This window comes from Crocodylus siamensis, chromosome 4 (assembly GCF_052110815.1).
Source record: "Crocodylus siamensis isolate JL-2025a chromosome 4, ASM5211081v1, whole genome shotgun sequence".
NCBI lineage: Eukaryota > Metazoa > Chordata > Crocodylia > Crocodylidae > Crocodylus > Crocodylus siamensis.
Genome location: NC_143398.1, coordinates 4,423,447 through 4,677,599, shown reverse-complemented (window position 1 = coordinate 4,677,599; position 254,153 = coordinate 4,423,447). Strand labels below are relative to the sequence as shown.

At 50.9% G+C, this 254,153-nt stretch overlaps 4 protein-coding genes and 1 long non-coding RNA gene across 9 annotated transcripts; 3 read left to right on the top strand and 2 right to left on the bottom strand.

The window, feature by feature from the left end:
* The first annotated feature begins 11,421 nt into the window (after positions 1 to 11,421).
* Positions 11,422 to 13,178, top strand: LOC149865434 (calmodulin, striated muscle). Its single transcript, XM_090041535.1, has one exon. The coding sequence runs from the start codon at positions 11,539 to 11,541 to the stop codon at positions 11,986 to 11,988; it is 450 nt and encodes a 149-aa protein (XP_089897661.1). The 5' UTR covers positions 11,422 to 11,538; the 3' UTR covers positions 11,989 to 13,178.
* A 63,564-nt stretch (positions 13,179 to 76,742) lies between these two features.
* On the top strand, positions 76,743 to 78,418 carry LOC149865433 (uncharacterized). The gene is made up of 2 exons (XR_016442144.1): positions 76,743 to 77,619; positions 77,991 to 78,418. It is a non-coding gene; the product is annotated as an uncharacterized LOC149865433 (long non-coding RNA).
* Positions 78,419 to 119,019: 40,601 nt separating this feature from the next.
* On the bottom strand, positions 119,020 to 135,331 carry ASB13 (ankyrin repeat and SOCS box containing 13). Of its 2 annotated transcripts, none has more exons than XM_090041522.1 (6): positions 134,387 to 135,331; positions 131,780 to 131,967; positions 130,922 to 131,072; positions 129,628 to 129,762; positions 127,169 to 127,360; positions 119,020 to 125,758 (listed from the first exon to the last, which is right to left on the bottom strand). In XM_090041522.1, exons 1-6 carry the CDS (start codon positions 134,775 to 134,777, stop codon positions 125,631 to 125,633), a joined length of 1,185 nt encoding a protein of 394 aa, XP_089897648.1. In that variant the 5' UTR covers positions 134,778 to 135,331; the 3' UTR covers positions 119,020 to 125,630. The 2 variants fall into 2 exon arrangements, with proteins under 2 accessions (XP_089897648.1, XP_089897649.1); XM_090041523.1 differs by lacking the exon at positions 134,387 to 135,331 and adding an exon at positions 132,802 to 133,375.
* An 8,403-nt stretch (positions 135,332 to 143,734) lies between these two features.
* Positions 143,735 to 223,208, top strand: TASOR2 (transcription activation suppressor family member 2). 4 transcript variants are annotated; one of them, XM_090041519.1, is made up of 24 exons: positions 143,735 to 143,885; positions 158,840 to 158,985; positions 162,530 to 162,625; positions 163,715 to 163,787; positions 170,703 to 170,794; positions 171,797 to 171,934; positions 172,056 to 172,180; positions 172,280 to 172,299; positions 172,419 to 172,518; positions 173,782 to 173,882; positions 178,065 to 178,168; positions 180,471 to 180,543; positions 180,665 to 180,739; positions 186,071 to 186,865; positions 195,254 to 195,490; positions 196,723 to 197,614; positions 199,523 to 200,066; positions 201,757 to 205,752; positions 208,204 to 208,329; positions 211,597 to 211,750; positions 212,462 to 212,567; positions 213,688 to 213,869; positions 216,639 to 216,753; positions 218,663 to 223,208. In XM_090041519.1, the coding sequence occupies exons 1-24, from the start codon at positions 143,870 to 143,872 to the stop codon at positions 218,664 to 218,666; spliced, it is 8,310 nt and encodes a 2,769-aa protein (XP_089897645.1). In that variant the 5' UTR covers positions 143,735 to 143,869; the 3' UTR covers positions 218,667 to 223,208. The 4 variants fall into 4 exon arrangements, with proteins under 4 accessions (XP_089897645.1, XP_089897643.1, XP_089897646.1 ...); XM_090041517.1 differs by having other exon boundaries at positions 180,662 to 180,739; XM_090041520.1 differs by lacking the exon at positions 218,663 to 223,208 and having other exon boundaries at positions 216,639 to 216,757.
* Positions 222,845 to 248,192, bottom strand: GDI2 (GDP dissociation inhibitor 2). The gene is made up of 11 exons (XM_090041521.1): positions 248,037 to 248,192; positions 239,019 to 239,126; positions 237,954 to 238,053; positions 236,249 to 236,383; positions 233,395 to 233,593; positions 232,776 to 232,907; positions 228,326 to 228,425; positions 226,548 to 226,719; positions 224,156 to 224,300; positions 223,760 to 223,814; positions 222,845 to 223,670 (listed from the first exon to the last, which is right to left on the bottom strand). Exons 1-11 carry the CDS (start codon positions 248,079 to 248,081, stop codon positions 223,515 to 223,517), a joined length of 1,347 nt encoding a protein of 448 aa, XP_089897647.1. The 5' UTR covers positions 248,082 to 248,192; the 3' UTR covers positions 222,845 to 223,514.
* Between the last annotated feature and the right edge of the window lie 5,961 nt (positions 248,193 to 254,153).

The window sequence follows — 254,153 nt, the reverse complement described above, 5'->3', positions numbered from 1 at the left end:
ATCAGGAAGGGTGGGGAATGCACCCTTCCCCCATCCAAATTGTGCTTCTAGCCAGGGGAGTTAGGACCCTCATGGTTTGAATCCCTTTGGGATAAGGCAGTCCCGGACTGCTACTCCCTGAGCGAGTGCTATAACCATTGCACTGTTGCAGAAGAGCTGGGCATCATCCCCTCCTTGGCGGCAGCACTTGGTGCTGTCAGGGCCTCATTTAGGACTCCCAGCCGCGCTGGGCAGAAGACAGCTGCTGAAGGAGGTCTACCAAGGTGGCAACACCCCCGGGCTTTTGCAGGAGCAGATGGGTGGGCCTCAACGTAAAGTTATTAGACGCCTTCAGACTCTCAAGAGCCTGGGCAGACACAAGATATTTTTCTTGATAGGGTGCTGCCTTAGGCACGTGCCAGGTGGTCAAGTGATGTAGATCCGACCTCAAGTGACTTGCCAAGGAGCCTGCAGCAGAACTAGCCCGTGGCCCTATGTTGTCTGGATTTCCCTCTTTTTACCCACGAGCTCACCTTTCCTTTACTAGGTTCCTGGCTGGAGGGTCTTGCCCCTCTTCTCAGGGTCAGAGTGATGCTGTACGAGGGTCAGGAAGGATTTTTACCCCCAGCTCAGACTGGTGCGGACCGCGGGGGGGTTTGCCTTCCTCTCTAGCAGGGGGCACGGCTCTGCCTGGGATACAGTAGCATCCTTTTCTAGAAGCAGGACATGCATTAACGTCCTTTTTGAGAAGCACGGCCCCGTCAGCTCCCGTGGTGCTCGTGCTTTACCTGCGGCAGGCTGGGGTGTGACGTCTTGCGTTGTTTCAGGGTCGACGGTAGTTTGAGGAAGAGGCTAGTTGATGGCTTGTATGGGATGGTTTGGCCGGGGCTGGTCCTGCCTCGGGCAGGGGGTTGGACTAGATGTGGCCTCTGGAGATCCCTTCCAGCCTCACTTCTTCATGGTTTAAATCGGCAAGTAATGAAATATCTCTGGAAGGGGGGAGGAGGAGGAGGGGAAGTGGAGCAAGAGGTAAATGTTCCTCTTTTGATGCCATCCGCTCTTGGTAGAAGAGCCCCCGGGGTGCTGTAAGCCAGCAGGGCTTGGGGGCACCTCGGACAAAAGATGCTAATGCCAATGCACAAATTGAAGTCTCATGTTGACAGCCACCAAGCTGTCTCTCTGCCCTCCCTGGAAGGTGTCAAACAGCGCCGGGCCCCGTTATTTTTTGTTGCTCTGGCATCTTAACTGGGTCACGACCCAACTTGGCCCTGTGAAAATCTTGCTTCGGACACTAAGCCCAGAGGAAACGTCTGCCTCTATTTACTCAGCCGCCGGCCGAGCGCAGCGTCGCGCACGCTGCTTGACATCAGGGCTTTTTTTCTGCACCTTCCCCAGCTGCCAGCCAGCCACGAACGCTGTGCTTGGCCTCTCGGAAAGGCTTTAGTGTACAGCGGCAGCGTGCGGCGTGGGCTTCAATACCCGATTGCGGGCTCGCGGCCTGCCGAGGACTTGCACGCATCCAGAACTTGGCACGTGTCAACCTCGTTAAGGAGGCGTTGCAAATGGCCAGCTTGGCCTGAATGCTGTCCTCCCCTGAGAGCAGGATTTGAGAGCAGACAGAAGTTACTGGGCTGAGTCCTGGTTATTGGATGGAAAAAGCTTATATTAGACCAGCTTCTCCAGCTGAATGGACCCCGTGTTTGCAGTTCTCTTATCTTCCTTTTCCCCGGGATCTTTCCATCGTGGTCTCTTCCCTTTGGTTCGCTGCCGCTCTTCAGACGCAAACCCAGATGTCTTCTGAAAACGCCCATGTTGAGTTGAGTTGGAATCACTTATCCATCTGCTTTTCTATCCTATACGGGCCGTTAGCTCTCTGTTTATCTCTGCCTCCATCCATCCATCCACTTTCTTCCTGAAAACTCAGTCGCACATTTCCAGGCTCGACAGTATGTTCGTGTGTCCCCCCCACCGATGCCACAAGAAATCCTAGAGACGTGGGGCTGGAAGGGACCTCCAGAGACCACCTAGTCCAACCCCCTGCCTGGGGCAGGATCATCCCTGCCCAAACCGTCCTACACAAATCCAAAGTCTGACGCCTTAGCAAAACTAAGCAGTTCCTCTGCCTCTTGGGCAGCAAGTACCTTCCCTCCACAGGATGCATGTGATATTTTAAATGGCGCCCAACCAATTTTACATTTCTTTTTTTGCAGAGCAACTAACACCTTTTGGTCCTTTTATGGCCCTCTCTTGACCTCCAGCTCCATACATCGTTAGCCTTAATTACTGCAGCTCTGCACTTGATGGAGAGGGGCAGGGATTTTCCATTGATTCACCGCTCAACTTTTTGGTCTTCCTCGCTGCTCCCGGTGCCCCATATTCTTGCGCTGTTTCCACGTGCTCCGTGTTTTTTTGACCTGGTTCCCTAAAACCGGTCTCCGGCTCTCTTTGAAGACGGTTGAGCAACACCTGCCTTTATCATTGCTGGCTGAACCGGCTCCACCGGCTCCTGCACCCTTTGGGCTCGTTCTCTGCTCGGTTGGGTGAATGGGCTGGATCGGTTGAACTTGCCATTGAAATTGGTGAAGACCTGGACACCGTCCATGTGGCCCCTGTGACCTGCCGTCCACTCCCCAGGTTCAGAGCTAAGGCTTGGGATGGTGGGAAGACCATGGCTGCCCCCATGTCGGTGTCCTCACATGGACGCACAGCATCTCATGGCACGGGCCAGGCCCAGGACAAGTCAGGAGAAGTCCAGTCTTGCTGGCAGTGGGCTTCAAGCTGACTACAGGGTCCCCGAGACCCTCCACCCCTGCAGGGTAAGGAACTGGGCCTGTAGGAGCTTTTCCAACATCAACGATGCTTTCCCTTATATGAACCAGGCCGTTCCCACTGCTGAACGGCCTTCTTCGTTTGCAACTAAGACAACCACACGTGGCCTTCCTCCACCTCTTCCTCCCGGTTTGCAGGAAGCATTCACCCCCTTATTTCACCAGGCGTAGTTAGGACGGCTGCCGTGTCGTCTGCCCGGTGCAAAAGCCTCCCGATATTTTCTCACACAGTAAGGCCAAGCCGAAACAAAACCAGGTGCTTTGACACGAAAGCCAGAAGAGCTCAATTATTCTGTCGCGAAGCCGTCTCTGCCAGAGGCTTTTATTCCGACCGCGTTTGGCTCGGTCTTTTTCCGCGGCGTGGGTTGTGCTGGTATCATTAGTTGATTCTGGGGGCACGATCTGCGTGTCTACCTCTCTACCTGGCCGCCTCCCTTTCGAATGCCCTTCGGAGGATTGCGGGGCCAGTATCCCTAAGTCAAATGCAGACCTGGAGACAGTTTTAAACAGATCCTGGCATCGAGCTCTATTTCTGTGGTTACCAGGTTGCACCCAGTGCATTCATCCCCCCGCAAGTCATTTCACAGGCGAATGCCAGGTGCAGTCATGAAACCACGTGGTTTGCGTGGGCCATCAGGCAGAGCTGTCAACACTGATTAGCAGCACGTAAGTCATGGGTGCAATCCCCCAGCGGCACAAATCCTGCTCGCGCGTTCCTGGCCGTGGTTCGAAGGGAGGCACGGTCTGCCGTGCTGGAGAGGAGCGGACCCGTGAGATGAAATGACAGGGATCTGCACCCGTCGGGCTGTGTTGCTTAGTGCTGTGATCATGGTGAGCCAAAGAAAATCGTAGGACCGTGGCAAACAGGGCTGGAAGTCACCCTGCCCGTGGCAGTATCAGCTACACCCAAACCTTCCCTGCTAGATACCTGTCGACCCGGTTTTGAGAGGCTCCCGGCGTTGGATGTTCCTCAGCCCCTGCAGGTCAGCGATTCCCGGGTTCAACGTTGACCCCGTACCTGGGGCCCTGGTGCACGTCACATGTATCACACAACGAACGGGTCAAGTGCGCGGTAGGTTTAGCTTGACCACGTGTGCAAAGTACCGATCATGCAATTCACAGGTTAATTGTGCCATTGCTTTAGACCAGCCACACGTGCAAAGTAATGAGCGCATGATCAAAATGGCTCTTCAGCTATACAAAGAGCCCTACCTGCTATGAAGTTAGTGCTTGAAAAGGTGTCGCAACTTTGTAGCTGGTTTCTGTCTGGCTTTAATTTGAATGTGTAGCAGGGCTCTGGGTCTCCTTGGTGACTTGTTAAACCCATTGCCCTGGCCAAGCAAAGAGGAATTCATAACCCCGCTCTTGGTAGTAACCTCTGAGATGGGTTAACGTTGTTATCACATCTCTTCCGGGTCTCCTCTACCACGGACCGAGAACTTCTCCTCTAACTTGGCCCCTGTTCTTTAATCTGGCCTCACTGGTCATGTTTGCTAAACTGTGGATGGTTCGGCCGCTCTCCTCTAGTCTCCACTTGGTAGACGTCTTGCTTGAGGTACGGTGCCCAAATTTGGACAGTGCGCCCCATCTGGGGCCTTACCATGCTGGGTGAAGTGGAAGGGGGTTTTTTATATTTGTTAGTCCCAATAGGCTGTTTGCCTTTTTCTTAACAACAGCGTGACGTGGTCGGCTTTGCGTTCAGTTTGTGGTCGGCTATAGCCCGCAGGTCCCCTTTCTGCAGAACTGCTCCGCCAGCGGGGTTGTTCCTCATTTTTTCACGGTGTAGAGATTATTCCTGCCTAAGCACTAGGCTTAGACCTTGCTCTCATTGAATTGCATCCTCTTTATTTCAGACCACCCTATTCAGTCCAACCTACTCCGATTCAGGCCCAATGCTTTGGGGACAGATGTCGGGTCAAGGGATGCCATGCCATCGACTCTGCTGGGTACTGAACGCCGGCATCTTTATTTAGCAAGATCACCTTAAAAAAAGGGGGTCTCCAACAACAGCATCCTCCACCCCAGAGTTGTTCCAGGAGTTCAAGGGGCAAACCTCGCTCTGTTCACAAGCAAGCCACTTCCAAAAGGTTGGCCAGAAATGCAGCAGAGCAGCCTGGCCGATCGATTGTAGCCGCAGCGCTTTGCAGGCCAGCATCTTTCCAGCTAAGAGTCTCGCAATGAGCATTGCAAAATAGCCACGAAGCGGGACATCGGCCTTCCCTGCGGGAACGAGGCACGGGCAGAATACCCTCCCCAAGCACCGGCTCATTTGGGGCGCATCCAGGCTGGGGGGCTTCACCTGGGACCCCCCACGTCTCCCCTGGATTTCAGCCGGGGTCACAGGCGCGCTAACAGGTCCTGCCTGGGGCGCACACTCGAACATTTTAAGCTGTCTCCTGCTCTGCTTTCTGCTCCCCCACCTATGTGCTTCCTATCTCCTCCGTGACCAGCCGCGTGCCACCCCCAGAGGCTGCCCATGCCACTAGCAAGCCACATGCTGCAAGTCGGTGACCTTTGAGGACTTTTCCAACCCCCGTGGCTTTGTAATTCAGTGAAGCTCCAGAGAAACTAGTGCATATTTAGTGGTTTCCCCAAGACGGTAAAAGCAGCTCCTGCTTCCCCTTTCCCCGCTGGTCACAAGCCATGTCCCTCCGAGACCGCGGTGCAATTCAGCACCGTGAGTTTCCAGCGGTTTGGCCGGCCGACACCAGCCTGGCCGAGCTCTTGCTACAGCACACGCGTGTGGTCCAGTTCAAGCCCGGCACAGGGCACAGCAGTGCGGCTGGAGCAGAAAAGTGACTGAGGGGAAGAGAGACAAAGCCGAAAGCGGGGGGACACGTGTCCTTATCTTTGCACGAGGGTCCTCGGTGAATTTGCAAAGCCTCGCTGGGTTCCCCGCTCCTTCCTTGCAGATGCTGGCACCAGATCCAGATGTGGGGCCTTCCCTGTCTGCGGGCGCATCCCTGGACCCACAAGACGCGTCTTTCACCCCCAAAAGACGCCCCTCCTTCTCTCCCCAAGGCCTCCTCGCCCGTCGCACTGCCTTTGCTGGAGGCAGCCCTCGGGCCGCAGGCCACGCGGGTGCAAACGGGAGCGGCCCCACCGGTGCCTGGGAAGCTGCTCGGGTTTGCATGAATACAGAATAGCCCCCTTTGTTGCGCCGGGCTAAGCCGATCGCGTTTGACCTGACGTCCGCTTGTGTTTTGGCCCTTCTCGCGCAGTGCCAGGCCTCCGAGCCCGAGGGCGATGGCACTAACCGTGAGCGCGTGCGGTTCGGCAGGGTTGAGGGAGCTCCCCCAGCCCAGCCTTAATCGCTTCCCTGGTGTCCAGGGAAGAGAGGGAAGCTCTCGTGGTGCGGGGGGGCCAGACGGGACGATCCCTTCCAGCCCCTAACGACGACAAAACTATGAATCGTAGGCAAGTCGGGCTGGGAGGGAGCTCCGGGGATCATCTAGTTCACCCTGACTAAAGCAACCCAGACTGGCGTTTGCCTGATCTGCTCTCAGACGTTTCCTGGGAGCGCACTTCTGCAATCACTTTGGACGCTCGATGCCCACCCTCAGCCTGAGAAAGCTCCTTCTGCCATCCCTCCAAAATGTCCCTCGGTGCAGACGAAGACTACTGCTCTGTGCCCTGGCCCCTATCGCCATCCTCTTTATCCATCCTCTATCCAACGCCCCCTCCATCTTCGCATCTCCACCCTAAATAATCCTAGGCCCTACACAAAAGAGAGAGGTGGTCAGATATATAGTTGGCAGGCTAAGGAAGGGCCCTCACCACCTTCGACTTCGCATCCTGTTGGAGCCTGCAAAACGCAGATGAAAATCGCAGCCTGAAATAAGAAACAAGTCAGCGGGAGCCGCAAGCACATCCGCAAGAGCCCAGCCCCCGTGCGAGGAGCATGACGTCCCGGCAAGGCTCGACGATCCCCCGGCTCTCTCCATAGCTCTGCTGAAAACAGGCTTTCTCGGACGCCTTCCACAACAGGACGAAATCGCGCTACGGTAAATGTCTCCGTGCCTCGGTGGGCGGTTGTACCCACGTCGCCGACCTTTGGAGGAAGGAGAAGCTGCTTTGGAAACGCCGGCTTGCATCCGTGAGCATTGGTCATCTCTCCCGGTCTTCGGGCGATCTGCCCTGGCTCGGTTTTGAGGATAGAGAAGCCAATTAGCATGGGGCGTCCTGCAGGAAGTTACGCATTTCTTGCGACTTCAGGGTGGGGAAATCGAGCTCCCTGAAGGCAGAAAGCCTGGAGATCCGGGGCTGGGTATGGAGCCAGCCAACAGACTTCACTTGGGGGAAACGTGGCTGCCCTCTGACCTGGTATAGGCTGGCATTTCTTGAATGTCAGAGAAGAAAGGAGCAGACACGGGGCATGGGCTCATCGGCGTTTGCATCGTCTCAGCCAGAAGCATTGCACAGAGCTGATCCTGTGCAGGGGCTCTGCAAAGGCCCTGCCTCCGCTTGCCTAGGGCACGGCACTGCTCGTGAGCCCACGCGCCAGGCAGGTTTGCAGGGCTCCTGTCCCAGGACCATTTTCACAGCGCCGTTCTTTAAAAGGCATCTGGCAAAGCGAAGGGGAAAACAAAATAATCCGGTTGTTCCCCTGCACAAAGCCAGGGAAACCCTATCTAGCCCGGCAGAGGAAATCCTCCCAGATCTCATGGAAACACCTGGGGGAGCCGTGCGGGGAAAATGTTTTTGAGCCTGCTCTATCTCAGAGGCGTCCACCTTGAGCTGTCAAATCCAGAGTGATCTCCAGGCGTGTACACAAGTGCAGGGAGCGGCGAGCCAGAGGCATGAGCTCAGCCGTGTCTCCGTGCGGGCCAGGGCTAGCCGGGAACGGACTGTGCCCGGCTGGCGCTGTGTTATCTGGCTGGAAATGCTGCCAGCAATGCTCCCCCTCTGCGGGCTTCAGCCTCCAGGGGTGTTGGGGGTGCGGCCAAAAAGTAAGGGCTTCACTTTGACCCAGAAATTGCTCCAGGCCACGTTCCCGTCTCTCTGCCCATGGTGGAGCCAACACCCGGCGGGGCTGAGACCCCTCACCAGAGTGTCAGGTGCTCGTAAGACCGCTGTTAACCACGTAGTTGGCTTGGCATCCATCACTTGGCATCTCTCCTTACACCCCTACCTGCGGGGTTGGCCAGCACTGCTACCCCCACAGGTCTCCTGGGTGTCAGTCTTTCTGCCTGCAGTCTGCATTATGGGTTCAGTATCATTACTACACGTGGTCATAGCAAACAGCATGAGGGCCTCGTTCTCCAACCACACAGCAACAGCTGACCGAGCTTATTTCTTCATGATTACCACCATATATTCCCTCCCAGTCAGCCTTTTTGTCCCGCTCCCATCTTCCACGGCTGCTTTCCCCCTGGAGAGAAATCTGCAGCACCATTAATACATGTGGTGTATAAGTCTCAGCAACGACGACCCTTTGTTTGCTGCTTCTTATGCCTTTCAGTCCCCTTATTGCTGGCAGGTTCGGCTGAGTGCATGTGGCCTCCTGGCAGTGACGCACACTGTGCTCTCTCCAGGGCTAGGGACACAAATGACACATAAACCAGCATAAGTAATTGGTTAGATGTACACCTTGCTGGGGTCGTTTGACCCCAATACTCCTTCCTGCCATGGCAGGGGGTTGGACTCGATGATCTACTCAGGTCCCTTCCGACCCTAGAAACCATGAAACCATGAAACTATGAAGTAATCGGAAACCAGTTCACATCCGTAACAGTACAGAAGTTCAGTGCACGTAAGCCACTTTCAGAATGGCTAGAACCAGCTAAAGATAAACCTGGACGGATGTAATATCAGACTTAACTCATTTAGGTCAAACCAGTTTCTGGACTTGCCAAGCCCAAGACTTGCCTCATTTGCAGCGTTTGCTGAAGTCAGCCCTGCAGAAGGCAATTAGCTCTTTTTTTATGCAGAAAGCTGGATCAGCATTAAGAGACTTGCACCCACACGAAGCAGGCTTGCTGTGCTTAGCCCTGGCCCACATTGCTTTTTTGCTTTTTTTCTGCAACTGGCTGGTGGCTTCTGCTCGGCGAAAGGTCCACATCCTCGTATTCCCACCCCTCCCCCCCAGCCACTCTCTCCGGGGGGGGGCGGAGGGGAGACTGATGCTGCGCAAGTGTTTAAAAGAGTTGGGTGGTTTCATTTCTTGATGTCCCACCACTTCTTGCAAACGTGAACAATTTACAAGCAGGATGTCACTGCAGCCAATTCCTCTTCCCGGTCTCTTTTGGCCGGCGAGCCTAACTTTCCCTTTCGTTTCTGGGCTGGATTCAATGCCTCTGTCGTGGCAGAGACAATTGCGCTTCTGATCTGACGCTCATGGGTGTCAAGACAGGGTCAGTCCATTTACATCAGTGGTGCTGGGTCCGAGCGGCATCAAGCATCACTGGGTCCCGGGGGAGTCTGGTAAGGGCTTCTAGGAATAAGTGATTTTATATAAATATACTACTGATGAAAAGCCCAGGCTCTGAGTGTGTGAGCTCCTGAGAGAAGAGACCACCCACTTCTGTAGGCATGTTTCCATGCCTGTCACCAAAGAATATGACCAAGGTCATGGGCGGATCTAGGATTTTGAAAAGCGGGGGTGAGCATGGCGAGGTGCATCTTCATCACATTTAAACTGCATCACGCAGCCCTAGCCTCCTGATTTATTAGTTAAGTGTTTAAGTTATTTCTTGCCAGGAGAAAAATACATGTTGCATTTATGCCCAAAGTCAAAACTCCTATAATTTCATTGGAACGAGTTAAAAACAGTCTGCAAAGCTTTGTGACCAGGAGCAGAATGAAGGATGGCTTGATTGGTGGAACATCAGGCCCATTAAATAAAGAGAGGCTCGTTAACACCTGCGGAGTGAAGAGTTTAGAAGGAATCAGGTGGATGATCATGATAAAATCATAGATAGTGAGGTTTGGAAGGGGCCTCAGGGGGTCACATCGAGTCCAACCCCCTGCTCAAAGCAGGACCCGCCCCAACGACATTGTCCCAGCCAGGTAGAGCCTGATTTACACGATAATACACCATGCTGGGTGCGTTAAGGCTGTTGCAGAAGAGAAAACAAAACCTAGCTGTGCCCATGTTCAGTTTTCTAACGCGTGACACGGAGCCCAAGGCTGCGGCTGCAGTCCTCCGATGACAAGAGCCCAACATGAGTTTCCGCTGGCGGCCACCCACGGCCCACGCGGCAGCCATGAAGGGTTAACAGCTCCCCTTTTCCAGCACCATCGCATCCATGCGGGGAAAAGACACTCTTAAACTAATACAACCCCCACAACTTCTGGCCAGGTGTTGTGCAGCAGCTGCAAAGCGTCCCGGCGAGAAGGTTACGGTCGAGTTTTCACCTGGGAGATCTGGACTTCACCAGCTCCAAGCTCTCGGCGTCGACTAGCTCCCTGGATTAGCGGTGCTGCCTTTGCAGGTGGGGTTTGTTCAGGGCGTGTGTCTGTCTTTTAGAGACGCAAAGGTTATAGCAGAGAGAGAGCAGAGAGTGCCGGTAGCCAGGATCAGCCTTCACCTGAACTTTTCTCCATGCATTTGACACCCGTGCAACAGACAGACCCCAGAGCAGTTTGAGGCATCACACAATCATGGAAAATGAGGCTGGAAGGGACCTCGGGAGGTCACATCTAGTCCAGCGCCCTGCTCCAAGCAGAACTGGCCCCAACTACATCAACCCGGCCAAGGTTTGGTCTAGCTGGGTCTTCAAAGCCTCCAAGGATGGAGATTTCCCCCAGCCATCTGCAGACAGATCCCAGACTTCATTGTTGCCTGCAGGGAAATGGGATCACCGTTTCACCCTTTCTGCTCAGCTGGCAGGGAGGGTCAGATCTTGGCTCTCCCTTGCTTGCCGCTATCAGAGGGTGGTATAAGGCTCATAGCCTGGAGAGGACACCTAGAAGAGGTGTGCAGCCTACTGCCAGTAATGCTGGGGGGGATCGTTCTCATTCACAGATCATCATGATGTCCTGAAACTGGAGAACCGGAGGCACAGAGACATAACACAACTTTCTCTATGGTCGCAGGACCAGATCACTGGGGCAAACCCCAGTCTCCTGATTTTCAGTTGTCAGACCTAGCTGCTCCAGCAGCCATTCTCCGGGACCACAGCGATGCTTTGGCCTAGACAACATGTGGGTTAGCCTTAGTTTGAACTACCCATCTCAGCTACTGATGGGGAATGGGAGGTTTACCTAGACCATCTCTAACAGAGGTTAGTCCAACCTGTTCTTAAATCTTCCAGTGCAGGGGTTTCCACAGCCTGCACAGATAACTGGTTCTTGGTAAACCGGTTTCCATGCATATCTTCCATGCTAATGTTATCTCTGCCCCAGCGGTAGGCACCTACCCCACGGCTGCTGTGCATGCCCTGTCCCCTGGTGAGATAGCTTCCATCTCTTTGCCTGCAGATACCCTACCCCGCTCTTGCTAGGCAGCCCCTGTCCCCTGGCCAACTGGCTACCAGCACAGCTTGCAAGGAGGGCGAGTTCCTCCCACTGACTTCACATGGGAGCGGGTGCCAGCTCCAGGCCCTGAGGTGCTGAGGAGGGTGGGGACGCTCTGATTTATGGCTCTGCGCACGTCAGGAGGCAACGCTGCGTCTCTGCCGACACCCCGGCTCTGCAAGTTGAGGCAGAGAAGGCGAGCGTGCAGCGCGGCTGAGAGCGGGGAAGCCGGGGAGCGTGGAGATCACTGCTGGGGCGCTGCAAAAGGACCGGCATGGGTGACCAGCTGACAGAGGAGCAAATTGCAGAGTTCAAAGAGGCCTTCTCCCTCTTTGACAAGGATGGGGATGGGTCGATCACCACCAGAGAGCTGGGCACCGTCATGCGCTCGCTGGGGCAGAACCCCACGGAGGCCGAGCTGCAAAGCATGATCGGCGAGGTGGATGCCGATGGCAGCGGCACCATCGACTTCCCCGAGTTCCTGTCCTTGATGGCGAGGAAAATCAGGGGCGCGGACAGCGAGGAGGATATCAGGGAGGCCTTCCGGGTCTTCGACAAGGATGGGAACGGCTACATCAGCGCGGCAGAGCTCCGGCACGTCATGACGAACCTGGGGGAGAAGCTGTCGGACGAGGAGGTGGAGGAGATGATCAGGGAAGCTGACTGCAACAGCGACGGGCAAGTGAACTACGAGGAGTTTGTGCGCATGATGATGGGGAAGTGAGGCCAGGGGCGCGGGCACACGTCCCCTCCTCTCCCCTGTCCGTCTTCCTGCCACCACCGCTCCTGGACAGTGCATATCAAAGACTTGGGTTGGTTTCCACTCTCCTGCTGGCATCTTCCTCTTGCTTTTCTTGTCCTGATGTTTTATTCTAAAGGCTGGTTAGGACTTGTCCTGCTCATCAGCTCAACCCCGGGACTCCTGCAAAACTAGGTCACACCCAGGACCGTGTGGCCAGTGCCAATTGCCTTTGGAAAGAGGCAGCAGCTCACACGCGCCGACGGCGTTCGGGCCGATCCCTGCATCCCTCGCTCCTGTGAAACCAGCCCTTGGTTTCAAGCAGCCCCCGGGAGGATGGACGCCTCACGGGGGTCGGGGTTTGCAGCGTCGCAGGCGCTTGGCTGTCGGTACCTTCCTTAAAGCCAAATGCAGCCCTCACTCGCGCAGGTCTATGCGAGCAGATCCTTATCCACGGGGGAGCCCCCCGAAATCCCTCGGGCTTCCCCGGGATCTCTGGCAGCATTGGGACCCGTGCGCTCATTCGAGGTAGATAAGGGATCTCGCCACACGTCTGCCTCTGAACCTGGGTTTCTAAACCTCCCCACTAAAATTCAGAAAGGCCCCGATCCCGGGTTGTATTCCCCGCCATGCCTGGCTTTCCCAAAGACAGCCTCATAATAAGAGATTTCAAGGGGCTGACAAGCCGCCTGCCTGCCTTTGCAGCGGGGAAAACACAAGGCGCTTGGGTGCTGATGCTAGGAAACACAGACTTGCCCTGAGCCTGGGCTGGCTTTGTGGCTTTCATGGCATTTGTAATCTCTGATTCAATCCCTGGAAATGAAACGATCTCTGATTCAATCTGAAATGAGAAGCAGGCCGGCTTCTCCCCAGGGACTTCAGGGCAAATTTGGGAGCACGCCCTAGAGAAAGCTGTGGTCTTATTCACAAAGAAAGGGAGGGGGAGAGATAAGCGGGCTGGTGAGATGCTTATTTCCTATCCTGCTTTCTCTGCTTATGGGAAAGGGGAACTGCTACTGTCCCGAGCGCATTGGAGAAGTAGGTCTGTCGACGTTGTTGCTCTTTTCGGGAAGCCATTGCATTTCTGCTCCATTGATGCTTTTGTGCTTCGGTTGTGTCATTGACCTGAGTTCCTTTAACAAGTGTGGGGAGAATAAAGCTGTCACATTGCAAAACGGGTGTCTTATTCTTCTTTGAGTGAAGTGTTGCTTTCCCACGGCAAGATGTTTCAGATCTAGTCTTGGCCTTGCAGGATGCTGTCCACGTGCAACCCCACTTGCTAAAAGCCAAGGCGAGGAGGGAGCCCACGGGGGGCATCCTATTTACACGTCCCCATCCTCACCCTGAACACAGTCACAGGCCCGCTTAACTCTGCTCACAGTAGGACTTTGCTAGTCCGTGGAGCTCGAGGCTTTTGTGCTTAAAGATAAGCCCCTGCATAAACGTTTGCAGACCCAAGTCTCTCGGGCTGCAGAGGGACAGAGGCGGTGCATAATGCCTCGTCCCCTTGTACCGCCTGCTGTAACCCTGGTGGCTCCCACAGCAGCAAAACCAGGTGGATCAAGACAGCCGCCGTCATCATGTTCTGTCCATGCGCTGCCCTAAAAAAGCACTCCACTCCCTTGTGCCTTGTGCTGCCATTTTGGTCCCAAAAGTCCTGGTGCAAACTCCCTCCAAGCCATCCCCAGCGGACTGACACCACACATCGCCTTGTCCCTCTCTGGGGGTTGCCAGCTACGTGCAGGGCGGCAGTCCGCGGCCAGCTTCCACCTCTCCCGGCACGGTTTTGGTTTGGGGCCATCGCTCTGTAGCAGCGGAGGGGTGAAGCGTCTTCCTACTGTCCCGGGGACGTAGGCTTGAGCCCTGCCTGAAACTGCCCCCGGTTTACCTGCTGCAAAGAGTTACCTGGACATTTGGGCTGCAGAGCCAAAGGGGGCTGGATGGGATGTAGCTAGTCCCGTCACTCCCTGGGTACCACTGGCTGGTGCAAGTGATATGCCTTACCCACACCGGCCTACTGAGCTTGGACAGACCATTTTTGTTCCTATAAAACTCAGAGGTGAAGAATAGGGTGGGTGGAAAGGTCGAGCCACAGCAGGCAGGGTGAGGCTGGGCCGAAGTTGTGTTTGCCCGCAGGCTAACCGATATGTCAGGCTTGAACGTTTCGGATGGAAACGCCTACCGATGGGGTGTTGATCTGCATCAAATCATGTCATGCCAGCTCAGTTCAATGTCCACGCGGGTCCCTGTGAGCTGCTGCGGCGGACTGCGCTCCAGGGGCTTCCTCTCCCCCATCTACTCCGTGCATCAGGCTCCTGGCTCAGGCGACATCTCCCACGCAACGTGGTGGTCCCACATCATTTCAACCAGGTGGGGATGTATGTCCCCCCAGTTCCAGCTGGAAAGGGGAGATCCAGCTGGGGAGCCCCAGTTGCGGGGTGGAAAGGGGAGACGACCGCCTTGAGAGATGGGGGCAGTGGAGTGGGACACGCCATGCTGGCGAAAGCCCAGGAGCACCAGGGTGCTGGTGGATACTGGGAGGCCTGGCTGAGAGGCAGAGAGCTGATGTTACTCATTCAGAGAACCGGGGTGGTTTTGTGATGTGATGGGTGGGGGAAGTGAGTCCAGCCCCTGCCCGGCTACACGCTCCCTATAGAGCAAGTGCTGCAGGGCTAGATTTACTAGACCTCACCTGTCCTTCTTGCATTCATGGCCAGGCCCTCCGAAGAGCTCAGCTCTCAACAGGCTCACGCCAGTCAACCCTCTGCGGCTCCATTTCCCCTGCTGAAAGGAGAGCCGCCCGCCTGCCTCCCTCACTAGCAAGGTCGCACTTGCATGCAAATGGCGCCGAGACCAGCTGTCGAGAGACCTGTGGTGGTCCCCGTGTGCTAATGAGGGCAATCAACTCAGGAGCCACAGATCCGGTGCTAGGAGTGAAGTGGTGGTGGTCCCGGTCCCCGGGGAGGAGCGCAAGGCAGCTCGCCTTTGCCTCGTCTCCCTTCCCTGCTCCACAGCAGAAGAAAACATAAAATCGACACTGCCAGTGACGATTCCCAAAGCCCCCAGGTGAAGTAAATGCAAACAGAGGCCAATGCACAACAAGGGTCGGTGCCTCGAAACGGCCGCGGGACGGGGCCCAGTGTGAAGCTGGCCAGAAACCAGAGCAAAACGGAGGTACGGGAGCTGTTCTGCAACGCGGGCCCCGTGTCCTACAGGTGGGGGCGAGGGGGGCATGCAGCGCACGTGGCTCCAGAGCCACCACAGAGCAGGATGGCTCAGGGCAAGTGAGGAGGAAGGCACTGCTATTCATGCCCCTTGCTTCCCCACCGGGGTGATACGCAGCTCCCGACGGAGGCTGCCCCCAGACCTGCAAAGCGAACCAGCCTCCTGCTGGCGCTGCGCACGGGGGTTGCTTTCACCACCTGGTCGGGTCTGATACCCGTGGGAGCCCATTCCCCCCGGTTTCCAAGGCAGTGTGGTCCGCTGGGTCTATGAAACAGAGGGCGCGCGGGCCTCAGTTTCACAAGCCATCGTTTCACAAGCCTCCGGACCGCAAGCTGCTGGCGGGGAGCAGCACGCACCGCCGCCCAACACAGGATGCGATGCAGCCTCCACTGAGCAGTGTTGGGAGTGTGCTCATAACCTCTCGGATTTAGTGTCTACCCTGAGAGCAGCCTCATTGCATCTGTAGCATATCAGCTTCACCCCATAGGATCCATAGGCAGGGCAGAAACAGGCCCGTCATGGCTGGCCACAACTCTTAGTAGGCAGGTTTCCCACTCGACATTGGTCTCAGGAGCGTCACACCACCCCATCCCACCCAGGCCACAAGGAAACCCGTTATGGAGAGGGTCTCCAGAAAGGAAGAGGGTGAGAAAGGCTTCTCCCACCTCCTGTCCCCATTACTCCCTCATTGAAGGAACAGCAGCAGTGACCCCTCATCCCAACGAGGTTCAAGGCTGCTTTCACATCTGAAGAAGGCAGTATGTGCCTGAGCCATGGCCTCATCCGAGCCAGGGTTTGATCCGTGGGACCGTGCTGACTACAGCAGACTTGCCCGAGAGCAAGGACATGCAAAACCAGCCCCGAAGGCTTCAGCAAGAGCTGCCCTTGACAGGTCAGCGGCTCTCTGTGTGAAACCAGTAAAACCGGCCTCCCTGCGAGCCGGAGCTGAGACATTCAGGTCAGTTTCCTAGAACTGGTTCTCGTGCCCTCAGAGGGCGCTTGTACACGTTACGAAACAGAGGCAAAAATTGCTGCTATTATTTTTTTGTCGGCCCGAGTGAAATGCTGCCCTCGTGGCACAATTCACATTGTGAAGGTCCCCCGCCACTGCTTGTCAGAGAGGCATGAAGGAGCTCATGAGTGAAGCGCGTTTGGCTTGGGGGCAATCCATGCCTGGCAGGTGGGCTGGCTTGGAGGCAGCCACAAATCAGGACCAGAGCTCTTCTGCCTCAGTGCATGTGTGGGTGGACTGGGTTGGAGGTGCGGACCCGCTGGGTGGAAAGGACAGAGACTCCTACCTTGGAGGGGAGGAGCACCACTTCATCAGAAATGGCTTTCTTGTGCAGTGCCTGGCCCCAGGGAGAGCCTGGCCCACCCCCATGGGGTCGCTAAATACTAACCGGAAGTCGTGCTCTTTGTTGCTTCTGCAAGCCGAGAGCCTTGCGCACACACAGGACTTGTCGTGTCTATGTCCCAAGTGTCCTAGTGCCATGTCCTGTCCCCCCAATAACTTCTAGGAGCCCTGACAGCTCCCATCACATGCTCCCCCAAGGCATGGGCTCTGTGTGGCCTCACTGACCATGCCAGGTCCTCTCACCCCACCTCATCCTAGGGATCTTTATACCACACTGCTGGTATTACCATATACTAACCGGGCTCTTCCCACTGGCACGAGATTGTGCCCCAACGTTCGGGAGCAGGTCAGAGGCTGGGTTCAAAAGCCACCGCCTTACCTCCAAACAGAGAAATGCCACTGAATTAAATGCTAGCCCTGGTACCTGAGCTAACAAGCCCTCCAGCCACCCTGAGACCAGCTCTGCTGATGCTACAGACTGGGACAGCTTTGTTTTACGCAGCACGTGCGCTGCGTGACGTAGCAAAGAGCAGCGATACCACCGCCTCCGGCCGACCGCGCTGCCCCAGTGGCACCAGACTCGGAAATCGAGCTCGGCAGGAATTTGCGACTGAACTTTTTCTTGACCCTCCTATCGGAAAGTGTGGACAAAACCCATCCAAACCCGAAAGGGCACAGGCATTAGCAGGAAAGGGCTGGTCTGATCATTTTTTGATGAGGAAAAAAGTGGAAGAAATGTTGTGCGATTATCTAACTGTTGCCTTCTCCTATCTTTCAAAACACCAAATACGACTGTCCGGTTTCAAATGACCTTCCATTTAAACTAATATGCCATTAATAAGGTGTGTGTGTCTTATTTTTTTTTAACAAATAAGTGAAAGGTTTGAGATCAAAATGAAGCATTTCAGAAGGAAATGTCAAAACGCCTGTCAAAAGTCAGCTGGCCCTTGGCAATGGAGGGGATTTCACCCAAAGTGCTTCAAAAAGCAGGGAATATTTGCCGTTTCTGCAGGAAGTCACAATTTTACTCAGATCAGTGTCTGCTCAAGGCTCAATCCTGCCCTCCTAAAATGGCTGGGCTTGAGCAGCTGGATCCTGATTTGAGCTGGGAGGAGATAAGTGAAGCATGAGGCGATACACAGATAAGTTAGGTAGATAAGCCAGGCTCGGACTTGCCCCTGTTGGGACATCCCCCCACCCCTACTGCCCAGCCCCGGTGCAAGGAAGCAAACGCTATAATATCATAGTATCATAATATACGGCACCCCAATTCACAAACATTTTGGAGGGGGACGTCAAGTCCAGTGCGGGGTGCCACGCGGCCAAAAAGCTTGAGAACTACTGACTTAATCCTTGCAACTAAAGCAACACTTTATACATCAGCATCAGCATCATTGGCAGTCCCTCTCAGGCAAGGATGATTGCCTTATCCGTGGGTCTGAAGGTGGCTGATGAGGCCGATCCAGGATCGCCAGCTTCTGCTGCAGCTCGGGCCCGTGTTTCTGCGTGGGGCGGATGGCTCTGGGGCCTGGGTTCGGGCCGCGACGTGCTGTTTCTGCTTTTCCATCTCCTGGTGTCATCACGAGGGTTCGAAGTACTGAGATCCCTGCAGCCGACTCGTCCTGTATTTAGGGCAGACCTGGGCAATAGGCCTCCATGAGCTGATGTCCATGCTGCATTTTTTCAAGCTGGCCTTGAGGACATCCTTGAAGGGTTTTCTCTGAGCGTACGCCTTGGCTGAGCCGGGAGAGTAAAAAACTTGCTTTGGGAGCCTGGGGTCGGACGTCTGGATGATGTGGCTGGCCCAGCTAAGTCGGTGTCGGATGATCGTCGCCTCGATACTCTTTGCTCGAGAGGGGACACTGAAGTTGGTGCATCTCTTGCCCCGGTGGTCCAAGGCTCTTCCACAGGCAGTCTTGATGGGGCTTTTCCAGTGGCTTGAGGTGTCTCCTGTACGTTGCCCACATCTCAGCTCCACATGGGATGGAGCAAACCTGCAATACATCGGCCTGTTTTACAACAACATCTTCTTCGGGTCCCTTGGAAATGGTTCTAGTTGCATTGACTCGGCACGCAGCAGTCTCGTTGGGATACGGACCTGAATGCAGCAGTTACCAGCCAGGGGTAACCACCAGGTCCTGGCCTAGCGCTTGCTAGTGGGCGTATAGAAAATAGCCCCTTCTGCCCTGGCCGAGTTGCCGACAAGTTAGGCTAGATGTTCATTTTTTCAAAAGAATCTGCGATTTGGGCACGTTTGGCCTCAAACCCATTCGGCATTTAGCCTCCTTTTCCAAGGAATCATTCTTTTTCCCTGCTCTCATGCAAACTCTTATCTTCTGTTTTGCTCGCTAGCTGCCTGCCACCAAACAGGAAACAACTGCATAAAAGGAAAAGTTGGAAACTAAGCCTGGATGGAAAGAAGGGTTTGGCAAAGACATAAGCCAAGGTTTTTAAAGTAGCCGGATTTCCAGCAGCACCGAGCATTCAGCAGTTCGTATAAAAGTCACGGGGGGCTTCAGGGGGCTCTGTAGTTTTGAAAAATTAGAGCATGTGTTTCACCACTTAATTATGGACATGATGCAGCCAGGTTTGGAAACAGCATTAATGCGCTTTAATGCCCACATGTGTAGATGGACGATGAAGATCCAGGCTGCAGGCCCACCCTTTGGTCTTGCTGGCGTCTGCGGTAGAGGAGTTGCACCCATGCTGGAGAGCTTAGTGCCATGGATTTAAATCAGCCAACACACAATGGGGTGTGAGCAAGAGCTCACATCCAGGCCGGGCCTCGAGGTAGAAGGGAAGGTAGGGCTGGTCCACAGGAGATGCCTTGCACCATCTGGGAAGGAGCAGATTCGAGGCCAGCTGGTCTGAAAGAGGCAGTGCCGCCAACTTGCATGGTTTGATCATAAGCCCCCTGCGACCTGATGGTTTTCTTGAAGCCCCGGGGTCTGGAGTCAGGTGGATGTATGCTCACCCCTGCTCCCGTTTCAAAAAAGCAAAGGACCGGGCCAGGTGGTAAGAGGAGAAAGACTTGAAAGTGAGACCTGAGCTAATCTCAGCGGTTCTGAAACCTGAACAACCCAAGAGGGATGCTTGCATGATGTTTAAGACAGCTGTATGGTTTTGGGAGGCACGTTAGGAGCAGGCGGCAGAGAGACAGGCAGATGGGGACAGAGATAGCGGCAGTTTTTGTTTCAAGACCCAAAAAACTGAGCAAATCTCCCTGATTAGGGGTTTGGCTACAAAGTGGAGACTCAAGTCCTATTTATCTTCCTCATAGCTTCAGGCAGTTTCAAACCAACCTCTGCTAATTAATAGTTTCTCATTGAAACCGAGGGACACACCTTGGGCGCCTGGAGTGAATGCTGCTTGAAACGGGAAGCTTTGCCGAGAGGCGGGGGCCTGGCTGGTTTGCACAAGTGCCGTGCAAACTCTCACCTCCCCGCCCGGCAAAGGCTCCCAGATCCATCTCTCTCCTGCAGCAGCATCTATTTACAAAACAGATGTTCCCCCCCCCAAATGCTTCACAGCTCAGCTCAGAGTTATGAAATGTTCCTTCTCCCTAAGCCTTCATGAGCACGGCCCCCCAGCTTGTCTAAAGCCCCCCAGGCTCTCTGGCGATTGCATGAAGGAAGCTCACATTTTCTGCCTCCTTCATTTCTATTTTCAGAATAAAACAAACACATCCAGCTCCGATGTTCCCAGCTAAATTCCACTGCCCAACCGGTGGCCTCCAACACTGCTATTTAAAAGCTGCGCTGTCATCCCAGGCCTGAAAGGAAACAGCACCACGGGGTGAGAGAAGGGACAGGAAAGTCCGAAAGCTTTCCTCGGGTGAAGAAATGACTGCTTGAATTTTCCAGGCTACTAATCCATTCCAGCTGCCCAAAGAGGTCTCAGGACTTCATAGGGGCATGGGGTGCATCTACACGTGCACATTTACTGCGGAGTAACCACCATTACTGCACAGTACGGGTGCACGTCAACACACGCGTTCCTGTACTGTGCAGTAAATATGGCAACCTATGCTGACTTGAGTGTAAATGGGATACCTGCATCATGCGGGTATCCCATTTATGCCTGGTTAGTTACTGCGCAGTAACGCACGTGTAGACACCTTACTGCACAGTAACAATGTGTATGTGGACTGACTTGGGACTAACTTTAGTCCCAAGTCAGTCCACACAGCATTAATGCACTTTAAAGCCCGCAGGTGTAGATGCCGGCATGAATGATGCGTGCCCCTGGCGGCTGGGGGGGCACGGCAGTGCTGGCGGTGGCAGGAGAGTGGTGATGGTAAGCGGGGGAGCTCCTGGAGATGCCGCCAGCGTTGCTGGCACCGATGGGGGGTTGGGTGGCAAGCACCAACCAAGGGTTGGCAACCACCCGGAGCCACCGGTGGCAGCATTGGCAGCAGCCAGTGGGGATCATGGACCACCCACAGACACCTTTGGTGGTGTCGGCAGTGGGGTGGTGAGCAGCGACCACCCGCAGGTGCCACTGACACTGTCAATGGCGCCTTTTGTAAGGGGTGCACCACCACACTCAGGGGGTGTATGTGCACCCCCATGCACCCCTTACATGTTGCCTCCAGATGCCAACCTATTCTCGCTCACTGTGTAGTATTTTACTGCGCAATAAATTTAAGCCGGCATAAATGCATGTGTAGACACGCTGATAGAGAAGCAGAGCTGGAAGGGACCTCCAGCGGTCTCGTAGTCCAACACCCTGCCTGAGGCAGGATCAGCCCTATCCAAACCATCCCATATAACTCAGAATTTAAACTGAGTACTGTCACCCTGAATGCAACACAGACTTAACACCCGAACCTGCCACAGGTCAAGCAAGGGGAGCACAGCAGCCAACATCCTGCTTCTAGGAAATGTTGTCAATCGATGGTCAAGAGATCCCAGGTAGAGGGCCATGCTCCCCGCTGCAGAGGAAGGCAACCCCTCATTATAGTCCATGCCAATCAGACCATGGGGAAGATCAGCCTTCCTCTCTGAGTTTGTTGGGAGTTTCTTTCCAGGGGATTTTTTTTTCCCCAAGGGAACCTCTTGTTATCCCTATTGGAAGCCCTACATTGGAGAGCGGGGGTGAGGATCTGGGAGTAAGAGTCCCCCAAGAAGGCAAAGCCATGCAAGGCCCTCAGGGCGGGCACATAGACCAGGGGCAAACTCATCCCAAATGCCTTCGGTATTGCTTGTCCAGGGGTGATCTTGTCCTGCAGGCTCTTCGCAGTGATAACAGCAGCGATCGGGGGGTCTTGAGTCTTCATCACACCCACCCATGCTTGGAGCAGGGGGGGAGTTGGGTCAGTGGTGGCAGATCTTTGTGCTCCCCGTAGTCAGGATAGTTCAGAGCCCACCTGGCCTTTGGCATATGTCAGAGCAACCTTCAGGCCGTTCAAACTTCTGCTCTGGTTTTTACGGGTCCCAGAAAACAGCAAATAGCAGTAACGCAGAGTCCCCCCATCCCCCAGCCACCCCCCTAACACCCATAATCTGATCCCTGCCCCGGGGAGCTTGGGGCTAAGTGAACACAGAGCTTCTCTGTTGGTGTCACACATGGTGCAGGGTTGTATTTTAAGAAAACAAAGACACGTCACATAATTGTCGTCCAGATCCTGAGAGCACATGGGGTGGGGGTGGGAGAGGGGTGCAGTTTCTCTAACTTCCTCGTCTCCTAGGGGAGGTGTCTCCTGGATTATCTCCTTTCCAAGCCTGTCCATGCCCCTTCTAGCCACCTGAAGAGGATCATCTGTGATCAGCATGCCTCCTAGAAGCTGGCACATGCCCTCCCCAGGGCTCCCAGGGCTGGTTGGGAGGGTGTTTACCAGGCGGCACTGCCACGCCGTGCCCAAACCAAGCTCATTGCACATCTTCCATCTGGCTCTGCTGTCAATTCATGGTGGCTCCTGGCTCCAGCAACCTCGTGCACCACGAATTAGAGCAGCGCTTGGCTGTGCAAATCCTGGGATCCGTGGTCAAGAGTCAGGGGCAAGAGCAGGATATGGGGGAAAGCCGCAGTCCCCTGGATCTCACCTTCTATTATTTATGGCGTGGGACAAAGTCCAGGGGATAGGCCAACGCTGGTCCTGCAAATCCGTCCAAGCCAGCGTTACCAAAGAAAGGAATCGGGCCCATCTGGCTTCAGGTTTTCATCAGTCTCCTGCTGACGCTGTTGGACGGCTGGGTGCACCCGGGGTGGGGAAGCCGGGCGTGAGCATCCTGACGGCCGCCTGGGCACCAGCATCCAGGGAGACACCGAACGTTTTGCCTCTCTCCGTGCCAGCGTTTCATGAGCGGGCAGGAAAGCAAAGCGAGCAGGGGCTCTCAGGTTTTGTACGGCGAGTCCCTGACCCTGCTGAAGGAGACCCGGCTGGGTTTCTGCTTGGTCTTCAGCTGAGTTTGGGACAGGTCAGATTTTGCCCCCAGGATCGGTCGGTCCCCTGCTAGCTACACTTTTCCGTCAAGCAAGCCGAAAGCATCGCTGCACCTCTGCCCAAATTGCAAGGGATGCATTGCTGCGCACCACACGCGCCTCTCTGTCCAGGCCACGTCAGCAGCCCTGCAAAGCCCTGCTTCTTCCTTAGCCCCCGAGACATGCAGTGGATCCCGTGGGACCCTCTCACAGCAGACAGAGCCTCCAGTCTGGTACTTCTCCGCTGCCACCTCGCTCCTGTGCCGTGGGTGCAGCTGTAGCCGGTTGGTCTCATTGCAGCAAGGAAGAGTGAGGGAAAAGGAGAACTGAGACACTAAAGGAAATGCAGGACCAAATTCCCCGCTGGCAGAAAGCCTTTTTGACAGCACTGGAGAGACAGCTGCAAAGACATTGTCCTGGGGTTGCAAGGGAGGGTGGCCCAGCACTTGAGATACTAGCTTGAGAAGCCAGTGCCATCCTCTGCCACCAGCTCCCCGTGCAACGCTGGTCAAATCACTTAAACCCACTGTGCCATGGAGACTCTCTCTAGAGCCTACACGAGGAGGCTGACAGACGTGCCCCAGGGAAGAGGCTGGGTGTCAGTGAGCCCTGGAAAGCCCTATGTGTGTTGAAGAAACCTCCAAGGTGGGTTAGTCTGAACCTCCTGAAGGACCACTCCTCCCTAGCCAGATCCTACTGGGGCCAGACCCTGGAATCAGTGGATCTGGCCCCAGATATTAGCCTTGTCCGGTCCATGCCAAGATAAGCTAATCCGCACTAGAGGGGTAGGGGAAGGATAGCTTGGGCTGGCACTACGACTCGGGGATGAGCTCCGACAGGAGGGCTCTTTTAGGCTAGATGTTTTGTAACAGCGAGACCTACGATATTTGGAGTCTCCCGTAGTAACTGGTGAGAGGTTTCCACCTCACGTTTCTGGCTGTAAATTATTAGCAAAGCGGAGGTCTGAAATGCCGGGGTGCTACAGCACCCGGTGTCCAAAATGGGCCAAGGAGCTGATCTCAGCCTGGGCCAGTGACCGTCTCCCCTGTGAGCTGTGCCGAAGTGGCGCGTCCAAGGTGTGCACAGGGCAGCTTTCCCTGTTACTTATTACTGGGCACTTATGTCTGGACGAGCAAGACAGGAGTTGCCTGAGAGAATGAAAACACCCGGGTCGGGCATGGCTATTGTCTTTAAGCCTCTATAATTAGACTTTCCATAAATGCGATTATTAATGGGACATTTCTGATACTAAACCGTGCCCTTTATTTTTAGGCCTGACCTTTTATGCCTCACTCTTTCTATTTCTGGGATGTTTAATGATTGCAGATTTTTTTTTTTTTTACATGCTTATTCTGGGTTGTTTTTCTTTGCCGTGGCCTTTCATGGTTCCCAGCACAAGTGGACCGAGTCCAGAAACGACAGAGCAAGTCCAAGTAACGCTCCGGCTTGTTTTCGGTGGCACCAGCCCAGACGAAAAAAGGTTTACTCGTGCTTTTGTGCTGGAAGCATTAATCCAGGATGGAGCCAAAAAGGGAAACAGATTGTCTGCTTGATTTGGGGAGCTCTTTGTAGCTCTCAAAGGGCACCGAGAGAGCAGTCGGAGCCAGGCGGAGACCAGGGGCCAGCATTGACCGACAGGGGCCGGCAGTTCTGGGGTTTAATTCCCAAAGCTGCGTGCAAACCTAGGGTCAGATGGGCGTCTCTTGGAGCCACACCGCACCGTAGCCCCGTGCTCACAACTGCACGCCTTACTCTCCATCCAGCTGGCAATCACGCAGTCCAGAGATGAGCTGGGTCCTTAGCTAACGTGTATCCATGTCGTGCCACGGAAATGGGGGAAGCCATCCCACATGGGCAGTGGCTGGTAAGTCATCCTGGAGCATCTCTGGTGGCTTCCCACAGAGATACTCCACCCACGGTCTTCTCCCAGCACCTGGCATGTGGTCATGTTTAGGGGCCCGGTGGCAATGCTTCCTGTGAACAGCTCACTTTTTTTTAAATGAACGCACTTCAGCTGCTGTCACAGCCCTGTTCGTGACAAATCATGGGAAGCACAGAGGCTGGAAGGCACCTCCGTAAGTCGTCTGGTCCAACCAGCAAGATCACCGTACGTTTTGCTGCCACAGATCACATGTGACGCTTCACAAACACGGAGCGCACCATTCACGTGTGCAAGTAGTTGCATCAGAAGTGCTTGTGCACTCATCCAACCTGGCGAAGAGAAAGTATGTCGTGTGTCTTAACTGACCAATCACAGAAGTTCAGGGCTGGAAGGGACCTCACGAGATCATCGGGTCCTGCCCCCTGCTCTGGGCAGGAAATCACCCCAGCAAGGTGTGCATCCAGTCTCCTTTTGGAGATCTCCAGGTAGGTGTTTGCACCACCCCACCAGGAGCCTATTCCAGAGTCCGGTCACTCGAACCGTGAAGAAGTTTTTCCTTATATCCAGTCTAAAACCTTATTCTGGGAGTTTCTGACCGTGGCCCCACTTCCCCAACCACTGAGCGACTTGTAAAGTGGCCAAGAACTGTTTGGAATCAATTTGGCTAAGAAAAGGTCTGGGGAGGAGACCTGAGGAACAAATGCATGCAGTGATATCCGCCTGCCTGGGGAGCAGAACATGAGGCTAAACCCACCCAAGTGCCTATCACACTTCTGCTCTCCTGGTGTCAATTAAACCAAATAGCCCAGAAGAGCGTAGTCCTGCAAGCCTCTGCATTCTGCATCAGCACGAGCTATCCAGATGGACAGGGCAGGTGAAGGGCTCTTCCCTCCCGCCTGCCCTGCTCTGACAAAAATCTCAGGTCCGTGGATCCCCGCAGGGACTGGCCCTGTTCCAGCCAAGCGCCCTTGGTTTGAAGCATGCAGTCATTTTCCACTGGCTTTCACGAGCTGAATCAGGTGCATGAAAGTCAGCACGTGATGGCGTGCTCACCTGGAGCAAAGCCAGAGCCCGGTGAGGCTGCATCCCAGGTCCTTCACTCCCCAGCTTACTGGGTGAACGGCAGCAAATGGCAGGCAGGGATGGGTGTGTTTGGAGCATCAGGTGCAATCCCCTCTGTGCTCAGGAGGCATCTAAGATACTCCTGCGCTGTGGCAGCAGCGTAGACCCAGCAGGGATGCCTCATCCAGCCTTGGGAGCTCACACCAGGCCTCCTTGAATAGGGGCAGCCTGCGTTCCAGAGGCAACCATTGAACTTGGGTAGCATCCTGCAAAAGAAAACTCCTGTGCATAGGCCATGGGGCTGCCTCACTGCTTCCCAAACCTGCAAGATATATTATTTATTTGAGAGCTTTATCATGATAATTGGAGAGATGTATTATTTACTGTCTCTCGCAATGCTAGAACTATACAGGGAAACTTAGGTTTAAAACTAACATGAGGAATTGATTTTTCACGCAACATGTCATTAAGTTGTGGAACTCATTGCCATCAGGAGGTAGACGGGGGTGCCATCCCCAAATCAGAATTTCCTAAGCCTCTGAGCGCTGGAAACTGCAGTGGGAGAGAAGCAGAGGGTGCGTCTACACATGACACTTTAATGCACATTAGCCTAACTTAGTGCGCATGAAGGAAAAGTGTCTGCATGTGCACGCCCTTAATGTACATTAAAATGGTGAATTTCAGCTATCTGTACCTAAATTTGATACCTGCAAATGCAGGTAGCAAATTTAGGCGCAAATAGTGAAAGCGCATTAACGCACATGTAGATGCGTTAAAGTGCATTAACTCTGGGTGTGGGTGGACTGATTTGGGACTAACTTTAGTCCCAAGTTGGTCCACACACAGTGGTAATACCCTTTAATGCCTGCACATGTAGATGTCTGCCTAACACCACTTATTGCACGTTAAGCTAACGCACATTAAATTTAGGCATGCTTAAATCCATGTGTAGACACGACCAGAGAGAAGAAAATTCTGGACATGCTCTGTTCACACTCCCCCTCTGCATCTACCTGCCAGCATGAGAGACAGGCCGGACTGTGATACAGTGCCGGTGAGCCTAGGACAGGGGTGGGCAAATAGCAGATCCAGCCAGCAGCCAGACTCCATTTCCCAGCAGCCCTGGGATCAACAGACTCTACTGCAGCTCGGACACGCGTTTCCATGTGGGGTGGGTGGCACTGGATTTTCTACTTGGTCCGTGACACACTGTTTCCGCCTCTCCCACTTCTCCATCTCCTGTTGTTGTCATGAGGTTTCAAAGTACTGAGACCCCTGCAGCCGACTCTTCCTCCATTTGGGGCGGTCCGGGGTGATAGTCTCCCGTGAGTTGGCATCGATGTTGCATTTTTTTTAACTTGGCCTTAAGGACAACCCTGAAGCACTTTTCCTGCCCTCCTCTTGAGCGTACGCCTTGGAGAATATAGTACATGGATACAGGGAAGTCAAAACCAAACAGCATCCTTATGGATTGGCGGGGCAGGCTGAAGGGAGGGGAGGCATTTCATCTGTTCATGTTCCTCACTACGGTCTTGAGCTCAACTAGAGGAAGAGCGTTCTTCACACTAGCTTGTGAGCCTCCATTCAAGCAGGCCTTGTTTGCACTGGCAGACGTGGAAGCCACATAATTCATCATGGTCATAAAAATGCTCGAGGCCTGCTTCCCTGTGAGCCGCCAGGGTTGTTATCACTGAGGGAGGAATTGCTCATATTTGTCGGCACGGATGCCATCTAAAAACATAAACGGTTAGCTCTGGGCTCCGGTGGCAGAGCCTGAGCCCTACCCAGGCCCTGAGAGGTGCACGTGGTATGTAGAGGCAGGGAAGCAGAAGTGCAGGGAGAGCTAAGCCTTCGTTTTCAGAGCTGCTAAAGGCCTACAGCTCGGCACCCTGGAGACTCAGGGTGGTCTAAAATCACATGACACAGGGCCGTGTCAGGCAAAGGCAAGAGAACAGGCTCTCAGGATCTGGCTGAGAGCTCAGTCATGACGCTGAGGTTAAAGACCCGATCAGCCCACCCACTCCACGCATGTGGAGGCAGCACGGGAAGAGGGGACGATGCCCTGGTATAGCCCCGAGCCCCTGCTTCACACCACAGCAAAAACCTAAGTCTTAGTTGGGGTATGACCGGTACCACTCAGGGTGGCCACACAGCTTCACTTGGGAGCAGGTGGGCAGGGTTTAGTTCCTCCTTGCTGGGTACATCTACATGTGCATTTACTGTGCAGTAATCTAATGCGCAGTAAATTACTGTTCAGTAAGTGTTTTTTAGGCAGCACCTACATGTGCAGCCATTAAAACACAGTAACACTGCATGTGGGCTGACTTGGGACTGAAGTTAGTCCCAAGTCAGTCCACACACACAGTGTTACTGCATAGCAAGGTGTCTACACGTGCGTTACCGTGCAGCAACTAATCGGGCATAAATTTGATACTGGCATGATTCAAGTATCAAATTTACGCCCAACTCAGCATAAGTCATCATAGTTACTGCGCAGTGCAGGCATGCATGTGTAGACACATGCCCGTACTGCACAGTAATTTTTGGTTACTAAATTACTGCACAGTAAATGTGCACATGTACATGCACCTGGTGTGACCAAACAGCCTCCTTGCACCATGTAGACATAGCTTCAGTCTCTGATTTTCTTCAACATATGCCTCCGACTTTCTGGAATGGCTTCATTTGAGGGTGGCAGTCACAAGCCTCAGAGGTAGCCGGTCATTTAGACCCAGATCCTGTTCCTCCTCGGAGTTACAGAAGTGGACTAAGTGCAATTCTGTAGCACCCTGCTCAAGTCCCTAAGAAAAAATGACTATAAAATATGGGCGGGTCGTAGAGAAGGGACCTCCAGAGGTCATGTAGGCCAGCCTCCTTGAGGCAGGATCATGCCTTTCCAAACCATCCTCTCCGAACTACCACCAACCCTGACCCAACACCAGACATCACGCCCAAACCTGCTACAGGGCCCTCCACCTCGCTGCACTTTTGTGCCTCGATGATTAGGGTTAGATGATACGAACACAGATGCGTTCATGGATGTTCAGAACCTGACCAGGGTGGGACGGAGGCATCCAAGTCCACTTATCCCAATCGATGGACTGCAATCTGGCTCTTACCTACCCCATCCCCTGCAGATCTAATAAGCAAGCCCTCCTCCCAATGGCTGCAAGAAATATTCTTCCCGAAAATAATCATTCGTGCCCAGATGACACATGCCCTACTGCACCCAGCAAGTGGAGGACGGGATGTTAGGAAACCCAACCTCTGGGAGGAAGCAGAGGGGAGATTAAAAAAAAAAAAGATGCTCTTAAACCATCGTCCAGGAAGCGAACCGGGCATTGGAAAGGTGGGTGGATTTGCAACAGGAGCGCATTTCCAGCACAGAGGGATGGGTGAGTCACCGGACTGGTGCAGCGTCCCTGTCTTTCCTTTTCAGCTATCTGTAAGCCAGAAGCCAGAAGGCGGGGAAAGATCCGGGCGGTTTTGAAAGACAAGAGCGATCTGGCTGCCAGGAAGTCGAAGCCGGCCTCTCCCGGCCGGCCGCCCGGCGGGAAGGTAGTGCCAGCCCTCTGGGCCGAGGGGATGCTACGGAAAATAGCCGAGCGGGCCTGGTGGGATGCAGGAGGAGCAGCTGGTCGGGGACGGTGGTTTTTATTTTAGAGGGAAAGTCACGCTCGGTGTCGGAGATGTCGAGCAGGCCGCTCCACGGTTGAACCTGGCGGAGGTTTCCACTTCTTCCCCGGGCAACACGAGGTCTTGGCATCCCCTGGGATTTGTTTTGTTCCCCCGGGATCGCAAGGGCGCCGGGGCTTCCTCCACCACAGACTTGCCAAGTCTCCTCCTGTTTGGCGAGGGAGGGTGGTCAGGACTAAGACCTCTCTGGACCACCTCCATCCTGAGTCGCTCTTCCACTGGGGGCACTTAGATGGCCCCAAAATCAGAGCTCCTCATAGAAGTAGTGGCCCCAGCAGCCGGGCTGGTAGCCCAGCCATGCTTAAACCCCGCCTCAAAATGGCCTTCAGTGTCCCTGTTGCCCCTCCTTAGTCGCTCCATTGCCCCCTTGGTCTGGGCAAGCTGTTATTTCCAGTGTACCGATGGGAAACTGAGGCACAGAGAAACTGCTCTTGTCGACACTGCAGCAGCAATGGCCTAAACCTGCTCGCCCGTCCTTGCCCCCAGGCTCGCTCCAAGCCCAGAACAGGACGAGCGAGGTTGCGCTCATCCCCGTGGCTGCCGCAGAAGAGGCCGAGGTCTCAGGCGTGGCCTCAAAGGGACTTCCCCGGCAAACGTCAGGGCATCGGTGGGCAGGATGCACTCACGTCCGTGCCAGCTGGGGCATCAGACAACAGGTCAGCCGCGTCGATGCCTATGGGAGGGCGTTTGGACGCCAGGCCAACCATGTTGATGCCTACGGGAGGCATTGCCGACAGCAGGTCAACCTCGCTGATGGTTTTTGGACAACAGGTCACCCCCACAGTTTCCTATGAGAAGTTTTTCAGACAGCAGGCCACCCTCGTGGGAGGGTTTTCGGCCAGCTGGTCAACCTGCCGATGCCTAAGGCCGAGCGACGGGGAACTTAAGCCGGGGGGACGGGCCGAGCGCGCTACGGTGGAGACGGGAGGGCAAGCGCTGCCAGTGACAAACTCTCTCAACAAGCACCTGAAGAAAGATAAAGCCGGAATAATTAACGGTATATAAAGGCAGCATGAGGGCCCAGCGCCTCACAGGTGCTCAGGCGCCTAGCTAATGGGTTTTGGACAAATGCGTGCATGTAGGACACGGCCGCAGCCCTCCGGAGAAGCAAGCCCCACCTGCCGCTCCCCCGCCTCGCACGCCCGGACAGACGGCCCCTAAACACCTTTGCGACTAGGGACAGGCCGTGCACGTAAAATGCTCGGAAACCGGTTTAAACCTGGGTCCACGGCCTAAAAACCAGCCCCAGCTCCCAGCCCGTGCCGGAGCGTGGGGTTGCGCTTGAACTGTGGGCCTCCTTCCCCTCGAGACATGTCACCGGCTGGGCAAGAGCCCGGCCGCGGGCGGCGTGCGGGGTGGCCCGGTCCGCGGCCTCCGCGCGAGGCGAGGCCCGGGGATCGGCAGAAATAGCCGGCGCTCTGAGGGCAGCCAGAGGAATGACAAACTGCTTCCCCTCCACCCCCCGCAGCTGAACCGCGGCCAGCACCTGTTACTGGAAATGCAGCGGGGACGCCAGGCTGGTTCTGCTTCCCCGCCGGCGCTAAGCCCCCGAGCTCCAGCCAGTCCCGCGGCAGAGCATTTAACGGCGTGCATCCTCCCCCAACCTACCTGAGGCATGGAAAAGAGGGAGAGCTGCACGGGACCCTGTCTACCGGCACTGGGCTCTCCTAGCCGCCCGCTGGGAATCACCGCCCAAGTGCAGGGGAGCACAGCGGGGCCTGGCTGCCAGCACTTCCACGGGAGGCAACAGGCCATGGGAGCTGGCCAGGTCACGGGCTGAGAGCAATTACCCAAGATCGTTAGCATCTGTGCAACCGAGTCCCTGCCAAGTCCAACACACAGCTCTCCCTAGGACACGCCGCAGTGCCCCGCTAAAGGCTCAGGCCCCTTGATCCAGCCCGGAGCAGAAGTAAAATGCCTTGCAAGCACCACCCGTCTTCCTAGGAGCTTATAGCTGTCTTAATAACCAGTGCCCAAAGCTCACCCAGGCAATGATGGGTATTGCCGCCTGTGCATTACCGAAGGGGAGGCAGGATGGCCCAGTGGGCAAGGGGCAAGCCCGGGCTGGAGGATCTCCATGTCACTCCTGGCCTCTGCCACCTTCTTCCTGTGCGATCTTGGGCAAATCCCTTATCCCTCACCTGGCAGCACTTCCCTGTCTCACAGGGATGCCGTGAGGATAAGCACATCAGCTCAGCTACTACCATAACAGCATGTGCAATAAATTGATGGAGATACTAAATCAGGGAGGGGAAATGCAGGCTGGGTTAGGGCCCGGGGGCCTGTTTTATTTAACAGCTCCATCAATTCTTATACACAGTCGTGGAGATCAGCAAAGCAACACGTTACTTAACACTAGAGCACAGCACTGAGCATGTGTCCCCAGTGAAATGTGGACAAGAGTTTCATCAAATTGTAGAGGCTTGCACGGGAAAACAGCTGTGTCCTGTGCATTTTGCCGAGTGTTTCAAAGGGGAATATCCTTGTGCAGCCCTGAATTTGGGAAATGGAAACAAAGTGATGCCTGTTGACCAGTACTGTCAAAATGGTTTATCTTGAAAATTTGTTTTGTCACTTTTTCCAATGTTTTCATGCCATGGTTTTTCTTTTTTTTTTTGTGGTGGGGGTGGTGTTGATATTTTGATCTTCATTCTTTTGCAAGGGGAGGAAAACAGATGGTGAAATATGGGAATTTCCACCAGGACAGAAATGTCATTTTTTGAATGCCAGTGCCAGGATTTATACCCTTTTCCTGGCATGCATATAACCATCTACAGTGGATGCTGGCCCGGGATGCAATGGGAGTATCGTATCTATGAATCTGGTACAAGCAACCCAGCCTGGAGCTGAGACCATATGATCAAGCGTTTGTGAGCCGGGATTTTCACTCGGGCGTTCCCATCTCCTTGGTGGCCAGCCCAGGTCCGCACCCAGCTGTTATCAGCTCTGGGGAAATCTCTCGCCTCTTCCAACCTTTCCCCCGCTTCACTAGTACCAGGACCAGGAAAGCGCATGGCTCTCCAGCGCAGGTGCTCAGGAGGTCACCCAAGTAGGCAAAGACAGTCAGGAAAGCACTGCCACGGCTCTGCAATACACGTGCAACACCAATGCCCTCCCTTTCCTGCACACAACCCCTGTGCTCCATGCACACCTTTGGGTTCTGCACATCTGCCCGTGTATAGGATGCCCCACAGCTCGGGGTGGACGAGATGGCTCTGGAGGTCCCTTCTTCTCTGGGACTCCGACTGCTCTACTAGGGATGGCTCGACAGGCGTGGGCAGCATCCCATGGGCCCTTTGCTCCCTCTTGCTCTCTGGCTTTCCCATAAAAAGAGAATGTTCTTCCTGTGGATGGCAATGATTCACAGAGATCCTGAAACCCTGTCTCCCAGAGCGACCGCACAAATTGCCCGAGAGACGTCAAGGGGGCACTTGCCCAAGCGAAGCGCTTGCACAGGACCTCACCGACGCAGGGCATCTTGAAAAGAAGTCAGAGGGACGTTCAAAACCAAAAGGAAAGCAGGTTGCACACGAACGCTGAAACCCAGGTTGGGGCCTAAGGAAGCAGAGCTGCTGTTTGCACTCGCGCAAAGGGGGAGGTAGGGAGGGCACAGAAAGGTCCCGTCCCGCCAAACTGGGCCCTGAAGATGCAGCAACTCCCCCAAGCAGCTGCAGAAGTCACCTTCTCTCCTTTTGCAAGAGCAAACTGTGGTTTTAACCTAATTCGGAGAGACTGAAGATGGATTTCTGACAGCTGCCCTGGCGAGGACTCCCGTAAATCTTGCACAACATTTAACTGTCCGGGCTTGCTGGTTGTCTTCAGGCGAGATGATCTCACCATCCTTTTCCTCCACAAAGTCCTGGGATTAGTACAATACTGGAAGAGTTAATGGCTGTTTTCCCTGAGCCTCAGAGTCGAGTCCTCTATAACCCGATCCCTCTGCTCAAAACCAGCAAACAGCCACGGCCGGGTCACCGGTTACACAACAAGTGGCATTACCAGAGCCAGTGTTTTTCAGTAATCGGATAACGTGTTTCCTGGGGGCAGCGGGGATCGCAGGCCGCGGCGAGCAGAGCGCTGGCGTGCAAACGCAAGAACACCCTGGTTTTGTTTTTGCAATAGTTCCCCGATGAATGGTGCATCCTGGCAAGGAGCCTGGCAATCCTGTGCAAAGGTGGGCAGGCCGGTTGCCTCCTGACTCACCTCGATCCCATCCTTCTGCCTGCTAACCAGGAGGCCAAATTCACGTCTCAGTGTTGCTCTTGCTTCGGGTTATCAGACTAGAGCTTGCTCGGAGGGCGGCTGGTGTCCGAGCAGGAGCAAAGCTTGCTCCAGCTTTCTAATCCAGTATTCGGGGGCTCTTGGGCAAGCCACATCCCCGCTTTGCTTTCCTCCCGGCCTGCATGCATCTTGCCTTCTTGCACGCTTCAGCGAAGGGCACGTCTCCTGCTACGTATTTGTACGCCACCAAGTACAATGGGGCGCTGATCTCAGCTGGGACCTTCCTGCCTGTACTCACTGAGCTACATCCAGTGTGGAAGTCCCTGATAGCTGGAGCCAGCAACGACATGCATTGCATTTTTGGTATCTGTGGGGTGATACAAGCTTCCACTCGCACTTGGCCCTGGGCTGGGTTTTAACTGGGGTGCAGAGAAGGTTTCCATCTCCTTACCGGTCCTTGACTCCCTCACCCCAAGGCATCCCATTAGAAACCTCGGGTAGACGTCGAGTTCCTGCGAATCAGGGTTACTCCGAGGACAGCAATGGATCGGCACAGGTTTACTCCAGCGAAGGGACAGGTCACACACGTGCACCGACTGTGCACGGCATCCCAGGCTGCAAGGGCTGGTAGAAGAGATGGTGCCTGTTTGCCCGGCTTTGCGCAGCTTTCCCCTTCCTTTCCTCCCGCTCCTGCCTCAACGTCCGGTCCGAACGACCCAGGAGGCAGCAGCAGACAGTCCTGCTCTTTATACCGCTGCTATTTCCACTGGAGGGCAGCTGCATGACCAATGCCCTGGGGGCTGCTATGAGTCAAGGTGTTCAAATCCTTTGGGATTCACCCTAAATCTCCTTTACAATCCATGCGCACCAGAGGGCCAAATTCCTGAGAGCATAAGGGGACACAACGGCACCGGACGCCAAGTCCTGATTTTTGGTCCGTGCCCGTGGGCAGACCTCGCGCTGGGAAAAGTGGGGTACAGATGGCACAGTGCATCCTCACATACTGCACAACGCCTACTTTTCTCAGGTAAGAAGAAACTGTGAGCTGTATTAATACGATAGGGGCCCTGGGGCTGCGTTATTCAGCAGAGCAGCAAAACAAATATCGCTCTATTGAAATGCGCATTCATTTGCTACAGCATACGTTATGTGTTCAAAAAACACAGAAAACCAGGCAAAAATACTCAAAAGATGTTATTTCTTTAGTCTTACGGTCATTAGAAGTCAACGTAGATCTCTTTTTCGAGTCAGACCACAAAAAAAAACCCAAGCCTTCTCGAGCATCTTAGCAGCGCATCCGATGCTTCGCTGAAAATGGTTTCCACGCCTGAGTTAATGTTTTTTAGCTAGAGTCAAAACCAGGCCGCAGGGCTGTGAAACAGGAGCTGCCTTCCCGGGAACGGATAGCAAAGAGCAGAATTGCAGAAGAAGGAATCGTTTAGTTAGGGGACTGTCAAAAAAGGAGAGAGGGTTGTTAACGCCACTAGAAAGAAGAGATTAGAAGGAATCAGGTAGATCATAATGAGACAGAAAGTCATGGAGAGTGGATGCTTCGGGGGAAGATTATTTATGCCGGGCCTGCCAGGGCCTGTCCCCTCACTGCTTCCAGTGTTCAGAGACCCAAAAACTCCTGTTTTGGAGGTGGCAACTATCAAGGTTAATACCTGGGGTGGACCAATCCTACATACATTAGTCCAGTCTCTTTTTTTGAACTTGGTTGTCATCAGTACATCTTGTGGCAATGAGTTCCACAGGTTAACAACATGCTGCATGAAAAAGGACTTCCCTTCTTCCTCCCAGTAGGTGACTCTTTCTCCCAGTAGGCAACTTTTCCTCCCAGTAGGCAACTCCATCTGGTCAGTCCATCTGTCTCTCTATCTCCCTCAGTTTACCAGTCACTGTGGCATCTACCAAGACCATTTCTTCTGATCTCCTCCTTAAGTCTCCCAGCCAGGGGAGCTGTAGGATAGAGATATTAACGTGTGATGTGTGCTTAAACCAGCTGCCTCTGCATCTCGGCCTGTGAGGGATCTGAAACACCCATCCGCGTTACCAGCAGGGCCATCCAGCCTTTTCAATGCACCGCTGAGATACAGGCAAAGAAAGAAAGGATGGCGTTGAGTAACAGAAATGGGCCCAAGCTACTGAATATCATCCTGGGGTTTGAAAGTCAAGGGGGCTTAGGGACCAGCCTAGCATTCAGGCTCTGCCTTTCTGGGGTCACTGGGCAGAGCCCAGGTCAGCCTGGTTTGAACGGATGTAGCTGAGCAGGCTCTACTAGCTCTGTCCGGACAGTCAAAAAGCTGGAGGCTAAATCCATTCAGTCTTTGCAGGTTAGTCTAAGCTGCAAAGATTAAACTGAGAGGCAACTGGACACACGTTTACCTTTGATTCAGGGAATGCAGCCACAGGCCTGCAGTGGCTCAAGCCAGAAGCCGGGGGGCGCTGGAGCACGGCTCTCTGGCACTTCCTCTTCCTGCTGCCCCGGAAATCTTCAGGATTTGCAATCCAGCGTCACAATGGCAGGACTCTGCAGGGTCGCTCATCACTTCCTCTTCCTGCTTCCAAGTACCTCTGGGATTTGTAGTCCCCAGTCACAGCCAGCAGTAACTTTCAGTAAGTTTAGCAGTGGGGCAGCTTTGTACTCGGGGGGGAGGGGGTTTACCCCCCTCCCTAGCCCCAGACCCCAGCTGGGGTTTGCCTGGAAGGGGGCAGTCCCTGCTTCTCCACCCCCGACCCTTCTCTGCTGGAGTGGAGAGCACAGCCCAGCCCAGGGTCACAAAGCATGATGGGATGCTGGGGGACTCTGATGTAGCTAAAACCAGGAAGGGGTCCGGGGCAGAAGTTTCATAAACCGGTTTGACCCAAATCAGGTAAGTCCAATCCTGCATTCTGCCGGGTTGATCTTAGCCCAGTTTCAGCCATTTTGAAACTGGTTTATGTGCACTGAACTTCTGTACCGTTACAGGTTTGAACCAGTTTCTGATCACTTCAACCGGCTTAAGTGCAACTTCTGTCCTTCACCCGTGTGGGTAAACCAGGCTTGAAGGGACTCTCGGATAAATCCCCAGACCTCCTTGGCTTGTGCAGAGCCAGGGAGCCTCGAAGCCCAGATAGCCCGGGATGGATGGTTATGGAGGCATGGCAGCTGGCTTCCCATCCCGGCAGAGCGCGCACCCCCTCCCACTCGCTGACCTCAAACATGAGGCATGAGCTCTCCCGGCAGCACCCACCCCCCTGCGGTGAAACCAGCCCTTCTGGGTGGGAGCTGTCAGTGGTGTACAGCTGGCACCCATAAATCAGACTCCTGCAAGGGAATCCCTCACAGCTGCGGGGCCACGGGAGTGGAAAGTCTCCCCCGGGAGAAGTAAACAATTGCCTCTGCTATCCCTGAACCAAGGGAAAGCCCTTCCCCGACCAGATCCCAGTCCCAGACGCTGCGGCGCGGGAGTGAGTCATACGCGGCCTTATCAGCCACGGGGCAGGTCGGAGCGGCCCAGGCAGGGGAGGATCCCCCTCCAAGCCTGAACTTGGCAAGGAGCAAGTTCCCACCCCTGGAGACCTACTGCCTGCTGCTCCCGAAACCTTGCCTCCTGGATCAGTGAAGGCACAAGCTCCCATGTGCACGCACCCAAGCATGTATTAGCACATGCATAAATATTTACCTACTTTCAGTATGCATGCATATAGGCCGGCGTGATTTGCTGTATCAACATGGAACATGTGAATATTAAACAGAGGAATAATAAGCGCACGACCCACACACACGCAGACAGACCCACATGCGCGCATGCACTTGTGCGCGCCCTCAAAAACTGCGTCCGCATGCACGTGCACACGTTCATTCACTCCTATGCTGATGTTCTCCCCCATCCCCATTTTTTCATAGATTTCCTAGACATTAGGGGCTGGAAGGGACCTCAGGAGATCCTCGCGTCCAGCCCCAGCCCCTGCCATAGGCGGGAAGTCAGCTGGGATCCAGTGACCCCGCCTGTTTCCGTCCTCTTCTGATATACACATGCTCTTTAACACACCCTTGCTCACACACGCGCGCGCACCCTCGCACGCAGACACAACCACTCGTGCAACCCCTGGGTGCCTGGGGGGCCATGTCCACCTCTGTGGCAGTGCCTGGAGGAGAGGCATCAAGTGGGAGCCCCCCGTAGAGCTCAGCGTAGTCATCTCGCTGCCGGCTCTGGAGATCACCTCCTCTCCCTGGGCACCTCGCGCAGCCTCAGCGCACTCGTGCACTCACAGCCCCTGCTCCCCCTTCCTATTTATCGAAACAAGCATTTTCTTCTCTGTACCGCCCTCGCCCCTTGTTTTCTATTTGCTCTTCCCAGCGACTTGCACTCTGTTGTGGCTTGGTCCGGTGCCCTGCCCAGCTTTGGGCAGCCTCGGCTCTGGTGGGTGGGCAGGGCTCAGGTCAGAGGGGGTTCAGTGAGAGTAAGGGGGTGCAGAAGGGTGCATCGCACCCCATCCCGAGGCCGGCCCAGCCGCAGCGCACACCTACCCGCGCCGCTTTGGAGGCTGTAACAAAGAGCTCTTTGTTGCACACCCACGCACCCACTTCCCTCGCTGGATGGAGACGACTTCGTCGGCTGTGTATTTTCCTTGCGCCGCCCACAGCCCGAGACAAGTGCTAACCTGGCTCTCGGCTTGATTCACAGCGGTGCTTATCAGACCTGACCCGGTGTCCCAAGAGGGAGCGCAAACCCCACCCTGCTCCGTGGCGTTCACAACGTGTTGCTGCAAGGCACGCGGGGCACAGGCCTGTCTGCTGGGAGGCTCGGTCTCCTCTCCAGCTAATAACAGCTCTCGCTGGGCCGCCGGGTGCCAAGACCCAGGTGTGAAATCATCCCCTCCGCCTCCCGTCTGCCGGAGACCTGTCATTACACCGGGTACTCCGCAGGAAACCAAGGGCTTTTGCTTCTCTCTCCACCTCTTAGCACCACGGCGTGACTTTCCCTGGCTCCGTCCTTGCAGGATGCGCCGCCCCTTCCAAGCTTGGTGCGTGCCAGTCCTCTGAAAGGCTCGTCTCCTACATCCCAGGACAGTGCCCTCGCCGCTGCGAGCTGGGATGAGCTGGGCGCCACAAAGAATTGAACTGGCCTAATAGGAGAGGACCCAAGAGACATACCAAGCCAGAGGGAGCGTGGCCTAGTGAGATGAGCAGGGCCCTTGTCCTGTCCCCTGCAGCTTGCATTTCGTAGGCATTGAATATAGCACGTAGGCAGCGGGAAGGAGGCACGACCCTACCTCTACGGGGTCCCGTACCCGTCTCATCCCTGCCCAAAGTATGGACCAGGCCTTTGCCGCGGCATGCCCAGGGCATCTCACCGCGTGCAGGGGGGCTGCACCCAATGATTGGCCAGGCCCCTTCGACGATGAAACTATGAAACAGTCTCTCTGCAGCAGGGAAGCGTGGGTATCCCCATCCCCGGCTGCAGGACGGCGGCCCGAATAAGTGGAAAATGCTGCTATTGGGGCAGCACGACCAAGCCTTTCCCGTTATCGGTATGGCTCCGGCAGCACAGGCTTGACTCAAAACTCATGCAAGCCCATGGAAAAATCCCCGCTAATGTCGGCAGGCGTTGTATCAGGCCCCTTTCTGCACGAACCACAAATATGAAGGAAGCGGACTGCTCTTCGCCTTTCGGCAGGCTACCGGCCGCGCGGCGGAGGAAGCCCAGGCCCTGTTGTCCCCCGCCTCCCCCATCACGTTCAGCAGAGGAAGGCAGCGATGCGGTTATCGCCTCCGCGACCCTGTGCGGGCTGAAGCGGTGCGTGTGGACTTTAGCAAGCAAGATTAATAAAAAGACAGATAAGCTGGCGACTCTCCAAACAACGAAGCCCACCTCATCCTCTTCCTCTGGGGCCTGGCCGCCGCCTGCCGCCGCGGGTCGCTGGGTTGGGGTTCGCACGCACCCGCTCTGCCAACCTCGTCCCATCCCGCCCCGCAGCTCGGGTATACCCCGGGGGATCGTCCCCGAGGAGCCGCCGTGCTCTCCCCTCTCGGCTGCCCGACCACAGCTCCATGCAGGGAGTTTTGTGCAGAAAAGCATGGGGAGGTGTGGGCTAGTCCAGCCCCCCGGCTCTTGCTCAGCCCTGGACATGCTCTTAGGGTTTGGCAGGTCCCAGTAGGTCGGGGCTGAGTACTCCCGATCCATCTACGCTCCAGACCCACCAGCTTGACCCCCATCCCCTGCTAAAAACCAAGGGCTTCAGTGCAAGAGCGCAGGGGCAAGGCTAAAGAGGTCTCACCAGTATATGTCTGGGTGGGGAGTGGGCCTGTGGCATGGGCGGGCATAATCCGGCCCCTTGGTACCGGGACTCGCTGGTGTGATGTAGACAAGGTAGATACGGCCCTCAGAGCTAACCCGAGTCAGGACTGAGCCTGCCCCCAGTAGCCAAAGCGGGTGGAGGACATCTTTCCAGCTCCACCGGGCTCTGGCTGAGCGCTGGCACGGGGCAAATTCATGCTCCCAAGATTAGCTAGCAGCGGCCGGCCCTGGCTGAGCCAGGAAGAGCAGCCAGATCTTCTGGCTGCAGGGGTCCGATCGGCCGTCGCCCTGCACCTTGCACTCTCCTTTACGCCCAGCAAAGCAAGGGTGAAATCCTGCTGGGCGCAACAGGGGCGCTCCCCACCCTCCCTGCGCGGGCTGGACAAGCTGGGGGCCGGGGAGAATCAGCCGGCTGCTCTCGTCATCCATCCACTGACCAAACGGCCCTTCAGCCCTCGAGGGGGATGGAAAAGAAACAATGGCCTGCACTCCCGAACCGCTCTGTGAGCGCCTCGCTGCAACGCCAGCACGCCCCTCTCCACCAGGCTCACGCCCGAGCCCTTCTGCACCCAGGGCCTGGGCTGGCGGGTGACACGGGCAGAGGTTGAGAGATGCCCCCTCTGTCCACCGCTGACCGAGGAGCCAGTCAGCACGGCACTGCGGTCCTTCCCCCGCGCGCCTGTCGTCTCTCCTGTTTCCTTTTGAAATCTTTGGGTCAGGGAAGATCTTTAATACTACGGGTGTGCGCAGCGTCCAGCTCGGTGGAGCCCGCCGCAAGCGGGAGGAGAATCCCTGAAGGTGTTTTTCCTCGTAAAAACGGCCTTCGGATAAAAAAGGCAACTTTTAGTGATGCAGTGCAGACATCACCAATACCACGTGCTTTCCGGGGGGAATTAACACAATATTTTTCATTGAATTTTTAAGCAATCAGTATTTTACTTACTAAAGATGAGGTTTTTAGTCAATGGAAGAATTCCAATAACCGTTTGGATAAATGTTTTGTGGATGTGTGTGCAAATGTATGTGCCGTATAATCTAGCTCCTAATCCCCATTAGAGATGGTTGAAAAATGAAAAACTAGGTATGTGAAAAACCTGGTTTTGAGAGAAATTTTTCACGGAGTTATATATATAATACATGTGTGTGCGTGCGCATGTGTACATATGTGTATATGTGTGTGTGTGTATATGGGTGTATGTGTATATATATGTAAGTATCTGTGTGTATGTGTATATGCGTGTATGTATATATGTGTGTGTATGTGTGTGTGTATGTGTGTATGTGTGTATACATGTGTGTATGTATATATATGTGTGTGTATGCATGTGTACGTGTGTGTATATGTATGTATATCTATGTGTGTGTGTGTGTGTGTGTGACTGTAAATATCCGGAGTTATACAGATACACAACTCTGCGAAATGTTATCATCAAAAGCTGTGTTTTTTCGCACGCCTAGTATTTCGCTGTCCAGCCAGGCCGAACAGGGATGAGGAGCTCGATCCTGCGATCGTCTGAGGTCCCCTCCAGCCCTAGTTTCTGCGGTGCTGCAATAACCGGAGCCTACGCCAGAGCCGACATGAAAGGCGACTCCAGGCGTTTGCTTCTGGAGCTCGCCTCGGCCGCACTCACGTCTTTCTTCTCCCTTTGCTATGGCTTTCCTCTCGAGCAAACGTGACGTCGTCCCTCGGAAATGCAGGTGCCCACAGAAGAGGAAGGTCCGGCCCCTGCGGTACGTGGCACTTCGGAGCGCCGAACACTAACCAGACCCCTCTTTGGTTAAATGCCCTCATGGCAGTCTTCCATCAAATGCACTTGGCCGGGCTTGTCCAAGACGACGCTAGGGATGCGAGCTGGAAGGCCGGCCCTATCTAAGCCTGAGATGTTGCTCCTACCCCAGTCGGAAACAAGTCACAGAAGGCCTGGAAAAACCATCAGGAAAAGTTCCAGGTCTGCATGTTAAAAATGGCTCTTAATCACTCGTAAGCCTATCCAGATCGCTTTCCCTAATTAAACAAAGATTTTCCGTGCCTGTCTCGTTTCAGCGCTCGGCTATTTGGCACCCCGCGTTGGCTTTCCGAGCCGTCTGCATCCCTCAAAGGCCATAAAATGTGAAGTGAGAGAAAAGGCATTTCTCCAGCTCGGGGGAGCGGGGGATATCGGAGAACCTGGAGTCGGAGGTTCGTGAAAGGAACAAAGAAGCGGAGGCGGCCGAGGAAAGGGCCGAGAAGGGGAAAAGCCAGGGGCGAGAGGAGCCCCCATCATCTGGTGTCCTCCCTCCAACAGAGGTTGGGGTGAAGGTGTCCAGCAATGACGATGTGTCCTACCAGGCAGCGTTTCTAGGCCTGGAGGCTGTAAGGTACAGTCCTGGCCTTTGCAAAGTTACTTCCAAAGGCTCAAAGATGTCACTGTCTTGTGCACGGGGAAGGAGAAAGATGAAGATGATGATGACATAGAGATGAAGAGGAGGAAACTTTTCATATAGGAGGGCTGATGGCATATTCTTGCCTGCCCGCACAGTGTAGGGTGTCATGGCAGGTATGTGATGCCATCAGCTGAGATGACCGATGGCATCGCATGCCTCCCATGGCGCCCTACACTGCGTGGGCTGTTGTTTGAACCAGAGGCTGAGCGCTCTACCAGGGTTGTGAGTAGCTGCGTCCTCAATGGGCACGTCTACATGAGATGCTTACTGCGCATTAGCCTAATAACGCGGCGCAGTAGCACGTCACGGCAAAAACCGTGCTAACAACCTACTGCACCATATTATTAGGCTATTGTGCAGTAGGCGTCTCTAAATAACCATGCACCAGCACTTTAGGTGCTGTGCATTTAGTTAGTCCTTTATTAAAGAAGTCATAAACTTAATGCGCATTAATGAACATGTAGACGTGCCCATTGCTGCTCTCCTCAGACTAGGCCCCTAGGGCATGGCATTTAGTGCCCGTAGGAAGAGTGACAGCTACTATAGGGACCTAACAAGGCTGGTGTCTTCCCTCCTGCTTGGTGGATTCATGAGCTGGAGGTGGGGATTCAGGGGTGGACTCGCAAGAGCATTCAGGGCAATTGAACACCGAGCTCTTCCTAGGGGCACCTGGTTTGAAAGCAACAAAGCAGGCCGATCAACCTCCTCCATGGGAGCTCTCAAACGAGCCAGGGGTGTCTGGGAAGAGGCAAGGAGTTCCATGTACAGCTCCAGCAAGCTGCCAGAGCCACCCAGCTCCCTCTGCTCCGGTGCCGGGACGCCATACCTGTATCATTGCAAGGCTTCTGCAAGGTGCCCCAGGGAGCTCCGGCCGCCCCGTCCCAGAGAAGACAGGAGGGTCGCGTTTACTCCGGCAACACAGATGCCAGGAAGCCCACGGCATTTTGGAGCTGGAAGCCGCAGCAGCCCCTTCCCATAAAACATCTGGAAATTTATGAGACATCTTGGCACATGCAATCCAGCTGTGCAGCAGGAGGATTTCAAGCGTGCCTGACTGCACAGGCCACATCAAAGCTTATTCCCCCACCGCATGGGCTCCCCCGTGCCTCTGAGGACATAGTTGGCTAGTACAGTAGGAAAGTGGGGAGGTAATACAGGAGAGCTAAAATAAGCCAGGTGCCCCCTAAACTTGGCTCCTACCCCTTCCCCTCTTTAATTTAGTCCTGTATTTCCAGTCTGGGGATGAGACAGACCCATCCTGCCTGCCTTTCACAGTTGCTCAGGCGTTTTAAGATCCTAAGGAGTTTTAAGAGCCTTTTGCAAAGGGTGGGGAACGTGCGTTGGCTAACGTTTCATCTCCGAAGAAAATCATGTCGTAACATCTGAGACGGCGCAAGAGGCAAACCGTGGCTGTGTTTTCCCACGTGGGCTGCTGCTCTGCCATTATCTGGCTCAGCCCGGCGTGAAGTGTGGTGTATGTAGCCACAGACCTGCTGGGTTTTCTTGATGTGGGTCGTGCGCCCTTAAAACACGGCCGAGAGCGAGAGGAAACTGTTTTGTTCCCAGTTCAGCACACGCTGTTCCACGGAGACGCATTTCAGGTCCATTTAGAAAGCTGGGGGAGCTACGCTTGGGAAATATTCTCCCCTGACCTTTTGCAGCTGAAACTATTGGCTGAATCTGCCATGATAGATATATCTATATCTATATCTATATCTGTATCTATATCTATATCTAAAGATATAGATATATAGATATATCTATCATGATATATATAGATATAGATATAGATATATATTTTTTATTATTTTATTTTACGTGTATGTATAGATATAGTTAGATAGATAGATAGATATAGTATGTATGTATGTATGTGTATATATATATATACATTTGTGCATCCCAAACTCTACTTTCTGATAGGTGTACTATGCACTGGGGGGGAAAAATCACACCTGGCTTTTACTGTGCTTTTTGGGTGCAGAGGCACTCGACGTCTTTTTTGCAAAGATCTTTTTGGTCTCATAAAAGATATCACCTCTCCCACGAGCCCTGATTTCGTGTTTCACTGCTTTCTCAGTGCACAATCGTGGCCATTTGGATTGCAAGCGCTGGAGTGGAGTGCAAATCAGTGGTGGATGCCAAGGGGATATAAAACTCTGACCTGACTTAATGCTAGAAAACCAATGGCGAAGGGTGGAAGAAACACAGGCATCCTGGTTCCCAGCGCCCTACATAGCATCCCGCTTGCTCAGAGAGTGACCCTCGGTCTTATCTGTTCGAGAGGAGGCTGTTTGCTCGGCACCCAGAAACCGCAGCTACCGGTACGACTGTATGTTAGGGCAGCCGGCGGAAGCTGTGATTCAGGAATTACAAAGCCATTGTTAAAGGGCGTGGGAGGAACGGGTGATGATAAACCCTGAGGGAAAACCAAGATTTTACACACACAAAGCACCCACCAGCCTGCATGAATAACACCTTTCCAGATGAATTTTCGGGTCTGGATGAAATTGGAGACAACAGGCTGTGTCATAAAGGCTGCGGGTGACTGTCTGGATCCTCTCTGCAGAGCTCGTGGACAAATCAGCGGAGATGATACAGGAACGGGGGCCGGCGTGGTGCTCCCCAACCGGCTGTCGTCTCTCTCTGCCCCACCGTGCCAAGGCCAGAGCACGTGTCTTGACGTCAGTGAGGGGGATCGGTGCCCCCCAGGTACTCCCTGATGCCCAATGCCACTTTTCCCTTGCCTGGGTTCAGGCTACACCTGTAAAATTTTGCATCTGAATTTCTCAGCCAACAGCTGAAGTGCAATCAGAGGCTACAGCCAGGAGTGCAGGCACATAGTTCGGCACCACTTGTGCCTGACCTGGGGAAAGCCAGCCCCGTACTCACCCCTCTGCTAGCAAAGACAGCTGGTTGTCACTGCACTGGGCATGAGAAACCCGGCGCAGACACGAACTCATTGCACAGAGGATGATGGAGACGCTTTTTGAAACTGCTGATCTCAAATCAGGGACTGAAGGGGGAAAAAAAAAGCCCTGTGTTGCTCCAGTGCTTGTGACAAATCGTTCGCCAAAGGATGCCTTTGACAAAGGGTCTTTCCCAACCCGGGGGGGCAGAGCCACGTGCAAGCGGGAAGGCGCCTGTGCTTGCCATCTCATCCACATCCCTTCTGCAAGCCACTTTCTTTCTGAGCTGTCCTCTGCGGGTTGCCTGACGTGGAAGTGACTGCTGGCATTGCCCAAAATACCCTGCAAAGCATCCGTCAGAGCTGAGCTCCAGGCATGCAGGCACTGCTTTGAGTTTTAACCAGGGCCTCGGGGGGAGGAAACATCAAGCAAAGCAGATTTCCAACCAGACTGTGAAGTAGGGGGTCTGACTGCCAAAAAGCAACCTGGCTGAGCAGCTTGACCACAGGCATGGACAGAGGTCTGGGTCCTATTCCTGGCTTGATTTTTGGACTTGGGCAAGTCAAGCGAGCTCCCTGTGCCTCATTTTCCCCTAGCTCACAGAGCTGGTGGGAGGCGCAGTTTTCTCCCGCGTATAAAACTAGGGCCTGCCGTGCCCTTGGATGGGAAGCGTTTGAGATGGTCACACAAACTAATCACCCCCGAGGCAGGAGGTCCAACCTGGCAGACGGCAGCATGAGGAGTCAAGCCCCGGCGGTGAAGCGCTGCAACCTTTAGCAGGGCGGGATATGATGCAGCTCAGGAAGAGTCCGGCCCATATATGCGTGGTGTAAATCAGGCAGTGTCTGGCTGCGCTGGCTCATCCACCACTGGGAATCAGAAAAAACAGATCACCTCTAAGTTAGGTACAAAGCATTCATGGTACGAGCCCTTCGTGAAGCAAAGAGACCTCCCCCCCACCCACCCCCAGGCCACAAAAATGGGAAGTGGAGCCAAGTGGAAATGCAGCCTGGCTAGTTCCCTTTGAGGAGTTCTCATTTCCTAAATCTCTTGGAGGCATGAGCTCATAATTAGCCACTCGTTAGCAAATAACCCCGAAACTGCTGCCCTGCTGACTGGGAGCGCTGCGTAATGCCGTGACCCAGCAGCTGCAATGGGCGAGGCCTGGGGGGGACGATGCAGCCGCCGCGCCCGGGGTCTTGCCTGGGAAGCACTGCACGGGGCGCCGTCTCTAGTCGGGGTTGAAGGACTTGGCGTGTGCAGGTCTTGCTTCTGTCTGGGGCAGGTCGAGGGCTACTGGGGGAACGGATGTAGCTTTTCAGGTGCGGACGCGGTTTTGGTCTAGTTCCTTGCAGACCCAGCCGTCACGGAGTGGAAGCCGGTCTGCAGTCATCAACAGCTTCGCATTGCAGGCAAAACCTGCAGGCCCAGACCCATCCCCACCGCATCCCATTAGTCACGCCAGGAAGGCATGACTCCATCAGTGACTAAATCCCTTCCCCGGCTGATAAGGAGGTGGCGGGGCCTCAACGTTGCACTGCAAGTGCCTGCCCGAGAGCCTGACCACAGCCACGCCATGGGGGCCAGCTCCAGCTTGGAGCAGCGGGGTGCCTCCTGCCTCCAGGACCATAGCACTAACTCTCTTTCTACCCCACTCAACACTGATAGCAATAAAGGTGTCTCTTCTCTTCCCACAATAGGCCAGCCCAGCCCAGCCCAGCCTCTGGGTTGTGTTTTCTCTGGTGCAACAGGCCTGCTGTGCCCTTCCTCTGCTTTCACACGCAGGGCCCCTGGCAGGGACACTCTTCCACTCACCCCGTGCACCCATTTCCTGCTCCACACCAAGGGAAGTGGTGAAGATGTCCTGCCATTGTCACGGCTGCCAGAGGCAGAGGTGTGAGGGCACCCTCTTCCACCCCCAAAGCAGCTTCCCACCCTCTTCCACCCCCAAAGCAGCTTCCCACCCTCTTCCACCCCCAAAGCAGCTTCCCAGCTGCCTTTCTGCATTCTGAAAACCAGAAACTTACTTTTTTCCCCCACAAAAGCTGAGATTCGGATGCGATCACAGGACTCCAGGAGCTGGCACCCTATATACAGCCCTGCCATGGCTGTGCTTTTGTTCTGACTCTATCCAGGAGAGCATGAACAAGTCTTTTTAATTCCAAATATTTTTGCACTGCCTGGTCAATAAAGCAGTTAGTTTGAAGCCAAGCAGAAAGCAGGGCAGGGCGCACCTTAGAGAACGACGGGCTTAGAGCCCCAGCTCGAGAGGGGCAGAAAGCAGCGCCAGGAGCCCATAGCCTAGAAAGGAGCAAGAAGCCCAAGAGGAAAAGACCCAGAAGCCCAAGAGCATGGGAACCAGAGCCCAAGAGGGCGAGACCAGGGCTGGGACCCAGGAGCCTGGCCCGGTGCAGTGGACATTGGCAGAAAGGAGCCGGCTAGAGGAAAGGGGCAGAGGCTAGGAAGACCAAGGCCCCAACACATTTGTAGGGGTTGAAGTGGCTTGATATTGGTTCGAGGACAAAATGCCCCAGCTAAGTGTGGATCAGTAAAGTCTGTGGGGCAAGGACGTGGTGTAGGGGTGGTAGGAGCCCACAAAAATAGCTCCTCAGGCTCTAGCATGGACGGGCCAGGAAGGCCCTATCTAGTGCCTGAGAGCAGGATGGGGATTCACAGGGTTCAGGAGCAAGCTTCTGACAGAGAGCAGCCTGCCTGCTGTCTTGGGGACCTTGGTGCAGCCTCCCCATCAAATATCACTAGCAAGGTGTGGCAGAAGAGAGAGTAAAAGGGAGGGTACCTAAGGAGCCTGAGCAGAGCAGGAATTGCACAGCCATCAGGAGGTATCATAGCCAGACCTGGGGTTCAGTCCTGCTACACATAAATATAATATAAATAGTGTGACACAAATAATAACTCACTCACAACAAATAATAATACATTTAAAAATAATTAATAAGATAGGATTAATTCCCCTGCATGTGTTTCCAACTCAGCACAGCAAAATGTCTGTCTTTTAATAGCCTGATTCTGTCCTCCTGCCTTCAGTAAGAGCAGGATTGGGCCCCACGGACTTCAAACCTGATACTACTGAAAGAAAAAATGCTCCTCTAGCAAATGGATCCACCAAAGCTTAGCCAAGTAGAGTTTTTTTTCTGTTTCCCACTGTTACAGTCCCTTGAAAATAAGTGCATGTCATGCAAACCGCAAATGACAGCAAACCCCGGCACCGGGAGAGCAGAGTTAGCACTTTCATCCCCTGGGATTAATGTCCTCGTAAACCTAAGATCAAATGCCAAATAAATTATAACTCTTTTAGGGGAAAAAAAATAGAGCAGCTGTCCTGCAGAGGCTAAGATAACATTAGATTTCAACACCAAGACACAGCCTTGGTAGAGGTCCCCTCACTGGACGCTCATACCCACGCTGTTTGAATCCCAGCACACAAGGCATATGTGCTTTTAATCTTCCCAAGGTCTGACCAGACTGCAGAACTGTCCTTTTTCTTGGCCTCTCTGGCACGTGCTGTGTGCTACCCCTTCACAGAAATAGGACCCAGCGGTCCTAGACCCCAGGACCTGTGCTATACCAATAGCTCAAGATTTACGTTTTACATGTCCTTACTTTAAAGAACACATGGTACTTGAAACCGGATGGACACATGGGCCTTGAGAAGGGTCCCAGTCTCTCTTTACTTTACCTAGCATGGGACACATATGAATCTAGACCTGACAATAAATCCTCCATGGGTTTCCCCACCCAGGGGTGAGATAGCTGATCCTCGAGCCAGTCTGTCCCACCTTCCTCCCTGCTGAAGAGGGGGATGGTGCCTTCTCTCCCAGGCATGATGACATCTCGACTGACCAACCTGAGGAACTGATTGAAAGAGATAATTTCCCCCTCCATTTCTTCTATGTTTTTCTAAGTGGTTGTTTTATTCTTCTGTGGGGCTTTTCTATGCCCTGACCCGTTGTACTCTTTGCCCCTTTTATTCTTCTTTTCTCCCAGTGAGGTTCTTTCTGCCGGCACCTTTCAATCATCCCTCAGTATCCCTTCTCCCAGAAAAGCTCTGGCTGCCAGCAGCCTTCAGCCGTGTCAAATTTACTTCCTCCCAGCAAGACTTTTGCCATGCAGATACACCCCAGTGGGCATATCTACACATGCATTTACTCTGGCTTAAATTTACTGCACAGTAAGTTACTGTGCAGTAAGCGGGAATAGGCTGGCATCTATGTGTGCAGCCATTTAAGCACATTAACGCTGTGTGTGGACTGACTTGGAACTAAATTTATTCCCAAGTCAGTCCACACACACAGTGTTCCTGCGCAGTAAGGCATTTACACGTGCATTACTGTCCAGGAGGGCTGTGCGAAACAGCACCGTTTTGTTTCAACTTGCGTTTCGCCATTTCAAAGGGACAGTGTTGCGTTTTGTCGTTTAGTTCTGTTTTGAAGCACTGCTCCATTTTGTTTCGTTGAAACTGTTTCGCTGTTTTGACGCGTTTTGATGTTTCACCCATAGGCTATAGTGGGGAGTCATGAAAATGCCTATAACTTTGTCATTTCATGCTTGATTCTGATGGAAATTGCACAGAGGGTAGCTCCTTCTGAGGACACAAAACCTGCCAAGTTTCAAGGAGATGAGTGCAGGGGATTTTGTGGGCCTGTGCCAGACTCCTCCCAAGGGTGCAGGCCCCCAGATCTGCCTGCAAGATGACAGGAGGCTGCCCCTGCCGCCTGGGACCAGTGCTGGGTGTAGTCCATGCCCAGAGCTGGGAAGACTGCTGCTGCCACTGGCCTCAGGTGGCAGTGGCAACCTCCTGTCATCCCACGTGCAGATCTGGGGGCCCCCACCCTGCAGGTGGGGAGGGGCTACAGGAAATTTTGGGGTGGCAGCATCCCTCTTTCCATTGCTGCGGCCCACCCCAAGTGCTGGGGAGAGCCTGGTGCTGCCCCTGCTGCAGCCCCAGGAGTGGCAGATGCCACCTGCCTGCAGCGACTGGGCCACGCCACACCAGTTGCAGGCAGGCGACGTCCGCTGCTCCCAGGGCTGCAGCAGGGGCATCACCGGGCTCTTCCTGCACTCAGTGGCAGTGCTGGGAGGGCAGGTTGAGCACCATGGGGCTGCGGGGGCCGCTCAGAGCACAGCCCTGGCTCTCCCTGCGTCCCACTACTGGGCTGCACTCCAAGCAGCTCCGCCAGCCCCACAGAGCTGAGCCTGGTGGCGGGAGGCGGGGGAGAGCCACTGGTCAGGGCTGTGCTCGGAGCCACAGCTGCTCTCCAAGTGGCTCTGCCACTGGCTCTCCTGCCTCCAGGCTCAGCTCTGTAAGGAAGACACAACCTGCAACCCTCCTGTTGCAGCTGGCGCTGGTGGCCCCCTGGGAAGAGCTAGGGGAAGCAATCAGAGAACTGGGAGAAAGATCAGGGAGCTGGCGAATCCAACTGGGAACTGGGGAAATGTTCAGGGACCTGAACAATAACAATAACCTGTCAGACCAACCTGGCGGCCTTTTACAATCAGATCACCAGGTCATTAGACGCAGGGGGAGCAGTGGACATCGTCTTCCTGGACTTCCGGAAGGCTTTTGACACTGTCTCTCACCCCGTTCTCATTAAGAAACTGGGGGCTGTGGTGTCGACACCCGCACAGTCAGATGGGTCGCCAACTGGCGGGAGGGCCGCACCCAGAGGGTGGTAGTGGATGGGTCCTTCTCAACCTGGAAGGACGTGGGCAGTGGGGTCCCCCAGGGCTCGGTCCTTGGGCCCACACTGTTCAACATCTTCATCAGTGATGTGGACGAGGGGGTAAAAAGCACCCTGTTCAAATTTGCTGATGACACTAAGATGTGGGGGGACGTGGGCACACTGGAAGGATGCAACAGGCTACAATCGGACCTAGACAGGTTACAAGGGTGGGCGGATGAGAATAGGATGGGATTCAACACAGACAAGTGCAAGGTGCTGCACCTGGGGAGGAACAACCGGCACCATACCTACAGGTTGGGGAACTCCCTTCTTGTCAGCACGGAGGCAGAAAGGGCTGGGGGTCATCATTGACTCCAAGATGAACATGGGCCGGCAGTGTGGGGATGCGGTCAGGAAGGCCAACCGCACCTTGTCGTGCATCCACAGATGCATCTCGAGCAGGTCCAAGGAGGTGATCCTCCCCCTCTGTGCGGCACTGGTCAGGCCGCAGCTGGAGTACTGCATCCAGTTCTGGGCGCCGCACTTCGGGAGGGATGCGGACAGCATGGAGAGGGGCCAGAGGAGGCCACTCACATGATCAGGGGGCAGCAGGGCAGGCCCTATGAGGAGAGGCTATGGGACCTGAACCTGTTCAGCCTCCACAAGAGAAAGCTGAGGGGGATCTTGTGGCCTGTTATAAACTAGTCAGGGGGGACCAGCAGGCATTGGGGGAGTCACTGTTTCCCCGAGCACCACCAGGAGTGACCAGGAATAACGGTCACAAGCTGGCAGAGGGGAGATTTAGGTTAGATATCAGGAGGCGCGACTTCCCGGTCAGGCCGGCTAGGGTCTGGAACCAACTTCCAAGAGAAGTGGTGCAGGCTCCTACCCTGGGGGTGTTTAGGAGGAGGTTAGATGAACACCTTGCTGGGGTCATTTGACCCCAGTACTCTTTCCTGCCATGACAGGGGGTCGGACTAGATGATCTGCTCAGGTCCCTTCCGACCCTACTAACTATGAAACTATAAAACATTCCCCCAGCTCCCAGTTCACTTCTCCAGCTCCCAATTTGATTCCCCAGCTCTCTGATTGCTTCCCCCAGCTCTTCCACCCTCGGATCTGTGTGCTGGGTTTCAGCAGGCTGCCGCTGCAGTTTCAGCGGCATCCTGCTGAAACCCCACATGAAGATCGGGGGCCCATGGCCCCTGGGAAGAGCTGGAGAAATGTTAGAGACCTGGGGGAAATGCTCAGAGCGCTGGGGAATTGAACAGGGAGCTAGAAGTCCATCTCAGAGAGCAGTCCTTCCCCCCACTGCTTCCCCCGCCCTCCCCTTAGTTTCTGTTTAGTTGCAGCAAGCCCTGCTTCAAAACTCAAAACATTTCAAAACTTTCAAAATGTTTCAAGTGCCCTCATTTCATTTCAAAGCTGTTCCAAACCCTTTTGTTTCATTTCAATGTTTCTGTTTCAAGCTCAAAACGTATCAAGACAGCTTTGAAACAAAACACTCGTCAAAATTTTGCACAGCCCTGCTGTACAGTAACTAATCAGGTGTAAATTTGATACGTGCGTGAGTTGGGTATCAAATTTATGCTCGAGTTGGCATAAATCATCATATTTACTATGCAGTATGGGCGTGCACATGTATACACCACACGTACTGTGCAGTAATTTTGGTTACTGCACAGTAAATGCGCACGTGTAGATGTGCCCACTGACTCTGTTTCTCAAAAAAAAGGTAGACGGCAAGCTTGTCCTCTACCCAAAGCCATTGGATTTCCTCTTGCCAAGATGCACCTGATCCTTCTAGGTTTAACTGTGTTATATCATTTCCCCAAATCCTCCATATTCCCCAATGCCTGTGTCCTGGAACCTTCTGCAGTGTCCCAGGGGCCTTGGGCAACTGGTGTGGGAACAGGCCTCCTCACAGGGACTGTTCCCACATCTATAGGTCTGTCGGTACCTGCTGCATATAGACACCCAGTTCCCTCTTTGTGGGTCCCACTTATGTTTCGTGCCTTTCCCTCTTATTTGAGTGCTCCCCATAATAATACGTTCTCCCTTAACAGCACCATAGTGGTGGCAGGATCCTTGTGATTATTGTGCTGCTGTGGTATAAACTTAATAAACTACCATTGCACAGCAGAAGCTATATAATTACCACGGCTTTACCATCATACTTCTGCCAGTAATCACTGCTTTGTGAGGAGAGACCTGCTGTTTTTAACTACAGGATGATATCGATAATTGTAAGGTACGGCCTAAGACCTACACGGTCATTTCAGCTGGGATCCATAGTTTCATAGTTTCATAGTTAGTAGGGTCAGAAATGACCTGAGCAGATCATCAGTCCGACCCCCTGCCATGGTGGCAAAGAGTACTGGGGTCAAACGACCCCGGCAAGGTGTTCATCTAACCTCCTCTTAAACACCCCCAGGGTAGGAGCCAGCACCACTTCTCTTGGAAGCTGGTTCCAGACCCTAGCCGCCCTGACCGGGAAGTCGCGCCTCCTGATATCTAGCCTAAACCTCCCCTCTGCCAGCTTGTGACCGTTATTCCTGGTCACTCCTGGCAGTGCTCAGGGGAACAGGGACCCCCCCAGTGCCTGCTGATCCCCCCTGACTAGTTTGTAACAGGCCACTAGATCCCCCTCAGCCTTCTCTTGTGGAGGCTGAACAGGTTCAGGTCCTGTCGCCTCTCCTCCCAGGGCCTGCCCTGCTGCCCCCGATCATGCCAGTGGCCTCCTCCGGACCCTCTCCATGTTGCCCACATCCCCCCTGAAGTGCGGCGCCCAGACCTGGACGCAGTCCTCCAGCCGCAGCTTGACCAGTGCCGCATAGAGGGGGAGGATCACCTCCCTGGACCTGCTCGAGATGCATCTGTGGATGCATGACAAGGTGTGGTCGGCCTTCCTGACCACGTCCCCACACTGCCGGCCCATGTTCATCTTGGCATCAGTGACGACTCCAAGATCCTTTTCTGCCTCTGCACTGACGAGAGGGGAGTTCCCCAACCTGTAGGTATGGTGCTGGTTCTTCCTCCCCAGGTGCAGCACCTTGCACTTGTCAGGGTTGAATCCAATTCTCATCTGGCCCCCCACTGCAACCTGTCTAGGTCCAATTGCAGCCTATTCCTCCCCTCTAGCGTGCCCACATCCCTGCACATCTTAGTGTCATCAGCAAATTTGAGCAGGTGCTTTTTACCCCCTCGTCCAAGTCGCTGATGAAGATGTTGAGCAGAGCGAGCCGGAGGACCGAGCTCTGGGGGACCCCACTGCCCACGTCCCTGCAGGTCGAACGTGACCCGTCCACCACCGCTCTCTGGGCGCGGCCCTCCCGCCAGTTGGCGACACGTCTGACTGTGCGGGTGTCGACACCACAGCCCCCAGTTTCTGAATGAGAACGGGGTGAGAGACAGTGTCGAATCCTTCCAAAAGTCCAGGAAGACGATGTCCACTGCTACCCCTGCGTCTAAGCATTTGGTGACCTGGTCGTAGAGGCATTTGGTGACCTGGTCGTAGAGGCCACCAGGTTGGTCTGGCGGGACCTGCCACTGATGAACCCGTGTTGGTTGCCCCTAAGCATGATCTCCCCCCGGCCCGTCGTGGACATGTGCCAGGATAACTCTCTCAAAAACCTTCCCCAGGATGGAGGTAAGATTAACTGGCCTATAGTTCCTGGGTCCTCCTTTCTCCCCTTTTTGAAGATGGGAACCACGTTGGCCTCTTCCAGTCCTCTGGCCCCGCACCAGAGCACCACGAGTGCTCGTACAGCCGTGCCGGGGTCCCGCAATGACCGCAGCCAATTCCCTCAGCGCTCGGGGGTGGAGATCGTCTAGACCGGCTGACTTGAACACACCCTGTCCCTCCAGACGTCCCCTGACTAGATCCACCCTGACCCTGGGCCTGGGTGCGCCTCCCCTGGGGCCTGAGGGAGACCCGGTGGGGGGCTGATCTGGTCTCTGCTCCGGAAAATGAAGGCAAAGAAGTTGTTAAATATGTTAGCTTTGTCGTCTGGTGTGACGACCAGATTTCCTAGTGTGTCCTGCAGGGGCCCCACATTACCCGGAGCCTTCTTTTTGCCCCCTATGGATTTAAAAAAGGACTCTTGTTGTCACTGATCCTGGAAGCGCGTCCCAGTCCCATCTCTGCCTTGGCCTTCCTGACCCCCCTGCATCCCTGAGCAACCCCAGTATAGTCCTCCCTGGTGACAACCCCTCCCTGCCATTGGGTATACGCCTCCCTTTTAGCTAGGAGACATTCCCAGATGCTTTTGGTGAGCCGTGGGGGCTTATACACCCTCCTGCCCCCTTTGATCTGCATTGGGGTTACCTCCCTTTGGGCTTGGAGGATCGTCTCCTTAAGGAGCAACCACTCTCCTTGGACACCCGGCTCCCCTCCCCTCCCCTCCGGGACCTCAGCGCTTCCCCAATTATTCTCCTTAGCAAATTGAAGTCCGCCCTCCTGAAATCTAGGGCTGCTGCCTTGCTGCAGCCTTTGCCACCTTGCGCTGGATGGTGAATCCCAGCAGCGGATGATCGCTGTCGCCCACGTGGTCGAGCACCCGCAGCCCCCTCACCAGGTCGTCGCCCGTGGCCAGCACCAGGTCCAACAAGGTGTCTCCCCCAGTGGGGCTGTGCACCCCCTGGGTTAGATGGAGGTCCTGCATTTGGGGTAAGAACCTAGCTGAGAGGTCAGACCTGGCTGACTGCTCCTCCCAGCAGATGTCTGGAAGTTCAGGTCGCCCACAATGACCACGTCCTCAGACCTAACGACCTCCGTGATCTGCCTTAAGAATTCCTGGTCGAGCTCTTCCCCGCGGTTGGGGGGTCCGTAGTCGACCCCCACCATTAAATCTCTTTCCCCGTGACTGCCTTGTACTCTAACGCAGAGCACTTCCGTGTGCCCCTCCTCTGACCCTGTGCTACCTGGTGAGGATGGGTATTCCTCCTTAATGTAGAGCACCGCGCCCCCGCCTTTCCTCCCTGTCCTGTCCCTCCTGCACAGCCTACAGCCCTTGACATTCACCACCCAGTCATGCGCTGGGTCCCACCACGTTTCAGTGATCCCCACTATGTCCGGGTTGGTGTCAGCCAGCAGGAAGGTAAGTTTCTCCTGCTTGTTCCCCCAGTTAGAATCAGATATTTGAACTTGTATAGGTGTAGATATATAGTATCTGCCCTGTGTCGATATAGATATACGGTAGCTGTCAACATGGCGGGGGGATCTAAGATTTTTGACAAGGGGGTGCAGATGGTGTGGCACATCAGCAGATTACACAACACATTTTTTTTCAAGATAAAGAGAAACTAGAAGATTTGTTAATATGCTATATTTCTCAGTTTAAGATCAAAGCAAAACCAAATACAACTTTAATTGTGTGCAAAATTGCTAGATTACATATTAAGTTTAAAAAGCACAATAAACTCGACAAAAAGAGTCCAAAGAGACTGTTTTATTAGTCCTGTAGTCGTTATAGTTAAATGTACATCTCTTATTTAGATACGTAAAACAACATCCAGGCTTCTTGAGCATCTTGAAAGTGCACCCAATACTTCATCGTTAGTCACTTCCAAACCTGAGTTAAGTGAATATTACACACCTGAGTTAAGTTTTTTAACTAGAGCTAAAAGAGTATGTGGGGCTGTGACATAGAGAAGAGATATTACCAGGACTGGCTAACAGACAGCAAAACTGCAGCGGGAAGGATAGCTTGACTAATGGAACATCAAGATCATTAACATGGCCAGAGGGTGATTAACACCTACCAAGTGAGGAGAGAGTAGCAGGAATGAGATCTATTACACTGAGGCATGAAGTCAATTGACTCCCTCAGCACTGCCTGAATAGAAATGCTGCTGCCTCCCCCAGGCAGTTAGTTTTAAACTTTGGGTGGAGCAGGAATGAGAGAGGGGTCTAACTGCCCCGCTGCACCCCCCCTAGATCCACCCCTGGCTATCAGTGCTGTGACTATTGAGATCCCTGTTGAAAAATGCTTAAGCAAAAGTATCTTATCTTCCGTTACCTTTTTTCGCCCCATATACTCTGCTCATCACTTTATTGTCTGTCGCCTAAATTTTAGGTCAAAAACTCTCTTGAGCAGGATTTTGGATTTCTTTGATGCTGTTTGTACGCAGCCATGTTCTGAATCCACGTGAAATATTTAGCTGCTTCCACGTCGGGTGAATAAATGGTATTATTTAATGAATGAGTTACTGCAAGGATGGGAGTGTTTCAGCTCTTCACCTGCTCCGTGGTATTTGCCCACGTTCATGCTTTTATCCCACAGTGGACGCGCCTACACATGTGTTAATGCATTAATGCGCTTTAACTAATCACGCCTAAGTTTGATACCTGCATTAGTGGCAAGAGGCCTACTTCACAGCAGTGCTACCTGGCGTGGCACAGAGGCAGCATCGATATGCCCTAGGCAGCCTATAGCCTCTGAAAGTAGGCACCATGGGTACCATCTGCTTTATGCAGAGAAGTTGTTTGTCTTACACAACGGTGGCAAAGAAGTGCTCACAGCTATATTACTCCTGGCACTGTTCTGTAATAAGGAAGCTGCAAAGAGACTGCTGTAAAAGAAAATTCATATGCACCAGGTAGGTTAAGTCTGATACAGCCAGGTTTATCTTAAACCACTTTCAGCCATTTTTAAACTGATTTATGTGCACTGAACTTCTCATGTTGGTTCTGTTACCAGTTTAAACCAGTTTCTGATCACTTAAACTGGTTTCTGTGTAATTTCTGTCCCTAGCCCAAAAGTGTTAAGATTTGTCTCGTTTTTGTTTCCTTCGAGAACTTGTCTGGGATCCTATCTGAACACCGCCGATATCTGGCATCATAACTGAAGGAGTGATGCTTTCAAATGTTTAACAATGATTTTGCTTCTTCCAAGTGTTCATGAGGCATTTGAGCCAAATAGTTGTGAGGAAAATCACCGCACAAAGCATTTTCAACAGTCTGCTTGCAAGGAGTCTCCTCTCTCTCTTCTAGTTTCATGTCCTCGGGCTGATAGGTTTCCATCTGGTATCCAGGTGTTCACAGTTCTACCTGAATTTCTCATGCAAATTTTTTTAAAAAGGGGAATTATTGTTAATTTTTAAGTATATTCATATGTCATCAAGGGAGAAACATCTCCATTTCTCTCCTTGATGCACTACCTTGAAAATGAGCTCGAGTAGCAATTTCTAAATGCATTCGGCCGTCCTCCCCCGTGCTATAATTATACTCTGAATATGGGCAGAAGGCAGGGCTGGGTGGTACCTTGGAAACGAACTGATTCAGAGAAGCACAAGCTTTCATGGGCAATAGCCTGCTGCATCAGATGCTATGAACAAACTTGCAGAAAAAAAGGGTGTTCAGGAGAAAGGACCACCTCTCCACTCTGAATACCATGACCTGATTTTTCTTCCAGCCCTGCTGCAGGGCAAAGAGGAACGCCTCCGAAGAGCGTTCAACTAAGAACAGTTCAGGGAGATGAATCCATGGGATGATGTTCATAGGTGTCAAAAGTTCCCAGGGCATCTTTCTGAGGACATACCTGTCCTCTTCATCAGACACCCAGATTATTCTGCAGGGGGTTGTAGCAGGCTGGAGCCACCCAACTGCAGGTGGTAATGCTAAATGCACGCTGCTTGGGAGGACTGGTCCAGCTGAGGGAGATAATTAGCAGCGACAGGCAGTTAAAAGTATCCCAGGGAAGGGAAGCCAAGGAGTCAGACAGACAGAAAGTGAAAGAGAGGGGCCTGGCCAGTGGCTACAATGCTGGACCAGGGACTCTTGGGGTCTGGGGACTGGGAGCAGTAGCACCATGGCAGAAAGCTGCATCAGCCTGGGAGGAAAGACTGCAGTGAAGGAGGAGCAATAAGCAAGCTGGGGCGGAAGAGGACGCAGACCTGTGAGTTCACCCTTTATGGATTGGTTTGGTGTTTGAGGACTGACTGATGTAGGAGGACGCCCACAGAAGGGGTACACCGTGGGAATAAAGGACTGTATTGTGTTTAAAGGGTTCATGAGCGAAGCAATAACCCCCAAGCCTACTACAGGGGTATAATCCCTGCTTTGCTTAGGGGCAGGGAATGAAGCTCAATGGATCATAAAAGAACTCTTTCCAACTAGGTTTGATACCATTGCCATGCATGACTGGGAGGCAAAGTAGGTGCTGTAATAGGTTGTTCCCATCTATGATTTCAATGACTGAGACGACCAGGAATGCTGTCTGCTATTATGGCTTCAATCTTATTACATAAGGAGCTTACCAAGGTGCTTCATTGCTCTTAATTAATTATGAGTTATTTTCTTAATGGAGACCTGGTTTGCACAGGACAATTGAATATCCACCCAGCCCTATGTGGACGGCCCGAGATGAAATAGAAAACAGGACACGGCCCTGTTCATCTGAACGTTATCTTGACAATCTCTGTGACGTGGGGCTTACTCTGTGCTGTCACGTAGGCCCTGCATTGGTGTTAGCTCAGTGTGTCTCTATTGATTTCAATGGGGCTATATCACTTTACAGCAGCTGGCTTGGAGTTTTTAACCCCTTGTACTCCCCTGACCCTGGGGTGGTAGGGTGGGTGTCCCTAGCCCAGGTTACAGCAGCCTGGGGGTTGCTCTAATTTGAACCATTGGTGATGCCAAGGGGCTATTCCTGGGACTAGCAAAACAGAGAGATGCACTTGGACCTTTCCTTTTCCCCCCACCTATAAGCAGGTGCGGGGCAGGGGGTAGCTTGGCAATCACAATGGAGCGCCAGCGTTTCCCCCCTACTCCGGTTGAACCATTAAGCAGACAGTTGCATCATTTTGGAGAGGAGGGAGCAGGGCAAAGCTGTCCTACAGCAGCCCAGGGTCTGGCTCAGTCGCTGCAGACCAACCAACTTCAGACACGCGGATGGGATCCTTGTTCTTGTTTGGGCTTATCCCTAATTGCATTTGTACCGTGCAAAACAAGCCACTCCATAAAGATAAGAGCTTGTCACAAATGGAAAGCAAGCAGGCGCCTCCCTAAGCCGCTTATATAACAGGACTGGAAACCACCGAGATGGAAAGCATTCTTCCCCACTCCCATCACCCACGCGGACGGAGGGGCACGTGCCCACCCCTCTGGTTATCTCCTGACCTACGGGATGTCCTCAAGCATTTCCACAGTGCTGCCACCACAGCCCACTCGTGGTGCCCCTGGACTTACAGGGTCATGGGCTGACCCGTGCTTGACCCAAGAGAAATGTGAAGGGCCAAACAGCCCTGTGACCTTGCAAGCTAAAGGCAGCAGGTCCCTGACCCCCCGCCAATGACTTGCTGAATGGCCTTGGCTAAGTCATCTAGTGGGCAAAGTGAGCATGGAAGTTGGGTGCCGGACTTGGCTGGGGGTTGATGCTGAGGGTCCTGAGCTGCTCGGTGTCTTTATAAGACCAGGTTCAAGGCATCTCAGCCCAATTGCCGTGGAGACAGGAACCCTATTCACTCCTCTTTACATGGCCACAGAGCAAACCCCATGCCGCTGCCGTGTCCCTCTGAATACAGCAGTGCCTGAGGAAGAGCTGCTTTCCCATTGCATTAGGACATCCAGACGCTTTAACAAGTACATCACACCATGGCCATAAGACTCCAGAGATTTATCCAGTTGGTTTCTCTATAGTTTTAAATTGCTGCAGCGCTGTCGGTTGACATCCGCTGAAGATGTGGCCGGTTTGCATTTGGGTACAGCTTCTTTGAGAGGAGGGGTGAAAGATTCGCCCCTCTCAGGCCAGATCGGGACCATGGGGCTTCTTACAAACTGGATCCAAATTGGCAGTGCGGGGACGAGGGGGCGCAGACAGGTTGGGCTGTGTTGGACCGCTCCTCGGGTCACGGGCTCCAGCTGAGCATATATCCCATGAACCCGCAGGTCGGACTAATAATAAGCATAGCGATACGTAGCACTGACACAGAGGTTCATCTCTTCAGTGCATTGCATAAATGCCATCCAATTCATCCGTGCTACATGCCCAGCTAATCCATGGGGAAGTGGAGACCCAGAGAGAGTCAGTGCCTGTATGGGGGCTGAAAGCCTAGCCCTTGTGCTACAAGTGGGAATCCATTGGGACGCTCCCCAGAGACATCTTTACTAGGGGACAGGCCCTGGGGAAGGGCTGAGAGTCCAGGGGAATAGGACTGAGGACCAGGCCCTGCACCCGCCACCTGCAGTAGCCGGATGAGCTGAAGTGACCACAGGTGTAAATGTAGCACAGGCCGGGGAGGAATTTGCCTCCATGAGAAGCAACAAGGGCGGTTATGGAGCCCCTTCCAGTGAGCTCACCCAGGAGGTTAATGATCCTACTACTGCTGGGAGCTGGAGGGCTTGGGTGGTGCTCCTACATTTGGTGCTGAAGAGGCAAAGCCTCATTGAGTGGACTGAGCTGAGATCTGTGGTGTCATCGATGAAATCTGTGGTGTCATTGAGGTCTGTTGTCATCAGTGAGATGCGCGTTGTCATCAACACCATATTGGTCGTCATTGAGGAGGTGTGTGTTCATATCGACAATGAAGCCTGTTGGCATCAGCACAATATTTGTCATCGTTGATGAGGTCTGTTGACATCAATGAGATCTGGGTTGTCATGAACAAGATCTGGGTTATCAAAGGGATCTATGTTGGCATCAATGAGATGTGTGGTGTCATCAACACCTATTGGTCGTCATTGAGGAGGTGTGTGTTGGTATCGATGATGAAGTCTGTTGGCATCAGCACAATATTTATCATCATTGATGAGGTCTGTTGGCATTAATGAGGTGTGTGTTGGTGTCAATGATGAGGTCTGTTGGCATCAGCACAATATTTATCATCATTGATGAGGTCTGTTGGCATCAACGAGATTTGGGTTGTCATGGACAAGATCTGGGTTATCATCAATGGGATCTATGTCGGCATCAATGAGATGTGTGTTGTCATCAACACAATATTTGTCACCATTGAGGATGTGTGTTGGTATCGATGATGAAGTCCGTTGGCATCAACACACTATTTGTCGTCATTGATGAGGTCTGTTGGCATCAATGAGGTGTGTGTTGGTATCGATGATGAAGTCCGTTGGCATCAACCCAATATTTTTCATCATTGATGAGGTCTGTTGGCATCGACAAGATCTGGATTGTCATTGAGGAGATCCCTGTGTTGCGAGACATTACCATTCCCAAGCCCCGGTGCCGTTTCCAAGCCAGGCAGCTCCTCCAAGACTCACCTCCTCTGCTGTGATGCCTGGAGAGAGTCTCAGCTGACAGCAGCCATCCAGGGGGGAGCCACAGGGACTGAGTTTGCTCCAGGCAAGAGTTTGCCCCCAACTTGCGCTGAAGGCCTAAGCAGCGAGCAGGTCCCTGGCGCCAGGTTCGGTAGCCAAGGACATGCTCACATCATGGTGGCCATGTCACGCCCATGTGTGCTCTGGCCGTGCACACTAGCATGCCTTACCCACACCAGGTGAGCAGGTCACAGGGACTGGAAATGAACCAACCCCCCCCGCCGATGGGGCATGGAGCTGATGTAGCTGGGCTTAGCCTGGATCGTAAAGGGCCGTCCCAGCGTATCAGTGCCGTGCCCAGGCAAAGGGCCTGGCTCCAATTACAGACTCTTAATAAACAGTCACGAATGAATTGCATAGTGGTTAACAACTAATTGCCAGTGATGAAGCCATTGCAAACGTCAGTGATGTTGCTTCATCTCTGCTCCAGCACACATCCTTAGCCGCCTGTTGGGGCCAAGCCAGGCCGTGGCCTGTGTTTGTACAGGGCTGAGCCCACCAGAGGCCCCGTCCACGGCTCCTATGCAGATGATAACAGATGGGGAAACCAAGGCACGGGGTGGCAACGTGACATCGGAGAAAGCGACCCAGCGGAGAGCAAGGTTCATGCTGCCTGCGACCCAGTTCCCTTCCCCGTTGGCCCATCCTCTCTGCCCTGCCCAGCTTTGGAAACGCGCTCGTTTTTATTTTTAACCCTGGGTCCAGCTTCCCACAGCTCCTGTTTGTTATTCTTTGCGGGCTGCGCCAGCGCGATTACACGGCAGGAAGTGCGCGGTGGGGAACGGTCCTGTGGGGGGGCTCTGGGGGACGCCGCAGAGGGCCCTTCCCAGCCCTCGCCCACCCCCTGCCTGCAGCCCCTGCGCCGCTGGGTCGCTCCCTGGCGCTTTGTCCTGCTCCCTGGAAGTGGAGCCGGGCGCCCCGAGGGCAGCGCTGGGCAGGGCTGATAGGGAACGACTGAAATCCTTTCCCACGCGTGGGCCTGGCAGGGCACAGGCGATGCAAACGGTCACAGGCCAGGCGGGAGGAAACCCCTGCAGAGCGGAGGGCGGTGGCTGTAGCACACTGCCACGGGGCAAGTCACAGAGTCACAGGCAACGGGGGCTGGCAGGGAGCTCGGGGCTCACATCTGGTCCAACCCCTGCTCCAAGCAGGACCGGCCCCGGCTGCATCATCCCGGCCAAGGCTTTGTCGAGTCGGATTCAGGATGGAGAGGCCACCACCGCTCTGGGTAACCCGTCCCAGTGCTTTACTGTCTTCCTCGTGAGAACTTTTTTCCTAATGTCTAACCTAAATTTCCCTTGCTGCAACTTGAGACGGTTGTTCCTTGTCCCGTCACCAAGTTGCTATTTGAGGTGGTTTGCGTCTGCACAGCTAGGGCAATGCAGCCTTCTCTGGGGTGGAGCATGGCACCTAGTAACGCGAGGCAAAGGAGAGGTTTTGGCAGCGGGAGAGACCGGTGGTCTGGACCCTTCGGTGCTCCAAAAAGGCCGTATTCTGCTGCTGTGGGGGTCCACAGCAAAGCTCCCCTTGACATTGAGGGGAGCAACAGGAGGCCTCCGACGCGAGGAGGGTAGGTCAGGGGTGGCATGTGAAGCAGATGCACAGCTCCCACTTGTCCTCTCTGGATCCGGGTCCTGCCTTCCCCCCCTCAGGAGTGGGGTTAAAGCAGCCTCGGACCGGCTCTAAATTACGCCACGAGGTGCCCAAAAAATGCACCGTGTCTGCACTGGGAGCAAGGCGGGTGCGCAGCCCGGGGGTGCGGTGCTAGCGGCACACGGGGCAGGGCCACCCTCACCCCACTGCGACCTTCCCCCTGGGGCTTGCCCAGGCCAAGGCGCCTCGCACCCCATCCCACACCCCTCAAAAGGGGCAGAGGAGACGCCGCGTGACGCCACCGGACTCTGGACGCAAGAAGAAGTGGTTGTTCCAGCTGCACAGACCTCCCCCGCCCGGGACGTGCTGTTTGCTCTCCTCTCGCTCCCGCTCATTAGCAGCATCTGCCACCAATCAAAGAGGCCTGGCTGGAAAACAGACCTGGTGCTTCTCTGAGGCAGCCTAAGTGAATTAGAGCCCGGGAGCCTCCCAGAGAGCACGTACGCACCTCGATGCTTGCTTCGACCGAGCCGTCGCCGGCCAGACGACAGCTCCCCGACGGCACGGCACGCAAGCCCTGCAATACGAGACATGGTTTGTTGTGCCATCCGATGCCCAAGGAACTTGATCCCCAGACAGAGCGGCTCGCCCGGCCCTGGCGACACAGCTCCTTAGCTCCCCCAGAGCGTGACGCAGGGGGAGGTTTAGCCAGATGCGTCAGGGGCGCCTGCTGGCACGGCGCCTGGGTGATGTTATGTCAGTGGCAGCTCAGCCGGGCTGCCAGTAAGCCGTGCCCAGGAGAATGAGGCGCCGAGACAGACAACTCCATAGCCAGATCTCGCACAGCCGCACCGTCAGTCCACCACCGCCCCAAGCATCCTTTGTGGTGGGGGCAGGAGGCAGCCGGGCCTGCTCTGAGAGCACTGCCCAGTGGTTAGGGTAGGGGAGAGGCATCCCTAAATGCAGAGTTGTTCTTGCATCTGCCACAGACCTACATGGCGACCTTGGGCACCTCCCTTAACATCCACACCCCAATTTCCCCTCCCTGAAAACAAGGAGTGGATGAAGGGTGCCACTAATTAACCTTCATTAAAGCCATCCTGAATAGAGGATGCGACAGAGCCCTGCCACAGGTTCGAATGAAAGCTGGACAGAAACCAGCTCTGAAGTTGTTATGCATTTTCAAGCACTGTCTCTGTAGCTGGCTGGCTCTTTTCAGAGCTGGCTGGGTGTTTTTATGGTGCAATAAGTACTCCACCTGCAAGGCCAGTCTTATTTTGTATGTGTGGCCAGTCTGAATTTATTGCACGATTAACCACTCCATTGCGTAATGTATGCGATGTATGGCAGCAGCCTTAGAAACACTAGGATATTATAGGATATTATAGGATATAGGAACCATTGGCTGTTACTGGGTCTTGTTACTGCAGTCAGGGTGTGCACAGAGCTGGGAGCAACCAGGACTGGGAATAGGGTTTCCCGAATCACCGTTGGTGGCAGTGCCAATGCACGGAGCACAGGAGCCTGCTACATCCTGCAGACAGTATCCAGTGCCACAGAGGATGGCATAAAACCCCCATCCTAGGACTGATCCTGAACTTGTTCTGCATAACGGGGGAGCTGGGAGCCCCAAAGGACCTCATCGTGCAGGACTAGATCCCAGAGTCAGCATCCTTCTCCATCGAGGGGCTTCCTTGTCTCCTCCTGTCCCCCAGCCACGGGGGGAGGACTGATAAGACTCGCCCTCCTGTAAGAGCCACCGGAGCTCTGTGCATTTACCCCAGCAAAGGATACAAGCCGCAGCTTGATAACCCAAGCCCTCCGGCTCGGACGCAGACGCACGCTCCAGCCCCTTGCTCCTTGCCTAGAGCCCTTCAAGCCTGCAAGAGGATCCGCGTCCAGGCTCGAGCCCTGAAACTGTTATTGACTCCTTCCCACTTTGTGCTGGACCTCCCCTGGCCGCCCAAGGATGGGGATGCCACGGTGTCTCCAGGAAATGTGTTTCAGTGCTCGACTGCCCTCGGAGTCAAGAAGCGCCTCCTCATCTCCAGCCTAAATGTCCTCTGCTGCAGCTTGAGGCCCATTGCTCCTAGTCCTGTTCCCTACGGCCACAGAGAAAAGCCCATCTCCATCCTCTCTGTCACCACCCCGTAGGTATTTGAAAACTGGTATCAAACTAGACACAGGACTCCAGGTGAGGCCTCACCAATGCACACCCCTTGATTTGCAATTCATGCTCTGGTTGCCACAACCCAAGATGCTGCCGGCCCCTTTTGCAACAGGAGCGCGCTGTTGACTCCCATGCAGCCTACGGTCTGCTACACAATGTAGTCTATGTAGAAAATTTGCCCTGGGATAAAGTGACTGCAGCCTTTTTCTGGGTAACTCCACCCTGGACTCAGATGCTTTGCTACGTGGCAGGGCTGTGCGTCCTATGCCAGCTCCGCTTTCACCACGGAGCAAAGATGCCAGAGTGGGGTTATTCTGGATGAGGACACAAAGAGGAACACAGTCCCGGGCACCCGTGAGCTGGACTGATCTGATCCACCCAGGAAGGGGTGGTGGAGCACACGTGTCTACACCCACGGGAGCTATTTTGCTACCCCCTGAAGCCATGTCACGTTCTCTGCTCTCAGCCCACCCATGGAAAGATACCTCCCACGATGCCTTCGCTCTGAAGCGATGGTGCATGTATGTGAAAGGGTCCCAGGAGGCCCGAGGGGCTGGTGTGCTACTCTGCATCTGGGCTGCCTGCCAAAGCTGCCATCCGCTCCTCCTGCAAAAGAGATCACCGGGAAAGAAAGCAGGGCTGGAACAGACCTCACAAGGTCACATATACCTTGCTGGGAAGGTTTAGGTTTGCTTTTGTTAGCAGTGGGAAACCATGGCAGGACCTGGGGCTGGACTGCAGTCTTGCATCCAGGGAGGCTGGATTCAGGGACTCGGGTCAGCCCGTTATGGACCACGGGGCCTGCTGGAGCATGCAGGAGGTCTCAGGCCCGGCGAACTTGCTGCACGACTGCAGGACTGGCCACCTTTTAAGAGGCTGCAGGCCACAGCAGCACGGGCCACCACAGACCCCCGGGACTGCACGCCGCGCAGACACCCCGATGCGCCGGGCATGCAGGCACCTTTTAGCTCCCCAGCCTCAGTCTCCCCGGGCTGCAGTCTCTCCCAGCCACACTACGCAGGAAGCAGAAGGGGAGCCCCAAAACCCTGGCAGCTGCTGTAGGCAGAGCAAGGAGGGGGGGAGCAGCAGCCAGATGAGGGGCTGTAAATTAGCACCCCATGGGCCGCCAGTCAGACAGCCCTGAGCAGTATCTTTCCCCTCTCCCAGGGCCCATTTCCTCCCCGCTCTCCTGGGATCCTGCAGCTCTGCAGGCTTGAAAACACAGCAAGGAGGAGCCCGTTCATCTGGCGGCGGTAGCTCTGGGCTGGGAGTCAGGACATCGTGACTCCTCTGCTACTTACCAAACCCGTGACCTTGGGCTTGTCTCCTTGCCCCCCCCCCTTCCCTTCTGGAGACTGGGCGAGGTAGCATTTGACTTTGAGAGGGGGTCACGAGTTTGCAGTTCAAGTGCCTAGACTGGTACCCAGGTCTGGAGGAGAAACGTACCCAGGAGAACGTTTACGATCTTCTCTCCGATGCCTGATGCAGGGCGCGTGTGCCCCAGAAGCTTGCCATGAAAGACATTTAAAAATTGTTTTGCAAAAATCTAACTGGGCTAATAAAAGATCTCACCTCTGCCACAAATCTGGATGGGGAATTATCACCAGAATTTATAGTAAGGGACGGGGGGGCCGTTCTGCTCCAGAAAAGCTGCCGCTGTCTTGGGGTTTCCCTCGAGCTCAGTGCATGCTGGGGCAGGACCCGGGACGTTTGGGTCACTTGGCGACTGGACATTCGGCCCAGATGCCCTTGACCAGCCCGGCTCAGGTTGGCAGCGAAGTGACCGTCGTGCCCGCCCCGGCCCACTTCCCCGGGGCCGGGGCCACGATGGCATCGCCCTGCAGCTCCGCGGTCAGCGCGCTTGACCCACGTGGTCTCGGTGGCACTTGGGGAACAGCCAGGCTTTTGTTTCCATTTCCCCTGCGAGGAGTGCGGGCTGCAGAGCCTGACCCAGGCCCCCTTCCCCCACTTCCTGCACCAGGCTTTGAAATGCGAACGCTGGAGACTCTTTCCCCTTGGGCTCCTGCCTGCAGATGGGCTGATACTGCCCTGCTTGCCAATCAAGGGGCACCGCGCCAGGCTGGCGTGTGCTGTAGGATCCAGCAGGAAACCCACCCCCCTCCACACCCTCACATGCACACAAAGGCCTGTATTCTCACTTCAGGCTAGCGCTTCCCTCGCCAGTGCGGATGTGGCCTCAAGTCTCTACGCCAGCCCTGTGCGTTTGAACAGCCCTCGCAGCGGTGGGACCCCGCCAGGCCTCGTCCCCCTGCTTTACCCGTGGCAGGCTGAGGTCTCTGGGTGTTTGGGGGCAATAGATGTGCAACGGGGTTGGGCGCGTGTGTCACATCAGGAAGATGCTAGACCAGGACTTGTCTGGATAGGGACACTTCGGCCTCGAACAGGGGGTTGCACTAGATCAGTGTTTCTCAACCTTTTAAGTAGCAAGTACCCCCTAACTTCTGAAAACTTGAATAAGTACCCGACACTCAATTTTCCAGGGGATTTTATATTTACAGACTAATGTGTGCCATCTGTCGGAAGAAGGGCTGTGTATATAAGGCCATGCTATGACAGGTGTCTGACCTGGTGTGGGTAGGGCTGCCACCTTTTACAGCGGGGGGGCACAACTCAAGTATGTACCTGGGCTAGAGGGGATGTTGGCCAATGCTAGGAGGGCTGAACGCCAAATTATTACTAGGGAATATGATTTTTTTTAATTGCACCAAACTTTTTGCCATAGTTTTGAGGGTGAGAGAGAGAGTGTTGGGGTACCCGTGTACCACCTGCCTGTGTCTCGCGTACCGCCGGGGTTACACGTACCACAGGCTGAGAAAGTATGCATAGATGATCCCTGGAGATCCTTCCAGCCCAACTCTTCTAAATATTACGGGAAGCAGGGAGAAAAATGGAGCAGCCCCAAGGCTGCTCCGCCGTATGCCAGGGACCACGCAAGGGTCTGCCCAGCCTCCGAGGAGAGGGAAATGCCAATGCCTCTTTCTCCATACGCCCCCAACCAACCTGAACAAAGCCGCCACGGGCCAGCTAGCTTTGGCAGAGACCCCGTGGCCTGGGCTGCGCAGATAAGACACGGATCCTCTCTTGCTTTTCTTGGCTGGGAGCAGGGGACAATGGTCCCCGAGAGAGGCAGGAAATCGTAAGTGAGACACGAGTCTCCCAGGGCAGGGCACGTCCGTCCGCGCTTCTGCATGGAAAAGCAGCTGACAAGGTCAAACAAGCGACCCTGATTCACCTCAGAGCCGCGTCCCACCCCGCTCTGAGCAGCGTGGGCAGCAATTTGGGGTCTGGGAAGGCAAACCATTGCCCTGAAGCTCCAGGCAAGTCACCGGGCTGCTTGCTTGTTGCCTGCCTCAGTTTTCCCACCTGCAAACAAGGGTGCATGATGCTTGGCTTCCCCGGCGGGATTGACTCCGTAGAGGGCCGACGTCTTTCTGCAGCCTTGGGGCTGGAAATGAGAGGAGGGTGGGCCGAACGGACGGGCAGCTGGCGAGGTTGCTGAACGGTGGCGTGGCATCGAGGCTGCTGCCGCTGTATGCGGTGTCTCCACCCCAGAGCTAGCTGCATGGCGGTGGGACCCTGCAATAGCTACATCAGATCCCCACCCCCATAGCCTTGGTGCTATCTGTGCGCCTTTGCTATTCACTCTTCTTGGCTGCTGCCAACACAGAAAATGGGGGTGGGCGTCCCCCTCCACGATGAAGCCTGGAAGTGGACAGAATCGGTGATCCGATGCCGTAGCAGTGCCTGCCCCATTGCAGGGATGCCCAGGGAGCAAGGTGTGGGGCTGGGGACATACAGCTCCAGCTAAGATGTGCCGAACAGAGGTGCCGCTTGCTACTTCCATGTTGCTTGCCCTGGTTTATCCACTGCCACCCAGCATCTAGCCATGCCAGCGACACCTGCTATGAAAGGGGTTGGGCTGGGTTTGCCCCTAAGGCTACATCGAGGGGAGGATTTGAGACAGGACACCTTCCAGATTCCCCGGGACGGTAGGGGACTTCTCCTTGGGTCATTTCCATGGGAAGGACAATTTGATCCGAGTCAAGGAAAGGAGGGGGTTTGCCTCCTCCCTCATTCTGCCCCAACGCGGGCACCACATGGAAACAAAGTGCTGGGCCAGAAGTAGAAGTCAGCAAACTCTGATCTCTCCCTGCAGGAAGGAGATGGGCCAACCCTGGAGCTGGAGACACAAAACCGTAACGCCATTCGTGGTGGTACATTGCAAGAGTGGAATAAACCTAGGGAATATCTTGAGCCAGAGAAACCCCATAACGTGTACAAATGCCCAGGATGTCTACACTGGGAACAAGGCGAACTACAGCCCCATGAACGAAGGGAGCGGACAGACCGTGGCCTGCCCTACATCAGTGTAACCCACTTGGCTCAAGTAGAGAATTACCCCAAGGGGTGCAAAAAGTGTGGTGATAAGTACCGTCTGCCCGCCTCTACCCTGGTGCAGCCATAAGCTCACAGCAAGCAGGTCCTCATGGCGAAGCACTGTAAGAGCTGCCTGTTCCTCTGGCTGTACGTCGCTGTGCTACAGTAGTCTCCCCTGGCGCTCCCAAGGTACGGGGCACGTCTGGACAGATCTGGGAGCTCTCCCGTTATCAACACAGCTATTGTCCCAACCTCCTTATCAGTTGGGAGTTAAGGGGAACGAGGCATTTCAGCTGCGGTGGCAGCAGCAATGTTATTGCACCACGGTTCATGCAGAGGACACCAAGCAAGATGTTCTGCCAGGTCATTGCCACCGTGCAAAATGCATGGCTGTTTGCTCCAGTCCCTCAGGTGAGCAGTTGTGGGGGGGGGCTTTCAGTGCCTGGGAACTGCTTAAAATGACCCAAGACACGCTCTGCATCCAGAGAGCATCCCCTCAGCTCCCAGAAGCATGGAGCTCAGCCCAGATTTCCCCATGACAAGCATTGCCTCTGTTCATTGCTCGAGAAACCCTGCAAGGGAATTTCTGCCTCACAAGCAAAAGCTGCTGATGTCTCATGTGGACGCGGTTCAAGGCCCTGGCATCAGTACAGCTGCTCTTTTGGAGTTTGCTCTGTGCACCCGAAGGCAGGGGTTCAGTCTGTCACCAGATGTCTGCATGTTTATGACCTGGGGCAGAGTCTGTTGGAGCATGATAAGAGTCAGTCGTGCTCCAGGATATGTCATCCCTCAGCTACTAGAATCAGGCCCTCACCTTAACTTTCATGCCCCTCTGAGTAGCTCCATGAGTTTCCAAAGAGTCCAGCATGCCATCAAGTAGCAGCCTAGGGTGCCTGTACCTGTCATGGGGTTTAATCCTCATTCAATTAAATAGGCTTATAAAATTTAAACTTGTTTATTTTGAAGCATCACATCAGTGTTTGCACGTACTAGGTTTTCAAACGAATTAAGCCCAGTCCTTGGCCAGTGCCACAGGAGAGCAAGACAGTCCCACGCTGCGCCCTGGCCCAGCCACGCAGCTGTGGGAGCAGGGAGCCAGCACACAGCACAAGAAAAAAAAAAGCGAAGCAATTCAAACGGGTGAACTACAGAAAAGTTGCAGGGCTATCTGGTGGACAAAAAGGCTCATTACACATCTTTGAGTGCCTTTGTGTTTGTCTGCAATAGTTTCATAGTTTCATAGTAGCTAGAGTCGGAAGGGACCTAGGTAGATCATCTAGTCCGACCCCCTGCCTTAGCAGGAAAGAGCACCGGGGTCAGATGACCCCGGCAAGGTGCTCATCTAACTTCCTTTTAAAAATCCCCAGGCTAGGAGCCTGCACCACTTCCCCTGGAAGCTGGTTCCAGGCCCTAGCCGCCCTGACTGTGAAGTAGCGCCTCCTAATATCTAATCTAAACTTACCCTCCGCCAGTTTGTGACCGTTATTCCTGGTCACTCCTGGCAGCGCACGGGGGAACAGGGACTCCCCCAATACCTGCTGATCCCCCCTGACCAGTTTGTAGCAGGCCACAAGGTCCCCCCTTAGCCTTCTCTTGTGGAGGCTAAACAGGTTCAGGTCCCGTAGCCTCTCCTCATAAGGCCTGCCCTGCTGACCCCTGATCATACGAGTGGCCCTCCTCTGAACTCTTTCCATATTGTCCACGTCCCTCTTGAAGTGTGGCGCCCAGAACTGGACGCAGTACTCCAGCTGCGGCCTGACCAGTGCCGCATAGAGGGGGAGGATCACCTCCCTGGACCTGCTCGAGATGCATCTGTGGATGCATGACAGGGTACGATTGGCCTTCTTGACTGCCTCCCCACACTGCCGGCCCATGTTCATCGTGGAGTCAATGACGACTCCAAGATCCTTTTCCGTCTCCGTGCTGGCAAGAGGGGAGTTCCCCAACCTGTAAGTGTGGTGCCGGTTCTTCCTCCCCATGTGCAACACCTTGCACTTATCAGTGTTAAACCCCATCCTATTCTCATCCGCCCACCGTTGCAACCTGTCAAGGTCAGCTTGTAGCCTATTGCACCCTTCTAGTGCACCCACATCCCCCCACATCTTAGTGTCATCAGCAAACTTGAACAGGGTGCTTTCTACCCCCTCATCCAAGTCACTGATGAAGATGTTGAACAGTGCGGGCCCGAGGACCGAGCCCTGTGGAACCCCACTGCCCACGTCCTTCCAGGTCGAGAAGAACCCATCCACTACCACCCTCTGGGTGCGGCCCTCCAACCAGTTGGCGACCCATTTGACCGTGTGGGCATCGACACCACAGTCTCCCAGCTTTTTGATGAGGACAGGGTGAGAGACAGTGTCGAAAGCCTTCCGGAAGTCCAAAAAGACTACATCCACAGCAACCCCTGCGTCTAATGATTTGGTGACCTGATCGTAAAAGGCCACCAGGTTGGTCTGACAAGACCTGCCACTGATGAATCCATAGATGCGGCACTTTAATTCACGGCCAGCCAAACTAAGCTACGTCTGAGGAGTTTTAATTTAATGCACCAGAAAGACTTTCAAAGCATCTGGAAAACCCATTCATGCAAACAGGCATGCTGTTGCAGCACAAAAAGGGGCAAAAAAACATGGTGTGCACAAATGCCTCTAGTGAGGAAGGGAGTGGTCCCATCTGCTGACACGGCAGCTGGAGAGCTGTTACTTGGGGCTGCTGCATTTCACTCCAAGCTCACTTGCCATTGAAGAGGACATTTGGCCTGTTCAAAGGACCATGTGGCAAAATTCAAATTGCACCAAAATCTGGAGTGGACGGGTTGGGGATCTGGTAGCTGTAGTGTGGTTATCTGCTCAGCAACGGAGGACGCATCCCAAAAAGTCAATATGTCACAACCAGAGGCGGATCCTGGGGGGGTGCACTGGTGCACTTGCACTCCCCTTTGATTCCTGCATCACCCAGAATTTAAAACCAACTGCCTGGCAATGACAGCAGCTTTTCTAGTCAGGCTGCGCTGAGGGAGTCCACTGACTGCACAGCTCGTTGTCACCTGCCTGATTCCTTTAAACTCTTCGCAGGTGTTAATGACCCTCTCGCTCCTTTTAAACGGACTTGATGTTCCACCAATCAAGCCATCCTTTGCTCTGCAATTCTGCTCTCTCTGACCTGCTCCTGGTCATGAAGCTCCTATTTCACAGCCCTGCTCGTTCCAACGAAGTCATATTTGTTTTGGCTTCCACCTTAAACAGAATCATCTAGGCCCCAAGCATATTAGTGACGTTTCTAGTTTATTTTTACCTGCAGAAAGATATGTGTTGTTCCATATGCACCTTACCACCTTCACCCCCCTTTTCAATATCCTAGATCCGGCTACGGTCGCAACACTTGTCTGCGAAGCTGTGAGGGAAGTGAACTTCAAGTACCGTGGGGGAAGGAGGCAGGAGCTGGAAGAGGCAGGATGGGGTGAACTAAGCAATGGGGGTTCTCAGTGGTGAACAGCCTCCTGGCAGGGAGCTGTGAAATCCTCAATCAAAGGGGAATATAGGAGCCCTGAGGGTGAACAAGGCATTAATAAGGGAACAAGCCAGCCCTGGGATGCAGTGGTGGAGCTAACAGGACTCCTCCAACTCTGACTGCTATGAGTTTTCTTCTGCCGGTTGCTTTGAAACAGCTGCTTGCTTCGGGCATGCAAGCTCTTGCATGGCAGCATTGCAATCCGGCAGAACCCCTGACTTGAGAGCGCATCCAGAGTCTGGTACATCTCTGGAGCAACAAGCCAAAAAACACTCATTACAGGGGGTATAAAAAGAACATGTGGCTGGGCCCTCTTCAACATGGCACGTGCTGAGATGAGGATCCCAGCTCCATCCTGCATGGGTGGGTCGATGGGTGGGTTCCCATCCCCTGATGAGTCGCTCATCAAAGCAATCAGTAAATATTCCACGGAAAAGCAAGCAGCCCTCTGGACACGGCACCCCAAGCACTTGCGGGTGTTGCACACGTAGGACAGGCGTAGCCTGGGTGGGGGAAACGCGGGCTGCTTTAGCATCCACCCACCTGGGGCATTGGCCCCGGGATGGATGGAGGCATGCAAGGGAGAGTGGGTCGGATTGCGGAGGGGAGGGGTGTGTGCAAGAGAAAGATCAGAGGAAAGCCGGTCATCCCTCTCCATCCTGCGTGGGTGGAGATAAGGGAGAAGGTTGGAGGCCTTTCTAACTCCAGCAGTGTCAGGGAGGGAGCAAGACCTGCAAGGCATGGTTGAACAGAAAGCCAAAAGACATGGCGGGATGGTGCATAGGGCACAGGGAGGTCACCAGGAGGATGAGGGATCTATGACTCCCCTGAATCAGGCAGAAGACAACCATGAGTCGGGTGCGAGCTGCAAGCAGGAAAAGTCGAGGGAAATGCATACGGCCTGAGAAAGGAATGAGCTGCCCCAGGACTGGAATCGCGGGGCTTGAGCCAGACGAGCTGGGCTGCCGGCGGCTCGGAGGACAGGTGTCGGCCCTGCCGCGGTGAAGGCTCGGGGTTCAAGAGGGAAACGTGGCCATCCCACGTGCATCCATTGTGCCATCTCAAACAATGGCCCAATTATCTCCAGCTGTAGTAAACGGTCTCCTAGGCTGGGGGCAGAAGTTACACATCAACCTCGCCGGGGTCGTTTGACCCCAGTACTCTTTCCTGCCATGGCAGGGGGTCGGACTCGATGATCGGCTCAGGTCCCTCCCGACCCTAGAAACCATGAAACTATGAAACCAGTTTAAGTGATCAGAACCCGGTTTAAATCTGTAACAGAACAGAAGTTCAGGGCACAAACACCCGTTTCAAAATGGCTGAAACCGGTTTAAGATAAACCTGGTCGAATGTAGTATCAGACTTAACTGGTTTAGGTCAAACCAGTTAATGCACTTCTGTCCCGGACCTCCAATAAAGCGCGTGCTTGCCGGCCTCGGGAAGAGGAGGAATCTCCTTTGTTTCCAAGCCGAGACTGGACGGGCAGCTGTCTGGGATGGCAGAGGAGCAGTACATCCTGCATCTTGGCCGACGTGACCCTGGAGGTCCCTTCCAGCTGTCTGCGTCTATGTGCTCTTTGTCAGGGTAGGGAGGCTGGCGGCCGGGGATTGGGTTTCAATTCCCAGCTCTGTCGTAGGTCATTTCTGTCGTCATCCCCGGGCTTTCGCTGCCTCTCTGGGTGGAATGAGTCCTGCCTCTTGCTCGATGAGGCTACTCTGAGACCGACGCCGGCCCAGTCTGAGAGCTGCCCAGCTGCCCAGGCGGAGCAAATCCCTGCTGGCACAGCCCCGGGGTGGGGAGACGAAGACTTTGTGCCTTTCCTGGAAGGCCACCGGGGATGGTGGCAGGGTCTATCCCTAATGAGAGCTGAAAAGAGACCCCAGCCCATGTCGACAGCTGCGCTCTGCGGCACAAGGGCTCCTGTTTTGCCCGGTCTGATGTTAAATGTCCCGGGCTGCAGGAAAGGGCCAGAAACTAGATGCGACCCTGCAGGGCCAGCATCTGGGAGGAAGCACTGTGCTTTCCCAGCTCTGACACAGGAGGCAGCCTGGTTTCACAGGCTCGTATCCAGGGCATAGGGAGGTTTGTGCTGGGGCAAATTCGGAGATGCCCCTCACATACCTTTCCCTGCAAGGGCCAGGACTGGCTGCAGGGCTAATATGCCCTTTGGCCTGGGAGGGTGCCCTGGGGGAAGCACTGTATTGCAGGGACCTGTGTTGCGGGGAGGCATCCAGCAGCCCCCAAGCGACGTCGAAAGCTGTCACCTCCGGTGGGGGTTGCGAACGCGTTGAATCTGCACAGGCGAATAGAAAGTTACAGCCCGTTGAATCTGCTGATGTGAATGTAGGCATAGTTTTCATGTTTCCAACATCTTCTGTGCCTGCCCATCTAGCCACGCTCTTTCCCATGCATGTGCTTGGAGCTGTTTATTTGTGAAGACCCAAATAACCCCCAGGAATCGAACCCGCGACCCTGCCCAGAGCATAAAAGCACAAGCTGCTACTGCTCCAGCGCAGAGACGAAGCAGCCTTCGGCGAGCGGCTGGTTGCCGGTTGCACAGACACTCAGCGGGGATGGTCTATTCAGGGCTGATCCTGCCTAGAGCAAGGGGCTGGACTAGATGCCCTCGTGAGGTCTCTTCCAGCCCTGCTTTCCTATGATCCCATGATCTGTCTCTTGCACCCCGCAATGTTCCCCGCTCCCCCTTGCACGCCCCATCCATGCCGGGACCAGCGCCCCAGGTGGGTGGATGCTAAAGCGGCCCGCGTTTCCCCCACCCAGGCTACGCCTGTCCTACGTGTGCAACACCCCCAAGTGCTTGGGGTGCTGTGTCCAAAGGGCCGCTCGCTTTTCCGTGGAATATTTACCGATTGCTTTGATGAGCGACTCATCAGGGGATGGGAAACCCCTCCCTGGCACGAGGCAGGAAAGCCCAGGGCGAGGGCGGCACGGCTCTGAAGTGCCTGCAGACTGGCCTCTGCCCAGGCTGCCCTGGTGTTTCCTGGCTATGGATCTGCTCCGGCAATTGTCCGTCCCGCAGGATTCGCGGCTGATCGGCACCGCAGCGCTGAGCCCATCTCGGTGGAAGGGAAAACAATGGCTGGCGTCGGTCCTGCTCATTAGCGGCCAGCACGAGCCAAGCCCCGGCGCTGGTTCAGCAAGTCCCTTCACAGGGGAGTCGCTGCTGGGAGCAGACTCGGGGGGTGGGGGGGGTTGCACAGCCCCGGGATAGGAGCTGGCAGCACAGATGGAGTCGTTTGCCTTCCCGCGGCTACCAAAAGGCTCGATGCAAACAGGCCTCTCCAGGGAACAAACCCCACTAGTTTCGCTGGGACTAGATTGCAAATGAAGCAAGCATTTGGCTCGCCGGCATTGCACTTTGGACCACGGCCAGAAAAACAGCACTGACCCTCAAAAGCCCTGGTAGCACCGTGAGCTCTCCCATAGCCAGATCAGAAATGCAGTGGGTTCGCTGGACCGAGAGAAACGCGGTCACACGCCTGGAGGTAGGAAAGGGTTTGAAAGGAGGGTGATTTCAGCTCACTTAGGACGGTCGGTTTTCCTCTTTTCCGGGGAGACCATCTCAGTGCCCTTTGGGTGCAGGCCTAAGCGCGAGGAAGCGTCGCACCCTTGCTGTGTAGCTCAGCCTGCTCTGCTCAGCCCATGCCCACGAGCTCTATTCCCTCATCTCTTAAAATAGGGAAGAAAAGTTCAATAGAGTTATTATTAGCTGCGCGGAAGGAGAAGCTTGTGACTAGCGCAGCATCCCACGCGGTTGCAGAGTTGCCTTTGCTGGAGCAGGCTGGAGCTGGGCCGTTGCTCAGCCCTTTGGACCCTAGCTCCCAATTCAGTTGCTGTTGTTGTTCTTTATAAGCAGGAAATGCAGCTGCCGTGGGGATGGAGCCACGCGGTCCGAGGGAGGTTTGCTGGGATTGTAAAGCCGGCGTTATCCGGCGCGGCCCTGGGACTCTGTTCTGCCCCACACCTGTTGCAAGACAGCGAGCGAATCAACGCACGTCCCCTTGCCCACCACCTGCCTCTTCACATTGCAGGGTTTCCTAGGCACGGCCCGACCTCGTCCTTCTTGCACATGCCGTGCGTGGCACAGGAGGCAGACCGACAACCATGCTCGCGTCACGGCAAGAAGGCCCCGTGGCGCGTGGCGAAGCCGGGAGGCATGACCTTTCTTTCTGAGCAGAAAAGACTGGGAAGGTCTCGACAAAGACAGAAAGATGCCAGGGCCCCAGCGTCTCCCCGGGACAGAACAGGGCAGTGCTACTGAGTAAATACAAGGCATTGAGACAGCCCCGTGACTCATGTGTTTGTTCTGTACCAGCAGCCATGGTGCCTTGGGCCTCCCGCCTAGCAGATCACGGGAGATAAGTGGGGTTGGGCGGTGTCAGCACTTGCCTAGGGAGGCCTCTACGAGCACCTTTTGAGCGCCTTTCCACTGCAAGAGCTTGCGGTGGGGATTCAGCGGGCAGCGAGCGCTCCCTGCACCCAGCCAGCACCATCTCCCTGAAGAGAGGTCAACCCAGATACCTGACCACTGGCCCTCACTAAAGGTCCGGCTTCACCCTGCTCGGTCACCGTCCAGTTCAGGGCTGGACATGGGCTGGCCTGAAATCCTCGGCGGAGAGCATTTGGGATAGGTGGGTCCACAGACTGCTGTCTTCAGCAGCGGACATCCCTCAGTCTGTGGATAATCCCTACCGCGGTTCGCAGATGGGTCTGGAGGTGACTGAAGAGTCCGACCCTTGAGCCACGGACCCGTCTGCAGAAGTTGCAGCTCTTTCTGCATGGGAGAGTAAGCCGTAAGCTGGGATTTCTCTCCTTGTCCTCCCTCCACTCTCTCTTCTCTGTATCAAGGGCAAGATGCTTCACCTCAAGCAGGCAGCCGCTTGGCTGAGGTTGAGGCACCCCTGGAGTCAGCCAGCTTCTCCCAGCTTGGGATCATTTGCATCATTTTCTTGTGCAATGGGCTGCTCTGGAGTGTGCCTGGACCCTCAAGTCATTTCACACCCTAACGGAGGGTGGCTGAGCTTTGCATCACTCGCACGGGGTTTGGGGATCCTTCAAGGCATGATAATAAGGGGAGCTGCAATAATAATAATTCATCTTTATGTCTTGTTGTTGCCATCATCGTCATGCATCAAGCCCTGGGTCTGTGGTCAAATCATGTAGTTCCAGGCTGTCCTCCACAGGAGGTGCTCAGGAGTAGCAGGAAGGGCTCTCAAGAGGCAGCTTCAGTCCTCTGAGTGCCCCCCATGCTCTTAGCTCTGGTCCATTAGAAAGTTGCAGAACCTCCCCCTACTGCCCTGTCCCCACAGCACAAGCTGGTGCATAGACAAGAAGGGCCCTGGCCCTATTTCTTACCCAGTTCCAAGTGCTTTGTTCCCCACAGGCTCCCCAAGCAGCCTCTTATCCTTGATCTGCAGGTCAAGGGCTGGATTTCCCGTGAGATGGTCATTGCACCGGCCAGCAGGCTGCCAGCCCTGTGCCTCTCCTGTAAAGAGAGGCCCAGAGGCAGGTTATGCCCTTACCCCTTTCCCTGCAGTCAATCCAGAGCGACTCCCGTGAAACCACTCCAGATAAGATCTGCGTGGAGGAGATCATAACCCAGGTGTTTGCATCCACCTGGACTTGAGGCCCGATCAGCAGTGCAGTTCAAAGTGTTATCTGCATCCTCCAGGCCCAGAGCCCTTCCCCTGGGGCCTTGGGGCAGACTCTGTCCCTAGGAGTGTGGGGAGACGGTCTTGCTCTGCACTAAGCAGGGCTGCAGCCACACCAGATGCATTCAATAGCAGCTGCTTTGAATTCCAGCAGCGAGGCCGCGATGCAGCTGCCGACTCCATACACACACATGTGTACATGTGTGTGACTCTGTGATGGGCCCCGGAGCTGCTGACTTCACTGACCAGCCAGAAATAAAGCCCCAGGCAGCTATAAGCATGTTGTCCGCTACGCCATTTGCAGGCCCTTCAGCGCCTGCCGCGGCTGGTCTCTGCTCAGAGAAAACCACCTCGAGCCACTGCCCCATGACACCTGGCAAGCCGCCCTCCCTTTATGCGTGGTTGGCAAACGCATCGTGTGGTGGAAGGAGCAGCGTGCTCCAAGGCACTTGGTTGGGTTTGGAAGCCGCAGCGCTGCATCCTGGACCCTGCGCGCAGAGAGACCGTGGAGCGGGTCAGAGCTGGCTGCCCCATCAGGGCCCGAGCACATGGTAAACCCGGGTTCCTGCCAGCAGAGCATCGGCACTGCCCCAAACAGTCCACAGCTCAAGCTGGTCCAGACGGACGGGGAGACAGAGTGTCCCCTGCGGCCTCCAACAGAGCTATTTTCAAGCGTGTTCCTGATCTCGGAACAGCTCTGCAGATATTTCCACAGCAACACAGGGCAGCGGGGGCTTGGAAAACAGAGTGGAAAGAAAAACAACCCAAGAACCAACCAACAAACAGCCCCAGGAAGCACTTCAATGAGGGAGGAGGAAAGAGGCCTGGGACTTGGCATTGACTTCCCAGTCAGGGTGGTGGCTGGGCCCTCATCTCCCTGTCTTTTAGGGGGTTCAGCCTCGCTCTCAAGTGGTGATTTGGGGGCATCCCTCGCATTAACGGTTGCTCAGACGGGCCCTGCCAGCCCAACGTGCCTACAAGATGGAACAGGAGGCCGTGTCGGAGAGACGGGCTGCGGTATTCAAGGTGGGGAGATTTTAGCTATGCCTCCAGGCATGCGGGATGGCCAAGGCAGCCACGGCAAAGAAATACGTGGCTAATAATAATGCCGCAAACTGATCCCCGGTGTCACCCTGCCAAGGCCAGCCGGTCTCGGGTGGTGGGGGAGCGACAGCAGGGATGAGCCAGGCCGCACGCGGTCGCAGGCAGACGCCTGGCACAGAGTCAGGTGGAGCCCAGCCGGTGTCTGCACACTCACGTGTCCCTGCTGGGCCCCGCGAGCTGCTCACCACATGTGCAATGATGCACGCTTGTACACGGAGCGTTTTGGGGTCAGTGGGTCTGGGAGCACATGGGAGGGTCTGAAAGCGCATGTGCAAAGACAGTGCACATGGGGGTATGCCTATAGGCGCGCATCTAGGAGGGTGTGTATAAGTGTGCACAAAGGAAGGGGAGCCTGGGTGTCACACCCCTTTGGTCTCTGTGGGGGCTTTCTCGTGCCCTCCCCTGACCCTCATAGAGCCTCTTTTCCTGTGTGGTGATCCCCTGGATGTCCGATGGCAGAATAAATGCAGGGCGGCTAGCCCCCAGCTGTGCTGAGAGCATGGGTTCAAAGTAGAGACAGGGGCTATGTTTCCCCCCTAGCTCTGCCCTGGCCCACCTCAGCCAGGCACCGTGCCTCATTTTCCCCTTCTGTAAAATAAGGTAGGTGATCCTGCCTTGCCCTCTCCCTAGGGCGTGTCAGCTCTCAGAGCCACGGTCCGTTTTTACTCTGCGCATGTACAGCACCTAGCGCAGAGGGACCTCGCTTCCCTGGCGGGTGAAGATCTTGGTAATGCAGGCAAGGATAATTACGGCATGGGACTTCAGTTCCCGGCTTCCTTGTGCAATGTTGGCCATGCCACTTAGCTGCTTTGTGCTTCGTCCCGGGGTGGATGCGGGGGATAAGGACACTTCCCCTCCTGCTCCCAACGAGGTTTAAAGGTCAGGCTCCTCCGGTGAGAGGCGGGATGTTTGGAGATGAGCATCCCACATGGGAGGGGGAGGCAGACATTTGAGATCTGGACCTCAAACCCTTCAGCAGGGGGGCAGATTTAGCCACTGTACAGACGATGCCACAAAGCAAAAGGCTTCCCTGCTCTGTCGGTCGAGAAAGCAGCTGCGGCTTTGGTGGGATTTAGGCACGCTCTGAGAGGGCTAAGATGCCGTCCCGAACGGCAGCATCCTCCTGCCGCCAAGCCTTGATCTCCAGCCCGGTGGCTGCAGGAGCCGTCATCTCTTTGTCCGGACGATGACGCGCTGCCCGGGGGTGGGGGGAGGACTCAATGCTGTGTCTTTCCAGACACGTGTTGCAATGGCACCGCCGGGGCCCGGGGGCCGAGACTCTGCGACTTCAGGCTGGAATGTGCCGCGACCCCCCCAGCCTCGGTTGGAGCCAGATCTCCAGGAGCCGAGCTCTCCGCCAGGCCAGCACCTGCCAGGACATATCAGGGGGCTCCTCTCCTTCCTGCCTCTGCACAAATGAGCCTTTCATGAGCAGCAGCAGGGGGGACCGGAGGAGAAATTCCCAGGTTAAAGTTACCGGAATAGCTCCGGGTATCAAATGCGTGAAGCCATGCGTCTAGCAATGGGGAAATGACGGTCGGGGCAGCGCTGTGACCATCCCGGCCCACATGCCCAAAGGGTCTGAGTCATGTCTGAGCCACGGACGGGCTAAGCGGGGTTGCCCACACGCGCCATGCCCAGCTCCCTGCTGCTGTCAGCGCTGCAAAGGGAAGGCCCCACAGACAGCCCTCTCCAGTTCGGGTCCGGTACAAGTGACGGATGGTGATGGTGGGAGCTGAATCCAGAGCACCAGCGGACCGTGTCACGAAACCCAGAGCAAGGCTGGAAGAGCCTGGTCTGAGGGCAGGGCTTGGATCAGGCGCCGTCCCAGAGCCTCGTCCTGCAGATCCACCACCGAGCTTTGCAGACGCAGCATGCAATGCCCTCCACATGCCCACTCCAGATTGCAGAAGCCAGGGAGGCCTTGCCTCGAATCCTAGATACGAAGACAGGAAAGGACCATTGCACTGCACGGGTCAGGGGCTTGTACCCCCGCGTCCCTGCACCGTGTTGATACCCCGTCTCCAGCTTGGGAAGCCGGGTCCTCCACCAGTGTCTGCTCATCACCAGGTCTTGTGTGACACTACCCCTCCTCAGGTCTTGTTTTATGCACCTCTACCATGTCTTTTGGAGCCTTCCCTTCTTACTCCCATCCCTGACTCTCACGACCTGGATTTCTTTTCCCCCATGGTCACCTGGCCTCCTGCCTATGCTTATCTTGGATGCTTATCTTGCCGGGATCCTATGACCCCAGCTGACTTCCTGCCCTTTGGGCAGGGGCTGGACTCGATGATCTCCCGAGGTCCCTTCCAGCCCTAATGTCTATGAAATCTATGTGCCCAAACCATCTCTGTTCACTCTCGCTCGGCCTTTGATGCCACCTTTGCCTGGTGCCGCACCCATTTGTTCCTCGCCGACTCCACACCCTCCTCCTCGCCCTCACCTCCTCCATCTGGGACAGAGATTCAATAAACCGATTTAACCTAAATCAGTTAAGTCTGGCAATACATCCATCCAGGTTTCTCTTATATAAAGATAAAGGCAGGGGGTCAGACTTGATGATCTACTGGGTCCCTTCCGACCCTAACCTCTATGAAATGATCTTAAACTGGTTTGGGCCATTTTGAAAGGGGTCTGAATGCACTGACCTTCTGTTCTGTTGCAGGTTTGAACTTGTTTCTGATCATTTAGACTGGTTTCTGTATAATTTCTGTCCCTAACCCCCTATGGACAAGGGTTCATCCCCTCTGCCGACAGCAGCAACCCAGTACGCCAGTCCCGAGCCTAGATCAAGGGAGACGCTGGTAGGCAGCTAGCCATGGCTATCGAGATGAATTCAGGGTGTCGAGAGTCCCAGGCCGTCACTTCTGGCTCTGCTAATGCCTCCTCTGTTGGCTGGCATGGCGTACGCTCGCCGGGATGTAGGTGCTCGTCGCAGTGTGCGTGGCGGGACGGGACCGGACAGACCTCTTCCAGTGCTCTGCTATCACAGGCAGTCATCTAGGTCATAAACCTCGGTATTAAATGGGCTTGTTCCCAACACTGGCCCTCAATGAACTCTACTACTAACCTCCCTCCGCAAGTATCTGGCCCTCCAGAAGATCTGTCCCCTTCCCTTGGTCCTTTATGGCCTGTGGGTAGGCGTGTTTGCGTGTGTGCACGTGTGTGCTCACACGAGCGCACTGTTTGTACACGCCAGTGCCCCACGGGCCTGAATATATAGCAGCACGGGGTGGCAAGAGTTGGATTGGGGCAGTGTAGAGTTAATCAGAGAGGCATGGGGATAAGCACGGGGGCACAGCGTGATAGGGGGCTGGTCAGGGCGGCGTGGCATTGATGGAGGCAGCTGGGGTGGCACAGGGCAGGGCACAATCCCAGTGCACTGTAGACTGGCTCCGGGCCACCCACCTGGCCCAAGGAGCTGAAACGTTGGACACCGCTGGGATACACACCAATTTTTTCCCTCTCTGCGTGCTTGCAGTCATCCATGCCCATCTATTTATCTCGAGCGCCTGCAGGCTTCTTGTGCACGGTTACTCCTGCACCCTTGAGTGAAGAGGTTATTTCCTGTACATTTTCCACGGGGCTTTTTTCTCTTGGAACGGGGGCATGCACGTGCGCGTGTGCAACTGCGGTTGTGACTTTGTGTGCGCACAAAGCCTCTCCGCTTTGGGCTTTCCCTAGGGCCCTCTCTATCACCTCTCAAGCTCCCTAAGCCGTGTCTCCTTCCCTCTCGCTCTGCCCCACTGCAGAAGGCAAGTGAGAAACTGGATTTGACCGAAACCTTTAGGAGCGTGTTATCCGAAAGGGTTAAGCCCAGCGGGGTGATGTCATTGAGTGGTCCCGGGAGCTGCTGGAATAGGAACTCGTTTGCTTTTTGCCTTCCCCGAAAGTCTCTGCTCGCCGGGCCGAGACGGCAGTGTTTTAACAACATGAAATGAATAGCTCCATGACCTCAGCCGTCGCACACGCAGCCCCTCTCGCCGTCCTCCTTCTCCCCGTGCCAGCGCGGTGTGTTGAGCCTCCAAGTCTCTGCACGCCACATGTGCACAAGCCGGACAGCTGGGGCCGGGGCCAGGTCCTCTGCCTCGCCGCAGGCTGGTCTTGGTGGTGATGATCTTGCAGCCCAGCGTGGCGTTGCATCTCATCGGCCTTGTAAAGCGCCGCCGTGCCTTCGACGGCCCATGGCGTGGCGGTACAACGTGCCGTCTGTGTACCGCTGCCAGGTCGTGGCTGCTCCATGCGAGGTCAGGGGCTAATTTAATAGCTGCAGCCTATTATCTGGATTACAGGTTGACTACTGAGGCAAGAAACAGCCTGAGCTTTTCTTGCTTAGACCCCAAAATGCAAACCAGCGAGTTACCCCGTTATCCGGTGACAGGACAACATAGGCAGCGCCTACCTCTACTGGCTGGGGAGCCCGAAGGAGAGAGGAGGTCAACGCACAGCTTGCAAGCAGGTCTTGAATTTGCTGACGTCTCCAAATTTCTCTCCAGCTTATACCCTATATTTCTAGATGGCTTATTCTAAATATGCTAATAAATGTTCGCTGGTTGGTTTTATTTTTGAGTTAGGTTTTTTTGGTTGTTGTTGTTTCACTGAAACCGGGGACTGGACAAGCAGATCTCGTGTGGACGTAGGAGGTGTCAGTAAGCTGAGATGAACGTCCCTGGGGAAATAAATGGCAAGGTTTCTTTTCCTCTTTCCTTGCCCGTTGTGGAGTGACGTTCAGCACAGCTCTGTTTCTTCTTTACCCTAGTTTACGGTCTCCTCCGACAAGGAGGTTTTGTTTTTGTGACCTGTCTAAGCATCTTAACAAAAAATATGTGTGTTCGATGTATGTAGTAACCTCTACTACGTGTGGCTGCATCCATCACCCCTGCTGACATTTGAGGATAAAGCTATGATATAGTACCAGTATATCCGGATTATTGAACGTACGGTCTTCCCTTACAATGTCTCCTTTTGGGCCTTGTGCTCTGCGTAATTGGATCCCATCACAACTGGCTTCGCTTCCCGTACTTTGCTGACCACGCGGGTTGTCACGTCTGCAAAGGGTTGCTCTACAGTCAATGCAAAACAGGCTTCTGCTTAGCCACACTTTTGCTTGGCCTAGGTCCCTTGAAAATGGCCAAGGTTGGCGACAAGCCCTTGATTTGGTTCGGCCGACCTGCCTTGCCAGGCCCAGCCGAGGCCTGGTTGTAGGCATCTGCAGGGCTGGTAGAAATGCAGCTGGTTCTGGTGGGGAACGCTGTTGCTCATGAGCTGCAAGGGACTGGGGAGGAGAAGGGGCTGCCTGCTAGACAGCGAATTGCCGAGGGTGACTACCCACCACCTGGGTGACCTGCATGTGTCTCTTGGGGGGGGATTTCCAGGTGGGATGAGGGTATGTCTGCCCAGCAAACAGGAAGGGAGACTGTGACAAGTCCTAACTCCCCCCCAGGGCGTCATCTAGCCAGCGGGGCAGCAACATCCGTGGAGATAGAGTCAATGGGCACGAGCAGGTCCATATCCAGGCTCCTCCAAGGGTGTATATTGTGGTTGCACGAGCTAAAACCCTCATTGCCACCTCTTCACTGCTGTGGCGAACTAGCTGGCTAGCCTGAGCTGTCGCATGCCTAGATTTCGCTGTGCCAGACCATACGAAGCATGTCCGGGGGGCTCTGCTACGCTGCAGAGGTCCTGGCTGAGTTTCTCAGGCTCCTCACCCCGGTGGTCCTGATAGTGCTCAGTGACTTGAATGCCCCGGCAGAAGTCAGGGGAGATCTGCACCTTCTAGACTAACTATATCAGCGATACATAGTGTAAGCTTTCATAGATTTCATAGATTTCATAGACATCAGGGCTGGAAGGGACCTCGGGAGATCATCGAGTCCAGCCCCCTGCCCAAAGGGCAGGAAGTCAGCTGGGGTCATAGGATCCCAGCAAGATAAGCATCCAATTTACTCTTGAAGGTGTTCAATGTAGGTGCTTGAACCACCTCCGCTGGCAGGCTGCTCCAGACCTTGGGGGCTCGGACAGGAAAGAAATTCTTCCTTATGTCCAGCCTGAAACGGTCTTGCAGGAGTTTGTGACCGTTCGACCTCGTCATCCCTTGGGGCGCTCTGGTGAACAGACGTTCCCCCAGATCCTGGTGGTCACCCCGATAAACTTATAGGTGGCCATCAGATCACCCCTGAGCCTGCGCTTTTGCAGGCTAAAGAGTCCCGTGGCTCTCAGCCTGTCATCGTAAGATCTATTTTCCTGACCTCTGATCATGCGCGTGGCTCTCCTCTGGACTCTCTCAAGCTTCTCCACATCCTTGTTGAATTGTGGAGCCCAGAACTGGACGCAGTACTCCAGCTGCGGCCTCACCAAGGCCGAGTACAAGGGGAGAACGACGTCCCGGGATTTGCTCGAGAAGCATCTATGGATGCAAGCCAGCGTTTTGGTCACTTTATTAGCCGCAGCATCGCACTGCAGGCTCATGTTCATTTTGTGGTCAATGATGACCCCCAAGTCTTTCTTCTGTAGTGCTAACCAACGTAGCACTGCCGAGCCTATAAGGGTGCTGCAGGTTTTTCCTCCCAAGGTGGAGAACCTTGCGTTTTTCAGTGTTAAACACCATGAGATTCTCGTCTGCCCATTTGCTGAGCTTGTCCAGGTCAGCCTGGATCGCCCGCCTGTCCTCTGGCGTGGATGCTTTGCCCCAAAGTTTGGTGTCATCGGCGAACTTGGCCAGTCCACTCCTGACTCCAATGTCCACATCGCTAATGAAGATGTTGAACAGGATGGGTCCCAGGACAGAGCCTTGAGGGACCCCACTGGTCACAGGGCACCACGATGGGTGACTGCCATCAGTCACAACCCTCTGGGTCCGACCACGAAGCCAATTTCCCAGCCAGCAGATCGTGGTGGAGCCAAAGCCACAACTGGGCAGTTTGGCCAAGAGGTGATCATGGGATACCAGATCAAAGGCTTTTTTGAAGTCAAGATATATGACATCAATCTCTTCTCCCTTGTCCAGGTGATAGGTCACCTGGTCATAGAAGGAAATGAGATTGGTCAAACAAGACCTAGCCGCAACAAACCCGTGCTGGCTGTCCCTTAGGATGTTAGCCTGGGCCAGTCCCTCAAGGATGGCCTCCTTAATAAACTTTTCTAAGATCTTCCCCAGGATAGAAGTCAGGCTAATGGGCCTGTAGTTAGCCGGATCCACTCTCCTCCCTTTCTTGAAGATCGGCACCACATTGGCCTTCTTCCAGTCTTCGGGCACTACACCAGCGCACCAGGAGCTCTCGAAGACCCGTGCCAGGGGCTGGGCTATGACGCTCGCCAGCTCCTTGAGTACCCTGGGGTGCAGACTGTCAGGGCCGGCTGACTTGAAGGTCTCCAGCTTCTCAAGGTGTTCCTTCACGAGGTCAGCATTGATGGAGGGGAGGGGATCCCCATCACCCGGATCTCCCTGTCCCGTAGCAGGCATGGGCGTCCCATGGGACTGATGAAAGACTGACGCAAACTACCTATTTAATAGGTTGGCTTTTTCCTGGGCATCAGTTGTCAGTTGCCCCATCTGGTTTAGCAGGGGTCCAACATTGCCCTTGCTTTTCCTCCGGCTCCCCACATATCTGAAAAAGGACTTTTTGTTGTCCCTGATGCCTGAAGCTAGTTGGAGTTCAGTTGCAGCCTTGGCTTTCCTGGTTTGCTCCCCGCAGGACCGGACCAGCGCGGAGTAATCCTCCTTGGAGGTGAATCCCGTCCTCCATCCTTTGTAGGCTTTCCTTTTTAGCCGCAGGAGGTCCGCTAGGTCCCTGGAGAGCCAGGGGGGCTGCTGTGCCTTCTTGCTGCCTTTCCTCCGTGTTGCGATAGATTTAGCTTGTGCACTGAGGATCGCTTCCTTGAGAGGCAACCACTCTTCTTGAACTCCCATCTCCCTGGGGTCACGGTCCCTGAGGGCCTGACCGACTAGCCTCTTGAGCTTGTCAAAGTCGGCTTTTCTGAAATCAAGGACTTCTGTGTTGCTGACTGACTTGCCAGCTTTACGGCGGATGGTGAAGGTGATCAGCTCGTGGTCGCTGTCACCCAGCTTCCCATCGATCACTAGGTCGCCGATTAGGTCGTCCCCCGTAGCCAGTACCGGGTCGAGCGGCGCTTTGCCTCTCGTTGGCCCACAGACTTCTTGAGTCGGGTAGAGGTCATCCACGCACGAGAGAAAGCTTTGCGACCGCTCAGATTTATCTGAGTGATCTTCCCACGAGATGTCCGGGTAATTGAAGTCACCCGTGACCACCAAGGTCCTGGAGCAAGCGGCCTCAGTCAGTTCCCGGGCGAACTCCTGGTCAAGCTCGGGACTTTGAGTGGGAGGTCTGTAGTAGACTCCCACCGTTGTGTCCCCTGTGCCGAATTCCCCACGAATTTTTACCCAGAGGGTCTCTAGGTGTCCATGCCGGTCGCCAACATCAGCTTGCAGGGACATGTAGCTTTCCTTCACATAGAGAGCTACACCCCCGCCCCTTTTGCCAACACAATCCCTCCTGTACAGGGTACAGCCCTCTATCCCCGTGGTCCAGTCATGGGTGGAGTCCCACCAGGTCTCCATTATCCCAATGACATCGTATTTCTTTGCACTGAGCAGCTTCCTGCTTCAGTGCCCAGAAAGACAGTGCATGTCCAGACTGGCCCAGGAGTTCATCGGGGGGGTCTTTCCCTCCGGGGTGGTGCCAACCTGTTCACGCCAAAGGCCAGAAGAGAGGTGCCAGGTCCATCCAGGGTCAGACCTGATCCGTAGGTCCAATCCGGTTCATGGTGCCGGCTCAGCCTGGCCCCGGCGCAGGGCCTGCTCCAGTGATGCGGGTGCAGCAAGGAAAAGCATTGCTGCTCCAGGGCAAGTCCAGCAGCCTCTGAGCTCAGGGGGTGTCCGCATACACCTGCTCCAAGCCCCGCTGCAACAAAGCCAGGCTGCTTTAAAGGTATGGCCGAGGTGCACCACCTTCCCGGGAGCAGTGCCCTGGACTTCGGCACGTCCACCAAAGCAGCAGCTGAAACGTGCTGGTCTGTGCAGACCCCTCCAGACCTTGCTGCAGACCCCAGACTCGAGCTGCTGCAAAGGAGGGCCGTTCTCTGCAGGGCCGGGCCTCACCGGTCCCTAGCCGTCTGATGCGCCCGCTGGCCTGCTCCCCTCAGCTGGGCTTAGGCCACTCCACACCTGCAGCAAGGAGGGTTTGCACGGGATATGTCTTCCCCTCTCTTTTAAGGACCAACATTTCCCATCCCTGCTCAGGGCGCAGGAAGTGCCGGGCGTCCCCGTCCACGATGTCCCTGCAGAGGTCTGGCTGGCCCCTCCAAATCCAGAGGTGATGGAGCAGGACCCTGGAGGGGTCTGTTGCTCTCCAAATGAGCGGCAGCGTTTACTTTCCGCCGTCCGGATTGCCGCGTCTCGACGCAGGCCTCGACGTCCTTTCCGGGAAGTCCCACCACGCCTGTGAGTGCGGATGAGCGAGTAGCCAGGGAAGGATACCTTGGCTTGCATGATATCCCGGGGCAGATCACAAGAAATGAGTCCCCTGGCACGTGCCTCTCCCAAGAACACCTCAGCTGGGCGGGAAAGCAAATTCGGCCACCGCCTCCCAGCTTGAGAGCCTCAGCCAAGGACGGGCCGCTTTGCCGACAGCCCCAGATCCTGCCCGATACTCAGCTCCCCGCGGGCGGCCCTGCGTGCCTTGGGCTCTTAGCAAAGCCAGGAAGGGCGCTCAGCATTTTGCAAGAGGCTGTCACTGTTTCCTAAGGACGGGATCTCGGTGTCTTGGCTGGCGCGGTGCAAAAAATAGCTCTTTTCCGAATGAACCCCAAGAATAGAAAGGAGAAGCGGCGGGCACGTATTTTTAGTCGTGGGAAGAAGAGAGCCGATTTCCATCTCTCTTTTTCCACAGCCTTGCAGCACATGGATCCGACTCAGCCCCCACCCTCTACGTACCGCGGTGCAGACAGGGAGTCGCGTAACAGAGCGGTACGCGGCGCTTGGCCTCGTCCCGCGGCTCTCAGAGAGGACGACCGAGCATCTGCCTGCCAAACAGCGAGGACTGAGTGACCCTTACGCACGGGCCGGCACGGGCCGAAGGGCGAAGTGACTCGGTTTCGCACCGGCTGGGTGACACATGTCCCCGTATCTCTCGTGAGTTTTCCCAGGATTTAGCAGGCTTAGTGAGGCGTCCTCAAGCCAGCAGTGACACCACCGAGGAATATAAACCCTCGCGCTGGCCCTGCCGCAGCCAACCTTTGACTGATGGGAGCTACAAGGAAGCCCCCAGCCCAGCCCTCAGCAAGGGCACGGTCTAGGGACAGGAATTGCACGTAAGGAAGCCGGTTCACAGCTGTAACCCAACCGGTTCAGTGCACATAAGCTCCCTTCAAAATGGCTGTTTAAGATACACCTGGATGGATGCAATAGCAGACTTAACGTTAAATCGGTGTATTGCACTCCTGTCCCAGGTCCCGGCGGCTCCTGTCACAGGCAGGTGCTCGACCGTGGATTTGCCCCGCTATGGTGCTGCAACCGGAGATCCTTCTCCAGCTTGAGAGCTGAATCAAATCAGGAACCTCCTTCTCTGGTCCCTTGCCAGACCTGGGTGCTGCTTTTTCTCCGGTGCCTGTTCTTGGCTCGGCTTTCACGTCATCATTGTCTATGACCCTGTAAAGCCTGCGAGTCACCGGGGGGAGAGCCACGCGTCACATCGGAGCCGCGTCCGGCCTTTATTCCTGCTAATCCCTCTGTCCGGCGAGTGACAGGACCTATTCAAGCGGGGAGCCATGCCCACCACGGTCCAGGCAGCTGGCTGCAGGTTCGGCACCGACTCAGACCTATTTACGTGGCAGATGAGCAGGCTCCGGGGAAGTCTGGCAGGAAAGACAGCAACCTGGGACCAAGAAACTTTGGATCCTGTTAAACACAATGCAGCGTGGCATCTCTGGGGGCTGGCAGGCAGTTGAGGGAGGGTTGGATTAAAAGGCTTGGACAATTATGTGGCTAAGAAGGAGCATGAAAGCAGGAAGGCCTGCAAAAAGCTCAGGGGGGGGTTATAAGGGATAAGGACCTTCTTGCTTCAGGGCAAAGGGGATCCTGGGACTGAAAGGGCTCAGGAAGAAACCTCGGGTTTATTGCACCTTCCCCTAGGGCATCTGCTGGTTGGAGGCAGGACTCCAGAGCAAACGCGCCTCTGTTTGGGCCCGCCGTCCTTGCATTAGAAAAGGGATGGGGATGCAGTCTTCGTCTCGGTGACGCCAGCCTCTGAGGTCAATGGGGCTGGGACGGCTGACGGCAGAGCACCGGTGCCACGCGCCACCCCAGCACCCCCAGACGCGGCACTCGAAGGGCGGGAGGAGCATCCCTGGAGCCGAAGCCTGGGTGTGAGACGCAGCGGCTTTCCCCAGTGGCCATTTCACGGGCCTGGCGAGACCAAAATCAGGGCACCCACCTGAAATGGGGCCAGGGAGCGGGAGGCTTTGCCGCGTGGAGCCCGGTGCTGCTTGCGTCACACCCAGCCACGGCCGCGCCCCACAGAGGTCGCGGTGACCTGCAACGCCGCGGTGCCTCCGAGCTCCCCGTGCCTTTTTCCACTCACCTGACCTGGCTTGGCCTGAAGCAGGGGGGCTAAACGGCGCGCCCTTTAAGCCCTCGTTGACACGTAAACATTGCACGGTACTCGGGGCGAGGATCCCCGCGTGGAGAAAACTCTCTCTGAGGTGAGAGCACGCGACCGAGTAACTCCGGGTGGTGGAAGAAACCTCTCCTCTCGGCCCGGAGAGTGACTCGTTTCGGGGTTTCGAAGCACGGCTTGCGTGAAACTATCACGTCGTGGCAAACGGAGTCCGAGGGCCGAGCAGATGCAAGCCGGTGCAACTCGGTGCAAACCGAGGCAGGTGGGACGGGCTTTGCCGGGGGTCTCGGATCCAGATCCGGATGGGGCGGAGGCTCTAGTTTGGACGCGGCTGAGTGCACAAAGCCGGCGGGCCAAAGCAAAGGGGTGCACAGCTGTCACGAGACTTCAGGCACCGGTGGTTGAAGTCTCACGAGTTTGGCCGGTCTCGTGAGGTTCCTCGTTCCCTGGACCTCGCCTGGGTGCACAAGACGGGTGTCCCCCCTGCCCCTGGTTGAAATCAGAGCCAGCGAAGGAGGCTGGCCTCGTGCTTCTGGCTCTTGCATGGAGATGCGAGGGTCAGGATCCTGTTCTTGCTGGGTTACAAGCATCGTACGGGAACGTGCATGACTCGCTGTAGGTATGTCTACACCGCGTCCCCGCGTGTCTGGAGAGGGAAGCTCCCAAACACACCCACCCTCTTCACCCACCCCTGCCTCTGCCAAACCCAGACATGCACATCTGGGCCCCCCGTCTGGGCCAGTCCCAGCTCCTGATGGGAGACCCTTTCTTTTCTCCCGCCATCGTCCGCTCTGCTGCACGAACGCCGGGCGACCCCGTTCCACTTAGCAGAAAACCAAATCGTGCGGCAGTGCCCCAAACTGCCATGACGCCGCTAGGTACATGCCATTGGGGTGCGTGACGGTGCAAGGGGCGCCCAGCCCCGAGTCCCTCTCCTGAATGACCCTTACACCCATCCTTGGACCACCACGTAGATGTCGCCTGGAGGCTGCTTGGGGCACGGCCTGCCTGTTATTTCAGTGCGTGCAAACACCTGGACTAGGGGAAGTTTGTCTTGCCGGGCAAGTGGACCCCGATGCAACCCAGCGCGGGGGATGAGCCCCAGATCTTGGACCTGGAGCCGGCAGAGATGTCCACGCAGGAGGCTGGGAGCCAGGCTGGCTCCTGTCCCCTGTGCAGATTGATGGACCCCTCCTGGACAGTGGGCGGAGGTTTCTCTGCTGCGGAGATGACCCCCGGCTCTCCCTTCGTGCAGCCCCCGGCTGTCGGCCGGCTGCAGGTTCGATCCCTCCCAGCCGGCAGACAGAAGCCAGATGTGCCCGGAGAGCTGGAGCGAAAGCTTCGCCCTCCGCACAAACGTCACAACAAAGGCTGTAAAATCTTCGCCCTTCGACCGTCTTCGGGCGGGAGCCAGGATGACGCGGTGCGCTCCCGCTCGCTGCAGACATCAAAGGGCCCGAGGGAGCTTCAGCCCCGTCTCTGCAGCATAACAGAGATGGAGAGACTCTCCTTTTCCCCCAGCTGCTTTTCTTCCAGCCGCCCCTTTGCTCAGGAGGCGTCTATGAGACGCTCCTTGCGCAAAGCGCCGCGGGCACTTGGTAGTTATATGAGTTTTCCCCTCGCGCCATCTCCCTCCCAGCCTCCCTAGCCTAGCACGCAGGCAGAGGCGTCTCTGCCTAAGGAAGGGGGGAAAGATGCTCTAATGGGGACACGGAGACGCTAGATCAGCTGGTTTCAGGGTTTTGTTTTAAGCCCTCTTCAAAGGCGCTGCGTGTTGGCTGCGATTGTGACCGGGCTGCGTCGTTGCCCCTCCGCTCAAGGTCAGACCGATCATGTATTTGAGGTCCGGAAGCAATCTGACCCCGGGGTCACGTTCGTATGGGCAGTGGGGCATTTTGCCTTCTTCTATAGCAGGGGAGCATGGCCTCAACCTGAGCGTGCTCAGCCTGGGGTCTCTCGAGCATATATTAACAGCCTTTTCCAGAAGCAGGATGTTGCTCCTTGACCTGGGGCAGGTTCAGGTGTGATGCCTGGTTCGTGGTTGCTTTAATGAGAGGTAAGATCATGGATTTGTACGGGATGGTTTGGACGGGGCTGATCCTGTCCCCGCTGGAGGTCCCTTCCAGCCCTGCTTCTCGGTGATTCTGCAATCTCAATGCTACATCCAGCATTGCCGTGGCCTCTGCGCACCACCCCTCAAATGCAAATCATAAAGCTTCCTCTGTTCGTCCTGCCTCCTTAGTGCGAGGTCTTCAGAGCAGGGCTTGCCTCTGCCTTGGTCCTTTAGGGCAGAGCGACAAGCCGCCCTCGCAATGCGCTGCAAACTGAGTCCCAGAAGCTCTGCTGTGCGCCCTGGGATAGGCCTCCATAAAGCCCAAAGGTGCACGTGTCCTAGGAAGCACAGTGTGGACATGAGTAAGGAGGGCTGGGTACGTGGTACCACAACCAGTGCAGAGGGAGGCATGATCCAAGCTCCAAGGCTGAGCAACGGAGCCCGCGGACACTATATATGCCTGTCTAGTATCCAGCATGATGGGTTTCTGATCTCAAAAGGGGCTTCTTGGTGCTCACGTAATCATATCTGGGCAGGGGCTTGAAGCAGCAGGCTTTCTGCTCGTCCCGGATAGGAAGGAAACGGCGACCGTGTACATGAAGCAGAGTGCACGTCGCCAAGGGTAGGTCTACACGGATGTTCAAGGGTGCATGGGAGGGACAGGAATGAAGTGTCCCCGGAGTATGCTGTGAGGTGCGTTCGTTCTGCTGCACCCAGTTCAATGAGACTTTATTGGCAGGATATGAGTGAGACCTGCCCAGCTCTTATCTCAGAGCTGAGCCAACCCTCCCCACCTGTGTGTCACCCTCCCAGCTCCTGCACATCGTCCTTCCTGGGCCTCGAGTGGGGCCCTTGTAGGAACGAGGCTGGGAATGACTTGTCTCTCCCTCTGCACTGTGCTACAAGGGATCGTGCTTTCCACCAACAAGCCCTTTGGGCCATATGGGGAACCATGTTCCAGGCTGTGGGAGGATCAAGCCCAAACACAGTGTGTAGCGCTGTCCTGAAAGGATCTTACCTACTGCTGATGGGAGCCAGAGAGATCTCTCTCTTGTCCTGCCAATAAAGTCTCATTGAACCGGATGCCGTAGCACCAACCTGGGCTTTACCTGACCGGGCGAGCGCCCATGGCTGTAGCGAGGCATGCTGCCAGCAAAGCCAACACACATCATAACATGCTCGGGGGACGCTTGAATCCTGTTCCTCTCGTGCAGGTAAACCTGTAGTAGACACGAAGACATAAAGACTGGGTCCAGTGGGGTTGAGGGGGTGATGACCTTCCCTCATTGCACTAACCAAAGTCCAGCGCATTGCATGGGAAGAGCACAAGACGTTGCCGCGCAGACCGCTGTGCCGACTGCTCTCAGTCGGAAACCGGCTGGAGGACGTGCGGACACAAAGCCTGGTTGCACCGGTGTCGTAAGTCCTAGTGTGGAGGTTGCAGCCCGACTACCATGTTTACTAATGGGCCTGGCTTTTTCAATCCCTTTTTCCATCTGGTTAAATGATCCACCTCTACTACAGCCTGCGGCAGTGAGTTCCACAAGTTAATTATATTCTGTGTTATTAACTGGGAGCTGTTCGAAACCTTCTTGCACGTATTCATCTAGGGTTGGGAGAGAGAATAAATCGTCACTCCCTGCTTGCTATCTCTGTGCCATTTGTGATTTTATCCTTTATCCTCTCCCCCTCTCGGTGGTCTTAATTACAGGCCTAGTTCTCACCACCCGAGGCCAGATGAAAAGTGTCAGCTGTGTTGTAGGCTCTAGTAATTACATGGCAGACCTCCGCCACGGTTAAACACACTTCACCATGGCAATGCATGTGAGAACAAACCATGTCAGGATAGAGATGTGCCTTATAGACTAACCAAATCAGCTATCTATATGCTTTTGCGAGCCCAAGTTTGCTTCATCAGATGCTGTGTTAACACCATGTGGGCATGTCTGCTTGTGCATTTACTGTGCAGTAAGCAGTTTTTAAGCTGGCATTTACACATGCAGGCATTACAGCGCAGTAATGCTGTGTATGGACCAACTTGGGAGAAAAGTTTGTCCCAAGTCAGTCCACACACACAGTGTTACTGTGCAGTAACACATCTACACATGCGTGATTTCGCAGCAACTACTCAGGAGTAAATTTACTCAGGAGCAAAATTGCTACCTGCAACACGCAGATAGCAAATTTCCGCCCAAATCAGCATAAGTCACTCTAGTTACTGCACAGCATGGGCGCACATGTGTACACGCATGCCCGTACAGTGCAGTCATTTTTGGTTACTGTGCAGTAACCTAAATTACTATGCAGTAAGTGTGCACATGTAGATGCGCCCTGTTAGCGCTTTCAAAGCATGCAGGACCACCGGACATTAGTGCCATCCAAGAATGTGCCTAGAAGCACACTTCAGCCTACGTGGCGCTGTGATGCATTTTGCTTATGGCGGGGGGGGGAAGGGGGGGGGCTACCACAGCCTCGCTGCACCCTAGCAGGATTGTACCAGTGTCCTTTCTGCATAGAAACATGGGCTGCGGCAAACCCCATCAGAAACCAGTTTATCTGGAATCCAGTCTAAAACCCAGTTGATTCAATAGTTTCCTTATGCAGCCTAAAGACCAAGAGTAACCGGGGCCCCCGTTCTTGTATTAACAGCCAGCGAAGGCTTCCCTGCGTGTGCATTATGACTCACAAAGGAATTCCAGCATTTTAAAGCTTTACTGTGTCGGCTGCTCAAGTTATGAAGATCTTTTCTGTTTGATCGTTTCTAATTTCCCAGGTCTGGAAAAGCTGTCTGGTCGCATCACCCTGATGTTAAAATGAGCATTGGTTACATTTTTCTTGCTCCCGCTGCAGTAAATTATCCGAGTTCAGGATCTCAGACAAGGAACGCTTTGAAAAGGTTACAACAACTGGGGGTTGCCTCTTGCAGTTGTTCTTTTAATATAGCGAAAAAGCAGATGAGCGCCAGGTTTGGCAAACAATTATGGGCTCAACAAGTGTGTCTTGTAGGAAACCTGTGGCTGCCCAAAAATTACTCCATTCTCCGAATACCACCAGTGCTCAGATCTTCAGGATGAGAGCAGGGCTTAACCCTTGCATTGTTCTTTAAAAGCACGGGACTCCATAGCTTAAGCTTAAGGAGAATCACCAATAGTTTCCAGCAGTATAGGCCCAATGACTGGTACACTTCGGATCCCAGCTAAGGGCAGGTGTACCCACATCCATCCAGTCCCCTATTGAATGCTACACTTTGGCTTTAGCCCCCTTGAGACGCCTTGCTTCTTCCATGAGCTACCTTGTAGGTAGCGATGTCAGAAAGGAGTATCTAGGAGCCTTCTTCCATCTGCGCCCCATGCAGTGTCCAGAGGACAGGGGTCTACGCTAGGCTCCTGCTGCATGACATTCTTGGGCCCATTTCTGAAAGCAAGAAATATGGGCCAAAACAAAGCTCATGAGGTTCAACAAGGACAAGTGCAAAGTCCGGCGTTTAGGACGGAGCAGTCCCATGCACCGGTGCAGGCTGGGGGTGACTGGCTGGGCAGCAGCTCTGCAGAATAGGCCCTGGGGGTGACAGGGGACAAGGAGATGGATATGGTCCAGCAGTGTGCCCTTAGTGCCAAGAAGGCTAATGGCATCCTGGGCTGCGTTGGTTCCTACCATTGCCAGTAGTTCAAAGGAAGTGATTCTTCCCCTCTTTTCGGCACTGGGGAGGCCACATCTGGAGTCCTGTGTCCAGTTTTGGGCCTCCCACTGCAGAAAGGATGTGGACAAGTTGGAAAAAGTCCAGCAGAAGGCAATGAAAATGGCTGTAGGGCCTGGGGGACAGGACTGGTGAGAGAGGCTGAGGGAACTGGGCTGACTGAGTCTGCAGAAGAGAAGACCGAGGGGGATTTGATAGCGGCCTTCAGCTTCCTGCAGAGCGGCTGCAAAGAGGGTGGAGCTGGACTGGTCTCAGTGGGGGCAGATGACAGGACAAGGAGCAATGGGCTCAAGCTGCAGCAAGGGCAGCTGAGGTTAGATATCAGGAAAAACTTTCTGCCTAGGAAGGTAGTGAAGCACTGGAGCAGGTCACCCAGAGAGGTGGTGGAGTCTCCATCTTTGGAGGTTTTGAAGACCCGGCTAGACAAAACCTTGGTTGAGATGATGTAGCTGGGGCTGGTCCTGCGCTGGGCAGGGGGTTGGACAAGATGTGACCTCCGGAGGTCCCTGCCAGCCTCGTTTTCTCGATGATTCAGCAGGAGTGGGGCCAAGGGGAGGCTGTTGCTCCCTCCACTTGCAAGTTGGGGCCAAAGCTTGGTTGGGACCTTGCCTCCTGGGATGGGGGTCAAGTTTTGACATCAGGTCCTCCTCCTTCCAAGGTGAGGCCAGGTTCAGCTGCGACTCCCCCTTTCCTTTCCTGCCAGGAGGTGACGAGAGACCAGGCCCTTCCCGGTACCGGCGTGATAAGCTCCTATCCCGGCCTCCCCCGCGAGCGAGTCAGCCGGAGATTCGCACTCGGACCTGCAGCCGATGATCTATGGCTTTACACCAACATGTGTGCACTGCTTGACAGCTCGGGCAGCCAATCCTCCTGAAGAGCAGCCCGATCCCACAAGCCTGTCTGGGGTTATTACATTTCCTCCCTTTTATTCCCGGCCGTCGGCTGAGCTGCAAGGACGGGGCTGAATGAAGTCTGGCTTCTCCCTTATTCCCTGTGGTTTAGCATTTGCCAAGTGTTTGACCACAGCCCCTTGGCTCGTATCTGCAGCGTCTGGGATTCCAGCTCGTCCGTCATCCAAGCTCGAGCCAGGCCCAGGACGGCGCAGCGTCCAAAAACCAGACAAGACCAGGTGTATTCAGTCCAGTGTGGCCACCCAAAGCTTCGAGGGGGAGGAGGTTATTACATACAATGAAATAATTCATCAGCTCCGAGTGCAAAAGGCCATTCTTTTGGAAACTCTCTCTTTTTGACATGGTTATGATCACGGCCGTTATCACTGCAGTGTTTTCTAGCGCGGAAGGGTTTTTCAGGAAATCTGCTCCTTGAAACGGAGAGGAAAACCCTGGCTGTGGGTCAGCGTTGCAGGCTGGACAGTTTAAAACAACTCTGAAACTCAGGATATCCGGCCCACCCTGCGCTGATATGTTGTTGAGGTCTGTTGTAGACTGTCCCATTCCCAAAGCATCACCGGTGCTGCTCCTCTCCAAGCCCCGCATCCCCAGAGAGGTGGGGTGAACAAAGCCAGGCAAATACAGGGGGGCTGGGGGAGATGGGGGGGTAGAAAGGTGGTTACTATAAATACCAACCTGACTTCGATCTCATGCATCTCTCACGTTTGCCGCTGACGCAAAGGGGAGACAAACAGCTCAGCCGATCTCATCGGGGATATTTCTCTTAGTTTTCAATTCAATTGAACATCAGCCAAAAAAAAAAAAAATCAGCTCCTGCCTTCCCCAAGGTTTTATGACAGTTTCCACAATAACTTTTCATCCTCACTGGCTTTTCAACCTGAAAGTGGATGAGGCAGTGAGGCGTGTGGTTGGGACCGCCAGATTATGAGACTGCAGCTGACCAGAGCTGGTGGTCGGGTACCGAGGAGTTTCTGCAAAATTCATCAAAAAGCTGAGCTGCAAAAGCATACGCCAGGTTTGAGCCCTGTGCCAGCTCCTACTGAGCTGCAAAAGCTTGTCGCTGGAGTGGCTTGTGGGGGAAAATAGGGGACCCAACACTCGGCTGGTGTAGCTTCATTGCAGCTATGTCATTTTTTACCACCCAGGGACCTGGTTCTTGGAGCAATGCAGACCTACAACCTCAGTGCATCTGGCTCTAGGACTTCGATAGGACTCAAAGCCGTGATCTCACCCAAAGCCATCAGACTAGGACCCTTCTCTCGGGCCAGCAACAACCAGTCCGTCTAGTCCAACATCACTTATGTGCCTTGCATGGATGCAGCGACCAAAATGCAGCCGCTTCTGGGGTAAAATGCGCCGACCGTTTTCATGGCACATTCAAACGCTACCACAAAGGACAACAGAGGAGGACACGGCATGTGAAATACTACGTATGCAGCAGAGGCACTGCCCAGTGTCCTATTTATGTCCACATAAGATGGGGCCCGGCCCAAATTTCCACATTAAAGGCATCCAAAAGCACTGGGTGAGATGGTTTATCCCCTTTGCCCATGTAGGGGGTTAGATCCGATAACCCAATACTCAATAACCGGGGCAGGGGGTCGGACCCAATGGTCTGTTTAGGTCCCTTCTGACCATAAGCACCATGACATTATGAAACCCTTGAGGTCCCTCGTGCCTCTGCCGGAGGGATCCAGGAGTTAGCAAAACTAGTCGAGTTAGCAGAGTTAGCTAACTGACCTAGTATCTGCACCTGGCCCTGGCCAACATCAGCTGTCCTTCAGGAAGGTGAAAGAGCCCGGTTGGGGCCGATATGGGAGCACATGCCCCAGCATGAGGTCCCATCCTGTTCTCCGGTGGGCAGAGGTGAGCCTCAGCCCTGAAGCACAAGGTCTGACGTCCCCTCCGAGAGGCGGATGATCATTCGTTATGGCTCCAATTTCTCGCTCAGGTCCTGGCCTCAGCGGCACCCTGCGGTGGGACATGCCATGGTCGTCTTCGAGCACTGCACGTTGCAGCTCATCGCCCACGCTGGATCCCCAGCGCGGACACGGCTCCGGTTTCAGAGACAAGGCCGCTGCTGGCCAGACATCACCCGACCAAAATATTTTGTAGAAAAAGGACCGCAGAAGAGGCTCCTCAAACTCCAGGCTTTTGCTCAGAGCTTCCCAGCGCATCTCATCTGAGGCTCATGGGGCCCACGCCACCCCCCACGCGTGGGTCAACGTGATCCTCATTTTACGGCTGGGGAAACTGAGGCACGGGAGAGGGCAAGAGACGCATCGGAGGACACTTGGGGCACAAAACGCAGAGCCCCTGACTCCGAGCCGGCGGGCCACGAGGCCTCCTGTAGCGGTGCATCTCAGGACATGCGATGGGAGGCAGCCAAGAGACAAACGAGGTGATTATTCCTGCTGTAAACAGAGGCTGAGCCGAGCCGAGCCGTGGTACGGAGACCTCCGAGCTGCTGCAGACAATGCATATCTCCCCGATGACAGTTGCGGGCTGCTAAGATAACCCCAAGGTGTTGCGGCGCGTCTCCAAAGGCTGCAAGCTGTGCTTTGCTCGGAGGGGTACGAATACGTCTGGAAGGAGCCACCCGGGATAAAGGATCAGATGTGGGGTCTAGAAGAGAGGCCCCCGCCGGGAGAAGGGCTGAGAGAGAAGGGGGCTCGCGTCTGCCTGGCACAGGCCGATTCGACACTCATCTCTCCAGCCTCCCAGATTAGACTGGGTCGCATGCCAATGACAGGCTGGACTAGAAAGATTTGCATTTCCTTCCCTAGCTGCTCTCACTCCACTGCCCTCTTTAAACACCATATCTGGTGGTGTTGTCCTGCTCCGAGCCCTGAGTATATTCACAGTGCTGGGTGCAATGGCAAGTGCTCTGTACGCCCTCACTTAGCCAGCTCCCATCCTTTGCCAACACCAGTTACCACCTCTACGGGGTCAGGCTTCTCGCCATCGTTAAATGATTACCTCAAATGCTTTGAAAGGCGTATTAACCCTCCACCGTTCGTGTTAGCTCTTTGTTTTTACCACCAGAGGAGTGACCGACGGGTATGTCTTTGCCTGAGAAAGTAGTCAGCTCTCACTTTTGGGGGTATATGATGCAGCCACGAGATGTCTCTACGTACTGGTAAACAGGAGAGGCAGAGCTGGGGCTTGAGCTGCGCAGCAGGAAGCCTGTTTGGCTGCAGTTTCTGGCTGCAGGTGTTTTCTGTCACTGAAAGCGGATGGGGAGGCTGTATACCACGGACGGCGAACTCGGCGAGGAGGAGACTGGCAGCCAGGATTTAGTCCATATAGCACCATCGACCTAAAAGATCATTTGGCAGAACCATAATGAATGGTCATCAACCTCTCGGAGGGGATATTACACCTCCTGCTTCAGGGCCGAGGCTCATCTCTGCCCGCTGGCAAACAGGATGGGACCTCGTTTTGAGGCACGTTCTCCCACATCTCTTTCACCTTCCTCAGGGACATCTCGTGTTGGCCAGATGCAGCTACTAGGTCAGTTGACCTTGGGGCTGATCCATTTTGCTAACTTCTGGGTCCCTCTGGCAGAGGCATAAGGGTTATTGAGTCTAACCCCCTGCACAGGGAAACGATCTCAGCCAGGGGCCTCCTCATCTTCATCTTGAAGCCTTCAAATGGTGGTCTCCAGACTGCAAATAGTGCCTCCAAACTGCAAACAGGCATCCCTTCACCCACCCAAAAATGCAGCCAGCTCTGGGAAAGAAGGAAATATGCTACCCAATCGGACGAATGTCTTGAGTTAAAACCACAGTGAGGATGTAGATAAGCCAGGTATAATTAAATAAAGCAGAGCGTGGTCTTGACCATAACCTCCTAGCACCCCCATCAGTCCCCTGAACACAGCAGCTAAGACCCCTTTCCTGCCTGTCACTCAAGCCACATCGCCTCCCCATCGAATGCTCCCTCTGCTCATCTATCGTGGCTTCGTCCCGGTCCTCCATCCTCAGCCTCTGCTCTGCTCTTGGTGCCAGCTTCATCCATCCTCAAGTCAGCTGTGCCAAGATGCACCTCCACGGCTGCTTCCACCTCTCTGAAACGGTCCTTCGTCTTGTCCCTGAAGTCCTTCTCCCGCAAGCGTCCTCTGAAGACCTCTCTCTACTCTGACCCCCTCCATGCCTGGTGCAGGGGTTCATGCTGTCTCAAGCAAGACAAGAAGGAGACCATTGGAAATCCCTGCAGGAACAGATAAAGCGCAGCCATCCGCCCCTCCAGCACGAGGGAGCGTGCCAGCCGTTTTCTAGTCCGTGGCAGGGTTTTAAAGAGAAGTTTTCCATCGGTTTTCAGTCGCTAGCAGCCACATGCTTATCATGCGGGACCCAGCTAATCCATCTGCTCTCCTTGGGAAGGAACCAAAGAATATTAAAGGGGCAGAGGGCAACTCAGTGGAAATCTGGCAACGCTTGAAAGTGGGCTGATATCCTGCTGCGAGCAACGCTGAGGTCAAGTGCCAGGCAGCAGATGGACGGGACCAGGGCAGATACATCTTGGATGTCAACAGAACAGATCCACTTCTTTTCTCATAAATATGCAGGCATGTTCTTCATGGGGCCAAAATACCAGCCTTCTTCACAGGGCACCAAGAGGCCAAAGTCTCAGGCTGGCTATTTAGGACCAGATACCAGGCAAAAGCAAGGCACACTGGACACAGGAGGAAAGCGTCTTCAAGTCTGAATGAGCACGCATGGGGTCAGGCATCACTTGACTCCACTTGGCTAGGGCCCATATGAACGCCTTAGGTGGTGGGATATTGCACGCTCAGGACAAATAGGCTGAATGCAGTAGTGCCGTGCAGGGAATGAGATGGAGGGCAATACCCCAGGTTCATCACTGTGAGCCACAACTGGTCTCGAACAACTCAGGAATATGTCTTGGGGCAAAGAGCCAGAAAGGCCCATTCAGTTCCTCTAAAAAACCCAGCCAGGGAACTGCACCAAGTTGTTCCTGCACCGATGTCAGGTTAAAAAGAGGCAACGCATCATGCAAGCGCAGACCAGGGAGGAACCTCAAGCATCATTCAGTCTGACCTCTTGCAGGATGGATGCGGGAGGTGCTCTCTCTCACCCATGCACTCCTGATTTAAGGTCCGAATCCAGCATGCCCCATAGGCAGCCGTTCTAGTGGTTGGTCATGCTCGTGTTTCATCCCCCTCTTGCCAGCCCGGGCCATATTCTGCAACGCAGCCTGCCTGGCGCCCTTACGGAGGGCCGAGGGATTCTGTGCAGGCCGCGGCAGAGTTCACTGCTGGACTGGGGTCTAGGTTTGTATTTGGTACAGTGCCGAGCACACCGCATGAAACCAGAGCATTGCAATCATCGTCTGGGTCTCAGGACCATTTCAGAGCACCTTACCGTCAGGAGTGACACCCCCAGATCGCTGGAGGTGAGAGCAGAGGCAGTGCCCTGTGTCTTTCCTTGCCCCCCTCTCAGACACCTGCCTTATCTCTATCCTGTCCCGTGATCTCAGTGCAGGAGCCGTCTTCTGCCTTCTTAGTGTTTATGGGATCATAGCAGCTAGACGACGAAACTCAGGCTGAGGCCCCATCATGCATACACAAGGAAAGACGGTGCCCGTGCTGAAGAGCTTGGCATCTAAATAGCCCTGACAAAATAGGGAGAGCAAAAAGGTGGCATGCCATTGGACAGATAGGGAAACTGAGGCACGGAGAGATGCTAGGCCAAACACACATTGCCTTGAGGGGCATGAGACAAATAGAGAGGGCACAGGCCTGGGAATCAAGGCACCTGGTTTGTCTTCCAAGCCCTGCCACTGACTTGCTGAGTGATCTTGGGCAAGTCCCTTCCCCTCTTTGTGCCTCTGTTCCCAAAGCTGTAAAGTAGTGCTAATCACCCCAGCCTTCACTGTAAAATGCCTTGAGAGCGTCAATGAAAACTCTTGGCGGAGGTGATATCTTTTATTAGACCAACGAAATCATTGCAAAAATAAAAGTCTTTATTTGCAAGCTTTCAGGCTCACTCGCCCTTCCTCAGGCAAAGGAGAATGCACAGATTGTAACATTTCTCCCAGGTAGAAATGCAACTTCGTATTGCGCAGGAGAATAAAAGGAGAAAAGAGAATAAAACATCTTTTTATTCTCCTGTGCAATATGAAGCTTCATTTCTACTGGGGAAAAATGTTACAATCTCTGCATTCTCCTTTGCCTGAGGAAGGGCGAGTGAGCCCAAAAGCTTGCAAATAAACACTTCTTTTTGGCAAAAATGTAGTTGGTCTACTAAAAGATATCGTGTCCGCCAAGTGTTCTGCTTATTTTTTGCCTGTAGACCAACATGGCTAAAACCCATATCCTTGAGCGCTCCAGGGAAGTAATGCTAATGAGCCTCCAACAACGGTCTTTAGGGTCACTGGATGGACTCCCACTGGCTTCATATAGGCACCTTTCCTTGGATCGTATCTCCAGGATGTATCACGTATTGTTCTGTGGATCCCCTCGGTGAAATCAAGGCACTGAGACGTGAGAAAGGCAAGGGATCCAGCCCCACATCCTACACGCTCAATGAACATGAAGTGCAATCTGCCTTTCTGCTGTGTGGACGGAGGCGCTCGTTGCCACATATCACGATCAAGAACAAACTCTGCTAAAGAAATTACCAATAAATATGAGATGGGCTTTGATTCTCCATTGTCTCTTTTGTTTCCTTGGAATAATAGTAGTAATAAAACCTTTTGCCTCTGTAAGTCATGAGTGATACATTTGAAGTCCAGAGAGGTTTCCCAGGACAGGGCAGGGGAGTAAGTGGAAAATCATGGCTGTTTGGAGCGGTTTTGGCATAAACCCCGGGTCACGTCAGTTCAGACCTCTCTCTCTCTCCCATCTACAATTGACAGGCAGGAGCTCTCTGCTGAGGGACAGCGACTAAAAATCAAGGTGGACCCTGAAAAATTAGTGACGATTAAGAAGCTGAAGCAGGCAAGCGCCTCGCCTACAGCCTGATTGCTGTCCTGCTCTGTACTTCTCCAAATCTCCCTATGCCTGAAGAAGAGTGTTTGTACCTGAAAGTTTGCAAAGAACAATTGTTTTCCAACTATTTAGTTGGTCTAATAAAAGACATCACACTTACCTGAAGACCCTTGTCTGCCTAGAGCCCTGGAAAGGTATCCAGGTTGCAGCCGTATTGGTCTAGGGGCAAAAGGAATCAAAATTCATGTAAGAGGTGATATCTTTTATTAGACCAACTCAGTATTTGCAAACACAGGATTTTATTTCTTTGCAGGCTTTCGGGCACACTCACCCTTCATCAGGCATAGGAGAGAGCAGGGATGGTAAAAGTTGTCCTAGGTAGAAATGCAAAGAAAAGAGACCTGGAAAGGCATTCACAGGAGAGGAGAGAGGCTGGGTAGTGTCAAGCTGCTCCCCAGGCAGCGGTTTCCTCACTGGGGTTTATGTTGAAGGGAAAGGAGTGGGGAAAGGTCTGTGTGGAAAGACTCAATTCCCAAAGGTTCCCTGAGCAAGCAGGCCTAGGGGAAACATGGCGCTCCACCCGTCTGGACCGCCCCGGGATCTGCTGCAAAACCCTTCCCCTCCCTGCTTTCCAGACTTAACTTGCTCTGCGGTGGTGAACGGATGTCCCAAAAAACAGCTGGGCTTGGACCTGGCCTGGGATGGGGCTGGGGGTGTGTGGCCGGCTGCTGGAAACAAAACAGCCTGAGCTAATGCACTTGGCAAAGTCTGACCTGAGTCAGCGTCGCTGTCAGAAACGCGGCCGCGCCACTCACAGCTGCTGGCGGATTTGGGGGCAACTTGGTGCATTTCTGCCCTCTCATGGCGGAGATGATGAAGTCCCTTTCTTGCAGCCTTGTCTGCAACCTGTGGCAAGCTCCTGCTCTGGAGAGCAGCGGTAGGAGGTGGTAGCTCATATCTGGTAGCAAAGGAGCTTTCCAGGACTCTTTCCTGGGGGAATTCTGATGGGTTTTAACACTTGCATTTACAAGCCAGGAGGCTTCCCTTTGCTTTTCTCCAGGTGCATCTACACAACACGCTAAATGCACAGTAGACTAATTCTACTGCGCATTAGAGCATCCTGGCAAAAGCCATGCTATCACACTAATGCACAGTAAATTAATTTTACTGCGCATTAACGTCACTTAAAAGGCGTGAGCTGGCACTACTGTGCAGTAGCACCAGTTCCTGTGCATTTAGTTAGCACCTGTTACTACAGATACTAAACTTAATACGCAGTAACCACGGTGCATTAATGCATGTGTAGACATGCCCACCGTAAAGGTCATTCACAAACCCACTCTGTGTCCTATCCCCCTTTAGGAACAAGGACACCAGGAGGTAATAACCTGCAACTGGTACCAGCTAAGTCAGCATTTTAGCTTGCATGATAAAAAGCCTGCCCTAGGAAGATAAAGATCCCGAGTGTGTCTACACAAGACATTTAATGCGCAGTAGCCTAATAACACTGTGCAGTAGCGCATCACTTACAGACAGTGCTGATACACTACTGAGCAGATTTATTAGGCTACTGCGCACTAGTGTCACTAAAAAGTTGTGCCTGCCCCAGCACTACTGTGCAGTAGCTCTAGTTACTGCACATTTATTTAGTACTTCATTAAGCAAGTACTAAATTAAATGTGCAGTATAACTACTGTGCATTAATGAACGTGTGGACGCACTCACTGCGTCCAAATCCCAGTGACACAGGATTAATTTAGCTAAGCCCTAGTGTTATCTCAATCAGAGCCGGTGAGAAAAGAAAGGCAATGGCAGCAGAGTCTCCCAAAATTATAAGTATTTTCTTTCTTAATACACATGAATAGACATGAGTAGAATACAAATAGCAAGCACCATGTAAATGAAGTAGCAGTATGATTCCCTAGACATTTATTTCAAAACATATAAATTCAGCGTAGGATTCAGATAGGATTCCTCTATTTCCTGCTTCCAAAACGAGAGGGGGCTGCCCCCTGCCCCCGTCTCAAGTAGGTTGTACTAGACCCCTACATTTCTCTCATAGACTTTGATCTTAGCTGAGGGATCTGCTCTGAATGTCTCCGATGTGTACGGTACCCAGGTTGTAGCCGGACTGGTCTAGAGGCAAAAGGAATCAGAACTCGTGGTAGAGACGATCTCTTTTATTAGACTAACTAGATTTTTGCAAAATCTAAAAAAAAGCATGGGGTTTTTTTGTGCAAAAATCTAGTTGATCTAATGAAAGAGATCACCTCTGTCACGCGTTCTGATCTGTGATGTGCATCGCTTGTGAACTCGCTCGGGGTAGCCCCTGGGTCTTCCTCTCTCAGGGCTGCAGGGGGAGAGCAGCCTCCCTAGAAACTACTGCCCAGTTTACAGGCACTGTGCTACTGTGTCTCTGGGATTTCTGGGTGTCTTTGCTCTGCATAAGCTGTGTCACTGCGTGGCACTTTCCCAGTGAACTGTGGGAGAACTTGGCTCTCACAAAAGGAGGAATTATGGGAAGGCAGTGGAGGACTAGCACTGCTTAAGTGGCTTAGCCCATGTCCTGACTGCAAAGTTACACGCCCACGAGAAGCCTGGATTTCAAGCACCTCCATGCTTGCACGCGAGGGTCGTGTGTGTGTGGCTAGCGAAGTCGCGTGTGAGTAAGAGCTGAGACAAATCGGCGGTGAGGATTTACCCCCAGGTTGCTCGGTTGCCAAGTAGACTCGAGGCACTCTGCAAACAGGCTGTAACCACCGCAGCCACAGGCACAGCTGGGCTCGTTGCTTAGTTAGGAGCAGGATGCAGCAATCTTTAAGCATCAAAATTAACTTCCCCTCTGAAGCTGGTTGAATGCTGATCTGTGCCCTCGCAGCAGAGACAGTTTCTGATGTAAGAAAGATAAAGAGGAAACTCTGCTGAGGCCAGTGGGCACAGACAGACCCCCCCTCCCCGCACCACCCCATGATGATGATGATGCTGGCCAGGCTGCATCAGCAAACAGACCATCCATTCAGGCCTTGCTCCTGGGACTGCGGAAGTATTTCTGCATGAATCAGTCCCTGGATAAAATGCACATAAAATGCACGGGACAAGGAGCCAAAACCCAGGGCTCCTGCACTGTGAGGATCAGGCTCCTTGTGGCTTCAGTTGTGCCTCTTGCACGCTTGCCTAGCTGGTGGGTCAGCTCCAACGGGATGGCTGGAGGGGGCTGTAGCCCAGGCCCAACCTGGTGACTATAGGACGGGATGTGGGAGCTGTGGGTTCAGCTCTCCTCAAGGTCTCACTTCCAGGCTGAACATCATGAGCATAAGGCTGTTGGGCATGAGGTTTTCCCCTCCACCTCTGCTGTGGCCTGGGGAGGTAAAGCCTTGGTGGGGGGTTCAGATGGTGAAATGCCTAATCTGAGGCTGCAACATCAATGCCAGCCCTTTTCCTGGACACCTCCTATCTGCTGGGCTCTCCAGGACCCTATCCGTCCCAACCAGGATGCCCTAAAGGGCATGTCAACCCCCTTGCACGGTCCACCTAGAGAAGAGCCACTCTGCCTACCCCCAACCTGGAAAGGAGGCAGCGAGTCTGCTCCAGGGCCCCCTCGCAGTGTGGGGTGGGAGCACACCTGTAGTAGTGTATTAATCAATCGCTGTACTGCTCACACAGGGGCTTTGCTAAAGCATCGGCCAGAGTAGACCCGACCAGCAAACCTGACCGGTGCATGAACTCCTTATGTAAGCAAAACTTGGCGTGTGGGCCAGATGTGCACCCCTGTCGGAGATGGGAGGGGGAGATGGAGGTGGCTGTAGGAGGTGTAGGATAGTCCAGGACCAGGATGATAAGGCTGGAATGGGAACACCCGGATCAGGATGTGAAACAAGCCCAGTGTACGGGACGGCTCGAGACTTTCAAAATGCAGGTGGGATGTAATACACAATTTCTTTTGACCATGGTATAAAAGGGGAATTGGGAGGTCTGCAAACTTTGCATTGGCTTAAGGAAGCCTACGTGGTGCTGTGCCAACACCTTGCCTGGCAGGACACAGGTGTGTTAAGGCCATGCCTTGTCGACAATCACCTTTTGCCGCTGACCCAAGGCTGTGGTCATTCTTTAAGACCAGATTAGCGTTGGGATCTTCTGGCTGCGACTTTTTGCCAGCACCGCCATTTCAGAGACTTCAATGCTGGCCGCACATCAATAACACCTGACCAGGACAGCAGCGATGACACCGTCGACGCACCTTGCTCATCTCCAGTCAAGGTCTGGCAGACCAGGACCCTTGCACTCGTGCCTAGCCGGCGGATCGACTGCAGCGGGACGGCTGGAGGGGGCTGTAGTCCAAGCCCAACCTCAGGGGTGCACACGCCTGTGTGTTAAGTGAGACACCACACAGCATCACCACCACAACCAGGCCCTGTTTGGAGTCTGGGTTTGGGGGCTGTCTTCTGCACCGATGGTAGTAAATCTTCCTGCCGCTCGTGTCCCCGCCGGCACACAGGCTGGTGAGGGGCTGGGCAGAAGCCCAGAGACAGCCGAGGTGTCTGCTATGTGCTCCCCCCCTAGAGCTCACTCTTTCTCCAAGCAGCATTTCCTTGACGCAAGGTTGGGATCCCTTGTGCGTTCACTGGAGCGGGGTAGGACACAGTGAGTTTGAGTAACAAGGGCCTGGGCAAACTATTTGATCGTGCTATTGCTTCCTCTCTTTGCCTCTTGCTCTCTCTTTTTCTCTCTGTCTCATGCACACGGACACCTCTTGGCAATGGGCACACTTGGAAGAAGAGCAAACGAGCATCTGATGCAGCCTTTTCAGCCAAGCCATCGCGGGTGACCAGTCCACATCTCCCCATTGCTTTCCTTCCTACCCCATAGCATTCCTCGCTGTCCAACCCAAGCATCTGGCATTGGCAAATGGAGCAGCAGGGGAAAAAAATAACCCAAAATAGCACAGGCCCTTCCAGCTCTGGACCTCCTCATCTGGTGTTTCAGATGGAAGAACTGCACCCAGCCTTCCCCAATAGCACCAAGGTTATTCAAAATGAGATGATGCTCAACCGTTCCCTCCCATATATGTTAAAAGTCAAGGTTCCTCTTGGACTATGTAGGGCTTCTTGGTTCCTTGAGTTTAATGCCCAGAAAGGCCCATTTAGAGCATAAGGAAATCTATCTGCCTTATCATGAGTCCTCCTGCTAGTTCAAAAGCTGGTACCTGGATTTCAGTATGCAATTCAGGAAGACTTCGAGTGGCAAAGAAGCCAGCAACATCCTTAGGTAAAGTGCTCCAATGGTCCCCTATGCTCACAGCTGGAAACCCCAGATGTTAGCCCCAGCTGGGCGGATACATTTTGATGCTGGATATCATCATTTCCTGAAGGTATAAGATGGAAAAGGGATGGTGTTCACTATCAGCCCGCCTTGTCTGGATGTTTCTTGTTTTAGTCGGGCTTTGTCTTTTTGGTTTTTTTGCTTGGGGGGGTCTATGCAGTTGTTGCTCTTGCAGACCCATAACGGCTGTAAATCTAGGTAGCTTTATTAACTCCAGAGGACTTACTCTGATTACCCGAGGGGGGCGAATAAGGACTCTGTCCATGAGTCACTGCCACCATGTTTAGCTAAAGACTTTCAGGGGCTGCTGCTTTAACTTTTCATGGCAGAAACCAGGCTTTTACCGCTCACTCGGGTTGGATGGAAAAGCCAGCTCCCATGACTTCCCAGCCTCCGTGCATTGTGTTTTGTCAAGAAGCACGTGGCGCCAAAGGCACGTGGCACCTCAAGGCTTTTCAATCACTGATGTCGAACCGAAAAAAAAGCAGTAAAAAAATAACCAGCTCCATGTTGCCATTTTTTTTAACAGCCCTCCTTGTTTTGCTTTGAAGCATGCAGCATGTTACCATCCACCACAAGTGCATCGCAAGCACAAAATTGTGCAGCCATCTTTGTAGTGTGAGAAAACCCCGTCCACTGTTCAATCTCATGGCATTCGTGGTGCTCGGCCTAGCTCAGCACCTGCAGGAAGAGGAGGCGAGTGAAAGGGAGCCCCGGGGAAACCTGAGTGGTTTTCATAGGAAGACAGAGCTGCTTGGACGAACTTCCCATCATTATTACTTTCTCCACTATCAATCGTTTCCAAAAAGGGGTCTTTTTTGGAATTGCCGGTGCTCCTGGAGTTTGAAGCTGGCTGGAAAACAAGTTGTTTTTGCCCATGGAAAATGTCTACGTCTCACCCCATGAAATACAGCTCTGCCCCCATATTAAAATCCATAATTGTGGGTATCCCCTGGATGCCATAGACCAGGTCCCATGTTCCTATTCCCCTTTATAAGCTGGGCTTCCTGGTTGGACTACATTTCCCATCGTGCACTACAGTCTTGGCAGGAAGAGGAAAGGCTTGGGCAGGATGTTTCATGGGAGACGTAGTCCAGCTGGGAAGCCCGACTTATGAGAGAGCATTGAGACTGGAAAAAACTAAACTACAGTTCCCATGAGGTCAACTCAATGAAAAGATAATCAGGACTGGTAGTAGAAATAGTATCTTTTATTATCCCAACAAGATTTTGGCAAGAAAAATTCTTTAATTGCAAGCTTTTGGGCACAAACGCCCTTCATCAGGCATTGGAGAAAAGATTGTAAAAGACCTCCTGGGGCGTTGTGCCCAAAAGCTTGCAATTAAAAAAATTTTTTTTTGCAAAAATCTTGGTCTAATAAAAGAGATCATCTCTACTATGAGTCCTGATTGCCTTTTCCTCTAGCCCAATATGGCTACAACCTGGAGACCTAACTCAGTGAAAAGATTTCATTTTAAGCGGAGTTTCTCCGCTGAGGGGGGGAGTCACTGTTTTCCAAGGAAAAGCAGAAAAAGAGAAATGTATTTTGTCAGAGCTCCCATTTTTCATTGCAAAGTTGTAGGCACAGGGCTGTAGAAGAAGTCTCCAGGCAGATCATGTGTTTTTAGGGACTGTGGCCCTGTGAGTATTTTGGAGGTAGAGGCGCACTCCTGTCCCATTGTCACTTGGATTCAGACACTGTGGGCAGGGTGCTTAAGGCAGCTAGGAGCCCCTGGCTAGTCCCTTTGGTCTGAAATATGAAACGAACCCAAGCGCGTTCCTCTTCACACACCGTAAACTTGTGGGACTCGTTGCCTGAGGACATGGTGGAGGCTGAGAGTTTAGCTGGGTTCAAAAGGGGACTGGAAAAGTCATGCAAGAAAAATATTAAACAGGATCGTTAGGGACACAACCTCCAAATGAGGTCTTCCCAGGCCCCTGAAAGCTGGCAGCGGTGAGGACAGAGAGGGGTAGGGGATGGATCCATTTGGAAAGGTTTAAATGCTCTTCCCCTTAGCTGTGTGCCAGACAACACAGGGCTAGGTGGACCTATGGTCTAACCAACGATGGCATCTCTTACACTCTTACGATGCGATGATACATTCAGAGAGAGAGTTTTATTGCGGCTGTACAAAGGGAGCCCTCCCCATCTATTCAAACGCAGCCAGCTCTGGGGTTTCTGCAGCGCTCAAAACACGACATTGCATCAGAAGCTGTGATGGAGGGTCACGTACCCCGAAAAGCCATAGGGATAGAGCTGCCGGGGGTGGCCACGTTATTCCAGAGCAGCTGCTGGTCCATTATTTGCACCAGCTCCAGGTCCACCGGGCAGCTTTGAACCCACAGCTTTGAAGAGCTTCGCCTGGGCCTGCCCCACGAGGGATGAGGATAGAGGGAAGCGCTCCGGGGAGGGAGCCGGGAACTGTGCCAGCTCTCTCCCCGGCAGCGCACGAGGGACAGCCGCTGGCTGCTTTGTTCCTGCAATGAAGGGCAAGCGAGGGCTCGAGGGATGGGCTTCTTCCACTCGGACGTCTGCAGGCTCCAGCATTAGGAGCGATCCGTCTAATGATGTTTCCAGATGCTTATTCAGCACAACGCGGGGGCAGAGGCCGGGGAGCCCCTTGCCCGTGCTTCACCACGGGACTCGAGCCAGTCCCTCGAGATGCATCGCCGCCCGCCCGCTGCTGGGAGCTTCTGGGATCCCTGCGCCTCTCTGCCCCAGGCTTGCCACCCATTTCCCCCTCCTTCCCCTTCCCCAGATTAGCGAGCCTCAGCCCATGGACGCGCTGCTCACCAATTCAGGTCTGGGGTTTCTTGGCTGAAAAACGCACCACACCTTCCTCTCTGGAGCCGAGATCAGAGCGGGTTTTATTACACGCCTATTTGGAAAACTGGAAAAGCAGCTTTCAGCTGAGACAACTCAGCCCGGGGCTAGGAAACGGCTTATTCAGCTTGAGTTTTCGGTTTTTGGGGTTTTTGGGGAGGGGTTTGCTCTTTTTTTTCCCCAGCTGATGGGAAGGGACCTGGTGCAGAGAGCCAGCAGGCACAACGTCTGCGGGAGCATTACCAAGCTGAAACCGCCACGGGAGAGCCAAGGCTGGCAAGCCCTGCCTGGTATGCCCTGCCTCGACCTCCCACGCGCCCCCTCTATTTTCCAGCCCTTTCCATTTGATAATCCTGACAGTAATCATGCCGTTGTGGCACTTTCCTGCCGCAGCTCTCAAAGCAGCCTGCAGCACTGCCCCACGTAGCGGGGAAACTGAGGCACGGCGCAGCGAAGTGGCACGCGGCGAAAGGCTGAGACGCGTTTCAGGAGCAATAGGCAACTCTTTGTGCTCGGGGGGTGCTAAGCTTAGCTCCCCCTCGCCCCAGACAGAAGGGAAACTTTAAAGACGGGAGTGTTTGGAGGCCCAGACTGCTGCGGTGAGCAGATCCAGGGGCATTCATCACAGCGCTAATGCACCTCCTGGCAGCTCGGATGTTGCTTCTAGCCATGGCCAGGCACGGTACACGTCCATTTGTTATACGGCTCGGCTGTTATGCTGCATGGCAGCACACACCGGCGGTGGGGCCCAGCGTGCCGGCCCGCGTCAAAGGGAAACAGAGCACAGCTTTCACAGATGGATTGTGTTAAACAGGAGGGCCGGAAAACTCAAACCTACTTCATCATACGGCTGCAACCGCAGGGCGGACAGCAGCAGCCCTGGAAGCAATTAGCAGGAGCTATAGCGGCTTTGGACAGGGAGCGGGGATGGTTTCACAGGCCTTGATCCCGAGGGACAACCTGGCGTGAGGCTCCATTAGTGACCTGGCGGGGGCAGAGGCAAAACACATACGAAGCAGCTATCCGAGTCTCTCCCATGCCATAATGAAGCAAGGACCGGGCATTCATGGACCCCTACCCCATCAGGCCTGGACTGGACTTTGCACCTCATACACCCCCCAAATCCCTCATCGGGCATCTGACCCCAAGGCTGGGCACATAACGGGGCTGTAGGACTCAGCACCGGGGACCTGCTGGTCTCTTTATAAGCACACGTATTCCCAGACCCTTCTAACAGAGCTGCACCGATTACCAGGGATCCTGGTTTTCTCTGATTTAAAAAAAAAAAATCCCAAATTTTTGACAGAACCCCAAATTGACATTTTTTTCCAGGCTCAAAATGAAACACTGCTAAGATAGATAGGTAGATAGATAGGTAGATAGATAGTTGATAGATATTGTGGTGTTTCCTTTTAATCATGGAAAAATGTGGATTTGGGGTATAGGTTGTAGCCGTGTTGGTCTAAGGACAGAGGAAGCCAAGGCTTTTTGGGTCAATCCAATATCTTTTATTAGACCAACTCAAATAGTTGGAAAATTCTTCTTTGCAAGCTATCGGGTATAAATACCCTTCACCATCCTGAGGAAGCATCTGCAGTTGGTGTGCGCTCTTCCTGGATTTGGGGTCACTTTTTTTAATCCAAAAATTGGGGTATTTTTTTTTAAATCAGAGAAAACCAGGATCCCTCCTGCTGATTATGTGTGGGCCTGACACTTGTGGGTTGATAGCCGCAGGCCCGGGAGGCTGCGAGCAAGGGATGCAAGAAATTTGGGGAGGGGGAGGCGTGGAGGCTGCCGGCTGGGCTGCTGTTTCTGTTCCCACGTGGCTGAGAAGCTGCAGGCCGCTGGGGAGAGGAGCAGGGGGCTTGAAAAGGCAGGAAATGAGGGCAGGAGGACGAGGGAGGCTTGTCAAAGGCTGAGCAGCCCCTGGGAAAGGAGAGGAAGCTCTGCAGGGGAAGCAATTGGGGTGAAGGATGGCCGGTCACTTTTAGGGAACAGACCCAGCACCTGGGCAGGTCGGGCTATCAGCAAGATGCAGAAGGCAGCTCCGGAGCTTGGTTTTCCCCTTAGAGAGAGACAGTGATCTCGAGGGCCATCTAGTCCTTTTACAGCCGCAGGACGTTGGCCGCCGCGGCTCCCCTGCTTTACCTTGGCGGTTCGGGCATTGTGTCAGGGTTGACGGTAGTTTTACTTTAGGTTATGGATTTGTGTAAGATGGTCTGGACAGGGCTGACCCTGCCTCGGCAGGGGTTGGACTAGATGTGACCTCTCGAGGTCCCTTCCAGGCTGATTTCTCTGCAATTTCTATGCGGGGTGCACTGGCCCTAACCCATCCGACCAGTCCAGTCCAGTGCCGCTGTAGGGAGTGTCGAGGCAGTTCAGGGCACTGGAAAACCTGCCGTGAGCACACTCTGCAAGAACCTGGCCTCTGCACCAGCCGGAAGATGGTCTGGAGGGGCAGGCTGCAGACAGGAGCCCCCCATTTCACCCCTAGCTCATCCTCTCTGCAATGCTGGGCAGCTCAGAGGGTGTCTTTGTGCCGCTGTTTTCATATCCGTGCTATGGGAAGGCTGCATCCCTACCACAGAGCGGCGTGCACCGAGCCCAGCTCCATCCAGAGCTGCAAGGGCTTTGAGCCCAGGGTGGCGAGGGCTGTCGGAGAGGGTTCCCCGTTGCATGGTTTTTCATAGGATGAGGACACATATGCACACCCCCGTTACCACAGCTGTGAATCTACCGCCTCGTCGCTACTCCGCAGCAATGCCCGTGGGGATGCTCTTAACCCAGGATGAACACGAGGCAGGTCCCTCTGCTTGGACAGAGACTGATGGGAAGTGCTCTGAAAAGGCTCCGTTGACTTCGAGCCCGCTCCGGCCTTGGCTTGTCGCTGCTAATAAGCACACCCCTGGCTGCAACCCGAGCGGGGCGTGCGCCGAGGCAGTCATTTCATGCCGCCGACGCGTTGCATGTCCGCAGGGGCTGGGCAGCGGGTCAAGAGCTGCTGCTCCGGGAGGCGCTCCTGGCCACGCTATTGCCTCTAGCAGCCAGCCCGGGGCTGCTGGAGCCAGAGTAAAGCATGCTCGTGGAAAACTCCCCTGGAGTCTGTCTGCAGCCAGGGATGGTTTCGATGGGAGGTGCGGGACCAAGCCAGGAGTCCCTGCTAGCAAGCCCAGGCACGGGCCGAGGGACTTGAAAGCCCTGCCCGCTAGGCCGCAATGAACTGAGGTCCGGTCCCTCCAATGCAGCGCTTTCCCCGATCGCTTTCTGCCAACACATGCGTGCGGGTAGGAGTGGGCATGCACGTACGAGGGCATTGCTCTTCCATTGAAATGGGGTGCAATCGGTGTGACCCCTCCAGCGTAGATGAGACCGGGCTTCTCCAGATGTGCCGGACACCAGATCTCCCGTCTCCCCGCTCAGAGAGGTTGCTCCCTGGTTAAGGGGCCAGGCCCGGGAGCAAAAAACGGCGATGCTTTGCTGGTGGTTGTACGACACCTGGTCCCGAGGGGCAAGAGGAGAGTTCGGGCCGCTGGCACTGCAGACGGGGGCATATTGTGAGGGAGAGGGAGCAGAGAGAGGGAGCTGGTATTTCATTTTACAGCTGCATGTGAACTGGTTGTAAGTGCACCGTCCACAGCGCTGGCAAGAAAAGAGGTTTAGGAGCGTGCGTACACACACATACATGCACACGCACCATTTCCTGCCCCCTGACATGCCAACTTGAAAGAAACGCAAGCCACCGCCGTCGTCTCCCTGCAGTGACGTGCCAGAGCTGCCTTCTGCTTTTTCGAGAGCCGAATGTCCCTTGGCATCAGACAGCAAGACAAGAGAAGCCAAAATGAAGACAGTGTCGTCACGGGGAAGCTCGCAGAGACATGTCAAGTGGAGGCTGGCCTTTTCTCGGTCCCCCGGAGGGGCGAGCGCAGCTTTAGCTCAGCGAAGCTGTCTGGGAGGCAGCGCCCTGTCCTGCAAAGCTGCGTGCCACGGCTGGAGGGGTTTCACGCGTTGCGGAGACCTGGGAATATTCGTTTAAGGCCAGGCCTGTGGTACAGTGACTTCTTCCCGATTTGAAACCTTGCAGCAGGCCGGCTTAGCACTCTCCCACGCCTCCCTGCCCAGTCTGTTTGTGCTTTGCTGCCATTACTGGATAGCACGCCACTGTGCTAGGCGCTGCATGCAGACAGACCAAGAGGCAGCCCCCGTCCAAAAGACAGTGCTATGCCCATTAAGAGATGGAGCTGGAGATGAGATTAAGTGACTGGCCCAAGGCCACATGAGGAGGCAGTAGCAGAGTGGGGAACTCAACCCCATTCTCTCGCAAGTCCCGACCCAGGGCTTTAACCACAAGATCATGGTCCTGTCTCCCTTGCTCCAGCTCTTATCACATGGCTGCCACACACTGCCACCCCAATCACTTCCGCACAGCCTCCCCCATTACATCTCAGTGTATTTGAACCTATTTTGCTCCTATAAATAGCCGTCTCACGGCTCTGCTGTGAACACGGACCAGGTGGGCCTCCAGCAGAGCTGCTGTTTCTCTGAGTAAATCATTTTCAGCTTCTTTTGCAGTTATTCCTCAAAAATAACAAGGGCTAAACGGCCCTCACCTCAAATCCCAAGCTGGCTGCGTAGAGTCTCAGTCCTCATCCAGTCGCGGCATATGGCATAAAAGACAGCTTAGCTGGCTGGGGTCCTGCCAAGATTTACCCTCTTACATCTCCTTTAAGGACAACGCAAAACAGGACAACACAGATGAAAAGCTTTTCTGAACCGTGATCACTGTTAATTATGATACTGCCATGCGTTTCAGTCCCGGGAAACCTGACTGCCAACAGTGCTCCAAGCACCATATATACCCAGAGCATTAAAACGGACAGGTCGAAATGTAAAATGACATCTTTCTACTATGCCACGTGCTGTCAAAGGCAGACATGTTCAAACTTGGGTGCTGAGACAACTCGGTCCACGTGAAAGCCCCTACGCTGAACTGGCTCCACAGCATCCAGCACAAAGGAAACTCAAAATGATTGACTTGTAGTGGATAAATAACACTCACCATGAGAGACCTGGTTTTTCAGAGATGCACGGGCAGCCCCTGGAGGCAATGGGTTTCCCACACATTGGGAGAAGCTTATCACTGCTACACAGGTGCCTCGCTACCAGTGTGGGCCCGTGACTTAAGCCAACCAAGTTTGCAAACAATGCCTTGGCCCATTGCTTTACGAAAAACTTGTTTAGCAACAGCTGAGTTGGCAAGCTCTCGCTGCCCTGGGAAAGATCTACAGGGGCACATGCCCAGCTGGGATAAATAAGCATCAGTCCCTCAAAGTCAGTTGAGAGGAGCTGAGGACCCAGCTGCAAGTCCATAAAGGACAAGCATGTTCTTCAGTGCATCTGTCAGACCAAATTGCCCCTCTCCTCCAGCCCAGAAAGACAGCGGGTGAGTACGGTGTACAAAGCCCAGATGCATCCTTGAGGTCTTCAGTGCTTCTCAGAGGTACAACAGAGGTTTTACGCTCATACTTGCACAGCTACACACGCCCTTTACTGCACAGCAGACTAATTTACTGCGCAGTAAAGCATCACTGTCTACACATGTGCCGCAATTACAGCACAGTAGATTAATTTATCCCAGCATCGGCTAGTCCCATCACACACAGATACTATCCAATGGAAGAGTAAATGATTGCGCTTTGACGTACATGTAGACGGTGATGTCAGGATTAGTTTACTCTGGCTCAAATTGCACCGGATTTTATTGAGTCGCAGTAATTGCACGTGTAGACGTGCCCGCTGAACACAAGAATGTGACTTGCTTTCAGCCAGCCAAGGTGTTGCCTGATGGCGGGGACAGAGTTTAGAGGCCAGACATGGACGGGGTCTTTCTCACTGAAGCTGAGTGGTCAGATTCTCCTTTGCTGATGACACCTCCCTTCCCACCCAATCTCTTGGGGCATTAACACAACTAGCAATGAGGCTGGAGGAAGTACTCATTTTCTTTCCAGGAATGTAGGTACCCCTTGCAATGAAAAGCAACGAGCCCCTAATAAATGAGAACAGCTGGCCAGGGGGCAAGAAACAGCACTGTGCTACAAACAGTTAATTCGTTGGTCTTGGTCGGGTGGGTTTTTTTGCAGACACAGAGTCTGGGCGACACTGTGTTTATACTGGACTGGCTTGGAGCACAGCTGCTCTGATCAAATAACTCCCCTGGAAGCCAATGCTAATAAACTCCTCCAGCCGTGGCCAGCGGTGCGCAGCGAGCAAAACCCTTGCACGGTGCTAGCCGCTAAAGGCAAGGAGACACAGCCCCAAGCCCCATCTGCAGCTGGCTCGCCCTGAAGCTCAGGCAGTGTTTGGCTTGGAGGGTGTTCCCCAGACCTCTCCCTGCACAGAAGGGTCCATCCTGAGGCTGGGTGCCTGGAGAGAAGTGGCCTGCGGAAGTGGGAAGTTGAACTGTGCTTACAGTCCTGATTCCTCCCCTCCCTCCCCAATATCCTGGCAGGAGCTGAAAGGGATGAATGTAGAGCCCCGGCTGCGCCCGATGAAAGGAAGGCTGCTCCTGTGGCGGTTTAGTTTTATTGGCACTGGCCACGCACTTTAATTGGGCGTTCATATTTCTCCAGAGCAAGGGAAGCTGCCTAATAGCAAAGAACCCAACGGAAAGCTGAAGCAAAGGGTGTAACCTGCACAGCCCAGGCAGGGAGATGCGGATGGCAACGGGATCTGGCATTAGGTGGGGCCTTTCATTCCAAACCATCCCACAACTGGTGCCCGACCCTGGCAGTCGGTGCCGATGCCCTGGAGCCGGCCGCAGGGGCTCGCTGAGGAACGAGGCTGTGAGCTCTCCGCTCCTCAGAGATGACCCTTCTGGATTCCTCGTCTGGGGATCTTAGGACCCGAAATTCAGGCGCTTGGATTCTCCACCTGGGAGGCTGCAGAGGGACACTGGGAAGGTTCTGGGAGGACCGAATAAGAGGGGCTTTCTGCAACAGCAAAGGCCTGTTGCAATGACCTGCATGGTCCCAGATGCATGGGCATAAACAGCCCATTCCCCTCCTGTTTTCTGGTCTCCTTTGCCCTAAACAACAGGACTGGGGTAAACTGCTATGGTAATGTGGTGCTGACACTCCAATAGGCCATTAAGTCATTGGAGTTACACCCATGACCCCACTTGGCCCATGTGTTTTAGGGTCAGAAAGTCCTTGGCTTCCTCAAGGGACAGGCAGATCTCCATGAGCAGCTGCGAGAGATTTATAAAAGCAGCCCTTTGCGTGGTTGGTAGCATGGTTGAGTGGCTAGAGCGCTAGCTCAGGGCCCAGATGACCCAGGGATCTACTCCTACCATTGGACCTACTGGCTGACCAGGGATGTCACTACCTCTCCTTACCGCAGCTTCCCCTGAGAATAAAGCACTTTGAGATTAGCTGGTGAAAAGCACTAGGAAAGAAGATTAGCATGCCATCCCGTACTGGCCCAGGAACAAGCGCTTCCTAAATCCAGGCTGGGCCCAAGGGACATATACTAACTTTCTGATGGTTAAGCCAGCTTAATTTAAGTCAACTTAACTGTCAGAGCGTACACATGTATGTGGAGCAGAGTCAACTAACATACAGGTGTATTATCTTGAGTTGTTAGTTAAGCCAACTTAGCTCACAAGATGGCTGCCACCGTGTTAAGGAGCTGAACATGTATACCCTCCAACACAGCTTAACTTAAGTTGACTTACTTAAGCCACTTTAAGTCGACTTAGTATGTCTGTATACACCCAAAATTGCTACCTATGAGGAAGCCACCAAGTTCTTTAATCTCCAGGCCTGGTGCCTTTGTCACCCAGGCGGCTTGCAGGCTGACACAGAATAGGCGCATACCATTTCCACGGCAGTCTCCAGACCAGCACCAAGAAATAAACCCTGCCCCTCCACCACTCCTGTCTAGCCTCAAAAACTCTAGGGCAGTGGTTCTCAATCTTTTTAGACTCAAGATACCCCTGTTAGATTCAAGTTACCCCTTGAAAAATGCCAGTTCTTAGTTTTCACTTTTCTAACTACAGAAAAATAATGTTTTCTGTTGCAAAGAACTGAGAAAGCCCACAGCGGGTCAGGATGTTTTAAAGAAAATGAATTCAGATTTGAAATCTCTGGGCTTACCTTGGGAATCACATTTGAATCATAATCACCTAACATTATTTCACATCACTGCTGTAGGGCGAAAGGAGACAACCGGTGACATCACAGAAGACACAAGATACCAGAAGTAAAACAGTTGAAAAGGGAAAGGATTTTAAGATCAGAATGCTGGAAAGAGTCTGAGTTTTGCTAATACTTGTTCAAATACAATGATGAATTAATATTTTGGATAAAGTAAACTTTTGCAAAAATAATTAGATGCCCTTATGCCCTCAATTAAGCTGGTAGGGTCCACCATCAACAGACGCACTATAATTTCTCTAGCAAACCCAGGGAAGACTATACTTGATGATCCTGAAATTTCCAATGTAGAAATCCAAGCACAATGATAATTAAAAATAAAGAAACCCAAACTCCCCTGACCATTGTTATACCATGCATCAGGCAAAGAACACACAATTTTTAAAATAGGTGCTCACCTGCTTAACACTGCTTTAACATGCCAGGCTGCTCTGACAACGTTTCCGACATGTAACCTAGTGCAGCAGGGGAAGCGTAGGATCAAGTTGGCAGGGTGAGGGGAAGGGACCGCTACTTCACTCCCCAGGGCTAGTTCCCAGCATGGAGGGATGCAAAAACCACCGATGTAAGCGGGGCAGACATCCTTGGAGGTTTTCACACCTTCTGCACTATTAAAGAGTTGTTCGCATCTTGGTTTTCATATTTTCTGCACTATCAAAGAGAGGCATTCTCATCTTGGTAGGCTAAGACATGCTACAGGGGCACTGACGGGACTAGGGCTCTTTGGTACAGCACGCATGAAGTGCCCCAGTACTTTCAGATTTCATGCAAATGATATCTCACGCCTAAGGAAGACTATATTGGCCTGTCCAAACTGCAGGTCTCGAGGAAGATAGGCTAACCCACACTGCACCCACGTGAGTCCTCTCAGGCACTCCAAACCCAGGAGTTCGCCAGTGAAGCTTGATTTGGGCTCGTCCCCACTCCCAAGTCCGGCCAAGACTGAGGGCTCAAGAGCAGGCACTGGGATGAGCCTGGAAGAGCCCCTCAGAGGCCACGCGGAAAGCACTGCTGCCAGAGAAGGTGGAATTAGGAGAGGACCGTGTTCAGCAGCGGGAGAATGAAGCACGGCTCCACAACCAGCTTGGTTATGAAAGAACATGAAAGTGGCTGGGATGTTTGTAGCGGGGACGGGATGATAAGAGAAGGGAGCTCTGGCTCTCCAGGCAAGGTGCATGATGTGCAGAGCTGCCTGTGGTCCCCGGGTTGCAGTGCAGAGTTGGGGGTGTCTGCTCTTCACAGGCTTCTGGGCTTTGTTGATCACCACCCAGCACCAGGAAGGATTTTTTTTTTACCCCTTCTGATTGCTACAAGGGCCTGTGGGCTGCTTCATCTTCCTCAGATGCATTGGGTTTGGGCCACAGCCAAGGCTGAGGATTGTGACTGCGGTGTGCCAAAGCTCCTGCTGGGACTTAAACAACCCAGAGATGCCTTGTGAGAGGGTCTTGCACCTCCACTCAGGGTCTAATTGATCACCACATTTGAGATCAGGAAGAAATTTTACCCCATGGTCAGATCAGCATGGGCCAGGGGTTTCCACCTTCCTCCGTAGGGGGGAAATGGTTATCTTCCTTGCATCTCAGGCCTATCTTAATACATGACTTCCTGTCTTTGCAGTGGCAAGAGAATGACAGGACCCTCATCCCTGCTTCACCGGTAGAGTAGCAAGTTAAAGGGCATTTTTGATAGTAGTTGCATGTGAGGGTAGTTTCTGAAATTATTAAGAGCAGGTTCAGCTAACCCTTGTCTAGGATGAGTTAGTTAGGGATGATGCTGTCTTGAGCAGGAGGCTGGACAAGGTGATCTCCAGTAGGCCATGCCAGCCCTACTTTTTCTGTGATCCTAACCTCATGGATGAGCTTCCAGGTCGGATCTGTCTGCAGACTCGGGCGGGCGACTTCACCAGGACATGTTGCTGTCACGGTACAGACATGCCCTAACACTTGAGCTCAGCTTCTAACCTCGTCTGCAAGGTCTAAGTCTCAAAGGACGCCATGAATCCCAAAGCGACAACACACAGCTGTCGAGCCAGGCATCCACGCCTGCTGCTTCTCCAGTGCATTTGCATCCACTGAAGCTCCACAAACAAGAGGCAGCCTCAAAGGAAAAAAAAATCCTCCCTCGGGCTGCTCCCTGCAGCCATTTCTCCCTGCAACCTATCCACATACACGTGGATAGGTTTCTTGTCAAGCTACCTAGGGCTGATAGAAACTCCTCAGAGAATACAGCTTCACCCCTCAAGATAAGGGGCCCCAAAACTGCCTAGAGCAGATGGCCCACCCATGCTTTGCAACTAATGTGACACAGGATGGAGGTGGCTGCAGCAGCTTCTCAAGAAGCAGATGGAGCACTGGTTACCTTAGGCCTGGGTAAGGTAGCCAGCTTTTTCTGGCATAGCTAGGATCCATGCCCCGGTTATGGCAGCTATACCCCTGGCATGGACATGGCTCTGCCAACAGAAGAGACCTTTTGTCAACTCTCCTACTGGCTTTCAGGGAGGAGTTGTAGAGACACCAGTGGAAAAGGCCCTTCCATCAGCCGATGCTCCATCTCCACGAGGAGGCTCCATCAGCACAGCTATGGTGGCAGGAGCTCCATAGTGTAGACAAGACCTCAGCCATGGTGCCCAACCCCAGGCCAGTGAAGTCAATGAGAAGTCACCCCTTGCCTTGGAGGAGCTCTGGATCAGGCACGTGGGCAGTGCAGCATCACGCGACCAGGCTCAATGGGTGGCTCGCAGCCCACAGGCTGGCAACTCCTGCCTTGAAAATTAATTCCTTATCTAATGAGGCTACCCAACTCATTAAACACCTCCATCTCTGCATTTAGCAGCTATCCCTCCAGAAACACAAGGTGCTACATAACAGACTCCAAAGGGTATAACAGTCAAATGGGATCTCCGGTATAAAGTACTGCTCACTAAATCTGTGTCTACTCCTTTACTACGTTGCTATCTTTGCCAAGACTTTTGCTGATGGGGTAGGAAAGGGAGGAAAGCGCAGTCTCATAAATAGTATTTACACCTATTAAAATAAATTAAAAGTTGCTTTTCCTAGGAAGAGAGAAAGGGAGAAAGAGACGGATACTGCCACATGGGCATGTCCAGAAATACTGTCCTTCATGATCAGCTTCTTGCTCTGTCAGTTGTATGAGAGGTACTGGATTAATCGTGGAGGGATATTTAATTTGGCGATCTTCTGTAGCCCTCGCTGGCCGGCAGCTTTCCTCAGGACCACTCTACAGAGCTGGGACAAGCTCAGGGGGGTTTCTGAAATGACAAAAGACATCCGTAGAGTTACTCTTCCAGCTTAGCAGAAGCCTGGTCATCCTGCCAAGGACACAGTTCTCCAAGGGCTGGCAAGTCGAATTTCATTCAAGCCAGGGACAATTTTGGATGAAAACTGGAAGCTGCCTCTGCTTAGTGTAGGTCTGAACACAAGGTGGGCATTGCACTGGAAGAGAAATGCAGTAGGAACAACTCTCAAATCTCTTTCACCATGCCCAAAACCCAGCAGGTCCTACTTGCTACGTACACAACGCAACATTCCCTATCCCCTCCCTCTGGTGCCCCAGCCTAAAACCAGTCTGCTAAAGGGGCTGGACTCATCAGTCTGTATTGATCAAGGCCTGAAGGGACCCTTAAACTGGTCTCATCCCCTGTCTATCATGAGCCAGTTCCAGTTACCCGTGCACTGAGTGCAAGAACCTGTGCTGGGCCAAAGTGTAACTTCCATTAACAGTCTTCTTCTTGCCTTGATGACATAAAGAAATAGTGAATGCATCACCTCCCTCAGGGGCTTGTTCTCTTAGTTGATCACCTTGTGCATTAAAAATTTGTGCTTGACTTCCAACAGGAATTAGTTGGACTTCAGCTCCCAGCCAGTGGTTCATACTCTTTCTCCACCAAAGAGCCCTTTACCCTCTCTGTACTTGAAGGTAATTAGACACTATGATAAGATCAAGACAGGGATGATTGAATCCTTTTCTTTAAATGAAATCCCTACCTCTGAGCTTCTGTCAATCTCTCCAATGTTGCAGTAAAATTGTGGTAAAATTACCTCCCGGAGCCTTCTTGTGACTCCCCCAAATATAAATCCAAGAATCCCATCAGCCACAGCCCCTGGGATCTCATGTCCATCACTTTGATTCCCACTCCGGACTCTCTGCTTTGCAGGATCTAGTGCCCATTTGAAAGGTCTGGGCTGCAGCCCTGGTTCCTAGGTGTGTAACGCTACATTGGTCGCCCCTTTCCTCTCCCATTCTTCATCACCTACAGACCTGAGGCTTATTCACATGAAAAGTTCCCTGGGGCACTGCATCACACCGAGGCAGAGATTGTGACCAAATACACAACACCTGCCCCAGAGAGAGCGTGGAGACATCATGCCATTGTCACAGTCATGAGACAGAGGCACGAGCTCCCAGACTCAGGGTACCCATGTCGAAACGAGCCCAACACCGGTAACAATCAAAGGAAAGTCCTGCCCAAGGTGTACAGCAAGGAGAAAGGCTGCTACTCAGGAGTACAGAAGTCAGTGAATAAGGATGTTATGAGCCAGGGAAAAATGGTCCCATACGCCTGATTTTAAAGGCAGAAGGGATGGTTAGGATAGCCTGGTTTGCTGAAGGTGAGGCAACGCCCTGCATGGCAGTGGGAGACGGGACAAGCCCCGCTTACTTTCGTAGAATTCGAGGCACTTTGCGCTGGGACTGCTGCTCCAAGTGTAGTCCGACGGCTTCTTTCCCCGGTTGTCCCTGGCATAAATGTTTCCTCCAAATTCAATCAGCATCTCGACAAGATCCACATTTTTCACCTTGGCCGCATGGTGGAGCGCGGTCTCATGAAGTTTGGCTGCGTTCACATTTGCCCCTGAGGCAATAAACAAAATCACCCCTGTTAATTAAGGCCCCCCCCATTCCTCAAGTCATCCCTGATCTGGGTAAATTATAGTGTAAATCACTTAAAACACCTCTGAGTAATCTGATCGCCACTCTTAGCCGAATCCTACTGTTTTCTATGGTAAATGTCCTGTTTAAACTGAATTAAATTACTGATGGGGCTCAGCAGTTGACACCTCATTAAGGCTCACTGCTTTATTGGACAAGCTGTGAACAGTTAGGCACTGCTAAGCACATCTCATTAAGCACATCTATGAACCCACCAGATGTGATTTAGACCTCAGTCTAGCCATGGGCTGTCCCAGTTCATCTCAATGGGCTGTTCCCTCTGAAGAGGGATGATGACAAATTGAACTGCTTTCAGGGCTGGTCCTTTTAGCAGAAATCTCTAATTATTTTGGGATTGGAAAATCTGGGGGTCCAGAAGCCCTGCAGCCTACATCCATTATTTAGCAAATCTGCTTTGAAAGCTGGACTGCATCAGGAGAAGACAGAAGGCTGTCCTCATTCCTCCCACCGCTTTCTATGTCTTTACCACTGGGTTGATGGGGCTCATGGTAGATCATGTCACTTCCTGGTAGGAACTGGCAAGACAAAGTCCAAATGTCACTGGAATACGGAGGCGCACAGTTCTGGAGATCTGGCTGAGGTCCACCTCTAGATCCCACTATGAGAGAATATGGCTGGGGCACTTGGAGCATTTACAATTTTAGGATTATAGGGTCAGAAAGGACCCTAGTCCACCTGCCAAAATTTTACTTTGAACATCGACCAGACCAAGTCCATCTCCGGTATGACTCCAGTCCAATCCACAGTCACACCAGCAACCAATGTAGTCCCTATTATTGTGTTATATGTCACACTTGACTCTCACTTTCCAGCTCTCTTCTTCCTATAACCTTAAAAAAGGCTAACAGCACTGATCCAACAATTCAGCAGCAACACGGTTGGGAAGATAGCGTGAAAATGTGACCCTGGGCTTTGGGAGTGTTTTGTTTTTTTTCCCACAAAGCCAGAATAGGCACATGCCAATGAACTAAATAAGGCTAAAAACAGATGTCAGGTTTTTCCATAGGATTTTTCCAGGAATAAAGCCTTTTATTCTAGGACCCTACAGATGGATGAGCCCTGTTGTCCCACATTAAGTACCTGTTAAGTATTTGAGAAAACACCTTTTCCCCTTGTCATTTAAGCTGCATGTGTGTAAACCACTGCCCCCCTGTGTGTTTCTATGAGAGTCAAAGCAGGGGACAATCAGACCTGGAATAAACCCAACACCTGTTTTTACCCTGAGAGACTTCAAGACTTGGATATTCACTTGAATATTGGAAGCCTTTGGAAAAAGCTACAGCAGGGGAATTGCTCTGCCCAAAAAAGACAAGCTTCTGCGCACACAGAGTGCAGACAGAAGTTACACTTGTCTGTGTTTGGCCCCCTAAAAGTCCTCTACAGCCATGCCATGAAAACACATGCACGGCTGCAGAGTGCTTTAAAAGTGGCAGATCATACAACAAATTAACCTTCATCAAATGAGGGATCAGATGAAGCGCTCCACTGTGGATCACCTTAGGGAACTTCTGTTCCTTCCAATCAATCCCGCGATCCGCACTGGGCTGATGCAGCCAAGTCCCGCACCCAGTACTGTCTGCAGGAAGGGAGGAGGGAGAGGGAAGGGGGAGTGAATTGTGGGCTGGGGTTTACCCAGTTTGAGCTGGATGGGGTGGGGGGGCAAGTGGACTGGAGCCTCCATGCCTCAGGCTCCCTGTCCTTCAGCTCAGGCTGGGCAAACCTCAGCCTGCAACTTGCTTCCCCGCCCCTCTCCCCCTTCCCTTCTTGTAGACACCATTCGAGCTGGGAGTAGGGGTCGGGGCTGGGGAAAAGGGGAGGCTACTCCACTGTGGGCAGGCTTCCTGGGATCCTGCACCCAGGCTCTATCCCCCCCACCCGCACCCAATAGGCAAATGTCTGTTGGGTCAGGAACAGCGCTCTAACTCATGGCGCTTTATGCAAAGTGCCACGAGTTAGGAGTAGGGGCCTGCACCTCTATCAGCTCCCATAAGTATTCCTCCCTGGCAAACACTACCTGAACAGAAACAGGCCTGTTTTAGCAGATCTATTAACTAATAAGCAAGCTTAGCTTCCCTCCTGAGCAGCAGGGAAGGGTCCAGGAAGAAAAGCATTGCAAACACAGCACCATGTCCCAAATACATTGCAATAAACATGGCCCAGCTGCCCCACCTGCATTGAGGAGTAATTTCACACAGTCCAGATGCTCCCGGGCACACGCTACATGCAGTGGCGTTCCAAAGTGGCAGTCATGGGCCTCCAGATTTGCACCCACGTCGATGAGGAGTTTCACGCACTCGGAGCTGCCTTTAGGAAGAGAAGAGAAAGGTGAAGGAGCAGGCTGGTTTTAATGGAAATACCTAACTGCGCTTGCTTCGCCTTGACCTAAATGTGCCCTGTTTAACACATAGGACAAGGAGTGCAAATACAAAAGGTGTGAGCTTATTTCCTCGCCTTGTTATGCTACATATATCAGGCTGTGGCAGGGCCTTCCATAGGAAGTGCTGAAAGTTCTGGTGCGCAGTCGTTTCGAAACAGCCTAAACTGCAGATAGACTATAGCAGAGCACATAGATGTTGCAAAGGGCAAAAGATGGACTCTATGATCTAACAGGGCTGCACCTTTGCAGGAAAATCTCTCTCATGAGAAGGGAACAGGTTACCCAAAGACACTGTGGCATCTCCACCCTTGTAGATTTTGAAGACCTGGCTAGACAAAGTCTTGGGTGCGATGATGTTGTTGGGTCTGGTCCTACTCTGAGCTGGGGGTTGGCCTCCTGAGGGCCCTTCCAAACCTCATTTTCTATGATTCTATTATTTGAAAGCTAATACCAAGAGTTTTAACAATTTGGAGTCTAAAGTGATGCAAGTCAGCAACTGCTTGGCTTTCAAACGCGCTGAGCGCCTGGCAGCTCCCACTGACCTCAGAGTTAGCAGCAAATCTTGCTTTTAACAAAAGAAAAGATGAGAAAAAGAAAGCCAAAGTACGAAGAGATGAACAGACTTGCCTGAGGTCACACAGGGAGACTGGCAGAGCAGGAAACCGAACCTTGAATCCTAGCCTGTCACCTTAACCAGAAGAACAACCTTCCTCTTAACTCAAGCCCGACTGAAGCTGGAACATCATAAGTGGAGACTGGGCAGGTCCCAGCTTTCAACTTCTCTCAAGGGACATGAAAACCTGATAAATAGCAGGAGTGGTTGAATCATGCTAGGGCTTGATGGCACACTTCATACCGATCATTTCTTTATGCGCCCAGTCCTGCCAGGGTATTCATTCAGCAGGAGCCAACGTACGACTGGTTTTTATACCATGCAATGAGATTAATGCCAGGAGAAGACGAGAGCGATGTTCCACTGGTGACAGGCCAATGAATCACAGGCTCTTAAGGTCACATCAGGCTCTTTGCAGCTGTCCTCATGAGAGTAACAGATGCATTCACACAGCGGCTTTCAAAAGTGCTCACCATTCAGGCAGGCTTCGTGGAGAGGGGAGGCCGTGTAGAGGGGTGGGTTCACCTTTGCCCCATGGGATAGCAGCACTTTCACACACTCTATGCTGCCGGAGGCGCAGGCGTCACAGAGCGGGGTGCTGCCATCTATGTTCCTGGCGTCCACCTGGAAGACACAAGGGCCACGTTTGTTCAGAGGTTGTTCTTGGTTCGAGCCTGCTGGCCTGCATCTTTAACACTCGCTTTCTAATGCTGCAGGGCGTGGGATTGAGCAGGTAGCTTCTGCCCCCAGCCTGGTTTGCATATGGCCCAGGCACTTGGGTTAACCTGAGTTGAGCATAAAACCAAGAGGTGTTAAAGGATACAGCGATCCAATACAAAACCTGCCAGGGAATCCACCCCAGGTGGTTTTCCCTGCTGCCCTCCAAGCCACTTGGGGTACATCAACCTGGCATAGTCCCTTGCCCGGCAAATACCTGAGCTGGCTTGGGTCGTAGAAGCCGTATAGCAGTACTAACGCAGCACTCCACCAGGGATAATCCACCCAGCTTCTCCAGACAAATGCACCCTGCTTCCATGACCTGAGCTAGCTCATTTGGAGTATGCACTATGCCATATTGTGATGTTAGGATTGCTTTGGAAAGCAGAGCTGCAATGGACACATCTCAAAGAGTGAGATTCCACTACTGCTGAGACCTGCAAGGCAATTAGTACCCTCCATCCCTACTAGTTTTCTAGCTTACTGTGTAGCTAAGCTTTCCCCTCCGGGAGACGCAGATGTTATTATTTAACTGAGCTTGTAGATATTCCCCAGGAATATACCAAATCCAACAGCCGTCAGCCCAGCTGCTGGCACTCGCGCCAGACACCAACCTGGGCCCCGGCTGCCAGCAGGAGCTGCACGCACTGCGTCTGCCCTCTCAGGCTTGCCTCATGCAGGGGGGTGATGGAGTCATAGGTGACCACGTTCACGCAGGCCCCGTTTTCTATCAGCTGCTGCAGCTGCAGGATCTCCCCTCGCCTGGCTGCTTCATGGACCGGCGTCCGGTCAGCCCAGAAGTCTGGAGAGAAGGAAATGTGAATGACAGCTGGGAAAGCGTACTGGGCAGGAAGGTGGCCAGGACAGAGTCCGAAAACCCAGAGGTTGAGGTCACTCCATGTCAATGTTTCAGTAGCCACCCGAAGCCCCTATCTCACTGGGGACGTCCATGACACAGGACCCAGCAACCATATCTCAAATGTTTTGCAGTCCTCAGGGGCAGGTGTTCACAGAGTACAAGGCATTACCATTATTTCAACAGTTACCTCCGGGGCCAAATGGCCAGGCTGTCCCTGCTGTGGGGAGGATTTGCTTGCAGAGTTACCAGCAAAGGAAGAGCCCTAGGTGCTGTCAGTGTAGGTCATGCAACTTTTAATTTACAGAGTTTCCCTCCACACAAATGCAGGTGTATCCCGCAGACCCGGAGCGAACAAGACTCTAGCATCGCCGCCCTCAGTTGTAGCGGTGCACTGTCTGTCTCCAAGCACCGGCGCAACGGGCTCTGCCACACAACGGGCTTTGCTGCTAAGGACAGGAGTAACCTGCATGGGGTTGACTAAATAAAAGCCTGAAAAAGGCTCCAACTGGAAAACCAAGCCCTGCTGCTACCTGTCCCACCCTGCAATAGGTCTGCATATGAGTTTAGTCTGCAAAAGAAAAATTGGGGGGCAGGATTTGATAGCAACCTTCACCTCCCTGCAGGGTGGATCCAAAGAGGATGGAGCTGGACTGGTCTCAGCGGTGGCAGATGACAGTACACGGAGCAATGGGCTCAAGTTGCAGCAAGGGAGGTTTAAGTTGGGTATTAGGAAAAAAACTCTTACTAGGAGGGTGGTAAAGCACTGGAACGGGTTACCTAGAGGTGGTGGATGCTCCATCCTTGGAGGTTTTAAGATCTGTGTAGACAAAGCCTTGGCTGGGATGATGTAGGTGGGGATGATCCTGCACTGAGCAGGGGGTTGGACTGGATGTGACCTGCTGAGGTCCCTGCCAGCCCCCATTGTGTATGATTCTGTATGGGCCAATGCACATGGGTCTAGGGTAGGAAAAGGGCACCACGACAGCAAGTTAAGCAGATGGACCCTGGATTGTCTCATGACCCCCTTGCCCAAATCCCCTGCACCTCGGGGGCTATATCCCCTGCCAGCTGTATCCGCTAGTAGGCTGAGGCACTCCCATGACAGGCCTGGGGGACACCCCCTTGCGGGATGACTAAAAAGCAAGTGATGCAGCAGCGGGGAGTCGACAGGATGAAACAAGGCAGATGGCTCCTTGGTGGGGGCTCCCGGAAAGGGAGGCCTGTCTTCAGCTGCCCCACCTTGCAGCTAGGACGGCCGGATCCTCGTTCCCGCACGTCGCCAGCAGCAAAGCGGGAGCTGCAGCCTCTTACATGCCAGCGCCCACCCGAAACCCTCGTCCCCCAAAGTACAGGCCTGCCCCGGGAGCCGGCACGCGACGCCCCTGCCGCAGGACCTGTGCGTGGTCAGGGTCGTGCCTGCGCTTGCTCCGAACCAACCGGTCCTGCCTGCGGGCGGGGGACGGGGCAGGCCGGAGCGGGATCGTCGCCCCCGCAGCCTCCGAATCCTGCCCCTACCCGCGCCACGGAGCCGGGCCACACCCCGCCCAGCCTCTGCCTCCCAGGGACCAGCAGCCCTGGAGGAGAGACCCCCCCACATCACCCCCAGGCAGCAGGGACCCCCCAAATCACCCCGGCAGCAAATCCCACCCCCAAATTACCTCCCAGGCTCCATCACTGCCCCAGAACCAGAGCCCCCCCCCCATTGCCCCTTGGAAACAAGGACCCCCCAAATCACCCCGGCAGCAAATCCCACCCCCAAATTACCTCCCAGGCTCCATCACTGCCCCAAAACCAGAGCCCCCCCCATTGCCCCTTGGAAACAAGGACCCCCCAAATCACCCCGGCAGCAAATCCCACCCCCAAATTACCTCCCAGGCTCCATCACTGCCCCAAAACCAGAGCCCCCCCCCATTGCTCCTTGGAAACAAGGACCCCCCAAATCACCCCGGCAGCAAATCCCACCCCCAAATTACCTCCCAGGCTCCATCACTGCCCCAGAACCAGAGCCCCCCCCATTGCCCCTTGGAAACAAGGACCCCCCAAATCACCCCAGCAGCAAATCCCACCCCCAAATTTACCCCTAGGTTCAAAGCCCCCATCACCGCCCCAGAGCCCCCCCATTTCCCCCCCAAATCACCAGAGTCCCCATGGCCACCTGGGACCACAGCCTCCCCCCGGACCAGAGGCCCCCCCCCACCCCTGGGAGCACGGCCCCCAAAAATGTCCCTTAGAAGCAAAGCCCCACCTCCAGGTGCAGAGACCTCCATAATCGCCCCCAGGGAGCAGGGACACCCCTAAAATCAGCCCCTGGGAGAAGCCCCCCAATGACCCCCCCCAGGCACAGGGCCCCCCCGACACTTACCAATGTCCCCCAGCCGCGGGCTGTTAAGCACGGACCTGGCCATGGCACCCGTCCGGACTACAACTCCCAGCAGCCCCCGCGCGAGGGGCCGGGCAGGAGGGGGCCATGTGCGCGCGCAAGGCACGCCGGGAGCTGTAGTTCTCCGCCCCTGTAGTCCTCTCCCGCGCTGGGGAAGGCGGGCACAGACAGAAGACGTGCCCAAGGAGACAGTGAGAGGCAGTGGCAGGGCACGGAGCAGCTCTCTCCTAAAGTACGGTCCTGTCTTAGGCAGGGGGCTGGCAAAATGGCCTTCCAGCCCCACTCCCCTAGGACGATGACCAGCCAGTATCCGCCCCCCGCCCAGCAATAGGTGATGGGGGCACGAGGTGCCGAGTTCGAGGGGGCAGCCCATGGCGAAGGGGCCTGCTCTTTGTACGATAGCCTAAAGGTTAGAGCAGTGGTGGAGGCAGTGGGATCCCTGGGTTTCTAGTCCCCTCCTTAGCCTGCAGGATCCCACCTCCCTGGAGAAAGGCCTGAGCCCCAGGCCAGAGGACACCCCACACCTCCGGTTGCAGCCGGGCCAGGCGAGAGCCGTGGGGCCAGATAATCAGCGAGCCAGAGAAAGCCTGGCCCAGAGATGAGGGCACTGCTATGGGAGTGCAGAAACCTGCGCAGGGGTCATTTCTGTTTCCTAACCGATGCCTGGACAATCCCAGGAGCTGGCGTGGGGAGATGGGTGTTCCGACACCCCCTTGGGCTTGCATTTCTTGCTGGCTTGCAAGGGGGGAGGCACCTCCATCCTGAGCCCCCAAGATTTGCTGATGGGCTATGCAGGGGTCTAGGGTGCTGCACCCTCTCGATTCAGCTCCCCGCCCCGGGGTGAGGCAGGGCAGCGAGTCGGGCCTGCATCTGGCTGGCATCTCTGGGAGAAAAGAGCGAGTCGTCTGCATGCAACCGTGGCTCCGCGCTTCCTGGCTTTCTCCTTTCACAAACCATCGCTGTGCGCCTGCAGAGCTGTTGTTAGAAGGATGCAGGGGAAGCGGATCCCAGCCACGTGACCACATGATCGTAATTCAGACCCAGGTCTTGTGACCCAGCTTGGGAAAGAAGGAGAGTCTCTTATTCCTGCATGTCATGGCTTTATTTCACAATCTGCTGCTGTCCCCTCCTCCCTGCCCGAAATCCACCCCACAAACCAGAGGGACATTCAAGCGAGGAGGGAGCACACTGCTGGATCAGAAAAATAGGAAGCCCAGCAGAGCTATTCAAAGTCTCTGGCAGCCGGGGCCGTCTCAAGGGGATGGTGCAATGCAGCTTAATCTGCGTGGCTGTGCTGCTACGCTTTGGCAACCGTTGCCCTTGCCTCTCCTCCGCCTCTTTCATATTCCCCCCAGTCTTGCGTCAGGTTTGAATTTAGCAAGTCAGGATACACACCTGTTTCTAGCTATAGCAAGGCAATGGAGGAAACCTGTTCCCCTCCCCCAACCCTGCCACCGAAAAAAAAAGAAAGATGATGCTTTCAGAAAGAAATGCAAAAACTAGTTCTTCATTTGAGCTTGACCACGTAAGCCAAACAGCACGTCCCCTCTCACTGAGGAGTGAGAAACAGCACTCCCCTGCGCGTTCTCCGGTGTGCAACGTGCTCAGATAACAGCGACGAGGACGATAGACAAAAATAGAGCGGAGGAGCGGCTGGTGGCACCCCGCACGCTGCCATCCTCACATCCTCTGTCTCACTTTCCTCCGGGGTCCAGCGGCAGCATGGGGAGCTGTAGCGTGATGTGTGGGTTTGCCCAGGGTAAAACCGCAGAACGCACAGGAACCAATGAGTCTGTTTTTATAAAAAAAGACTTGTGGCCTGAGCATTATTTTAATGTGTGTGCTCGTTTCTCTGCGCTGCTCAAATTCAGCTCCAATTTCTGCCACCATGGATCCACAACAAAAAAAAAAAAAGGAAAAGCCCATTTCCCTGGGAAGGTACAAGGCATGGGAAATAAAGCCCAAAATACACAGCAGGGATGAGTTAAGCCAGGAACTGAGAGTTTTCAAATTATCATATAGGACTAATGCTAATAACATATATAATAACACGAAGAAGAGCAGAGTCCTGGCAACGCAAGTGTAACACAATCAATGACAAACACAGGTGTGGGTGTGTTTCCCGGAGCTGCAGAGGGTGCTTTGTGGAGCAGGCAGGTGTCCAAGGTCTTCAGGAGGAGAGGAAAGGGCTTTGATCACTTAAAATATGTGAAGTGGGCACCCATGGAGGATACAATAGGCAGCATTTGGGGGTCACTGAATTGTTTCGGTGCAGGACGGCTCATTGGTGGTAAGTCATGCAACCAGCCTGCGGTGGTTTCTTATTCTCAGGAAACCCACACAGTAAAGGGCCACACACTCTAAAGGAAACCCCGTGCAGCGCCTATCTGTATTCGCTGATACGGAGCTGCGCACTTTCTTTGCCAGCTTGGTTGTGCAGGCAGGGGAAGGGCAGACAAACCCGAAGCCTCGCTTTTGCAAAATCCAGATCTTCCGCAGGCAAAGACTTCAAGGAAGCTGCAAGAGTCGTGCCTGATTTAGGCCAGCAGTATCGAAACCCCTCATTGGAAAGGGAATGGGTTTGCAGAGAAGGCAGGGGTAGAAGACATAATAGGTGTCTAGGGAGACAGGAGAAAAGTCTGCTATGGGAGCGTGGAAACGTGTAAAAGGGGTCATTTCTGTTTCCTAAGCAATGCCTCCAATTGCACGGACAATCCTAGGAGCTGGGGTGGGGCGATGAGTGCTCAGACGTCCCCTTGGGCTTGCATTTCTCGCTGGCTCCAGGCACCTCCCTCCTGAGCCACCAAGATTTGCTCATGGGCTGTGCATAAAACAAAGCATACTTGTTTGATGTCCTTTTCCCTTTTTGTGGGCAGCCAGAGGTATTTCCCCCATACCTCCTTATACATCACCCTACATGCTTCAGTCCACCACGGGATCTCAGCCTCTGGATTCCTTCCCCCAGACAGGGAACCAGCACCTGGCACCGGCCTTTCTGAGCTAGTAACTTGCTTTTGTCCCTCCTCTGATGCTCCGTATTAGCCATCAGCTTCCCACTCATCTCTTGTGGAAAAAAAAAAAAGCCTTGGGAGTTTATACCTCATCTCTGGTGCATCCAGACCAGACCAGCTGTGAGCGGCTGAAATGGGAAGCTGCAGATAGACCCCAAACCAGCTGGCAGGCTCCACTCTCTTTGCCTTGGGGTTTTCTTTCACACATGAGATGAGGCTTGAATCAAAATCTCAGATCAGCATGGACCTCAGCTTGGGGTCTGCCCAATGCTAACCTCATCCTAAGGAGCGAGGTCTTGCTCACTGGGAATTGTGATTGGAGCTACAAGTGGGATCTGGGGATTCGATCGATTCGGGCCTGGTTTTAGTCAAAAGCGGGCGGTTTGTTGAACCAACCCGCACAGATCATGTCAATAAGGAGGCACGCTGTTCTTCTTCATTCCTGAAGAAACTCCCCAGCAGGGCAATGGCACGAAAGTCTCAACATTGGATGCTGAGGGCTGGCCATAGGCTTGATGGAGTCCCGCACAAAATAGAGCCAGGAGAGATTCCCTGCTGTGCTTTTCCAGCTGCAACAGGGACCCCATCTCTCCTAGACATCCACGCCACGCTGCTGCCACCTCTCACCTGCAACACTTCTTCCTCTTTCCCTTGCGATCCCTCTCCTGTGTTTCTGAGGCTCAGCAGCCTCCAGACACCCCTCTGCTGCCCCAGGCAGATCAGGAAACAAAGAGGTGCCAAAGAAGACCTGCTTTCTATGTGGGAAAGACAACATGTGGGCAAGGGGGAGAATGCAGACAAAGGGCCAAAATTCAAGAGGTAGCTATGAAACAAGCCCCCAGTGCATTTGGCATGGATGTTACCCCATCAACGTAGTCTGTGGAGTTCAGATAACCATGCCAGCAGTCACGGCAGGTGCCCCACTCCATCAACGCTGTTCACACTGGTTCACCCACAACCTTTGCACGTGTATTGTCCAAGCACTGTTGGAAAAGTGGTTCACTGACAAACACTGCACGTGTAGTGTACAAGCGCTGTTGAAAAGGTGGTTCACTCACAAACACTGCACGTGTAGCGTACAAGGTGGGTCCTAGCACCTCCTTGCTTCCCAGCTACTGTACTTCACCTCCAAAAAAAACTATCAGTCAAAAGGAGACTGTCAGATCATAGGTGGATCCCTACCTACAGGAAGAGCCTGTCTGCTGTCAGTTTGCCACGCAACCTCAAACATGCCCAGCAGTTAAGTCCTAAATAACTGGGCTTCTGCTTTTTGTTGCAACATCAGGATTGTGCAAAGGAGGGGGTCTAGGTATATGGCTTTTCTCTGTCTGCCCTCCTAACTTCGAAATATATGAAATGTATCTACAGACTTCCCTGAAATTGCAAAAGGACCTACCAACATCTCAGTGGCTGGTTGTTACTTCATGCAGTTTACAGAGCTAGAAGAAACCATGAAATCATCTAGTCCAAGAGCTCCCTGGTCCAGCCAACCTCACAGGTCAGTGAAGCCAAGGACAGTGCTCAGCAGATAGCACCTGGCCCCTTTTCAATTAACAGTTTGATGATACAGGTGCTTGATAATCTGGTCAAGAAAGGTTGGGAACCACTGATTTAGTCTAAGTTGGTGTATGTCACAGGCCTTTGTTAGGTCTTGTGCCTTAAGGCAGCAATGATGAATGAATCTGTAACAACACTCCTGGTCGCCCACCCCTGAAGCTAAACCAGCATTCACAAAAAGCAAAGATTGGAACTGGCCAAATAACATTTCCTTCCCCTCTCAACAACCATCCAACTGCAATTATCAGAGTGGACACACAGAGGGCAGATAAAATCCTTAATGAAATAAACCCAGGATATATTTGTACATGAAAATGGAAAAAGAGGAGGCAAAAGCATGAACTTTGCATTCCCGTATGGGGGCTCAATTATTGTTTCATGTCTTATGCTTAAACATTGGGTTCTTTGGAACAGGAAGACTTTTTTGCTCTGTATTTGTACAGCACTGAGCACTGCCAGATGCTGATTCCTGACTAGGGCTCTTGATCCTATCACAATGCACATAATAATTAATCCCAACAGACCCAATTATCTCTTACTCTTGCTTGTCACTTTGAAGCCAGGCAATAGGATAAATATGGGCTTTCCAAGAAATCCTTTCTCTCTTCCTTCCTATCAAAGCATCTCAGCACAACTTAATTTTTTTCTGAATGGTTTCAAGTATGTGGACATTCATTTTTTTTTCTGACACCACAAAAGAAGAATAAACTCTAGAAAGGATGCCTTTATCTTAAGGCTGCTCACTGTAACTTAAGATGAGTCACTCTTTCAAAGAAACCAAAATATAGAACTGCCAGGAAGTGGACCCACACCAAAGTGAGATCACAGCCATTTTGCACAAATTCATTAATCTTGGAGCGCACAGTTAATGCCCAGGAAAGCTACAGCTGTTCCAGCCAAGCGGCTGCCTCAACCCAAATTCATATAGAATCACAGACAAGAGGAGACTGGACCTCACATCTAGTCCAGCCCCATTCAAAGCAGGACCAGCCCCAACTACATCATCCCAGCCAAGGCTTTTTCCAGCTAGGTCTTCAAAACCTCCAAGGATGGAGAGTCCACCACCTCTCTGGGTAACCTGCTACAGTGCTTTACTGCCCTCCTTGTGAGAAAATTTTTCCTAATATCCAGCCTAAACTTCCCTTGCTGCAACTTAAGCCCATTGCTCCTTGTTCCTGTCATCTGCCCCACTGAGAACAGTCCAGCTCCATCCTCTTTCAATACAAAACAAGACATATACAATAACATATTTTTCTCCAGGTAAAAATAAATCAGAACTTTACTAATCTGCTAGGGGCCTATGGCTGCATTATTTAGTTTAAGACTGAAGCAAAAACAAATATAAATTCATTAGAATGAGGTAAAAACCATCTGCAGGGCTGTGAAATAGGAGCTTCATGACCAGGAGCAGTGAGCAGACAGCAGAACCGCAGACCAAAGGGTGACTTGATTGATGAGACATTGAGACCATAAAAAAAGAGAAGATCATTAACACCTAGGGGGTGAAGAGTTTAGAAGGGATCGGGTAGATGACAATGAGCCATGAAGTTAGCTGATTCCCTCAACGCTGCCTGAGTAGAAATGCCGCTGCCACTGCCAGAAAGTTGCTTTTAAATTTTGGGTGGAGCAGGAATTAAAGGGGTGTGTAAATGCACGAGTGCATCCCCCTGGATCCATCTGTGTACACCTTCCTTCTGCTATGTCCCATAAGAAAGGCACAGAGAAGTATGGGCTAAATTTGATACAGCCTTGGAAAGGTAGTTTGGGAATCTCCTTTTGAATGGGTTTTTCTGAACCATATGATTCTAGAGCAGGGGAATTGCAGTGACCTTTTTATCTCCAAGCAATTTAGTCCCTGGAAAGCGCTTTGTAAATAAAATTAGAATCACCGAATCGTTAGGATGTAAGACTGGGACGGACTCAGGAGGTCATAACTAGTCCAACCGCTTGCTCCAATTAGGATCATTCCTGTTGAAACCATCCTAGCTAGACAAGGGTTTGTCAAACCTTAAAAATCACAAGTCTCTAGGCTCATTAGGCATTTGAATCCAGCAACTCAAGCAAAAATCATCTCTCTTGACCATGTACATATGTGCATGGGTATATATACACAATTACTTTATAAATATATAATTTCTATATGACATAATATAGAAATAACTTTCCATATGAATGGCCAGGAGCACCACAGGGAACTCACCTGGATACATCAGTGGGATCTAGACAGGCTCTCATAAATCTGAGCTGTGTAGTGGATAGAAAAAGGGGGTAGAAAGCCAGCCTCGTCTCAGCTCTGCCAGTGATTCAGTGTCCGATCACGGACAGGTCACTTTTCCTTCCTGTGCTATGGTCTCATCATCTGTAAAAATAGGGAAATGCCTACACTTCCCTGCCTCTTGGAGTCCCTGAGCTTCAATGGGCTGCCGATTATTTTGAGACCTTTGCATCACAATCTTTGTGCTCAGCTGCATCTTTGACTCTGCCACTGGCTTGAAGTATGACTTTGGGCATGCCACTTCCTCTCTCTGGGTCTCTTTTTCTTCTTCCCACCATGCATCAGTCTTGTCTCCCTCTCACACTATGTATATCTCAGCACCTAGCACTGAAGGGGCTGATCTCAGTTGGAGCCAGTAGATACCAGGGGGTACAAATGCAACCTAACCAGAGATTCCTACCATACCCAGCAGAACAGGTTCAGCCAGCCCCAGGCAGCCACGTTTTATCTTAGGTAACCTACTGCAACATTTGCCAACTGGCTGTGCTTCCTCAGTGTTGGGATCTATTCTTGAGGCAGTCAAAAGCGAACAGCAGGGCAAGGTAACCTTAGAGACTGGCTGGTTCAGAGAGGCATAAGCTTTTGTAGGGAACAGCCTATTTCACCCGGTACACAGCTGATCCTTGAAGAAGCAATACTGAATCCTGCCGTGACTGCTGCCATCCTGGAAGCAAGCAGCGGGACAGCACCCCCCTTAAAAAACAACGGACAAATGAAAAAAGCTTTGGTTACAAATCTACAGGAGAAAATTATAAAGGAAAGATTGGTGTCAGAGCCAAAAGATTACTAAAAATCTCATGTTGTTCGCTTCTCTTTCCATCTGATAAGCAGCTGCTCCATTAAAAGATCAGCTCCCTCTACAACTGATAAAAAAACCCTGCTCTATATGGTGGTTAGGCAAAAGGGTTATTTATCCACTCTTTTCTATTTGAGCAGTTTTAGAATCAATCTCGTTAGACACCAGGCCTCCCTTGGAAAGTGCCAGCTGTTCATTTTCATGCATTTTTTGACTTTGGAAAAGTAACAGAGCAATTCTTCTGTTGCAAAGAACTCAGAAACACCACAGCAGGTTACAGTGATTTGGGCACTGTGGATTTCTGTTGAAATCTCTGGGTTTATCCTGTGACTCCTGTGATTTGCATGGATGTATCTGCACACATCACAGTACAAATGTGTGGCACCCCCATGGCACTCTTAAAAGGACCTCATGGCACCCCAGTTGAGAATCACCATGCTGCAGCTTTGCTACGACTATCTACGAGCGAATGTCATTGCTTTCTAGTTTCTTCTTTGCAATATATTTTCCCTGGAAGAAAAAAGGGCAGCTGGGAGGAGGGAACAGCCACTGCTGATAAGGTTGCTTGAAACTGGAATGGAAAAAAAAATCATTGATTTCAAAATACTTTTAATAATAGACTTTTGACCTAAGTTTTAGTAGCTGCCTGCTTTCCACAGGAAGGAGAGCACACCCATGCCCCTGTCCCTTGATGAACTGGGACTGCCTTTCAAAGTATGCCCTGCCCAGCCATTTCCAGCCACCTCGTCTGACCATGGCAGAGCCGGGGAGTGCATGCGGCACAGTTGCCGTTGCCTTTGGGCAAGAAGCCCTCCCCATCCTTGGGGAACGTGGGCCATGGAAGAACCCAAATTAGTATCAGTCGCCTGCCACACCCCATACTCAAGAAACATCCCCATCCCTTCTCATGCCAGCCCCAAAAAGGCCTGGGGAAGGTGTATGCTGGCAGGGGGCATGAAGGGCCAAACCAGGCACGGCTGAGAGGCCACTCTGCTTCACTTTCACAAGCAGCATAGAGGGGACCAGGTGGCAATTCAAACCATTAGGGATGGGGGAACAGGGCACCTCTCTACCCAGGGCTCATCTATACATGCATTTTAATGTGCATTAGTCTATTTTAGACATAAAAATTGTGGTAGAGGTGGTATCTTTTATTAGACGACTAGATCTTTGCCAAAAAACCCCACTCTTTCATTGCAAGCTTTCGGGCACAAACCCCCTTCATCAGGCATTGGAGAAAAGACTGCACACGTTCTCCTCGGTAGAAATGAAAGTTCGTATTTCACAGGAGAGTTTAAGGTGGGGTAAAAGCCATGGGCATTTATACACGTACACTTGTCTGATGCGGCGTGTCTGCCCGCGAGCCGAGGTGCCCGGTGCTGCGTCGCCTGCACGTCAGTGCAAACGGTGGCAGCACAGTTATGAACTAAAACACCTTTCCACGCGTTTTAACTCAAAAGCACGCCACCATCACTCATTGAAATGCGCCTGGCACAAACACGTGTACAAACGCCCCATGATTCAATGCGCGTTCGCTACAGCGCCCCCATGCGTCTGCACACGCGCCCGGGCTCTACATGGCACGCGGGGCCTCCGCAGGCGGCGGGGAGGCGTGGGTGTGGGGGGAAGCGGAAGTGGCGCACCACTTCCGGGTCAGTTTTCACTTTCTCTTTTTTTTTTTTTTCCTCCCCCCCCCCCCCTCCGCGGCGGCGGCGGCGGCGGCGGCGGCGGCACTTCCTGCGCGGGCGGGCGGGCAGCCGGGTGGCCGACATGTTCTCGGCCCCGGGCCGCGGGATGCGGCCCCGAGCTTGAGCGCGGCAGCGGCCATGGCGGACCCGCCCGGTGAGTGCGGCGTCGGGCCCAGGGGCGAGGGGGGACCCCTCCCCCCCACTCCCCTCAGGAGCCGGGTTTGAGGGAGTGACTGAAATGAAATCGGGCAACTGTTTTTTTGGAAATCCTTTGCGGGTGTGGCGGGTGGGCTTCTCGTCATTCTTCTAAACCAGTTTCCCCAAAATGTCTGGGAAATGCCCAAATGTTTGCATGGTGGGGGTCTTACGTTCCTGTTCACCGCCATGCTCACGGACAGGAGATCTACCTGCACCGGGTAGCGAGGTATAGCACACGCTGGGCCGGTGAGCTGGATCTCACTGCTTCCGTGCAGATGATCAGGGGGGTTTTTTAGGGAAGGAGGTTCCCCCTGAAGGATGCATTTGCTATGTGGGATGGGGGTAGTTGCTACATCCCAATCCGGGATGTGAGGGTTTTACAGGTGTCAGGACTATTATGTCAGAAGTATTCCCTGTGTTTGGGTCCCTTTTTGTTTCAGCAAACTTCAGGGCTTTTCTCCTGTCAGCATGCAGGCACGCACGCTTTTTCCTTTAAAAAAAGAGGAAGAAGCAGCAGCAGCAAATTCATTCACCCTTTCGGTGAGTCTGCACCCTGCTGACAATCTTTTTTGCTTGTCCGGTGAAATAGCAAACGCATGGAAATTGCTGTAGGATGTCTTTTTTTTTTTTTTTTTTTTTGTAGCTGCCTAGAGGAGATTCTTGTTGCGTAAAATTGTTTCCATCAGCAAGAGAAAGGATGGATGTTATCATGGTAGGCAAATAACATCCCCATTTTACAGCTAGATGAACTGAGGCACAGATGAGGATGAGCTTGCAGACCTAAAATCAGCCTCGTTTAGTCGGCCGACTTGAGTTTTCAGGGGTTTCATGCGCACATCGTCCTCAAGTTGGTGGGGCGGTGTGGGTTTTTTTGTCTCCTTTAAAGTCAGCCTAGATTTCAGTGCCTAATATAGTGGTTCTGAACCCTGTTAGGCTCAAGGCACCTCTCAAAAAGTGCCGGCTCTTAGCTTTTGCTTATTTTACAGAAAAGTAATATGGGGGTGTTGGTTGTGGGAGTGTTGGTCTAAGGACATTGGCAGACAAGGTGGATCTGATATCTCTTATTAGACTAATTTAAATAGTTGGGGGGAAACAATTTTTTAGCAAGCTTTCAGGTTTAAAAACCCTTTATCAGTCTGAGAGAGTCTCTGCAGTTGGTGTGTGCTCTTCCTGGATGGAACGAATAGTAGTATAGCAATTCTTCTGTTGCAGAAATACTCTGAAAACCCACAACAGGCCAAAATGTTTTAGGCACTCTGGACTTGTATTTGAAATTTCTGGGTTTCTCTTGGGAATCCTGGGTAGGTATTAGCACACTTAGCAGTACAAATATTCTGCATTACAACAGTAATGGAGAATTCTGGGCAACACAACAATATTCTGTACAACAGACAAATATTCTGCATCCTTAAAAGGATCTCATGGCATCCTAGGGTACCACAGGATACCTTGTTAAGAATCACTGATGTACCTGACCCCAAAGTCAGCTGCATGGTCAGAAATCTAATTCAGAAACAAAAGTGAAACTGAATATTCTGACTTGTCTAACATAGTGTACAAGCATGATTGAACAGGATATAGGATGTGAATGGAGGGTAGAAGTGTTGTTAACAATGGGAATTAAACCGAGGGGAGCATTTTGTATGAATTCTGTGCCTACGCTGGTGGGATTCAGAAATACTGGGAGAGTTTTGCTGCAGGTAGGAAGATCTTGGAGAAACCAGGTAGTTGCAAGCTAAACAAATCTTTGAAGACTGAGCTCTGTGATATGCTAAATTGAGAGCAAAGCACTGGGGGATGGGGGGTGTTTAAGCTGCACCACATTAATTGGAGCAAAAATAGAAACCTGAGACCTGACAGAGATCTAGAAATCAGAAAAGTGATGGCTGTCCATTTTAGGCAGTGACCATTAAAAGCAGAATGCAGAAATTGGTGGTGGTGGGGACATTTAAATGTGTAAGTAGCACTTCAATGCCTTGAGGCAAAGCAGGGTTTGGGACCTAAGCAACAAGGAAATTAGCACCACTAATTAGCACTGCTGCTTCAGAGGTGGAAGTGTGGTGGGCCTGGGAATATACAATGCAAGTCCCTGCAATTAAGTGAATTCCTAACAAAATAGGGCACACTGACTAAGGGGTCAGAGTGTTTCAGAGTAGGTCTGGTCTGATTAAAGGGAACACCAAATGGCTGTGTAATAGATTAACAATGGCAACCCTGAAGGAATCAACACTTTCATTAAATGCTAAACTGATGAGCTGCTAATAGGAGACATTGAAGAAGTGTATCCCTTGCTGAGTTGATTGTGTCCCTGCCTTTAGAGAGAACCTTTTTGTCAAAGGAGACACAAGGCCCAGTACTATAAACCAGGGATTCCCAACATTTCTGTGCCCAAGGCCACATTCAATTTTTTAAAGAAAGCAGCAGGCACCAATATGACAGCATTTTTTGTTGGAATAATGTTTTTTACTGGTCATGAAAATGCACGCAGGTTCCTGAATAAACCTCGGGAATGGTGCCTGCAGGCACTGTGTTGAAAACTGCTGTTATAAACTCACCAGGCAGGGCTGGGAGCAGAAAGAACTTTCTCAAATACCATTAAATTTGCTAGTTTGCTTGTAGAGGTTAAGTGTATGGTTTGCTAAAGGGATTACCATCTCTTCAGGCAGCAGAACAGTCCTTTTGAAGCAATCCCAGCATTTTGCTGTACAGATAACAGGTGGAAGATGGTCTAAATAGGTATCCTCAGTCTCCGGAGTCCATGTGTTCCTGCTGTCAGGGCCTGGCAGAAGGGGACAAGGGCTGGGTTCAAATTTAGGCATTTTACACCAGCTTTTCAAACTGAGCTTGAGCCTCCACCCAGAAATATGGGAAGGTAAGGTTTGCACTAGATGTTCTAACAGGAACAGACTTTCCCCTCGCCAGCAGATGTTAAACTGAAACGGGCTTGATTACAAGAGGTGTGGGGAAGAAAGGAGCAAACATATAACCTTAAAGAAAACTGCTGAACCTTCACTGAAAGCCTAAACAGGTCCTAGTCTCTGGCAAACCAACCCACCACCACCTAGCCCAGGCAGTTGGGAAGGGAGACGCACTCCAGGTTGCTGACCCTGACCTGTTTCAGACCCTGGCCTGTTTCGGAAGCAAGCTCAGGGAGTTTAGCTTCTTTAGCAACGGTGAGCAGCTTTTCTTTTCTTTTTTTTCTGAACCCAGCAAAGATACTTCTGGCTACCTGCATTTTTGTGAAAATTTTTTGGGGGGATTTATAAGCTACACAACCATCCCAGGGAGTGATTTCTGTCTGGAAACTCTCCTATTCCTCCCACTCCTTTATGTGTACACCCAGATTGTGTGCTAAAACTGAAGGCTACCCCACTGCACAGCTCTGCCCAGCTTATGGCAAGGGCTGACTCTGGAGTGACCCTTGTAAAACTGTGTACTACCAACATGTGTGTGCCTATGGACGTCACAGTTCGGAAGGGAGGGCCGTGGGCACAGAATCTGATCCGTTTGCCCTTTACCACTGCACACTTTAACGTCAAACAGTATAACCCTAGCCCACAAACAGTGAAAACAGGTGCAAGTTGCCCCTCAAGCATGCATACATGCAGAGAAAGAATACATATTACCATTACAGAACATACCCATACCCAATAGCCTCCTGGGGTTATGAAGACACTTCCCTTATGGATGGGAAGGGTGGAGGGTCTGTAATTGTCTGTTGCAATGATTTGCAATAGAAGATATCTATGAGACTGGCAGCTGCTCTAGGCTTCTGGCAGGTCGGGTACCAGGCTAGGGAGATCTCTGGTCTGATACAGCAAAGCTCTGCTTAGAATAGGAGGAAGCTTCATACCATACTCTTCCCCGTTGGCTTGATTCAGCACACTGAAATTAGTTGCAAACTTCCCACTGATTATTTTACGGATGCTGGGTCTTGCGTCTAGGCAGAAGTTGATTCTTACTGGAATTGTCCCCATTGCAGTACTGCATTGAACCTAGCTTTCTCCACCAAGAAGAAGCTCCCTTGCTGGCCAGGGGCTGGGCATACAGCTTTGTTAGTTATCTCCATCCTCTGGGTTCCCTCATGGGCACAGTCCTGTCCCACGTGTAGCCAGATTTCTTGCCAGGCCGTTTTACCAGCCCCTGCCCAGGTCATTGCATGACAGACTGCCCCACTGGTGCTTGCTGGAAGCCCTAAACCAGAGTGCTCGATGCTGTTCCTGCCTCTGGCATACACCGCTGGCACTGTGGCCAATGTCTTGGAGTGGAAAGCTGGGATGGGGAGGAGAGAGAACAGGTATGGGAACAAGAGAAGGGATGAAGATGTGAGGCAGCACATACCAGAAGGAAGAAAGTGGCAGGTGCCAGCATCACAGATGGAAAGCACCGATGGCCATGAAGTCAAATCGGGGACTAGGAAATGATAAAAACAATAGGGACAAGTCGGGGGGTGTCTGAATGGGAGAGGGAAAAATGTTTTGCGGGAGGTTTTGAGAGCAAAACTCCTTTCTGTATGTTTGGGGCCATCCAGATAGACATGGTGTGCTATGGGTCAGGGCTTTAATGTATGAATGGGTTCAGTTCATAAAGCACTGAGATATGCAGGTGTGGAGAGAGTTTCCTGTGTCCCATTGCAACAGACCCTGTCAGCGTGGGAAATGAGGGCCTGAGTGTGGCTGCCTACATCCGTGGCTCCCAAATGATGGGCTATGGATGTGGCTGCAAGCACAGACAAATGGGGGGCCAAGGGAATTGACTGATTGCCCCCCCATATATTCCGTTACCTCCAGACAGCATCAGGCTGAGACACCAGGCTGCTCTGCGATCCCATGTGGGAAGCTGTGGAGCTGGTGGTCTAATGAGCTCTGCTGAGAGGCAAATCAGAGCTCATTAGCATGGGTGAAGTGCCGCTCTTAGGTGGCTCTGGCTTCTTGTTCCAGAGTTACCACAGGCAGGGGAGGTTGTGGAGGAGGTTGGGGGGAGAAGATGGGGCTGGGGGATGCTGGAAAGGTGAACCTGGGGCTGCCAGGTGAGCTTCAGGATGGCAAAGGTTGCAAACCACTGCCTTTCACTGTTGGAGGTGTTTGCAGCCTGTAACATCCTGCTGTCTGAGCCATGCTTTTGCACTGTATCCAGGTGTTTCTCATTGCAACTACCCCTTGAGTTACAGATGCCATGGTCATGATTCAGCCTCTGAGTTGATATTGTGAACCTAGGTTGAAATTGCATTTGCTTTCCCTGTAACTGTCATCTTTTGCTCCCTAGAGATTGTGACATGTGGCAAAGGAATTTGTTTCTTCACATCTTGTTCTTTGCAGTACAGCAAGCATTTGTTTTTTCATATCCTGGACCATACCCTTTATGAAAGTAATAAGAGGTCATGTGACACAGCCATGTCATCTGATCCATGCAATCACTGTGGGACTGAGAATAGTCTCTGTCTCCTGAGTTTGCCTCTGGTGACCAATTTCTAAGTATCTGTAGTGTCAATTAACTGTCTAACACTCCGTGTTATGTCTCCTTGCTTTATTGCTCTTGGAGAAGTGGCCTAAATGCCTCTTACAGTATCTTACTAATTGGCGTTGCATTATAAGAGTCAAATAATAAAGCAGCATCTTTCCTCTTAGCTCATCTCCGTGCTTTACAGGCCTAATAAGCTGATACATTAAGGCCCTGATCCTCCACATTCATGCTTAAGAATAACTTCACACACACAAGTCACCCCATAAATTTCATTAGTTCTTGGTGAGCAAAGCGATTCAGGTGTACTAGCATTTCCAGGTAAACTTTCTTACAAAATCTGTAAAAAATAGAAAACAACTTAAGAGCTCATGAGTAAAAATTTAGTTAAATATGAGTCACATGTAAGACTGCATATGTTACCATGTGAAATTAAAGACACACTCCATGCAGTCTTGTAATAGTTACTCATTACCTCAGATTAGAAAACCTGAAATTACATGACAGAGGTGCGAGAGGTGCAGAATAAAAACACTGTGTTTCAAAAAAACATCATGAATCGGTTGGTGGGGTCTCTTGGGAAGATAAGCTAAGAGATAAAGTAGTTCAGCAGAGCTGGCAGCTACTGATAATAAAGGGCAACAGCAAGCTTTTGTGATGCAAAAAAAAGCTAGAAAGCATAGGGAAGGCCAATATGCCTGCATCAGGAGCTCTTCAAAGACCTGAAGAGCAAAAAGAAATCTTACAGAAAGTGGAAATAACGGTGCATGTGTGAGGACGATTATAAAGGGGTAGCTGAAACATGCAGGGATATAAATGAGAGAGGCTGAAGCTTCAGTGAGTTACTACAAGCAGCAATGGACAGAAAAGGCAACAAGGAAAAGTCTTCTAAGTACATTAGAAGGAAGAAGACAAGGGCAAGAATGCAACCATTAAATTCCTGAGCAAATAAGGGATGACATGGAAGAGGCTGGAGGATTCAATGCATTCTTTGCTTTAATCTTCAAAGTAAAGGTTAATTACAACCAGATATTCCATGCAATTCATTCAGATGCAGAGACAGGAACACAGGCTCCAATAGGGAAAGAAGGGGCTACATAATATTTAGGTGTCTTAGATAAACCAAAGCCATCACAGCCCAATGAAATTCATGATGGAATATTTAAGAAAGTAGCTGAAATGGACTGGAAAAGGACAAACATAGCACTTAGTTTTAAAAAAGAGGAGAAAGGAGGATCTGGGGATTTATAGACCAGCCAAACTTCAGTACCCATTAAGAGAGCAAATTATCAACACATGTATAAGCACTTAGAGGATAACAAGGTGGTTAAAAAGCAAACAAACCAGCCAACACGTTTTTGTCAAGGATAAATCACACCACATCAAACTACTTTCCTCCTATGGTGGGATGGGTATCTTAGCACATATAAGGGAAGCAGGTGATATGTTATATATATAATGTTATATGTACATACATGTTATATATGATATGCTTAGGAAAGCTCTGTCCTACATGGTGTTCTCACAAGGGAAATCTGTCCTAGGTGAAACCACTGCAAGGTAGAATACACACCTAATGGGGGTGGGGAAACATACTTGGAGAGTCATTATCAATGGTTTGATGTCAAACCATGATGGTCTTTGAAGTAGGGTCTGGGAGGGTCTTTTCTGGGCCCAGTTCTATTCAATAATTTCATTATGACTTGAGTAGTGGAAAAGAAAGGAAACTATAAAATCTGCAGCTGATGCCAGGCTGATATGTTATATATATCAGATGGCTCATAAGCACTGCGGAGGGACAGGATTAAGGTCACAGTTATTTGAATAAATGGGCGAAGTGGTCTGACTGCAGTGAAATGACATTTAATAAAGGGGAGGACAAATTACTACATTTACATAGACATATGAGAGAAGGGAGGCAGTGGTGAGGCCTCAGCTCGAGTACCATGTCCAGTTTTGGATAGCACATTTTAAGAAAGATGCTGATAAATGAGAGGGTCAGCAGACAGCCGCAAGAGTGATGAGAGGTTTAGAGTATCTGGCCTATAGGCAAAGTTTGGAGGAACTGGGTTTTGTTGAGTCTAGAAACTTGACACCTGAGGAAAGAACAGTCTTCCAGTAAGTAAAAATGACTTAAAATGGCTTGTTCTGTGTGTCCACCTGGATAGGAGAAGTAATCAGCTTAATTTGCTGCAAAAAATGATGCAGATGAGGCACTAGGAAAGAAACTTCCCAACAATAAGGGTGAGGAAAGCATTAGGACAGACTCGCTGGGGATGGACTGTCCTTCTTTGAAGGTTTTTTCAGAGCAGGTGAAACAAATACCTGCCACAGACGATCTAGGTTGACACGATCCCGTCTCATAGTGAGGAAAAGGACCCATGATCTCTTAAGGTTCCCTCCAGCACTCACCCCTAGGACTGAATCAGTGATTTACAATTTAATCTATAATCCCATCTAGTTTACTCTTCACCATTTATATTATTTTTCTGTTCCTGTGCTCAGGTTGAGGAGTGGAAGACAGGCAGTTTCACTTTTGTTTCTATTTTAGTTTCACTTTCTTCTTCTCTCTGTTTCATGAACCCTACAAAATAACTCTTGCAGCTTAGTTTTTTCCCATTAAAATAAATTTAAAAAAAAATCAAACACCCCAATCTAAGGTTTGCAGTTTATTTTACTCTTAAGCTTTTTTTAATGCAGCATCTATATGGCATGAAATAGAGTTGAAAGCACCCTTTAATCTGAAAGAGAACCCAAGGTTTTACCATATTTCTAGATTTTGCTACATAACCGCAATTGAATTATTTGATATGTGATTGATACATATTAGGGCATCTCTGTAATTAGCCTGATTCCTGATTATTTCAACCTCTCTCCTTCAACCTTTCTGTCATCTCTCAGACTACACTTTGGGCTTTTCTGAGATTACCCTTTTGGGGGCTTACTTCTGAAAGGTGTCGAACACTGAAATCTCCCACTGAGTTCAGTGCACGCAGCTCTTCAAATACATCCTCCTCCTTTTTTTGATTTGGAGTCCCATCATCTCTCTGTCTCTCTTTCTCTCTCCTTCTCTCCAGCCTTAATGAGCTACTATCCTGTTTCCTAAGGTTATACCCAAGGAAATACAACTACATTTAGTCTGGAGCTGGGGGAGTAACGTTGAACGCATGCAAGTAACTTTATTCTAGCAAGTCATTCAGTTAAGCAAAATGAGGCTATTCAGTCATAAACATTGCTGCATTATCTTTCTTTGAGCCTGGCAGCAAACCTGCTTTAACGTTGAAAAATAACACTCAAGATCCCTGAAACCAGTATTGGCACTTGATAACAAGCAAAAAACATTACCACAGGAGTGTTGGGCTTGTTGCAGCCACATAGCCATTAAGTGTGAGCTCCAGCCTCTGCACCTCTTGTATCCCCTGGGTCTCTTTATCTGCCTTGCAGACTTCAGAGCCTTGGTATCGGAGTCCCCTTCTCACCCTTGGGCATTGGGGAGGGGGGCCAGGCTCCAGGGACACATTGCCTTCCCCAGCCCATGTGTCTTGAGAACAGTGTGGGATGCTGATGGGAAAGAAGAGCGCTTTGCCTGCCTCATAGCATTAGCCCTGATTGTCTGCTTTACCCCCAGAGGTGGGAAAATGGGGTAAGAAAAAAAAATTATATATAGAATACACTGGATGCACAGAGCTGCTTGTGTTATTATGAGCCTAGCTGTATGGCATTTCTTACAGGTAACGTAAGAAATGCCGTACAGCATCAGACAAGTGATTTGGCCTTTTCTGTCCCTGACAGTGGCAGGAGTGGCTGCTATAGAGGGAGAGCATTGAACCGGATAGAGTCTATTCAGTACTCTCCTAGCATCTAACATTATTGGATTAGAGCTGCTGGAAGAAACTTCACCAACCACTCTGTTCAATAGCCATAATAGATCTGCCATCCCTGAATTTATCTAGTCCCTTTTTGAACCCGGCTGTGCTCTCTGCCTGTACCACCTCCTATAGCAATGAATTGCACAAATTAACTACACATTGCATTAAAAAGGGGGGGGGGGTTGTTATTTTTAAACCTGTCTCAAGCGAATTTCAGTGGTTGCCCTCTGGTTTTAGTATTCTGGGACTTGATGAACAATGGTTCCCTGTTCATTGGTCCACAGCCTTCATGCTTTAAGCGACCTCTATCACATCCCTTCTCAGCCTCCTTCTTTCCAAAGTGACGAGTCCAAATCTTTTTAGTCTCTCCTGGTACAATAGCTGTGCCAGGCCCCTGACCGTTTGAGTTGCCCTTTTCTGTACCTTTACTAATTCTACCATGTCCTTTTGAGGTGTGGGGACTAGACGTGCCCAAAGTATTCAAGATGTGGGCTCTCCATGGCTTTTTATAGTGTCATGATGATGATCTCCATTTTGTTTTCAATTCCTTTCTTAATGATGCTCAACATCTTACTGCCTTTTTTGGTTGCTGCTGCATGCCGAACTGACATTTTTAAGAGAGCCATCTGCAGTGACTCCAGGGTTTCTTTCCTGAGTCACAACAGCTAGCTCAAAACCCAGCACTTTGGACATATAGTTGAAGTTATTATTCCCCAAGTGCATTTGTCGACATTGAAGTTCATCTGCCATTTTTTTTGCCACTTGCTTAGCATGGTGAAATCTTTTTGCAGCTCCTCTCCATCCCCTTAGAGTTTGAATGCCTGGAATAGTTTGGCAGAATTTGCAAACTTGGAGATGTCACTGTGCACCCCCATTTCCAGGTCATTGATAAAAAAGTTGAACAAACTGGGGCCAGCACAGATCCCTGTGGAACCCCATTTTTAACCACCCTTCATCCTGAGAAGTGACCATTTAGTAGGAAATCATGAATTTGAGGTAACCTGGGATAGGACTTTTCAGTGTAGTTGCTCGATCCAGCTCTGATTGCCTTGGCCGAAATCTGCAGTGCCAACAGGCTGCAGTCAATCTCTTTGCTAGTCTTATCAGGCATTTGAATTCTGCCATCTTCCTAAATGCAGATGCATATTTTCCAAGCAGCAAACCGTCCACTTTTGAAAGCAGCACATGGCCCCAAATGGGGAAAAAAATATTAGTTGGGGGTTTAAATTAGTTTCAGGCTACTAGCGTGGTCCTAATGTTGGATTCAAGTGAAAACTCGATTTCAAAGGAGTCGTTTAATAATCCTCCCACAAACTTGATGGGGTGAGAGAAACACGTGACTCCATCAGTCTGCCAGTTCTCTGATTTATTTTAACATCAGGCCTATTCCAGATCCTGTTCCACCCCTGAGGCATTTCACCTGGACTAAGTGCAGTTCTGTCCCACCCCAAGTCCCGGAAAAAAATGTTAATGCCCCTAGCACCCTTTCTTGGCTTTAAGGCTAAGTCACGTAAAGCTGTGAGGAGGAGGATGACCTACCTACCTTTTGCGTTAATGGTTTCTAGGAGGTTAGGGTCACTTAGTTGGAAAACCTAAAGATCGGTTGGTGCCTGTGACCCGCAAAGAACCAGGGGCAGAATCCCACCCATTGTGAGCCGGTTTCATTCCAGGCTGGTGCAGGGAAGGGTGGGAACCAAACGCTCAGACTGCCAACTGTCCCCATTGAAGGCTGCAAGCTGGTTTCGGGCACCTGCACATCTGAAGTTAGCCAGGAAAAATGTCGTTTGTGGCAGGTACAGTCATCCACACCCTCACAAGGCAGGTGGATCCTCCATGTCAGAAGCAACTTATGGGTGGGCACGAGGGCATGCATAGAGCTGCCGCTTCTGGTCCTGGGATTTGTCCACAGTGGTTAGGGACTGCTCAGGCGAGTCAGGTGAGCCTAATCCATGCAGCGGAATAAGGGCAGGCGTCACGCTGCTGGATAATCATATACATGAATATTGTCCTATGGTTTGGGATGGGAGACAAAGGCTGCTGTGTTCCTGCTGAAACCCTTGCAAACTGTTGTGGAGGAATATAACCACCTGATCTGAACCGCAGGACTAAATCTGAGCCCATCATCTTTGTAATACCTACAAGATGTTGCAGGGAGGGGAGAGGGAACGAAGCCGAATATAAAATGGAAAGAGAAACCAAACAAATCCAACATATTCTTAACTGTCATCATGAGGCTCAGAACAAAAAATAATACAATAGTTATCTCACAGATAGTTTAGGCTTTTTTTTTTTTTAAAAAAAGCTGTTGGTTTTATTTTACATCTCAGTGTACTTAAGAAATATAGTTCTTCTGTTTCTCACTTTTGTTACTCCATTTGACTAATAATTGCAGGGGATTCGATATAAAATCAGATACTTAAAAGGCATGTGGGAGCAGAGGGAGGGAGTGGGAAATAAGCTGTGTTTCCCAAAGAAAGGCTAGAAAAAGGAAAAGCACTTTCAAAACACAATTTTTATCCCATGCACCAGATTTCCGTTCTCTAAGCTCGTTTCTTAGAGCAGTCCTTTACATCTGTTTTTCTACTGCCCCTTTCATACTGGAATTTCTCTTTCTGCTTCACACACAACAGGGATTATCTCCCATTTATTGCTGTAACTCATATATTGCAGATGTCAAATCATAGTTGGGAACTGTCAGCAGCATTTGCCCTGGTAAATGAAGTGCATGTCAGTCAGTGTGCAAGCATGGGCCCGACATTTTCCTTGTTCCTGATGTTAGATTACTGGTTCTCCACCTCTTTAGATTTGCAGCACCCTTCATTAGACTCTTATCTCTCCTGTTAGATTCAAGACACCCCTCAGAAAATGCCGGTTTTAGTTTTCACTCATTTTTTTTGACTCTGGAAAAGTAAGAGAGCAATTTTCATTGCAAAAAACTTAAAAATGCTGTGGCGTCTTGTGATTTTTCTAACACAATGGATTCTTGTGTGGAGTCTCTGGGTTTATTTTGTGAATCACGTTTGCACACCTACTAGTGCTAACATTGCAACACCCTTGAAAGGCTCTCAGGACGCCCCATGGTACCGCAGCGCTCTGATTGAGAGTCACTGGGTGCATCTACACATGCACTTTATTGCACAGCAGTTTATTCTACCGCACATTAAAGCATTGTGTCAGAAACAGTGCTAATACACTAATGCACAGTAGAAACAGGCTACTGTGCATTAAGCATCACTAAAAAGGCATGCGCTTTTGCTACTGCGCATTAGGGCAGCCTAATGTGCATTTATACCTCATATTAGAGGTATTAAACTTAATATGTAATAGCAAAAGCACATTAATGCACGTGTAAACACATCCACTGTGTTTGATATTTACGGACTTAAGGGAATGAAGAAGAGTAATAGGATTTGAGGCTTAGGGAAGTAGGGTTTTTCCCTTGCTTCAGAGAAAAAAAGAAAGCATGCAAAAGCACCTCAGAAAATGGAGACCAACTAAAAATGAAAAATTGTGAGAGACAAAACCTGACTGTTTCTCACTGCATCGTGCTTGAGTTCTTTTCCCATTAGAAGTGAAGGAGGGACCTTAACCATTTGCCTGTAGAGATCTTACGACAGCTACGTGAAAAAGCAATGATTCAGTGAAAACGTTACTCTTAAAACACAGTGGTGAGGTTCCATACTTACTGTTTTTCGTGACTTCCAGCTCTGGGTTTTTTAAAACTTTGCAAGTTGTGGGGAAAGAAAAACGTATAAAAGCCTATTCCCTTTCTCACTTGTCTGTGCTGGAAACTCAGCCTGGGGTCTGCACACCTTTGATTTGTGTATCATCATTGCTGGTAATCCCAAGAAAGCACTTGAGTTCAGGATTTCCTGTCTCTCAAGTGTTGGGTGTGGGTTAGATTAGATTTTAGCAACCATCACTCCAGAGTAACCCTGTTCAGTGTTTTCTTATTGTCTGTAAAGTGTTGCGGACCCCATTATGGTGGAGATCATCACCGCATGCTGTGACACATAGCCTTGCAAGCTCTAAATGTATGAGCAGAATTTGGTCTTTGAAAAAACCACAAGTGTTGCTCAGTCTTTGGTTTTGATTCTGTAAAGGAAGCTGTTGTTGTGTGCTTTTTCACTGTAACTAGAGTCAATTCGTGGTAAAGCCCGGCTTGGGATAAATTACTTAGAGAAGTCATGGACTCTCCATCACTAAGAGCATGGTAGACAAATGTTTGTCCAGATTATTTGGGTTACAGGACTGGGGTGGGCAGTCCCCCCTCCAGCCCTGGCTGCTGTGATGCTGTAATTCACGGGAAACTCTAAAAGAGCTTTATACCATTTACGACCACGCCGGTCCCGTTTCTGGGGTAAATAGTTGTAAACAAATAAGTTGCACCAAGGAAACACCCGGACTCTGTGCTGTCAGCTTCTCCCCATGGCCCGCAGCAGAAATCCAATATTATTTGTAGCAGTCGAGATAAATCTGGCCCATGGTGGAATGGCAAATACAGTTTCCTGTGGGGTCTCATTTGTCCCTGTGATTGCCAGAACAAAGGGACAAGCATTTCACTTGCATCATTTGCTAAAAGGATTTTGAAGCAGTGCCGGGTCAGAGATAAAAAAGGGAACTTTTGGCTTTGCGTCCTATCAGGGCTTGTCAGTCCTACAGAGCCACAGCTCTCAGCCGATCAGAGGTGGAGGAAGGCCAGGGCTAACGGGGCTTAGCCGCCCACAACTTTTTGCAGCGGCTGGTGACAGCAGCAGCACCACGGCGCCGCTCTCCTGCAGTGCCCAGCGCTGCTCAGTGTGCAGCTGCTCCCCCAGCGCCACTGGAGCACCAGCGCGCACCAGCCCCACGGTGGCCCTGCAGGAGGGAGGGTGCTCAGCCTTCCCCCGCCCCGATAATATTTTCCCCCAAAGCTTATGGCCAAGCTCCCTAGTGGTAAATCAGAGTATACTGATAGTAGTTCCCGTTACCCCACCTCTCCAAACAACATTAGCTAAGCCAGCCAGAACTGGCTTAGATGTGTCCACACCAGAGTTTTGCCAGCAGAGCAATGTCAGGGATTGCTTCTCCCTCCCCACTCCCAGCTGGCATAGCTGCAGCAGGGAAAATTTGTAATATAAACTGGTTCTTGGATCCCTTGGAGAGAAGCATGGGGGTTGAATGCAGCAGTGGTTAGAGATGATTAACTGAGGTAAAAGGGGGATGGCGGGGCTCCCAGCCTTCCTGCTTGCTTATAATCTAAATTGCAGATAGAAACCCTCGCTTTAGGGTAGTTGCTGCCGAGAGGCTTCCCAATAGTTGTAGAAACTAGAAAGGGGCCCAACACAGGATACAGTGGCAAGCCCCGGGGAGTCAGGAATGAGGGCCTCTCCCTTAGAGCCCCCATTTTATTTCACTGCTTATTATAATTAAATGGTTGGATTTGTTGGATGAGCCGCAGGGTGAGTGATGCCTGCTTTTTTTTCCTGTCTGTCACTACCACCCAAGCCAGGGAAGTCCCCTGTGCTGACTCGTAAGCTTTTACCACGATAGAAATCTACTCAAATTGATGCATTGCACACCTGTTGTTGTTTTCCGCCAGGTTTTCACCCGGAGCCAGGGGACCCAGGTTCCCTTTTCCAGACTGCTATCTCGGTGCTGCACAACTCGTACTTGGATTCTACTTTGCGGGGCGGTTTTCAGTACAGCCGAGCGATTTCAGTGGAGAACGAAGTTTTCATCAATGAGGTGAGGTTGGGTGGGTGGGGATTTCCCCAGCATCTTCCATTATCCTGGGTGCTTTAGTCGTTTTGAGGGTGGGGCGCAAGAGATTGCCTATTTATGACAAATATTTGGTTCTTACCTGGAAAGACCGTAGTCCCTTGGTGCATGTTGTGATGACCTTTGTCTAATGTATAACTCCTGAGTAACTCCTCTTTCTAGCCTCTTCAAGACCCTCTTTCCCCCTCCCACCATCCCCCTCCTCCCCAACCCTGAGGTCTTTTTTTAACTAGGGAAGAAAGAGATAATGCAGCTAATCTGCAACCCCAAGACTTCCCCTCCCCTTCCCCCCCCAAGTCCCAGGAGGCCAAGCCATCAGGAGCAGGTTGAAATGCTAATGTGCCCATGCTGGCTTGCATGCAGAAGTTGCTGCTTTTGTGTGGATTCAAAGCAACACAGTGAAAACTGAAGGCCATGTCAGATCAAAATATTTCTCATTCCTTTTATTAGAATCCTGGCTGGGGACAAGTTCCTGTGAGCCTCCTGTGAGGCTCTTGTGAGCAGAAAAGCTCTGCATGGTATTTCCTTAGCTGAAACCATGAATGCGCACACACCCATTTAACCACAGCATGCTTGTCCTAGATATATATTGCTTAAAAAATGGTGTAGAAATACAACCATCATTTGTCTTGCAGTTAAGGCTGTATTCTTGGAAGATTGTAGGTGGCTCTGGTCTCCCTGGCTCCCCTGAACCCATGCAGTTGCTGTTGTTAACTAACATAGCTTTGAAACTCTAGCTGCTGAAAAGTCCTGTACAGTCATTGAGGATTTGGTGTTCACACTACATCTGGATAACCACTTCTTTTCTGAAGTGGAATCTGACACGACTTAAGTAGAAATCAGTGCACTTGCTAGTTCACAGCGATGAGCTGCAAACATGCATGTTCATTTGAAATCAAAGCAAACCAAATATTTTCCTAAGTGCTTGTGGTTTGCTGGACATTGGGGCAAAGCTAAGTAGTCTATCATATGTTCTGGACTATATAATAATCATAAAATGCCTTGTCATTTGATTTTTTTTTTTTTTTTACTTAAATTGAAATTAGTTCCAAGAATTAAGAGAAAATACTAAAAAAAAGAAAAAGAAAAAGCTGTATTCCTGTTCTCGAAAGATCCTGTGATGCCATTCCCTGTGGAACTGATTTTGATTAATACATCCTCTGCTGAAGTTATACTGTAGTTAAATCACTGTGGGGGGGAAAGAAATCTATGTAACAGATTTGCTTATAAAGAAAAAAATCAAAATATAAAGACGTATAATCATGGGTGGCCATTAGAAAAAGCAGACTGAACTGCTCTGAAATCCTATCTGAGCAGCTGAATCAGAGAGGACTTTGTGGACAGCCTGGCCAATATGTTTGACAAGAGAAAATATAGTATAAAATGTCCTCTGCAGTGAAAGACAGGCAGCTCTGCCATTCAGCTTGGCTGGACACTTTTCATACATCTTGATAAGACCAGGAAAATACCACCAGGGACGGGGTCCTCACAGTCTCAAGAGAAGTCTCATCTACGCAACAGAGATAGGCTGACTTAAGTTGCCTTTCATAACGTTGCATGTGCCCACACCCAAATCTGATGCGCAAACCCAGGTGACCCTGCAGGTCTGCAGACAGCGTTTAAGGAGTCCATGAAAGATGACTGTGATTAATCAAAAGTGCGCGAATACCCACACTTACCGTTCAGAGGTGACTGCACTTCTATTTGAAATTTCCAAAGGGGTCCGCACCTCCATTCAAAATTTTTTAGGGGTCCACAAATGAAAAAAGGTAGAAAACCACTGCCGTAGAGGCACCAGCAGTTGTAACCTTTGGGTTCCCAGCCAGCATGTACAGTGTCTTCTGCTGACAAAACCTTTCACAGTGAGGACACCTTATACTGGCAAAAACAGCCAAGCATTTGTATACTTCAGCAGCAAAGTAGTAATGCTGGCTGATAGGAGTTCTGGTGGCAAAAAATTCTAGGGCAGACCTGGCCAAGTGCACTCCTGGCTGGTTGTTACTAGAGAGTAAGAAGATTTCCTTGCTAAACCTTTCTTTATGTGTAACTTTTTGCCCATATATCCGGCAAACTAGCCTCTCAAATGTGACATGCCGTTTCCTCATTCTCCAATGGTAAGAGTGAGTTTAGACCAGCCACCAGTGTTTTAAACCACCGTACAATTTAAACGTTTTCTGAGAATGGGTAAAAATATCCATGACCAGCTTGTACTCGTGTTCTCACAGCTGCTGTCAACAGCAGCAGAGCAATGGTAAGAGATTTTTAAGAAAAGAATTGGGAGAGGTTAAAGGCACTTTGTCCATCAAGGCCATGTTCTCGTAGCCACAGCCACAGTAGGTGTGGGATACCAGGTATTCTTCAACCATCACGTTGGGTTTCACTCAAGCCCTATTCAGAAATGGAATGCAATGAGCGGAATAAATCAACCAGCCTGCTGAATACTTTGCCCAAAACCATGTGTCCAGTTAGGGAGGGGAAAAACAATTTTACTGGATTCAAAACTTTTATATCGTTTGTGGAACTATAGAATAAAAAAATCCCTTCTTTCATTTAAGCATATGAATAAGTAAGCAGGTCAGTTTAAACACTTAAACCATTATATTAAATATACTGTATGCCCTGAAGGGGGAACTTGTTTAGGCAAGGGGAGGAGGAGCCAAGACTTCTGGGTTTTATTTGGATCCGTCTGTTCCTCAGTCTCCCCTTTCTGTATAATGGATCCAGCATCTGACTGCTGCCCATAGAGTTTGCGAGGCTTAAAAGTGCACGGCTATGTTTTAAATTAAAAAACCTGTAAACCTTTGTGTTGAGATTGCAGCTAATTAACAATATGGTCAGTAGAGTTTAAATACCAATTAACAGTATGGATGCTTAAGTTAGATGAATACCAATCCATGTGTTGAAAGGCTACATTTAGTGGTCCTTGTATGTCCTGAAATACCCAAACAGTGCAAGGAAATGCCTTTTCTAACTTGCTTTAAATGGTAGCAATGGGTTCATTATGTGAAGCAACACACAGAACCCAGTAAATCTGGGTCTTGGCTTATAAAGAGGAGCCAGTTATTACCTACCAGATTTTAAGTGATGTAATGGTTTTTCATAAATGATCTCTATAGGCATCTACATTATTAAATGCCTTTTGATGTTGAAGATACTTTTCGGGCCTGTCTGCATAGCCTCAGGACTGTACAGTGGATGCGTGGCACACCCACTCTGCACCTGTCGCCATTTGGACCAGATGCAACAGAGCTGCCTTCATGCTTGAGAGAGAAGTCACTGCCACAGGCTTACAAGGCCACCACAATACATCTCTTATGGGTGGCAGCGGGCACAGAGTGGGTGTGCGGCCTGCTTTGGTGTAGACTCCTTGGCACAGTCCAGAGTCAATGTACATATGCCCCCAGTTTCTCTTATTTAATGTCCATAAAGCACTTCAGAGGAAGGTGCTGTATACAGCATGGCTCACTTGGGTAGACAGTATTAAATTACACTGCCTTTGTGTCTTCCACAGTACAAAACTTTCTCCCAGGAGAAGAAAGCCAGTGGCTATAGTGAGGAAGAACTGGAGGAATCCTACGCCTTCCTTCTGTTTGAAAATGAAGATGGGGTAAAGTAGATGGTTTATTCAACACGATATATTTGACATCTGCGTGCTTTCACTTTCAATATGGCTTCTTCCTTACTGAGTTGTGTGTAAATGGTTTAGTTTCCCTTTGTAATCTCCATTGGTTGTGTAGTATGAGTAACTCATTGGAGAATTTCTCTGATGAGGTGGATCTCAGCATGACCCTTGATCCTCAGTGATGGATTTGAGTCCATCTTTGGATCTTTTTGACACTTTTTTTTTTTTTTTTTTTACCTTGAGTCCATCCTTTTTGGTGCTTTTTTTGACCTAGTGTTCTTGTTAGGGTTTGAGTGATAGCAGGCCCTACAGCACTGTACAGATGCATGGGAAAGCATCTCCCATAACTCAGTGAGTTTGCAATTAAGCACAGGCTTGAACACCACAGCTCAGGAACACCCTTAGAAGACAGGAGCTTACTCGCATGCTTTGGAAGAAAGTTGGGGAGGCCTACACAAAGAAAAAAACAAAAATGGTTGCTGATGTGCAGTACTGGTTGCTGTCTGCCAACTTTCTCTCAAGTCTTTCATATAAATGTATTTACTCTGCATTAAGTCTTTGTGTGGTTATGCTAAGGAAGAACAGTCCCGTTGTTCTTTAAATTCATATCCTAGCCTTTTTGTAGTAGCTTCTCCATTAACTTCTATGTAGCTAGCCCCTTCCTGAATCAAGCGAGTCCAGGGCTTCATTTCTCTTGTTGCAAAGTCTTCTCTGGCAAGGTGGAATTTCCCAAAATTTCCCTTAGCCCTCTCTGTACTGCTTGGCAATAAGATATTGGCTCCTATGTAATTAAAACCTTTCCTAACAGCACCTTACAAATGAGTCTCATCAGTTAAGTCCTGACGCATAGCCAGGAGCTCTTTCCAGCAATTTCACTGAGCATGAGAATGCTCTTTATTTGTTCCATCGCTGGTGTCTTACAGACATAATAAGAATTAATTGATCTGCAGTATTTAAAATGTACGTATCTGCTGGCTGAAAACACGTTTGCCGAATGTCATAACTGTAGCTTTTGACAGCCAAACACTGCATCTTTAAATCGGATAAATAAATAAGAATTCCCTTATTTTGAAGGCAACAGAGGTGTGTCGGACAGGACTTCGTACAAACACCAGTTCCATGACCACACTGGGTGATCCAGCAAAAGGTAAGGTTTAAATTCAGGTGAGAAATGGTCTTCAAGCAGATCTTTAAAAAAAATAACCAGATGAACTTGTATGACCACATTTTATTTATTTGGAAGACCTTTTAAAAAAAACAAAACACCTGGTATTTCTTACTTTTCAATCGCATTCAGTGATAGCAAGGAGCGTTGTTTTCCTCCAGTAACCTAATTATATATGAATAGTGGTGATACCTTTGGAAGTGACCACCATTTCACTTCTATTTTTGTCTTTTCTTTGACATAAGAAATGGCAGTTGAGTTGATGCAACACATTGGCATTTTGTTATGTTCCTCTGCACTGACCTTTTTATTTATCCAAGCCTCTTAGTAATCCATGCATTCTTCCTGTCATTACTACTTTGAAGAATATTGTGCCTAAGAGATAGTAGGGCTGCACACTGAACAGATCTCAGAAAATACTTGCCCTTCTGCCTCACACATCTAAAACCCTAATCCTGCAAAGAATACCAAGCATGTGTTTACTACCATGATGTATCCTATTAACAACCAACAGGACTCTTCCTGGTATTAACTACCAGGCCCTGAACTATTGGCCTGGCAGCAATATTATATTATAGGTGTCAAAATGACAGAGGTAGGTAGTGCTTATTTATCTACATATATGGCTTAATCCCAGTGGATTGTGAAGGATATTTGGACATGTATAACTTACTCCTATGTCCTCCCAAAAAATTGCATATCAAAAGAAAGTGGTTTGCTACATATGCTTCCACCCCTGTGGAGGAGGATGAGAGAAGAAAGGCTGTCAGAGATCAATCACGTTGCTTCAGGCCCCACTGGAAGGTGATAAGAGCAATATAAGACCTTGTGCGCAATAGTCTAGACTGTGAGAAAAAACTTCCAAACGCATTACAGGAAGTTAGCGTTCACTTCAGGGAAAGGAAGGAAAACACCCTGTGGATTTTTACTCTTTGTTAATATTCTTACCGGTAAATTTTGATTTAAAAAATAACAGGCCAAAAATGTTTTTTGTGGTCATTTTTGTTTCAGATATTTTATTGAAGGACCCAAATATTATTATCTGACACTTGGATTTATCATGTTCAATTTGAAATGAAACAGAAGTAGGCAATAGAGATGAATTGAACCAGTAATATTCAGAGCTAGACTTTACTCATGCAGCAGTAGAGTAGAACAAATGCATAAATCAGAATTCTATATCCAATTTACCCAAAAGGGTTAAAAAAAAAAAAATAGAATCTGAGCAGCTGACTTTTAAAAATTGAAGTTAAGGAGACAAATGGGCTGCTAGTATCTTATTTAATTTTAAATTATTCCTGATAACTTCTCCCTGATGAATGTGTGTCGTTCCCCGCCCCCCGGAAAAATATAATACTAACTATAGTTCCTGATCCAGGAATTGTACCTTCTAGATTCATTGGAGTTGGTCAGGGGGAAATTTGTGTAGTCCAGTGATGAATTGCTGTGAATTTAGACATGCACTTTATTTTGGCACAATAAAAAGTGCCCAAAAATTGATTTCTTAATGCTTTCATGTCCTTGGCCGAATACTTTTTTACCTGGTTCCTTAAAAGTAAGTTGAGATGAATTTTAATTTCATTTTTTCTTTATGTTTTATAGACTAGGGCCAGCCAGGGAACTGTCTATCTAAGATTAAACAGACCGTGAGGCTCCTTTTCTTCTACTCTTTTTAGAAGGCTATATGTAGTCAGTGAACCAGAAACTATTGTTTTCTACACTTCCTTGCAATCTGTGTCTTGACTGTTGCTGGTGGTGGTATGTCTTTAGCGAAAGTGCAGTTGGATTTTCCCATTAAGGGCAAAGGGTAGACTCACAAAATAGGTGACCTATTCTGGGAGGGCACCTAATTCAACCCCTGCTCAAGGTATGATCATCTCTATCCAAGCCATCCTGGACAAGTGTTTGTCTAACTTATTTTTGAAGACCTTGGGAAAAACCTTTTTGCACAATTACCAGATGCAGTGCCTGAAACATCAAAAACAACTTAACTTGCCACAGCTGGAGCATAGGGACAGGATGAGTACCTGTGTTCTGGTACTGAAGCTCATTGAAATCCACTCAAGAGATCCAAGGAAGAGGCCACATCCCCAACTACAGCCGAAACCAAAACCCCACGCAAGTCCATCCTTCCTGTTGCCCAGTGTGGCAGTCGGTCTGACCGTGAGCAGAGGAGCAAGACTCTCTAGCCAGGCACCTCTGGATTTTTTTAAGCCCAGGAGGAACATGAGTATACCCCAAATTCCTTGGTTGTAATCAATACCCAGTTCTTCTAAGGCAAAAAACTCCCCCCACTAATACCTATAGCAACAGCTTCTATGTAAAGCTCCCTTTTGTCCTGTCAGCGTTTAGGGTTATTTTACATCAAGACTAATGTATTTGCAGAAAGAGCAAGGGAAGGAATTACGGTAATCTGTCTTGAGCCAATGACTTTTTCTTTCCGTTTCCCTTTATTTAGCCTGGACAACAGCTGGATGAAAAACAGGGGGTCACAACACAGCGGGCTGAACTTTTTTGTAGTTATGTAAATTCCAGATTGAAAGCTCAGCCCCTGTTAACCCCTTCGGTTCTAGGCTGACACAAGCAGCTCTTTACACTCCCTTTCCAATGCAGTTGACCACATGTGGCCCCAGTCTTGCAAACTTCAGCTTATAAACAGTGGGGTGACTCACAGAGCCTAGGCTTGGTAGAAAAGGAGGTATATTTTAGTCAGCCTTTCCTGTAATGACAGTTGCTCTGTCCATAACCTTTATATAACAGTTTTATATGTGTATACAGTTATATATGTAACAATGCACATGCGCTGTGCTGACCAGGAAAATATGGCAGGGTGCAGATGGCAGATTCTTAAGGGGATTATAGGCTTGGCAATGCTACACTCGCTAGCACCACGACTGAAAGAGACATGGGAGTCATGGTCAAGATGAACATGAGCCACCAATGTGATACTGCAGCCAGCAAAGGGAACAAAACTCTGGCTTGCATGGTGCATCTCAAGCAAGACCCAGGATGTCATCCTCCCACTGTATTTGGCCTTGGTAAGGCCACAGCTGGAATACTGCATCCAGTTCTGGGCTGCACAATTCAAGAAGGACATGGAGAAGCTTGAAAGAGTCCAGAGGAGAGCCCCACACATGATCAGAGGGCAAGAGAACAGGCCTTATGAAGAGAGGCTGTGAGCTATGGGACCTCAGCCTGGAAAAGCGCAGGCTTAGGAGTGACTTGGTGTCAGCTTGTATGTACATCAGGGGGGTGCATCAGGATCTGGGGGAACATCTGTTCACCAGAGCACCCCAAGGGATGACAAGGTCCAATGTCACAAACTCATCCATGGCTGTTTTAGGCTGGACTTAAGGAAACACTTGTATGGGAAACAAGCAGGAGGAACTCACCCTCCTGCTAGCTGACACCAACCCGGACATAGTGGGGATCACTGAAACGTGGTAGGACTCAACACATGACTGGGCGGTGAATATCAAGGGCTATAGGCTGTACAGGAGGGACAGGATAGGAAGGAAAGGTGGGGGCATGGCACTCTGCATTAAGGAGGAATACCCATCCTCATCAATTAACAAAGAATCAGAGGAAGGGCACTCTGAAGTGCTTTGGGTCAGAATACAAGGCAGTCAAGGGGAAAGAGACTTAACAGTGGGGCTTTACTGCAGACCTCCCAACCAAGGGGAAGAGCTCGACTAGGAATTCTTAGGTCAGCTCACGGAGATAGTGAAGTCTAAGGACGTGGCTGTCATGGGGGACCTGAACTTCCCGGACATCTGCTGGGAAGAGCAGTCAGCCAGGTCTGACTGCTCACGTAGGTCCCTAGCCAGAATGCAGGACCTCCATCTAACCCAGGAGGTGCATAGCCCCACCGGGGAGATGCCTTGTTGCACCTGGTGCTGGCCACAGACAGTGACCTGGTGAGGGGGCTGCGGGTGCTCGACCACCTGGGTGACAGCGATCATCGCCTGCTGGGATTCATCATCCAGCGCGAGGTGGCAAAGACCTGCAGCAAGGCAGCAGCCCTAGATTTCAGGGGGGCAAACTTCAGTAAGCTAAGGAGAATAGTCGGGGAAGCACTGAGGTCCCGGGGAGGAGGGGAGTCAGGTGTCCGAGGAGAGTGGTCGCTCCTTAAGGAGACGATCCTCCAAGCCCAAAGGGAGGTAATCCCAATGGGGATGAAAGGGAGCAGGAGGGCACACAAGCCCCCATGGCTCACCAAAAGCATCCGGGAACGTCTCCTAGCTAAAAGGGAGGCGTACACCCGATGGAAAGGAGGGGCTATCACCAGGGATGACTACACTGTGGTTGCTCAGGGATGCAGGGGGGCAGTCAGGAAGGCCAAGGCAGAGATGGAACTGGGACTAGCTTCCCGGATTAAGGACAATAAGAAGTCCTTCTTTAAATACATAGGGGGTAAAAAGAAGGTTCCGGGTAATGCGGGGCCCCTGCAGGACATGTTAGGAAATTTGGTCGTCACACCAGACGACAAAGCCTTCTTTGCCTTCATCTTCCTAAGCAGGGACCGGAACAGTCACGCCCCTGCTGGGCCCCCCTCAGCCCCAGGGGAGGCAGACCTAGGCCAAGGGTTAGTGAGGAACTGGTCAGGGAGCTTCTGGAGGGACTGGGTGTATTCAAGTCAGCCGGTCCGGACGATCTCCGCCCTAGAGTACTAAAGGAATTGGCCGAGGTCATTGTGGGACCCCTGGCACGGCTGTACGAGCACTCGTGGTGCTCTGGTGTGGTGCCAGAGGACTGGAATAGGGCCAATGTGGTTCCCATCTTCGAAAAGGGGAAGAAGGAGGACTCGGGAAACTATAGGCCAGTTAGTCTTACCTTGATCCTAGGCAAGTTGTTTGAGAAAATTATTCTGGCGCACGAGGGGCCAGCAGGGGATTTCATGCTTAGGGGCAAACAACATGGGTTCATCAGTGGCAGGTCCTGTCAGACCAACCTGGTGGCCTTCTATGATCAGATCATCAAATCCATAGACGCAGGGGGAGCAGTGGACATTGTCTTCTTGGACTTTCAGAAGACCTTTGACACCGTCTCTCACCCCGTTCTTATTAAGAAACTGAGGGACTGTGGTGTTGACACCCACACAGTCAGATGTGTCGCCAACTGGCGGGAGGGCCGCACCCAGAGAGCAGTGGTAGACGGGTCATTGTCGACCTGGAGGGACGTGGGCAGTGGGGTCCCCCAGGACTCAGTCCTCAGGCCCGAACTGTTCAACATCTTCATCAGTGATTTGGACGAGGGGGTAAAAAGCACCCTGTTCAAATTTGCTGATGACACTAAGATGTGGGCACACTAGAAGGGAGGAATAGGCTGCAATTGGCCCTAGACAGGTTGTAAGGGTGGGCGGATAAGAATAGGATGGGATTCAACACTAATGAGTGCAAGGTGCTGCACCTGGGGAGGAAGAGCCAGCACCATACCTACAGGCTGGGGAACTCCCTTCTCATCAGCACAGAGGCAGAAAAGGATCTTGGAGTCGTCATTGATGCCAAGGTGAACATGGGCCGGCAGTGTGGGGACGTGGTCAGGAAGGCCAACTGCACCTTGTCGTGCATCCACAGATGCATCTTGAGCGGGTCCAAGAAGGTGATCCTCCCCCTCTGTGCGGCACTGGTCAGGCTGCAGCCAGAGTACTGCGTCCAGCTCTGGGCACTGCACTTCAGGAGGGATGTGGACAACATGGAGAGGGTCCAGAGGAGGCCACTCGCATGATCAGGGGGCAGCAGGGCAGGCCCTATGAGGAGAGGCTACGGGACCTGAACCTGTTCAGCCTCCACAAGAGAAGGCTGAGGGGGATCTAGTGGCCTGTTATAAACTAGTCAGGGGGGATCAGCAGGCATTGGGGGAGTCCCTGTTCCCCCGAGCACCGCCAGGTGTGACCAGAAATAACGGTCACAAGCTGGCAGAGGGTAGGTTTAGGCTAGATATTAGGAGGTGCTACTTCACCGTCAGGGCGGCTAGGGTCTGGAACCAACTTCCAAGAGAAGTGGTGCTGACACCCCCTGGGGGGCTTTAGGAGGTTAGATGCACATCTTGCCGGGGTCGTTTGACTCCAGTACTCTTTCCTGCCATGGCAGGGGGTTGGACTCGATGATCTGCTCAGGTCCCTTCCGACCCTAGAAACTATGAAAAACTTCTTTACTGTCCAAGCCCCCAAGGTCTGGAATAGACTCCCACCAGGCGTGGTTCAAGCACCTACTCTGGACACTTTCAAGAAACATTTGGATGCCTGTCTTGCTGGGATCTTTTGACCCTAGCTAACTTCCTGCCTTTTGGACAGGGGGCTGCACCCAGTGACTTTACAAGGTCCCTTCTAGCCCTAATGTCTATGAAATCTATGAAATTTTTGGCCTGATAATTTAGTCTACTTGGAAGTGATGGTCTGTGTTGTGTCAGGGTCAAGCGTAGTCTTATGTAGAATTTAGATTATGGTTTGTATGGGATGGTTTGGATGCGGATGATCCTGCCTCAGGCAAGGGTTGGTGGTCCCTTCTAGCCCCACTTCTGTATGATTCTAGGATACTTACTCTCTGGACAGTTGTAAGGGTCTCCTGACAGGGGAATAGTACATTAATGGTGCACAGTAGCCAATCAGCTTTAAACTCACCGCTTCACTTTACTTATTTTGGAGATGGGCTCTCACCCTGTTCCATACAGACAATATAAGGCAGGATCCGCAGCCAAACATCAGCGAGCATTGTCTCAGCCCATTAAAAGAAGGGACACTTCCAGGTGGCTTCAGTTCCAAATGAGAAGTTTTGTTTTTCGGAAAAGAAACATTTTCTGTAAGACTGTGCTTTTCATGAAGACTGAAAGGTTCTTTATGATTCCAAATTCCTCAGAAAATAATAGATGCCATTTTGTTTTTTGTTTTTCTTTAAGGGGTTTATATTTCCAAGTATTCGGACTGTCTTCATCCATGCCCATGGTATAATGGAAAATCTGGCTATATTGTCATTTGCAAGCTAATTAAGGTAAGACTCAATCGCCTTTCTCATTTTGGGACTGGCTTATCAAGAATTCCTTTCCACAGCAGATAACCTTGAAATGTTTTGAGTAGGGGTGGCATGTCAAAGCATTACCGGACATCGACAGTATCTATAGCTCTTTCAAAGCCCACTATAGCTCTTTCAAAGCCCATGTGTAGGTTGCCTTGCCTAAGGTCCAGGAGACCGGCATCCTGTGAGATGCGGTCAGAGCTCCTTGGTCCCACCTCAGAAGGCTGTATATCAGTGGGAGATGTGCCTGCGGAGGGCTTCCCATCTAGGTACACCTTGTGTTATGATCCTGTGGTAGCCTGAAATGTGAACTCTACTCTGGGATGCGCTCATGGAGCAGGGTTTGGAATAGTGCAAGGACGCACAGCTGAGCACCAAACCACCCCTGTTGCAAATGCTTAGCCTCTGGCTGGGCATACAGGCCAGACAGAGTTGCCCAGAGCATGAGTTGCTCTGGCTGGGCTGCTGTTCTGGTGGGTATTCCAGTGGCATCCACTCTTCCCTTCTGTCTCTGTGGCACCATCCTGGCATTGGGAAGGGGTGGCAATTCCAACAGATATAGCAAGGTGGGGAGCGGAGTCAACCTGAGAGGGGCAGCATGGGAGCGTGCCCACCTGCTGTGCCTGGCTGTGTTCCCTCCACTGTACCCCCAGGTACTCCCAAATCCTCCCTATCTGCTCCCCTCCTGCACTGGTTGGGGCAGGGGCTCCTGGCTTGTGCTACCCATGCTCCCATCCCCGTTTCCCTTGCTTGGAGGGACTCCAGCATGCAAGCCCCACTGGATTCCTCACTGCTGCTCCAGGAGCTGCATTGAACCCAGCCGCTGGAGCTGGGGATCCTTCCACTGGGGGATTTTGCCCACGGGGAGCTCTCAGCTGTAAGGATGGACAGCAGTGTTGTTACAGAGTGTGGTTCCCTGGGCTGGAAAGGTTAATGGCAGTGCTAATATTCCCCTCCCCTTTAATGCATTTGTCACAGGGGAAGATCAAGGCTGTCCCAGAGAACTACACAAGCAATTACACCAACCCGACTCCCAGCTATGACTGCCATGTGGCTAAGAATGGAAGCGGTGTTTCCTTGAAGACGAGTCATTTTCAGGCCTTCGAGCTGAGTCAGGTACAGCCATTCACAGGGCCCTGACAACCCTGAGCCTGGGATAGGAGGAAGCACTGAAGAAAGGCTCCACTTAAGCCAGTCCCCCTTTCCCATCTGTTTTTTGTTTTTCCTTCCTTGCCAGTATTACGTATATGAATGTTCCAGCCACGGTGTTGCTGAACGCCCTAGGCAGATCTGCCCCTACATCATTGTGGCCTTTCAGTACAGTGAACGTCTCTCAATGTCAGCGTTAGATCCCAGGACCACGTAAGCACCTCCTGAATGCAGGGTTTAGTCCCTTCAACTTGCAGGTTTTTTCCATTTACCATTTTTAAACATTCATCTCTTCCTTGTTTTTTTCTTTAGAACTGAACTTGAGAACAAAGGTAAGACAGCCTCCCATTGAGGTAGGTTCTACAAAAAAAAAAAAAAAAGTTGCCTTTCTTGATTTGCATTTTCTTTTCATTTCCTCTTCACAACTCTCTCTTTTTAATTGTATTTGTAGTATTATACTGTCCGTGGAGGGGGCAGCTGTCTATCCAGGGACAGATTTTATGCGACATTGCCCTCAGATCACCATATAGCACTGTGATTCCAGCACAACTGTAAGTCAGAGCCTGTTTTCTTTTTCTTTGGATACTTGCATAGCAGTAAGGTGGATCATAGAAAAGAATGGCTGGAAAAGACCTCCAGAGGTCATCAAGTCCACCCCTGTACCTGAAGTAGGAATGGGGAACATGCCTTCTGGGGCTGCACTAAAACCGTGATGGTGGTTGTCACAGATGCACCTATTGTCAAAGGTTAGCAAATAGGATGATTTCCAGGCCCAAGAGGGGGGTTCCACCATGAGCTGAACTGTACACAGGACAGTAGGGGATAATAAGGTGAATCTCATGTGGACTGTACTCGTTGCCTGATATTTCACAATATATGGGCATGCTGGGGAGCCTAGGAGGGGAGCAGTCATAATCTCCTCTGGGGGGGGGTTCACTTCCTTCTATACCTTACCAATGTAGGACAGGCAAGGGAAAAGAGTAGGTAAGGCCTGGGTTCTCCTGCCCATCGTACATGTCCTGTCCACTACAGGTGAGCCGGAGAAGTAAGCTGCACTGGGAACAGGATGGGTGGTGTTTTATGCTGTTAGGTTTTTGAATATTGACCCCTCTAAGTTCCTCATAGTTCTCTATTTTTCCAATGGTCAACACAAGTTTGTAACAACACTGATGAAATCAAACTTGTGTCCTACACAAGAGCAGCAGTTCTCAACTGGGGTGTCATGAGATTCTTCTGGAGGTGTCACATATTAGCACTGTGAGGTGTGCAAATGCCTACACATGATTCACAAGATAAATCCAGAGATTTCAAGCAGGAATCCAGTGTCACAAACATTTTTATCTTTGGTGGTGTTTCTGAGTTCTTTGCAATAGAAAAATTGCTCATCTGGGGGGACTTTCCCCCCCCTTATAGTGTAAAAAAAAAAATGACTGAGCTGGCATTTTCTAAGTTTAAAAAGGTTGAAAACCATTGACTGCACTAGAGTGATGGTGAATGAGATATCAAATATGTAAAGAAATGTAACAATTCATATGTGGTCAAAATTGACTTACTTTGAAGACTTTAACAAGTTTAAAGTGTTATTGGTTTGTCTTGTGATTGGAATTAACTCACCATCTCTTCTGGGGGTCAAAAAAGACTTTTTCCCTTCAGACTTATGTTGAGGGGTATACGTTGCTCTCCAGACCGGAGTAGTTCTCTATTATTCAGCTATACAGAAATCTGCTAAGCTCAGATTCAGTGTTTGAGCAAAAATGGAAAGCACTGGACACATGCCTTTGGTCGTCACTGCTTTTGCTCTTTTTCTCTAATAGGCCACCCAGACTGGAAATCAAATGTGTCATGGGCCTCTCTGATTTGAAAACAAAACTACCAGAAGCTGCATTCAGGAAAAGTAATTACACAGAAAATGAAGGTATGTGTTCATATCATTCTCATGAAGTAATGTATTGTTATTTCATTGTTCTCCATGGTGTGATGTTTCTTTGAAACGGTCTGTTTTAGGGCTGGTCCTGTGAAACAGGGTGATACAAGATGCTTCTTGATAATCCAGGTGCAGTCTGGCAAGGGTACCATGTACCCTCAACTTTCACTGAGCTTGGGGATCACTGAGCTTTAGTACACCCTACATGAATCACTCAGTCCTGAACCAACAAGTGCAAACTGGCAGCCAAAGTGTAGGCTGTTTATACAATACAGCAGGCTTTAGTAAACCCAGACAAAAGAGTCTGCTAGGAGCCATGTCCAGTTTTTTTCCAGGGGGAAGAATAACAGTGGGCTTTATAGTTTCATAGTTTCTAGGGTCGGAAGGGACCTGAGCAGATCATCAAGTCTGACCCCCTGCCATGGCAGGAAAGAGTACTGGGGTCAAATAACCCCAGCAAGGTGTACATCTAGCCTCCTTTTAAAGACCCCCAGGGTAGGAGCCAGCACCACTTCTCTTGGAAGTTGGTTCCAGATCCTAGCCACCCTGACCATGAAGTCGCGCCTCCTGATATCTAGCCTAAATCTATCCTCTGCCAGCTTGTGACCGTTATTCCTGGCAGTGCTCAAGGGAACAGGGACTTCCCCAGTGCCTGCTGGTCCCCTCTGACTAGTTTATAACAGGCCACTAGATCCCCCGCTCAGCCTTCTCTTGTGGAGGCTGAACAGGTTCAGGTCCCGTAGCCTCTCCTCATAAGGCCTGCCCTGCTGCCCCCGATCATGCAAGTGGCCCTCCTCTGGACCCTCTCCATGCTGTCCACATCCCTCCTGAAGTACAGCGCCCAGAACTGGACGCAGTCCTCCAGCTGCGGCCTGACCAGTGCCGCACAGAGGGGGAGGATCACCTCCTTGGACCTGCTCGAGAAGCATCTGTGGATGCATGACAAGGTGCGGTTTGCTTTCCTGACTGCATCCCCACACTGCCAGCCCATGTTCATCTTGGAGTCAGTGATGACTCCAAGATCCCTTTTTGCCTCTGTACTGACAAGAAGGGAGTTCCCCAACCTGTAGGGATGGTGCTGGTTGTTCCTCCCCAGGTGCATCACTTTGCACTTGTCGGTGTTGAATCCCATCCTATTCTCCTCCACCCACCCCTGTAACCTGTCTAGGTCCGATTGGAGCCTATTCCTCCCTTCTAGCTTGCCCACTTCCCCCCACATCTTAGCGTTTTCAGCAAACTTGAGCAGGTGCTTTTTACCCCCTCGTCCAAGTCGCTGATGAAGATGTTGAACAGTGCGGGCCCGAGGACCGAGCCCTGTGGAACCCCACTGCCCACATCCCTCCAAGTCGAAAATGACCCGTCCACCACCGCTCTCTGGGTTCTGCCCTCCAGCCAGTTGGCAACCCAATTGACTGTGTGGGTGTCAACACCACAGTCCCCCTTTCTAAGAATTTAAATGAGAAGGAAGGCCTACAGGGCTCTGGGGAGACTCAGAAGACTCCATCTTAAATAAAATATTGCAGATTTTATCAGAGCAGATTTAGGGAAGGGAAAGATCCAGAGGTCCTGGATCCTGGTGAGCGCAGTGGTACTGTTGCAACCCCCAGCCTTTGGTTCCTGCTCCACCCAAAGTTTAAACCCAACGGCCTGGCAGAGGTAGTGGCATTTCTATTCAGGCAGCCATGAGGGAGTCCATTGACTTCATGGCTTATTGTCATCTAGCTGATTTCCTTCTAAACTCTTCATTCCACAGGTGTTTATGACCTTCTCTCCTTTTTAGTGGTCTCAATGTTCCACTAATCAAGTTTGCCTTTCTTTGGCAGTTGTACTGTCCATTGGCTCCTCTCAGTAATCCAGCTCCTACTTCACAGTTCTGCAGACTATTTTTAACTCTAGCTAAAAATATTTAACTCACAGGTGGAAATGATAACTTAGGTGAATGTTTACTCAGGTATGGAAATAATGTTTCTGTAAAAATATGCATGCACTATCAAGATGCTCAAGAAGGCTAGATTTTGTTTTATGAATCTGGAAAGGAAATACACATTTTATTCTAATGACTATAAAACTAATGAAACAATATCCTTTGATTACATTTGCCTACTTTGTTGTGTTTTCTTGTGCACAGTACATGATATAGCACATTAATGCATATTCCAATTAAGTTGCATTTGTTTTTCCTTCCATTTTAAGATGCATAATATAATCTTGAGCCCCCAGCATAGGCTGGGGAACTCCCTTCTCGAAAGCACAGTGGCAGAAAGAGATCTTGGAGTCATTATCAATTCCAACATGAACATGGGCTGCCAATGTGAGGATGCGGTCAGTAAGGCCAACTGCACCTTGTCATACATCCACAGATGCATCACAAGCAGGGCCAAGGAGGTGATACTCCCCCTCTATGCGGCACTGGTCAGGCCGCTGTTGGAGTACTGTGTCCAGTTCTGGGCACTACACTTTAGGAGGGATGTGGCCAGCATTGAGAGGGTCCAGAGGTGGGCTACTCACATGATCAGGGGCAGCAGGGCAAACCCTACAAGGAGAGGCTACGGGACCTGAACCTGTTCAGCCTTCATAAGAGAAGGCTGAAAGGGTACCTAGTGGCCGTCTATAAACTTACCAGTGGGGAATGGGAGAGACCCCGTTCACCCGAGCACCATAAACGGCCATAAGTTGTTTGAGATTAAGTTCAAGCTGGACATTAGAAGGCACTACTTCACAGTCAGGGTGGCTAGGATCTGGAACCAACTTCCAAGGGAAGTGGTGCTGGCTTCTATCTTAGGAGTCTTTAAAAAGAGGCTTGATAATTACCTAGCTGGGGTCATATAAGCCCAGTATTCTCTCCTGCCCAGGGCAAGGGGTTGGACTTGAAGATCTACTTAGGTCCCTTCCAACCCTACATCTGTGAATCTATAACCCTGGGCTCCCAGTAAAGCCTCTAGTTTCTATTTAACTGGAAAAAACGTGCTGTTACATTTGATGATGGATCACATCATCTGCACCCTCCTTCCCCCTTTTCAAAATTCTAGATCCACCCATGGAAAGATCCACGCTTCTAGTCATTTTACCACTCTCATTATGTATAAAAGTGCACATGGATACACTATTTCTCTCTGATCCACTGGTGGGGAGGAACATGAGGGTTCAGGTTTCTTTCTGGTGGGTGCGTCTACACATACACCGTTGCTGTGCAGTGACTTATATTACTACACACCAACTGAAAATTACTGTGCAGTATAGTATAGGCACACATCTACATGTGTGTTCTCATACTGTGCAGTAACTATGGTGACTTACACCGACTTGGGCGTAAATTTGCTACCTGCATGATGTACCCGAGTACTTAGTGTGCAGTAAGATATGTGCAGCCGCCTTACTGCACAGTAACCCTGTTTGTGTGGACTGATGCAGGGCTAACTTTAGTCCCACATCAGTCCACGCACAGCAAAACTGCACTGTAACGCCTGCACGTGTAGATGTCAGCATAAAAGCCACTTACTGCTCAGTAACTTACCGATCAGTAAATGCATGTGTAGACATGCCCAGTTTTAATCTGTTGGTCTCTTTTGATGTGGAATTTTGACTGCATGGATGTGGTGAAAAGAATTGTAGAATACAATGCCACCTATGCTTGATCAGAGAAAGAAATATTGATTTCAAAGGGAAGTTTTGCTGTGGACTTTGGTAGGAGTTAGATCACCAGAGATTTCACTTTACTGTATAATCCAAGATAAGAAAGAAGCCTTGGTGGTAGGAGCAGCATTCATGGGTCTGTTATAAAAACACCATGTGTTGTACACACTTCTGCAAAGTCAAATCTAAATATATTATGTTGGTTTTGCTGGTTGCAGTGTTTTGACTGCACACTTCCTCTTAAAATGGTGATAGCAATGGATTGTCCCTGTCGTGAATTTGTGTAACAGCTTAAGAAATCTGTCAATTTTTTTTTACTTCCAAATTCATTTATTTATTTAATTTTGTCTTACTTTTTGTCTTAAAGTACAAGGGAAGCTAGACCCAATGATGTGCAAGGTCCCTTCCAGCCCCTAACAATCTATGAAAAAAGAATTTCATTGATTGATTACTTAAAAGCCATGCTAATTTTTTACTCTTTGTATGTCCTGTGTTCATTTAAGTTTGCTTTTAAATGCATAATCTGTGTTTTCTCCCCAGTCTGTTATCAAGGCATTTACTTCAGTTTGTTTGAAGTGGAAATATCAAACAAAGATCACCAAAAAATGGATCACTTATTAGAAACTTTAAAGGAAAAAGAGTTGGTAAGAACTTTAAGAAAGTTGCTTTCAAGAGAAAATGGGCTTTATTAATTGAACACAGATCCTTAGCTTTGGGAGAAGCATTTCCAGGTCTGTCCCTAAATAATGTGAATAAGAGTCTGTGTGGCTTAGCTCTGAGAAGTAGCTGCGAACTGCCTCTTAAAACAATGATATCAGTCTAGCAGGAGTTGCTCTTTACAGAAACTGTTGATGGTGACAACAGATTACAGATTTTAAACTGCAAACTGGTTTTCAGCCTAAATGAAATACCCTACCTTGAATAGAATACCTTTTATTAGACCAACTCAAATAGTTGGAAACAGTTCTTCTTTGCAAGCCTTCAGGTATAAATACCCGTTGTCAGGCTGAGGAAGCATCTGCAGTTGAGGTGTGCTCTTCCTGGATGCTTTTCCATCTTCTACACACCAACTGCAGATGCTTCCTCAGCCTGACGAAGGGTGTTTATAGCCAAAAGCTTGCAAAGAATATTTTTTCCAGCTATTTGAGTTGGTTTAATGAAAGAGATCAGATTTACCCAAAGAACCTTGTCTGCCTATGTCCTTAGACCCACATAGCTACAACCTATACCCCTGAATAGAAAGCAGCATTCAAGGTAGAGCCTGTCTAGATCTGTGCCCAGCTGGGATTGTTTTATAAAGTAGAATTCAACTGGGTTTTAAAAGCACATACATTAGTTTTCCTTGGACAGTGAGGATATTTATAGATTAGGCTGGTGGAAACTGATTTTAAAAAATGACTGGCCATTGATTAGGTGCCTTGTCTTTAGAGTTCTCCTTTATACCCCCATGGTAACTGTGGTCCAGACAGATATTTGGCACATATCCTCACAAAGCTGCCAGTGCTTCCTGAGTTCTGAAGCTGTAAAGACCAATCCATCTTCTAAAGGGAAATCTCCCCTCTACTGTGGTATGTAATCCTGGACCATGTCTTCTGCAGAGGCTTTTCACAGAGCTCCAGGCGCACTCTCTCTCCTAGCCTGATCTCCAGAGTGCCACAGTAAGACATGATCTCTGCTCTCTAAGTTAGTACTGTCATTTTTGGTTACTGACCTGGCATTTATGTTTTTCTGGGGTTCCTCCACCCCGTTTTGGGTTTTCCTGCCAGTCACTTTCTCTAAATGGAGTTCCTTGACTCATGAGCAAGGGAGCCTGGTATAAATCGGCTTCAAGTGAGGCATGCTTTCACCAGTTGAGGATCTGCAGCCCCTTCTTACTGCTGTCAGAGACTGAATGCATTGGTGGTTAAATTTAGGGCCTGAACATAGGTTGAAAACTTAGAGGAGCCCCTGAGGTGAAGGTGCCACAGCAATGTCCCCTCCAGCTTGTAAACTGAATGCAAATGATAAGAGAACAGGTGTTCCTGCAGCTTCAAACACCAGTCACATTGGACTGCAAATTCTTTTCCGTTTCCTTTTTTTCAAGGGGGAGACGACACGCTTTGCCCCACTCTGCTCTGTTACTTCTGATTTGAATTTCTGTTAGTTAATTTTGATGGTTTGCATTCCCTGGTATATAATGGAAAGTGAAAGTAATTTTACCAGCCTCATTGTTTCACTTTCAACTGTGTGTGGGGCAGTGCACTTCATGCAGCCTAGAAGTGAAAATGAAAGCATCTCAGGGGATCCCTGTCACTGTGCGAAAGCCAGCTGCACCGAGGTCATTGTGCCTTTTTAAAACTTGGATACTTAACAGCAGTCTGGTTTTCCCACTTGTTGTTGCTCCGGGTCTTTTGTAATGCTGAAAAATGACATCACTTTCTTGGATAAACTAAGCTTTCACTCTTCTGTTGTAGCAAATACGGCTTTCATTCTTTTCCTAAACCAGTTCAAAACCATTATGATTTATCATTATAAATATTAGTTGGCTTAGAAATCAAATAATGAAAAGTGTTGAAACATTGGGAAGCTACTGCAAAGGGGTTCTCTCCTTTCTGTGTTTCATATTCATAAGTTAAAAAATGTATTTAAAATGTCATTTCTGGTTTTGTTTGGTGAAACAATCAGAATAATTTTTTGCAGGCTGTAAAACAGTTTTGTTCTTGTCTTTATTTTTTTATTAGGGAACCTTTTCCTACTTGTGATTTTCCATTAACATCCTCAAAGACTTTTAGAACCAGGGGCCTAATGCGATTGTCATTTGTTTGTCTACTAAATACATTTTGATAAAATAATGCTATTAAGAAATATTGTAAGAAGAGATTAGATTAATTTTTGGGGGGATGAAAGGAAGTGAAAGAAACAAACAAAAAAAACCCCTCACTGTAATATCATGGCTGTTTGTTCTAGGTGATCATCAAACACCTGCATGATCAAGGGTTTCTTTTCTTACTCTCCTCCTCGGCATTAACGAGGGATGAAGGTAAGAGTGTAACAAGGGAGAAATCTTTAATGGAGAATTTGGTTGTTTAAATTCTAGGATACTGCCCCTCCCCCCCTATTTTTATTGAAAAACCCACTACATCTCTTTTTTCTTTTAGCAGCTGTTGATCCTGATGAGCCCATCAGTCTCCTTGCCTTGTTTCTCTTCACTTCATCTAGATCAACATATGTAACAGGTAGGGCTGCTTTGTTTGCAACTGTTATATAGATGAAAATATTCAACTTGCTAAAAATATTGTATTTTGATTTATCCAATTCCTGTTTGAGGCATAAAGGGGCATTGGTTTAGCCATCTAAATCATGAATGCCAGTGCAATTAAAAGGAATTGCTTAGCTGTAGATTTTTGCTGGACACTTTCACTAAGAAGCGAGAGTTAAATCCAAGAGCTTTGATGGGTAAAGTACTACTTAAATTCATTGCTGCTTGGGTTTATAATACTGACCTGTATTCCATGCCTAAAAGAGAGGTGCTAGAATCATACAACAGTAAGGCTGGAAGGGACCTCAGGATGTTACAGGTAGTCCAATCCACTGCTCAAGGTGGGATCATCCTTGACTAAGCCATCCCAGTCAAGTATTTGTCTAATCTGCTTTTATGAACATCCATGTATGGATATTCCACAACCTCTTTAGGTAACCTGTTCCAGTGCTTAACTACTCTCTTAGTGAGAAAGCTCTTCCCAAACTTCAACCTAAATTAGTCTTGTTGCCACTTAAGACCATTGCATCTTGTCCTGTCCTCTGAGATTACAAAGAATAGTCTATTTCCGTCCACCATATAGCCACCTTTCAGGTATTTGAAGATTGTTATCAAATCCCACTTTAGTCTTTTCTTCTCCAAGACTGAGGATGATAAAAATAATAATTAGTTAAATAGAATAAAGGTTGCAAAGTTGAGTGCGCACAAATCATGAAATAATTTCACCTCCGTGTTATATACACATAACATTTTGTGTAATACGTTTACACCATATTATATATAGAATTGTAGAAAATGGGGGCTGGCAGGGACCTCTGGAGGTCACATCTAGTCCAACTACCTGCTCAAAGCAGGATCATCCCCAACTAGATCATCCCAGCCAAGGCTTTGTCTAGCCAGGTCTTAAAAACCCCCAAGGATGGAGACTCCACCACCACTCTGGGTAACCTTTTCCAGCGCTTCACCACCCTCGTAGTGAGAAGGATTTTCCTAATATCCAACCTGAACTTCCCTCACTGCAACTTGAGCCAATTGCTCCTTGTCCTGTCATTTGCCCCCACTAAGAATGGTCCAGCTCCATTCTCTTTTCAACCCCCCTTCAGGGAGTTGAAGGCTGCTATTAAATCTCCCCTTAGTCTTTTCTTCTGCAGAGAAAATAAGCCCAGTTCTCTCAGCCTCTTCTCGCAAGTTCTGTCCCCCAGCCCCCAACCATTCTTGTTGCCCTCCACTGGACTCTCTCCATTTTGTCCACATCCTTTCTGTAGTGGGGGGCCCAAAACTGGACATGACTCCAGATGTGGCCTCCCCAATGCTGAATAGAGGGGAAGAATCACTTCCCTCAATCTGCTGGCAGCGCTTCTACCAATGCAGCCCAGGATGCTGTTAGCCTTCTTGGCAAGAAGGCACACTGCTAGCTCCTGTTTAGCTTCTTGTCCACTGTTTCTTTTCTGCAAAGCTGCTGCTTAGCCAGTCAGTCCTCAGTCTGTATGGGTACGTAGGACTGCTCTGTCCTAAGTGCAGGACTTTACACAAGTTCTTATTGAACGTCATGAGATTTCTTTTGGTCGAATCCTTCAATTTGTCTTGGTCTCTTTGAATCCTAGTCCAACCCTCCAGCATACCTACTAGTCCCTCCTGCTTGGGGTTTCATCTGCAAACTTGTTGAGGGTGCACTCCGTCCCATATACAGTGGTGGCATTCATATTCCTTGTTGTATGGCATTCAAGTTCCATTATGTATTTGGGATCCATATTTTTGCTGCCTCACCTGTAGCCTTCTCATTAGTTCAGCACATCAGGAATTGCTTTTGAACAGCTTCACTCTCAAAAACTGAGCTTCTCTTTCTCCTGTAATACAGAGTTTCAGCCTAAAGTGACACCAGCTGCCCTAGGCTTAGAATAGCATTGCTGTTTAGATATCCCATATCATTTTTGGCTTTGGTTTAGGTGAGTCATGCTAAGCTCAAGCCAATAAAACACGATGCAGGGTCTGCCTTCAGTTCTTGTTGCTGTGTTGGTCCTATGGCAGCAATGTGCACGGCGCTGCGCAGTGCATAGAAAACATGCCTACCTTGAATATTTTATAAACTAGAACTGTGGTTCTCAGCCTTTATAGACTCAAGGTACCTGTAGATAGACCCGAGGCACCCCTTGGAAAATGCCAGCTCTTCCTTTTCTACTCTTTCTTGCCTACAGAAAAATAGTAGAGCAGTTTTTTTGTTGCAGAGAACTCAGAAAGACCCCAGCCATGGATTTCTATTTGAAATCTCTGATTTATCTCACAATTCATGTTTGTGAACCTAAGAGTGCTAACATTGTGGCACCCTGTTTGAGAACTGCTGAGCTAGAAAGCAGACAGGACACATGGGGAAATCTAGGGAGTATAGGGGTCATTTCACTTGTATTTTACTTTTACACTTAACTAGAAAGTCTCTGTTCTGGGAGTCATGGAAGAAATGGGCTTATCAAAGGAAGAGATGACTGCAGCTTGGGAAACTGGTGTGAGGAGGGAAACGCCGAGCTACAGAAGGGAGAGAAGGAAACCAAATGGCTTTGTGACTCAGACAGCTGGCAGAACAAAAAGGAGAAAATACAACAGGAGACTGAGTCCAGACTTAGGCTGGAGCAGATTAATGGCAGGATGTGAAAGGGAGTGTGGCTTTTCTTGGGAGTGTGCCTTGCAGGCAGAAGGGAGGAAGGGAGCGAGTGAGTTGAGGGGGATACAGCAAGGTAAGAGATGCACAAATGAATGGGGATCACCCTTTCAGTGGCACTGTTTTGCTCTGTGGACAGCAGGGGCATCCCCAAAGCAGGAGGCATGCTTTTTTGCTGTAGTGCTAATAGGAAATGGTGAGAGTCTGAGGGAATATTTTAGCTGCTGGTAGAAAGGGCACAGCTTGGCGGTGTGGTGGGGAAAGCAGCAGCTGGGCCTGGTTGTAATAATTCTGCAGGAGCATGAGGAGGAGTTGGCTGTTAGTCCGTGATTTGAACCCTGAGCAATAGGAAGGAAGATAGTGGCAGCAGTAGTAAAGGGAAGAAAGGATGCTCTTTGGAAATGACAGTATTTATTATCAGATCACAGAATTGTAACAAAGTAGCTGGAAAAGCCCTCAGGACCTCAAATAGTCCAACCGCCTGCTCAAGCCATCCCGGATATTAGATTAGATTATATCTCTATTCTGGAATTATTTCAACGGTGGCCTGTATCTTATAGTTTCATAGTTTCTAGGGTCAGAAGGGACCTGAACAAATCGTGAAGTCTGACCCCCCACCCCCCCCACCCTCGGCAGGAATGAGTGCTGGGATCATAATACCCCAGCCAGATATCTATCCAGGCTTCTCTTAAGACCCCCAAGGTAGGGGAGAGCACCGCCTCCCTTGGGAGCCCATCTTCTTCAGTGATGTTACACTGAGATTTTAACATTTCATCCACCATCCAGATTTCATTGTGTTGGTCTCTTTCAATGGGACTCACTTGTAAGTTGCTGGTTAATTGTAATCATCTGCAGACCTGTGTTAGCACAGTTCAATCTGACTTGCAGCTTAGGACTGCACTTTCCCCTCTCCGGGGTTAAAAGCATTGCATTTTAGGTTCTTTCCTGGCTGCGAGAAGAGGCCAGGTCAGATCAGTAAGGCAAGCTGGGAATTGCATGAGCAAAGGATGAAAAAGGGAAGAGGAGGGGAGAGATGGAAGCTGAGTTTGCTCAATTGCTGTGTCCTCACTTGAGGCCTCTGAGAGCAAATGTGCTTGCCTTTGAAGCTCTTCATGCAGCAGTGGTGTTATAGCTGCAGCCAAAGTGAGAAGTGTAGACCAAGCCTAACACAAGCACCGGGGCTTTAATAAGTTTGCCACTGCATTCTTCAGCCTAAGGCAGCAGCAAAGGAGTGCCACCAGCCACCCTGCTGGGAGGGAAATCTATTAATTGAGTCTTGCATTTGCAGAGGTTCAAGCTGCTGTTGAGAGGCTGTAGCTGGATCAATAGGGAAATGCATTGCACAGATTGAGCATCTGGGGGAAAAAACCTGTGAGCCACATCTGACTTAAGTTATCCATTGGAGAGGAGGGGTTGAGACAGGCACCCCAGTTCTTGCAGAAGTACTGATGAAGAAAGAGCCCTACCCACAGTGAGACTTCTGTTGCCCTGGGGCTGAAGACAGTGGGTGATGAAATCCTAATCATAGCCCTATTGTAGCCTCCCACCTTGTCATCAATAAGATGAGCAAATTCCCCAGTACATCCAGCTGAGTATATTGTTATGATAATGGCGCTTCCTATTACCATCCCATTGCACTCTAACAACTTCCTATACCATGCTCCCCTCCTTGCCTTCTGCAAAGGACACTGCATGTCTTAGCTTAGAAACATCACCTTCCAGTAATGTCAATGACTTTTTCCTTTGCCTACAGTAGAATAGTAAAATAGTACAGATCCTGAGGGCAGCAGCTAAACAGGCAGACAAACCATATCATTCAGCTTTATTTTGGGACGTCTTTAATAAGTCATCCCTTAAACCTTACCTTTGCATGGAAACAAAAATTCAGATACTCAAAATTTTGATTACCCAAATTTTCAGTATTCCATGGGATCACTCAGACAGTTGGATCAGACTGCATTTGATATGTAATATTCCATGCTTTACTCTAAATCTTCTGGATTTCTTCCTTGATGGAGAAGCTAATGGAAGAGCATTATTTCCTACTTGATTCTAAGGAGCCTCCTCAGCTTTGGACCTCCATAAATCTCTGTAATGCTAGCAACAGTGGATGCATCTACATGTGCCATTAAGGTGCTGTAAAGTCCGGCGTAGTTCATGCGGGAGTCTGCTGCTCTTGTGCACAGCATCTATATGTGCACCCCGGACTGTAGCAGCTTGAGCTGGGGCGGAGCAGCCCTGGGCTGGCAGGGGGTCTGGGGGGTGGGGGGTGGTCAGCCCCAGGCTCCAGGTGGCAGTGTCGGGGCTGGCTGGGGCACAAGGGTGCTAAAGTACAAGAGCTAGGTGGCAGGCAGCCCCTGTACTTCAGCACTCTTGTGCCCCAGCCAGCCCCTGCCACCATCTACGTATGTATTTCAGCAGAGTTAAGTACTTCACCGTAAGATAGTACAGTCCCAAACTTTCAGTAGAGTTAGTTGCGTTACTACACCCAAATACTGACACGTGTAGATGACGATGCTTTACTGCATAGCTAATTAGTCAGCTCCTCAATAAAGTGCACATGTAGATGCACTAAGTTACAAGCATCCATCCAAGCAAAGAGAATGGTTCTTTTTTTTTTTTTTAATTGATGTTCGAAATATTTTTTCTCTCCAGGACAGAAACAGGACTTGAAACTTGAAAACAAAAGCAGCAATCTATCTCTAAAAGTCTCCTGCATTCTACCGGGCCTTCGCTACGCCTATCTTGAAGCCACAAAGTGCCCGTTGAGTGCAGGCAGCCACTCCAGTCTTCTGATTAAGCATTACTTCCAGGAGTTTGCCAAACTTGATAAAAACACACCAGCAACTTCCAGCAAAAAAAACAAACTTCCCCCTTGTTTTCACATATCACCAGACATGCCTGAATGTCTCGATTCTTCTGACCAGTGGCAAAAACAGGTAGTTTCTCAGCTGCAGATGTACCTCCGTGATCCTGGCAGCTACACTTTGGAAATGTCTGCAGCTTCTGACTGTTTGGCTGGCAACCCTCCGCCCTTATGCTGTGACTCGACTGGGACTTGCAATGCTGATGTGTCTTTAGTTTTGCCTCCTGACTCTGTTCTTCCAGACATAGCTGCCGAGATAAGGGTTGAAACTGAAAAACCTAAGCCCACAGCAGGACTGAACCCAGGGAGTGAAGACACCACAGCCAACACCAACCCAGCAAGTAATGTGAAGTTGCAGCAGAGTAAGAGAAAATCCAGCAGGGCCATGGTAACGAATACCAGGAAGAAGTGGGCCCCTTTAAAGATGCTTTCGGTGGTGGACACTAACCGAAACAGACAAGGAACCAAAAAGATCAAGGTGAACATGACTTTCCCATTTCCCAAGAAACAAGGGCTCACGACGTATTCGAATGAGCCTACACTCAAGTTGGCCAATTTGCAGTTTCCACACAGAAGGAAAAGAGGTAAGCATCACAAATCCCAAGGAGATCTTCACAGGTAAGTGCAATACACATACAGAGCTTAAAACTCTATCACAGTAGTCTTAGGCAGGTAAAAGTTTAAGTAATAATAATATCCCAGGCAGGAAACTCAGTTTCCAAACCTACGGTTGTTACTAGTTGAATGAATAATACCATATCTTCTTACATACCACTCCCTGCCCCAAATAAAGCATGCACATTTGATTTTTGGAAAGAAAAAAAGTTTTTTCTAGAGTTGTAGCTGATTGTGTGACGTGGAGTAAGTTCTCCTGAGAACATAGAGCAGCAGGTCCCAAACCCACCAGTCGTACGCAGACAAACTGGAAAGTAGTATGTGGAAGGCCGGGGGGAATGGCACACGCACACAGACACCCAGCTGCAGCCTGCTGCAGGCAGCTGGGAACACAGTCCAGCCACGTGTGGAGCAGTGCCCAGCAGGTAGGTGTGTTGGGAGGAAGGGATGTGTGGGAGTGTTGCAGATTAAGGCCCCCATGATTTCATAGATTTTATAGACATTAGGGCTGGAAGGGACCTCGGGAGATCGAGTCCAGCCCCCTGCCCAAGGGGCAGGAAGTCAGCTGGGGTCATAGGATCCCAGCAAGATAAGCACCCAATTTGCTCTTGAAGGTGTTCAATGTAGGTGCTTGAACCACCTCCGATGGCAGACTGTTCCAGACCTTGGGGGCAGAGGCAGGACTGAATGGGCTCCTGGGGAGGGAGATGGTGGGAGCCCTAGGTGTGTCATCCAGGGGCTCAGGAGAGCTCCTGCCACTGTGCACACCATGCAGTAGGCACAGGGAGCATCTACCCCCTGGGTTTGTGCGCAAGGCGGCTGCCGTTGCCTCGGGAGCGGCGCACGACACCATGTGCCTTCCATGCACTGGCTGTCCAGCAGCAGCATGCACATGGCGTCACGTGTGGCTCTTGAGGCGCAGAGCTCAGCATGCAGCAGCAGCCGCCTCCACCTCGCACATAAATCCAAGGGGCTGGTGGTCCTCATGCCTACCCTGGGGTGTGCACAGTGATGGGAGACCCCCATGCCCCTGGAAAGTCCCAGGTCACTCTGGGAAGGGCCACATCCTTCTGTGCTGGCTCTGTGAGGGGACACTGCTTAGCTGAGGCAGGATGCCAGGCTTGGGAGTGCTTCTGGGTCCAAGCTCAGCCTCCCTGTGAGCAGGGCAGAGCTGGCCCCCCACAGGGACCTGGTCACAGGAGCTCCCGGGAATAGCAGCCACAGCTGCCCCAATCTGCTTGGGCCCCAGCCTTGCCTACTCGCAACTCCCCTCAAGGGGCCAGGGCAGGAAGCAACATTGGAGAGTGCCTGAGAGCCAAAAGTGAGGCGTACACCTGGTGGAAGGGAGGGGCTATCACCAAGGAGGAATACTCCTTGGCCTGTGAGTGTAGGAGGGCCATTAGGAAGGCCAAGGCAGGGGTGGAGCTCAGGCTAGCGACCAGGATTAAGGACAACAAAAAGTCCTTCTTCAAATACATTGGGAGTAAGAAGAGGGCACTGGGTAATGCAGGGCCCCTGCTAGACTCAAATGGTAATCTTGTGGCTACACAGACGAGAAAGCTGAAATATTTGACAAGCTCTTTGCCTCTGTTTTCTTGGACGGGGACCAGGACAGCTCTCCCACCAAAGGTAGGGGCAATCCTGGGGATAGCACTACTAGGCCTCAGGTCTGCGCAGATGTAGTTAGGGATCTTCTGGAAAGGCTGGGTATTTTTAAATCTGCGAACCCTGATGCCCTCCACCCACAGGTGTTGTGAGAGCTGGTGGGGGTCATTGCTGTGTCCTTGGCCTGGCTGTACAAGCTATCGTGGTCCATGGGCCAGGTGCCTGGAGATTGGAAACTAGCTAATGTGGTCCCCATTTATACGAAAGGGAGAAAGGAGGACCCAGGAAACTATAGGCCCATAAGCCTAGCATCAGTCTTGAGGAAAACCCTTGAAAAAATTATCAAGGAGCACATCTGTGGGGGCTGGCAGGGGACATCATGCCCAGGGGAAATCAACATGGGTTCATCAAAGGCAGGTCCTGCCTGACCAACCTGATGGTCTTTTATGACCAGGTCCCTATCTTCAAAAAGGGAAAAAAAGAGGACCCGGGAAATTACAGGCCAGTTAGTCTGACCTCAATCCTGGGTAAGCTCTTTGAAAAAATTATCCTGGCACACATCCAGGAGGGCCTTGCGGGGGAATGCATGCTCAGGGGCAACCAACATGGGTTCATCAGTGGCAGGTCTTGTCAGACCAACCTGGTGGCCTTTTACGATCAGGTCACCAAATCATTAGACGCAGGGGTTGCTGTGGATGTAGTCTTTCTGGACTTCCGGAAGGCTTTCGACACTGTCTCTCACCCTGTCCTCATCAAAAAGCTGGGAGACTGTGGTGTCGATGCCCACACGGTCAAATGGGTCGCCAACTGGTTGGAGGGCCGCACCCAGAGGGTGGTAGTGGATGGGTTCTTCTCGACCTGGAAGGACGTGGGCAGTGGGGTCCCCCAGGGCTCGGTCCTCGGGCCCGCACTGTTCAACATCTTCATCAGTGACTTGGATGACGGGGTAGAAAGCACCCTGTTCAAGTTTGCTGATGACACTAAGATGTGGGGGGATGTGGGCGCACTAGAAGGGTGCAATAGGCTACAAGCTGACCTTGACAGGTTGCAACGGTGGGCGGATGAGAATAGGATGGGGTTTAGCACTGATAAGTGCAAGGTGTTGCACATGGGGAGGAAGAACCGGCACCACACTTACAGGTTGGGCAACTCCCCTCTTGCCAGCACGGAGACGGAAAAGGATCTTGGAGTCGTCATTGACTCCACGATGAACATGGGCCGGCAGTGTGGGGAGGCAGTCAAGAAGGCCAATCGTACCCTGTCATGCATCCACAGATGCATCTCGGGCAGGTCCAGGGAGGTGATCCTCCCCCTCTATGCGGCACTGGTCAGGCCGCAGCTGGAGTACTGCGTCCAGTTCTGGGCCCCACACTTCAAGAGGGACGTGGACAATATGGAAAGAGTTCAGAGGAGGGCCACTCGTATGATCAGGGGTCAGCAGGGCAGGCCTTATGAGGAGAGGCTACGGGACCTGAACCTGTTTAGCCTCCACAAGAGAAGGTTAAGGGGGGACCTTGTGGCCTGCTACAAACTGGTCAGGGGGGATCAGCAGGTATTGGGGGAGTCCCTGTTCCCCCGTGCGCTGCCAGGAGTGACCAGGAATAACGGTCACAAGCTGGCGGAGGGTAGGTTTAGATTAGATATTAGGAGGCGCCACTTCACAGTCAGGGCGGCTAGGGCCTGGAACCAGCTTCCAGGGGAAGTGGTGCAGGCTCCTAGCCTGGGGATTTTTAAAAGGAAGTTAGATGAGCACCTTGCCGGGGTCATCTGACCCCGGTGCTCTTTCCTGCTAAGGCAGGGGGTCGGACTAGATGATCTTCCTAGGTCCCTTCCGACTCTAGCTACTATGAAACTATGAAACTAGGTAACTAAATCCCTAGATGATGGTGTTGCTGTGGACGTAGTCTTTCTGGACTTTAAGAAGGCCTTTGACACTGTCTCTCACCCCATCCTCATTAATAAATTGAGCAACTGTGGCACTGATGCCTGCACAGTTGGATGGGTCAAAAATCGGCTGATGGGGCGCACCCAGAGAGTGGTGGTGGACAGGTCGTACTCAGCCTGGAGGGATGTGGCAGTGGGGTTCTCCAGGGCCTACACTGTTCAACATCTTCATCAGTGACTTGGACGAGGGAGTGGAAAGCACGCTGTCCAAGTTTGCCAATGACACCAAGATGTGGGGAGAGGTAGGCATGCTCGAAGGGAGAGAGGCTGCTTAGTTTCATAGTTTCTAGGGTCGGAAGGGACGTGAGCAGATCATCTAGTCCGACCCCCTGCCATGGCAGGAAAGAGTACTGGGGTCAAATGACCCCAGCAAGGTGTTCATCCAGCCTCCTCTTAAACACCCCCAGGGTAGGAGCCTGCACCACTTCTCTTGGAAGCTGGTTCCAGATCCTAGCCACCCTGATCGGGAAGTCGCGCCTCCTGATATCTAACCTAAACCTACCCTCTGCCAGCTTGTGACCGTTATTCCTGGTCACTCCTGGCAGTGCTCGGGGGAACAGAGACTCCCCCAATGCCTGCTGGTCCCCCCTGAGTAGTTTATAACAGGCCACAAGATCCCCCTCAGCCTTCTCTTGTGGAGGCTGAACAGGTTCAGGTCCCATAGCCTCTCCTCGTAGGGCCTCCCCTGCTGTCCCCTGATCATGCGAGTGGCCTCCTCTGGACCCTCTCCATGTTGTCCACATCCCTCCTGAAGTGCGGTGCCAGACCCGGACGCAATACTCCAGCTGCGGCCTGACCAGTGCCGCATAGAGGGGGAGGATCACCTCCCTGGACCTGCTCGAGATGCATCTGTGGATGCAGGACAAGGTGCGGTTGGCCTTCCTGACCGCGTCCCCACACTGCCGGCCCATGTTCATCTTGGAGTCAATGATGACCCCCAGATCCCTTTCTGCCTCCATGCTAACCTGTAGGTATGGTGCCGGTTGTTCCTTCCGAGGTGCATCACCTTGCACTTGTCTGTGTTGAATCCCATCCTATTCTCGTCCGCCCACCCTTGTAACCTGTCTAGGTCTGATTGTAGCCTGTTGCATCCTTCCAGTGTGCCCAGGCCCCCCCACATCTTAGTGTCATCAGCAAATTTGAACAGGGTGCTTTTTACCCCCTCGTCCAAATCACTGATGAAGATGTTGAACAGCGCGGGCCCGAGGACCGAGCCCTGGGGAACCCCACTGCCCACGTCCTTCCAGGTTGAAAAGGACCCATCCACTACCACCCTCTGGGGGCGGCCCTCCAGCCAGTTGGCGACCCATTGGACTGTGTTGGTGTCTACACCACAGCCCCCAGTTTCTTAATGAGAACGGGGTGAGAGACAGTGTCAAAAGCCTTCCGGAAGTCCAGGAAGATTATATCCACTGCTACCCCTGCATCTAATGATCTGGTGATCTGATCGTAAAAGGCCACCAGGGTGGTCTGACAGGACCTGCCACTGATGAACCTGTGTTGGTTGCCCCTAAGCATGCAGTCCCCCGCTGGCCCCCCCCGGATGTGTGCCAGCATAATTTTCTCGAACAGCTTGCCTGGGATCAAGGTAAGACTAACCAGCCTATAGTTTCCCGGGTCCTCCTTCCTGCCTTTTTTGAAGATGGGGACCACGTTGGCCCTCTTCCAGTCCTCCGGTACCTCACCAGAGCACCACAAGTGCTCGTAAAGCCGTGCCAGGGGACTTGCAATGACCTCGGCCAGTTCCTTTAGAACTCTAGGGTGGAGATCATCCAGACCGGCTGACTTGAATACGTCCAACCCCTCCAGAAGCTCCCTAACTAAATCCTCGCTAACCCGTGGCCCAGGTGTGCCTCCCCCGGGGCACGAGGGGGGCCCAGCAGGGAGGTGGCTGTCCTGGTCCCTATTTAGGAAGACGGAGGCAAAGAAATCGTTAAACATGTTAGCTTTGCCATCTGGTGTGACGACCAAATTTCCCAACGCGTCCTGCAAGGGCCCTACATTACCCGGGACCTTCTTTTTACCCCCTACGTATTTAAAAAAGGACTTCTTATTGTCCTTAATCTGGGAAGCTAGCCCCAGTTCCATCTCTGCCTTGGCCTTCCTAACTACCCCCCTTCATCCCCGAGCAACTACAGAATAGTCCTTCCTGGTGATGACCCCTGCTTTCCATTGGGTGTAAGCCTCCTTTTTAGCAAGGAGACATTCCCGGATGCTTTTGGTGAGCCACGGAGGCTTGTGTGCTCTCCTGCTCCCTTTGATCCTCGTTGGGATTACCTTCCTTTGGGCTTGGAGGATCGTCTCCTTAAGGAGCAACCACTTTCCTTGGACACCTGGCTCCCCTCCCTCCCGGGACCTCAGCGCTTCTCCAACTATCCTCCTTAGCTTGTTGAAGTTTGCCCTCCTAAAATCTAGGGCCGCTGCCTAACTTGCAGTTCGATTTAGACAGACTACAGAAAATGCAGGGTGCTGCACCTGGGGAAAAGGAATCCACAGCATAGATACAAGCTGGGGAGCTCCCCCCTTGTGAGCACAGAGGCAGAAAGGGATCTTGGAGTCATTATTGACTCCAAGATGAACATGAGCCACCAATGCCAGACTGCAGCCAGCAAAGCCAACTGTACCTTGTGCATCCAAAGATGCAGCTCAAGCCAGTCCAGGGAGGTGATCCTACCCCTCTGCGTGACCCTGGTCAGGCCATAATTGGAGTACTGCGTCCAGTTCTGGGCACCGCATTTTAAGAAGGATATGGCCTGCCTTGAGAGGGTTCAGAGGAGGGCCACCCGCTTGGTTGGAGGGCAACAGGACAGGCCCTATGAGGAGAGGCTGAGGGACCTGAACCTGTTCAGCCTCAGCAAGCAGAGGCTGAGGGGGGATTTGGTGGCTGCCTACAAACACATTAGGGGAGATCAGTAGTAAGTAGAAAGGGCCCTATTGCCCCCAGCAGCACCCGGGGTGATGAGGAACAATGGCCAGAAGCTGCTGGAGAATAGGTTCAAGTTAGAGATTAGGAGGCACTATTTCACTGTTAGGGTGGCTAGGATCTGGAACCAACTTCCTAGGAGTGAGGATCACTTCCCTACCTTGGGTAAATTCAAAAAGATGTTGGACAAACACCTGTCTGGGGTTGTGTGATCCCAGCGTGTGCTCCGTCCGGTGGCGGGGAGTCAGACTAGATGATCTGTTCAGGTTCCTTCTGACCCCAAACTACTATGAAACACTTACTGCATATTAATATAGTTAATAATTATATATCCTGCCATGTACCCCCCAGCCCAGTTTTGGTTTTCTGACATGCCAGCTGTCCTGCACCTTACAGGGTGCACATTGCAGTTTTTTCAGTACTCCGGCCAAAAATGTTGCCTGCCCCTGGCTTACGCTGTCTTTTTTCCAATTGACAATTGTTTGAGATGGCTACTGTAACTGATAAAACAATGTTTGATGGTTACTAAGGGTTTTGATGTTGTTCTAATACGTAGCCTGTGACCTATGTGTATGAAAAATGTGCTGGTGGTACTTAAGGCTGTATCATTTTAAATTGGCGGTGCTCAGTCTGTCAAAGTTTGGGAACCGCTAGCATGGTGTGGTCAGGAAGTGTGGCAGCAGGAGTTGCCTGGTGCCTGCTGCCTCACCCAGACAGTCTTCAGGTATGCCATGCTTTTTGGATGCTCTATATTTCCATGAGGACTTACTGTATGTCACAGAAGGTAGGACCTCACATCCTTGCAAGGGCAGTAGCAAGACTGCTGGTTCTTTACTGTAAGTAGCCCTTTATACAAGTCCCTGTAAATACAGTGTTGTCTCCACGTCACAAGCCTCATCAAGACGATACCAGCAGCGTACTTGCTGCCTCAGACACAGGCTGTACTGCTCGGCCAACAACTGTAGCTGTGAGAGAGTTAAAAAAGGACCCCACTGCCTTGGCAGCTGCAAGACCCGCTCTGTGTCTCGTACAGGATGGTATGGATTAGGAGTGATCCCACCTCAGGGAGGGGGTTGCCGTAGATGACCTCCAGAGGTCCCTTCCAGCCCTACTCCTTTATGATTTGTGGGGGAAAGTTGCATATTATATGTGAGAAAATACGGTTTCCCTTCCTGGTTTTAGTTTAGGCTTCGTTACAGGGGAATGGCATTCTTGGTACAACCCCCATGACAGTAGGTGAAGAAAACATTGCAGTGAACTTAGTCTGAATGCCTTGATTATAAAAAATAGCGTTTGATCTCCAACAGCTGCCCCAGGCATTGTACAGTAGTAGTGTCCGTATCAGTTAGTCGCTGTAGTGGGAGCATGTCTTTAATACAGGTCAGATTGAACTGGTGACTTTCACAGTGGTTTCTATTCATCGTGCCTTGGAGTCCGTGAGCCTGGCTGTAGCGCTTACATTTGAGACTCCCAGTTCCAGCCAGCGCTGCACTTCACTGCCTTTGAAAATTATGCCAAAGCTTCTGCTTATAGTAAAAATGCTGAGCGGTGTGAGCCAAGTGCATGGAAGCCACAGGGGATGCTAAAGAGATACCCCTGGGTCTCAGGCAGGAGGACTCTCGAGACTCCTTGAATTTTCAGAGAGAGCAGAAGTGTTGACAAATCACACACTTAGAAGCTCACAAGCCAGACTTTAATTTTTAATAAGCCCTCGCTGGTCCCTTTCAACCATAATGTGTGCTAGACCCCCAGCCAGTTTTGCAGTTGAGGACAGCTCTTTTGTCACTGCTTGCTTGTGAGCACTTTCTTTTCCATTCCTAAATCTAGTAAGTCAGTATTCTGTTTTAAAGAGAGGTTTAATGAAAAGGACTTTTCTTCATCCCAGGGGCTGAAGTGCTGTCTGCAGAATTTGTGCATCGAACGCAGTCTGAACCCACACCCAAAGGCACCTTCCCTCCTGACGATGCTGCTTTGACAACCCAGAGACCAAAGAAGCTGAAGGAAATGGATGCAATAAAAGTTCCAGACACTGAGAAAGTCTCAAAGCAAGTGAAAAGTAAGACGATAAAAAGTATAGCTCCAGGCAGCTGTAAGCCCAGAGCCAGAAAGCAATTGGAACCGGGTAAGAAAGTTCTTTCATCTAAAATGTGAGGCATATTGTTCATGCTTGATCTGGCTTTGATTTATTCGCCGTTTCAACTGCTTTGAGCCCCACCCTAGTCTCAGCCAGTCTCCTAGGAAAATGTGCAGCTCATGGATGGCTCAGAGCACTGCTTTAACAGCTCAGAACACTTCGAGCTGTTAAACCGGTTTAAAGCAAATTGGCTTGCGTCTCATAGCCTCGATTTGCCATGGGAATCTCACCAATTTTGCAGGGGGGGCGTTGCCTGTTGCATAAATCCAGTGGTTTTAAAAGAACTGGGATTGTCACACCCTGCAAAGTGAGTTTCCAAAGGAATGTGGAAAGCTTTTTGATATAACACGTGCAAAAGTTGGCTCGTGGAGAGTCTGCGTCTAAAACTGAGAACTGGTGTGACCATGCCAAAATCAATGGTGGAACAGGAGGTTCATTATACTCTTAAATGAGGTGTGTGTTTTTCACACTCATGCTACAACATCCTGATCTTCAGCTGCCTCCAGCCTTTCTTGCTGTCTGGCCCCTTTGTTAGGTAGAGAGGAGACTTTGAAGTGTGTTCCTACTTCCTGGACTCGGATTGCAAATACTTATTGGTCTCTCTTGCTATGGTCCATAAAAAATAAACAGAGCTTTCTGTCATGTATTTGCTATGCTGTGGGGTCAGATTCTAGGAGATGCCAGACCCGTGTCTCAGTCTGCATAAAGAGTATGGTCTTTGAAGGGAACGTGCACAAACTCTGCTCTCAAAAGAACTAATTATGCATCAAGGGGGTCTTTTATTTGCAACTGCAGAGAGAATCAAAAGCAAAACACCACGTTGCTGCAAGATGAAGGCTGCGTGTGCAAAATGTCATGTTAAAACAACTTATTTGGGACATATGTAGTGTTGTTGCCTGCCAGTTGGATGGTTACATGTACACTTGTTTATACAGTGTATGTGCAAAGTAGGCAAATTCAGGTTCTTTTAGATTTGCAACCCCTTGCTTTATGGACAGCCCTTGCCACAATATAACCTTAAGTCCTATCCTAAAGTATGACTGTAACACTAATAATGGTGACATTGACCTCTGGTGTCTCTTGAACTTTACTGCAGATTGGCCAGCTTGTTGTTGGAGAACTGTCTTTTTACTTGTCACCTGAAGTCACCTGTAGGAGTAGAGCTGTACTTTACGCGTTTCTTCTGATAGAATATGTAACCTTGTATTTTTCTCATGCAGCAAAAAAGGAGTCGTTCTCCCTCTCACCAAATGAAGCCCCTTTGAAAAGTCAAGGGACAGCTGGTGATACAAATGAGGCTTACACAGAAAGTGTTGGCACTCAAGACATCGACCTGTCTCTGAAAGGAAGTAACTATGAATCTCATGCCTTGAATTTGCTGGCTGACCTCGCTCTGGGCTCTTGCATTCCCCCAATTATTCCTAAAGACAATAGTGCCGCCTTACCTCCGGGCACTGCAAAGGAGCAGCGCCGTCTTCATAAGAAGAAGCCCTCACGAGTGGCTTCTGACCACGAATATCACCGGGTGGATAAGCAATCGAAGGGAGGATCTTCATCTAGCAAAACACATAACCATAAACTTTCATCTCCTGAAAAATCTGAATCAAAAGAGGGCTTTGCTTCTAGCCCAAAAGAGAAAATCCCTGTGATTTCCAACAAGAAGAACAGCACCAGCCCTAACTCTACAAAAGCTCGGACGTTGCCCTCTAAGGAGGGCATAGAGATGTTAGAGGGGAGCAAGTACTCTACTATCTCCTCAGAGCATTCTTATGCCTCCTTGATGTCCGAGCACCCTAAAAAACAGGGTCACTCAAAAGGAGCGCAAGGTTCTTCCCTCTCCAAGAATGGAGCCAAAAACCCCAAGACCGGCCCACTCATTGGGAAGGTGCTGCCCTTCCGGCATCAGCAGAACAACACTCACATGCCAAAGCAATTCAAGGACTTGGTGGTAAAGCCCAGGTTGAAAGAGGACTTCTTCAAATCGCACACAGTGAACAGCTGCGACGGGTCTGTCAAAGTGACATGCCAGTGGGAAGCCGAGTACCTCTTCAGTCTAGATAGCCAGTACACCAAAGACTCCTTAGAGAAAACCGTCATTCGGGCTCTACACGGGTAGGTGCTGAGGCCAGAAATGTTGCACTGCAGTTAATGCCATGTCTCTGCTGTGCTCTTGAAGTGTTTTGGGAAACTGGGTCTATGTGGGCTCATCTATACTAGGGCACTTCTGCCCCTGTAGCAGAGTCAGCAGTGGAGATGTGGTATGTTGGCAGTAGAAGCAATGGTTTTTCCTGGCTTTACTACACTTTCCCCTGACTGACATAAGTTGGACAGCCCTGGCCTCACTTACGAGCAGCTTGGAGCTGCACACCGCACAGCCTCTTTGGGCAGGCTGTGCAGCCCCTGTCCCTCCCCACACCAATCACATGAACAGGTGTGGGTAGCACAATCCTCTCCTTGCATGGGCTGTGGAGTCTGTAGGCCTCTGCAGGCTGCTCAGCCCACAGCCAGTGGCGGGGAAGGAAGTAAAAGCTGGAGGAGGGAGAGGGAGTCTGGAGACCCTGGCAGCAGCAGGAGGAGCAGTGGCTGGACAGGACCTTGGAGGCTTCTGGCCACCAGTTGGACAGCCCTGATACAGGCCAGTGAAATCCCTCTTGTCAGCAGTATGGTGTCCACACCCAAGGGTTTTGTCAGCAGAGCTATATTGGTTGTGAGAGGGCATGGTCTTTACATACATACCATATATGCTGGCATACAACACCTACCTTTTCCCCAAAAACCAGCTGATGGAAATTTTGGTGCACGTTATATGTGAGAAATACAGTAAAATAAAAATAAATAGGGTAATACCAAGTAAAAGCGGAAGTAAAATCTGCAGCCATCCAGAGGGAGCAGAACCATGAGCAGGCTCAGCTCCCTGGCTGCTGCTGCTCAGTTACCCCCGACAGGGTAAGATCTTTTCTTTCCTTTATTCCATCTTTCCAAAACAAGGTGCATCTTCTATTCCAGGATGTGTTGTATGTGAGAGAATATGGTATTTGGAGCAGCAGAACTTTGTCATCCAGCTCTGGCCTTTTCTGATTGCTGACTGCTTGTTTTATATCAAGTTAAAGGAACCTAGGATCTCTGCTTTTTCATCTGTACCTGGCATTCGCATCCAGTCAACTGAGAGCAGAGATACCACATGCTGATTTCTGTCTACCTCTTTCAGAGAAATTGGAAGGAAACCCCCCATATATCAGCCTCATTTGTGATGCCATAGAACCATGGTGCTCAACCTTTTTCCCCCATCAGGTCAAATGGGTTATGCCCCATCTGTCCGCAGGCTGGATCCCACTTGTGCTCCAGGGCTGGTGCAGTGGGCACCATCCAGCCACATGGAGGGACATGGGGGGCAGCCCAGGTGCAACCAGGCCCCTGAGGGGAAGGCAGTATCATAGTGCTTAGGGTTGGAAGGGACCTAAACAGATCATCAGGTCCGACCCCCTGCCCCAGGCAGGAATGGGTGCTGGGGTCATATGGCCCAGCTCCACAGGGAAAAGGGAAGAGGACATGGGCCACTCTTACCCAGCCCTGCAGGAGGGGAAGGGGGCATGGCCTGGCCCTGCGGGGGAAAGAGGGTTTGGCTCAACCCCATCCTGGCCCTGCAGGGGCATGACCCAGCTGCACAGGGAAAGGGGGCTTGGCTTGGTCCTGGAGGGTGGTCAGGGGATGTGGCCCATCTGCAACTGGCAGTGCAGAGCTTGGGGTTTGGGAAATTGGCAGGGGAGGGAGGGAAGTGACCATATTAGTGGCCACCATTCCCACTGCTAAATTTCCCACCCCATGGGGAGCCCTGCAGCCAGATGTAGGGGCTCTTCCACAGACCACATGGCCCATGGGCCAGAGGTTGAGCACCCCTGTCCTAGAATAAATGCATCATACTAGAGACTGCTGAATCCTTTGAGCTGCTGGGATTGGATTTTGCAAAACCACTCACAGAAATGAGGCAGGGGTTCACAGGAGTGTTTGTTTTCCATCCAGGCCCTGGAACCCTGATTTACCTGATGACGTGGAAGACAAGAAGCTGATACTTCATATGTGGATCGCTCTCTTCTACAGCAAGCCGAGTAAACTCCTAAACAGTACAAGGAAGGTGGTAGAGCACAGCAACCCTGAAAAATATGTATCCTTAAACAGTACCCTGGACCCTTTTGAACTAAGTGAGGATGGCGAGGATTTTTTGGGCTTGGAAAAGTGCCCTGCGGACTCTTCATCTGAGGCTAAACAGACTTCTAGCTGTAGCCAGGATCCTCTGGAACTAAACAACGATCCTGAGGGATCACTTGGCTTGGAGAAGTGCCCTGCAGATTCTCAAGGGGAGGCTGAACAGACTTCTGGCACTGTCCCTGACACAACATCCTCCCCCTCTGGACAATGGCTGTCTGGCGACGAACCATCAACCACGAGTTGTGTCGAGACCTGTTCCCTCGACAAGTGTCCTGATCCCAGCAGGCTGCTTTTGAGAGATGGGCCCCAAGACGTCACTGCTGGTGAATGTGTGAATAGTGTTGGTGCCTTCTCTAAGGTAAGATTGTGGATTTCTGTTCATGCATATAAGCCAGGACAGCGCAACTTAAATAACTGCCTCCAATCCAGGGGATGTCCATTCTGCAGTCATTGGTGGGACTTCACTGTAGTGCAGAGATATCCAAACCAGCATCCAAGTAAGTAGTCCAGATACAAAAGCCTGGAGCTCAGGGCAAAGGCCACCGAAGAAGCTGGATGACCAATGTATTGCTGTGGCTAGACTTTAGTGCCTGCAGTGCTTACATCATCTAAGTCAAGGTCAGGTACTTTCAGCACACGGGTCCCACTGGAGTGACCTTTACCCCTCTCTCCTGGGTTCATTGAGCAGTGTCTGGGCTCTGGAAGAAGCCATATCCATCCTTCTGTCAGGGGCTGGTTACCACAGCACAGTACCTTTTAAAGGAGAGGAAGGCACTAAGGTAGAAAGTAGCATTAGGACTCATGGAGGGTTTGAGCACTTTCTGGTAGCAGGAAACAGAAGTGATTCTGAATTGAATAACACTATACAAATGCTGAAGTCCAAAATTCAAGCGTCAGAATTTCTCTTCAGGGAAACAACTGGTGTCACACATGCCTGGAAAGAGGACAGGAGCATTTTCTCTCCTTTCTTCATTCTTTAGACACGAGTAATGATGGTTGATTCCATAGAGGAAACACTGAGAACCTTGCTTCACTAATGTTTCTGTCCTGTTTTCAATTTATGGATTCATCTTGATGCTGATTGTGAGAGTCATAACTCATCCATTTTAAAATCAAATCCCTACTCAGCATCTGGCCAGCTGCTGTTAGCTGACTACATCTTGTGGACAGCACAGTAGAAATAGGTCTCAAGGGGTGTGTCTACACATGCAAATGCTCCAGGGTGAGTTTACTTTACAATAATTTAGTCTAGAGTAAACCCACACCGGGCAGGCATCTACACATGTGGGGAAGTGGAAGCAGATTTGCTGCTCATGGCAGCAGTCTGCTTCTACCCCCACCAGCCCTGCATTGGCCCCCTGCAGCAGTCAGGGGCAGCTCTGGGCTCCCCCTGGGTGCTAATCCAGCAGCCAGCAGGGAGTATGGGGCCAGGAGACAGCTGTCTCCTGGCAAGGGCTGGGAGATTGCTCCCTGTCCCCAGGCACTGCCAGCCCTTGCTCTGATCATGGATCAGGAGCTGGGAGCTTCTTGCTGACAGAGAAGGGGGACATTGTTCCTCCCTGGGCGCTGGTGGTAGAGCCCTTCCCAGGGGTAGGGAGCAATCTCCCGCCCCCTGCTTCCTGGCTGACTGGGAGCAAATTTGCTCCTGGTTGGCTTTCTACATATGCCATGTCACGCAGTAATTACTCCTGAGTAAAATTGCTACTTGTATTTACAGGTAGCAAATTTACTCAAGATTAGAGCATATTACTGCACAGTAAGCATTTGCATGTGTAGACAATGACACTCACTGCTCTAATCTTGAGTAAAGCATCTCAGGTAGATGTGCCCAAACAGGAATTTGAAAGATAAGGGATTGGCCTATGTGAGGACAGAAGTTATCCCTAAACTATTGTAGATACAGATTTTATTTAATTTTACTATTCTTTTCCCGATTTGCTCATGAAAGCATGAAGCATGTTAAACAGCGTAGCTATTCTGCCATGGAGAGAGCTTTCTGTTCCTGCATTTCTTTTGCAAAGGTTAAACCTCAACTTCTTTCATTTCAGGTGGATGAAGAGGAAAGTGAAAGAAAGGAATTGCCTGACCCCCTGGTCTCCACCGGTAGCTGTAACAACAGCACCTCTGAGGAACACAGCAATGTCAGCCCAAGACCAAAATCCCTTGGCACTGACAGCTCAGAGGAAGCAAATCAAGCCCTTAATTCAAGTAAAGTTTCACAACATGACACTTCTTTGGCAAAGAATGAATTTCCAGAGAAGATGGACAATATGCAGCCTCTGGCTAAGGGCAAGGAGTCTGTCCTTCCTGAGGGAAGTACAGCAGTGGAGGGCCTCGCTCTCTCGGCCGAAGATAAAGCCCAAGGGCATGTGGCTGCTGATGAATCTCTCCCTGTCTGCGAAGAATTAAAGTTGCAAGTGAGCCCTGAGTGCCCAGAGCCTGACAGCCCTGACAGAGAAGTGAGCAACTTGCAAGATCCATTAGAAAACCAGGAGGAAGAAGAAGAGGAGGAAGATTTTGAGTACCAAAATATATACCTGGAGCCAATTGTGTTAGCCCTTTCAGAGAGTAACGATGCCGATATGGAGCACGAAGATATTGACCAGGTTCCCGTTAACTTAGTCCTTTCTAAGGAAATCTACATCCCTGAAGAGAGTGACACACCAAGGACAGCTGACTTGGAGTCCCCCTGTGACAGTGGCTTAAATCTGACATTGTCATCTGACACGAGTCCTATCCATCTGGGCCCCTTCAGTGAAACAGCACAGTCTCCAGAAGCCCATCCAGGCAACCAAGAAGCCATTGCCTTACCAGCTGAAGAAATGAACAGCACCCGTTTGGAGTACGATGATCAGGACACGGATGCAATCAATTTAACACTTCCTAAAGAAGCTTCAGAAGCGAGTAATGCTGTCAGTACTGCTGAGTTGGAGTCCCCATGTGATAGTGAATTAACGTTAACGTTGTCATCTGATGCCAGCCCTCTCCACCAAGTACCTTCTGACACTATAACACAGTCTCCTGAGGCACTTTTGGGGAACCAAGAGGTCCCTGTATTACCAGTTAAAAAAAGGAATGACAATTTGGAGAATCAAGGTAAAGACCCAGGGTCTATTAACTTAGTCCTTCCTAAGGAAATGTGGATACCGGAAGAGAGTGATGCAACTAGCACGGTTGACTGGGAGTCCCCATGTGAGAATGGATTAACTCTGACATTGTCGTCTGATGAGAGTCCTGTCCATCAAGAACTTGCTGCTGAAATGACACCATTTCCAGAGACGCATTCACAGATCCAGGAGGTGACTGGCCTACCAGCTAAAGAAATTGAAACATCAGCCCCAAGTGATTCAGTGGAGGACACCAGCATCTCCCAGGAAGATGGAGGCAGTGATTCATCTGAGCACACTTCATTGAGCATTGAGGAATCCAGCCAAGTGCAAAGCAATATGCTAACTCAGGGAGAGCAAAGGAGCTCTCCTAACGAAATGGCAGAGTCGCTAAACAAATCTGCAGGAGCAAGACAAAGCCAGGACTTAGCCTGGGAAAATACAGCCTTGGAAGTTGACTCGACAGCTGAGGAGACCTGGAACAAACCTGAGAACAGCGGTGTGTGTCCTCTTCCTGAAACGTCTCTTTGCCATGATGAGCTGGATGAGATGACTCCAAGGACTGAGCTTGGAGAGCCCAAGACTTCCCTTTGCAAACTGCAGGAATCAACTTCAACCTTTTTAATGAAAAGCGACAGATCTATTACTATAATGCATGCGGGTGTAAAACAAATGAACTTCATAAACCATTGGCCTACACCCAGCCCTGGTTGGTGCGGGGTGGAGAGCTTCTCATCGGACAGGCCTCCTCCTCCTGAGCCAGAACACGCAAGTCTCAGTCCATCGCAGCCGTGCTGTACTCCTACCAGCAAAGCAGTGGCTCTGCACTGCGGTTTCTTAGACCAAAGCGAGCAGGATCCAGTACTCCACAAAGGCCTGAATTCTGATCGCATGGATCAAGGAGACATCCCAGAGATACGTCACTCCATCCCTGAGAGTCAGACAGCCTCTTCTGCTGCGGGTGACCCCTCAGGTTCGAATGACATGGAACAGGCCAAACCCCCAACGTTGCTGGAACAAGAAATCCCTGTAGTTAAAATGGTGGACTTGCTCGAGAGAGAGGAGCAAGACTCTGCAATAGGCCAACCCACTCCAGCCAAAGTGATGACTTGTGTCCTTTCTCAGCAGCCCGGCCTTTCACCTAGCGGAGAGGCGGATCTGCACAGCTCTGTATTAGAGCCAAGTGAACCTGATCAGCTACTTCACCAGAATATAAATCCCAACCCCACCGATCAAACGAATGTTGCAGAGACATGCTCCATCCCTGAGAGCCAAGCATCGCCTTTGGCAGCGGATCATTCCTCGGTTTCTTGTTACACAAAAGAGACGAAAAAAGACACATTCCTAGAGCTTGAGCTCCCTGCAGCTAAAATAACAAGCTTGCTAGAGTGCGGCAGCGAAGGACCCTCACCATGTGAGGAATTTGATCTGGGAAGCCGTAGCCCCACACCAAGCACAGCCTCTATTTCAGGAGAGGAGGAACCAATGGGACAGACATGTGAACAGAGCTCTGCTGGGGAAATGCCAGACACGCAGAGGGACCCCGTGACAGGAGAATCGGCGGCATGTGCTGATTTGGACACAGCAAGGGAAAAACCTTCCGTTTCCTTTGTTCAGATGCCTGCTTTACATACCCAGACAGACTCTGGAGAGAATTCAGAACTGAGTGATGCAGAGGAAATTTTGGGTGAAAATTTGCCCAGCCTGAGTACAGAAATCATTAGCAAAGACATCAGTGCAATCGTGGCCTTTGAAGATGCATCACATGAGGCTTTCTCTGGAGGCTCTGACCATGAGTACTTTGGAGGAACCGTGCACACCAAACTGAAGTTTAGTGGCTCTTGTAGTACAAAGACCATGGATGCCATCAAGACAACATCCATGGCAAGGACTCGTTATGAGTCGCCTACGAACAAAGACAGTAAGGCTAAGGACTGGGACTCTTCGGAGATGGGCAAAAGGGTTTTGGGGGTTGAGTCTGAAGTGTGGCAGCATAGCTGGCCTGCTAGTTTAGGGGAAAATGATAGGCACGTACCCCCTTTTGTCTATATGGGAAATGATCAGGGTACTCTAAAGGACTACACAAACTTCACTGTTACCAAAAAGCACAAGGAAAAAACTAGAACGTTACAACCTTCAAAAAGACATGACAGCTTGAGGGAACGATCTGACTTAATAAGCTCACTGACAAGGACCTGGAAGGCTTTTGACGACCTCACGCAGAACACTTTAGACATGGAATGTCTACGTTTCCATTATAAGCTAAAACAAATCATAAAGAGACAGAAATCGCACTACTCTACCTCTTGTGGTATCTTTCCAAACGAATTTCCTGTCCAGGCGACACTAGAGACTTTGCCCTCGAGAGAGGCACACGAATCCCCCGTTCTCAGTGCACCATCCAGGAGTCGCAGCCCGCTTCTGGTGACAATTGTGCATTCAGACACAAAACCTCGTAGCTCTGGCTGGCACCTAAGAAACAGTAGCCCCACGGACTTTGATGACCCCCCGCCGTGCGTCCCACGGCAGGATAATTTTATCAGTGAAAGAAACGCTGCAAAAATCAAAAGCCAGAGCCACGACTGTGCCGTTCCCTTCCACCTCAGCAAATTAAAATACGACAATAAGCTAAACGAATCAAGAGGGGATATTTCAGGCATTCTAGATGAATATGCAGAGTTTAACAGGGTGATGCTGAACAATATATATGCGGGTAACAAAGGGCGAGGCCAAAGCACTACCTCAGAAGAGACCACTTGCAAAAGGGCAAAATACAGCTATTTCCCCAGAAGAACGGCCGTCTATGACGCCATGATCACGGACTTGTGCAGCACGCTGCATTTCCGGCTCAAAGGCGTCATGAAAGAGGCTTGCAAAAACACTTCCATGTTCTACGTGGTTGAAACCAGTGACGATCCTTTCTTTGCAAGGATGAAGGTAACATAACACCAGCAGAGCCTTTAAATCCACTCGTGTCATTTCAAATTGTGTGGGGGCATATTGCCTGTTGTAGTGTTTTCACTGGTCCTGCCGCCGAGGTGAGCATGCACAAGCTTCGCGTTGTGCTTTGGCCAACGTACCTCCATCCTCCAGTTCTTCCTCCCCAGCCGTTCCCGTCCCAGGGAATTCACACAGCCTCACCATAAGCACTTCAGGCCTGACCAGTTGCAACCTCTGTTGTTTCATCTCATCTCTTTTGAGCCCAGTCAAAACCCAGTTGTGATTAGCTTGAAGTTATTGCTCAAACGAAGTTTTCTAAGCCAGAGTAGACCTAGAAAACATGGGGATACTGACAGTGGTGTTTGCGTTGCCTGCACTCATTTGATCGAAGGACGAGGGAGCATTCACTGAAATTAGCACGAGGCAGGTTTCAAACTAACAAAAGAAACTACTTTTTTATGCAATGTGTAGTTAACTTATAAAATGCATTGCCCCAGGAGGTGGTGGAGGAAGATGGTCATAGAAAAGTAGGGCAGGAAGGGTCTGCCAGAGGTCATCTAGTCTAGCCCCCTGCCTGAGGCAGGATCATCCCCATGCAACCATCCCATACAACAGTGCTTCCCAAACATTTCCTCAGCATGACCCCATTTATGGCCTCATTTCCTCAACATGACCCCATTTCCCCTCACTCCAAATGCACAGCCCCCCATCCCCTGATGTTGTGACCACATTTGGGGGTGCAACTCACAGTTTGGGAACTGCTGCCATACAACTATAATCTCAACTCTACACAGCATAGCCAGGTTCAAAGTCATCTGTGAATTTATCCGGTCCCTTTTCATAGATAGAAGCTAGGTAGGCAGCTCCACAGTAAGTGTTGTGTGTACACACACCCAAAGATCTCATGAAAAGGGACTAGATAAAGGGACTTATCTATGAAAAGGGACTAGATAAATTCACAGATGATGGATCTATTAACAGCTGTTGAACAGAACGGTTGGAGATGTTTCCTCTGGTATTTCTTCTTGTGGAAGCCAGGGAGGGTGCTGAACACAGGACAGATCATTCAGTTTAGCGCTCTCCCTCCATAGTATCCACCCCCCTGCCACTGTCAGAGACAAGACAGCGGGCTAGATGGACCTGTTACAGCACATCCAATGTTATGTCTATAACAGGAACTTTAATTTTCTTTAATCAAATTGCTAGTATGGAGTCTGAGTACTGAGTGATCTACCTACTACACCGTGGGCACATCTATACATGAATATTAATGTGACACAATGAACTCCGGTACAGTTTGCTCCGGAGTTTATTGTACGTTTACACATGCACCCAGGACCACAGCACGTTGAGCTGAGGTAGAGCAGCCCTGGCTGGAAGAAGAGGCCGGGGGGTCAGTCTGCTAGCCCAGGGCTGTTCCTGCTCAGGTCCACATGCTGCTAGCTGGGGCATGAGGGTGCTGCAGTGTGGGACTAGCCAGCAGGCAGCCCCCTGTACTGAAGCACCCTTGTGCCCCAGCCAGCCCTGTCTGTGTCTACCTATGCATTTTGATGGAGTAAATAACTCCACCATAGCAGTGGTATCCTACAGTGGAGTTAATTAGTTTGCTCTGGCCTAATAGCGCCACTTGTGTAGACGCCGACACTTTACTGTGAAACTAATTAGGCAGCTCCACACTAAGTGTCATGTGTACACGCACCCAGAGATTGCAGATCATTTCCCCCAAACGCAAGATGATGCGTAGAGCGTGACGTACCATTCCACAAGGGTAGGTTGGAGTCTGAAAATAAGCTTGCCCCTACTAGCGAGTGGGGGCAATGGTGAGAAGGCTGTTCTGAGTCTCTCTCGCTGCGTGCTGGTTTGCCCAGGCAGGGCCTGCTGCAAAATGATTGCCATTTTTTCTTATTCTTTGTTTTCCTGTGTGGTATTTGACCCTGAGATAAACTTAGTTTAAAAATCTGGTGTCAACGGATAGAGAAAAGTTGAACGTTCAGACAGGTAGGTTATTCATAAACTCATAAAAGTTAGAAGCTGGAAGGGACCTCATGAGATCATCGGGTCCAGCCCCCCTGCTCACTTGCGGGGGGGGTCGCAGAACTGTTCCTAGAATCAAAATCCTCATTAAGAGCAACAAATCTTAAGCATATTCATAAAATAGGCGACTTTTTCCACTCAGCTCTGGCTGGCATTCTCAGCTGGGCTGTAACGGGGCTAACTTTACCTAAATGGGTTTGAGGAAGAAAACCTAACAAAAGGTACTGCAGATGGCGAGCTTCATGTCTCTTGTCGGGTGTTAGCATCGCAAAAGTCTAAGAAACCAGGTTTATAGCAGATAAATTACGTTTCAGATGGCAGGGAATCATTTTAGATGGCCAGTTTCACTAGGCTGTAAAACGTTTGGCCATGCCAAGATCCTCCCTATGCTGCAGTGACTGACTTGTGTTTCAGAACTTGCTGAAGAAAGGCGGCCACACTGAAATGGAACCGGTGAACTTCTGCAAGCTAAAACACCGGGAGACGGACCGGCTGATCATCATTATTAGGAACGAAGACATATCTTTGCATATTCATAAAGTAGGTTCAGAAACGTGTTCCGTGTGCCAAGACTGGCAGGCCCATTTCCAAATACCACAAAGTTCTTACTTTGCCCCTATTCCAGAAGTAATTGTCACCGTTTGCATGTGTGTTGCTCTTGGATTTTGCAGTTTAAAGCTAACAAATGCTTGGCTGAGGGGTTATTTATAAAAGAAACCCAGCAGGAGTGTAGTCAGGGCTGCGCTTCGTTTCTCTTCTTCCATCCTGGATTGCTAATAGCTAATGACACACAGGAGTCGCGGCAGAGGCATGACACTGGTCAGTTGGGTTCACCTGGTTTAACAGCATCACAGCACCTCGTCCAAGCCTGCACATCAAGGCAGTTTGAGTCAGATCCCGGGCTTCAGGCCCTTTGCTCCTACCTGTAGGCTCTGAGTGCTCTCTGCAAACTAGCAAAGCCACATTGCGCACTTCAGAGGTCTCTGCACTGGATGCATGTTGGAAGAGCGGCTTTCTGCAGTGAGACTCCTCTAGGAGATATTCCTCAGCAAGGAGAAGACTCTGGGAGTTGTGTAGAAGCTCTGTCCTCCATCCTTTCAGTGTCACCTATTAGCCTGCTCCATGCTAAGCCGTAGCCAGGGACTGTATTTTTTGAAATTGCACCTTTCCTGTCCCCGTGTCCAGCACCAGTTAATCTACAAGTGGGCAAGCTTCTTTGGGCAGATGTGATATCCTTTATTAGACCAACTCTGTAGAGTTGCTTTGTTGGTCTAATAAAGGATATCACATCTGCCCAAAGAAGCTTGCCTGCCTATGTCCTCAGACCAACACGGCTACAGCCAAAAACCATTTCAGCCCCTGCTCGAGTTCAGTCGACCCTGTGAACCACCTTAATTACTGGCCCTGGTCTCAGGGCTAAGCCCACAATGGGCTCAGGGACCTTGCATACCAGTTAGGCATATGTCCCCCTCAGTTTAGGGGAGCCCTCCACCCTGCTGTCTCCTAACCCTTAGGGCACCCAACAGTCCAAGGTCAGAGCATTCCTCGAGGGTGTGGGAGCCTCAGTCCGTACTGCACCCTCCATTTATTTATATGAAGCAGAAGAGCCCCAGCAGGTTTGCAGAATACTTGGTGGCTCCCAGGCAGTCTGGGTTCAAGTCCCTGCTCCCGATCTGATCACTCAGGAGGGACTCTCTTTCTGGACTTCAGCAAGGCCTTTGACACCATCTCCCACCCCATCCTTATTAAAAAACTAGGTGACTGTGGCATTGATGCCTTCACAGTCAGATGGATTGCAGATTGGCTGAAGGGTCACACTCAGAGGGTGGTGGTGGATGGGTCAGATTCGACCTGGGGAGAAGTGGGCAGCGCAGTCCCCCAGGGCTCGGTCCTTGGGCCTGCGCTGTTCAATCTCTTTATCAGCGATTTGGACGATGGGGTGAAAAAGCACCCTGTTTAAATTTGCTGATGATACCAAAATTTGGGGTGAGGTGAGCACGCTAGTAGGGAGGGAAAGACTGCAGCAAGACCTGGATAGGTTACAGGGGTGGGCTAGCAAAAAGAGTATGCGTTTCAATACTGACAAGTGCAGGGTGCTGCACTTGGGCAGTAGTAACCAGCAGCACACTTATAAGATGGGAAACTCCCTTCTTGAGAGCACGGAGGCAGAAAGGGATCCTGGAGTCATTGTTGACTCCAAGATGAACTTGGGCCAACAATGCGAGGTCACGGTTGGCAGGGCTAACCGCACCTTGTCGTGCATCCACAGGTGCATCTCAACTAGAGCCAGGGAGGTGATCCTCCCCCTCCATGCGGCACTGATCAGGCCGCAGCTGGAGTATTGCGTCCAGTTCTGTGCGCCCCACTTCAGGAGGGATGTGGACAGCATGGAGAGGGTCCAGAGGCGGCCACCCGCATCATCTGGGGACAACAGGGCACACCCTACAGTGAAAGACTGCGGGACCTGAACCTGTTCAGCCTTCACAAGAGAAGGCTGGGGGGGACCTGGTGACCGTCTATAAACTCACTAGGGGGGACCAGAAGGGTTTGGGAGAGACCTTGTTTCCCCAAGCGCCCCCGGCATAACAAGGAATAACAGCCACAAGTTGTTGGAGAGGAGGTTTAGATTAGACATCCGCAAGAACTACTTCACGGTCAGGGCGGCCAGGAGCTGGAACCAGCTTCCAAGGGAAGTGGTGCTGGCTCCTCCCCTGGGGGGCTTTAAGAGGAGGCTTGATGCCTACGTAGCTGGGATCATTTGAGCCTAGTTTTTCTCCTGCCCAGGCAGGGGGTCAGACTTGAAGATCTACAAGGTCCCATCTGACCCGACTTCTGATTCTATGACTTTGAACACAGTCTCCCTGGTCCCAGCCGAGTGCCCTAGGTATGGGCTGTATGCGTAACAAGACACGGGGATGCTATTGCCATTGGTGTGTCAGAAGGGGGGCAGATGCCTGTACTTGGGAAAATCAGTTCATAAGCTTGCTGGACACTCAGAACCAAGGACTTAATACTGATATTGGGTTTATGGGACATTATAACCTACCTGATCCCTGAATTCTCCCCGCTCATGTAAGGTGAGAATGACCCTCCACCCTTTCAACAGGCCTCCATCTCCCAACAAGCTGCTGCTTTTCTTCTGCTAAGTGTTTGTCTGCTGGCTCTGAGAATTATTTTGCTCCCTTTTATTACAACCGACGATGCTGTGCTGGCTCTTACTGCTCCGACCTGATGAGGAATGCCTTGCATTCAAAAGCCTGACTCCCTCTATACCAGCCGTGAACTTGTTCCAATAAGAGAGACGCCTCCCGCAAGCAATCCTTGCCTCTCCCGTAATTCCTGGACAGTCACAGCTGCAACATCACTGTAACCCTGCTATGTCCAGGAGAGAGGTCACAGTTCAGAGCCCTGAGTGGGGCTAGCAAGTTGGTGCAGTCTGGATGTAGGCATCTAACTGCTTTTGGGGTCCCCCTCCCTTCAGCATCTCCCACGCACCTTGGTGGCATCCACGAGTCCCTTCCTCAGGGCCCTCACTCCTCAGTGCCTGGCTCAGGGCAGTGGGTCCCTCCAGGTGCCTCATCTCCCCCACAGTAAGAGGCTCTTTGGGGGTCACTTAATTGTCTAGAGCTAGAGGGGACTGGCCTGTGGAGACCTGAGGGTAAGGGACTAAAGCAAGGGACAGTGGTTGAGACCCCAAGACCTAGCATCTCCTGGAAGAGGAAGGAACGAGTCTTCTAGCTTTGGGTGTGAACTCTCACTTGCTAGGAAGCACGTGTAAGGCATGAAGGATGTGTTTGCCTCTCACAGATCCCTTCCTTGCTGCGGCTAAAGCACTGCCCAAACGTGACCTTTGCGGGCGTGGATGGCCCGGAGGACGTAACGGACCACACCTACCAGGACCTGTTCCACATGGGCGGCTTCGTGGTCTCAGACGAGGAAGTATTAGAAACGGTCACTTTAGGTGAGTTCCACGTTTCCACCCCCTGCTCCTCCTTTCTTACACGTGGACACAGCTTATTTGTTCCAGGAGGGTAGCTTGGAGAGTAGCTGTGGAAACGATGGCTTCAATTGAATACAGTAGATGGCAAAAATATGGGGACATGCCTCTGGCTCTAGAGGGCTTTCACTTGGGCAAACTCAACCTGAGCTGGATTCAACTAGCAGCCTAGGAAAATACTACCAATTTTTTTAACCTCTTGAACCACCGCTGAAAATAGAGGGGCAGAAAATCTGCTATGTTTTATGCCTCTGGGTGGCTCGTTAAAATCAGGATCGCATATATCTCGTATGTAGTGCGGGTTGGCGTATCTTCCCATTTCATAGGGCAAGTCTGTACTGCCCCAGTGCAGGGCTAGCGGGTGCCATACTGAGATGTGCGACTAACGCAACTTCCTCTGAATAGTAGCATAGCCAGCTTTGGATGGCACGGGGCACATGCCGATAAACTGTGCCTCTCAGATGAGCTGGCTGATGCACGTACAGTGCCTCACTATGCTGTCCATGCTAGTCCTGGCTTGGAAAGCCAGACATACAGAACTGGTGTGAAACATCCCAGTACAGCAGCCCCCAACACTGTCCTCAAACTCTGTGGGCATGCCCAGAAGCAGCCCCTGATTCTCAGACTCCACGTTGGGAGGTTCTTGCCTGAACACGGTGGATGCTCTTTCCACAGGTCAGCTGAAAGAAATGGTTAAAGCGCTGGAGAAGCTGAATGGTACTGGGCGGTGGCGATGGTTGCTTCACTACAAAGAAAGTAAAAAGCTAAAAGAAGATGTAAGGTAATCACATCACAGAGCCCCCGGTTTCCCAGTCAGATTCATGGGAAGTCCAGGCTAGAGGCCTGGAAACCATGACATGCAAGGAAAGGTTGAAAGAAGTGGGGTTCATTAGTCTGGAGGAGAGAAAACTAACGGGTTGGGGGGATGGAAAGCAGCCTTCCAGTATGGAAAGGGTTGTTCCAAGAGTTCGGGCATTTGACTCATCTCCATACCTCGGGGATAAGAAAGAAGTAAAGGGCTTGAATGGCAACAAAAGGGGCTGAGGTTGGTTATTAGGAAGAATATTCTGAGAGGATGGCTAAGCACGGGGACTGATTAACTAGAAAGGATGGGAAATCTCCATCACGGGATGTTGTGAAGTGCAAGTTAAATGAATACTTGAGCCAGAGGGAATCCAGCATGAGCAGAGGGTTGATGAGATGATCTCTTGAGGTTTGTCCCAGCCCCTTTTTTCTGTGATTTAAGCTCCAGCCCTTCTGCTTGTCTTCTATCCATTGCCTAAGCAATCCAACAGGGTCTTCAGTTTGGTCTGGTATGGACAGGTAGGGATTGGTATGTAGCGGAGACTGTCATGAAGGCCACAAGGTCTGTTCACGTTACTTTTTGTTCACTCGGGTTTTTTTTCCCTGAGAAGCATTTGTTTCTGTCAGTTCATGCTGGAAATCTTAAAATCAGAAGTGGCAGAGAAGCAAATAGATATATATTTTTTAAAAACCCTGCCTGATACAGATCAGCAAAACCCAAAACAGTCAGAGCCAGACCCAAGGTGCACTTTTCCAGTCTCGTTGTGATGTTATAACAGGAGACCCGAGATGGTGGCCACAAAACCACCCTGGGAACCACTGAGCAGTGGTTGGTTTTAGGGTTGTTTTGTCAAACTTCCTAAGAGGTCTTTTGGTTTGGAGCTGGTTGGTTGGTTGGTTGGTTTGTGGGGTGCAGTGGGAATGGATATAATCACATTAGTGCGGGTTAAAAAAAGCCTAAGAAACATGAGCAGAGGAAGGAGAAAAATCCCTGAGAAAGAAAGCCGGGTGTGAAAGAAAAGCCTCATGATGGTTCTGTCGGATCCGCAGTGTGGCACCATGACTCGCGGTTTAAACCTGTGTCTCTGTTCCAACAGGATGGACTCGAATGCTCATAAAAAGAACTTGATCCTGAAGTCCTGCCAGGGGGTGAATATCGTGGAAGTCCTTCACTACCACCAGTGCGACTCCAAGTCATCCACAAAATCAGAGCATCTCAAGTGCTTGCTGAACTTGCAGGTGCAGCACATCAGTGCCAGGTTTGCGATGTATCTCACAGGTAAGAAATTTGCTTGGGATGTTAATGCAGTGTCTGCCGCTGCATGCTTAACCTCAAGACTGAGGTTAAGCATCAGCTAATGAAATAGCTAACCTTATTTTGCACCTTATTAACGCTCTCCCCTTTTTCTCAAAACCACATAGGTCCCCCTATTAGCAGCCTTGAAATGAACAGGTTCTAGTCAGTTCAGGGCCTTTGAAGCCTTGAAATTAATGGCTGCTAGTCAGTGAGCGACAAGCACCTGTTGGGGGAGGAAGCAGGGTGGGAGGGTTCCGGTTAGGAGTGAGAGGCCATGCTGAGGAAATGGGGTCAGAATTGGGGTCATGATGAGGAAAAGTTTGGGAAGCACTGATCTACACGTGCAGATCCTTACTGCGCAGTAAATTGGTTTACTCTGCAGTTAATTTACCACCTGCAAATGCAGGTAGCAAATGAACTGCAGAGTAGTTATTGCACAGTAAGGCACATGTAGACAGCTGACCTGGAGCAAATTTGCTCCTGGGCAGTGGGGAGTGGGAGATTGCTCCCTGCCTGCAGGAGCTGCCTGCTGCTGGGGCAGGGGAACACTGTCCCAGCACAGGCTCTACCACCAGAGCCCACCCTAGTAGCAGGTAGCTCCTGGGGGCAGGGAGCAATCTCAGCCCCCACTCTGACCACAGAGCTGAGGCTGGGAGCTCTCTGCTGCCAGGGCAGGGGCACATTGTCCCACCCAGGCTCTGCCATCAGAGCCCACCCTGGCAGCAGGCAGCTCCCAGGGGCAGGAAGCAGTCTTCTGTCCCTGTGCTCCCTGCTAGCCACTGGGCTAGCACCCAGGGGGAGCCTGGGTCTCCCCCTGACTGCTGCAGGGAGGCAGAGCAGGGTGGAAGTTGCTGTCTCTATGTTGCTCCCAAATGCCTGCACATGTAGATGCCTGCCCAGGATGGGTTTACTCTGCAGTAAATTACTGCAGAATAAACCCATCTAGCAGCATTTGCATGTTTAGGCACACCCACTTTCACCAATAATGCACTGGTTTCACCAGTTAAACAGAGTGCAGTTATGTTATGAAGTAGGCTAAGGACCCTGCCACACATTCAAATTAAAGCAGGCTAGAAAACAGGTATGAAGTTGCACATTTCTCAGGCACTACCTTTGTCGCTGGTTCGCTCTTTTTATAGCAGGACCGACATCTTTATGGCGTGATAATTACTTTACACATATGGCCTGTCTAAATTATTGTGCCATTACGCAGTCAATTGTGTGATAACAACTGCACCTGTAGCTGGTCTCACTCTGCACATGTGGCCAGTCTTATTGCGCCATTAACCATGTAACACGTGGCTGGGGCCCAAAGGATTCTGAGTCATTTGAGTGGTTTAGGTGCTCAGCCCGAGTTGATCACAGAGTAAGCGATAGGCCAGCTGTCAGGACTGGTGCTGTGCGGTGCAGCTCCATGAATGACACCCTTACCCACCGCACATATAAGCAATAGGCTGTTGGTTGTATGGTACCATCCTTATGTCCCAGTCAATGCAGGTGGCCCGCTGTTGGGTGCTTTACTGTCTTCAAATGGCTGATGGCCTATGGAGGATGACAGCCAGGGGGAATGAAGCGTACCACGAGGCGGGGGCAGCCTGCGCGCATTTGCAGGTGGCTCTGGGCTCTCTTCTGAACTTTCTCCTGCAGTAACACACCAATGCAGACATGCATGTAGAGCAAGGGCTTCAGTTAACGCAAAGCTTCTGAAGGAGGCAAACTGTGGGCCTGATAAAGTGTCTGCTAGGGGCTGGGAGCAGCCCTTCTGTTTTATCCCCAGCTACGTTACTGTTGGACTTCTCCACCCGACGTCTCCCAACCTCCCTGCCCTGCAACTTGCCCACGTGTCCAGTAATTACGGAGCTGAGACAATCCCTGCCTTGCAGAGGCCTGTCTGGCCTGTAACAACCTTCAAGACGCTTGAGGTTCTCCTGTTCTAACCTCACCAGCCACTCACCAGAGCAGAGCAGAAAATAGATGGGGGCTGTGAAACAGCTTCACCTCCAACCTTTTGCACACTATCCAGTCACACATGCCCAAGATAACCGCACGCTGAGGCATTAGAGCTCTGAGCCCTGCACACATGCTGCCCTTCATAGCTGGGAAGGTGGAGCACAGGGTTCGTGCCCAGCTACAAGTCTGTAGCTGGAAGATGAAGAGGGCCCAAGCCAGAAGCCGCAGCTCCGCTTCTCAGTAGCAGCTTAGAAAACAGTGAGTTTCCCCTTCCCTGGGACAGGTGATTGCATGTTTGACAGGCAGGTTTCATCACTCAGAGTGTGGTAGCGGTGTTGTCCATGATTGTCCAGGCCACGATTAGCTTGGTCCTATCTTTTATAGGCAGAGCAGTTGGTCCCACAAAAGGTATCGCCCTAACAGGGTGAGTAGAAATTGTGGAGAAGTCAGGCTGGAAGTGACCTCCAGAGGTGATCTAGTCCAACCTCCCTGCGTGAGGCAGGATGAATTGTCTAGCTGGCAACTTCCTTGGCATGTTTCAAGATCCATCCATGTATTTTCTTTATTGTATGACTGGTTGCCCAGTGGTTATTCCCAAAGCACGCTCCATCAACCTGCTGGCACCCGTGGAGAATCCCAGTGCCCTCAGAGGCGGACGTGCCCACCTGACGCACGGATCACTCGCCTGGGTAGATCTGTAGCAATGCCGACTTACTGGAGGTTTTTCTCTAAGGAAAAAAAGCACACTCGTTTTTTTCACGCGCATTCTTACCGCTCATTTGGTTTTTTTTCCACTTACAGATAAGCCTAGCGTCAGCAGAGAGGCCTTTGAAAGCAAAGGGATCCTCGTGGTGGACGTGAACACTTTCATCGGCACTGTGCAGAAGGTGGCTGCTCCCTTTAAAAGAAGCTACTGGTAAGAAGGGATTACTGGTACTGGGGGGCTTATGTGGGTGAGCACTTCCAAGGAGCGCGCCCATGCCCACGCTGGGGGTGCTGACCTGCAGAAGCAGCAGATCAGCTGGGAGAGCCATTAACGGGAGAACTTGTAAATCATGGAGGGGACATGCCCATCTTCTCATGCGTGAGGCAGCAGAGTCCTAGCGCTGCCTGCAGGGACTCTTCTGGGGGCTCGTTATACCCTTCGAGCTTGTGACTCAGTTCTTTCCCTCCCTCGCTGCTGGAGTGTGCATGCTCAGCGTTTCCACCTGGTGCCCTGAGACTGGGAACTACAGCTGCATCTCAAGCCTTTGGGGATGGCCTCTCCAAGCTCTGGAGCATCCCAGGATGCCACCTGCTGCTGCCTGTTGCCTTAGCACCTGGTGGCAAAGGCTTGTGAGCCACAACCACCAGGGAGTTGGACTGGAGGAGGCCTTGTGCTACAGCTGTAGCTGTAGCACCCTTCCAGGTGCTGGGAGAGAGGAGCAGCAGGTGCTCAGCCTGCACACATCCTGCTCAGCTCGTGCCCGTTCCCTGCTGGGCTGGTTGCTGGGTCAGGTGCCCGCTGTCCCCAGGGCAGCGCCATGTTTTGAGACACGTGTGCAAGGCACGGAGCTACCGCCTGCTGGCAGATCACGCATCTGTCTGAGATCCCCAGTCTGCACCTGCCACTGCTTCCGCTCCAGCTCCCTCCTCCTCCCCTCTCCCCATGCCTCCCTCCTGCTTAACAAGGGCACGAGCTGTCTGAGGGGTGGCAAGGGAAGAAGCAGGTCTGACAGACCAAGCAACCAGACATCCACGTTACCTTTGCTGTCCTCGTCTGTTCACTGATCGGCTGAGGCAAGGCAGGAGAATGTGGCTGCATCCTGCGGATTAAACTGAGGCCCGGCCCTCTCTGTTAGGCCGAACAGTGTCAGAAGGACATTAGCAGATCTTGCCTTGACAGCAGGCAGCTGCTCCGTGCTGGGCCCGAGTCCCATCCTCGCTGCTTTGCACTGGGATAAGCGAGTCCCTCCTCAGCCACCCTCCCCGGGCAGAGAAGCAAGGGGAAGGTGTAAGAGGAGACCTCCTTAATTTGCAAGGGGCAAATAGCTTCCTGATGTGAGTGAGGGCAAGGACAGATAAAGGTAGTGGTGGGTTGGGGGGGGAGACATGGCAGGCACCCCTTTATGGCTCAGCCCTGGGGACCTTTTCTGGAAAGCTCAGAGGAACCCAGCTGTGGACACAACAAGAGCCCAACTCTGCTCGCACTGCGCAGGTGCCTGAGTTCAGCCCAAAAAACCCCGAAGCCTTGCTAGACTTGTATCCATCTGCCCTTGTGCCGGGATGGTCCAAGCCAAGGCGCTCAGCCCACAGCTCTGAGCCACGGCGGTCTCCAGCCGGTCGCTTGGTATTGTGCTACGGCAGCAGCGTTCTTTCTTCACTGCCCTCCTGGCGTCATGCAAACTCCATCCCCAAGACGAGCACCCGTGCCAGCAGCCTGCCCCGCATCCGCACCTTGCTGGACTGTCACGGGTGTTTCTTGGACTGGAGAATGCTTGCGCAGTTCACCTCCAGGGTTGTGTTTGGTGGTGGCTCGCACTGACGGCTCACATGTCTGAGCCAGCCTTGAGTTTCACTGCGGTAGTCATCATAGAAGTAGGCTAGAAGAGATCTCTGGGGGTCGCATCCAAACCATCCTACACACATCCTTAGTCTGTTCTTCATGCAATTACGGTCACTCCTAACACAACATGTCATACCTGGAGAGCCACAGCAGCCAACGTCCTGCTTCCATGCAGCTGCATGCAGCGGGTTGACCCGCTCTCATCCCTGGTCCCAAGGGCCGTCTGGGCGACCTTACTGCCACAAGAACCTACTGCCAAGTAACACTCATTTTGTTCTAGGTGATGGAAGTCGAGCCCAGGCCTCCCCACCCCCAGTGAGGACGAAGAACAAAGTGGAGCTCATTGCTATGCTTTTAAGCATTTGAGATGGAAAGAACTTTATTCTTTCAGGTCCTGTGACTGCACAATAAACCCCCTGTGCAGAAAGAACAGGTGACTTCCCTTCCTTTTAGTTGGGTAGGTGATTAGACTTTATTAAAGGCTGGTCAGTCAGAAGCTTTCTTACAATGCTATTGGGCCCCAGTCCCAGGTTGCTTAGAGAGGTATTTTAACATATGCAATGTTTTAAATTATTTTATTTTCCAAAGGGGAGTGTTTGTTAACTGAATCAAGACCAGAGGAAGCAAAACGATTTACTTAACAGCTGGGAGCGATGCCGGTCCATCCCAGCAACCCGTTTCTATACCTGGGTGGTCATGTACATATGTACACAAGATGCATGTTGTATCAGCGGGCGGGAGGGGAGGGGAGGGGCGGGGGGAGGTTGTACATTTTAAATGGTGGTTGAGGATTACTGCGCTGGCAGTCAGCTTGCGACAGCCCAATCGACACTACAGGTCAAGTTGCTGCAGTCATTTTTTTTAATGGTACCGTTACACTATTGCAACTCCTTTATTTTCCACTGTACGGAAATCTTGTAAATAGGACAACCGGATGCCGAAACCAAGAGCACATATTTATGGCCTTCCACAAAGCCGATGGATTGAAAGGCCCATTCAGCACTAAAACAACGTTTGTAAGATATACGTTCCCGATGTATTTGGAAGATGTTTTTGTAACTAACCCCCCCTTTTTTTTTTTTTAAATAAAAGTGAACTACGGGAAACGCAGTTGTGTACAGGACACCTTTGTACAGAGTTTGACTAATAAAACAGGAAAATGACACATCTCTCCTAGACCTTGCCTGTCTTCATTTAGGGTTTTCTTGACAGAGAAGAATGACAAATGCTGTGGTAGAGATGAGCGAAGCGTTTTGCCCACACCCCAGAGTTCAGGGATCCTGCGTTCTGCCTCCCTCGGTAACCCCAAGACCTTCCTTTGGTTTAGCAAGAAATAGCTCGGGGGTTTAAGGCCTCCGCTTAGGTTAGGATCATGCTGAGCAGAGACTTGAATCCAGGAGACGGCCTCAGCCACAAAGGCCTTTGGCTAGTTTAGGCTACAAACGTCACTTGCTGCTGGTGATACCCCAGACATTTTTTTTGTGGGCTTGAGAAATTCTTCGATGAAGTTTTCGATTGGCACGTGGATGCCTACGACTGGTTGGCTCAAAAACCAGCACCAGTCACTTTCTGACTGCCGTCTTGCTAAACACCTGTCACTGTTTTGAAGCAAGGAGCGGTCCAGAAGGTATTGGTGCCCATCACAGGCCCTCTTGTCTACATCTCTTGAACAAAAAATACTACAATGATAGTTGCCTGCTAGGTGGTAACCCAATTTGATCCCAGCTTTCACTGGGTGCAAGAGCAATGACCTGACTGACCCCTGCAGCAGAAACTAGAGCAGTTGTACTGTGTGTGATGTCATGCAGGTCTTTAATGTGCCCCATAACTTCTGCATCACCTGTGCTCTTATCTGGTTTCTCTCTCACCTGAAACTCAACCAGCTCCAAAAGGCCGAATCGCGGTTTACGTAACTCCTAGTTCACAATAAGAAAAATGCAAACAGTTGCTTGCACATGCAAGGAGCAGTGGAAATGCTAAAGAACATCTTTGATCAGTCCTACTTTAGGGGGAGAAGCGGGGTTGTGGGGAGCCTACCTTGCCATCTTAGAAGCAATCAACTTTTCCCAGGGAAGATCCTTTTCCAGAAGCTGGAAGAGTCCAAGTCTGCTTCTCCCAATGCAAAGACACAGAAGCTGTTCATTTACCTTCCTGTAGAGACGGCACCTGTGAAGGCCTGAGGTGGTGGCACCTCTCCCCTCTGCTTCCCCCAAAGGGAACAAGTGGCTTAATACTGAAGGCTTGTAGGCAGGAGACCTGGCACCTGAAGAGACAGCAGGGTTACAACAAAGCATTTCAAGTCAAGTGAGTACAACCTGCAACACAAAAGTGAAAAACTCAGGCTCACAGAGTTAGTCTTCTACAACAGCCAGTCCTACAAAAACTCCCTTTGTTTCACCGCCCTTTCCAATGGCATAAAAAGCTGATGTTTTTAGAAGAGGGTACGGTAAAGTACCTTCTTCTCATGGCTTAAATCGCCACGCGGCAGCAAGCTCTCCCAAAGGTTACCAACACGAAAAGCAGCAGATTCAGATAAGGGACTAAGGCATTAGAGTACTCTTCATACCGATGGCAATTAATAGATGCAATCAAAAAATGCCAAGGGATTGCCCAAAACCACTATCAAGTGTTTAAGGGAGTTGAAGAACACTATCCTTGTCTGTGTATTTGAATTTGTGGCAATGCAGAGGCTCCCAAGAAGGCTCATACCCCAAGGAAAAGGATCTTCCTACCTCTTAAACCATCAGCAGCCTCTAATTGTAGTAATCCTTCAGAGGGGCTCTGATCTTTAAAGCTCTGCTAGCACTGAGTCAGCCATTAGGATCAAGGCATTTAATTCCCCCACCCCCTGGCCAAACCTGCACTTTGCTGGTACTAACTACCTGATGGGACAAGCTCAAGATGGAAATCAACTTTCTAAGTTACAAGAAGCCAGACTGACCTGCCATTGATAGTAACAACAGGTGTAATGATGGAAACACTTCCAAGTGAAAGGCCTTTAGAAATACCCTTGTGCCATTCCTGGTTGGAATGGATAAAAATGCTGCCAATTCCTCCAGCAAGAGCCCAGGGGTGCTAGAGCAAGTTGTGGCAAGCTGTAGATCCTCACATGGTGGGATGGGGAGTCTGGAGATGTCTGGGGCTCCAAAATGCCCTGCATCACCCCTCCCTGTTGTAGGGGGGAGGAGAGGGGATTGGAGACAGCTCTGGCCTCAGCAGAGGCACTTGAAACCAAGCTCCCGTGTGGTGCCCATGCATATGTAACCTAGTGCTCGGAGCAGTACTTGGTTTAAAGAGGTGCTCTGGTGCAGGGTCTTGGGCACTTCCAGGCCCTTTCAAGCAGCATGTGCATCTGCTCCTTAGTTTGGGTGTCCCAATTTCTTTTAGAAGCTACTACAAGTATCCCCAGCAGGGGCTCTGCTCCTCTTGAGGAAAATGCTGGTCTGAAGTAACTACACTCAGTGCACAGGTCACCTGCCTGCTGCTTCAGGCCAAGAGTTCAGCAGTGCTGGAGATTCAGCATTTAACTTACAGTTGTGTTTGGACTCAGGTCACATTCAAGCCAAGAAAAAAGCCAGCTTTGCACAGGACAGAGTGGGGAGGGCTAGCAGCTTGTGTCAATTCTTAGCACTCCCCCTCCTGGCTGAGTTGGGCTCCAGCCCCATACAAGAAACCTGGGGCAGCTGTCAGCTGTACTGTCACCACTGATATTTTGGAGGGGGTAAGAGCTCTCTAGTGGAGCTCCTACCTCAGAAACACTCCTGAGAACACGAGGGTTTGCTAGCATCTGGAAATGGATTGATCAGAAGCAGCTGTTGGGGGAGAAAAGCTTAGAGAGAGGCCTGCAAGACCGTAGGCCGTCAGGCCCATTACCCAACATCCAGCTGGATTGTTCTTTACCCTTTCAAAGCAAGATGCTGCACTGCTTGCAGGTCTGTACCAGGCAAGGGAGACTCACAGAGCTCAAATCAGTCCTGGCATGGCCACAGAGAGAGCTGCGCTCAGACCTGGCCACCAGCAAAGCTGTACCCATCCCCATTAATGGCTTTAACAGCATGAGGGCATGCAAGCTGGGGCCAGGTGCCATTCAGCATGGCAGGGCTCAGTCTTCTCCCCTACCTCAGCAAGGAGGCCAACAAGTACTTGCCAGTAAAATGCAGGCTTCCTTTAGAAGCAGCTGCAGCAGGGAAAAAAACACACCAAGGAAGTATGCTCTTTGCTATTATTAAAGCAAGACCGCTTGGAGATCTCAGGGAAAGTGGCTGCCCTTCGTACACTATGGGAGCGAATCAGACCAGAGCACAGGACTGGTTTCCAGAATTTGGCTTTACTTCGCAGTACAGAAATCATTTGGAGCCTTCAAGAGACATCAGGAGCACAGGCTCTGTCATATCAATACTGCAGTGCAGTTTGGTCCATCCAAGAAGCCACATGGGTACAGAAAATACTTTCACATCTTGCCTGCTTTGTAATTTGTTCTCTCAATTTTATTGGATTAAAACACAAAGGAACCTTTAGGCACAGCTGTGTTCCAACTGATGTAAACTGTTTTAGAAGCTGAAGTGTGGGTTAGGCCCTGTGCCCAGAACTACGCCAACAGTTGCTGCTACAATAGAGGTGGGCTTTGTCCATAATACAACTTGCCACAGAGTTAAGATTGATGGGTAAGACTTTAGGGATGCTGTCCACAGCAATGGGGTGCTCAGCCGAGGTGTTTCTCAATATCAGGTCTGAATGACATCTGTCAAGGTTACTAATACACCAGAAGCACATCATTGTGAAGTATGTTTACAAATGATTAAAAATACAAAAAAAAAAAAAGTAAACACAGCTGTCAATGAGTTATTTCAGTATGCACCAACACTTAAGTCTGACAAACAGTCTGCTGTTTGCTTACAGGGTTAGTAATGGTTAAATCAGGTCAGTCATCTGGACAGCAGCCCTACTAGAATGAAATAGTTAAACACATGATATCCAGAAGGGGAGCATTTAACAGTGCAGTACTCTTCAATCTCTCAGAGATGTGATTACAAAAGCAGGCCTTACAATATTGAATTTCATACAGTGTTCATTAAGTTCCTTATATATTCATATTAGCCCATTTAAATTTCTCCTAATTAGACATTTGCTCATTACTGCTGTTCCTCCTCCCCATAGATATCGTTTTTCTTGCGCTTCATTTCTTCAAAGTCAAAATCTGATCCCATCATCCGCTTATAAATATCTTTGATGTCATCGCATGTTGTCTCAAAGTGAGTGGTAGCATCGTAAGTGCGAGAAATAAAGATCTGGAAAAAGAAGTTTCACAGCTTAGTGTCTCCATTTTCTCCCCTTACACACAGGCATATCAATCTGGCTGTTGGCCATTCATACTAACCTGGCTTTCAGTTCCCAAGTCAGTTGGTGCAAACAGGTCACTGATGCTAACAAACCTATGAGAGAAGACATTTTTTAGTTTGCCTTTAATTACCCAATGCTTTAGGATACCAATACAAGGACCTCCCCACAGCGAAGAGGCCAAGTCAGTTTTCAAGTGCCAGGACCAAAAGGCCATGAAGCTGCAAGAGCTGGAAAAAGAAATTTAGGGGCCCCAAGATGCAATCAACTTGGGAACTCGGTGACAGAGACCCGTTGCCAATGGAGACTACCCCACGTCCTCAAGGTCCAAGGATGAGTCTGCCACCACTGCAGTAGCAGCAGTCCAAGTCGGGCAGATTCCTGATGCATAGGAGCAGCTAAAAGACTGACAGCTGGGGCAAGCAGGAAAGCTTACTTCTGTTCAATCGGCTCCAAGAGATCCAGGGCAGGTTTGATTTCTCTCTCGGGATCTGCCGTTTCCACAGTGGTACTAACAATGGCAATGTACTTCCCTTGTGCAGCCACGTTGTGTGCAGAAGAGATCATGCAGACATAGATATCTAGGATGACATACAAAAAAGTAGTCAGAGGTTCATATCACACACACATCAGCTGATCTCCTAGGTGGTTATGCCGGCAGGGACTTTTAAGATGTTAACAGAGATTAACTGGGTATGTATGTATGTGGCCCACAAGAAGTATCCATCCATGCGTCTGTCCCATTCGTTCCAGTGCCTTAAGGGTCATTAGAGAGAGGACAAGATGGACTCTTCTGTGGCCACAGAGGAGCAGCCGCCTCAAGCTACAGCAGAAGTAGTTTAGGTTGGCAATTAGGAGGAGCTTTCCAGCTATGAGGGTGGTCAAGCACTGGAACAGGCTACCAAAAGTGGTTGTGGAATCTCCCTGCATGCTCTCAAAAACCCTCAGGCTAAACAGGCATTGGGCTGGGATAGTTTAGTCAGGGATGATATTGCCTTGAGCAGAAGCCTGAACTAGGAGGACCTTGTGGGGCCCCGTCAAGCCCTGTTTTCAGAAGCATGTCAAAGGATCTAGGAAAGAACTTTTGATTCAAAGGCATTCAACATACACCCTCTGATAGAGATCCACAGCTGTAAGGCAGGAACCAAATTCATTCTGCCTCCATTGCTTGAGCTGAGCAAGTCCATTGCCAACCCAAAGGAGGAGGACACTGCAGTCGAAAGCTGAAGACTGTGCAGCTCCAGCTGTGTCCAGGAGAGGGCAGCCTGGCCCCAAGCCACACCGCACAACCCCTCCTTGAGTCGTAGGCACGAGGCTTAAACCAGTCAGACATGCTTAACCTGGTTTAAGCGACTATTAAAAAACACAAATCTCAGTAGGTGGCTTTTAGAAAGCAGAAAGTTCCACTCTGCCTTACACACTTGCCTTGAACTGCAATCACTTCAGATTCAAATAAAAGACTGAACTGATGGGATTGTTAGTTCAGCCCCCAAAACATAGGCCAAGTCAAAATTACAGATTTCACTGGACTCAAAGTACTTGGTGCTCAAGAAGAACAAGGTCCTTGTCCTTTTGAGAAGCCTTCTGGTCACTGTAGTGTACATACAGAGCAGTTTGAATGCTGCCTCTGTAGTTGTGGATATGCTGGGTATATCTGCATGTGCAATTAATGTGACTGAATAAACTGTGGCACAATCCGAGTCAAAGTAAACTAATCCCGACATTACCATCTACATGTGCATTTAGGCACAGTAATTTACTCCTGCATCAGATAAAACTTGTGTCCAACAGGACTATTCTAAAGTGGCATAAATTAAACATACTGTGCCCTTACTGCAGCACACATGTAGACAGTAACATTTTACTGCACAGTAAATTAGTCTGTGCAGTGAAGTGTCACAGTGGGCATGTCTACATGTGCAAGTGGCTATGATTTCTAGATGCCCCAATACTACCTGTTAAGTGACAGCAGCATCTGCCTTCTGCACCAGGAGAGAATCCAACTACTATGGGAGATGGCTAGGAACTCACACATGGGAAAGAGCTCAGAAGCCATCACTATGCAGTAAGCAGGGCGTTTTCTTTGCTCTTTCAGTGTCCTCCATTCAACTCCAAGGACAGCAGTGCAAAGCAAAAAGGACAGCAGTGCAAAGCAAAAGAGGAAACAGCCTAATGAGACCAGAGTCTTGTTCATCCCCTTTGAGGGAAAACCCCAAGGAGAGAACACGTGCAATTTTTCCAAGAAACTGAAACCGCAGCTGATAGAAGTAAGAGATGAGAAGAGCTGGGCCAAGCCACAGCAGCATTCACAATCTTCCAAGGAGGAAGCATTTGTGGGGAAGACACTGAAAGAAAGAAGAGCAATCAATCTTGTGAGGCTGATTTCCTAAAACTATTCTCTGTGGCTGTAAGGGACAGGACTAAAAGCAATAGCCTGCAGCAGAGAAACGTACTGAGATTACAAAGAAGTCTCTACGAGAATGGTTACATACTGGAAGAGGTCACACTTAAAGCTATAGATTCCACCACCTCTGGAAACGTTCCAAGACCAGGTTGGACAAACCATCCTGGTCCAGTGTCTATGCTGCTAATGAAGCTTGGCCAAAAGAAGATCTCATGAGGTCCCTTTCAGTCCTACTTTTTCTAGGAGACCAAACTTCTACTACAAGCTACTAGTTTTGTTAAATCTCTGACTTCATTGAATCTTATGAGCACCCAGCTGGCACATGGACAGGCACTTAATATGATTTGAGGAACACGCCAGCCTAACACGCAAGCACTCAGCACACCAACAGGCAAGCAGGTAGCAGCCAATCTTCCCCACGCACCTGATTTCCGGTTGACCTGATTCTGTGGAATGATGATCTGGCATGAGTTGGCATCGTTTGTGTTCTTGATTGGGTGGCTTAAGATGCAGATTACTCGAATCACTTGACCAACCTTTGTTACACGATCCGAAACATAACTGGGGTCGCAGATGAGTTGTTTGCAGCGGGCAACCTGCCAAGGACAGAAACAGTGCAATGAATTCCCCCAAGTGAGGAGCCATAAGCAGAAAGTCTTATCTTACGAGAAGCACTCTCATGACATAGAATTCATTAGAAGCACTGGTTTCTGGGCAAGAGCTAGAGGGCATATTACAAATGCCATCAATGAAGCATCAAGGTGCCTGTCAGGAAACCGCAATGAAAATTCGTAATATTAACAGTTTAGGCAGAAGACTAGATTAGCTGGTAGTAGCTGCGTTGTGGTTCTGTGAACTATTTAGGTGTTTTTCCTATACCATATTTATACTCCACCTCCACAAGCAGCAGATTCATCTTCAGCATTATCCCAACACAAAAACGGTTGCTCCTAATTTCAAGCCTTGCCTATAGCTTGGAAGAATGGTCAAGACAGAGCTGGGGTTAGCAACATCCTGCAGATTTTGCTGGATGGGCTTTATTTTATAAGCCAGAATTATAATTAAAAAGAAAACCCATAATATTTCCTGCATTTATTGGGAAAAAAACTGCACCAAGTCTCACTGGACTATCAGACTAGACATCATCGAGAAGCGCTACTTCACAGTCAGGGCAGCTAGGATCTGGAACCAACTTCCAAGCAAAGTGGTGCTTGGCTCCTACCCTGGGCGTCTTCAAAAGGAGGCTAGACAATCACCTAGGCGGGGTTGTTTGACCCCAGCATCCTTTCCTGCCCATGGCAGGGGGTCAGACTTGATAATCTGATCGGGTCCCTTCTGACCCCATCAACTATGAAATGTACCTTGACAGCAATCAAATCATCTACAGCATACAGGTTAGGCATTATGGATGCATTCAGTTAAGTGTCCAAGTGGCCTGACAAAGGTCTAAAGAGGAGGGTCAGAACTGGACTATTTATATGCAGTATCTGTTGTGGGTTCCAGTGTTGGTTTACATGCATTATTCCAACTTGCTTAACTAGGGGAAACAATTTTAGCATGTATTAAAATACCCTACTAATTGTGCATTAGATGTGCGCATGGTAGTTCATATTAAAGTTTAGGCCTTTCTTGAGAGACAGGCAAGCAGAGTCTCCCTAGGCCAGTAAGTGTTCATGATTTTTGCCATATCAACTTGCTGTACATCTAGGGAGGCAGGAGGGAGACTTGCTGCCAGGCAACCAATCTCTCTTAATGTCAAGGGTACAGTCCGTTTCATATCTTGCTTAAATTTTACTTCTCAGAGTCTGAATGCAATGAAAGGACCTTGGTTTTGCTTGACCTGCTTTACTGCAAAGCCTGGGCAATCCTGGCTCTCTGGATTAGAGGAAAACCCCATTTGAAGAGTTCACCACATTTGGTGGATAGCAAGAACTACACCTGAAGTCAAGCAAGCCACCTTAAATTTTGTTTTGCTTGTGACCTTACTGTCCCAACTATTCAAGGCTTAAGCGTACTTCTAATCCTGCTTTTATAACACGTCCAAATGAAAAATCCTGAAATACGAGCCTAAATTCACCAAACCAAGAGATTTACTGAACACTATATGCTTGCTCTTGTGGAACAGCAGAGAGGGAGAGAGAGACAGCACACACAGGGTCCTGACAGCAAGCAGTTCAGAGACAGTCACAAAAGTTACCGTACCTCCCCTTCAGATTTCACACCAACCACTTTGCCATTTTCTATCACGATCTCTTCAATTGGCTTGTTCAGCATGTAGGTGCCTCCATAAATAGCGCTTAGCCTACAAGGAGTAATGCCACATTAGCACAAGGCTCCACACATTTGGACAGCCATCCCAGCTACTTGTTCACTTACTCTGCTTCAAGAGATTCCCCACCCCCCTTGTACTGATTAAGCTCTTCGCAACACAACTCTGTGGTCTTGAAAAGGAGCTGGCCTGAAAGCCTGAAAGCATGCTGCAGTAACAAGATATGGCCTTGCCCTCAGGCCTGGATTTCCATGACACTTCCATCTGAAATGTGCTCTGGGTTAAGATTCAAGGGGACCGTGGGGCGAGTGATTTGACGATGGGGGTCTACTACAGACCCCCACCCCCCCAACCAAGGGGAGGAGCTGGACCAGGAATTTTCAGGCCAACTTGCAGAGGCACTTAGGGCAAGGGATGTAGTTGTCATGGGTGATTTTAATTACCCAGACATCTGCTGGGAGGAACAGTCAGCCAGGACGGACTGTCTCAGGAGGCTCCTGGCCGAGATACAGGACCTCCACTTAATCCAGGAGGTGCACGGTCCCACCAGAGGAAACGCCCTGTTGGACCTGGTCCTGGCCACAGGCGATGACCTGGTCAGGGGCCTCCGGGTCCTCGACCACCTGGGCGATAGTGATCATCGCTTGCTGGAATTCACCGTCCAGCGCAGGGTGTCAAGGGCCTGCAGCAAGGCGGTAGCCCTAGATTTTAGGAGGGCCAACTTCAACACGTTGAGGAGACTAGTGGGTGAGGCGCTGGGGTCCTTGAGGGCAGGGGAACTCAGTGTCCAGGACGAGTGGTCATTCCTTAAGGAAACGATACTCAGGGCCCAGGAGGAGTCAGTCCCAACACGAAGCAAGGGGGCAGGAGTGTCCGGAAGCCCCCCTGGCTCACCAAGGGCGTCCAGGAATGCCTGATCGCCAAAAAGGCGGCGTACACCCGGTGGAAAGGGGGTGCTACCGCCTCTGCTCAGGCCTGCAGGGGGGCTGTCAGGAAAGCTAAGGCAGACATGGATGCTAGTCCTAGGTCTAAGATCAAGGATAATAAAAAGTCCTTTTTCAATACATAGGGAGGATGAAGGCGGCACCGGGTAATGTGGGGCCCCTGCCAGATACGCTGGGCAATCTGGTGGCTGCACCAGAGGAGAAAGCAGACCTCTTTAACCAATTCTTCATGTCCCTTTTCTTGTGCAGGGACCAGGACTTCCCCACTGGGATGCCAGAAGGACTCGAGGGGAACACCTCCAGACCTTGGGTTGGGGAGGACCGGGTTAGAGAGCTTCTGGAGGGGCTGGACGTGTTCAAGTCAGCGGGTCCAGATGCTCTCCACCCCAGGGTGCTGAGGGAGCTAGCTGGGGTTATTGCAGGGCCCTTGGCACGGCTTTACGAGCACTCATGGTGCTCGGGCCAGGTGCCAGATGACTGGAAGATAGCTAATGTGGTCCCCATCTTCAAAAAAAGGGAAGAGGGAGGACCCAGGCAACTATAGGCCCGGCAGTCTTACCTCTATCCTTGGGAAAACTCTTTGAGAAGATCCTCGAGGAGCACATCTGTGATGGACTGGCTTCAGGGATGATGCTCAAGGGCAACCAGCACGGTTTCATTAGGGGCAGGTCATGTCAGACCGACCTGATTGCCTTTTATGATCAGGTCACAAAGGCAATGGATGCAGGTGTCGCCGTGGATGTAGTCTTTCTGGACTTCAGCAAGGCCTTTGACACCATCTCCCACCCCATCCTCATTAAAAAAATTCGGCAGCTGTGGCACTGATGCCTACACAGTCAGATGGATTGCAGATTGGCTGAAGGGTCGTACTCAGAGGGTGGTGGTGGATGGGTCATATTCAACCTGGGGGGAAGTGGGCAGCGGAGTCCCCCAGGGCTCGGTCCTGGGGCCTGTGCTGTTCAATTTCTTCATCAGCGATTTGGACGACGGGGCGAAATGCAACCTATTTAAATTCGCTGATGATACCAAAATTTGGGGTGAGGTGAGCCCGCTAGCAGGGAGGGAAAGACTGCAACAAGACCTGGATAGGTTACAGGGGTGGGCTGACATAAACAAGATGCGTTTCAATACCGACAAGTGCAGGGTACTGCACTTAGGCAGTAATAACCAGCAGCACACTTACAGAATGGGAAACTCCCTTCATGAGAGCACGGAGGCAGAAAGGGATCTTGGAGTCATTACTGACTCCAAGATGAACATGGGCCGATAATGCAAGGTCACGGTTGGCAGGGCTAACCGCACCTTGTCGTGCATCCACAGGTGCATCTCAAGTAGAGCCAGGGAGGTGATCCTCCCCCTCTATGCGGCACTGGTCAGGCCGCAGCTGGAGTACTGCGTCCAGTTCTGTGCGCCCCACTTCAGGAGGGATGTGGACAACATTGAAAGGGTCCAGAAGAAGCCACCCGCATGATCTGGGGATTACAGGGCAGACCCTACATTGAAACACTGCGGGACCTAAACCTGTTCAGCCTTCGCAAGAGAAGGCTGAGGGGGGACCTGGTGACAGTCTATAAAAACTCACTAGGGGGGGACCAGAAGGGTTTAGGGGAGACACTGTTTCCCCTAGTGCCCCCTGGTATGACAAGGAACAGTGGACACAAATTACTGGAGAGTAGGTTTAGATTAGACATCCGCAAGAACTACTTCACAGTCAAGGTGGCTAGGAGCTGGAACCAGCTTCCAAGGGAAGTGGTGCTGGCTCCTACCCTGGGGAATCTTTAAGAAGAGGCTTGATGACTACCTGGCTGGACTCAGATCTGAGTCCAGTCTTTTTCCTCCCCCCCAGGCGGGGGCGTCAGGCTTGAAGATCTACAAGGTCCCTTCCGACCCGACTTCTGTGATTCTATGATATGAAATCAAGCATTTCATTTGTGCCATTCAAGGATCTGGGGCAGTTTTACTTGCTTTGGTGCCCCTGGCTAAGTTCAGTAGCACAAATAGGCAAATTTTACTCCAAAAAGTTTGCCTCATTCTTTTAAGAGCAGCTGCAGCTTTTTGCTGAACTGTTAAACCTCATTGTAACAACTGCTTGCGTTTAGTGGAGTTGTTGGATTACTACACACCGACCTATGCATCTGCAGGGTTTGTTTGTTTGTTTTTTTTTTAAAACCTACCACAAGGGAATTCCCAAAGCTTAGGTACCTAAGTAAGAGCCCAACCATGTTAACCGTTTCCAAGACAGACTGTTCAACTGTGCTCTCATTTCCTATTTAAAGGCTGGTTTTCTCCCAAGCCACGATCACATCAACTTTGAGCAGAAAGCACCAGTTCAAAGTGTCTGGATAGCCAAGCTACAAGTAGACTGCAGGCCGCAAGCTACGAAGTGCAGCACGTAGGAAACTGTTTAGGGTTGCTGGAAATACTACTCCCAGATTCAACCCTGCTTCTCCCAATTCCCATTGCTGGCAGTGGGAGAGAGCAGGTAGTGCAAGCCAGCCTGTAGGCTTCCCCAGGAACCGGGATCTCACTTGTGAGAAACCTGGACTGCTTCCAGGTGAACACCGACAGCAAGAGAAACCCTGGCCATGGCACTATTTGCTGAAGCTCCTCAATTCTACAAGGCTTTAATTTGATGTAGTTATGCCAATTTTGAAATCGTCTCTGGCATGAATAATGCAGGAAGCCAACTCCTGTAGCGCAAGAGCGTTAAACGCATGGCCTGCTGGCCGATCTAGTTTACAGAGCTACATTACCTAGCCAACAGTAGTTTGGGGAAGTGGCCTGAATTCGGGGCCCTTGGGCTACAGTGAACACTGGCAGGAGGACAAGCAAGGGATATAGTCCCCATCATCCTACAGCCATTTTGCCCAGCACCACTACTGTGGCCCCCACTTCCTTGGCCATCAGCCTCTGTCAGAGCCCAGTGCAGTCTAGGCCTGGCCCACGGTGCAAGGGAGTGTTTGATGCCCCATGACAGTGCATCAAAAGCCCTACAAACTGGTGAATTAAGGCAAGTGTCAGCAAGCCTGATGCTAAAGCAGTCTGTAACCAAGCAGGTCTTTTCCAATACTGAACTAATGTTGTAGAGGGCTTGGCTGCCTCTCAGACAGCAAGTTAAGCACATAACACCACTTCCTCTCAAGTCCATTGAGCTGGCTCAGGGCCAAAGAGGAATCTAATCCACGCCCCCAAACGCCTCTCTCCCCAAAAGAGGGATGTAGTGCCCCTGAACACTCCTCATTCAGGCCTGCAAAGGGCTCAAAAGTCCCCCTTCCTGTACCGCCTCCCCCCCCTTCCCTAAACACCCCACTCCACAAGGGGAATTCTCAGAGAAATAAAGGAAGTTAAGAAATGCCATGCAACAGATTAAGCACATGCCCAGGCCCAGCATCCAAGATTTTGCCCAACAAGCTGCAACTCGCAGCTAAAAAATTCTCACCTTGCAAATCCCTGGGGCAGTTCTCCAAGGCCATACAAGGGATACAGGTAAGGGCTTTTACCATATCTAGCCAGAGATTCACTGTACAGTTTAATCCTGTTGATAGTTTCGTGGCATGGTTGATCTAAGTAGCTGGAAAGAGCAGGGGGAAGAAAGTCAAGATCTCAGCAGACAGCACTTGTTTCACCAGACCCAAGACAGATACGTATTAGAGTGTGCTTTAAGAGTTAGGCTGCCTCTGATGGAGCTGCCTTTCCCCTCTTCTTAAGCTGCCACTCCTGAAGCACACTTCCCCACTGAGGAGAGCAGAAGGAGGGAAACAAAACACTTTAGGTTTTGCTAGACTGCTCATTTAAGCCTTCACGTAACCCTTGAAGGATGTTTAACCCAAACTACTAGTCTATCAGAAGCAGAAACATCCCACCAGCACTAAGGACCCAGCACTTAAAAATCCATCGTTCCAAACGTTCATAAATGCCCCTTCCCTGAAGGTAAGCTCCGTGCATCTGTGGCTGATGAAGACCCCATACCCTTCAAGGAGGGTCTCCCTAACTCGCAGGGCACAGAAGCAGCACCCAATCCCAAGTGGTGTTGGTAGCCAATGAAAACACACACTTACTCATCGGTTCTGTACAGTGCAAGAGCATGACCTGTGAAGTCTATGACATCCTGGCCTAGGTCAAACTTCTTATACACATCTCGCATAGTTGTCTTCTTGGGGTCGACACCTTCAAATGTTCGGGCATCGTTTTCATCAAAGTTAGCAACGTACACTAGAAATTTCCTGAAACGGCGTTTCTCAAACAAGCCCATCAAACCTACAAGGAACGAGAAGCATTGTCAGATCAGAGATCTTTGCTACAGATCAAGGAGTCCGAAGAGAGACCAGAAAGCAGTTTCAAGTCAGAAAAAGGCTCGACTTGTAAAGCTATGGCATCTGCCAGTCCACAAAGTATTACAGCAGGCGCACTGGCAAGGACTAAACACCCTTCAGTGTGTCCCAAAGTTTAAAATCTGTCCAAGTTAGCCCCAAATTAAAAGATTGTGCTGCTTGTGCTAAAGGACTCAAAGCTCCAGATTAGCTGGAGAGCTAGTCTGCTTATTAGGGAAGTGCAGAGTAGCTTTCAATATTAGAACAGGACTCAGCAGATGTGCTAGACACTCAGCAGTAGTACAGAGAGCTACTCCTACAGCTCACAGATAACCTCACTACTCCCAGCTGCCATTCGAGGGGAGAGTACTATCCTGGACCTGTAAGCTTTTTTGGCTCAGCCTTAAACTAAGTAAGAGCCCAATCACCTTCCATCAGTTAAGCAGCTTTGGCTCCTACCCCCTCCAGTGTGCTGTGAAATAAAAGCAAGCCTACTTCTCTAGTCCCTCCATAGCCTTTTAAATCCTTCCCATGACTTAGTAACTGTCTTCATTGCCTTCAGCTTCAGTCTGAAAAAGAAGATGGGAATACTGGTCCTTCTATGAACAGGATAGAGGCAAAACTAGGTCACTCAGACAGCACCATGAAAACAGGTAGTAGGCAGCAGAGGCACTTGGGCAGTTTGCTAAATTTAAGCAGACTCTTCAGGCTACTCTTGGAAACTCTTCAATGGCTCAAGGAATAAGAAACTGGACTACTCCAGGCTCCACACTTTCCAGAGATGGCTATTCAGCATTGCTCCAAGTAACTGGAGCAGTTATCACATTGCAACTGCAAGGAGAAGAAAGATTCAGTCTCTGACCAACTCTTAGGGCATGCTGCCCATCTGGCAACACTTCCCTGTACAAGTGTTTGACATGGACATAAAAAACCCATAAACAAGAATCTTGCTGAGTAACTCTTCCCAATTTAGGTATTTGGGCTTACAAGCAGCTATGCTGCAAGAGGTTCAGTGTTATCATTTCCATCCCAGAGCACTGGACAGAGTCCAGAACCCAAAAACTGGATGCGACCTTGTTGAACTCCCTTGGTCGTTACTGAAGCCCAGTTAAAACAACTCTAAGGACCAGTGATTCAGTGGAGACAAAAACAATTTTGTCTTGTATCTACTCTAATATTAGAAAGTAATGGATCCACTGACACACAGGTCCGTCCCCTCTGTATTCCCCACATGCCTATACGCACACAAATAAACTAGAAAGCTGCAAAAAGGGCTTTATGTGGCTCTCAGTATCTGAAGAGACTGTGGACTCACTGGGCACATCTACTGCACTTTTAGCATCTCGTGCAGATTAATGGCAAAAGGCACACTAATGCATGTGACTAATGTGCAGCAGACTAATAGTGTCACTTAAAACACATGCACTGGTGCTACTGCACAACAGCACCAGTTACAAGTTAGTACTCATTACAGGTACTAAACTTAATATGCCATAATTACAGCACATTAACACATGTGCAAGGTGTGCCCACCCTGTACAGGACTGAGACACTATCTTTAGCATTTGGAGAAAAAAAGAGCACTTTCAGTTTTCATTAGGCTCTTTTAACAATCAAAATCCAGGGGGAGTAGTCATCAGCATACTTTCTGCACACAAAGCTGTTTAGTTTGCAAACTAGCTCCTACTTTGTGCTGCAGCTGTGAAAATGCAGTTTCTGCAACACTTCCATGCGTATAAGACTACGCTGCAACATCAAGACAGGAAGCATCTTCATTTTAATAAATAAGGGACATTTAAAGCAGAAGAGTCCAAATTGCAGACAAGCCAGCTGTACCAAGCTAGGCTTGTTAAGAATCGCTCAAGATCATCTGCCCTCTAAATTGTTTCAGTTCAGGCCTGAAATGCAGGACAGCAGGGTTAATAACCAATGTGGGCTGAATGCAGCTCGGGCAAAGCGCCTGGATCTGGTCTGCAACATGGGAATCAGCTGCAAGCAGCACACCCCCTTTTCTGCCCAGCACAGTGCTGCTGATCCCCGCTACAGCCCTCCTTGCTCGCTCCTACCCCACCTGCAAGTGCTGCTTACTACAGGTACCTTGTCTCCCCAGTACACTGCTTACTGGAGATAAGTTCTCTTCCTCCACACCTCTCCACCCCGAGATCAGCAGCCACCTTCTCCCCACAAGGGAGGTGGCAGCAGCCAGGTCACCAACTACAAGTCCCTGGCTCAACACTTTAAAAGGTTGCCAACCCTTAGCGTAGAGAATGATTGGCTTGGAATCAGCCTTAGATGCCAAATCTAAGCTAATCTAGTATCATACTTGTAAAGAAGCAAGAGCAACTGAAGACGCAAACCCTGTACTTGGAGCAGAATGTATTGCTGGAAGGGGATGTGGCAACACCATTAGGAGTAGTTCAATGATGCACATTACACAAAACTTGGTTATCCACACTGTTAGTGTGCATGCATTCCCAGTTCATCTGGGAGATTTTCAATACTGCCAATACAACCCAATGACAATACCCAAAGAGCTGTAAGCTTACAACTGTGGCCCCAGAAGGAAAACAATATCCAAGGAAAAAAAAGAGATGCTGCTTACTGGATGCCAAGGCTTCTGCCTCAGTGGAAGGAACCTTGTAGATTTTGCCACCCTTGTAGACAAAGCTTCCTTCAATCACTTTGAAGTCTAGGTAACGAGTGACTTCTGTGTAAAGTAACATCTTTACCAGCTGACCTGCAAACAAGAAACGAACAGCAGATCTTTATCTGGGTGACAAGCCCTCTGTGAAGAGGATTATTCTTCTCCTCCAGCTTCAGAACAACTCCCAAAATGCTCATAACGCTGCTCTGCCACAGTATCTCCCCATACACTCAAGACAAGGCAGGGTCAGAGAGCTGGAAGTGTGGACACCCATCTTAACCAGTGTGCAGAAGACTGCAGAAGTTCCCTTTCTGCTACTTCAAGCACTGCTAATATGTAGGTAGAGTTCCTAGTGTCCTCACTTTTGTGATGCTGCTAGTGACATTTTTTACTTGTCTAATACCTGTCAAATCGAGATCTGACAAGACTGGAATTGCAGTGGCAGGAAACAAAGGGACAGTGCTGCGCGCTATAAAAATTAACAGTCAAATATCCAGACAAAGTTTACAAGCAAGGCAGCTACTTTAGGCAAGACTGGTCTTCACTCCTACTGTCACCCAGAAATTCATGTTAGTTAGTTCAGAAACAACTGAACTAAGGATGTAGCTTCTTTATCAGTCTGTGGGCGAGCTACCTGAACGCAAAGTTTGGTAGGCAGGGCTTAATGTGTTATGACTCATGCCCAACCCACAGTATTGGTAGAATCCCCGCCTGCCACACCGGAGACCTGGGTTTAATTCACATATGCTTATACAGTTACAGCCATGGAGGCACCAAACATCTGGACTCAGGTCTGGCCTTTGGATTCTGTCTCGGTGGACTACAGGGTGGGAAGGAAGATCTGGGCATCCTCCACACTCCTGCCTAGGCATACATGTTCAAGGTTTAAGTGACTTCTCATGCATACACCATAATCCAGAAGGGTTGATGGTTGCCAAACCAGGTTGTCCATCTTGCCAGTACACAGTATTGCCAACCAGGGAACACAAACAAGAATAAAGTGTCTCACATAGGTTTCATGAACAATGTTTCTGGTAGCAGTAATAACAGACATTTGGCAATGTTTTAAAGCTGCCCTAGGAACTGGGAAAACCAGAGGACAAGTTAACTGCTGACCAGCCACTTTTTCTGCTAAATGGTAGCTGCAGTGCTTAATGGCAAGTTGACTGGAACTAGCAATGTGGCCAGTGACTAGAAGAGTCACTAAGGAATGGGTGAGGTGAAGATATCTGCAAGCAACTGGCCTCTAACCCCATTTGCTATCCTATTCAAGTTCAGCACAAGTGTAAGTAGACTGCAAAATCCAGTTTAGAATAAATGCGCTTCTACCATTAGAGACCCTGCCTTTAGAAAGGTTGTATAGCTGATTTTTTAAGGTTCTTCTGTAACATGCTCTGCTTCTCCAAGACATGGGCCCCAACATTTGAGACTGTTTGCTTGTAAACATCTGTCTCAGCTAGGACAGTGAGTTATGGCACCTACCCAAAGGAGGGCAGACCCAGTGGGAGAACAAATATTTTTTGACTCATCTGAATAACTACTTCAAGCAGCCCTGGAAGAGACCTTCAAGACAGCTCCTCAGAACCAATACAAAGAAAGAAATACTGAAGTTGGGACCCTGTCTTTAGTCAGAAATAGCCTCAAGGAGATGCAAGTTACCTACCATTAGCCATAAGGAATTTGGGAATCAGGTCCACGTTCCAGTCTCTCCCTCGTCCCATTGACTCTGGAGGAGACCCTGGTAGATTAAACCTTTTATAAAGCTTTGGGTGAAAACAAAGACAAAGTATTACTTTCTTTGCTATATTATCAGTTTGCAAGGAAATCTGACCACCCCAGTCTTCCCAGACAACAAGTTACTGACTCGCACATGCAAGATATTTAGTTTGGAAACCCAACTAATGAACAATGCCATGCGCAAATCACATCTAGTACTACTGCAGGTCCAGCAGCAAGCAGGCTGCTCGTACTCATGAAGAGTTGTTTTCCTTCAATGTAGAGCCCTGGAATTGGAGATGGGCTTATCAGGATTATGACCCGCTGAACCAAAACTGCTTTTGTACAGCACAGCAAAGAGTAATCTGATCAACTCTGCTGCCTCGCTGAGCAGATCTCTGCATTTGAGGCTTTAAAATCAAGTTTCCAGGCAAGTAAATACTCCCTTGCCTTGCAAAGCAGACTCTTGATCAGATTGTCTAGAGACCATTTAATTGATTATTTACAGCAACTTCAGCTTCTGGAGTAGGATCTTCAGAGAATTTTGTAATCCTGTGGTTAAGTGAACTGAACAAGTGCCCACTCTAGTCTGCAAAGCTTAGAAAGACCAAAATGCATTACAAGTAAAAGCACTGAGTTTGTTTCAGTCAGACGCCTACTCCATTTTCAGGACAACATTCCCTGAGAAAGCCATACAGCAGTACAGACATTTGGCTAAATTACCTTTGTGAGACTGAAGGAGGGGGAAAAAATTCAACTTTAAGTAGATAACTAGTTGTTGTTTCTCCAATCTCATCAAGCATTTAGATAACAGCACAGCTACTATTTAGTCATATCAGATGATAGACCAAAGATTGGAAAGGATAAAGATGTTGATAGTTTTATTTTTGTCATCCCCGGTACCATGGTACTGAAGAGGAATGCCAATTGTATGACTGGAAGAGTTTGAGACATGTAGTTAGGGAGCAATCAGATAGGTATAAAGGATCAAGTATCAGTCTTCAGTACTTACATCCTCCAGTGGTGTAATGGATGCACTTTCACCTCCATAGTAAGAGTTGCGATCCATATGAAGGACCTTCTTTCCATTCACGGACATAATACCAGAGAGGATACATTCCTGTGCACAAAGAGAGACATTTTATTTAAATAAATGCAGGGGAAGCCCTGTGTCAGCTATACAGCAGAGCTGCCCTGTTCCTAGATTCCAGGAAGGAAACACTGCAAAGTCACCAGGGCTTGCACTAAAGCCAGAGGACCAAACTCTGGCACTTAAGCAGATTGAAGGAGCATATTGGCAGCATGCCAGTCACATTTCACAAGTTCTAAGTCTCAGACCTGAGCAGGAAGAGAACCAAGGCCGCTTTCAGGGAACACAGGCCGCAGACAGCAAAAGCAGGATTGGATACCTGTCAAAGTTGAAGAAGCCTATTATTGCAGGCATGCATTTTTGGTTTTAGGATACATTATCACCATCTTAATGATGCAATTGCTGAAGTGATTCTGAGAAGTGATGGAGGACACCTGACACACAGCAGGAAGTGAACAAAAAAAATTCAAAGTCAAATTAAAATTAGTCTCTGGAATTTCTGCTTTTGAAGCCACAGATGTGGAACAATTTTTTGAAACAGTGTTGGGCACTGAAGACTCATTCCCACTCTGAAAAAGAAACTTTCACAGCCCTGAGGAGAATGGTGCATGTGCCTCCAGTAGGATTGGTATGTTGTACCGACATGGATGGGGCAGGGGTCACCAGAACTGCTGACGATAGTTTGACTTTGGTCAAAAAAAGGAAGTGCTAGTTTAGCCACAAGCTTGTGTATCAAAAAAACCCTGGATACATGCTGAAGCCAGGCAACCACTCTGACTTTCCACTAGGTTTAGGAGAGTTTAACACAAAGAGCTGGGTAAACCAGAAAAGCTTCCTACCTCTGGGACCACAAATTACTAGCTGAAGGAGGTCCATCTTCTGCAGATTGCCAGTAAGGCTAGATCTAAGAAGGCGACCCTAGCCTTGAAGGGCTCAAGGGAATAAGGCTCTTAAGCACTCCTTCATTTGGCTCTTCAAACTAACTACTTACTATCCTACTGTTTGTCAAGGGAAACTCTAAAAGATACAGCCAACAAAACAGAATTATCTTGGGTAAGTGATTCTTATAGACTTTGTGGGATGCCCCAAGTCAAGGGTCAGCAATGCTTTTGGGCTGGGTGCCAAACACACCTGCAACCTTGGCTTGCAGGATGTTGGCATGCCAGGGTCAGACAGCAAGGGAACTGTGAGGAGCCCGATCCTTGTTGGAGCATGCAACTCTGCTGTCCACCAAGGCACATGGGCAAGCAAAATGTCTTCATGTACCACACATGCCAGGTGGCTGCTGGTAGCCTTGCCAAGTCTTCCAAGTCAGTCCCTCTAGTTACTGCCAGAAATGCCTTCTTAAGACCACACAGAACAACATGTTACACTACCTTTGTGTGCCACAGCCATCCTGTGCTTGTCTTATACCACAAAAGCAAGCCATTACAAATGCCACTTCACTGTATGTACCTAGATTCCTGGTGGCCCCAGACAAATTTTTAGTATCAGGCCCCACTTCAGAGATGGCGATAATAACAATAATAATAATAACCACCACCATTTTCAGGCCCCCCTTTCAGTCCAGGCCCCGAGCGGCTGCCTGGTTCACCTATGCCCATGTCTGGCCCTGACACCAGCATTCAAAGAAATACAGTTCACAACTGAGCAGAGGTAACGCCACCTGGTTCCATACAACCCAAACAGAAGTGAATAACTTGGTGTCTAGATGAGCTTGAATGAATGACTTGATACTGGTTGCCACTCAGCACTGGCAAAGATTAGTGTTGCCACCCTTTGAAGACACAAAGGTTTACTTCCTGGAGGCCCAGGTTACAGCTGTGGGTAAGAATCTCAGCAGATGAGAGGGGAACATCTCCTGTAGTACATATCTTTTCTGAGTTAACCAATGTCTTTACTACCAGGAGGTTGCTGAATGCCCAGAAGACAGTCCTAAAACCAGTTCAACTGACTGGTGCCTTCTTGGATCTCTCCAGTTCTGCCAAGTGAAGGAGTTTAACCCAGTGGTTCTCAACCAAAGTGCCACAAGACCCTTTTAAAGGTCACACTGAAAACAGGAGGCAGCACACACAGGCACCACCACACATGGCTTCTGTAAAGCAAAAGCTAATGCGGGCAGGAGTACTCACACCTGCCACAGCTACTTCCCCATCCAGGCCTGCATGCACCTCCTGGAAAGAGGCATGCAGGGCAGTTCCACCTAGTGGCAACAGCTTGGGGATAAAAGTAGGCAAACTGGGATTTTACAGTGCTTCTCAATCAGAGTACTACCAAATTCAGAAAAAATTAGAGGGGTAGCTTTGAGTTTTAAAAGGTTAAGAATTACTGGATGAACCAAAGATTAGTAGCGAAGAGAACATGCTTTAGGAGAGGCTGAGGAACATGGGACCCTTCAGCCTGGAGTAGTGAAAGCTCAGGGGGGACTTGGTAGCAACTTATAAGTACATCAGGGGTATATATTGGGAACTGGGGGAACATCTGTTCACCAGGACACCCTAAGGGAAGACAGGGTCCAACAGTCACAAACTGCTGAAGACCATTTTAGACTGGACATTAGGAAAAAAACTTCTTCACCATCCGAGTCCCCAGAATCTGGAACAGACTCCCCCCAGAAGTGGTACAAGCACCTACCCTGGATACCTTTAAGAAATGCTTGGTTACTTATCTTGCTGGGGGGGGGGGGGGGAAGAATCTGACCCCAGCCAACTTCCTGCCCCTTGGGCAGGAGGGCTACACCCACTGATCTCATGAGGTCCCTTCCACCCATGATGTCTATGAAATCTAAGAAGCTGTTTTGGACCTGGTACCAAAGAGACGAGGTCACTGATCATACTGTTGCAGTTGCTGTTAGCAGTTATACTTGATGCAGAGTCCTCTTTCGAGGTGTCAGCAGCTCCCTTTGAGAGCAAAGCAAGTCACATACATACCCTACATGAATGAGAAGTGGCTTAAGTATGGAGGCTTTACTCCTACCAGGCCTGCTATGAAGGTATTTATTCATTTTCTAATTTCAGAATTACATGAGAAGTCTGATGAGAGGGGGAGAAATGCTAGAAAACTTGAGTATGCCTTTAATGTTAAAATGAAGAAGCTGTGTATGCAACATGAGGCTTAATTAATTCTGTTAATTACTTTCAGAAGAGATCCCTATCAACCAGCAGTAGTTCATTTTCAAACCCTTGAAATCAGCTCACTGAATTAAAACCTGATGAGTCCTCCTTTGCAGTCATGTAGGTTTGACTTGACAGGTCCCATCAGCAATAGAATAACAATGAGGAACCAATGCCACTCTTCAAGAGTCGTGCCTTTAGTTGAAAAACATCTGCCAGATAGTGGTAAAAAGCATTGATAATTTCCATGTCTGGAGTTCATCCATGAAAAATCTGACCAGGATTTCAAAAATAAATAAAACAAAACCAGCCACAGATTGTTTCAACCTGGAGTGCCAAGTTGCTGTAAGGACTTTAGCAACCAAATTTGAGTCAGCTGACTTCCTTCCTTCATAGGAGCTTGAAGGAAATAAGGTTTCAATCTTCTCAAAATAAGGCTGTCACAATTTAAGTGATTACCTTGGCCACTTAGGGGAATATTTGGGATATTACACTGAGGGATGAAGCCACAAAGTTCCAGTTTCACCCTTAACCTTGGACTTTTGCTAGGAAGAGCCTATTTCTGGATCCAGTACAGCAAGTAGTATACTTCTGTAATGGGGCAACATAGATATTGATGGCTGCTACACTGCAGGCCTCCAAAAAGAAGGTTTCAATGCATGCAGTTTGCAACCATGTACCCACATGCAGTATAAACCACAGCAACCTCAGCTAACAGGACAGGCCTGCATCTTTTAAAAGATACAAATTAGCTAAAAGCTCTCTCAACTCACAACAAGCCCTGGTGACTAAGCATCACACACCCATGTACCAGTCCAGTTGTCTGCATCTGGGACCTCACTGATAACACTGCACCTTGTGTTAACTGAGGGGGAGTTTTTTGTTTTGTTTTGGGTTTTAAATAAAAAGGAGCAGCTTGATTGATAAACAGGGAAGGGCCAGATAAATCAGCAGCTTGAAGCCCTCATGCTTCCCTTGTGAGAAAGTATTTTGAAGAGGAAAAAAAAAAAAAATTATACACTCCAGTCCAACAGTGCACAAGGCGATCTGAGACAGTTCAAAGAACTGATTTAGTTTAAATCAGTTCAGATCTGATACTACATCCATCCAGGTTTATCTTAAACTGGTTTGCAGCATTTTGAAAGCTGTTTATGTGCACTGAATTTCTGCTGTGTTACAGATTTGAACTGTTTTCTTATGCTGATTTATGTGCAATTTCTGTCCCTAGCCTTAGGGGGGCCTACAACACACCGAGGAAAAAGGCATCAGAGTTTTTTCAGGGGAGGAACCCAGATAGTTGGGAAGAGGGGAGCATCCTACACCTTAAGAAAGTGAGCATGGTTATAAAGGCTTTCTTTTTTATGCACTTCACCAGGCAAGACACTGGTGCCCAGGAGTTACCATCCTTTGGTAGCAATAACCCATGGCCAGCCACCTAGGTCTGTGCCATCCACTGGCAGCCTCACCGAATACAGATGAAGTCTGTTCAATAAGCTGGGTTCTCAGGCAGCTGTAAAAACTGATGTCAGAGAGAAACACTCCTTAGCGATGAAGCCAAGGGAGTCTAGCTTGTGACTTAAGGGTTTGCCACCGTAATATTAAGAAGAGAATTGTGTCGGAGTAATCCTGTAGCAATGGAGAGGTGACACTCCTCAGAGACGATAAGCTTTCCACCTGCCAGGACACCCAATTCACTTGCCCTGGTGGCATGCAATGGCTTTAGTATCAACGGAGAGTTTGCCCTTGAACAGGACATCCTTCAAGCATTTCAGGAAACAAGTATGAGTTGACAGGTATATGCATCATCTTCTCCCCAGTGGTGGTGCCAAGCATGACACCAGAGTTCAGAAAAAGCCTCTGCTGCCATTCTGCTAGAAACTTCAGCCACTATGTTGTTGCCTCCAATAATTATTTGTGTACAAAACTGTCCATCATGAAGTGGAGCCAGCACCTGACTTCCAAGAGGAAATACCGATTTAAAAAAAAAATTATAATAATAATAATAATAATAATAATAATAATAATAATATCATTAAATTAGCTGAGGTACAAGACAGAGCAAAAGTAACAAGTAGTGAACTGATGGGTGGCTTGTTGTATTCTCACCTGGGATGAGAAGGGCTGTAACTTATAGATGTTCATACAGCTCGTTTGCTGCATGCTGAAGCAGTGAATTCACATCATTTTAAGAGCTCCAGCTACTAGGATAAACTGCACTATGAGTCACTGAATTTAGGCAATCCAGTCCTGTCAGTAAGCAGATGAGATTATGCAAGAGTGCATCCATTTGGAAAGATGCATGCAGGCAACATGGACCAAAAACAAAAATGCAAGTTATTACTTATTAGCTATTATCATTTGTAATTAATGCCTCAAGTGATCAACTGCCTATAAAATGGGCTCCTATAGACTTGCTTCAGCATGCTGGAAATCCAATGTGTCAGAGCAGACTCGATTAATCGAGTCTGCTAGAGCGCAGAAACTGACACGCTCTGGCAGCTTTCTGCATCATGTGCATCAGTGTTGCAGCACTGAAAAACATGGTGGTACGGTGCTTTGAAATAAAACGGGTTCGATGAGCTTTAGTTCAGAGCGCTCTGCCACCATTTTTTCAGTGGGGGGGGGATGCCGATGCACATGACGTGCACCCACTTTTAATTAGTGCAGCTCACTAACTAAAGCACCCGGTACCACATCCCAAAGCATGTGTAAAAATGCCCAGTCAGACTGAAGGATTCAGATGTTTACCCTGCATCTTTCTCTACACAACTGGCATCAATTAGTGATGCATTTATATTGTAAATTAGTCTGGAAGCCACTCTAGGTACATAGGAATATGAGGAATCGGACTCAGTGTTACTTAAAAGCGAAGACTTGTACGGAGATAATGCAAAGAAGACCTATACCATTTAACATGTTGCAGCCTCAAATAAGATTTACAACTGCTTTAAAAAAAAAATCTTATTTCTACCAAGCCAATCAAGTAAGAAACCATACTTAAGAGGTTTACACCTGTGCAATAAAAAAAAAAAGTTTAAATTAATGTTCACTGGTTTGGTTTTGTTTTTTTAAATAAATGTTCTTTAATGCTTTCAGATCAAGTTGATTCGGGCCTCTCACAAATGCTGGGCTCCTCTGTTCCTGGGAGATACTGGCAATACTTGGCCACTCAGACTTCATTGGTCAATCTCTTCCCTCTTTTCCAAATGATGCCTTTGCAAACTGTAAATTCACCATTTATTTCAGGACATGAGGATGTTGCTGGTCTCAGATTCTGAGGATGTAAGTTCAATTAAAAAAAAGAAAGTAAGAAGTACCCTATACAAAGGGTTTAACTATTCAATATTAAGTAAGTCTTCAGATTCATTGGTTAAGTCTATCTATGTGCAACTATGAAGAGTCATTCCCACCACGATTTTCAGGAACCAAAGCTTGTCATCTTTCCTGTAAACTGCAATCACAATTCATTGCCTACACCCGTTCTTGAGCTTTGTCAATGCACCTGGCCAACTGAAGGACAAGGACAGACTACCACCTGCCACTTGGACATCAAGCACCACTTCTCTTTAGCCTGTGGAAAGTGAAGTTAAATCCCCATTTACTCAGACAAGATAGTTTGTTCGCATGTTAAATGCACCTATTGGGTGTCTGGTCTCTACAAAGAGAGTCAAGGGCTGAGTAAAACAAAACTCCAACTCCACACCATCCATGTACCCAGAGATAACTCTGCAGAGTTCCTTACCTCTCCTTTAAAACATGCATCCCGGAAAGTTTAGGAAAACATGCCGAAACCTTCTACCTACTAGACTGACTCAAGGTTACAGGGTCCTGGAAGCCAAGACAGGGTGGGTGGGAGACACATGACACTTGAACAGGGCCTGGAAAGTGAGGGATGCAGCAGGGAAAACACAGTACTCAAGGAAAAAAATTGTGTGTAGATGAGTTCACTAACCCCAGTCAAATAGCCAAGGATTTGGTTGTAGCCGAGCTGGCCTACGGACACAGGCAGGCCAGGTTCATTGGGTAGATGCAATACCTTTTTATTAGACTAACTGAGTAGTTGGAACAAAGCTCTTTGCAAGCTTTCAGGTGCAATCACCCTTCTTCAGGCACAGGGAGACTGCTGTTGCTCTGAGATCTCCCTACAAAAAATAAGGCCATTTGGAACAACGCTGCCATATTTGATCATAAAAAGCTCCAAACTTCTTATCTGTTACTTCAGATGGGACTAAAAGACTAGTCAAATGAAGGGGGTTCCAGCTTTGAAGTTAATTGCCCCTCTTCAATTAGTAGAACCTGTGACTTTACCGGAAGTCACATAATGCCAGCCCCGGTTTCTACCCATGCTACCATTTCCTTCTCAAAAAAAAAAAAAAAAAAAAAAGGTCCTCCTATACTTCTCATGAGTAAAGCTTGAAGGAGTTTAGCAAGAGGAAGCAAAATACATTCAAATTGTGTGGCAGGATATGACCTTTACTGCAAGTTCTTGAGACATGCTCATAAGATTTGAAGGCCCCTAAATAAAAGCATACCCATTCCTTTCCACCGGAATTGCCTGCAGGTTTCTAAAAGCCACTGAACCAAATCATGCTGAAGATTTAACTGGCAGACAAAACGCTCTTGGGGTACAGGCAATATCTTTTATTAGACCAACTAAATTATAGCAAAAAAAAAAAAAAAAAAAAATTCTTTTGCAAGCTTTTCTTTGCAAATAATTTGTATTTGGCTACAATGTAGCTGGTCTAATAAAAGATAAGTCACCTCTACCCCAAAAGTTTTGCAAGCAAAAGCTTGCAAAGAAAGAATTTTTTTTGCTATGACTTAGCTGGCCTAATAAAAAGATACTGCTTGTACCCCGAGAGCTGCATCTGCCTCTGCTTTTGCACCTGCACGGCAAAAACCAACGCCCCCGAATCATTTAACTGTTCCCATTAAGAGCAAACAACGTGGACGATGCAGTGATCCTCTCTCGGTCACTTAGTTAAACAGAGGGAAAAATAAAAATAAAAAATTGAGATGGCTCATGTCACGGCGGGGGAGGGTCTCACAGGCGAAGCCCCTCGCACCCGGCAGCCAGACCAGGAAGCGGATGATATAACGAGGACCCTGCACCAGCAGGGGGGGAGCGAGAGGAAAGCTCGCTCAAAACCAGGACGGCTCAAATGGCAGATGGTGGATATTTATCAACACACACGCACAAGGCGCCGGCCAGCATCGCCGCCGGCCAGCCCCAACCGCAGCAGCAGCGCGAGGGCCGGAGCAGGACACGCAGGGACGCGACCGCGGCGCAGGGGAGAGGGGGGCGGCCCCCACCTCCAAAAAATGCAGATCTTCCTTTGTCCCCCAACCGGCGGCGGGGAAACAAAAGCAGGAAAGAGGCGGCCGAAACCCTCGAGGAAGAAACCGCCGTTCCCAGCCATGTTGAGCGCTTCGGGCCCCGCCGCTCCCGCAGGAGAACAATGCCCGGCCCTCCCCCCACCCCACCCCAAACCGGACAAACGGGGGGGCAGGCACCCCCAAAAAATACCTCCAACGAGAGACAGGAAGAGGAGGCGCACGATACATCCTGTCCTCCAAAATTAGGGTCCTAAGGGGGTCGGGGGGGGGGGGGGTCGCATCCAAGCGGGATGAAGCCCAGCCGGATCCTCCCAGCCAGGGCTTTAAAGCGCCCGCGACGCTATGGAGTCCCCAGCACCCACTCCTCCCCAAAGGGCAGGGGCTCGCCCCTCCCCCACCCCCACAGGGGGGACAAAAGAGCTGAAACGGACCCCCGCCCCTCCCCCACCCTGCCCCCCGTGAGGCGGGGGGAGCGGGGGCCGGCACCCACCGTGAGGCCGGTGCCCAGCACGATGACGTCGTATTCCTCGTTCATGGCGGCGCGGGGAGGAAGGGAAGGAGGGAGGAAGGCGGAGGCCGGAGAAGCAGGAGAAAATGGAGCCGCCGCCGCCGCCGTGAAGAGACCGCGCCAGGGGGGAGGGGCCGCCGCAGCCGCCCGCGGAGGTGGGGGCGGGGCCGGCCGCCGCCTCCGCCGCCATTGGTCAGCGCCGCTGTCCGTCCGCCGGGCCCCGCCCTCCCGCCGGCGCAGCCAGCGGGGCGGGCTGCGCCCACTGCCACCGTGGTGGGGGCGAGGCGCGGCGCGCTTGCGCAGTGTGCGCGGAGCCTTGGCGCAAGGGGCGGGTGCGGCCGCTGGGGCGCCGGGGGGGGCGGGGAGAGCGAGAGCGTGTGTGTGTGTGTGTGTGTGTGTGTGTGTGTGTGTGTGTGTGTGTGTGTGTGTGTGTGTGTGTGTGTGTGTGCGCGCGCGCGCGTGTGTGTGGTTACACGACACGGAGGGCAGGATGGATTTGCATCTTATAGACTCACCAAAGTGTGTGTATGCGTGTGTATCTATATATCTACGTATGTCGATAGATGCATACACACGTGTGCGCGCACACACGTACATGCATGATACACGCACACATATGTGCACCTGTGTGTGTGTATGTATACATACACATATATCTATATGCATATAGATACACACACACATACCTACACACATATGTGTGTATGTATGTATATGTATATGTACACACACACACACCAGTTAATCTATAAGGTACAAATCTGTCCTGCCTAACTGAAGTGTGTGTGTTTGTGTGTATATACATACATATACTACACATATATGTATGTGTGTCTACATATGTAAACACCCCCCCAAGACACTTCAGTTAGTCTATAAGGTGCAAGTCTACCCTACTCGTGTGTGTGCGTGTGTGTGTGTACGCCACTCTGACACCAGCTGCCAAAAGACACTCAGGCCTATGGCAAATCACTTTAACTTCCCCAGATGCTCCACGAGGCCCGTTCTTAGGCGACCAACTTTTAAAAAGCGATTTGAACGGGAAACTGCAACCCAAGAAGCCACCCACAGACTGGCCCGTGTCGCGTACGGATGACACGGGGACTACGGGTTCTTATCCCGTTCCCTGGATTAGCTTTGGTGAATCCTTTCTTCCTGTGGGTTTTCTACTTGTCGGTTTGCGTATGGATGTATATATGTACATACATATTTATACATATGTATATGTGTGTGATACACACACACACACACATACACATGTATATATATGTAAACCAACAAGCAGTGTGTGACGCACACCCACAAATATGTATGCATATAGCAATATGTAAAGCAACAAGCAGTAACTTCATAGGAAGAAAGGAATTCCCCTTCAGAAAATGCCGGCTCTTAATTTTCACTTGCTTTTTTTGACAGCGGAAGAAGAATAATCCAGTCATTTTTTCTGTGGCGAGGAGCTCAGGAAGACGGCAGCAGGTCAGAGTGTTTCTATCGCTGTGGATGCTTATTTGACGTTTCTGGATGTATCTTATGAATCAGGTTTGCGCGCCTCCCCGTGCCAACATTGCGTAGCATCCTGCAGCACCCCGAAAGGATCTCAAGGGCCCCCACTGGGCCATGGCACCCGGGTTGAGGATTACGGCTGTCAGCTGCCCACCTTCTACCAGAAGAAGCCAACATAATGCACCCTCCTTGGCCTTGTCTACACAAGGCACTTTGCTGAAAGACCGGAGGGAATAGCTGTTGCAGAAAATCTTATTTCACAATAGCTGTTCTGGGCAATTACCCCATGTGGACAAACCTGAAATGGATTGCGTGCCACGAGAGGCCATCCAGAAATGTTTTTCCTGAATATATCTTGATGGTACTGAATGCAGCACCCTCAGAAATACCCGGCTTGAGCTTGTCTTTGGAGCTAGCCCTAAATGCATTGGTGCTACATAAGACAGGTGGGGGGAGGCATCATTTATTTCCTTTAAAAATACGTTGATTGCAAAGCATGCATGAATTGCCTGGTACAATGTGAGCAGAAAGACATGCTTTGGAAAGGGGAAGATGTGGAGGTCCGCTCCCGAGACCCATAACGAATATTGCTTTTGGGCTATTTAAGCTTGAAGCTCTTCATAAGAACTTGGTTTAATTGGAAGTCACCAAGAAAGCATTTAATTGCAGTGAGCCATGGAGATCTGCTTGCAGAGCATCCACCAAGTCTCGCCAAAAACATTCTTGGGGTCTGAGATCCGTACCTCCAAGACATTTATTCACTTTTTGGTGAGTGATAATTCATTTCTGTGTTGGATTTCCTTCCATTTCTCATCAAAAACACCTTCCCTACAATTTTGAAAAAGGTTCACTTTGCAGACAGCCTGAAGAGGCACAAAATTAAACACAGGATTGTGATAAATAAAAATGCATGGACAATTCAGAGCATTTCATTTTTCATTTTGCTTCTGGTCATGTTCACTGGGCAGCTTCTAGGACCACAGCTGAAGAACACAGGCTGGATATTTGGCAGCTAATGGAAAATCAATCCTGAGACTTTGGATCAGTCTGAAAGCCTGGCCTAAACCATGTTGACTCTAGAGCCAAACGATCACCATCTAATGAAATTAAACTGGAATAATAAACAGCTTTTGACTGTCACATACCTTGCTGTTACTTGTCAAGTGCGTGTTTAAGGTTATTCTTAGCTGCAGCTTAAAAGCAGATTATTAAAAATAGATTATTTTTTTTAAAGTCAAAAGCACATTTTCTGTAAAAACATTTTGAAATGTTTCCAGAAAAGACTTGCTGGTTTTTTTGACAAGAGTTGGAATTCTTGGCTGTTTGGAGCAAAAAGAAAGACAAAAGCAATTAGTGATTTTCAGCATAAATTGAAGCTCCAATTTTAAAGGTACCCTCTAAACACTTCTGTCCCTTGTTGCCCTTCTGCAAAATGTTGTTTAGCTAAAAAGCAATCAGGGCTCATGGACAGAGGTGATGTCTTTTATTAGACCAACGAGATTTGGGTAGACACGATATCTTTTCTTAGCTACAAAGTCATTTTCAGACATTAATGCATCTGAGCAAGAGATGTGGGACAACACCCCTCCTTGATCTACAGCAGGGGTGGGCAAAATGAGACCCAGGGGCCGAATGAGGCCTGCCAGGCCATTCTATCCGGCCCGCGGGGCCCCTTAAACATTTAGAAAATTAGTATTTATCTGCCCTTGGCTGCCTGTCATGTGGCCCTCGATGGCTTGCCAAAACTCAGTAAGCAGCCCTCCACCCAAAATAATTGCCCGCCTCAGTCTACAGCCAGACACACGGAGCTAGGAAGAGAGGAACATTTTTGTTACGTAAATGGGTAGCTCCAAAGACAAATCGAGTTAGATAGCTATTATCTATTTGATTAGTAGATTCATAGTTATTATATTAATATTTTTATATTATTTAGATAGTATTTAGTAGTTGTTAAGTGATTGATTAAAATGTGTTGGAGACTCCTGTTTGCCAATGCTTGCTGGTCTCCACGTGGACAGACCCACAAAATGACACTTCAGGTAGAGCAAAGTACTCCTTTGAGCTCATACTTAACGTGCTTAAGTCCTGTTGAAGTGGATACAACTTAAGCATGCATTTGCAGCTAAGTGCACGCTTAAGTTCCATTACTTTGCTTAAGGACATGTTTAAGTTACATTACATTTCCATTACTTTTCTGGTTCAAGGCCTGGGTAGAGATGAACCAATCATCTGCATGTGAACTACAAGACCCAATTGCTTTTGACTGCAAATCTGTTGCCCAGCCTGGTTCTGTTGATCCTGAAGTGACCCGGGGTGTCTCTTTGTGGGTCGGTGTAGATCTGTTTTGGAGGGGTTGGTATAGGAAGCAGTCGCCAATGTGTCCTGAAAAATTTCTGCTGAAGACTAGCCAAAAACAGAACTTTCTGGTGAATAATCAGAGCTGGTCTAGCAAATCTGCTGCTCTTTGTGTGAAGTTATAGTATGAGAGCAAAAACTATTGCGGGTGGGGTGGGACGGAAAAAAGAAGTGCCCTGTGCTTAGTTGTACCAACCCACCAAAGAGGCCAGAGCCCCACAGCTTCTCTCTGGATGTGTTGCGGTATGAAAACCCTTGGCTTAGAGAGAGCCTTCAGTTCTGCTTTTAGTCCCTGCAATGGTCAACAGCAAAAATGGCTATTTCCTCTGTCGTTTAAATAAAGGAGTAGGCAATCTACTGGCTTGTGCACACGATATAACCTGCAATTCTGCTTTTAGTTCCCACAATGGTCAAGAGCAAAAATGGCTATTTCCTCTGTCATTTAAATAAAAGAGTAGGCAATCTACTGGCTAGCGCACAAGACTGGCAAGCCAGACTCCTGGGCTCTCTCCCCGGCTCTGCGACTGAATTAGCGTGCGACTTGATGGGCACATGTACACGAGATGCTAAATGCACCATGCATTTACACGCCACCCACTACATGTTGGTCTAATGCAGTCTTTTCCCGGTAGGCTAATAATGTGCGTGAAGAGCAGCGGGGAAGTCTCTGCCCCATTCGGGGCCAGGGCTGAAGCTAGAGCCGGGAGTTGCAGCCATGTCCCTAAGTTGCTCACCCTCGCGCTGGGTCTCTTCCTCCCATGGGCTGCCCAAGGGGTCAGCTTTGCAGGGAGGACAGGAGAAGGGTCTAGCCTGTGGCCAGTGCGTTTCCCTGGGCAGCAGGAAAAGTGGGTTCAAGCCCCCTCCAAGGAGGAGGAGGCCTAGCACCAAGGTCTCTTGCTCCTGGGGCAAAAGCCACTAACCACAGGCTTTTGTACAGCTAAAATGTCATCGCTTTGCTGGCTCTATGCGCATCCCTTATGCCACCACTGTCCCACCCAGCCACTGCAGGCATGTGAACCCTAGTGCAGCCACTGTTAAACTGCAGATCAAGGCCCCAAAACTGCAAGTCCGTGGCTGGGTAACAGCCACCAGATGCACACAGTGACATTGGATTTAGCGCTAAGTGCATGATGAACTTTTCCAGATATATCTACGAACGGTTGCTCTCTCCTGGGTGGAACCAACCCATTTAAGTGTGTGCCATAGGCTAAAGATTTTCCTTCACCTCAGGCAGCCTCGACTAAAGCTTTTGGTGCAGAAAGTTCAGGGTTTAACTTGCTACCGGTGGCTGGAACATGTGGCCTAACTCTAACACAGAGATTGAGCTCTTGCTAAATGTACGATGCAAGCATCTGTTTATGATGCTTATTCTTATGCAAAGCTGAGCCAGTTGTGAGGCTGTTGCAACAATTTCCTCTATGAGTGACTTCAATTGGAGAAATGCTTTCTACTACCATGAGTCATCCCACGCGGATCGAGGACAAACACAAACCTTACGTTGTCTGTAGTTTAACTTCCCTTTCGCTTTTCAACCATGCGGACAGAGACAAAGCCATGCAATATGGTCACAGCGCAGCCTGGGCAGGTACAATAATTAATGGAGAATATTTTAGAAGAAACTGAAGTATTGCCAATGCTCGTCAGTGCTGTAAGTGCAACATCTTATGTCTTACTGGGAGAGGATCAGTGAAGAAGAGGATTTTGTATCAAAAAGGGGTTTTTTTAATGGCAATGTGAGCAGGGATTTTGGCTCACCTTCTAACTACAATGTAGAACAAAGCAAAAGGGGCTTTCTCTTCAAAGTAATGTATCATTGCAGGTAAAATGCAGAGATGTGTTGAGTAGGCACCAAATATAGCATCTCTTACATGTGGGCTGAGAAAAGCAAAGATTATCTAGCTATTGATGCTGGTCCGGCCCCAGAAGATGTAGGTTCATTCCCCATTCAGTTCACCCCCAGTCTAGTGATCGGCTCCCTCTAGCATCTTCACTACCTCCCTCTCTCTGCTTCAGTCCCGCTGCCATTAAAGAGGCTTCCTTTATCTATTTCAATTGGAGACATTTCAGGACAGGACCCATAGAAATGAAGGGCTGGAAGGGACCTCGAAAGACCATCGAGTCCAACCCCCCTGCTTTGGGCAGGAATGATCCCAGCAAGGCGTCCATCTCCTCATGAAGACTTCCAAAGTTGGGGACGGCACCACCTCCTCAGGATGTCTAGCCCCGATTTTGGTCACCCTT

What these genes read in the sequence shown, in the direction of transcription:
- LOC149865434 (XM_090041535.1), top strand. Translation starts at nt 11,539, where the DNA reads ATGGGTGACCAGCTGACAGAGGAGCAAATTGCAGAGTTCAAAGAGGCC.
- ASB13 (XM_090041522.1), bottom strand. Translation starts at nt 134,777, where the DNA reads ATGGGCTGCCCCCTCGAACTCGGCACCTCGTGCCCCCATCACCTATTG. An exon ending in CCACGAAGCCTGCCTGAATG is followed by an intron (nt 129,763 to 130,921) that starts GTGAGCACTTTT and finishes CTCTTCCTAAAG; the next exon opens with GCAGCTCCGAGTGCGTGAAA. An exon ending in GTGCCTCGAATTCTACGAAA is followed by an intron (nt 125,759 to 127,168) that starts GTAAGCGGGGCT and finishes TTGTCATTTCAG; the next exon opens with AAACCCCCCTGAGCTTGTCC.
- TASOR2 (XM_090041517.1), top strand. An exon ending in TCATTTGCAAGCTAATTAAG is followed by an intron (nt 170,795 to 171,796) that starts GTAAGACTCAAT and finishes CATTTGTCACAG; the next exon opens with GGGAAGATCAAGGCTGTCCC. An exon ending in AGGCCTTCGAGCTGAGTCAG is followed by an intron (nt 171,935 to 172,055) that starts GTACAGCCATTC and finishes CTTCCTTGCCAG; the next exon opens with TATTACGTATATGAATGTTC.
- GDI2 (XM_090041521.1), bottom strand. Translation starts at nt 248,081, where the DNA reads ATGAACGAGGAATACGACGTCATCGTGCTGGGCACCGGCCTCACG. An exon ending in GGCAGAAGCCTTGGCATCCA is followed by an intron (nt 233,594 to 236,248) that starts GTAAGCAGCATC and finishes CGTTCCTTGTAG; the next exon opens with GTTTGATGGGCTTGTTTGAG. An exon ending in GCACTGTACAGAACCGATGA is followed by an intron (nt 232,908 to 233,394) that starts GTAAGTGTGTGT and finishes TGCTCTTTCCAG; the next exon opens with CTACTTAGATCAACCATGCC.